General features: G+C 37.7%; 2 protein-coding genes across 3 annotated transcripts in view; one reads left to right on the forward strand and one right to left on the reverse strand.

The window, feature by feature from the left end:
- Positions 1-2,264: 2,264 nt before the first annotated feature.
- LIN7A (lin-7 homolog A, crumbs cell polarity complex component) lies at positions 2,265-130,023 on the reverse strand. Of its 2 annotated transcripts, none has more exons than XM_072772903.1 (8): positions 129,903-130,023; positions 129,572-129,731; positions 128,788-128,878; positions 87,117-87,235; positions 43,418-43,489; positions 40,870-41,079; positions 14,157-14,375; positions 2,265-7,519 (listed from the first exon to the last, which is right to left on the reverse strand). In XM_072772903.1, exons 3-7 carry the CDS (start codon positions 128,867-128,869, stop codon positions 14,157-14,159), a joined length of 702 nt encoding a protein of 233 aa, XP_072629004.1. In that variant the 5' UTR covers positions 128,870-128,878; positions 129,572-129,731; positions 129,903-130,023; the 3' UTR covers positions 2,265-7,519. The 2 variants fall into 2 exon arrangements, with proteins under 2 accessions (XP_072629004.1, XP_072629003.1); XM_072772902.1 differs by having other exon boundaries at positions 128,788-128,881.
- Positions 130,024-239,393: 109,370 nt separating this feature from the next.
- ACSS3 (acyl-CoA synthetase short chain family member 3) overlaps positions 239,394-288,358 on the forward strand; it is a 142,226-nt gene continuing 93,261 nt past the window's right edge. Inside the window, exons 1-3 of the mRNA XM_072772926.1 lie at positions 239,394-239,716; positions 270,328-270,472; positions 284,922-285,110. Coding sequence (XP_072629027.1) covers positions 239,409-239,716; positions 270,328-270,472; positions 284,922-285,110 — 642 coding nt within the window. The 5' untranslated portion in view covers positions 239,394-239,408. The remainder of the gene's footprint in view (positions 239,717-270,327; positions 270,473-284,921; positions 285,111-288,358) is intronic.

Genomic DNA, 288,358 nt, shown 5'->3' on the forward strand with positions numbered 1-288,358 from the left:
AAATAAGTGATAAGAATTAATACTATTATCTTTACTTTTTTAAAAATAAAAGTGCCTTGAAATTAGCAATTTTTTCTCTTTTAAGAGTCTGGTATTGAATGCTCACTTCAGATAAATTTCATGGGTGAGCTATTGAGATAGACCCCAAAATAATCCAGAAGCCATTCTGTGAAGTTGAAAAAGTGAAAGGTAATTCCTCATAAGAAATGTTAAGCACCCACTCCATAGATAATTACCAACTGCAGGGCAAATTAGGATGATAAGGGCCCAAGTACATATACTATAAGAGAAGCTAGGAGCCGAAGAGTGGTACAAATACCACAATGGAGTTGGATGATGGCATAGATAACATCGGGCTTGGAGAAATTAGAGAGCTTCTTGGAAGAGGGACAATTTGAAATGAACCTTAAAATTTGAGCAATTCTCTTCAGACATAGAGGAAGGAGTCACCTCAGAAATAATCAAAAGCTCAGGGACAGTTTCCAGGGGTAGGTAGTAGTCTAGTTGGACTGCAAGATAGAGCAAAGTGGCTAAAAATCCAGTGTTACGTGGTAGGGACACACACATCTCAACCTATACCTCTTCCTAATGTTAGCATGGTTCCCTATCCCTACACACACACACACACACACACACACACACACACACACCACCTCAAGCAAATGCTTTGGTATTTGTGGGTCATAATCTGATTGGAATCTTGCTATCTTCGCTATAGAAACTGCTGGTCTCGGTCTTTAATTTCACCTCAACAAAGAACTTGTAATTTTTTCAGTGTCATGAAACTCATGATTTCGATTTCACAGTCCATGCACTAGATGTCAACAGCATCATGTTTCATGTTCTATATTTTGCACTTGTGGATGGGAGGGCATCTAATGTCTTCCTTCCCCAACACCGTACTAGTGTTTTGGTTCAGACTAAGAATCTGACTGTGTGTGTGTGTATGTGAGTGAGAGAGAGGGATAGTGGATCCCTCGGAGGATTCTGAGCAAAGGAATAACTTCGGAGTTGGGGGAGCTATCTAGTATCTGTAATAGGGAAAATTGGGGAGGAGTGTTAATTGTGAAAATAGTTAAAGGTTCACAAAAGTCCTGCTGAAAAATACTAAGGTTCTATGCCTGGGTAGGAAGGGTGAGGATGGGTAAAGCAAGATAGTTTCAAGACATTTTGCCAAGGTGTGATCTAAAGAATCTAAGACTTGATGCAAATGATGAGAAAGATGACAGTATTTGTAGAGGGAATGGTAATGTTATCAGTAGAAATAAAGGGGACAAGAGGGAGGTAGAGAGATGTTAACCAATTTGATTTGGGATTTAAAGTATTTGAATTTCTCCACTGGTGTATTTATGTGCAAAGTTAAACTTTCTATAATGTTAATTATTTTGAAGGGGAAGAATAACGATACAAGTTTTCTGAATAAGACTCCTTGGCTGCCACCAATAGGACCCAGCCCTTAAGTTACATCATGTGCCCATTGAACTGGGAGGGGCAGAGAGAGAACAGGTACAGCACGTGTAGGATCCCTTTTTGTGAGTGAATGAGGTGGAAGTTAACAGGGAGTTCAGGGAGTTTGCGAATCCCACAGAAGGCGCCAGTTCCTGTCTGCCTCTGGAAATGTCACATCCACCTGTTTATGGTTCTAACATAAGGCCAATCTCAATTTCTGCCCTTTGGGTTGGCTTTAGAACCCACTCCCTCAACAGTATGATCCCACTCTATGGTTTGGAATGAAGAAGTACAAGGAACTTGGCTTTCAAATATTCAGGCACCTTCAGCATTTAAAAATCTTTCTATATCCATGTTTTATTGTATTTTTTAATATTTTATTTATTTATTCATGAGAGACACAGAAAGAGACAGAGGCTGAGATAAGCAGAGGGAGAAGCAGGCTCCCTGTGGGGAGCCTGATGTGGGACTCGATCCGAGACTCTGGGATCACGCCCTGAGCTGAAGGCAGATGCTCAACCACTGAGCCACCCAGGCGTCCCTCCATGTTTTATTTTTTTAAAGACCTATTTATCTATTTGAGAGAGAGAAAAGGAGAGAGAGGGTGGGGGTTGGGGAAGGGCAGGAGGACAGAGGGAGAGGATCTCAAGCAGATGCCACACTGGACGCTGGGCTCCATCTCATGACCCTGAGGTCATGATCTGAGCAGAAACCAAGAGTCGGACACTAACCCCACTGTGCCACCCAGGCGCGCCTATATCCATGTTTTAAATGAATTTAAGAGTCATTTGATAATGAAGACAATACTTCCAGTCTTGTGTCTAATACTTTTACTTCCCAGCAGCATAATACCACTTTGGTCAGGTTGAACCACTGCACAATTTTGCAGCTCTTTCAGAAACGTAAAGAAAACAATTGGAAAGACGCGATCACATGCAATGATGAGAAAATAGTACTATTGCCTGATCTTTCCCCAGAAACGTGAAGTATCCTTGGTTCAGCTCCACACTGTGTTATTTATTATAAGCCCTTACAGCAAGGGAGTTTGTTTCTTGTAGCACCAAATAGACACAGTGGCTAACAAATAATTCTGAAAAGTCATTGACATATTTATCAGATGTCAAAAATTTTCTGAATCTGTACTTTATCCATGTCCCTGGCTTGAAGTGTTCTTTCCAAGAGTAAGCTGTGACATAAAATTGAGTTTTCAGTCCGCTTCTGCCACTGAGGTGGTCTGTTGACCTTAATACTTCACCGCTAGCTTTTCGTATACTACAAAGGACTTTTATATACAGTGACTCATGTATTTTAATGACTCATTTGAATGTAATGGTGTCCCCCAGACCACAGATAATGGTTAGACACATGAACTCTTGTGTTACACTGCATGGGTTCAAATCCCCATGTCATCTGCTGTGTGACCCAGACAAGTCACATATCTGTGCTTCAGTTGTCTTGTCTATAAAATGAAACCTACTAGAGTTGTTGAAGGGATTTCATGAATAGTCTATGGAAAGTACCAAGCACAGTAGAACCTAGTAAGTGCTAAATAAGTGTTAGTTATGAATAAATTATTACTCCCCTATCTTGCTGGGGTCTAACTACGGTGTATGGATAACTGAGCAGTATTTTTGAGTGGTGCATTTAGAAAAGCAAGCTCATATAAATAGGTGCAGGGGGTCTTTCATGATTTCCATGGAGTTAGGGATTTCAGTTCTTCTGTCAGCTGTGAAGAGGGACCCGATGGACAGTAAACTCTACCTATTGCCAAAGCAAGTGTTGAGGAGCTCCTCACAGTAAGCCTCAGGAGGGCACTATGTCTGTCTTGTTGGCCTCTGTCTTTCTAGAACCTAGCGTATAGTAGATGCACAATATATATTTGCTAAATGAATAAACACATGGAAAAGGGCCGGTAGCTATGTGATTAATCTTTAGCTCAGGTACATTCTCGAAATCAAATAGGAAAGAAGTGATCTTTCGAAAGCAGAAGATTTAGAGCTGTGTCCCCAATTACCGTGAACTCCTCAGAGAGAAGATACTAGTAAACATTGAAGGAGATACTCATAACGTGCTTGATGACATGACTTTTCTTCTTTTATAAAAATTAACACATAATATTTTATAATACTCATAAATGAAGTTCTATGTTTCATTCGCCCTTGCAAAATAACTCAGGGAGCTTTCACAAAGAACTAGAAAGGCTGAGCTTTCTTCATTGTTAAAAACTCCTAATCTCCAAACACTGTCCCTTATCTACATGTCCTCAAATCCTTGAAGCCTGTAAAGTAATTGATTCCAAATTCATATACCTGAGAATTTATTTACGAAAAAAGAGTCAATTCTGGTTCTATGAAATTCAGAAATTACAGAGCCAATTACCATAAATTGGTGAAATTTTTCAGGTCATCTGAAGGCAAAATTCATTTATTTATCTATCCACCTATCCAATTGTTCATTCATTCAACAAATACCAACTGAGCTCTTATAGTGTGGCCAACACCATACCAGGTGTCGGAGACCTGGCAATCCACAAAGCAGTCACGGACTTTTTTCTCGTGGAGTTCAAAATCCAGAAAGGGGTGCAGTGGGTAGGACTGCCCCACGTTTTGGGAGACATTGCCTAATGTTGGCTTCCCTTGATCTTCAGAGTATGGATTTCTACTTCACAACGCTATCGAAAGCTGGTCTTAGTAACAGGCTGTCCATATAATAAGCACAAACTAGCCAAAAGGTGAGAAATTCAGGCATGATTCACACATTCACAAATATCTATAGATGTTTCAGAAAACGTAGACAAAACATCCCAACGTCTTGGAGTACTATAGGCACAGCTGAGTAAAATGAACTGAGATCACATCGGTTTGACTTGTCTCGGTTGAGAACCGCATTTGTAAATTGTGTAATCCATCTCTAGTCAAGTTCTTCCGAGACAGCCTTGAATTCTTCAAAAGCCCCTGAAAGCTAGATTTTACATTTAGATTTTTAGCATTGTCTTAAAAGACAGTGGTAGTTCACAGAAGGAGAGAATTCCCTATTGATTACATGATTGAGGAAGCACAAAAGTCTGTTATTCTTTCCAAAGTCAATTGTAATTTAAGCTCCTTATCTCCCTGCGGATGTTCTATTTCAAATGGCCACAAAATGTAAATGCCCCAAATGGAAAGGTTCAGGTATTCTTTTACCAAGCTATGCTCCACGTGCTGGCCTTCAAAATCACAGCAGGAAAGAGTTTAGAAAAATCTGGCCACCAAAGTGACCAAGGGAAAGAACTCACACTCACCAGGATCATGGAGGAATGGTCATTCCAGATTTTCCCCTAACTTTGAATATCTAATTTATTTGTGACATTCAAGATGGACGTTCACATAAGAGCAGCCTGGTATGTTTTTAATATGATTTTGGACAATTCAGTGGCTCTATCGTGATCATTGATAATAAAGAACTTTAGTACCAGTTGTGGTGATTTCTTTTCCCTTTCCTTCTGGCTTCGGTGAAACTCAGAGAAACACAAAAGGGCCTCTCTAAGTCTTAGGGACAGAAACCTTTGATTAAAACTTTAGGGGAAGGCTTATATTTCAATAATGAGATTTCACTGAAAACAAAAAACAAAAACAAAAAAACAAACCAAACTGGCCATTTGGTCATTTGTATGTAGGACCAGTGCGACATGTAATCTGTCTTTAGATGCCTTGGGTGTGATGGATTGCCCCTTTACTTTGACAGAGAGCTTGGCATCCATTTATTAGCATTTAACATTATGCAAATGAAGCATAACAAAGACATCTAGAAAACACAAATGTAAGGTATCTGCTCATTTGCTAGCTGCTTCCGTTAACACCATGACAATATTTATATTGTTGTGAAAACAATCGATAATTTCATATCAACTGTACAATTATGGCTAAATGAAAACATACCCTAAGCTCCAAATTTATACAAGGCATTGAAATGTGTGGAAATGAGCGTTTTCTCATCACAAGGGTGCAATGATTTCCCTTTATGAGAATCTGTGGCATCGCCTGAATAGCTTTAATATTTCTTTGTTAAATGATAACTAAAATATATGTTTTATTAAATTTTTCTTATAAAAATGAGAGCTACCTCTTTCAAACTGAGTAATACTCACATAGTCTCCATTCACTCCCTTTAGTCATGCTTATCTCTTTTGTAAACCTATTTTACATAACATTCGGTCCTCCCCCTTGGCCTCCCCTTTTCCCTCCCCCCCCCTCAGTTTTCTCCAATAAAAAAATGATATGTTTTCAGGATGGTCATAGAAATAGGCATACCTCCTAGTTTCCTCGCTCTTTGTTCTCTGTTGGGTGATGTACTATGAAGAGTAAGCGGAACTTGGTATTGACAATAATACCCCCTTGACAGGGCAAAATGAAATGTGCTGGGCAGGTCTGACTGGTTTTATTTTGTTTTCAAGAAATAGCTCTTGAACCGAGCTTCATCAATTTCTAATTTAGGAGACTATCTGACATGTAAACTTTATTTATGTTGGGGAATCAATTGCTGCATTTGAGAAAAGGGAACATTCAAATATTTGCCTCAGTTTTAATGATCTATGTAGAATGTTTCAACTGGGCATTTATTCTTTTTTGGGGGACATTTTTGTGCCTAAGCCATGTAAGTAAGTGCTCAAATGATTATTGCTTCCTAATTCATTCCCGTGAGTAAAATCAGACTGAGGTACTTAGATTTTCGGTGAGTCAAAAGTGATGATCTGCATAGGTGGCTCTTAACAGGTCATTTTCCAGCCACTGACATTTCCTGAAAGATGGTATGTCCCTTGTCTATTTTCCTGCATGAATATGTGTAATGAATTAGGCAGCTTTTCCCTTTAGAAGGAATAGCTTCTTTTCATTCACAATATTATATCCTGGTTTATATCTGCCTGATTTTAAAAGGAAAAATATTTTTGATCTTAAATTTCCAACAATATCCAGTTTATATTTGGGGAAACTGATCTAGATTTTGTGTGTGACATATATATTTGTGTGTGTGTATGTGTGTATATATATATGAGCACATATCATAATTGAGCTTTGTAAAGCCCTAAGCTTTAAAATATTAAATAAATTCCTGTAACAACATATCCGTGTAGGTAGAAAGAGTTTAGATTTCTCCAGAGTTTATCAATCGAAAAATATAAAACTTAACCAGAAATTATTGAGAGCAGGGTTATATATAAACATCATAGGAGGATCCGTTCATGAAGCTGGGTCCTTGGCTAGTGTTCTCTTACCAGATTCATAACCTTTGGTAAGAAAAGACCTCAATGTGTAGCAAATACACTCTGATAATATATAATTCGTGGAATAAATATACGTTATATTCTGTTAGAATTAATAACCATAGATACAAGCAATACTTAAATTAAAAAAAAAAAACAGTACTAGAGTTCTCTATCCTTGCCTCTAGCAAACCAAAAGTTGAACTAAATGTGTCCCACTGCATTAATGCATAATTAAATTCATGGAAACAGAAAATAAAAAAGCCAATTGCTTCTAGAACCTGAACAGAGTATAATATGGTATAGCTTGCCATTTTCAAGAGGGGGATAAAGGTTGCATTTGCAATTAACTGGAATTCTAATTTAGATGATTCAGCAATATGGATGTGGAAGAGGTCAGGGTGCGGGGGCAACGCATAGGTTGGTTTCTTTTAAGTGGTAGCAACCTTGAACTGATGCAGTTTGAACTCTAGCCTAATGAGGGACTGGCTAATCTCTGGAAAAGCTATAGACCAGAGTCATGATTTATCTGAGAGTCATGGACTTGATCCTTCTGGTCCTATTTCAGTCTGCAGACTGGAAAAGCTCTCCCTTCACACACCGAGAATTCCCACTGCAGTGAATGTAAGGTCTGTGTGTGTAAGGAGCACGCGAGCAGCGGGGGTTCAGCCCCAAGAGAAAGAAGGTGTCGAGTCGCCTTGGTAAAGAATTTACACACCACGTGTTCACAGCTCTTGACAGGTATAATTATCAATGTCGTCTCTTCCGTTTACTATGTGCTGGGATTCTGAAGCACGGTTTCAGATTTGTGACTATCTTCTCTTTAAGGACCTGCAAGAGGGGGAAAGAGTGAAGGGGAAACCAGTGATTAGTATTCCTTTTGTCAACTGCAAGATGCTAAAAATATCGAAAGAGCATGTGCTATGTGAGAACAGCAGGGATTATTTTAGGCCCTATCACTCAGGCACCATCTTCCACATATGAACAAAAATTGTTTGATGTTTGCAAAGGAAGTAATTATCAAATGAGGATGGAAAAGACACAGTTATTCCCTAAAATGAAATACAGAGCACCAGTTTGGAAACATTTCAAATGTAAAACCTTCCTTCTTCCCAGTTCCAGATGACTCTGTTTTTCTTCGTGAAGGCAAAGGATGGCTAACCTCTCCAGTGGGATTCTCGGGGCGCTGGGTACTGCTTCTGCTGCGGTACGGCCAGTGGGGCCTCTCCCTGCTGGGGGTGTGGGGAGCCCCAACATCCCTTCTCTGAAGCACATCCTCAGACCCCTTTCTTCTCCTGCAAGGTCAGCCTGACACCGAGCAGACCAGGGTGGGCAGCTGCCCATATGGTCAGATTCGGGGACAGCAACCTCCCCGAGCACCCCCCCAAGACCCGTCACTCTTCCCCCCCATTCTGGAATCGTGGCTCTCAGAGAGAACAGTGGTTTCCGATCTTTGTTTTTAAAGCTGCGGATATTTTTATGCCAATGAGTGCGAAGCATCATATACAAAACAGATTTTTAGAAATTGTGGCAGGCCTTGCAATCTGCCTACTTGCATCAACACCCTCCAGCTGGCATGCCTTCTACAGATGTGCCTAAAGGCCCCTGGGGCCCACAGAGTGGCTGGAAAGCCAAGCGCCAGGCCACTGTGCTGCTCCAGGACTCACCCAACAAGCCTGACCTAGTGCCGACACTTGCACCACTACAATCCTAGTAGCTACGCGACTGCTGCTGAGTGCTCACTAACTGCCACAGGCTTTGTTAAAAGTTTTACATCTTTTTTTCTTAATCCCCGTAACAGACCATTTTACCGAGTGTCCTATTGAATAACTAACTTCCTACAGGTGCCGGAGTTTAGCAAATGACAGAGAGCTAGAGACTGAGTTTTTGAGTTTTTAACAAATTGATGTATTGTATAGTCCATGGCCCAAGGGACTGGGACTCAGAACAGATGAATTTTAGTAACAGTCTTGGATCTTTTCACCTACCCAGAGGCTGGGGAGGGAGGAGGCCTGAGGGATATGCCAGCAGCTGAGAGATCCCTGGGTGTCCAAAATATGGGTCACTGAAGCAACCCCTTGGGAAGAGCCATCTGCATCCAACGTTCTCATTGTTTCTCTCATCCCCTTGATTTGTAATTCAACAAATCAGTGATTTTTTTTCACTTGTTTAAATAAAAGACTTCTTTCCATATTAGTGTAAATTTTATCACTCAGGTTGCTTTGCTGACTTTTAAATGAGCCACTGTGGTAGTCAGAACAAGGGACCCTAAATCTCTCCACATCCTAGTCCCCAGAATCAGTGGATATGTTAGATTTCATGTTAAAGGGGGATTAAAGCCATAGATGGATTTAAGGTTGCTAAAGGGCTGACTGTTAAAATAGGCAGCTGATCCTGGATTGTCCAGGTGGGATATACAATGAATGTGGTTAGAAGTGGGAGATGGAGAGGGGAGGAGCCAGGGAAGGGGGCGTGATGAGGAGGAAGCAGAGGCCAGGACTCGGGTGCCCTTGCCGGTTTGGAAGATTGAGAAGGAACCACGAGGCAATGTGGAGAGCCTCTAGAAGCCAGGAAAGGCAAGGAAATGGCTCTTTCTCCTCGGAGCCTCCTAAAGCCCAGAAAGGCTGTGCCGGACTTCAGTCTGTTGGAACTACAAGAAATTTACGTTTTTTTAAGCCACCAAATTCGTGGTGACTTTTTAAAGGCAGCGGTAGGAAATGACTACAGCTGAAGTGATGGAGGACTTAGAGGTAGGGGGTAAATGGTAAGGGTGAGTTGGATACCTCCAACTCTAAGTAGCATGACAATGAATCCCTAGGAAGCTCAGGTGAGCCTGTCTGTGAGGAGGGACAGGGGATGTAAGGGCAGGTGCCATCGAAGAAAGAAGTAGAATGGCACAGTGGTGGAGACAAAAAGGCTTTGAAGCCCATGTTTCTGGGTTTGAGTCATGGCTTTATCACTCACGAGCTGTGAACCGTGGTACAGGTTTTATTTTTTAAATCTTTTTAATTAATTTTTTTGCATTTATTTTTTTTAATTGGAGTTCAATTTGCCAACATACAGCATAACACCCAGTGCTCATCTCATCAAGTGCCCCCCTCAGTGCCTGTCACCTAGTCACCTCCACCCCCCTGGTACAGGTTTTATTTTTTTATTTTTTTATTTTTAAAGATTTTATTTATTTATTCATGACAGACACACAGAGAGAGAGAGAGAGAGAGAGAGAGAGAGGCAGAGACACAGGCAGAGGGAGAAGCAGGCTTCATGCAGGGAACCCGACGTGGGACTCGATCCCGGGCCTCCAGGATCATATCTCGGGTTGAAGGTGGCACTAAACCGCTGGGCCCCCAGGGCTGCCTAGGTACAGGTTTTTTTTAAAAAAAAAATCCTACACACTTCAGTTTCTTCCTTTACAATGGGATTAAAAATAGTACCTACTATACCCCTAGGACTGTCATGAAGACTAACTACCTGAACACATATGAAGCACTCGGAAGAGTTCTTGGCACACTCTCACTACTTAATAAATGTTATCCAGCTTTACCATGATTATTTCTATTACGCCGGTTTTCTGCATGGTGACTCTGGGTTCCTTGGATTCATTTTTATCAGGGTTGTCCTTTGAGGCTGGTTTTCTCAGCTCTGCAGTGGCTCCCTGGATTGGATCATCAGGACAGCGGCTGTGGCAGTGGCGGTGGGAAGTTCGGGCAGTCCACAGTGGACAAAGGAAGGGAAGCGGGGGCCTGATGATTGGTGAGGTCCCTGGGAAACTCCAGCGACCCTGGACATCTGTTAAGATTCAGCCTGGTTTCAAATGCAAGGACTTCTCTCTCCACCGTCAATCCAGCAACAGGAGGTCAGAGAAATCTGACAATCTTTAGTCTTGACTTGCTCAGAATGTTGACAACTCAAGGAGGATTTCTTTTCCTTTCTCCTTTTATTCTTTGAGAATCTGGGCGAAATGTGGATGTATGTAAAATCATGCTTTAAAAAATGAGATGCTTAAAGCTGAATAAATGTAATGCTCTCTGTCAAGAAAGTGAGGATAGCATAAAAATATCTAGATTCCTATTCTCGGCTTAGGTTTCTATAATTCCATTGCGTAGTGATCATCTCTCTTACCTTCTAGAAAATGTAATCTATTCCTGATTATCAAACATGGAAGTTAGGGAAAAATACAAATGAGTTTTATTTCAGGCAAGTTTAAAATTAAAAGTGGGCCTGAGAGATACTCTCCACACATCACTTACATTCAACCTATTTTCCATTTGTAAACATCAGTAGCCATTAGTAGTTACTTAATAACTTACACCATTTTAGGTAAAAAAAAAAAAATTCCTGATTTTGAGAATGGAGATTGTGTTTCACGTGATAAACGGTGAAGACAGTATCTGACAAGTATGTTGCTTTACCTGGTCTTGGCATAACTTGTTAAACTCCAAAACAAAACAAAACAAAAAAAAAAAAAAAAAAAGAAAGAAAAAAAGAAAAAAATCTGAGATCATTTCAAAGTAAATTGGTCAAATGAGCTTCAAATTTCTAACCAAAAGCAACCATAGTATGAGTTAGGAAGTGTAACAAATCCCATTTAATCCTTAAAAATTTAATTAATTAACAGTCAAACAAGAGCTAATGTAGGTCTCTTTGACTGAATTCACCATAAAATCCACGGATGACAGGACTTGGTTGTACTTCACTTGTACTTGAAATGGCCACTGGAGTTTCATCTCAAGGGGCCACGATCATGTGTGGAGCAAGTGCTGTCTTGGCAGGCAGAAATATAAATTTCATGTTCACTTAAATAGAACGTTACTGTATCCATTACAAGAAAATTCAGTTCGTAAATGTCTTTTATTAAAAATGTCAGCCTTTGGGACGCCTACGTGGCTCAGTGGTTGAGGGTCTGCCTTCTGCTTAGGTTGTGATCCTGGAGTCCCGGGATCGAGTCCCATGTCCGGATCCCTGCATGGAGCCTACTTCTCCCTCTGCCTGTGTCTCTGCCTCTCTCTCTCTCTTTGTCTCTCATGAATAAATAAATAAAATCTTAAAAAAAATAAAAGTCAGCCTTTGGTCATGAGACAATAGGAAATTCTGAAGAGGTTTAACGAAGGCTGCTGGAGCAGACCAGTGACATGGAGTGCGCAGCCCAGAAAATACTCAGGCCAAGTTGTACACTTTCAAAGATGACTGAAAGGATATAACAGTGGAAGCTTTTAGTGAGACCTCAGAAGTCTGAATGGCAACATATTTCTTTCAAAACACTTCAGAATAATTTTACTCCAGGCCAGTGTGGCAAATCAATCAGGAAAACGGTACAAGTCGTCATTCTTGAGGATGGAAGAAACAAATGAGTTAGTGGAAAGAGTGTCCAAGTCTGACGAAAGGATTGTGGCTTGGTGTTAGAAAAAGACCTAGGAAAGGACTCCGACAATACTGAGGTAAAGCACCTTTATATTTGGAATAGATTAGAGAGGAGAAGGATGTGGGCAAAATGACTTGTCCGGTGATGCGACCCCATCACTACATCTCAACCCTGTCATCCCAGTTGAGTCAGCATCTCTTGCCTAGACTACTATACAACAGCCTTCTAATTAGTCTCTGTTCTCACTCTTACCTTGCAGTAATCTATTTTCCCCAGAACAGCCAGAGTGATCTTTGTTAATACATAAATCAGACCATGTCATTCCCTTGCTTAAAACCCTTAGTGGCTTCCACTGCAATAAAATCTACCGTCCCTCAGTGATTTAAAAAGCTTTCTGTGACCTGGCCCCCATCTACCTCTCTGTCCTTACTCATTATTTCCTAACTAACTACCCCAGCTTTCCTTCTATTCCAAAAACATCAAATAGCTCTCGGAGCTCTGCACCGGCTAGCTCCCCTTCTGCTTATGCTCATCTCTGGCTTCTCCTATGCATTCAATCTCAGCTTAAATGTCATCTCCTTTGAGACGTCTCCCTTGATCATCTAATCGAAGGCTGTCACCTAGCCAGGGTGTATCAAAGCACTCCATTTTAACTCTGCGAAGTACGGGTCCCAATAAGCTAATTTTATTTACCTATTAGTAGTTCTCTCCTCCAACCAGAATGTAAGCACCATGAGGGCAAAGACTTTGCTTTGTTCAAGCTGTTTCTACAGCCCACAGCAGTACCAAATAGATACTCGTTGTTGAATAAAGGTAGTTTTTAGAATGAATGGAAGGTGATTTTGGATGAAATCACCAAGCTATGGTATATACGGTATAACTTACAAGCTATAAGAGATAAGACTGTTGAATTCTCAGCACAGGACAAACCCTGGGGTCCTTATACTTCCCCAAGTAGCTTCTCCTTTGTTGTGAGTGTCACAAACCATTGAAAGTCTCATGTCATATCCAGTGTTTCTTTCAGGTTGTGCAAACAGTAATCTGATGTTGAATGACTTAAAACCACTATTACCCATTGTCACCTTCCCAAGAACATTCGAACCTCACTTCAAAATCACATTTGCAGACATCATCGCGTAGAGGTGTGTAATGCTATTAACTGTCTCTCCCAAAGGGGAGCAAGGACAATTTATAGAGCTCCAGAATATCTGATGTTGGCAGGTGAAATGCCCGTGAGAGCAAAAAGGACGATAATTCTATGCTCCTTGAAGGTGTGCTTGTGAGGGCTCCACGAAGCCACTGCAACTTCATATCATTCATCTAAGAAACGGAGGTTTAGTGATACTTACTTGAAGGGTTTTTCTGAGGATAAGAACTAAGATGGGAAAAGAGCCCAGCACACAGGAGGGCACTTCAAAGATGGTGATTCTCACTCTTCACATTTTTTTCTTGGATTTTCTTAAAAACATATAGTAAGACCTGACTTAGCATTTTTGTCACAAGATGGAATTTAGAAAAAGGCAAGAGCGTCACTTTTTAAGTGAGCACCCACAGAGAGTCTGGAATCTTTCAGAATATGCACACTGGCAGGTCTCCACTTCATTCTTCACAGTGGAGTGATTTTCCAATAATTTGTATTGGTATTCTAGAGGGATCCTCCCAGGATCAGCATTATACGGTTGTTTAGTTTGTACACAGTGCAAAGGCAACTGGCCAAGAGGGTGAATGAGGGCTTGTTATCTAGTTCTCTGCCCGGGGAATCTGTGTCGCACAGACGCTGCATTTTCCTAATTTATATAAAGGCATATAAAGGCATCCTATAGTCTGTACCTGGCCCTCTCAAAGATATTATTTTCCAAAATATCTTACATTTGCAGGAAATACAGCTGAATGGCATATAAAGTAAGCAACGGTCTTGTCTTGTTTATATTTTCTGAGTTCTTTTTTTTTTTTTTTTTTTTTTGCTTGCTTGATTTCTGGGGAGGTGGGGTTGTTAAATCTTAAATCTAATGATGATATTCCAGCTGTCTAAGAAACCCTATTAAAAACCGAAACAAACTTGTCTGTGTCAGGGACTTCCGTTGTGCAGAAGAAGACGCTCCTCACCTATGACATGTGGTTCTGCTGTGTTTGTTGCTGCTGCTGCTGTTGCTGCTGCTGAATTAACAACTGCTGCTGCTGTCGACGCCGGGCAGTCCGGAGCTTTTCAAAGCGAGCCTCCATCTCTTCCAGGACTTTGGGGGTGTATCGGACCACCAGCTTGACACTGTCTTTAGCAGCCTTGAGCAGTTCCACAGCTTTCTCATGGTGCTCCCCTTCCACGCTCTGAAAAGACAGGGACATCTCTTAAAGGGGAGAACTGTCATGTTCTTCTCCCTGAGGGACCCATCTGCGATTAGTATCCTACAAAAATCTCGGTTTGAAATTTCAAGAAGGGGATTGCAGATGGGATGCACTGCCATCCTCGTTATTACTTATTGTTCGTAGGTGAAGTAGCGGCTGGTTAGGATGCACTAGGGTACAGAATGGATTGAGTGGGGGTTCAGGTTTGAAGGGTGAGAAGCAACCAAGGCCTAAGATTTACACGCTACTGTTTAGAGTGGGATTTCCAAAATTCATCGGGAAGACTAAATGCACCGGCCAAGAAAATTCTGAAAAAAATGGTAATAAAGGGGGACTTTTCCTATCAGATATTAATGTCATTAAATATCTACCATGATTACAGCAGTGTCTCATCGTAGCAAGAGATAGAACACAGAGTCCAGAAGCGGATCCATCATGTGTAAAGCTTTGTTATATGATAAATGTGGGATTTAGACCAAAGGGGGAAAGAACTGTTAAATGACGCTGAAACAAATAATAATTAAATGAGAGAAGATAATGTAGAGCCCAATCTCCTAGTCTGTGCTAAATATAACTGATTAAAAATTTAAATGTAAAAATAAAACCATTAAACAACTAAAATGAAGCAGGGCTTCTTCATCTTGCAATGGAGAAAGAATTCTTAAGTATACATGCCAAGGGAAAAAATTACAAAATCAGATTCATAAATTGTAAGTTTCTGTATCTCATATACCATAGAAAGGCCAAATAACAAATGGGAAAAATATTCTTGATATATGACATATTGAGACATCTCAATATTTGTTCATATTCTTACCATGAAGAACATTTAAGAGTCTATAAAGTCCTAAGCAAAATGGTCACATGAACTCAGGGACAAAAAGTAATTTAAAAAACCCTATGAATGGACAGCTAAGCTCCCTTGCAATGAAAGAAGTACAGATGAACACAAAATATTTCATTTATAATTCAAAAATGGTAAATATGTGTTTTTAAAAATATGATGTATTTTCAAGGATGTAGGGAAATGGGGACTCTCATACACTGCTAGTAACTTAACACAAACTGACACAGTTTTTCCAGAGGGCATTATTGTTATGCATTGGATAAACCCTTTACAAAGAATAGTTTATTTTCAGAGAAATTTACTAAGGATATCATCAGATGTGCACACATACCTAGAAGGTAGGAATGATAAAGCAGAAAGCAAAAAATACATCACTTCCTGGCTTTTGAGTACCAAATCTTTTAAACATGATGATATAGATAAGAGTTGGGAAACTATGTTTTTACTACAAGTAAATACAAAGAGGTTTCTTTCCCCAAACCTTCTAAAGATTCTCCAGGTTGGGATTAGGGAGAAGCAAAACAGAAGCAATCTGTAATCAGACATCACAGGGCCCTTAAAAAAAAAAAAAAAAAAAAAAAAGGAGATGATTTTCCTTGCAGCTGCCCCTCAGGGCAGATGACCTAACTCCTATTTTTTAGGATCAAAGTGCAAAGGCCTTTTTCCATCTGCTTCCTGGATAAAGCTCCCAGAAGAAAACATCTGCGTGAGGACACAGGCTGAGAGACTGCCAGGACACCTAAGAGTGGATTGGAGTGGCGGGGAGGGCCACCCCACGTTGGCTGAGATCACATTTTACAACTCAAGCAGAAAGGGGTCTCAAAATGGGTATTACACCGAGTTCCAAAAAAACAAAGTAAGTTGCATTTTGAGTGCAATTCCATTATAGCTAGAGATTCGTAATTGCTCCATCATATGGATTTGGAGACAAGAGAATTTTAGCACTTGCTTCAGTAAGGTGGATGTGGACCAAGAAAAAGAAAATGCTTTGAGTTTAGCAACGAGGCAGTCACCGTGGTGTGTAAGAATGCTGCGTCACATGTTGGGGTACCAAGCAGATACCAAGGGTTTAAGAAACTACCGTGATGAGACCCAGAGGCAACTTTCAGAAGCACTCACTCCCTCACCAAGTCTGGGGCACATGGAGAGCAAGGGGTTATATACAGAGCAGAGTGAATTTTTGCCTGTGGCTAAAGCCTGGGAAAACTGGCTCGTTTATTGATCAACTCATTCTTTTCATCATCATTCATTCAGTCATTGACCTGGACACTCAACAAATGCTTATTTAGCCTTTATCCTATGAATTATATTCTACTAAGTTCTTTGGAAGAGCATAAAGGATAGGGGGAAGCTTTGGCAACTTGGTACAATATCATCCCTGTTTTCAGTGTGCTCAAAATTTCTTTCCAATTTGCCCCGAGATGAATTGTTAATGTGGGAAACTCTGCTTCCAAGAGGAAATCTGGGCGATCTGGTTGTTCATGTCCTTCTCTAACGTCCTTTTTGATATTAAAATGTATGCGTTTATAGGTTTCAGTAACACTGGTTTGTCTGTTTTCTAGGCTCCTAAATTCCTTTTTGGCTTTTGTTCTATCTGCTTTCATTTAATAGGGTTGGAGATTCTAGGCCAGACCTTTAGAGGCCCATTATCCCAGCGTAAGCACTGTGCCTGCAATCCAGAGTTGCCACAAGAGAGTTGTGGTACTAATTTGTGAGGCCATCAAACTCTCACCAGAGGGACAAACAGCTGAGAGAAATATGACTGGTGAGCCATACCCAGCCCCACTGAGCCATCAAAGTCACCCTCTCCCACACCGAGCTCTGTTCTCCCCCATATAGTTAGCAATTTATTAAAAGGCAGGCCCCATGGTCTTTGAATCCAGAATTTTTGCTCAGGCTCCTGCAGGCTCATCAGAGTTAACAGGTCTGCTGGTTGACTCTACCTTTCGCTTTGCTGTTTGCACCAGGGCACAGAAGCTTCTGATGGGATCTGGGCAGAGTGCCACACTTCTGCTTCCAAAACTGCTTTGTTAAAATAATACAAATTATAGGACTGAACGGTACAACAGAAATTAAGAGGTAACTCAGAAAGAGTTGAAGAAATATGTTTGTAGAATGTAGTATTTCAAAAACTCTATTTTTTAATTGTTTTCAGAAAAATGTCTCAGTGACTGATCTGGATGGCTTCTTCCACTGGCTGTGCCTACCTTATGAATACTTTTGAGTGTGTATGCTTGCCTCGGTAACCTACAATTTATTTCCTGAGTGCTTTTAGTTCCTCAGCACAACTTTTTGAAAGAATAAGGCTGTTTTCTGACTTTTTTTAAAGATAAGAACGAAAAAGCAGCTCACCTTCCCATAGAGGTTTTATTCTACACATAAAAAGAAGCCAAGCTATCTGCTCAGTTAGGGCACATGTGTTGATGTGCAAACACTTGTTAATAGGTATTCCTTGTGCCCAAAAGTTTTATCACCTACCCCTAATTGTGGCTTGTCCTATTTCTCACTCTTAATGAAAGTATGCCTTATTTCACGCTAACTACGTAAAACATGTTTTAGAAATGTAATAGTGTATTTGTCAACAATTAAACTTTTTTTAACAATTAAACTCTTGCTATGAAAGCTGTGTATATAAAAGCCGCCCTGATTCAGAAATGGTCCTCAGTCACAGCCAGCCCAGCCTGAGCCGTCACTAAAAACCTGTAGCATCAGCTTTTCACGTAGCAGGAGAATGCGGCCCTTCTGTAATTTGAAGAAACCCGGCAAGGCTCCCAATTTTAAAGCAACATCCCCTTTTGCATTTAAAGTTGGAAATTTTTATGGTTAGATTTCATTCTCTTGCTTTAAGAGTATGTGTACGTATTGCAATTTTAGGACCTCATACGCAAGGATCCATCTAATAAAGACATCTGGTAAAAGGTAGATTTTTATTAAGAAGGCAAGGGGTGGTAAAGAAGGCATGGGAGTATAGTAGGTACACCTAGGAAACATGTAGACCAAAGAGAAGTATGGTCCTGAAAGAGAAAAGGCCCTAAGAGAAATATTATGTACCCCACAGTTATGCCTACTTTGGCCATGATCATCCACTGAATTGAATTAAAATGTACTAAGGAGAATGGACATCTCCATCCTGAAAATATTTATTTCTCCTGCTAAATCTCTTAAAAATACACATAGAAATCGATATGGGGAGAATTCAAATCATTTTTTGCCATTTCCAAATGCATAAATACAAGCTAGTAAGATACTAAATTGACATAAAACCGTAAGAATTGCATTGCCTGTAACGTTAATACATAAGAGAAGATGTTTTCATTCAGGAAGCCGGGGGAAAAATCGCTCAGGAAAAACCAGATGTGTACTTGCTTCATCAGCAATCTCACGCAGTAGTTAAGTTCTAGGAAGCTTTCAAGTTAGTTAACGTGATGAAAGTTTAATAAATCAGTGGCTGGTAAATGAACCAACTTCACAACATGGCTGCATTCTGATCTTCCAAGAGCTTTTCCATTTCCACAGGTTGTGAGGTAGCAAAATGGTTGCTATTTCATGGTATGCTCAATTTCCTAGCTGATTAAGAATTCTTTCTAATATAAAGGAACTTTGGATCACACTGCAGACACTAATTTGCTCATGACTTGTGTTTTTTTCCCCACTGCAATAGAGAAACTAGTTGTTAAGTTTTGACCCTGGCTAGCCCTGGGATAGAAGAGATGCTTGTCCTAGGAAGGAAGCTTGTTATCTGTGCATAATTAGCTGTCAAATGGTCCATGCCCAGGTCTTTATGCAGGTCTTACTCTGTGGGGATCACATGAACATAATCCTGACAGAGTTTGCTGATAAGTTGAACATTTTTTCAGATAACCAAGAATTGGCTATATCTCGCAGATATTCTGAGCATATCTAGAGCCCAGCTTATGCATGGGCTCCTAAAATGACATCAGTCATTCCTTCAGATGCAGGGCCAAATCATGTTACCAGGGGTTATAATATCTAGGTAGATCAGAAACTCAGAGTGTTATAGCCGTAGAGACCCTTAGAAATAATCTTAGTTATCTCCTTGTACTTTATTTCTTGTCTAGGTAGGTAACATCCATCACCGTTCATAGTCACAAAAATGTCTTTCTTGAGATGAGAACTTTTAAGATCTACTTTGTTCGCGACTTTCAAATATACAATACAGAATTATTAACTACGGTCTGCATGCTATGTATCACACCTCCGTGACTTATTTATGTTATAGCCATACCTTTTGTAAAGAGACTGGCTTTTTGGGTGATGTGAAAGGAGAGGAACTAATGAGAAGACTAAGATCTGCCATCTCATGGGTCTAAAGTGTCAGGAGTTGGCTGGTAAAGGAGCAATGTGGGGCTCCATGAAGGGGTCACTATTAGTGGGTTATGATTCTCAAGCTGGAAATGGTCCAAAATATTTTTTAAAGATTTTATTTATTTATTCATGAGAGACACACAGAGAAAGAGAGAGAGAGAAGCAGAGACATAGGCAGAGGGAGAAGCAGGCTCCCTGTGGGAAGCCCGATGTGGGACTCGATCTCAGGACCTCGGGATCACATCCTGAGCCCAAGGCAGATGCTCAAGCACTGAGCCACCAGGCGTCCCTGAAATGGTCCAAAATAGCCAAAGACAAACTATTCCTTTTCCACAAAGGTCATAGTGATTGATCATTTTGTTCTTATGACAGTTTTTCTTTCAGTCTATCAAGGTGTTTTATTATTTTAAGAGTGCACATGTCTGTGTATAAAAACCTGTGTCTGCGTGTGTATATACTCTAACATTTGTTGAGCATTTACTAGGTGCAAAGCACTGCAAGCTACTTTCTCTGCTCTACATCTAATCCTCAGAACTGTAAAAATGTGAATGGAGAGTTTAAGAAATTCATCTTAGTCCCCAAGTAGTACGTGGAACAGATTAGAACGAACTGAGATGTACCTGTTTCCAGATTAGGCTCTTACTTACCAAATCCATAGCCCTAACCAAGACAATAAAGAGAAAGTAAATATCCTATGGGTGGCTATTCCCTGCTTGTGCTTTTCAGACCAGTAGTTTTTAAGCCTGGGTGTATACTGGAATCAACTGAGGCATTTTTAAAATATTAGGGGCCTAGGCTAGATCTCAAACTTGCAACATCCTCCGCGATACGACCTAGGAATGTGTGACTTTAGAAAGTTGGGACACAGCCAGCCAACCAGGCACTGGCATGTACATTAGTGTCTGGACACAGTACTCTAGACTATAATAAACTCAACTAGTAAATGGTCAAAGTTCCTCTACTATGTTATTCTAGGAAAGACAGCTGGGTAGCCTAGAAAATCTTATAATTTTGCTTTGGTGTAGCTCTAGAATCATCATTTCTGGTCACTGAGAAAACCCTATACATACTGATCGGGTGTTTAATTAAGAATGGAATATCTCTGCACAAGCTTATAGGACATATTCAGAAAAAACTTTTATGACTTTTTGATCCATTCCTTCCCTCAAATATGTTAATTTCCTGTTCTAAATGTATTCTCTTTTGCTGAAGAAAAATGGCAAGTGTATAAAAAGTATCACATTTATCCCTTGGAAAAAAATATGCTAATATTCTCCCATAGTACTCTGTTCCTGCCTGAATGCTAATATCTATTTCAGTGCACTGTAATTTATCAGTTTACAATCATTCTGCTGTCACTAGGCTGTCCAAGGGCAAGATGAGTCTTATTTATCTCTGGGCCCAGCATCTATTGTGTGCTCAATTAATAGTCAATGAATAGACCATCTTTCTCCCTCCCGCCTCCCTCTTTCCTTCCCGACCCTTCTCCTTCATATATATATGAGTATATATGAGTCATATTTATATAAAACCTTTTTTTTTCTCTCTCTCTCTTAGGCTAAGGAGCCAGTACTGCTTTGGTTTGAATTTGAGCTTCTTCACTTATCAGCTTTATGAGCTCAAACAAGTTGCTTAGGATCTTCAATTTTTTCACCTGTAAAATTGGTATCACAGAATATCTCCTTCTAAGGATCATTATGGGCATGAAACTGGAACACAAAGCACCTGGAAAAGTGTGAGACATTTAAAGAAGGTCCAAGAAAATGCTAGCTAGCTCTTTGTGATAATCTTACTGTAGGGCTTCAGGTGCTTAAGGACAAAAGAAGAATAAGATCTAATTTGGGGGGACCCCTGGGTGGGCCGGTGGTTGAGCATCTGCCTTTGGCTCAGGGCGTGACCCCCAGGGTCCTGGGATGGAGTCCCACATCGGGCTCCCCACAAGGAGCCTTGCTTCTCCCTCTGCCTGTGTCTATAACCTCTCTGTGTGTCTCATGAATAAATAAATCTTTTAAAAAATCTAATTTTGGAGTACGTAGAAGTTTCCTTTATACCATCTAGGGGCAAAGTTTACTAAATAAATTAACAATGTATGGAGTTTGTTGGAAGAATGTTTCAAACTACTTAGGTAAGTCAACTGCTTCTAATCACTGTCAAGTAATTTAGAAGCATCATTTCCATACATACAATTGATATGTTAATTACAAGCAATCATTATTTATTCATGAAAAACTATTCTTCTCAGTCCCTCCGCTGTGTCACAGTTTGTTAAGGAGAGGAGCAGTGTGCAGGAGATTTGCTCGATAGTGGCATATGCATAATGTGAGCGGACTTGAGGGGAAAATCATCAACTAAGCAAACACTACAAAAGAGTGGAGAGGATGACAGGAAAAAAATGAGTCTATATAATTACACATATTTTCAACCTGTGAGAATAGTTATAAATATAAAAATGTCTGAACCGTGAAAGCAGAGTGCAGAGCATTGCCAGCAGGCCCAAGGGGCAGAAACCCTAGAGGGAGCAAAAGCTTTAGAAAATAAAAAAAATCTGCGCCAGAAATCCACAAATCTAGCATCTGGCTGAACTCAGCCCACCTTTCAGATCTGGAAGCTAAAATTGGAAACAAATGCAGCTACTACATTTCAGTTGTAAGGCTTTCTAGTAGCTGCTCGACCCATGATGTTCTGGAACCAAGTGGAGGAAAAAAAATTCCTGATGGTTGTTGGGATCGAGATTAAACACACACACACACACACACACACACAAATGGACACAAATATGCAACACACACATTCAATAAACATGTACACACATACGCACGGTCAACATCCACACACACACACACACACACACACACACAACCATCCTCGGGAGTACAAACATGAGCACTAGAGATTTGCAAACAGAAGCTCCTAGAAAAACGAGATCTTCCAATCAGTCTGCTAATGTTTGAGCAGTAAATCTCCCCAAGACGTGCAGGTACAAGGAGCCTTCCCAGTCATGATTCACCAGGTCTGCGCCACTGAATCAATACATGCTCTGTCCAGCCATGGCTTCCCAAGCCGTGACACTCGGTGACCTGGAACCCCTGGGGAGCAGGGACTCTTGCAGATGGTCAGAAACAGGTAGAAACTGCCAGTTCTCAATATTTGCTTCTAGGTGTGGTCTGGCAAATGGGAGGGGGTGTGGAGGTGTGATGACCACCATCCCGCATACCCCCCCCATCCTCACCAATGCACCAATACACTCCACCAAACATGCAAATGTATCTCCGCCTTGACTGGGTCAGCAAATCATCCCACCGACCCTTGGGCCAGCCCTGTGATAGCTCTACAGTAGTGCCTGGGACACCCTCTTTCTTCAGTAAATATGCTGATTTTTTTTTTTCAGATCAGCAGCCCTTGTGGAGTTTGAATTTTCAGTGGACAGGAGGGGAAGCAAAATTATCAACGGACAGGTGCACTGAACCCCAAAGGGCAGCACGAGGCAGGGGAAGGGGAGATCCAACTTCAAAGTCTGAAAGAGCAGGTTTCCTGGACCCAGGGTCGGGCTTGCTCTCTCTGCAATTCTGGCAAGACTCTAAATGCAGACCTACATCATCATCTCCTGCGTCATCTCCTGCTCTGCAGAACCCCAAGACGGGTGGAGCCTGGCTTAAAACGTCAGGCTGGTTTAGGAGGAGTACCTAGGGTCACAATGCAAACCTGCACACTGGCTGAGACCTCTGAGGACAAAGACCAAAGCCCACCGTCCAAACAGTCCCCACTGTATTTCAGGACGGGTGGGCTGTTTTGGTGATGGGGACAAAGCTAATACTGGAAGGTTCTAGGAAAGATTTTGCAATTTAGAAAAAAGGCTTAGTCTATAGGAAGTCTAGGGAATTTTATTTTTTTAAGAATTTTATTTATGTATTTGAGGGAGAGAGAGCATGAGCGAGGAGAAGGGCTACATGAGGGGGGTAGGAGCAAAGGAGGGGGTGCAGAAAGAGACAGACTCCCCACTGAGCAGGGAGCCCAATGTGGGACTTGATTCCAGAACCCTGGGATCATGACCCAAGCCGAAGGCAGACGCTTAACCGACTGAGCCACCCAGGCGCCCAGCTTTGGGGGAATCTTACTTAACTAAGCACGGTACACATCATCCTATCTTCTCCCCCTGCAATAACAACTGGGATCTGTCAACCAGAATAGTGTTGGGTTTCTTTTTTTTTTTTTTCCCCTTCAGTATCTTACTCCATTGTTTTCTAAGAGGTGTCAGAGAGGTTCCAGAAATTGTTCAATCAAACCTTTCAAACGATACACTTTATTATTTAACCTGTTTTAGAATCCGAGATGCCCAGGCAATTCATATAAAACAAAAGGGGAGAAACACAACCAATCTGGGCAGGAGTTGTCCGAGTCCAGAGCTCTCAAATGTGCTTCTTGTGACGTGTAAAAAGCAGCAGGGACATTTATGTTGCTGGGTACCGTGAATAATGAACATTAATAATAGCTGTAACATTTAAGTTAATTGCAGAAACTCAACATTACAGATGCCTTCCTGCAGGAGAAGTGAATATTTAAAGGGTATTTCAGGTTTACTGTCCAACATCTCCCTGGTTCTGCAGATAAATGTCTCTTCCAATTAAAAACACGCCCACAGGATATTCTTGGATTTGTCACCAGTGATTTACACTAAGATTTTTCAGGTAGGTCCACAAAATAAAACTTATTTCAAATGCTCTAACTGGCTCTAACCTCCAAAGATTCTTTTCACCCCTCCTCTCTGGCTCTTGCTGTCACTGGCCATGCAGTGCCCCGAACAAGACACTTTGGGGACATCCTTAATACTCTCTTCGACCCATATCCAATTAACCACCAGACTGATATTCATTCCCCATATATCACCTCATCTTTCCGTCCTCTTATTTCTCATGATTTCTTGCCTGGATTTTAAAATATCCTCTCTCTTATCATCAGAACTCTTCTCCAGATTCTTGTCTGAGTCCCTTGGTCTTTCCATGCTCTTGCTTAGAGCCTGTGAAGAGTCCAACAAGCAGGTAAACACTGTTCTAGAGGGCAGAGACCGTGTCACGTCAACGGTTCCTCCCTAGTACCCAGCACAGGCCCTAGCACTTACCCAGCATTTACCTAACTTATCCGGGGAGGGCTGGCTTCAAAGCTTAGGCCCAAAGATCACCAGCTGTGTGATTTAGGGCAAGTTATTCCATTTCCCTGAGCTTCAGCTCCTACCCATGCAAAATGGGATAACATTTCCTTCTGAGGTATCATTTAAGATTTAATGAACTACCCATGTGAAGTACCACATAGTAAATCTGGCCCACAGAATGCACCCAATAAATGCAGGTTCCTCTGCCCCATGAATATGTCATTTTCTAGAAATAAAAAATAAAAAGTTTGTATAGCATGCAAAATACTTCCCTCAGACACGTGGGCCCAATTTTGTTTCTTTATATTCATTTTCAAAACATGAGCAACATGTATTTTGGTTGTACCACGTATTTTTGTTTCCATCTGTTTTCTTCCCTTAGCCTAGAATGCCCTTTCTTCATTCTCCTGTGGTCGTAAACCACCACCCATCATTCAAAGTCCATTCCAGATAGCATTTGTTCTTTATTATGTCATTTTCTCGCTCCAAATAAAGTTCAAACATCTTACAATGACCTACAAGGACCTTCCCTCTGTACTCCCAGCAGATCTCCTCAACTTTACCTTCTAAGACTCTCCCCCAGCCCATTCATATCCCAAATCATGCTGGAGTTCTGTTCTGTGTTGATTATGCCTTGTTCATTTCTGTCAGAATTTAGTATGACTAGTTCCCTCCCATAAAGTGTCCAAGTAAAAAAGGCTCGGTTTTACTGTTATATAGGGGGATACAGAATAAATCCAGAGTGGGATAAAAATTACCCAGTTACTTAAAAAAATGGATAATGTATTGGCAAAGATTTGGTGAAATTTATGTTCTCATACAATGTAGAAGTATAAATTGGAGGTCAGTTTGTCAGTGTCCATTACGAATAAGGTACACCCACATCTCCCTAACCTTAGCCCCATATTAGTAGTCACCCTAGAAAAACAGTCACCGGCATACACAAAGATTTTCATTGAAGCTGCGTTCACAATAACGAATAAAACAAAAAGCCAATTGGGCAATGAGCTAAATGTCCATCAATGGGGGAATGCTTGGATTCACTGTGGTACTCACATATCACAGACTACTGCACAGTAGATTAAACATCTAAGTATGTACTGACAAGACAAGCTATCCAAGACAAACTTCTTTTTAAAAACCTTACTTATTTGAGGGACAGAGTGAGAGCGAGTGTGGGGGGAGGGCAGGAAGGGACAGAAGGGGAAGGAGAGAGAAACCCAAGCAGACTCCCCACTGAGTGTGGAGCCCGATGTGGGGCTTGATCTCATGACCCTGAGATCATGACCTGAACTAAAACCAAAGTCTGGATGCTCAACTGATCATGACTCCCAGAGACCACCCCCCCAAGACATACCTCTAACTGAGAAAGCAAGTCACAGAATAATAAGCACATATGAAAATATCAATGCAGTTTTAAAACTTACTTATAAAAATAATAATATCTAACATTCACTGCATGTTTACTATTAGGTATTGTTCTAAGTGCTTTAAATGTATCAAAATAGTTACTCTTCCTAAGAACCTAGAGAGGTATGTAATGTTATCATCCCAATTATGTATGAGGAAACTGAGGCACAGTAAGTTTCCAAGGGCACACCATTAATGGGTAATGACTCTGTCTCCATGCTTGTAATCACTGCTCTGTATTATCGTACTTGTTTAGGTCTAAAAATGAATAAGTAATTAGGGCGCCTGGGTGGTTCAGTGGTTGAGCGTCTGTCTTCCACTGAGGTCGTGATCCCGGAGTCCCGGGATCGAGGTCCGCATCAGCCTCTCTGTGGGGAGCCTGATTCTCCCTCTGCCTGTGTCTCTGCCTCTCTCTGTCTCTCATGAATAAATAAAGTCTTTAAAAAAATAAAAATAAGTAAATAAATGTAAATATATGTATGTAAGTGTAAAGAAAAATGTCAGCACAAATACCCACTATCAAAGTGTTTCTTCATGGGGGCGGGTGAAAGGAGGAACTAGAATCAAGTGAAAAAAGAGAAATGGATAAAGGGACTTTTAAAAAAATTAACTACAGTCTTTTCACACTGAATCATTTGGAAATTTTATAAGGATGCATTCATGTATTTTTTTGTATGATTTGTTTTAATACATTAGCCCGGTATCATCACAAGGAAAATAAAAGGGAAAATCATTCTAGAACAAAGTGAAGGAGGTGGGACAAAAGGTAATTCTGCTTAAAAAGTGCTTTGAGGCAAAGCTTTGAAGTATTTGAGCAAAAATACATTATAACTGTAATTGCCTGGATAATTTAGGTGAAATGAAGGGATTTCAGCTGCATTACTGCAGAAATTACAGAAGTAGAAGTGGGGTCTGTGTGAGCCACCGACATTCCATTTGACCAGCCATGACTGAATGGCTTTTCTGCTGGCACCATTAATTTGCTGAAATCTGCCTGAGTTTTCCTTTCTCCCACATCCTCTCGGTTGTTTACTGGTCTGTGCTGGCACTTCAGTTATATGGCCTGGTAGATTATTCACGCTGAAGTGAGAATGCTATCCGTTCAGGTTTTCAGGGAATGATGTTTGATTGAGAAATGGTGGGGAAGAATTATAAAATACTGCAGGTTTAAATTTTTCCTTTTCACCTAATGGCTCCTGAGATGAAAAATGGCAGTGATTTTAAAGCTTGATGGATGTGAGATCCGGAGAGACAGGGACAAATCAGTCCACCCAGGAAATTTTTTTGAAAATGCAACGAGTCGGCTTTATATGCCTACTTTCAAATGATTATAATTGACTCTCTGCCCCCTGTCCCCCAAATGACAACGTGGTGTGGAAACAAAGCAACAGAGCTATTCCCTACAGAACAGATTCATAATAAGATCTGTTTCTCCTCTTACTACATACACATCATGTCCACGCCTGGTTGCCCTGCCTCTCATTGTGGCCCTTTCTAAACCACTTTTCATGCTGCAATCACAGCAGTGATTCTAAAATGCACATCTGATCTTGTCATTCTCTTGCTTAAAATCCTTCCGAGTTCCTGGATTGCTTGGACACGGCCTGCAGTCTTCAGGCCCGTGTACCTCATTACGGCCTGGCCCCTGCTGGTATTTTCAGGCTCCAAAGAGAAGGACTGGCAATTCTGTCTCATGTCTGGACTCTGTTATTGTGCCCTGTGAGGTGGCTCTTTCATATTCCTCGCTGCCTCCATTCACCCACGGTGTCTACCTGCCTATGACTCTCGTCTACAGACACCCCATGCCCCCTGTCCCATGCCTGTTCGTGATCTCCTACAGAACCCCACACTTATGCCTATCTCTTCCCTAAGCCTATAAATAAGAAATAAGAGGCATTTACTTTTTGTGTCACCAATGACTAAGACATCAGACCCAATATTTGGCTGAATGAATGAATGAATGAATGAACGAACGAATACCTGAATTTCACAAATTGGTTAGTGTTCATCAACAAAGTTGTAACTAAGCTATGTGGTCACTTCTCTGAGAAAGCAATGGTTTCTTGAATTAACAGCTGCTGCTATAATTCTAAAATGGTAACAAGGGTTACAACTGACATTGATTCGGGTCTTACTTTGTGTCAGGGACCGTGTTATGATATTTTAACACCAAAACATTTAAAACCACGTAGCTGCTGTTATCAGCTTCTGCAATGAGGAAAGTAGGGGGTCAGAAAAGTTAGCAAATCACTCCTCAAACCTCCACTGAGTTAGTCTGTGAGAGTTCAGCTGCCCAGGTCATCCGGAGTGCTTAGCAAAAGCCTGGGCTGCAAGCTCTCCAAGGAAGCCTTTCCGGGCACTTTTGTTCCTGATGTGGTGACTTATGCTGGTGCCTTTGTCTGTTCTATTTCTAAGCCTAATATCTGGGGATTTTTAAATTGCCATTTTAATGTAGTGGCATATATATTGAGTAGAAGATATATTTTTTTAAAGTTACATTCTTTAAATAGCAAAAACTTTTTAAAAAAGTATAGGAGGGAACTAGTCCTTTGTTGCTACTACCACTGACCTCACCTGTAGCTCCCTCATTGCTTCTCTAAAATGTCAGCTGCTCTTCTGTCTTAGGGACCTTGCATTGACTCTTTCCTCTGGATGGACTGTTCTTGCCTACATACTCATGGGGATGACCCCCAAATCTCCTTCCATCCTCTCCTCAAACATCACCTCACCGAGGCTCTTCTGACCACCTAGCACCACACCACTCCTTCCTGTACCCTGGCACTCCCTAGCCTTCTGATGCTGTACTGATTTCTTTTCTCCCCCCCCAATACTTGCCATCATCTAACATTATGGATGTTTATTTATTTATTTCATGTATTGTTTATCTGCGCTACTGGAATTTAAATTCCATGAAAGAATTTCTCTCTCTCTCTCTCTCTTTCACCAGAGACCCCCTGATTGCCTCAAATAGTGCCTGGCACATGACAGATGGTTAAAAAATAGTAGAAGATATATTTTTTTTAAAGTTACATTCTTTAAATAGCAAAAACTTTAAAAATAAAAAAAAAAAGTATAGGAAGGAACTACTCCCTTGTTGCTACTACCACTGACCTCACCTGTAGCTCCCTCATTGCTTCTCTAACATGTGATCAATGGCAGGGTTCCTTCTCATGGGTCCCATAATTCTGAATGAATGAATGAATGAATGAATGAATATCAAGACTATTACCAGGCAATGTCATATAACCTTGTTTGGCTACATGTGTGCTCTAGAAACAGGGAATATAACTATCTCTCATCAATTTTTATTTTTATCTCTCAAACTAAAATTTCAGTGGAATAACTGTGCAGCTAATGTATTAGAGAAAGCAGATGACTGTGGATAGATTGAGAGAGAGAGTGACACGGAAAAGATAAAGTTTAAAGTCTGACTCAGGTCTCCCATTTCTAGAAATAATTGAAGGTGCATCAGAGGGAATTTTAATGAGTATATTTGATTTTATTCACAGGATAATCAAATATGCCTAATAATTTGCACATAATTAACTTCTTGATATTTTTCCTAATAAATTTTTTTAGAGGTCAAGAGGGTTAAAAGTGATTGGGCTTCTTTATGGAACACTCCAAATATGTGCAATATACATTCAATACAACTGGAGGAAATATTTTTAAGATCTACAAATACTGATGCCACAAAATGATGCGTGATCTGATAACTAGCATCATATGGCTTTGCATTATCCCTCCTGCGAATTTCATTTAATAAAATAAGACCCATGTGAAACGGTGTGTGCAGTGGGTTCCTGTGGTAATTAGCTCTAAGTTGCTGCACCATGGGCAGTGATATTTAAAGTTGCTTCCTACATTGCCTAAGAATGAATAACAACAGAATAATCATTTAAATTTTCTAAAAATTTAAACAGATCACGAACACACACACAAAAAAAGAAGTTTAGGATTAGCAGCCTGGTGGTCAGCCTCATTCTAGACCCACTGTAAAACTCAGGGAGCTCTCAGGGTCTCAGGTTCCCTGCAGACTTCAGTTCCAGACTTTATGGAGTGGTCAAATAGATAACAGTACCATCTCGATTCAGGCAGAAAAGTGGAGAGGCCTTAGCATATTCCAGTTCATGACATACTGGTACACTATTTCTACAAACTACCCAAAGCTAAATCTAAGGCCAATTATGAGTGATGTAGCCATTTCTATTTATGAAAAAAACTTGACTTGATGTTTCCAGAATTAGATAAAAGTAAGCCCCTTTAGGGTATGATCTATGTATGATCTATGCAGCTTAAACTGCTCCTTTCCCAGTGCCAAGCATAAGGGCACATGGTTAACAATTCTTTTTTGGCAGTCTGATCAAATCCTTCAAAGTGATTTCTTAAAATACTGCTTGCCTGTAGAGACGGATTCACTCATGGTGAGCTGTCAATCTCTTTGCCTTTGTCACCCAGGGTAATTAAGATCAATGGCAGGGTTCCTTCTCACGGGTCCCATAATTCTGAGACAAGCCTTGGATGAAGTCTCCTTTCCAGAACGGTTGTCATTTGTGAAACTCCCTGCATGTTATGATTTGGAAGAAGTCTATGGCTCAATATGACACTCTCTGCAAATTCATTAAAAGTGATCATACCCGATGGCTAACTTTAGAAAGGTGTGGTTCTGGCACCACAACTGCCAAGATTCCTTCCCTCCATTTCCCACAGCTGAGGCTCAGCAACGAACATCTAAGTTTGGGCATCTGACATGGATCATCATGGACACAGAGCTCCTGATGTGTTAAATGACTGCCATCTGTATCAGTGTCTTCTGTCTTTGTAAATGTAATCAAGGACGAGACAAGATCAAAATCCATTGTGGAAAATTGCACAAACTTGACTTACGTTGGCCTGCATTTCGTTAGGTATACCTGTAGAGCCAAGGTATATTGGCGGATTAACGACATCCTAACTGTGCCTTAGGCTGGTGCGAGCGGCCTGTAGACCAACATTTAATAACCTGAAAGAATGCTCTTTCTCAAGCCAGTTAAGCTTAAACTGAATCATCAAACATAGCTCTTAGGCAACAAAAATTGGCTTCTCTGCTAATGGTTAAAACAGTAACCGGTAATCGGGTTTGGTGAATTCCTCAAAGCCAAAACGAGGCCAGAACTTGCTGTAGCACAGAAATCTAAGACAAATGCTGTATACCTTTGAGATAAACCACACAGTTCTCAGCCCCCAGAAGGACGAAGATTACTTCCATTTTCTGCATTTGCAAATTAAGACTTTGTAGCAAGAGGAAATACAGACAGACCCATCTGGGAGTTGAAGGAAAAAGGCAGTTAGATAATAATATACAGCAATAATGGTGGGTTTTTTTTTTTTTTTGGTGGAAAGATAAAGTCGTATTTTTGCCAGTGCCACCTATATTAATTATCTCTTTTACCATCGTTTCTATTAGGCAAGGCAGATGGGATAGGTGCCATTATATCCATTTTGCAGTTGGAAGAACACGAAAAAAAATCCAATGACTTGTCAATACCAGCCAATGAATAGCATCCAACTGCCTCTGGACTTAGAATGGTCAATGGGGGATTTTACTGTCTCTTGAAGATACACAGAAAATAAAGGAAATAGTCTGAGCTGGAAGTTTAAATGCATATGCAGGCAAAACTGTTAAGGCAGGAAGGAGACTCTTACCAGTCTTAAAGGAAAAGAATTTAAAGTCAGTGTAAGTAATAGTTAATAAGAATTAATAGCTAGTGGCAAGTACCTTCACATACTTTCTCTTAGTGAATCCCATCCGCCCTGCGAGAAAGGTGGTGTTATTTCTGGATTACACATGATGAAATTGAGTTTCAAAGAATAAATGATCATTTTATGGTTAGAATATCCTTACACTCCCCAGAAACTGTAAGAACTTGAATTCTAATATCTTCTTTGAGATGTTGAAAGTATCAATCAGCAATAAAGTATAAGTTTTCTAATTTCCATTAAAAGCAACAATAGAAAGCCAGAGAATGGCTTCTGAAGCTGTCATTGGGTGCCAGATCTCAGTCAAAGTGGTTTAAGGGTATGGAAAGAAAATGTCAATACAGGAAAAAAAAAAAAAAATACTATTCTTAGACGGTGAAAAAATATAATACATTTCATTTCGTAAAGAAGAGCCAGAGAAGGAATCAGAAATCCTTAGGCCATCACCAGATTTCAGAAATGATGGACATCAAGATTCCACTATTGCACTTAGAAGGAAGTAAAACCTCTCTGGTAGCACCTGGGAGAACCTGCCCCAACTGGCTCCCAGTGAACTCTTGGGCTCACCTAATCGGACTCCCCATGACCCAATCACCCTCTTCTTTCAGCCACTCCTCCCATGGTAAGTCACGGACTTCCTAGTTATAAGTATAAATTTGTGTTTTCTGTGTAAATTTCCCCCCACTCCTCTCGGCTTCCTTCAGTCCACACCACGGTGGCAAAAACAAAACAAAACAAAACAAAACAAACAAACAAACAAAAAACAGACTCAGAAGTAGCTGAAAACCTTTGGCTGAAAAGCAGAGACGGCTGCATTGTTTTCCATCATCCAAAGACAACACAAGATCGGGGGCGGGGGGGGGGGGTATAGGGCAGATAGGATGCAGAAAGGCTTCACTAACCACATAGACCAAAACTACAAGGAGCAAAGTACCTGAGGTGGGAGGGGAAGAACAGGAGGAGAAGGGTGGCCAAGATGCGGCACATGCCATCCTGAGAATGGAAAACCAATTTGCCCACGGCCTGTGGACAGCCGGTCCTGTTCTGTAGTCCTGGACATGAGTAAGCCCTCTGGGTTTAGGATATCAGCACACTCTAGAAGGCTGGATAATGGCCCTCAATGGTCTCATTCCCTGGAACCTGTAAATGGTGCCTTACCTGGAAAAAGGGTCTTTGCTCTTATAATTAAGAATCTTGAGATGAGGAGATTATCCTGCATAATCTTGGTGGGCCCTGAATGCAACCACAAGTGTCCTTATAAGAGAGAAATGGAGGAAGATTTGACAGAGAAGAGAGAAAGGTGATGTTACCATGGAGGCAGAGATTTGAGTAAGGTAGCCCCACAGGTCAAGGAACCCAGGCAGCCACGAGAGCTGGAAGAAACGAAAAAAGGATTGTCCTCTAGAGTCTCAGGAGGTGCAGAGCCCTGCTCACACCCTGGTTCTGGGTCATTTAACGGATTTCAGACTTCTGGCCTCTAGACCTATGAGAGAATACATTTCTGTTGTTTACGCCGTCAAGTTTGTGAGAATTTGTTGGAGCAGCCAAGGGAAACTAATCCAGACCTGGAGTGAAAACCTCATTACTCTGGCCAGTGTAGAACTGAACTGAATCAACAGCATCATTTCCTTTAGGTTGGGATAAGTGATAGAGACAGCACCAGTCACACAGACATTTACCCGTATACTTATTATCAGCATCGTTTTCTTACTCTCCACCAGGCAGAAAGTTCCATGAGAGTCATAACCCTTTTTTTTATTTTGTTCACCATCTATACCCAGGGCTTACGGGCTCAGCAGCTGTCACATAATAATTGCTCTGCAAATAATTGTTGAATAGATGAAAAAAAAAAAAAAACCCTGCTGAAATAGCTGCACAAAATGGGGAAGACACAAACAACGAATGGTAAAAATAACTCTGAGAGCGATGCCTACACCAGCAACTACATTGAACAGTCAAGTATCCATCATCAGCAAGCTAAATAGAGATGTAGGGCAGCCTGACCCCCTGCATAGGAACGCTTTCTAGCACCTAGAGATCCGTACTTCATTACCAGCTACATGTGAGTGTGTCCTGGCATGGAGGTGGCTTCGGTGAGTTTTACCAGCACAGTCTCAGTGGATGCTCAGGGCTCCAGTTGCTCTGGTAATGTCTGAGAGCCATTGCTCGCAGTGCCCATTCCTGCCAGCTGAGATCACAGGGCAGGAAGGCAGCAGTTCTAGTGGGGTGACACAGCTTTTTCCTGTTCCACTTTTTTTTTTTTTTTTTAAGATTTAATTTATTTGAGAGAGAAAGAAAGAAAGAGAGAGCAAGCGAACAAACAAGAGATAGCACAAGCAATGGGGAGGGAGAAGCTGACTCACCGCTGAGCAGGGAGCCCAATGCGGGACTCGATCCCAGGACCCTGAGATCGTGACCCAAGCCGAAGGCAGATGCTTAACCTACGGGGCCACGCAGGCACCCTTTGTTCTGCTTTTTAAGTGAAAAGATCTCTGATCAGGAGCCAACTCAGTGGTGTCTGGAGCCAACTCAGGAAGGGGCCAGGCCGCCACCAGCTCGGTGTTGCACGGCATTGGATTACGTGGTTGCCCTGCGCGTGTCATTCCGAAGGGGCTGGGATAAAACAGCACAATTGCGTTTCTCGTGGCTCCTTCACAGTTGTGAGTGGGGTGTCACATGATGTCATCCAGAGAACAAAACATTTTCAGTACGTAACTGAAATTCCAGCTTGCACTCCCGTTTAATTCTAGCCCAGACAATCTCCCATTTGGCTGCTGAGAAAGGTAAAGAACCTGGAAGGGATTCCTAGGCAGGGAGGGTGTGAGGAGACTAGCTTGAGGCCCCGTAGCCTCGAACGGAGTTGAGGATCCTCACACTAGCCTCTACAGAAGGGAAGACTAAGGCTCGGCCTCCCTGCCTCCCTCCACCACAGTGCTCAGGTCTACACCTGCTCCCCTCCCGCCACCAAGCGGACCACCACAGGGGCTGTGGATCCATCAGGGCTGTAACTGGCTCTCCAGGCCACACTGTGTGTGGTCTCTCAGATTTCTATCCCTGGCATGGAGCTGAGGAGAGGGTTCATATACGGCACAACTCAGATATATTCAGGCCAAACTCTTCAGGCCCCTTCGGTATTCTGAGCCACCCGAGTTCAAGGAAACACATCCTTTTCCAAAACATTACTATTTTTAGGAATGGTTCTTAACTTTTGAAAGGTCAGAGCCCCTCGTGGGAATCTGAGAAAAAAAGAGACGCTGTCCCCACCAACAATGCACTTAGGTAAACCTGTAACAGTTCAGAAACCTTGATCTTTTCTACAGACAGATAAAAATACTAATTTATTAGTGGCTGAGATAGATATTTAGCATTAAATTACAATGAATAAGGCCAGATGGCCTGAGTTAGAATTCCCAGCTCTTCGGGAGCTGTGTGACCTTGGGCAAGGTTTCTTGATTCCTCTCTTTCTCCCCATTTGTAAAATGAGAGTACTCAAGGTAGCACCCACCGCAGAAGATCATTACAGAGAAATAACAAATTCATTGTGTAAAGTGCTTACAGTGGTGTCTGGAGCTCAACAATTCTATACGGAGCCTCGATCATGCACACAGCTCTGTTTGAAGACTGAAGATGAGGCAATGAGCAAAAATTACTGCTGCCAATGGTCACACGTTCTGATGCAGAGCTTAAATTTTCAGAGAAATCTTGGTGCATTTCATAGCAACTTTAAAAAAAATCACCTTATTTGTGTTTTCTCTTTGTTCAGATAACAGGTAAATAATATTTTCATACAGATTTCCCTTCTGGGATGCTGTAGCTCCACAGGGCTCAAATCTAAGGAATTCTAATTTTTGTTTCGTCCTCATTCCACACCTGACAGCATTTCTGCATAAATAATTTAGACTGTGAGTACTCACCCTTAACTTGGCATAGGTATTTATAAAATGGGAAAAAGGCCAAATTCCAGGAAAATCATTTATTCTGCTTCATCCCTAAACTTTTACTCATTCATCTGTTATGCTTAAAAATCAATTAGCACTGTGCATACACTGTATCAACAGCTTTATTTAGGATTAACTACAGAGCTGGGCAAATTTAACTGCAATTTTCCTACCAATGATGCTCTAAAAACATGCATGGATTTCAGAGGCTAATGAAGGCCTCTTCTCACTGCCACATATTTTTAAAGTGCTCATGCTTCTATTATCTTTCTGTCTTCTGCCTTCTGCTTCCCACCTGGCCTCTCTCCTATCAGTACCAGGAGGATATCGTATTTCAGGTTGATTCTTGTGGACTTCCTCAGTTTAAAAATGATTATTAGGGAATGATTATAAATTCATAGGAAGCTGAACAGAAACAGAGAGGGAAGTCCCTCGTACCCTTTCCTCAATTTCTCCCAATATTAACAACTTGTAAAACTATTGCTTAATGTTAAAAATAGGAAATTGATGTTGGCTCAATCCATGGAACTTATTCAGATTTCACTGGGATTGATTTTTTACATAACCAATAATCACATTTGGTAAGGATCAGTTATGACCACAATAAAGGCTGAAATTCCGTTCATGTGTGTATTTCAGTATGGGTTTCTGCGTATCCATTTGTGTGTGTGTCCGTGTGTGTGTATTTGTGCGCACGAGAGTGAGCGAGCGAGCAAGCGAGAAAGAGCAACAAACTCTATCCCTACCCATTTCATGCGACTGTTCTGAGGAACGAATTGGGAACCTCATATAAATGCTGTTTATAAACTATAAAGCACTAAATAAAGAGGAAGTATTATATTGTAGTAGGTTTCTAATCTTTGTGTTCAGGAAAAAAAAATCTCAAAAAAAAAAAAAAGGAAAAAAAGTCTCTCATTAGCAGTGTACACAGAGAGGAGAAGGTGGAGCCCACTTACCTGTACAAGGAGGGGTGTGTGTGGGGGTGTGTATAGCAGTCTCAGCAAAATCCCATCTAAGGATACAGAATCACAGTTACAGAGTTAGAAGGGACCTTGGGGCCAACTGCCCCAGCTCTCTACACAACACACATCCTCTAAACGGCTCCTTCAAGGTGGTCTTCTAAACTCTGATTAAAAGTTCAAATGATGGACACATACTGTTTTATGATTCGGTCTTTCCCTATTTATAGAGTCTGTATGTTTAAAAGCTCTTTATTATAATAAGCTGAAATAGCCCTCCTGATGCCGTTTACCCCAAGGTGCTGCTGGTTCTCCTCTATCAGGCACCTCACACGATGCAGGACAACTGAAGGCAGCCATCATTCCCCTAAATCTTCTCTCCTCCATCCGAAACAACTCACTTCCTTCTTTAACATGCTCATTGTCTACAAGACTGCTCATCTCTGGAAGAACTGCATTGTTCTCCATAAGGACGGAACCGGTCTGGAGCACAATGGGGTCCAGCACATTCCAGAGCTGGATCAAGTCTCCTTCCGTGTCTGTACACTAAATTTGTAATAACGCCCCCTATACTCACATTAATATGTTTTTTGTGGGTTTTCTTTTTTTTTTTTGTGGGTTTTCCCCCCAACTTCACTCATATTCCTCTCGAAATCTATCGAAATCCCCAGGCTTTTTTGTTCTTTCAGGTTTTGAGGTTTAGCCATTCCCCCATTGCCGATTTTGCACATGGGTGGTTAGTTTTCTAGGCACAAGAGCAAGACTTCATGTAGATTCTCATTAAATTAGACCTATTCCACCATTTCTGAGATTTTTTTTTTGTTTTGTTTTGTTTTTTATCTGGACTCTGTCACTAAATTTATTTACTGTCTCTGCTGGTTCCACATTGGCTGCACCCTTTATAAATGGTCCTTTAGTCCTTTCTCAAAATTGCTGATGAAATACTTGGGCAGAGAAGGGTGAAAAGGAGATCATTAGAAAGCTATAAATTTGAACAGTAACATTTTGACCTTCTGTTAATGTTAAATTTTAATTGAGCATTCAGCCCTGTTTTTACTGAAGGTTGACATAAGAAGTAGCCCCACACAAAAGGCCTCTGTATTTTCTATAACATTGTATTAGGTGATTCAATGTCTCGTTTGTATGAATCCCATGGGAAATTTCTCTGGAGCTCAGGAATAGAAAAAAAATTCCCTCCAATGATAGCTGAGCTGGTATGAGTTTCCTTCTGTTTTTATCTTCTAAGACACTAAGAGAGAAACTGAAAATCACTTGCTCAATTGCTGTACCTTTTATTTCTATTTATTTATTTTTTCCCTCTTTCCATCATCCTACTTTATTTCCTAACATGTCATGTTAATAGTTCTGTATATACATGTTTTATTTTTTACCAGACACTGTGACCTATCCTTTTTAAAAGGAGGGAAGGAATAAAAACAAACATACATAATCAAGACATCCTATCAAATGTCTTTTCAGATGCTTAAAGATCCATGGAATAATTTCTTCACTTTCCAAGTAGGACTTTAGGAAATTTTCCCCAGAGTACTTGCACTGAAGTAGTTCAGGTTTGCTTCAGCCCTTCACATCATTCTCTTCTAAAATTTGTTCTTGGTTAGTAATGACATGGTCTCAGTATCTTCCATGTTGAGTTCCCCAAATGGTACTTTAAAGTGTAAAGAGAAATCATTTGATTATTTGCTAATCTTTTCTCTCTCTCTCTCTTTTTTTTTTTTTTTTTTTGGCTCTTCCGTTACAGGGTGTTTGTTTGTTTGTTTTAAGTATTTCCATCTGACTGAAATTTATACTGAAAAGACTTCTAGATTGGGTGTTAGAAGAACCGGGGTTCTTGCCTGGGATTAACTACTCTGCATGGCTATGAAAAACTCATGAAGTTTCTCAGTTGCAGAATGAAAACTATCTCCTGATGAACATCTGGTCAACATCAGGGACTGTTAGAATATATTTAGAATAGAATATTTAGAAATAGAATATTTACTTTTAAATACTTTAAAATGGGTAGTTGATAATACATAGTTGAATTATATGGATGTGTAATATTTGAAATCCTGACTTTAGGAGCTTAAACCAGTCCAAGGTGGTCAGCAAGCATTATATTAGAAAGGCAATACTCTGGAACTTGGCCACCATAAAAGAATCTGAACAAATGATGCTTTGCTTATTAGCAAAAATATGTCAAAAATGGATTCAAAATTGGCAAATTAGTGACTCGTTAACTTACCATGATAAATGAGACTTAATTGGTAAAATTAAAAGTTTTAAATATGTGGAATATTAAAGAACATTGAATGGTAGAGCCTGATGGGTCTGACTCCATTCTCCTATACCCCCTGCAGCTGCCCAGATAAAGTCACATGGTCACTGCAAGGAATGCATGAGAGATTATAAAATGCCTACAGATGTTGCCTTAGAAATATTTGGGTTTAACAAAGGCTCTTTAGCTCCTTTGACAGATAGAAGTCAACCAACCACCTATTAAATTGATTTCATTGACATTTATTGTTGCCATATATAATCGCAATTTCTATTAGTGTACTTTTGGTTCCTTTTTTTGTTTTTTTTTTGTATTTTTCATTTTTAAAAAATCTATACTTTCTTTTGACCTTCCCAATATATTCAGATAAACTGTAGTAAATTCATACACTGTGGCATAGATTACTTTGTGACATGATTGCATGGCCTAGTCTACAGCCTCTATTAGAAAGCTGGACTCTGAAACTATTGGTTGAAATGTGCTTTGAAAAAGTCATAGTTAACTAAAAGTCTACAAGAAAGCTCATCTCAAAGCATTGTTACATGCAAAAAAGTGAATGAAATGCCAATTTTAGAATTGGAATGCTGAAGTGATCTAGAATATTCATGGATTGATGATTTTGATGGCCATCAGCAGAGCTGAATGAATAGTGTGGGGTTCTACAAAGCTATTAGGCTAAAAATGAAAAAAGAAATAAACAAAATACAAGATATAAATACACAAGAATCTACCCCCTAGATACCAAAATCACATTCTGGATGTATTTTATTTTGGATATTGTCTTCTAAGCAGAGATCAACATGGCCACAAATAACCCAGACCTAGCTGATGTGTTAAAATCTTAAGATCTCAGGAAAAAGATCTTAGGTTAATATACAGGTAAACGGTGATTTGTTTGTTTTTTAAATATTTTATTTATTTATTCATGAGAGACAGAGAGAGAGAGAGAGAGAGAGGCAGAGACACAGACAGAGGGAGAAGCAGGCTCCGTGCAGGGAGCCCGACGTGGGACTCGATCCTGGGTCTCCAGGATCAGGCTCTGAAATGAAGGCGGCGGCGCTAAACCGCTGAGCTACCCGGGCTGCCCTGATTTGTTTTTATTTAAACTTCTGAAATGTATGCTTTTTAGATTATTTCTGATGTAAGTAGAAGTTTTGGAGAGAAAATGATTCATTTCAGATAAAGTTATTTCTTTAGCAAGTCCTTATTACATATGGAGGTAATGCTATCCAAAGAATATGAAGGTTAAAAAATACTTTAAAATGTTTTATGTTTTAATCTGCCTTAATAACTCTGTGTCAAAATTAAAATATATACGATGAATACATAACATAATCAAACTTATTGGGGCAAGAGGCTAATGTATTTTTATTGTTAAAGCTGTACATTAAGGAATTATCTGTGCGTTATCTTTTTCCATTAAAATTATCCTTCCTCTTTAACTTAAAATAAAAAATACAGGGCGAGAAGTTTTATCTTTACGTTTTAAATGTGTGTACTTTTATAGTAATTTGAATAAAAAAGTACCTCGGAATTATTATGTTCTTCTAAATATTAATTCGATCAGAGCATCATGTTGGGGAAGATTCTACTCATTGGGATAATTTCTTGGGATGGTTTTCTAACCAGCTCATACTTCTCATACCCAAACAGATGAAATGAGACATAAGAACTATAAAATGACTGCTTGTGTAGGTGTAATGTCCATCAATGCTGAGGGAGTCATTTGAACACAAAATGATGATTTGTTCTAGGATTTCAACATTTGACTTTAGTAACAGCAGGGGGTGGAAATATGCTTAGGGGAGAAAACCTCTGGTTATTTTATGAACATACCACTCCGTTCACTGATAGCAGCTGGTCTCCCCTTTTGAGGCCTCCGTGTCTTTCGGCCACGCCTCCAGGAATGATGCGAGAGATGTAAATGGGGGAATTTTGCTCCTTTCCTCCCATCACGTTAAAACCAAGGCCTTCATCAGTCTTTGGCAGTTCGACTACCCGAGGGTGGGAGTGGCCTTCACTAGCTGCAAAAGCTGCAACTGTTGCCTGAAAGAAAAGATGGTCATTTGGTAATAAAACGAGGGGAAATAAGGCTGATCATATGCTTTGCAGTGGGTGGGCTCAGGCAACTCCTCTTATTTTTATAGCATTCTCCTGTGGAAAAAAGAATACAACGGGGAGGGAGCTTGCTTCATTTCAATGTCATCTAGAACTCTCTTCTTTGGGAAAGCCCTGCCTGGTCATTTCCAGCTTTCTAGAACTTATCCATTCTGACACAGATTTCCCTTCTTTATAAAAATCTTCCCCAGTTACCTTAGTGAGATGCAATTCCTCCTTTCCTTGGAGGTTTGCTCCCCATACTATCTCCATATGGTACACATGCTGTAACTATTATGTATACGTGTCGACTGTGAGCACCTGAAGGGCAGCAAGCATGTAATCTGCTTCTTCGTATGACACACAGTCTACCCCGGTGCTGGCACATAAATGTTCATGAATATTTACTCAATGTACTTAGAAGCACTTATATGTATATACTTGGATCAATATATATATATAATCTTGCTATTGCCAGACCACTGGCTTGGCAAACTTAGATTTTGGGTGTTTTTTTTTTTTTTTTTTTTCTGATTGAGGATACCTAAAAGAAAACAAAAGCTAAAACAAATAATGGGTTCAAACAGACTGTTATTATTTCACATCAATATTTTGCATTACTATGAAAGGTCCTCTTATCTGGTAAGGATGTTTTCTCCTCTATTTTACATTAATATTTTAACAACTACGGCAACATGGGCAAAATGAGCAGCCTATGGTTTTATACCTAGATGTACAAAATATCATTTAACATGGACACCGTTTTATTTTAAAATACATGTATTAATTGTTAAAAATAAGTTGAAAACATAACTTACCATTAGTTCCCACCCCTCACGGAAAGAAAATAACAGCACTGAAGTTGTTTCTGTCAAGAAAAGATTCTCTGCCTGCTTCTTATTTTCCACTTCCATTAACCTGCCTTAACCACAGTTGATTAGATGCCTACTATAAAGTGATTTACTCAACACTATGAAAATATTGATTGCCAACTACTGTACATTCTTTTCCACACACAGCATTATCACATCAATTGAGCATTATGCTACTGTCTGCATTTAGTGAAATTTAGTGAATGATATGGAAATAATGGCTTGTTTTTAGCTACATGCATTCGCTCATGCAAACCTTGTCGTCATGCATAGATTTTAATGGCTGACATGGATGCAATGCAGACAGCCCAGAAACAACCAGAAAATATTGTGCTATTGCAACATTATGCTGCTATCCTGCTGTTCTACATGAATAAGAAATGAGAATGGTAAAACACTACATAATTCACTTTCCCCTTAATTAAACCATGTAGGGATCATTTTTCTGTGTGTGTTCCACTTCAGAACAAGCAAAGCATGATGTAATGATAATAATACCCTCCTTTTGCCTGGGTTAAAAAAACAAAACAAAACAACTTACAAATCTACAGTGTTCAGTTACAGAATGAAAACTAAAAAATCAGGAGAGAAATCAAGCAAGAGGTGATATAACACAAAAGAATTAAATGGAAAATGCTGATTATTTTCGCCAGTTCTTATTTCTTATACATTATTAGAAAGATAAGAGCTTTTAAAAAGCAAGTCATTGTACATCCATTATAACACTTCTGTGTTTGTAAAATAAGAACTACATTAGTGATCTTGGTTTAAAACTATTGTTTCCTAATGGTCTATTTTCCAGATAATTTCATGATCCTATCGTTATACAATTTCCATTAGTTTAAGATTTCCATTAGCTTTCTCTGCAATCCCTGGCTTTGAGTTTTTAAAGAGCGAATGTGGTCACTACCACAAAAGGTGACAGGCTTTCGCTTTAGGTCAACGTCACATTCTTTCAGCAAGCTACCCACTGCTCCGCTGAATACATGCAGGAACCCTATGTCAGTGGGTCTCAGGTGAATTCTCTTTGTGTCTGACTCAAGTCAAATCTTTCAACTTGTACAAATAAATCTCCATGCACTGAATAGGAAACAGATTTCTTTTGGATCAGAGAAATGTGTCAGAAAACCATGTATTATTTCATACAATGAACCAGTAGATTTGCTTGTGCCAAATGGACATTTAGTGAGTTTAATGAAATCATTCTCCTTTCTTAAGCTACAGAAGCAGCAGAAACGTTCAATTTTCCATTAGGATTTTTACCTGGGAAGTAGTACTGGTTCTAGACTCTGGGCTGCCACTGATGTCTAAATTCTCTTACAGTGTACACACGAGAATACCTGAAACACACACGCGCACAATCAATTACTAGATCACTGGGGTCAAGTATATTTTTAAAGTTACTCAAGCCTTACCTTTGCTGTGGCCCTGGCACGGAATTCAGGACAGCCATTAACAGTTATCGTTTCATGCATATACTGATACACCTAAAACATTCACAAAAAAAAAAAAAAAAAAAAAAAGAAGAAGAAAAAGAAGAAGAATGGGTAAGAACAGAAAGAATATCAATTCTTTCATTGCAGATAGGACAATAAATTTTCATTGTAAAACACAAGTTCTCTGTCACAAAATGAAATAGGTCTGAATTCATTATCCTGGTGATTAGGACCAAAATGCCTCCTATATTTTTGGTGGGGGAGGGTTGCAACAGAGAAGGCAAACACTTTTATTATTCGGCTATCTATGTTTTATCAAACATAAAAACTCTAATATTTGGTTTTATAAAAGCCATTTTATCAGTGAGAATTTTTACCATTACCATATCGTTCTGTCTCTCAAATATGTAATAAAAATATATATAAAACAACTTCCTGAATCTAAGGAACTCTCTAAAAATTCGTTTTCAGGGCGCTGGGGTGGCTCAGTTTGGTTGAGAACCCAACTCGTGGTTTGGGCTCAAGTCATGATCTCAGGGTCATGAGACTGAGCCCTGTGTCCTCGGGCTCCATGCTCAGCATAGAATCTGCTTGTCCCTCTCTCTCTGCTCCTCCCTGCTGCTCCCGCTCTCTCTTTCTCTCTCTAAAATAAATAAAATCTTTAAAAAAGTTTCTTAAATTAATATTCCACAAAGCTAGGATAACAATTATCTTTTCCTTGCATGTTGGGATTTATGTTACCATTCATGATATGTATTCCTAATTCACAAATATAGAAGATAAAATGATATTCAGGGGCAGGGACAAGTAAAGTAAGAGATTTTTAGAACTAGTAACACAGAGCAGCAGATCAGCTATGGATTCATGTTAACATTTAAATGAAGTAAGAAGAATAGGGGACGCCTGGGTGGCTCAGTGGTTTAGCGTCTGCCTTTGGCTCAGGGCATAATCCCGGGGTCCTGGAATCGAGTCCTGCATCAGGCTCGTCTCTGCCTCTCTCTATGTCTCTCATGAATAAATAAATAAAATCTTTTTAAAAAAAGAAAAAGAATAGAAGTAAAACTGGACTCAGAATGATACTGTACAAAGAACATTGTTTTTTTTGACTAATGGACCTAAGTTTCAGCTTTACAGTGTTAATTGGGGGACTACAAGGTCCTGGTTGAACCATTTCACCACTTTGATCCTCTGTTTGGCCATCTGAAAACTGGGTAAAGAATATTTACTTAGTATGGTTTTTACTTGAAATAATACTTTCAAGACACCTGGCACTTAATAATGAGTACTCCTTAAATAGCAGGTATTATTATTAATTACGATTTTAGGCACAGCTATGAAAATTATCAGTGAGAATTTTTACCTTACCTTTACCTTTCCTACTGCCTTAGAACGTAGTAGGAAAAATGTTTTCATTCTAAATTGTCAAGGATGGGATTATAAAAATCTGTATATCAAAGGCAAAATAAATTGCTTCAACATAAATAAACTTGAGTATAGAGAACGACTCTTAAAAATACAGTTTGAAAAAAAATACAGTTTGAAGAAGATATTTAGAAAAAACTAGCAAGGTTAACTATGTTACACTTTATGCCCATTTTAAAGATTTAAATAATAAAGTTGCAAAAAATCAATTGTATAATGTGTAGAGGTAAAGGTCCAGTTGGAACTGTGCTGGGGTATTTTTTTTAGAGTAGCCCATTAGCTATTTCAGTTAAACATAAAATAGAAAATTATAATCAAAGATTTTTTCCCCTCTCTATTAATCTTATTTTCTACACTTAAGTACAAAGTATTAAAGTGAATTCAGAATGTGATTCATGCATCCATTTAACAGTTCTTTGAGTATCTCAGACTGATCTCTTCCCGACATTTCTTAGCTGGCTCACCATTTCTCAAGTACATTTGGTTGAATCTCCGTTAATGCGGACTTATCTTTCCCAAGTGACATGTTCAGAAGGAAAAAGACAAAGTGGCCTGGATTAGAAAGGTAGGGGCTGAATCTGCCATTCAGCCTTATACTTCACTAAATAACTGGGGTATACAATTTTGGTGAGAAATCTGAATGGGATCGGAATAGTTTTCCAGGAAAAAGGAGTCCAGGAGCCTGGGATTTGTTAACGCAAATCCTCTAAGTCACCAGCATAGCTGCTTAACATGTTTCCACATTATTTCCTTGAGAGGGCATCACTTTGTTTTGTAGAGATAGATCTTCCACAAATTAATTCTACTTATTTGATCTTGTAGCCCATTTACAAGCAAGATTCTCCCATACTCGGTTTTTCTTGTTAATAATCTCTCTCAAATCTGATCGCTTCGCTCGATCTGAGCTCATTATCTCTTGCTCAAGGCTCTGCATGTCTTCACTGGGTCTCCCACCACCAAATACTACTGACTTTGGTTATCATTGTCAAGGACCTACCTGACTACGTCGTCACCGTGCTTTTGGCTATCTACAACTTGTAAAGATTGCAAAGTCAAACATGCCTACAGGAATCAAACTTGCAACGATAACGCAGAACCCAGCCTTTTCTCTGATTTCATTGTCCTTTTTGTTTTCCTCCACCCTCACTGTTCCCCAAACACATCATGCCTTCCCAGCTACCCAGGCCTTTGCGTATGCAAATTGCTCTGTTCCGAATGCCCTTTCACCTGGAGACTCTTGTTTTTCCCTGTTTAATGTAATGGTAAAAGACCTCATTTTCATTTTTTCTGTTCCTTGTTCCTGGCCACCTTCCAAGCCGAGAAATTCCTCCCTCTTGGGTTTTGGTCCATTTGAATTTGTCTGGGGTTATTTTGGTGATCTTTCCCAGGGAAAGGATGTTTAGAGGGCAATCATTAGCAAACGATTAGAAGGTTGTCATCAATCGATGAAAGCAAAAATGAATTTAAGTTCCTAAAGTAAATAAAAATTTAAGAATAATTATCTTTAACATTCAATTTTGAATCGTGAATTAAAGAGTGGAGGATGCGAGAGGCCGCACTATGTATAGGTAATGCACAGGTTCTGCAGACATCACGTATTTATGGAATGTGCTCGGTCAGTTACTTGATTTCACTGGGGTTCAATTTTCTCAAGTGAATAATAAACCTTAAAGCTGTAACTAACTTCTAGGTCTGTTAAGAGGATTAAATAAGACCAGAACAGTTTGCAGCATGTAGTAAGTTTACTAAAAATTAGCTACTATTATTATTATTATTAACATTCAATGTTTCCTAAATTATTTGACTTGGATCTTTTGGGAAGAATCTTCTAGGACTAGTAGTCCATGAATATATTTTACAGAGAGTTGATAGAAGACTGTAGTTCTCAACCAGGGAAGTTTTTGCATCCTAGGAGACGTTTATTTGTCAATGTCTGGAGACTTTTTGGGTTGCTACAAATGGGAAAGTGGATGGTGCTATTGACATCTACTATTAGAAGACTGAGATGCTGCTAAATATCCTACAATGCTCACAGTAGCTCTCCATAACAAAGAATCATCTTCCAAAACGTCAATGGTCTTGAGATTGAAAAACCCGGAACAAAGAAGTTATGCTATATCATTTCTTCTTATACATAGTAATTAGCAGGCCATAAAAAGACACTTGCATAGCACTGGGTAAAGGATCTTGTAAATAAATAAAAGAGTCTTGTTCAACAAATTTTCTTTTGGAGTAAATAATAATTCTGGTGAGCATCTAATGAGAACTTGCTCTAAGCCAAGTGCAATCCTAAGCATTTTATATCAGTGATTTCATTCGGTGCTCACAATTTATGATTCAGGCACTCTACACAGAAGGAAACAGCCCACAGAGATGATAACATGCCTATGACCACACAGGGAATGGCAGATTTGGTACAGGGAGTCATATCTAATTGCCTCCAAAATCTTCCTTTTTTCAACCACATGAGGCTTTTGTACTAAGACAGCATCAGACTGCTATTATTTTGCCAGCACTGGGGAAACAAAAACTTGGAGAGGTCACCAGTATTTATTTATATTTTGAATAAAACTATGTAGGTTTAATATGATGCCCACCATTATACAAGTGCACTTGTACATTTTCTGAATCAATGGACTGCAACCCCCTCACCTTAATTGAATTGATCTGTATTTGTAAATTTTCGATAGCTTGGAATAAGTTCCAAATATTCAAAATGCTGTTGAATCTGTGAGATTTACTCAAGGTAAGTCAATTACTGATACAAAAATGTAAGCTAAAACCCTATACAAGAGTTTCTATAAATTATTTGACTTTCAGTAATAATTAAGCCCATCTTACCTGATGGAATGTGTTGTAGAAATGCTGTAGCTGACGTTGTCCAGAAATTTGGAGACTGAATTGATTCTGGAAACTCTAAGCCCCACAGTTCCCTATTGAAGCTCATGCATGCATTTTCTGTTTTCCCTTTAAGAATTCTCTCAGAGCATCTTGCAAAATATTTTAGCTTTCTATAACAACCTCCTTATAAATTTCTACAAATATCTGTACAATTGTCTTTGAAAAGTAAGATAGGTAGGGATACATTTTGTCCCTAGAAAACGATGAGCTAAGTAACTTTCGTAAGGCAACTTAGCTAATGGAAATAGAATCAATATCTCCCAGTTTTGACTTGCCTCTCTAACTAAACCATGTCAGCTAGTGTTTAAAAACCAACTGATCAGAGTCTGTTGTGCTTTATAGGAGAAAAGACTAACAATAATATTTGACTTATTTTCTTTGAATCTTAGTATATTATAATCATAAAAGACAATTAAAAGTGCTATTTCACTTTCATTTGGAGTGATGAATTTGTTGGTTTCCAAACTGTATTAAACATTTGCAGCTAACAACCATGTAAGAGTTATTCTAGTCAGTGTGTTAGGCACCTGGGCCAAATATGAAGGATGAAAAAAATTAATAGCTCCTTCTAAAACTCTGAATGAATGTAAGCTTTCATTTAGATGGGCTATTTTTATTTTTTTATTTTATTTTTTAAAATATTTCATTTACTTAGTTATTCATGAGAGACACACATACAGAGAGAGAGAGAGAGAGGCAGAGGAAGCAGGCTCCACGCAGGGAGCTTGATGTGGGACTCGATCCTGGGACCCCAGGATCATGCCCTGAGCTGAAGGTAGATGCTCAACCGCTGAGCCACCCAGGCGTCCCTAGAAGGGCTTTTTAAATTTTTTTTTCAAATAAATCATTTACTTTTATTTTTCTTTACACTAACAAGTAAATAGACTACTTTTTCTGGAAATTTTATCACAGAGAGAATAGCAAGCACAAATGAAGTAAAAGTTTCTCTTTTACTACAATTTATTTACCAAGTTTACAACAGAATTCCCATTTAGATATGTTAAGCTGAATAGCTAAAATTCTAACGTGATTAGAATTTTTGCTTTTGAGCTTACATTTATACACAGATTATGTGGACGATACCAAAATATAAGCTTTACACTGAACCATTCTTCTTGGTCTTGAAAACTCTGATTGGTACAGAGAAGTGGGTAAGGGCTGACAAATCTCTATCAAGAGTTTCCTATCTTGGATCTTGGATCTCTTTTCTATGTGACTTTAAGTGACCTACTATCCATGCGTCTACATAAAACCGTATCTTCAAGAGGCAGTCAAAGAGGGTAAAATATGTGGCTTCATAAACCATAGCCTATTATTCTTATTAAAGTCTTATAGTAATAGCTACTATATTTCTGTTATGACTGTTATGTGCATGCCTAGGATCCAATTGAAACTATGCCTTTAGACATTAGCTGCTTGGCCAGTGTGGAAAACACCCTGAATTCAAAATTAGATTTTGATTGTTCTGTTTTCTGCCCTTATAGTTTTACTGTCTTTTGTATTTTGGTATTATTTTAAAATGGTTGTGTGAGGCAGATACTGGGTAGGCTCACCATACCTAAGCTCCCATTTTCAACCTCCTCCTCCCAGCACATATGACCCAGTTCTGTCCAATAAGATTTTTTTTTAAGATTTATTTATTCATGAGAGACACACACAGAGAGAGGCAGAGACACAGGCAGAGGGAGAAGCAGGCTCCTCGCAGGGACCCCGATGTGGGACTTGATCCCGGGACTCCAGGATCACGGCCTGAACCAAAGGCAGATGCTCAACTGCTGAGCCATCCAGGCACCCCTGACTAATAAGAATTTAATTTTAAGTAGGTGACAGGCTTCTGGGAAAGTGTTGTTCTCTTGGTACAATGCTTTCCTTTTTTCTTCTCTACTTCTTGTCCTGATTGTGAATATAATCAGGTGTAGTACCAACCTTCAACTGCAAGAGAAAAGCCATTGAAAGGTATAGATACCACCTCTGATTACATGGAGCTCCTAAAACACTGTAAGCAGCTGCCTTTATCTCTCAACTTGTAACAAAGAGAAATAGTCTTATTTAAGCCACTGAAGTTGGATTTTCTGATACTTTCTGCCAGGAGAACTCCTGATTGCTATGTTATTTGAGTAAATATTATACAGAACTGTGCTATGTTTAGAGTCTGTTTCTTTGCGTCCCCACTAATTCCAAGAGCTATATAATTTATTCATTAAAAATTAATGCAAATTTGTTAACACCAGGGTTTAGAAACTGAGAGAGCATAGATTAAGATGTGGTTAAGAAAAGCAGACACTAACTCTTAGGAAAATTTAGCTAAGAAAATGAAAAAACAATTGGGAGAAAATGTTTGCAAAACACATATCTGAAAAAGGCTTCATATCCAGAATATATAAAGAACTTTCAAAAGTCAATAGTAAGAAAACCATCCAGTTAAATATTGGATCAATTATTTGAATAGACATGTCACCAAGGTAAAAATGAAAAGATACTCATCATCAAAGATACTCAATATCATTACTCATTAGGAAAATTCAAATTAAAACCATAATTAGATACATCTACACTCTTTTAACATGTCCAGATTTTTAAAAAAATTGACAACACCGAGTGTGGGCAAGAATGTTGAACAATCAGAACTCTTGTACGTTGCTGATAGAAATGCCAAATGGCACAGCCACGTGGGAAAACAGGATAACAGTTTTCTATAAAGTTAAACCTACACTTATCTTAAGATTCTCTTATCTACTTCCAGCTATTTGTCCAAGATAAACAAAAACGTATATCCATACAAAAATGGTATGTAAATACTTATAGCAGCTCTATTCATAATCATTCCAAACCAGAAACAGTTCAAACAGCCTTCAGCTGTGAAAGAATAACTATTTTTTTAAAAAAAGACTTATTTATTTATTCATGAAAGAGAGAGAGAGAGAGGCAGAGACATAGGCAGAGGGAGAAGCAGGCTCCCTGCTAGGAGCCTGATGCGGGACTCGATCCCAAGACCCGGGGATCACGACCTGAGCCAAAGGCAAATGCTCAACCACTGAGCCACCCAGGTGCCCCTGAATGAATAATTAAATGGAAGTACATCTATACAATGGAATACTGTTTTGCAATAAAAAGGAACAAATTACGCATACACACACCAATGTGGGTGAATCTCAAATGGGTATTGCTTAAGTGAAAGAAGACAGATTCCATGATTATTTCATTTATATGACACACTGGAAAAGGCAAAAAAAATAGGAACAGAAAATAGATCAAAGGTTGCCAGAAGCTAGGGGTGGGGAGAAATTGACTACTGGGCACAAAGAAAATCTGGGGGTGTGGGAACTCCTATATCTTGAAAATGGTGATGATCACATGATTGCAATGTGCCCATTAAAACGCTTAGAATTGTGCACTGAAAAGAGGAAATATTATTACTCTATATAAATTATACTTCCATAAACCCACATTTTAAAAAAAAACAGAAAATATTTTGAGCTGAAAATATTCTGAAACTTCGTAATGATTTTGGAAATTAAAAACAAGGGCTTTGAAATACAAAGACCTACATCTATTTAAACTTTCTGATACAATAAAAAGATAACATTAGTTCCCAGGCCTTAAAGTTTATAAATGTGGAAAACAACATATACTTTAATGGATGGTAACATTTCTTTCAAGCATAAGATGCTCCAGAGATTTTGCAGACCTCATTATGAACAGGCTGGCTCCTAAAATGTCAATAGAATTACAATTAGGATTAAATACACTCCTCTTTATCAGTGACTGGAAGAAAGAAATAAACCTTTCAGCAACATTGTGAAAAATTAAAATTACATTAGACCAAGGTACCTCAAGAGGGAAAAAAAGTGGAAAGACAAATGATCAGAATTATTAGAGGAAATTAATGAGAAACAAAATCCAAATGTGAAAATGATATGGTACAAATCCCACATTATAGTGTTCATTAGGGCTTGTTAAATGCATAGTTTTTATTTAAAAAGCAAGTAGGAATGTGTATTTTGAAAATAAGAAAAAGCCAATAAAAGTGCTAAGACTGACACTTGTATCTGTATTTATATAGTTTTTAGTGGTTTTCTTGATTTTTCAGATTTGGAAACTCCGGTAAGAGTGGAATAAAAGAAAAGTTATTTGATGTGGTATCTGACTTAAAAATATTTAAATATTCTTACAACGTTAAAAGTAAAGATTGATCACTTTCTGTATCCTTTTATAATTATACGCCATTTGGACAGTTGGACATTTATAATATTAAGTCACAATATATTTATCATAATGTACTAAAAACATGGAAAGTTTACTGAAAGTTTACTGAAATTTTCTCAGATTTTAGGCAGGGAGGGTATCTAAAGTGAATTTGTGGGGGTACCTGGGTGGCTCAGTTGGTTGAGCATGCCTTTGGTTCATATCATGACCCCAGGGTCCTGGGACTGAGCCCTGCAATGGGCTCTCTGATCAGCAGGGAGTAAGCTACTCCCTCTCACTGTTCCTCTGTGTTTTTGTCGTGCACTCTCTCTGTCTCAAACAAATAAAATCTTTAAAAAAAATGAATTTGTAGCTCTAAATTTAACTGCATGTAGTGGAGTGGAGTCCATGCATACAAAATTCAAATGCCCTGATGTGAATGGGTATACTATACTTCATATGGGTAAAATAAAATAGATATAGAGCTTAAGTCACTGAAAACATAATCTGCTTATTTTAAGAGGTTTTGTAGAAATAATCCTAGGTCAACTGAAAATTGGTTCATTTATTAAGGAAGAAAGTTCAAAGATAACTAATTTTTGCCTTGAGTTTTTCTTCCATTTTAGAAAAATGGCAACCATAAATAAATGCTATATATTTAAAACTATAGCTATCTATGTATGTATCATATATAGTTTCCATATGCTTTTGTAGCTGTGAAACATTTTGTTTAAAATTGCCGTGTTAGGATTCCTACAAACTAAGGAATTTAAGATATGAAACTTAATGTCTAAAACCAACAACCTCTTTTTTTTTTTTTTCAAAAATAAAAGAAAATATTGCATACTGGTTACAAGTCATGTCTGCTACAATTAGACCATCAAAGCTCAAACCCTGTGAAAAGTCCAAGAAGGATAAAATTTCCAGAGTAATGTCTTTTTCTACAGCTTTCTATGGCCATCAACTTTGATGAAAATATGCCACCCACTGGACAAGAAAAATACTGACAGGTATCAGGAAGCAAAGGACAGTACATCTCTATTACATTGAAATGATTTGCAAAAGAGGATTCAGTCATTAAGGCAGACATTTGATGGCATTACTGCTATAATCAATATGGCGACTGACGCAGCTTCCAGAAATGGTCCTTGAAGAAGAAGCATTCCTCCTTATTCGGTGGCAACTGTGCCATTGCAAAATACTCTTTATGTTCTCAAAACAGGAAGGGCACCATAAATGGACTCTGCAGTGTTTAGTCATAAAAGGACACAAAATACCTTTTTTGGGGGCAGTATGCCTCATAACTTCATTACTGTTTTTTTAATCCATGCTGATGCAGTATATAGAAAATACCTTTGACAAGAGAGCGCTTCCTTTTAGCGTTGAAGATAAAACCTCAGTTAACGCTGGCCAGTACAACTATTGTTTTCAAGACATAAACCAGCCTTACTACAGAGCCTCCTATTTCACTTGTAACCTGACAAGATATATCTGACAACTAAGTCCTCAACGGGATGGCATTACCTATAGTTAAAAACAAAAACAAATACTGAATTTGAAGACTGAAAACAAATACATTTGGGACTAAAATCTTCTGCACCCTCCCTCCATTAGCCTCCACATACCTGTTCAACTTTTTGTCCCAATACCCCCAGGGAAGGAGGACCTCTTGCTCATGTGACTGGTCAGCAACCAGGAAGGAACTGGATTAGACTATGGTTTTACTAGTGGTACTGATAGTGTTTCTAAAAGCTTAGCAGTCAGGAGACACACCTTCATCCCTTTCTGTATGCATGTCACAAGAAATCAGGCAGGAGTTGGATCCACTGGCTAGGAAAGCATCTTAACAGCATCGAAACTTAGTTCTATCTCTCACAATCCACCTTTGTATTTCCAAGCTCAACTACATGACTCAGACTTTCTGCTGCAATGTGATACATGCCATTTATGATTTTCTTCAAAGGACACTAAGTAGACTACCGTAGTAGAAGAGCTGAATTGAAAGGGTCCATAATTTGTGACCAATCCTGTGTCTTAGAGAATTTATGTGAAAATAGTATTACTACACTGAAGGAAAATATAGCCTCAAATTGCAGTGATCTCCCATACTTAGAGTTAGATGAAGATGAAAAATATTTTGGACAAAATGATGCCTTTAAATACCTACCCATCTGTCCAGCCAAGTTACAATGGAACTAGGAAGTTTTTCTGAAATGCTGTTTATAGGTTAATTCTAATGAGAAGAACACATTAAGAAAGTTCTCTAGCACTCTACCTCCTAACTGATGTGGGAGGGATAAGAGGACCTTTCAGGAGGGTATTCTGGGATCACTTAACAAGGATTAAACATCCCCTCATGCATAACAGTAAATGGCACATCTTTCACTTTGGTTTTGGTTTTGTAGAGACTCAGTAGGAAAGCATCAAAACTATTGGTATGTTACATAACACAGTCCTCAAATCTCTAACAATTTTGAAATTTCCAGAGGTTATTTACAGCACTTATTTTAAATGAATTAAAATGACTATCCTTCTGCTTAATTTTCCAGAGACAAGCAAATACTTTGTTCACATTTATAGTTTTGCAACTAATTATTCTGTTATATAAAAGTACAATAATTAGTTGTGAAGCTATAAAACTGAAGAATGGCTATAATTTTTTTTAAAAAACTGTGTCATTAACTATTAATTTCTCTACTCATTTTTATGATTGGTTTATATTTCCTAGTAGGTTCTTTACACATATAACTTTCATAAGTAAGACAAATTAAATGCTTTGTACAAATCATTTAATAACTGCAGGGGAAAAGTGAGATCATAAATAACAGCATTTCCACAGGGTCCACATGGCAGGTGGCCAAGCCACCAGGGAGAAATCTCTTTCCTTATGGTTGTCTAAAAAAGAATTCCCTTAAGGCAGCTGTTCCCATCCTGTCCTTGTTACACAGCCAGAGTCCTCTGTGACAGGAAATGCCTGAGCAAAATGTTGGGAAGATGTCATATCCAATTAGTATAACACCATTCAAGGGGACTGGATTATCTCTATTTGCTTATTTGGAGTAAAATTCAAATGAGTTTTGGAGCTTAAACATTTGTCTCCTTTTACTGATTGGATTAAGATGATGTGAAAGCTCAATGAAAGATCCCAAAACACTAGAAAATTGCTCACTGGGAGCAATTTTAAAATTTAAAATTTACCAATGTACTTAAAAATTTGCAAGTGTTGTAAAATTCATTTCTACTTCTTAAAATAGGTCTTTATGTGGTAAATGAACCAATCGCTTTGGGTTAATTTGGTGTATACTGTTACTGTCACAGGAGCCATATGAGCTAATAAGTAAACACTAAAGAAAAAATTTAGCTCAGTTGTTAAAAACCAATCTGATTATTCAGTTGATTGAATTAAAATTATTATAGCTAATAATAGGTTTCCTGAGGTAACAGTAAAAATATAGGACGTCCAATTAAACTGGAATTTCAGACAGTAGAGTTTTAGTTTAAACGTGTCCTACCCAATATTTGGGACATCATAAAAAGACTGTGGTTGAAAAAGAGACTATTATAGCTTGGCACACAAGAAATATTAGATATAATTCAGAGCAAAATAGTGAATACCATTCAGGGGTAGACTGAATGGAACCTGGTGTTGGTAGGCTCTGGGTGAGAAAAGATGGAAAGAGGTGCAGTTTGGAGGTGTGGGAAGGGATGCAGGATAATGTGTTTGACTTCGGATGATATTGTTTGAGTTGTCTTGTGATCTCTGAGAGATGCTCAGTAGATAGCTGGCTATGTAGATCTGAAGATCAGAGGAGGAATATAGACTGTAAAATCTAATTTGTGAGCTATCTACTTAGTTGGCAGATGAAGCCCTTTGTGTATATGTTATCCTCTCGGAGAAATTTAGAGTGAGGAGATGAGGGGGTCTTGAGGGGCTCTAACATCTACTTAATTTATATGCTAAGTCTTAGTCTTATATTTAACCGATGGAGCCAAGGCATCTTTTTTGAACTTAAATAACTCATTATATGACTTTTCCAATGAAATATATTCCAGAGAAAAAGAATACAAAGAAATACATTTTTTTGAAAGTGAGTGAACAGGAAAAGTAATTTATATACATTATAGAAAATTTCTATAATATAGAATTGTACAAGCAAAAAATTAAAATAATTTATAATTCCATATTAGGATTCAACAACTGCTAACATTTGGGGGGATTTATTTCTAGTCTGTTTTATTTGTTCAATTTTAAAAATCAATCTCAACTCAGTCATTATATACTTTTTATAATCTGATGTTTTACTTAAAATATTGGTCATGTGTTAAATATGTGGAATATAATGTGGAAGATCCACATTATTTCAATGGTGCCATCATATTAAATATTATAATGTCTATATTTATAAAAAAGATGATAGAAAAAGGCACTTTCTATCCTCTGTATAGATCTTATCATCTGTCCATGTGAAAGAGTTTATCAATTATCATTTTTCCTATAGTTTATATACTTGATACTTATTCATTCCTACCTTTTCTCTCTTATATTCAGACAGACTCAAAAAAATACAGGCTCATTTACTTGTAACTAGAAGTCTGTTAAAAATGGAAGAAATGGGATAGGGTCGATAGAAAAGAAAAATGGACTATAATTATTTCCTGATCAATTACAGTATGTTCACTGCCAAATATACATTAGTCTTGCCCTGATTTTCTTTAAATATTAAGCATAAAAATATAGCATATAAAATTAAACTCAGCATTTTACCGATTAGATTATAGTCCACTCATTAAAACACAAAAGCAGATTATATACATGCTCATTACTCATCAGAATCCTAGCGACAAAACCATGTTAGGTACTAAGTGCGTCCTGATTTTCGTAAGAAAGTGCGAATTAAAAAAAATCCTACTGGGGATCCCTGGGTGGCGCAGCGGTTTAGCGCCTGCCTTTGGCCCAGGGGCGCGATCCTGGAGACCCGGGATCGAGTCCCACGTCAGGCTCCCGGTGCATGGAGCCTGCTTCTCCCTCTGCCTGTGTCTCTGCCTCTCTCTCTCTCTCTCTCTCTCTCTCTGTGACTATCATAAATAAATAAAAATTTTTAAAAAATAAAAATAAAAAAAAATCCTATTGGAGATCAGAAGAACTGTAGAACAGATCAACAAAACCAGGAGTTGGTTCTTTGAAAGAATTAATAAAATAGATAAACCATTAGCCTTATTAAAAAGAAAAAAGACTCAAATTAATAAAATCATGAGTGAAAAGAGGAGAGATCACATCCAATACCAAAGAAATACAAATGATTTTAAAAACGTATTATGAGCAGCTATATGCCAACAAATTAGGCAATCTAGAAGAAATGGAAGCATTTCTGGAAAACCACAAACTACCAAAACTGGAGCAGGAAGAAATAGAAAACCTGAACAGGCCAATAACCTGCAAGGAAATTGAAGCAGTCACCAAAAACCTCCCAAGTCACAAAAGTTCAGGGCCAGATGGCTTCTGAGGGGAATTCTATCAAATGTTTAAAGAAGAAATAATACCTATTCTACTAAAGCTGTCCCACAGGATAGAAAGGGACGGAATACTTCCAAACTTGTTTTATGAGGCGAGCATCACCTTGATTCTAAAACCACACAAAGACCCCACCAAAAAGGAGAATTATAGACCAATATCCCTGATGAACACAGATACAAAAATTCTCAGTAAGATATTAGCCAATAGGATCCAATAGTACATTAGGAAGATTATTCACCATGACCAAGTGGGATTTATCCCCAGGATGCAATGTTGGTTCGACACTCATAAAACAATCAACATGATAGATCATATCAACAAGAGAAAAAACAAGAACCATATGATCCTCTCAACAGATGTGGAGAAAGCATTTGACAAAATACAGCATCCATTCCTGATCAAAACTCTTGAGGGTGTAGGGATAGGGGGAACATTCCTCAGCATCTTAAAAGCCATCTATGAAAAGCAAGTATCATTTTTAATAGGGAAAAACTGAGAGCCTTTCCCCTAAGATCAGGAACACGACAGGGATGTCCACTCACCACTGCTATTCAACATAGTACTAGAAGTCCTAGCCTCAGCAATCAGGAAACAAAAAGAAATAAAAGGCATTCAAATTGGCACAGAAAAAGTCAAACTCTCCCTTTTTGCAGATGACATGATACTGTACATAGAAAACCCAAAAGACTCCACCCCAAGATTGCTAGAACTCATACAGCAATTCGGCAGTGTGGCAGGATACAAAATCAATGCCCAGAAATCAGTGGCATTTCTATACAGTAACAATGAGACTGAAGAAAGAGAGATTAAGGAATTAATCCCATTTACAACTGCACCCAAAAGCATAAGATACCTAGGAATAAACCTAACCAAAGAGGTAAAGGATCTATACTCTAAAAACTACAGAACACTTCTGAAAGAAATTGAGGGAGACACAAAGAGATGGAAAAATAGTCCATGCTCATGGATTGAAAGAATAAATATTGTGAAAATGCGTATGCTACCCAGGGCAATTTACACATTTAATGCAATACCAAATACCATGGACTTTCTTCAGAGAGTTGGAACAAATAATCTTAAGATTTGTGTGGAATCAGAAAAGACCACAAATAGCCAGGGGAATATTGAAAAAGAAAACCAATGCTGGGGGCATCACAATGCCGCATTTCAAGTAGTACTACAAAGCTGTGGTCATCAAGACAGTGTGGTACTGGCACAGAAACAGACACATAGGTCAATGGAACAGAATAAAGAACCCAGAAATGGGCCCTCAACTCTATGGCCAACTAATATTCGACAAAGGAGAAAAGACTATCCACTGGAGAAAGGACAGTCTCTTCAATAAGAAAATTGGACAGCCACTTGCAGAAGAATGAAACTAGACCACTCTCTTACACCAAACACAAAGATAAACTCAAAATGGATGAAAGATCTAAATGTGAGACAAGAATCAATCAACATCTTATTTTTTTTTTCTTTTTTTTTTTTCAATCAACATCTTAGAGGAGAACACAGGCAACACCTTTTTTGAACTTGGCCACAGTAACTTCTTCCAAGATACATCTATGAAGGCACGGGAAACAAAAGCAAAAATGAATTATTGGGACTTAATCAAGATAAAAAGCTTCTGCACAACAAAAGAAACAGTCAACAAAACTAAAAGACAACCTACAGAATGGGAGAAGATATCTGCAAATGACATATCAGATAAAAGGCTCGTATCCAGGATCTAAAAAGAACTTACTAAACTCAACACCCACGAAACAAACAATCCAATCATAAAATGGGCAAAAGACATGAAGAGAAATTTCACCAAAGAAGACATACACATGGCCAACAAGCACAGGAGAAAATGCTCCGCATCACTTGCTGTCAGGGAAATACAAATCCAAACCACAATGAGATCCCACTTCACACCAGAGAGAATGGGGAAAATTAACAAGACAAGAAAGAACAAATGTTGGAGAGGATGCGGAGAAAGGGGAACCCTCTTGCACTGTTGGTGGGAATGTGAACTGGTGCAGCCACTCTGGAAAACTGTGGAGGCTCCTCAGAGTTAAAAACAGACCTGCCCTACGACCCAGCAATTGCACTGCTGGGGATTTACCCCAAAGATACAGATGCAGTGAAACGCCAGGACACCTGCACCCCAATGTTTATATCAGCGTGTTCCACAATAGCCAAACTGTGGTCGGAGCCATGATGTCCTTCGACAGATGATGGATAAAGAAGATGTGGTCTATATATACAATGGAATATTACTCAGCCATTAGGAACAATGAATACCTACCATTTGTTTCGACATGGATGGAACTGGAGGGTATTATGCTGAGTGAAGTAAGTCAATCGGAGAAGGACAATCATCACATGGTTTCACTCATATGAAGAATATAAGAAATAGTGAAAAGGATTATAAGGGAAAGGAGGGAAAATGAGTGGAAAACATCAGAGAGGGTGACAAAATATTAGAGACTCCTAACTCTGGGAAATGGACAAAGGGCAGTGGAACAGGAGGCGGTTGGGGGGATGGTGTAACTGGTTGATGGGCACGGAGGGGGGCACTTGATGGGACGAGCACTGGGTGTTATACTATATGTTGGCAAACTGAACTTCAATAAAAAAAATCAAAAAAAGAAAAAACCCTTTTTGTGACACACATATGATTTTTAAATCATAAAAGTTTGTCACTAATTCTAAAAAGAAATTGAGATCAGATTGTGTGACTTATTTTTATAATCTACTAATTACTTTTGTTTTGTTTTCCTTTTTTCTATTTGTTTACTTGAAAGTTTTATGATGTTAAAACTAGGTTACACACAGTTCAATAAAAAAGAGAAGATATTAACAAATTATTTCTAGTAATTCCCTATCTGTACCTCCTGCCAAATTTAAATGGTATACAGAAATGTTTTCTTATACTTCCTACAAGAAGCAATTCTTGTTATAGATAAAATTTCCCATAACAAGTAAGAAAATTTCTAAAGCAGGTATTTCTGAAATTAGGTTATTACCAAAAAAGATTGTTTAATGAATGAAGTTTTGGAACAGGAGACATTATAGACACATGTTGAAAAATGAACAAAAAAGAGTTTTTGTGTGTTTTAATATGAAATTATTGCATAATCATTGATTTTCCAAATGTTCCATGGCCCCTCCTAATATTCAGAGAACAGCTTTAAAGTGTGTGTACTAGTTCACCATTTAAAGACTTTTAGATAGGAGTTGTACAGTCCTTGAAATAAATCTTCAAAGTAGAGAAGTAGATTTGATTCTTTTCCAAAAAAGTTATCAGAGGGCAGATGTCATAACTGTCGAAGCTCTGACCAAGTCCTTCAGTTTACACTCACCTTACAGTGAGGCACATTTTGGTGATCTCTGTGAATCTTATAAAAATAGTTTCATCATAATTTCTAAGTATATTGGAAAATGATAAATCATAAATCTTTATATTACAATTATATACTTATATATATTAATCGCATTCCTAGGCCTGATCTCAACTCTTGAATGATTACTTTGAAAACAAGCACTACAAGTGATTCGTCACTTGCAGTAGTTGTGGTCTCTAAAGTCTCTGGCAGGTGTGAATTAGCCAATACTGAGCCATTGTTCCTAGGGAAACATAGGGTTAGGTTCCTACAAGCCTCTGATCACAACAGTCCCATCATCCATCAATTTATTAACCTGTGTTATGTGTGTTTTTGTTGAAAGACACTTTATGCAATAAAACCTTTTGATCATTAACATTGAACTCAAGGCCAATAGCACTAGGACTTATGCCTGAATGAAGTTAATCCAGTAAGAGCTTTCCCCTGTAAGGCACAGCACAGCCTTCTCACACATAGGAACACTGGCCACCATTTGAGCACTATGCTTGGGGGCCAATCCAAGAGCAACATCACCAACAAAAAATACAAAAATGAGATAAACATGACACTAAATAGATTACAAAAATAATACTTGTTTATAGCAAAGGAACTGAAACAAGAAGGTGGAGCACCAAAAAAAAAAAAAGAAGGTGGAGCACCGCCTGGTTTATATTCAGCCAGGAACATGCGGGTGCTCACTGCGTAACTCACATTTTTCACAATTTGCCTTCCCTGACGCTGTCCCAGCTCCCCATTACCAAAATACCAGGCTACACTCTGCATGGACAGGAGTTTTCCATTTCCTCTTCTCTGATGTGCTCTATTAAATTCAACTTCTGTTCAAGGCACCAGGCTTGGCTCTGTTCAATTAATCTCATAAAGTGCATAAAACAATCACTAAGTTCTAATTTGTCATCAAAGACAACCCCTAGCTCCCAAACATGTGCAGGTTTGATAAAAAGAGAGGGAGGAAATGAAGGGGATTTTAAAACTGCTGGCTTAAGGCAGACTTCCGTTAGAGTTCTGTTTGAAGCTCACTCATTCAAGGGCTAAATAGACACAGAAATGATTTTGTTCTCCATTTTCGTGTTAGATTAAAAACGTAATTGAAGTTGAGCAAGTAGAGAAACATGATTAAACATACTTTGTTTATGAAGGTAGACCCTAAAAATGTTCTAAGGTTGGTCATACAAAAGGACAGTTGATGTGTCTGCTCAAAGATAAGAGAAAGAGAGAACAAAATCACTTATCCATGGCTGCACACAAACTTAACCAAGTTTCTACTAATGACAGCATTTGGCTTGAATTACTCAGACTGTTCAGGTCCCTTCCATTTCTATTCTGATGAGTTGTTTAGTTATATGTCTTATGACCATGATGGCTCATTCATGAAAGGAGAGAAAGGAGGCTCAAAATAACCCCTCTGGTGGTAAATAAGTTTTGAATGAGAATGTTTTGATGTAGCCAATCAGATGTGGCATTTTGACATAGTTCTCTTAACACAGACAAGTAAATATAAAATGCTATCTTGTTTAATGACCAAGCAATGGGTACACCAGATATCTCTGGTTTTTACTCCATTCTGTATCCCATCTACTTGTATGAGTCAGCCTTGCAGTGATGCTTAGGAATAAGCTATCGTGACTTTCAGGGCGTGCATACTTTTTCAAGATCTTGATTTCAATTCTTTTGGATAAGTACTCAGAAGTGTGATGGCTGGATTATATGGTAGTTCTATTTCTAACTTTTTGAGGAACCTGAATACTCTTTTCCATAACAACTGCACCATCTTGCTTTCCCACCAACCATGCATTAGGGCTCTAATTTCTCCACATCCTAACCAACATGTGTTGTCCTTTGTTTAAGCTAAGTGAAATAAACTAGTCACAGGAAGACAAATACTACATGATTCCACTTATGTGAGGGCTGTAAAACAATCAAATTAACAGCATCAAAGAGTGGCATAATGGTTGCTGGAGGCTGGGGGAATGGAGAAACGGGGATTACCAAACAATGGGCATAAAGTTTCAATTAAGCAAGAGAAGTTCTAGAGTTCCATTGTACAACATTGTACCCATGGTCAACAATACTGCATTGTGCACTTAACAATTTGTTAAGAGGATATATCTCATGTTAAGTGTTCCTACAACAATAAATAACATTTTAAAAAATGAATAGTGTGAGGACATCTTTTGTGCATATCAACTTGAGATCCTTTTTTAAAAGCTAACTGACTAAAGGCTTGGTTTTTGGAGCATATTAAAATGTTCCTTTGAGGAAAGAGCAGTAGCAAACGTTCACTTAACCCCAAAATACATCTAGAGTTTAGTTTTCTGAAAAATGTCAGCTGCATTTTTGCAAAATTTCACATTTTTTTCAATGTTAAAAGATTTGTTCAATTATATATCAGCTAGACCTACAAAAGGGTTTGCTAAAGATTATTTACTCAGATCTTTCATTAGTTTTATCGCTATAAATCTCAAAAGGCAAAGTTACATTCCTAAGTTTAAGGACATAACATTGATAGCAACTATATTTCTTCCTTTCTTGAAACCAGATCAGCTCACCTGGACCTAACGTTCAAGACGACATGGAAAATCAATTTTAAGAGTCAATTCACAAGGCTTGAGACCTCTGCTCTAATTACACCTACACTGCTTTAAATGCCTCCACTCCACTTGGAATCTGCACAAGATTTTGTAAAAGTTGGTTCCATCTCAGGGCCAGAAAAAAAAGTGAAAGAGAAGAATTACTTCATTGCTGCGACAGAAAACAGCACAAATGATGTCGAGAAAATAATGGACTGTTTACATTGGCCATCTTAGGATGAAGGCATTTGAATTTTCTTGCTTTCAAAAATGATTGTTTTTATTTGCCAGGAAGTAGGCATGTGTTTTCATTAGGGATATTGTTGGAAGATCCCTACAAAGAAAAACATCTGCATCATTATCACTACTGTCAGAAAAATTCTCTGGCAGGCAAAGCAGCAAATGCCACTTGTCTCAAGCAGCAGAGATGCTAACTCATTACATAGCCCAGACCTGAAAATGAACTAAACTTCATTTAACTTTTGGAAGTGATATGCCAGGTTTAATTATAGAATGTAAGAAGAAAGACACCAAAACATTTTTTATGTGAAAATATTTCATAAGACATTTTCTCTCTTGAAGAAAAAGTAGGTCAGTTTTATCAACATGGAAGATGATGTGAATCTGAATGCATTATTAACCTGTCCTTAGGCATGACAAAAATCTGCCTTTGTATTTCCATATCCTTCAAATTAAAACCCATATATATATATATATATATATATATATATATATATATATATATATATAAAACTAAGTTTCAAAAGGGAGGAGAAAAGCTCAGAAAGTTTAATCAGGTTGAAGTGCCTACCCTCAATCAGGTAAATGCTCTCAATTCAGATTGATGCAACCAACTTTCTCTCAGCTACTGATTATTCCTGTCACATTGCTCATTCATTTTTATTGAAGATAATTGTCAGCATAACTCAACATTAAAGGAAAACAACTTTAGGATCTCATGCACTTTTTAAAAAGATTTTATTTATTTATTTGGGGGAGAGAGAGAGAGGGCATTGGCGGGGGTGGGGGGAAGGAGGGGTAGAGGCAGAGAAACAAGCAGACTCTCCACTGTGCAGGAAGCCTGACTCAGGGTTCATCCCAGGACCTTGAGATCATGACCTGAGCTGAAGTTGGGTGCTTAACCAACTGAGCCACCCAGGCACCTCTCATCCCTGCTTCTAAATCTATAGTGTCGTCTTCATGTTCTTGCTGCCTATGTAAATGAAGTTTTTAAAAGTCTTTTATTTAAAGAAAAAGATAAGGTACTCATTTTTCTTATCTGCTGAGGAAATGACATCTCTGTATTGTGAAGTTAAAGAAATTCAACGCTGATAAGACCAATGAAAGGCACTGCTCATTTACCTGCCAATTTGCTACACTTATTTTTTAAACTGAGTGGCCTGTCCCACTATCTAATGAGACTAGAGATACCTCCTTATATGGTACCTATTCGGTTTGCATGATCTTACTCAAAGACAAGTAGGAAACCAAGGCCCCGGTCCAATAACTGAGCAGTGGAGAAGAATGGGATCGATGATAGCTAGCGGAGATCAAGAACATTTTCACAAAAATGGAAAGTTTTTTTCTGGAAGCCATCATGTTAGATTATGATGTAGTGTGATTGCAAACAAGGTTAAAATTTAGGGTACCAAAAATATCCTCCCTTGGACGGGGTGGGCAATGGGAAGGCGGTGACCCTGAGATTCTCAGCAAGATCCTGAGTCCCAGCAGAGTGTTTTAAAAGTGCAGGAAGACACAGAGGCTGCTGCCCTTTGGCTCTTAGATAAGGAAACAGCTGATGGGTTATTGCTCTGTAATCTCTACCCTGAAGAAGTAGAAGACAGGAAGTCCCCCTCCTCAAAATAAGAAAAAGTATAGCCTTCTGGGGAGTAGAAAATGTTACTTCCTGTTTGAGTCCTAGAATTATTACCTTGACTTAGGTGAGCTGCTAGATTTGTTGCCTGTATCTCCCCATGTGGTGTGTAAGTCACCATGGACCACTTCTTAGACAGTTTCCTAAATTCCTAAATTCTAACAATTATGGACTACACAACAAGATACAATATTAGAGGGACTTAATCTAGGATTCACCAGGGGTTAAAAAATGATGTGTGTGTGTGTGTGTGTGTGTGTGAGAGTGTGTGTGGTGTTTATGCATGTGGTTAGGGAAATCTGTAACAGCTGACAAGGATAATGAATCTTCCTTTTTGAAATTATATATAACAGAAGCCAATATTTGTTTCTGTTATGTGGACATTCTTCAAAGGCCAAATCTAATAAAGATGGAAGGATTCTCTCACTTTTAATTATTTTACATAAATTAAACTTCAGGTTATTAAATAGATAAGAAGCTTTATCAAGGGAAATAATCAGTAGGACTACTCTATCAAGAGTAGTAGGTACTTGATTACATTTGAATATGGTTCAATTAAAGTGCTAAGTAACTGACTTAGAGTTCCTTTTGAAAACTATCAAAGCATTTTTGACTCTTGATTATACCCTCCTTAATATTGTTTCTGTTTTCTCAGTGTAGCTACTCATACAAATAATATTTTTAGTTTCTTTTTTCCTTTTTTTTTTAGTTCGAAATCTGTCATTTCAGTTAGGAAGCACTTGGATGGAAATAACAAAAGATATACTTCAAAATGGCTCAAACCAGATGGTTTCCAAATGTTTCTACATAATGGAATCACCTGGAGATACTTGAAATATATGGGTATCTGGCTCCCACCCAACATTCAGAGGATACTGCAGTAGGGTGGGGGCTGGGCATTGGGATTTTTAAATGTTCTCTGGATGATTCTCATGTACAGCCAGTAGTTGGGGAAATACTGCCTCAAAGGCTGAGAAAAGCTAGCAATAAGAAATTTCAAGATAAGAGGGAATCTAGAGAATTAGTTCAGGGACTTAACCTTTTCATCAAGGACCCAGGCTCTTACTCCTCTGGAATGCTTCAAATGTCAGTTTTGTCTTTGGAGGCTTATTCTTGCAGCCCTCAAAAGGACATCAGAGTTCCAAAAATCACATCCAGACAGGATAGTATCCAGTAAAAAAGAGGTATTTATCTGTTTCTATGTCTCTTTTTTTTTTTTTTAATTTTTATTTATATATGATAGTCTCACAGAGAGAGAGAGAGGCAGAGACACAGGCAGAGGGAGAAGCAGGCTCCATGCACCGGGAGCCCGACGTGGGATTCGATCCCAGGTCTTCCAGGATCGCGCCCTGGGCCAAAGGCAGGCGCCAAAGCGCTGCGCCACCCAGGGATCCCTCTATGTCTCTTTTTAAGAGCTGTGATATATCCCTCAGAAACTTTGTCATTGGATTTCCACTCATGCCACGTTAGCTGCATCAGGGTCACTTCTCAACCGTTGGCTAAACCAACCATTCACAGTGGCACCCACTTTACTTTTAAGCCAATTCGATGGACTCTCCTAACTGAGGGAGTAAAATCACCCTTCCTTGAATTATTCTGGGGGAGGGATGAAGAGGTAGGATGTGTAAGCACCTAAATAAAATCATATTTCTGGCAGCTGGAGAGAAGCAAGGGAAGCTGTTTAGTAGGAAACACGGTGTGTCTGCTCTATTCCTCTCTTCCATATCCTACCCCATCACCTGGATAGGTTTCCTCTTATGTAAGACTTCTACCCATCTTTCCTTCTACTTTTATTTGATCCATAAAAATGAGAAATCATGAAGATAGCAGGGCTCAGAGGAATATCAACTGAAGACAATTCCATTCTCAAGCCATGCTTCCTTAGTGGTATGGTCTTATTATAGTAAATTCCCATTCTTTTCGATTTGCATTTTGTTAGCATTTGTAAGCCATCCCCTGCAGACCCAGAAATGTATATATAAAAAAAAAATGTCTGCTGCACGTGTCTTATATCGCCAATTTAACATATTAGTAGAATTCCAATTTTCATTTAAGTATACATCAGATATAGAGACCACACAAAAACACTTATCCCAGATGTGTTACTACACTGAAAGCAGAGCAAAGGAAAAGCTGGGAGCAGCTATTCTGGGCCTTCCATAGTGAAAAAAATGGATGGCTGGCCACTTGACTGCACCATGGTAGCATTTCTTCTCTTTGGTAATGCTGAAGTTGCCTTCCACAAGAGTGTAACAGTAACTATGGGAGGCCATCTGCCTTGGAGAAGGCAACCACTCACAGAGCTCTTCCAACATGTCAGAATTTACCCACTCAAGGACCCAAAGATGTCAGCCCTTCTGGTAAGACAGGAAAGAAACTGGCAGGAATTATGCCTTTCTCCACAGCTGGGTGTTGTCTTCTGGGTCAAATTTGCCAGGAATGAATTAATTCCGAAACCAGAATGGCTAGGATCTCATTTGTCTCCTGACAAGACAGATCAGAAATGCTACCTGACAAACTGCTCAGCACACTTATAGCTCAGTTTTAATTAACTAAGTGACCATATACAACCTATTGGATAAGATCACTGGAGACTGGAACTTGCCTCTTGGCTAGTTTCACAAGCGGGTTCCTATCGGATATAATCACTATCAGGTAGCGGGACTGGCTTCCCCTTGAGGAAATCCTAGAGCAGAGACTGTTCTCTGGTGTCCAAAAACAGACGGTGTTGCAACTGCTCTGCATCTGACACTTAAGTAAGGTCGATTAGGATGTGATACTCTATCGAAACAATGACATAGCTGCCATCAAGAAGCTGCAGGGTGAAGCACAAGGTGAAGCAGCTCAGATGAACTGAGTTTTGAATTAGGTGGAGAAAAGTCATTGGCATTTAACAACTTAAAGCATCTTGAACTTTATTTGAACACTCCATGTGGTGTATGAGACAAATGAAGAGAAGCCTATGAAGCTCAACTGAAGGCTTCATGGGAATTCACCTTGGTGTTTAAGATGCATATGGTTTCTGATCCCACATAAATAAAGTGTTTCAGTATAAACTAGAGAATTCCTCAGTGAGGAGATTCTAGGGACATGTCCCTTCTACTCAACTCAAACTGCTTGGGTAGATTGTTGAGTTGGCTGGCTGTGGAGTCACTCAGGCAGAAGGCATCGCACTCCATCACAGCACTGTGGGATGAGCTTGGCAAAGAGCCCCAGGTTTGGGCTGAAAACCATGTCTGTTGGAACCCTGTATTTTTAAAAATCACATCTCATGTGTCCTTAGAATAGACATATTCTTTTTTTTTTAAGATTTTATTTATTTATTCATGAGAGACACAGAGATACAGAGAGAGAGAGAGGCAGAGAGAGAAGCAGGCTCCATGTAGGGAGCCTGACGTGGGACTCGATCCCGGGTCTCCAGGATCACACCCTGGGCTGAAGGCGACGCTAAACCACTGGGCCACCAGGGCTGCCCAGAATAGATACATTCTTAATGTTAAAACTTCTGGAGATCGTTTCACTGAATAACATGCATTTTGAAAGATTCTAAGAAGTAGATGGCCATACAATAGTATATGTATTGCTAGAAATTTAGATACATATGCACACACACACACATACACACCCATATACATACATATATATATATATATATATATATATATATATATATATATATGTTTTCTTTTCAGTCTAAGAGAAGGCCACCCTTGAATGCTCTCAAATTAAGCCCATGGGGCACTGAATGGGCATGAATAATTTACATAACTGTGTTGCGTGTAAACCAATCAAGCAAAACTTAAAGAATCAAATATTTTCAATAAGAATTTCTCATGAACTCTGGAGTTTATTAGAGAGGTAGCTAGATGATTGAAACTATGGGAAATCACACTGTATGAGGAAAGTTAAAGGATATAAGAATGCTTAAATCAAGGAGAGGAAGCTTTCTGGTTGTAGGGCTCTGGGGATTTCTGCTAACTCCTAATAGATTTGGGTTCTCTCTTAGAATCTCAATGTACAAAGTATTGCTTTTCTAATACAAATGTGCAAAATGACAAAGAGTATGTTATGGGAAATCCAGTCTTGTACTTAGCATAATCAGTGCCACTGGGCATGTTAGAAAAAGCTGGCCCTTCTTCAAGGCACAGCCATCTGCCAGGAAATTGTAATAATAAATATTCAAATCCAGGATGACCACAAAAATGAATGATGTCCCTAAAGCGGGCAGTGCCAAATCTTGCTCGTTACCCTTGAGAAGTTCCAGAGGAATAACTAGAGTAAGTATACTCTCCTCTTCAATAGGAAGGAAGGGAAATCCTGCCAGTCCAGGTGATCACCCTGATGCTACATAAAAATACTGGACAAATCCTGGGCACAGAGTGGAGAAGCAGCAGCCGATGTGAGGTGATAAGAAGTTGGGGGTGAGGGGGGGAAACAAGTATGGAGGACTGAAGAAATGTTCCACAGATGCATTAAATTAAAACTAGCATCACAATCACCTCCTACGTGTCTGCTGGCATCATCTCTGGCTTGTGCCATCATCTCTGGCTTCCTGAGAGAGACCACAAAGGAAGAGAAAATCTGTTGTGACTAGAGATTATAAACAGGAGAAAACTTGCTGAGCCAGGACGCTGGCCAGACTATGTATAGCAGAGTCATTCCTTTCACCAGGAGCTCCTCTGGGTGCTAGCTACAAACCAAAAATTAGCATTTCTTTGCAAAGGGAACATTTTTGTTGCACTGTCATAAGTACCTCCGGATTCACTGATCCGGGGCCTAATTTACCATTGTACATGAACACCGTAAATGTAATATGTTTGCATTATTTTTAGCAGCAAACGGGGATTTCTAAGAAATTATTTGTACTTAGGAAAGGTCAATGGAAAATTCGGCTATAAATGGAAAAAGCACTCACATAGAAATGATCTAAGCCCCGAGGTCATAAGACTAATAATTGCTACATTGTTAAAAGAACCAAAATCACAGTCAGAATTTAAAAATCTTCAGCTAAAAACAGCGATGGGGGTGGGGTGGGAGGGGGGAATGCACCCATCTCATTCAGCTTCTTTCCCTTTTCCAGACACATTAGAGGATAAAAGCAGTGGGATGAGAGGAGGTAAAGAGAATGTAGCAGTGGTTACTTGATTTTTAGAGGCTCAGTGAAAGGGAAGGTAATGGAGAAGAGTGGGAAACAGTAAAAGTCCCTGAGAGTTCATGCACAACACATAATGAATTTATTTCCTAAATAACCTGCTACATTAAAATAAAATTATGTATATTGAATTGCAGTGTCTGGAACAAGATCTCTAAAAAATTATTTCTATATTAGCAAAGCAAGTCAACAAGCTTAATTACAATGCATCTGCTTTTATTTTTTTAATTTTTTTAAGATTTTACTTATTTATTCATAAATAAATAGGGAGAGGGAGAAGCAGACTCCCTGTGGGGAGCCCAATGTGGGACTCGATCCCAGGACTCCAGGATCATTCCCTGAGCCAAAGGCAGATGCTCAACCACTGAGCCACCCAGGTGCCCCAAAATGCATCTGCTTTTAAAGCCGATTAAATAGTTATATATATTTAAATTAGCCATCGAGGAAAACTCTCCTTTTACCCTTTTTTAACTGCCAATATGTACAACAATACCAAATACACTGAGATACATGGTTCAATAATAAATTAACACAGGTTAAGTCTCTTTATCATTGGGAATTCAATGAAAAAATATTTTATCTCACATAGAATGGAAATATTTTATGGAAATAGAAATATTTTATGAAATATGAAATAGGCAATATTTCTTTTTCTCACTAGATTGTTATAACTGGATTAAAGATAAATAAATGAGATTTTCTTTTTTTTTACTAAGCTATAGCTTAACAGAGTCCAATTTTCATTATATAGAAATTCAAGTTAGGGAAAATTCATTTACATAGTCACACGTTCAAATGTGTGGCTACTTCAATCTGTTTTTATAATTGGCAATGCAAATATTATAAAGCCATAATTATAATAATAAGCAATTTCATTAAAAACAATTTAAATGTTTTAAAACACAATGAGTAAATCAACATTTTATTTTTTTATTATTTTTTTAAATTAACATTTTAAATGGACCCTTTATTACCCAAGTTTATCCTTTCTAAGATGAAAATATGAGTATCGAGTATGATTCAGTGGCTCTATTACTTTCTGTCAGTAAGTCATGGAGATCTTAAAAATTCCTCCCTCGGCTGTAGTAATGTGCCAAAATTAATTAAGGCAAATGAACATTTTAAATGAATCTCTTCCTCTTAACTATTGTTTGAGTAATTGCCTATGCTTGACAAGGTATTTTGCATGAAATATCAACAATGTGATTGAATCATATAATTACAAACTCTTCAACCATAGTAACTAATAAATTATTGTCCTCTCATGGGAATATCTTCAGACATTTAAAATATTTATTATTGAGAAGTTCTATTGAACAATTATGGTATCTTTATAATTTCCTAAGACCTCAAATTTCTTCTAACTTTATGATTTGGCTATCTTAATTTTCATTGAAATATAATTGACATAGATCTTTGTTATATCTGGAGAAAGGACCTATTTATACCTATATTGCTATATCTATATCTATAACTATATCTATACATGTATTTTTTTTACCTTGTTTAGGAAAGTCTCATTTACTTAGCTATAAAGTCTAGCAATTCCAAACCTTGCTAGTCTCTATCCTGGACATAGAAGCAATTACTCTCCTATCTGTGGGGAAATGGAATGATTTTCAAAGATATTTTAATAGAATCCAGCTGTAATTCACTTTCTGAAATAAAGAGTAAAAAAATATCTGGTAGCCATGCAGGTGGTCATAAAACAAACTTAACAGAATATCCTTTCAATTAGAAACACAAGGTAGCATTCTTTAATTCTGCTACACTGCCAAAAACCTTTCTCACATTCACTCCATATGGGCTCATATTCCATAAGCAGTCTTTAGAAGGATGCATGTGTCACTGTCATCCTTGTTCTGGCCACATGCCTATATTGATATCCCCACGTGTTTAGGACCTGAAATTGTTCTGAAATTACGCCTACAAAATCAATGAGAGAGAAATGATTTTGTCCTATGGATGTTTCAGAAAGACTAAGTTCCCTCTCCTTTCTTCACCTTAAGAGGGACATTATTGCGCTTGACATGGAAAATACACATTGTCCACTGTCATCTAGGTAATTAATGCTTCTGGTTGGCTATTCGAACCTCCATGAATTTCCTGTCACTGGTGTCCCTTGTCACTGGCCTCACCCTTCCAGAAGCAAGACGGGAAAAGATGTATCTCTGTTGGCCTCTTGTTGCTTGGTTTGCTCCTTGTTAATTTTTTAAATTTGCTCATATCTTTGCATGACCCCTGAAAAACCTGAAAAGGTGCCTTTCAAAATTACTACCGTCTCTTATCTATCAACCGTGACAATACCTCCAGGTACTAGCAAAAATGGAGAATGGACAGCAAAGTAACTTTAGGCAGGACTTAAGGCAGTAGGAGAAGTCTGAGATGCACTACTGCTGACAAGAAACAGAGTGGAGAAAATGCAGTGCAAAAGGTTTCCAAGTATTAGGCTTAATAAATATTTAGCATCTCTTATCTAATCAACAGGTAGACACAAGGAAAACAAAGTAGTTTGGAAGACAAGATTATCTGTAATAGATGTCTTTAAATAGGAAAGCAGGCATTCTCCCTAATATAGCTATTTGTTGAAAATGGCTTTGCTGCCTCTGGTACTAATTTACTAAAAAAAGGACTAAAGGCATACCTGAATAGACATGCATATTTGTGATAGATCCTGAAACACATTTGCTAAAGTTTGTTCTTAAAAATACTAAATTATTCTAGTAGAGGCCGAAATTTTCTGGAAATATCGTAACACTTTTGGTGATATCATGCCAATTATGAAATGATTAGTAACTAAAATTTTTACATCGCCTCCTAGGAATTTGGATTACAAATATATGAGAGGATATATTACCAAACAATAATGCATTGTCTTGTGTTAAATGAGGCGAAGAAAAAAACTAGAAGGCAAAAATTTTAAATAATGTTGTTGGTATACATGGAACACTGATATGAATAGGAATTATGGAAATGGGAACCATGATGCAATTTTCCAATTATTTTGGCTCATTACTGATAAGTAGTGAAATAATGTTTCATTGTTTCCACATTTCAGAATGTTCTGAAATACTGTCCATAGCAAGTGAAATTAGAACTGGACTAGCATTCAGGAAACTTTGCTGTATTACTAATTCAGGCACTAACTAACTTGAAAGACAACTTAAACTTTCCAGATCTTATTTTCTCATCTGTACAATTTAAGTTATAATGATTAAGACTCCAAATGGGTCCGTTTTAGAGAATTTACCAACCCTCTGCATTTAAAAAAGTTTGCAATGCATATTCCTTGAAAAATGATCCATTTTTTTATGAGTTGGAATCACAAGATTGACAAAGAAGTGTAGGACTCCTCTAAGTCTAACAACTACAGGACTAGGAGCTTGCTAAATTTCCTTTTTCATCTTATATACATTACTAAATTTTACATCAAATATAATAGTTATGTATTCACCACATGAAAACCAATGTGTAACATATTTGCACATCCATAGCAATGTATACATTTATATGAAAGCATAAAAAACTTAGAAATTTTAATTTTAATTGCAGGTCAGTTTTCACAGTTGAAATAATTTTTAAATGCAAAAATAATTTTCGTTATAATCACTGATTACCTATCAAGGTTGGAAGCCATTTTAGTGTAAGTAAGATCTTATTCTGAACTAGAGGTGCAATCAATTTTTGTCTGGGATCTGTATGACTCGGAGTCCCATTTGAAAATCAAGACCTATGGAAATCAAATATATGTATGTCTACCAATAAAAAGGTCATCTTAATGAATTTCTCCAACAAATATTAATTAAATGCTCATTATTTGGCAGACACTGTGGTAGGCGCTAATTTTGCTGTGATAACTGAAACATTCTCTGCCTTCAGCTGAGTAAGATAAATGACTTCACTTAAAACCTTAATTAACCTGATGAAAGAAATTGAAAGAGACCCACAAATCATGAATATGAAACTATTCTGTATGAAAATATTAAGCCATGTTATTTACCCCCCCCATTGGACCTCCAGTGCAAAAAGTAGAATTGGAGTTATCATAATAATCTTTAAGTTATGGCACATACTCATCATTGTTCATTAATGCATGAATGGCTTGATTTCATTAATTTACTTTCACATATACACACATATAATAAGCACTCATAAATCTCCTATTAAAAAAAAGCTAGGATTGAAACATACCTCCTACTCTGTACTCATTGCCTTGACATGCCCAAATGAAAGAAGTAGACATTAATGAAAAGTTAGATAAACTGACCAGTACTCAGAGACCCAGAAACAGGTCCATGTGTGTAGTCTGGTGTGTATTAATATGGCAAGTCATAGGGAAATTTTTGAATTATTCAATAAATAGAGCAGGGAATAGCTGCCCTTATAGATAAAAAAGAAAATCAGATCCCTACTTCACACTACATACAAAGACAATCAACTCTAGCTGGATTAAGAACATAAATTTCAAAATTAAAATTCTTACTCTTAGTAGAAAATATAGATGAATATCTTTTAGACATCGGAGTAGGAAATACTTCTTAAGTAAGATACCCCCCAAAAGATTTATTTAAAAGATGATTAATGTGAATATTTAAAATTAAGAATTGTACTTATGAAAGACATCTTGAAGACAAGTTATAACATAGGAGATGCAACGTAGGAAAACTATATACACCACCAGCAAAAAATTTAAAAGCAAGAATATATAAAGGGCGCATGGGTGGTTCAGTCGGTTAAGCATCTGACTCTTGATCTCAGCTCAGATCTCAATCATAAGATTGTGAGTTCAAGCCCATGTTGGGCTCCATGCTCAGCAGGAGACTACCTTAAAAAAAAGAATATATAAAAAATTTTAAATTTAAGCACAAATCAGTAAAACATGCATGAACAGATTTTTTTTACAGAAAAAAACCCATAATGGCCAATAATTACAAGAAGGAATATTAAACAACTTAGTGATCAATTAAATGCAAATGATGACTACAATGAGATACTATTTTGGCATATTCGATTGGTGTAAGTTTAAATATCTCCTATGTCAAGTTGGAGGTATTAGAAGTTGTAGATACACAACTTCTGTATTGTTTGTTGGGGTACAAACTGGAGCAACCAAGTTTTAAAATCGTTTGGCATTCTCTCCTAAAGTTGAAAATGTTTTATACTTTATGATCCAGAAATTCCAGATCTAGCTATGAACCCAAAAGAAGTCTTGGTCATGTGACAAGAAATGCAAGTATATTAATAGCACCTGGAAACAATTTAAATGTTCATCAATAAGAGAGTGAATTAATAAATGGTAGTATATTTACATAATGGAATATCATGCAACAGTCAAAATAAATGAACTACAGTAACACAATAAAGTACTATTGAATCTTAGGAGTATCCTAGTAAGAGGGTTCCCCTTTCTCCACATCCTCGCCAACATTTGTTGTTTCCTGACTTGTTAATTTTAGCCATTCTGACATGGATGGAACTGGAGGGTATTATGCTGAGTGAAATAAGTCAATCAGAGAAAGACAATTATTGTATGGTTTCACTCATATGTGGAATATAAGAAACAGTTCAGAGGATCATAGGGGAAGGGAGGGAAAACTTAATGGGAAGAAATCAGAGAGGGAGAAAAACCAGGAGAGATTCTTAGCTATAGGAAACAAACTGAGGATTCCTGGATTGGGAGATGAACATTAAGGAGGGGATATGCGATGTGATGAGCACTGGGTGTTACATGCAACTGATGAATTCTTGAACTCTACATCTGAAACTAACGGTGTACTATATGTTGGATAATTGACTTTAAACTAAATATTTTTTTAATTTTAAAATTTTTTAAAAAGGGATCATCATATTCAGGGAAAAAAGAACATTCCCCAAAGGTTTCAGGTGCACGATCTCTTTTTATAACATTTTAAACAAATACAATTAAAATAAATATATTTGAGGGGCACCTAGATGGCTCAGTCACTTAAGTGTCTGCCTTCAGCTTAGGTCATGATCTCAGGGTCCTGGGATGGAGCCCAGCAGCGTGGGCTCCCTGATCAGTGGGGAGTCTACTTCTGCCTCTCCCTCTGCTTCTCTCCTGCCTCCCGCTTATGCTCTCTCTCTCTCTCAAATAAATAAAATCTTAAATAAAAATAAAATAAATATATTTGAGGAAAATACACAGGCACTCAGACTATTTAAAAAGCAAGGAAATGATGAATACAAGATATAGTGGTCAGTAGTCAACCCTAAATCTTGTGTGAAAGAAAAAAGGAAAGAAAGAGAGAAGGAATGGAGGGAGAAAGTTAATCATTACCTTGCATATATTCGAATTATAGGTGATACTAATTTTCATGTTCTTTTCTATGTGCAAATCACACTCTAGGATAATAGCAAACTACTTAAAAATGACAATTTATAACAACATCCACTTTCAATGGCTTGTACAAATTAACTTTTCTACACATATGTTGGCAATACTGAAGCAAGAAAAGGTTCAATGACTTGTTCACTAAAAAAAAGTTGTCATCCATGGTGCCAAAAATAGAAATTCCCATTTCCAGTTCCATGATCTCAACAGAAGACAGGATGTTCACTTTATCTAACTGATCTATAATACAACTTCTCTGAGGACTCTATTATTTTGAACTACTATGTAAGTACATGTAATTACAAGCTTCTGGAAATATGAGCTGTTTATTTTATCATTTGTTACAGCAAATAGAAAGCCTGAGCTGAGTATTTACCCAACAGTGATGCTAACAGCCTTCAGCGTCATTAGGGACTATTTGTGAGGGTCTGTTTAGATATCTTTAAGATCAACGACCCATTAAAGTCTAAGACGGTTCCTGCCACACAGACCCCATTCCTTGCTACCAGAAAGTGACATGTTGATGTTATAGACACTCCTCACATTGTTAAAAATGTCTTTCCTGAGAAAGCTGCAGAAGTATAACTTAAGTTTAAAAATTCTGTGTCCCGTGAGTTAGTCATTCTGTTTTTGCAATTTCCTATAAAATTATAGATTATATTCTTCAAAAAACTCAATAAAATGAGTCCATTTATTTTTCTCATTATTTTTATCACTTTAAAAATCTTCATAGAATCTGTCTTCCCTACCCCAACAATACAGTCTCGCATAGTCAACATATTCCCAGCATCCACACATGCTCAGCCTTACATAAATTCCTTTTCTTTTATTCGAAGAAAAACATGGGTTACTTGCTATGTAGCTATAGATTCATAGAATTGGAAGGCTCTTAGAGATGGAGACCAACCAGTCAAGTAGTGTATTTCAGCTGATACCAGAATCCTTTACTAGGGAGTAGTCTTCATCTTCTGAGAAGTGGGGTGGGAGCAATATACCATGGGCCCTTTTGGGAGTCTGATTAAGTTATGGTGGTATCCCAAAAAAAATACGGTCATATGTATAAGTGCACATACTACTTTTTGCCTTGTACACTGCATTATTTTATTAAGATTATGTGACTCTTTTTTTTTTTGTAAAAATTAAGAAGAAAAGTTTCCTGGAAAAAAAAAATAACTCCAAATTACCCAAATCATATAAAAAGAAGAAAACTCTGTGCCTGCTTAAAATATATTTCAACGAGAAGCCTGTTTGATTTGGAAGAAGTCAAAATTTGGAGTGATCTTACACATGGAAATATTTATGTCATTTTTAGTATTCAATAAATTTTGAGTCTGTTTTAATACCAGCAAGGGCTCAAAGTTGCAGCTCATATCACTTTCAAGAGCAAACAGAATCAAACTCTCTTACAGCAGAATAAACTTGTGTCATGACACCTGAGCTTTCTTTAAGACACTCCAAGTTGAATTTAGGTCCCACCAAATCTTTTGTCCTTAAGGCAAATGAAGTTATTTTTGGAAAGGTTGGCATCAACGATGCTGCCTCTGTCAGCAAAGAAAGACATTTGAAATCCTTTTTCAATTTAAATCATCTAAGCAGAAATAACCTTTAAAAGAGTTTTGCAGTCTTTCCAGTTGCTATTGTTCTTTCCCATGGTTAAACTGACAAGGCGTTCTCATTTTCAACTCGCTTTCCCCTCACATATATCCTTCCTTCAGCCCTAGAAAGGTCACAAGTTTTCAGCTCTAATTTCTCCTTCCAAAATGGCAGGCGTTTCTAGCAGCGATCATACATACATCTGGAATCTGATGACCAGCCTCCTTCTTACAGACATTTTAGACTTCACTACAAGAAAGTCTAGCCACAAATGAACCTCTCTTGTCAAACTGTTCTAAGATACAACAGAAAATAAATCAGATACTTAAAAATATGAATAGATAAAGTGAAATTTCTGACACAAGTTCAACCAACTGCATTAACAACGTATCCTCTGGAAAGCCAAAAAAACTTTTGACAGGAAAAAGAACACAGTTTGCTCCATTTCTAAATAAAAACTTGAAAACATAGGTTTTAGGCTATGGCTCTGAAATGATTGGGCCACTTTTCACAAAGCAGGGAGAGCATCTTTTAGGATAATTGTTGGAGTCTTTGACACTAATGCATGCTGATGTTAAAAGTAATAAATCTCCCTAAAAAGTCAAAAGCTCTGTCTTCTTCACCAGAGTAATCAGGCTGAATGTTGGACCCAGAAACTCCATATGTATTCCACATGGATACTGAAGAAGAAGAGTTTTCTTCTATTAGGAGTTTTGCAGAACAAAGAAACTTTTTTACCTTTGGAACAACTTGGTCTTTAAAATATCCATGGGGTCTCTCTCTCTCTCTCTCTCTCTCTCTCTCTCACACACACACACACACAACAATAGGACCATCAGCACTCATATGATATATAAAAATAGAGCTTTCCTGAACAATCATAGTTTTCACCAACTTCATGCCAAGGAGGAATAGCACAACTGCTATATTCACCATAACAGGCTTCAAAATATTAGCAAAATGTCAGAGTTCAGGAGTAGGTTATATCAAATGAACAGAGGCACTCTTAAATTTTTGCTGTTCTTGTATTTCTGAGCAACCCACCAGTTCAAAACGTTTCTAGAGTAAATGATTTGATCAAGCTTTTCTCCAATTATTTATGGTTCCTTATGCTTGGAGACGTGTCAAGACACGCTGGGACAAATATAAAGCTCTGGTAAAGAAAATAAAAATTCTATATTGTGCGAATGTATTTTCAGGATGCTCAGAAATAAGCTTTACTGACTTCAGGCTCTTCTTGGCAGGAGACTTATCACACAAGAAACAATCTGGCTTTTGTGTCCTATCACATTTGGCAGTGCAAATAAAATCAAGAGAAATGTAAGAGCCATCAAGCTTGCTTTCTTTTGTCATCTGCCAACTTAAGCTAAATTCAATATGAACAGAAAGAGATACGTGTAAACATATGTCAGATACATTTTTGTTAATTCCCATGAATGTAATACTATTCTAGATGCCATTATGTAACAGATTGATAATTTTACATAATCAATCCATGCAATTCTATCCATGTTTAAAGTAAAACATTAAAAACATAATTTTCCATAAAAATTTTGCACATAAATGGAAGGGAACAAAAATAGACCATATAAATATAAATTTTACAATTTATATATACTTCTATATAAGTATATGCATTATCAAAGCATATAAACATATTTGCCTTTACTTCACCTACAACATGAAGTTCATATATGACATAAAGTTAAAAACTCTTGTGCAAAAATGATCAAGTACGACCACCTAACCTCTGCTATTGTTACAGGAAGCTTCTTATGTTTTAAGTGAGCTCACTCAGTGCTGGTTATTGCTAGTTATTTGTATTCTTCCTACTTTTCACCCAATGGTCTACATTGGTTACCTCCCTTTTGCTTCCTCCTACCAAATAATAAATGACAAATACATTACACACTATTTTTTTCTTTTGTGGTTAACTATCACCAAGTCCTTAACTTCCTGTAGAATGACAAGGTTTCCAGAGTCCTTATTACACTGGTTTATTCTAAATCCACTTGAGAGTGTCAGCATCTTTTTTTTTTTTTTTAATGTGAGCCTCCTATTGAGAAAAAAATTCTACATTTCTCTGGATGATTGATCACTAAAAACTATTATTCCCTGTATTTATAACTAATATTTCTATTAGAACACAGTAACATTTTCTTGTATTGTCGCTAAAACCACTGACATTTTCACCAGAGTAGCCACCATTTCTTACCTACCTACTCTTTTACCTAGGCACTGTGTTAGTCAAGGTATCTTACACTTTTTCATCTCATCTGATTGAATCTTCCCAACAGTCCCATAAAGTTGTTATTGTCACATTTTATGTTGAAAGAAAGGTATATAAAACCAAGAGCACAGAAGTTAAGTAAAGAGCACAAGATCATATAATTAAATGGCTAAGCAAGGATTCAAGCGCAGGTTGTCAGAATTCATTGTCAGTGTTCTTTATGACTCCACGTTCCTGCCATTTTTCCATTTCACAATGCAAGGCCTGCCATCCTTCATTCTTTCCTTCCCATCATTTTCTTTCTTCCTTTCTTGTCTGATTCCTTCCCTCTACCTCTCCCCTTTCCACCTCTTTTCTTTCCACACTCCTTTCCTCCCAACTCTCTTTTCACCTTCTATGGATCCTCACACTTCATCTCATCTTGTCAGTATTGATCCACATATATGTGGATCATTGTACCCACCATTAGATTCCTCATAAAGCTGATTACACTTGCTGTCCATACTTTGATCCACACAGTAGAACAGCACTGAAAACAAACACATCTGCCCATAAACGGTATGGCCCATATGATTGTGGCATTAGGGTACAATGGCTCCATTTATTTTGTTTTCATGATTAATGTTGGGGCAATGAATATGTCTATTAGTCTTATGGGCATTTTTAGATCTCGTCTATAGAAACTAACATTTCTCTTATCCATTTCCTGACTTACCAACACCTCTACCTAGCGATAATTTGGGAGTCTAGTCTTTAATTACAATAGCATCCGTTCATTGTGTAACCATTGGATGCTGTATACTCACTCTGTGACTTTACATACATGATCTCTATCAGAATCACTTCAACATTGATGGTATCATTCCTTCAGTAAAAACTGACAAACTATTAGAGATGTCTGAAGTAAGTAGAAAAGTTGGGATTTAAACACTGGTGGACTTGACTGCAACACTGCTCTAATAATGCTGCTGCTCCCCTTGATCTGAAAAAAAGGCCTCACGGTGACATTTAACATATTACTGGTGGGAGGCATTGTGATGATAATTTCCTAATCTATAGATCCCTCCAGGGAAAGAATATCACCAGTGTCTAAGAGCAGCTGAATAGTAGACTCATACATTCTAAATATTTCTTCTGAGTGGCTTACAGCTTTACATATATAAAACAAAGAAATCCTTTTATAAAGCAACAGTGTAAGACTTAGATGGGGTGGGAGGTGCTGCTGCTGGAGGGTTAATGAGCTCCATCTTCAGGGAGGAAAAATAAATGAGAATAGGAGCAAATGGAAAATAACCTAGAAGCAAAATCTATGACCTGAGTCTCTCAATTTTTAAAATGTATGAGCCACCCAATGGGCATGGGTATGTATATTGGTTATCAATTTCATATAGTTTTAAGAAGATTTACCATAGCTTACTGAAAATAACAACATAGACTTTAAAAATTAATTTTGTTTTACAGGAGTTAAAGGGTTGCTTGCTACTGCTTATGACCTTTCCTCAAGCTAAATTTGGCTTGATGGCTGTGTATTATCAGCCAGGATTGCCTGAATTATGTTTTGGCACTATAACCCCAATATCCTAGAGGCTTAGAGTCACAAAGGTGTATTTCTTGCTCAGGCTACATGTTCCTAAAAGGTTGGCTAAAGCCTGTATTTCTCATTTTCTCACTCTGCAGCCCAGGCTGATTGAGCCTTTATCAGATAAAACATCAGCAGTCACATGGCAAAGGGGAAGGAACACAACGTATAGTGCACTGATTGAAAGGCTTCACCAAGGCAATGGCACACATCACTTCCACTCATATTTTCTTAGCCAAAGCAGTTGTCATAACCACATCATGCTTGAAGGAGGATGGGGAAATCCAACTGTAACATGTGCTAAGAAGGAGAGCAGAACTGGAACGTTTTCCAACAATCCTACTGACTATCACAGAATGATTCCATATGGAGTTGGGTTCTTTTCTTAATCTACAGTTCTACTACGTTAGGGCATACTAACACACACATCTGGTGATTGGCCAAGGAAGGCAGTTTTTGGTGACTATGTCACTCAGTTCTGCATTTTTGGTTCTAACATGGGAGCAAGTCCTCACCACAGACCACTCTCAGCAGCATATCAAACACCAGATCAATGAGCGTATCCACCCTGGAAAGCAGGAAGCCTGAATGTTGCAAAACTTAGACGATGATGGTGGTAAATAAATAAACTCTGTTTTTTATTACTTTAGTTTCAGAAAGTTCTTTGAATTTTGTTGCAGAAATTGGATGTCCTCTTAAAATATGACCACTCATACACTATTGATTTCTTTCTCCGAGGCACAAAGGATATGAAGTGTCAGGAAAAAGTTCATCTCTTGGCAACAGAGCTATTTGAATTCAACTGAAGTTCACCAGTCACTTCTCATAGGAAATTCTCTTTTCCAAAGTCAATGTTGTATCCTCTCCATTTCAACCTATAGATTTCCTTATATTTCCATTTATAAACTTTGGTTATTCAACCCAAATAATAGACCGAGGAACTAAAACTTGAAGATGTCACTTAAAATCCCAGAAATGGTCCTTACTGGGAATACTGGGATCATAGTATTTTTTTATTTCATCTCTCATCCAAAAACTTCTGTGAACTTTCTCCTGTCAGCTGGTACCTCTCTGTATGGGAAAGCAGACTCACGTGTCAGTCCATTTATCTGCCACGTACTTCAAACTTACTTGCACAGAATATGTGCAATTTAATTATGGATCAGGTCCTTTTGAGATTCTTCAGCAAGACAACACAACATCAAGGTAAGGGTTGCCAAGTACTATCTGTATTCTGTGGCTAAAGCTGTGTGTGCATTGGCATTCAAGTGAAACTCATTTATGAATAAATCAATGCCTTTTTTCGTTGTATACATAAGTGGTCTTGCTTCAGTACTGAGCTCATCATGATTTTTTGTCTATCTTTATTGCAGATTATGGAAGAATAGTTAAGAAGGGGAAACATCTAATCTCTTTCAGTCATTCATTTTCAATAAAAAACAAAATAAAATTTCATAGACCATTCTTCCCATCTTAGTGCAGCCCATAGGCCAGGAGCTGAGTCAGTAGTTGCATCCAAATGTAAGGCAAAACATGGGATTGTAACAATAACTACCATTACACTTGTGTAAGGCAATTTGGTAACTGTCCTGCTTTTTTTTTTCTTTTTTTTTTTTGAGCGTAACTTGGGTTTTTCAGTCTTGCTGACAATGACCTTTACCTGCTTCTGCTCTGCCAAAATGCAACTAAGAATGACACCCCTGTAGTCCTTCGTCTTTTCTCTACCTGTCATGACAAATTCATAGCTTTCACATATTCCTGAAAACACAAACAATTTAACCAGAGATTCCAAGCATAATTTTAATAAGAAACCACAAGTTCAAAGTTTTATGCCAGCATAATAGCCAGAACCCAAGAGACCAGGAGGGAAAGGATCTTTAACTCAAAAAAAACTTTAATTTTCAGGTATTTGTTGTTGTACATCGTCACACTTCTAGCTGCACCTTTCTTTACTGGCTTGTGAATTCACCTGTCTGGCAACATGGATTCATATTTTATTGAAGAACTTTTCACTAGATGGAGATAGATACTATTCTCTGATTCAGAACTGAATACATACTGCTATTTTTACCATTACTTCCCAGTTAATGAAGAGGGACATAATGAGAATAACGAACATTCCACATGTAAATATGAACAATACTATAAAACTAGTGTGAAATAAGAGTCAAGATGAAGTGGTGAAAACAATCTCTATATAACATGCATTGTCCTTAAGGACAAAATTATTATAAGGACGTTACTATGAACCTAAACTTTATTAAAAGTTTATAAAATCTATAAAAATTTATGAAATGTAAGGTGGATAAATTATATCATCTTTTTCCCTCTGAAATTGTTGGACTGCCATAGTTCAGTTATAGATTTCCATGGATCAAGAATGATACATACAATATACTTTACCACAGACAGGGTTTGGAAAATACATTTATAATGCCAACACAATGTCTTCATATTTATTTTCTTTTTTTTACTTTTATTCTCTTTTTGCTTAGCCAACTGCTTAAAGAAAAAGGTCTGTGCATTTATTTGAACAGATATCTACACCACATTTACATCTCCAAACCCAATCTCTCCGCCAAAATCTAGACTCAGGGACCTGCTAGACTCTCTCCTTGGATGTCTGAAAAGCACCATCAACTTACTCTTGTGTACAACAGAGCTCTTGGACAGTCTAAATTCGGTCCAACTGCAAAGATTCCTATCTCATTATATGACCATTCATCTAGTTGTTCAAGCCAAAACCTAAAAGGTGATTCAGTTGTCTCTCTCATCCATGTATCCAATGCATCAACAACTCCTGTTTACTTGACCGTTTACTTGACTCTCAAATACACACACTGAATCTGACGACTTCTCACAACTTACACTGTTATCATGCAAGCTGCCACCAGCAAGTCTCTCTCTTGACCTGCTCATTACTTTTTTTAATGAACTCTCTTGTTCCTTCTTTTGCCCATACACTTGTATTCTCATAGCAGTCCGAAGGACCTTCTAAAAATCTAATCAGGTCAGGGCAAAACTCTCCAACAGCTTTCTCCCATGCTTAGAATGAAATTCAATGTCCCAACCATGGCACGTAAGGCCTTACGTGATCTGCTCTCTGGCTGCCTCTGGGAAGTCTACCTTGCTTTACTTCACTGCAGACATTCTGGCTTTTGGGATATTCCTTCCTTGTACTAAGATCCATCTTGGTTTTTGCACTTGTGATTTCTTCTGCCTGGAAAGCTATACCCCCACTTATTATATTTGTGGCATGTTCGATTACTTCAACTAGGTTATTTTCTTATCACTCCAACTTAATAGAGCTTTACTCCTACTTCCCCTAATCCTGCTTTATTTATTTCCACAGTTTTGTCACCCTCTGACATTGTATTGCATATTTATTTAATAATTTTCTCACTGGAATGTAAATTCAATGAAGGTAGAGACTTTGCGTTGATCACATGCACATTCCCAGTGAGCAGCATTATAATGTGGCCTATCTTTCAGTTCTGTGGAAAGTAAAAGAGATGATAGATTATCTAAAAATGAAAAATCGGCCATTGAATCTCGGAGGAGTAGCACTCTGTGAAGGAAGAAAAGAGTGTGGAGGGGATTTAACCTTGATCTACAGAATTACTACAGGAATTTAACTGAGAGTGGCCCGTGGGGGTTCAACATATCTACACTTTTCCCACTGAGCAGCTGGTGGCCAAGAATTCATACACTTTGAGAAATTTCTTTCAGCCTTTGGTTAAATTCATAGTTTAGAACTTGGAGACACAATTAGGGTTATGTACTTAAGTTGTGTTTATTATAAACAAAAATTAAACAGCAAACTTCATCTGATAAATATTTAGCACAAGCACAAAGTCAAATCTTAGCAAAATTCAAATCATACCCACACTGGATAGGCTACAGTTTAAATCTGCTGTGAAAGACGTTTTGTATGTTCCTATCTTAGTCACTTAGGTCTTTCCCACATGTGACTACTCACATATTAGCATTGTTGAGGTAAAAATTTGTGCACTGGCTACTGGTAGAATTGCAAAGAGGAAGGAAAGTCGGTAACAAGTATTGCTTGTCAAGTGTATGTCCTCTACTACAAAACTTTCCAGGGAGTCACTGGGTTCAACTGGCTTTGGAGAGGAGGACAGTAGATACTTTATTACTGCAGACTTCAAGCAGAGCAAATATGCTGGATTTATGGATTTTAGGTCCTAAATATGAATTCTTACTTAGTAACTGACGGGGAAGAAATGATGGGCTTACTTAGTATTATGTTATTCAAAAGACAATACAGTATATACCTCCCAAATGAACTCTTATGTAACCAGTTAAATTCATTAGTGGACTAGTCAATTCCACCACCAGTCAACACAACATTCAGTCATTTCTACACATTTGCTTTACAGTAGGCTTCTTGCAACCACTAGTGAGGAAAGCATTACAAAGAGTTGTTAGAAGGGCATATCAGTCTGTCCAGAAATTTTCCATTATAGCCCTAGACAGTAATGTTTGGATAACTATGACATTAGTTCATAGGAGGGTTCTCTTCCAGATTGATTTAAGATTCAGTTGAGTGTTCTTTTAGAGAAAGCTCAACCATCACTAATTATGACTATTTTGAATTTCCATATGACTTCATGCAGCCACTAAATAACTCAGACTACAAGTAAGAGTTACCTGCTGAGGTACTGACCTCACTGGTACCATAAGGTCAACTTTTGGTTTTATACGAATGTATAAATCCTGACTGGATCTAATTTAAGAATTTAGCAGGCCAAATTATATTTTATCGTCTGTCCAAGGAGCTAAAAACAGAAAGCTTAGATATAGCTCCCATATTAACTATTTCAACTGTTTTTGTGGAAAAGGCATGTTTTCTCTTCAGAAGACGTATGACTAAATATAGTTATTAAAATTTTAGTCTCATACCTCTCGAATAGCAGTACAAAACTCACTCTGAAGCACTTTTTTGAGGGATTGTAGCTTGTGCACTGGTACTTCTCCAGATTCCTGTAGCTTTTCCAGTAATTCAATTGCTCTGGCAACATCTGGGGAAAAAAAAATCCAAATAGAGAGATCTAGAGTCAACCATATCTCATCAGTGGAGTACCATCCTGCCAGGTGAATGGTGCAATGAAAAATAAGTGGAATGAATTGCAATATCACAACTTAAAATTCATAGCTTATTGATCTAATCTTTTGGTAAAAAGTAATTTCAATTTGTCCTACACAATTCACCACTGAATATGCCTTCTTTGATAACATTTCATGTATGTCACACAATCAGTTTGAATGTTCTTTCAGGAAAGAAGAGTAGGAAACCTACCTTTTATTGATACCCCAATAACCAAGTAAGTCTTGTCCATTTTATCTCTCAAATGTATTTTTTAGTCTGTTTCTTTCCCATACTACATTTATCACATCTGCAATTTTATACTAATTAATGTCATGATTTGATCAACATTCATTTCTTCCACTTATTGATAAACTCTCAAAGAGTAGGAACTTATCCAAGTTTGGCCACATTTGCATCCCCAGAGCTCGGTATAATACAGTGAATAATATTCAATGAATGCATGAATGAATGGGCTCTATCCATTTAACTGCTATTCTATTACTCTAAGCCCTCATTATCATCTCTCCTTTGTTCAAATAGAGTCATTTCTTCTCCTCTAGTTTTTTCATATGGTCCATGAGGTTATCTTCCTAAGGAATCTGGTCTTGTACCCAACTACCAGCTTCTAGGACAGTATCAAGCAAAAGAATTTTCAGTAACAATTAAGTTAAATGCTCCTCCTTTACTTGACAACATTTAAGGTTAATGTATCAGGAAACACTGTCTTTTATACCCATAGCTTTAAAATTCCCAGGGTGGTTTTGCAATGCCAAGAAAAAAATGTTATGAGGAAAGGCCATTTTAAAAATACTTATGGTGACCTCTTCTACCTGTTGTTGTAGTCAACTCAGTGAAAAGTTACTTAGGTATTTATATATAAGATAAAGGTTTTCAGTTCCTAAGCGATTAGCTCCAGAAAGTATCCCTATCCTGTCACCAGATTATGAATTCATCTATCCATCCATCCATTCATCCATCTATCCATCCACTAATTTGTGTTCCTCTTAGACCAGGCACTAAGTCTAACAAAAAGAACAAGACACACTTCCTTTCTGAACTCACAATCAAATATATAAAGAATATAACTGCATTATATATTATATAATATATTATATTATATAACTGCATTATATTATATTATAATCACTATCCCCTCAGAATTTAGGTGGGTTTGGCATACATGTATGTATATAATCAAAGAAAGTAACTAGTAAGTGTCTTTAATGGAGAGTCTCCCTTGAAGTATTGCCAACTGATTGCCAATCATGGCCCAACAAAACAAAAATCATGAAATCAACACAACACTGCCAGTTTGAAAAGTTGATCTCTTTGTACATACACTGGAAGTCACAGTAGTCAATTGGACAATACCAGCTATATCCACAATCAATAAGTCACCCATCTGAGAATTGTATGCATTTCCAACTGCACAGAAGACTCTACCTAAGATGCCCACAGGTATATGGAACTCTCAACATGTTAAAAACTGAGCTCATTATTTTTTTCTCTTCCCATATTCCATACTTCCATTAATAGCATCCCACCCAGCCTGTCTTCCAAGATAGACAATGGCATCATCCTTCACATTCACCCCCACATGCAGTTAGTCAGTGAGGGTTACATATTCTATCTCAAAAATGTCTTCTGAATGGAGCCCTTTTGCTTGATTATTTCAAAAAAGCCTTTATTATTTTTCACTCATAGTACTGGAACATCTCCCAACTATTCTTTTTTTTAAATATTTATTTATTCGTGTGTGGGGGGGGGCGGGGGGTGGACAGAGACACAGGCAGAGGGAGAAGCAGGCTCCACGCAGGGAGCCAGATGTGGGACTTGATCTCAGGACCCCGGGACCATGCCCTGAGCCAAAGGCAGACGCTCAACCGCTGAGCCACCCAGCCCCCCCACCCCAACTGTTCTTTAAATTAGCCTTTTCTTGCTCATTCCATCCTCCACCTTGCTTCCAGGGTGACTATCCCGAATGATAAACCTCATTATTATACTGCCCCACATAACCCTTTAACCCTTTCTCTGGCTTCCCACCGCCTACAAGATGAAGTTCAGACCATGTAGGGCTACACACAAGGCCCTTAACAATCGACCTTTTCTAAATAATCTCTAAAAACTCTTTTCTGCCCATTTTTACTTTGGACATTCAAAATTTTATGCGGCACAGAATTCCAACCTCAGTATGGCTTTGCATAGATCATCCCCTGTTCCTGGTACACAATTCAGTCCTTCACCCAGTAATGCCAGGCACTGTGCTATGCACAGGACACAGTGGTAAAGAAGACAGCTAGTTGTTGTCACTTTCATAACATGTATATAGGTTCAAGAAGTCACAGACATGCAATAAAGTGGGCATGTCCTGTAAAGGAATCACTACAGGTTATTGCATGGATGTATGAAAAAGGCATTTATCATCATTCAGGAGGCCAGGAAGGGCCTCTTCATGGAATTAACAGCTAAGCAGAGTCTTAGGTAAGGAGGTGCAGGTGGGGAAAAAGGGGAAGAATGCTCCAGCTAAATAAATTGCAAATTGAAGTCTTGTCAAGACAGTGTTAGGCATTCAGAGACCTGAAAGGAGTTCAGTATGGCTCAAGCTGAAACCAAGGCAAGAGTAGCAAGAAATGAAGTAGAGAGAAATCACATCATGGAAGGTGTTTTAAACCATGTGGGAAGACTTTGCTTAAATAGCATCTCCTTAGACATGTCTTTCTGGATTCTCCAAGGCAGATTAAGTCACTATCTGTGTTCCCACAGTTCTCTTTTCACTCATCTACTGTAATTACTACTCTTTGCTCTGCCTCTGTCTGCAGCTATATCTTTCTCCTTTACCCTTGCAAATCTATAAGCTTCCTGAGGTGTCCAGAATGATACCTCATTTGCCATCGTATCCATTGTTCAATGTGGAGTACATGACAAGTACTAGATGTTTAATACAAACTTACCAAATGAGTATAGATTAATTAATGCAACTAACTCAGAAGGGCAGGAATTAGAGGTTAATATCTAGATGGACATGTAACTGCTGATGAGACTAGGCCTCCTTGGTCAAGACTGGCACGGATCTGGTATGGGGGAAGGAGGCAAGCCTGCATCTGTAGGTTAAAGGCCACTAAATAACCACACTGAGGAAGTTCAGAAAAGCTGAAAATGACCCCAACCTGAATATTCAGGAATTCTCAGCCTTAGCTGCACATTAGAATTACCTGGGGGTATATTTTAAAATTATTAATGCCTGAGACTCCCCTCCCTCACCCCCCAAATTAAACCAGAATATTCAGAACAGTGGTTCTCAACCTTGGCTGTAGATTAGTATCACCTAGGGAGCTGTAAAAACCATACATACTTGGGTCCCACCCCAGAGACTGTGATATGAGTGGCACAGTGTGGGGCCTGAGCATGGGACTCTCAAAAACCCTCCAGGTGATGCTAAAGTGCAGCCAAGGTTAAGAACCACTGGTCTATTTGGCATGGATATTTTTATGGCCCCTATGTGATTCTAATGTGCAGCCAGGGTTGAAACACTCTGATACAGTTAATGGCTCTAAACCGTGAATGTGCTTAAGAATCACCTGGGGGAAGTTATTAAAATGTATATTCTGACCCCCCCACCCCCACTTTAGAGAGGCTGATTCAGAAGGTGTGAATAGAAGGCCGCTGAACTGGCCTTTTAAACCAACATTTCAAGTGATTCCAAAGTTGTTGGTCCACAGACCTCGTTTGTCGAGAAAGTAAAGAAAATGATCTTTCGGGTTCTTTTTCGTCCCAGCATTCCAGGAATCCTCACATTTCCATTATTCTTTAATACCCTGTGGAACACCGAATGGGGTTTTTCCGGGAGTCTCAGAATGATTGGTAAAAGCCCATGGATGAAAGTAATTAGTGTTAAGTACCACCCCATTCTAAAACAGTGTTCCTTATTAGTAAAGGCCGTCATTAGAACCTGCAGAGTTTTTAAACTGGCCTGCTACCCCACACTAATTAAATCAAAATCTATAAGACTAGAATCCAGTCATCAGGATTTTTGTTTGTTCATTTAAACTTTCAGACGATTCCTATGACCATCCAAGGCTAAGAAATATTATTCCAAAAAAAGCCATCAAGGAAACCAGGCACATCCCATTAAAAGCTGGGCCGGCCCTATTACATTACACCATAGGCCTTCTCCAGTCCTTATTGAGAGGTAACTGTGAGAGGAAAGAAAATTCATGGAGAACACCAAGTTTTATCCACTGAGTAGTATTCCCAGTAGAACCAATGGTAGCCACTGAGGGTGCCTGCAAAAGGAGAGACTTGAATCTTTCCTGGTTGCACAGGCGACAGGCTCGGTCTCTATCCTCTATGTCTATCTGGCTGCCCCCTCTGTCTATCTGATCAAAGGGAGAGAATGGGGAAGCAGAGCCCACTGGAGCCTGAACCATCTTGCTGGTAGCCACCCAAGAGAATCTAGCAGGATGAACGCATGGGATATACAGCAGTTGGTAAAAGCCAAAAGAAGTCTAAAGGACCAACAGTGGGAGAAATCAGGTCCCGCCAGCCCAGACCTGGCCAGTGCTGCAAAGAGTTGGTGAGTGATAAACTGGATAGGAGACTGGAGTTTTCAATGGAATCCTGGTTCCCTTTAGCTCTGTAAAAGTAGCAGAAACCTGCAAGGCCAGGTTCTGGAAGGGAGCAAAAGAAGACTTTGAGTCAGCAAAATACTTGTTCTTGAAACCACTGCAATAGTGTGCATGCTTTATTTATGAGTCCCATCAAGGTTCCTATTCAGAATCTCCTTGCACTTATTTTATGAACCATCCTACCAAATTTGGTTACTAATATAGAAGTTCGGATTTAGCTCAGACTAGAAGGAATATTAGATAAGAACTGGGGAGGCTGCCAGACAAACAATGAAAACAAGAAGATCTCAGAATATTTTCTTGAAACCGACTCCTCCTCTGGCCTGCCAACTCTCAGGTTCATCCCTCTACCATGTACCCCGTTATCTGAGCAAACGCTGGGGTATTACCTTGCCCCCTCACTCTTTCTCACATCCTGGATTTCATTAATCCTCCCTTCTTTATTTTTGCCACTAATATAATTTTTCTTGAAATGTAATTAACATACAGTGTGATGTTAGCTTCAGGCATATAAAATCCTGATTGAAGAGTTCTATATACTACTCAGGGCTCATCACAGTGAGTGTAGTTTACAACTGTCACCAAACAATGCTAACTATCATCTTTTTTTCCAGGTATAGAATTTAGTGATTCATCACCTACATACAACCCCCTTGTGTTCAAGTGCCCTCCTTAATGCCCATCACTTATTTAACCCATCCCCCCTGCCACTTCCCCTCTGGTACCCATTAGTTTGTTCTCTGTTGCGCATGCTGCGGCAACAGGATCAGGGTCCTGAGGATAAGGGGATGAGGAAAATAAAAGAGAAGTAAAGAGATGGGGACAGGAGGGACACAGTGGATGATGTCCAAGCAGTGCCAGCTTTATTCAAGGTTTTACAACATTTTATAGCATGAGTGAAACAAAGCCAAGAAGGTGTTTATTTTTAGCAGGTTTGTGAAACCCTCCAAAGTTCCCCTTTCTCAGCATGTAAGACAGACTCACGGGTGCCAGAAGACCTTGGTAAATAGATAAGCTTGTTCCTCCAGATGTGCATACTTCAAAGGAATATTAGGTATGGTAAACAGACCAGCAAGGACAGAGAGACCCTTATTTACATTTATGACCAGGTCAGAATAAGTTTTATCTATTGTGTTATGTGGGCGATCACGTACAACCGAGCCCCTGAGAACCATTGCTCAAGCCCTTTCTCAAACGTCTACCAACTATTCACCCTTTAGGCTCCTGAGCCTTTTGAGTGAATGAGGGACGCAAGTCCGGGCCTGGTTTGGTTCAGTTACTCCAGCTAGTTCGTGGTCGCCCACAGTTTTCTAAAGATAAGCGTCTGTTTCTTGGTTTGCCTCTCTTCCCTCCACCCCATGTTCATTTGTTTTCTTAAATTCCACACACGAGGGAAATCATACGATATTTGTCTTTCTCTGACTTGTATCACTTAGCATTATACTCTTGAGCTCCATCCCCATTGTTGCAAATGACAAGATTTCATTCCTTTTTACAGCTCAGTAATATTCCAGCATGTGTGTGTGTGTGTAAGACAGAGAGAGAGAGAGAAAAAGAGAGAAAGATCACATCTTCTACATCCATTAATTAGCTGATGGCCGTTTGGGCTCTTTCCATAATGTGGCTATTGCAGATAATGCTACTATAAATATAAGGATGCATGTATCTCTTTGAATTTGTAATTTTTGTATCCTTTGGGTAAAAACCTAGCAGTATAGCTCCTGGATTGTAGGATAGCTCTATTTTTAACTTTTTGAAGAACCTCCATACTGTTTTCCACAGTGGCTGCACCATTTTGCATTCCCACCCACAGTGTAAGAGGTTCCCCTTTATCCACATCTTCACCAACATCTACTGTTTCCTGTGTTGTGAATTTTAGCCATTCATTAAGCCTCACTTCTAAAAGCAACAATAACAATAAACATTTAATATCTATAAAGTAGGAGGCACTGTATGCTAAGAACTTTACATCTTTAACCCACTTTAGCCTTACAACAACCTTTATGTGATAGTAAATATCCACACTTCACAATGAGAAAACAGAGGCTTCTGGAGAGTTTTAAGTACCTCATTAACAAACAGATCTGGGTCTGGAGTCCAGATCTAAGTGATTCTAAGCCCCGTGCCTTTTATTTTTATTCCATTCACAGCTTTTCTTTTAGCAGCTTTTGCCTTCAACATTCAGGACTTTTACAATAGCTCTATGCTCTGCAGGCTTTCCTGGTCGGAGGCTGAGCTCTTAATCTTTCCTCCCTCAATAAAGATTAACCTCTATTCCATTTACCAGTATACCTCTCTCAGGTAGTATTCTCTGATCATCAGAATCACCTGGAAAGCCTTTAAATGGCAGGGAGGAGTGGTTCTCAGTCTTGGCTACCCACTATCATCACCTGGGAGCACTGGGGGGGGGGGGGGGAGACCCACACATACCTAGATTCTACCTACATGTATTTCTGATTTCATTGCTCTGGGGTATGGCCTTGACATCAGGATCTTCAGAGCTCCTCGGGGATTATAATGTGTGGCCATATTGAGGATTACTGACATAGAATCTCAACGCAAACCCCAGGGATTTTATTTTTTATTTATTTATTTATTTATTTATTTATTTATTTATTTATTTATTTTTTTTTTAAATTTATTTATTCATGATAGTCACACGGAGAGAAAGAGAGAGGCAGAGACACAGGCAGAGGGAGAAGCAGGCTCCAAGCACCGGGAGCCCGATGTGGGATTCGATCCCAGGTCTCCAGGATCGCGCCCTGGGCCAAAGGCAGGCGCCAAACCGCTGCGCCACCCAGGGATCCCAACCCCAGGGATTTTAAATAGCAATGCTACTTATAATATTAATAGCTATTACATATGGTATTTAGTATGGCACTGATTTAAACATTTTACTCCTCTTAATAGCACTATGAGGTAGGTACTATTATTACTCCCATTTTACAGAAAAGGAAATTGTGATCAACAGAGTTAAAATTACTTCCTCAGGGAAACAGTTAAGTTGTAGAGTTAAGATTTGAATTTCAGCCATATGGCTGTAGAATCTGGGCTACATTGAGATGTGACTCAGGAATCCATATTCTTAAAATCATTCCCAGCACTTGTCCAAGCTTGTTAACAAAGATGAAGCTAATCTCATCAACAAATCCTTGCTTGAGGGTTGAAAGCACTGGTTCTCAAATTTTAGTCAACATAAAAATTTAACCCTGGACCATTTATCACTAAAAACTGAGATTTAAAAAAAAATGATGTTGAGGGTTGAACCTTGAAGTCTGTTAAGTAATCCTTTCAAATGAGGCTGATGCAGGAAGCAGACCACAGATACACTCTTCAGGTTATTGCTAACAGATAGTTGAATATGTGATCCAGAATAAAGTGAGGTCATCATTTATTCAGTGCTTTTTTTGCCCTATTTATATCATAAATAAAACACTCACCAATATATAAAAGGATTACTATTGTTTCCACTGTGTAGTTAAAGAAAAATAACAAATAACTAAGGCTCAGAAAGATGAACTATCTGGTTCAAGGCAATACAACTAGTAAATGATAGGGGCCAGGATCCAAAACCACGTGTGTTTGACTCCAGGGGCCATGCTCTCATTTATTTCTCTATCCTTCCAAAGAAAAGGGATTAGAAGTAAAACAATAAAGGTATGGCAAAAAAAAAAAATTTTTTAATATAGCATCATGGACCATGGCAAGCCGGGGCAAACAATCATAACGCTGCCCAAAGTCCCAGGAGGTAATCCCTCAATACGTTATGGTATAATCAATGTGTTCATATTGATAACATTTTTAAAAGATTTTATTTATTGATTTATTTGAGAGAAAAGGAGAGAGAATCTGAAGCAGACTCCACACTGAGCACAGAGCCCGACACAGGGCTTAATCCCACATGTGAAAACACTACCTGAACTGAAACCAAGAGTTGAACGCTTAAATGACGGAGTCACCTAAGTGCCCCTGATAACATATTTTGACCACTGAAAAGAGATTTCCTTTAAGATAGATTCAACATTATAACCCCAAACAAGAAAATACTGAAACACAAGTGGCATGAGCTTCCAGTGATCTGGAATAATCTAATTATCATTTTATTTTTCCTTAATGATGACTTTTTATTAACTTGACTACATTTAGACTGCACAGTTCGACTTATGACTCATCTCAATCTGGGAGTTGGATGAAGACGGAGCTGGGTCATTTAAAGCATACTGTTCACTAATCTCATCAACATATATTGGTACTGTGGCAAACAATATGAATTATCTACTCTAAAACCATCTAAAACCCTCATATCCCTTGCCTTCTACTATAAAAGCTGGAAAGCAAATATACTTCTCTTTCCAGACTCTTGTCATTTGGCCAATTGTTTTAAGTGTGAAGTCACTGCTTATAGCTTCTAGGAAGGTTTTTTAAATGGACAAACTGCTGGCATATGCCTTCAACAATTAGGTCTTTGCACCCTTCCTCCTTCCCCATTTTGTGATCATGCAAAGAACCCTCACATGTTAAGGAAGGTGGAGCAGGTAAAAGAAAGGAGCCCTCACTGAGCTGTTGTACTAGCCTTGAACTGTGCAACCTCATGATTCTTGCCTATGAGACAAATACAGGCTTTACTGTTTGGTCTTCTGTGCTTGCAACCAGATTCAAGCTAACTGATACAAGATCACATCACTTTAAAGATACTCTTCTAGGTTGTAGAGCTAAGGCTGATGATATTGAGTCACGTATGGAGGTCCTTTGATTAAGAGAGTCTTAGAAAGCCTCTCTGGAAAGGTGACATTTGGAGTGAAACCTGAATGTAAGAAGGAGCCAGCTTCATGAAAATCCAAAGGAGGGGGATCCAGACAGAGAATAGCAAGGGCAAAGACCCTAAACTGAGAGAAGCAAGTCTACATGTTAGAACAGGCAAAACCAGAGCCAATGGGATATGGTGACTGAGGTGCAGAGCAATAGCAACAGTGGTGACCTGGTAAATAATTAACAACCAGCTCTTCAAAACAAATAGACAAAAAAAAAAAAAAAAAAAATCCTGATTGGTAGCATTTGCTGATTTCTGTTGTGTAAATACTCCTACCCTGTCCAGTTTCAAACTACCAATAGGATATCACCGGCTTGCAAAATTCCTCACTACTTAATAATCAGCTCCCATTAAGCAGATAGATGGTCAGTTTAAAAATTTAATGGTGTACAGCAGAGCAGATGTACCAATAAAATAAAAGAGATGGTCAATAATGCTTTGCACTTCCGCTGCTGTTTATGAAATGCTCTCACTTTACAGGTTACTAATGAGACATGATAATCAGTGTGTCCTTCTCATCTGCCAATCATCTCTGCTTTGATCCACCAACACCTGGCCGTGTTCCTCAAAGGCAAACTAACTGGTAAACTCGAAAAAAGGAGCCCAATTAAATTAATTTTTTTTTAATTAAACCCTTCACTCACTATGCTATTAAAAATAGCCTACTTTATGATATTTATCAAATACAGAGTGACTTTTCGTCATGGGATTCGGGATGACAAAAATGTTTGACAATACTAAAATTTTTAAATCATGAATTTATCGAATGACAAATTCCTGGCCCAGACTCTCCTTAAAGTGTTTGCCAAACCTACCACAACCAATGGAACAATCTATGCTACAAAACGAAAAGCTGTAGTTGCTAAGAGATTCTCTGAAACGGAAGGTACCTATTTCATTTGAAAGTGATTACTTACCCAATAAACAAATCTTTAGGTATACAAAGCTTAAGATACAGTTTTCTTTGTTAAACAATCCATTATGTGGTCAGAATGAGTAATGCTTCCCAGTTTTTCTAGGAACTATAATCAGCATTTCGTTCTTTTTTTTCTTTTCTGCTTCCTCCACATGAATTTGCTTTTCAAATTCATCTAATTTTCCCAAGCAGGGAAAACTGAATCTTGATTTGTCTACCATTACCTGAGACCTCAGGAAATCAAAAGCCTCACGTTCCTTTTTCTTGGGGGGAGGGGGGGGCTTTCTTTTATCTCTATTATATTTGATGTCTTCCCTTTCCTTCTATATTTTCACCTCACTTTTCTATTTAATTTTGTATCCATGTCTGTACATCATGACAGCCAACTCTAACCTTATTCCTAGTAACAGTGAAATTAGCTCAGTTTGTTTTTTCTTATTTCCAACCTTCATGGCATCCATGCAAATGAACAGCTGATTTGATTGTCTTTTGGGAACCTATGAGGGATTAGCCCTGAATAAAAAGTAATCTGTCTTTGCATGTGTGAAAGAAGTTGAACAATCTACCATCCTCTTCTATGCTAAACACTAGAACATCTGTGCCCTACTAATTTTTGTAGATGCCATTGTATCCAATACAGAATCATGACAATTGTGGTCATTTAAAAAGTATTTGTTGAATGGAACTGATTGTATGGAATTGATTTTCTTGTTATATTTACATAGTATTGGTATTCACTAGTCAACAGTGATACTTGTGTCACATCTTACTGACAAGATTTAGATATCTCACAAAATGTGATTTCTGAGAAAATGAGAATTAAAGGGACCGGACTCTATCTTTCCATAATGATCAAATAATAATCATCCTTCTGTGAATGAAAGGAGTAAGAACCATGACTTAAAAGTACATCAAAGTTCATTTTAGCACTTGTGAAAAAAGTTAGAGACATCTTATTTTAAGCTCTCTAGGGAGGTATTTTAAAATATGTTGTCCAAACTACAACATTTTGTATGCAGATATGCTGTTTCTGAAGTTCCTTAGAAAATGAATATAATGAACACTTATTCATTAGTCAATTAAGTGTACTGGATATATGACTATAGGAATACAATCAAACCACCACATACAGATTAGCAATAGGATACCTCAACACTGCAGCTCAGCTACCCAGCCTGTTGATCCATTCTATTGCCTATTTATGCTTCATTTACGACCTCAACTGACCTTAGATGCAGCTGGATAAAAGAGTATCATTCACAGAACTTTAAGTTTACCTTAAAATTAAAGTATATGTATTGTAGCTTTCTTTCCACAACTCCTTAATCTGATGATTTCTCAATGAAAGTTATTATTTAACATCTCAAAATACTAGACACAAACGATGTGGACACTCAGGCTCTATAATATTTCCCTAGCTTAATATATAAAATAACAACCAAGCTTTTATATTGGTAGTGATTCCACCTGTGCGTATCATAAAATTGGAAGGCTTTTTTTTGTAATTATCATTAGTAAATCCCAATTCCCTTTTTCATAGTGCTCAGGAAATTGGAAGGGAAAAGACTTTATCAAGAAATGGCTGGAGAGACACCCGACCAAATTGGGTGTTTTCAGAGAGCTTGTTATAAAGAAACCTTACAAATTTAACTTCTCATGTCCTCAAGTATCTCCTATACTAGAAAATGGATGAATGTTTTTATCCAAACTGACACTTTGATATATTATTCTGCTATCAAGCTACTTAACAATATGTTTCCTCTTTTATGTTCTCGCTACTATATCATACTGTCATCCAGTTTCTTAGTTACTTCGGGAATTGTGTGGTGAGGTTGGTGTGGTACTATCTACATCTGTAAAAGATGTTCATGGGACAGGGGAAGCTTTGACTTTGCAGAAATTGTTATGGTGAACAGTTTATGTATTTTCTTGAGAACATGACTGCTATTAAGATGATTTTTTTTTTGAGATGATTTAAACTTCCAAGTGAAATACATGAAATAATGAATTTCTCCTCATTACGTTCCATTGCCTGGGGCTACTTTCTCAGACTTTCTATTGATGTTTCTTTTATAAACTAAATCTTGGGAATAGAGACAGACGGAGGAAAAGTAATTGTTTAGTAACTTACCGCATTTGCATAACAAACTACCAGTAACTAATGAAGTGCTATTTAGTTGTAAGTACAGCTATATGAAGTAATGAATAAAATTAAATATTATCAAAAATAACTTGAGTACTTTTTTTCCTAATTATAAAATAAAGTCACATCTTGTTGGTTTATAGGGTAAGTCTGAATCACAGTCCTGTGTTTTAGACACTTTTACTTTTGTTTAAAAATCTTTTAAGATTTTCTATCACTAATCATTCTTTCCTGGAATTAAATGAAAAATTTCAAAGATGACTCAAAATAATTTAACTAAGTGAATAACTTTAGATTAAAATTGAAGCAGCTCTTTTATTTAATTTTCTAAGTCCTAAAATTCATTATTTTACCAAGAATTGCAATCATGGGTATATAGTGATTCCATTCTACAAAATTTTGGTTTTTTGATAATCATTTATTCTGTCATCAGATCATTCTTTATATTAGAATTAATAGAATCCTTGGAGTGCCTGGGTGGCTCAGTCCGTTAAGCATCTGACTCTTTGATTTTAACTCAGTTCATGACCTCGGGTCATGGGATCCAGCCCTGCAAGGGGTTCTGTGCGGAGTGTGGAGTCTGCTTAAGATTCCCTCTCCCCCTTCCCTGCCCTCCCCCCACTCATGCTTGCACGTGCTCTCTCTCTTGCTCCTTCTAAAAAATAAAAATAAAAAATAAAAGAATCCTAATATCTTATTTACTGAGTCACCAAATATTTTCCCATTAATTTTAACATATACTCTGGAATAGTTAAAATACTTTAGAAGTACTTGTTCTTTGACGGACAGATCTTTGTAAATTCATTTGGAACTGGGGCTTCAGGGTAGGTTGTAGCTTTTCAGTTTCTTCTGTTATAGGGCTACTCCAATTTGCTATCACTTCATTGTCAGTTTTAATACTTTCTATGGTCCTAGAATGTACATTTCATCTGATTTTCTCTTTTTAAAATGTGTACCAGTACTCTTTTTCTCATTCAAACATGAAAACATTTCATTTGTGGTACTGGTCTTTTAAAAAATTCAGCATTTGGTTCTATGAAATATATTTTGTTTCATTATTAGTTACTTCCTAATATCCTTATTACTTCCTTCTTCATAGTTTACTTAGGTTTATGGGTGTGTTCGTGACCCTACATGTTTCCAAGAATCCCACTGTAGTTATATCTTTCTTCTTTTAACACAGTGGGTCATTTCTTTCTTGTCTAATTTTGATTTCTTAAAGTAAATCCTCTTTAAAAAAAAAAAAAGATTTTATTTATCTGAGAGAGAGAGACAAGCACATGCACACGAGTCAGTAGGGAGGAAAGGTAGAGGGGGAGGGAAAGAATCTCAAGCAGACTCCCCACTGAGCAGGGAGCCCAATTTCAAAACCCTGAAATTATGACCTGAGCCAAAACCAAAAGTCAGTCACTCAACCGACTGGGTCACCCAGGCACCCCTAAAGTAAATTTTATTAAAAAAAAAAAAAAAAAAAGTTCTCAAGGGAATGGTTTTAAAAGGAGTATACTTTTATTCTTTACTTTGTGATTTTGTCATATATTGATCAGAGAAAATTACTTACTACTTATGTCATTGCATTTTGGATTTTAATAACATTTTGGAGTCATACAAGGTAAATATTCCACAGATGCTTGAAAACAATAGATAATACCTATACAAACCTATATAATACGATTAATATTATAGTATTAGTATATACTACACATAGTACACTGTAGTGTATTAGTATAATTAATGTAATTAGTATATTAGTGTATATAGTATAATATAGTGATTTATTGAAATCTCAAATAGTCTTACATTTTTGTCTATTTGAGCTGTTAACCTCTAAGAGAGTTGTGTGAATTGCTCATTTTTCCCACTATCAGTTTTGCCTCACACACATGTACTTCAAAACTCTGATGCAGGTATGTAAGGGTTTAGGATACAAATAGATTCTTAGAAATTTTTCCCTAAATTATCATCTTCATCACATTTAATTTTGGCTTGAATTCTATTTTGACTGTTATTTTACTATAATTTTGCCATATTTTTCTAACATTTCCCTAGTATTTCCTCTTTCTAATGTTTTTGCCATTTTCATTATTATGTTCCATAATTCAACTCTAAGTTCCGTATATCTTTCATCTCTCGTTTTCAAACTTTTTCTCTATGATTGTCTCTTCTTCACCTCAGCCTATTATTTTCTTGATTTTCTCTGATATTTTTTAAAGAATGCCAATTTGTTTGCTCTATCAATTCTATTTCATCTAGAATAATTATATATAATTATATACATATACCTTCACAGAGATGGTCATTCTCAAAGTCAGTGATTTTATTTTTGCTTTATTTAATAGGTATACTTAAGGACTTAAACTTTATGCTTCCATAATCAAATAGGCATTCCCATCCATCTGTGAGTGGACACCGTTTCTAATAATAAAAGCCTATTTCCACGAGAAGATATACAAGTGGCTGAGGAGTGGCCACTTCAACAAGAGGAAATAAAGAGATGGTTTGTCACTAGGCATGATGGCTCAGTTGCTCCAGGCCTTTGAATGGCGCCTGGGGATATTGCTATGCCCCTTTTCTCATCTCAGCTCCTACTCCAAAATTCAAATATCTTTCTTTAGAGAGCAATGCTGGAGGTTTTAACCTAAGAACTGCTACTGTTTTGAAGTCTAAAGAAGTAAGAAAAGAGAATGGATTCATCCCATCAATTTAGTTCTTTAATCAGTTACCAAATGTTTGTACCAGGAATCTCTTCTTCCCTCGGTAGGTTGAGTTTATGGTTCTTCTCTGGTCTTTACTGGGAGAATTTGCACATACACATGCACTGCTTTCTTAGGTTCATGCTTTTGAATTTTAGTCTTCTCTTTTCTGCTAGAATATCACAGTGATTAGAAAGGAAACAGAAACCACAGAGTCAGGGAAGCTGAGGGGTTTGGGCACAGGGTATCAGATGGGGGTCTTTGCCTAGCTGAGTTTCCTTTTCAGTAAAACAAAGATCATAATAAAACCTACCTTAGTGCGTGTTTGTGTGTGTGTATGTGTGTATTCTGAAGATTAAATAGCATAAGTGAAAATGCTCAGCACTGTGCCTGTACATAGTAAGTGCTTAATAAATGTTAATACTGATTATTATTATCATTTCATTCATTAATCTGATCCCATCTGCTTGCTATCTTCCAGGAATTCTTCAAAACTTTGTCTTTTAGTAACATCCTTTGTCACCCATCACTTTTTAAAATTGTTTAACATCTTTTTGACATCTATGATGTTCGAGGTGGAGGGAAATAAAGGCACTCATGCGTAACCTAACACCTTGATACAAATCCTCTTTTTATCATTCATTATCCACTTGCTCTAGAAATGTGTTGTGATATTATGGAAAACACAAAGGACTAGGAAGTCAAGAGCCCTGGTTTGTAGTCCTGAAATGGTTGCTATAACTTAAATTTGGAAATTTTGCTTCATTTCTGTCAGCTTCAGCATCTTTATGAAACCAATGGTTTGGACTCATGGATCTTTTTTAGCCTTAAAAAATAAGTGTTCTGCCTAACAGAATGGTTCATTTATCAAGAGTGCCATTTAATTAATGAGACATAAAAGAAGAGTGGTGGGAGAGGGCAGTTTGAGTTCCAGGAAGAATGGGCCCAATATAGAATTATACTAAGATGACTTCATACAGAAGAGTTCAAAAGGAAGAATGCTCAAATAGTAGGAAGTAATAAAAAGCCTTACCACCGGGTAAATGAACAGTAAATATAAGACAGTAAAAGAAAATGAGTTATTTAAAAGTGTTCTCGATAGACAGCCTAATTTAAATTTTTGTATGTGCCTGAAATAAATCTGAGTAGAAGCAATAAACTATTCAAACAGAAGGCTCCCTAGTGATAATCAGATAAGATTCCATAAATTTAAAGATGAGGAAATCAAAACCAAGTAAGATAAAATCAATGACTATAATCTAAAGGTTGAGTACTGGGGCACCTGGGTGGCTCAGACAGTTAAATGCCAGGCTTTTAATTTTGGCTCAGATCATGATCTCAGGATGAGCTTGAGCCCTGTGTCAGGCTCCATGCCGGGTGTGGAGCCTGCGTAAAATTCTCTGTCTCCTTTTCCCTCTGCCCTCCTGCCTTTGCGTACACATGCTCTCTCAATAGATGGATGGATGGATGGATAGATAGATAGATAGATAGATAGATAGATAGATAGATATTGAGTACACCTAAGTAGTCTGAAATGTTAGTGATAAAGCCAGAACTAAAACTAAGATACTCTGAATCCTAGGGCAGATTTTTTTCCACTATACTATCCAACAGTTACTGAAATTGTTCAAAATTGCTTTTGTCCTTGAGTCTTAGCCAAAAATAGCTTAATGTATACTTAAATGTATACCAATTATGAGTCCAACATTTCCTAAATCAATACTCACATATCTACCATATCAAAGTTCATTTTTTTTTAGTTAAATTCAAATATATCAGTCATGAGAGTTACAGTAAAAAATTTGACTCAGGGGAAAAGGTTAAAAAAAGAATCAATATAAAGGCTGAAGATTTAACATGCACAACTGTACAAGGAGTATGTCTTACCAAAATTTGGTTTCTACAAGCATCTATTCATAGTATAGATAGGTCAACGATAGGTGAAGGAGGCAATTTTGCTTGATTTTTATTAAAAAGTTATTGCAATTTTAGGACAGTACTATCACAGAGTTGGAAGGGACTTTGTGTTCCAAACTCTACATTTTACATATGAAGAAACTGAGGTCAAAGACACAATATGATTTGTCTGAGGTTTTGGACAGCGATAATTTGGGGAAGATGAGAGTTTATTATCAAATGAAAGCTGATTACTGGGGAAAGAAGACTGACAGCTTGAGCCTAGATAAGAGACCTTGTCTGAGGAAAGAGCCATTTCTATAGTGGTCTGTAATTGAGACAATAATCATACAGAGTAAAGTTTACTTTTTTAGAAATCATATGCAGAAATGAGGCCTCTAAGAAAAAAAAATACCCTAAAGAGTCTTAGTGTAGCTTTGATTTGGTTTTCCCTAAATACTAGTGGTATTGAACGTCTTTTAATATGCTTACTTGCTACTTATGTATCTTCTTTGGTGGACTGTCTATTCAAATATTTTATTTTCTTTTTAATTGGGTCATTTATTTTCTTTTAGTGTTGAGTTTTAAGAGCTTTGTACATATTCCAGATAAAAATCCTTTATCAGATATGTTTTGCAAATATTTTCTTTTTCCTTGGCTTTTTAAAAATTTTCTTAAAGTAAATTGATTTCTCTTGAAAACCAATAATTTTAAATTTGGCACTATTTTCTATAATACCTTATGCTTTTTACCGTTCATATAAGAAATCTTGGATTAATCCAAAGTCTTAAAGACTTTCTTCTATACTTTCTTTTTTTAAATTATTTTTTTAAATGATTGATTCATTGACTGATTTGAGCTGAGGGCTGGGGGAGAGAGAGAATCTCAGGCAGACTCCCCACTGAGTGAGGAGCCCAGCTTGGGGCTCCATCTCAGGACCCTGAGATGCTAACCTGAGCAGAAATCAAGAGTCAGACATTTAACTGACTGAGCCACCCAGGGGCTACTTCTACAGATTCTTTTTAAATAATGTAGTTTCAGATCTTACATTTATATTTATAGCCCATTTTAATTTTTGATTATAGCATATAGGTATCCAATTTTGTAGTACCATTTATTGAAAGGACTAGCCTTTCTTCACCGAGCTTCCCAGCAGAAGTACTGAATATCAATTGGCTATGTAGCTGGGAGCCTATTTCTGAGCTCTATTCCATTTCACTGATCTGTATATACAATACTTACACTAATATCACACTTTATTGATTTCTATATCTTAATAGTAAGTTTTGGAATGAAGTAGTGGTATAAATCCTCCAACTTTGTTCTTGCTTTTCAATTTTGCTACTCTGTATCCTCTGCATTTTCGTATAACTTTTAGAATTACCTTGTCAGTTTTTATTTAAAAGAAAAATAGACTGCTGACATTTTAACTCAAATTGCGTCAAATCTATGCAACATAGAAACTACCATTTCTACAATTTGGGTCTTCCAATACCATAAACATAGTATGCCATTCCATTTACATAAATCTTTAATTTCTTTCAGCAGCAATTTATAGTTTTTTTGTATATAATTCTTGCACATATTTTGTTACATTTGATTCTAAGTATTTCATGATTATGATACTATGTTTGATCCTACAAATATTATTTTTAAAATTTTAGTTTCTAATTCCTCATTAGAAATACAATTGATATTTTAACGTTAACTTTATATTTTCTCACCTTAAGAAAGTTAGTTTTAGTAGCTTTTTTGGTAGATTCTGTAGGATTTTCTATATAGACAATTATGTTGTCTGTAAATAAAGACCAACCACTCTAGCTTCTAATAGCACCATGTTCTATTTTGAACTTTCATTACAGGCTCACTCTTCTTTATCTGTCATATTCTCTATCTTGCCACCAAGCTTGTTTTTGTTTTTGTTTTTGTTTTAGATCTTTTTTCCTATACTCTTTACCAAATGAATGCCTATTCATGCTTCAGATCCCCGGTCACACATACCTTCCTCAGGGAAGCTTTCTCTAAGACAAGTCTCCACATTATCCCTTCCATTCAGTTATTCTTTCATTAATCCAGCCAACAAAGATTAAGTGCCTACTCCACATGTACCATCATTCTTTCATAGTATCACCTATCCTTGCTTCCTAGTATTTATCATTATTGTAACTTTACATTTATCTCCATGATTATTTGGCTACTCCTTCTCTCCTGTAGACTGTAAGCATCATAAGAACAAGAACCATGATTGCGTTTTGTTTTCCTTTGATGTCCACGCCTAGCTTAAGGCCTCTAACATGACAAGTACTCATTAAATATTTATGGAATAAATAAATGAGCCAAAAGAAAATACCCGTCCAGAAGGTAGAGGAAATATTTGGGGGGTAGGGTTGAATTGCTCAATGCTATTTAACACACTCTGTCCAAAAGACTGTATAATTATTTTTCAATCTCTGTATACATGAAAATATATCAGAAACTTTTTTTAAAGAGATTTTGTTTATTTAGTCATGAGAGACAGAAAGGCAGAGAGAGAGAGGCAGAGGGAGAAGCAGGCTCCCTGCGGGGAGCCCGATGCAGAACTCGATCCCAGGACCCTAGAATCATGACCTGAGCCAAAGGCAGATGCTCAACCACTTGCCACCCAGGCGCCCTGGAAACACTTTTTAGTATAATTTTAAGGAAGTTCAGGATGAAGTTGGAGGTTGGGTTGTAGACTCTAAGCATGAGGAGTTAAGTTTTAAATTCACAAGTCAAACATTTAATTGGTTAAAAACAGATGCTACAAACTCATATTAGATTAAATAATAATTTAATATTTTGTCTGATGAAAAAATTTAATCCCATAGACCACTAGATGTCCTTAAAATTATACTCAGACCTTTTCTAGTTCATGAGTCACGAGGATCTAATTAACTCAAAATAAACAAGCAAATGCAATAAACTTGAAATGACTTACTCAACAAGGTCTTGAATACACAGTAAACAATTTGGTTTTGTTCCATTTGAGAGCTTATTATATAAAATAAGCTTAGCTTTGTTTTATCTTTTGAATGAGGTAAGATTCTAATCTTTAAATCTGACCATGAATTCTCATTTTTTTCTTTCACACACTGCAAGACAAATTACTCATACATAAACAAGTGTAGTTTGAAAGGCATTGTTTAACAAGTGGTATTAATATGAACCACTCCTGCCATGATTTACTGAGCAGTAGTACTTTATCTTTAATTGTACATACACTGAGCACCTTAACTTAGGTACAAATACTTCAACTTATTTTATTAATGCTTTAAACACATTTATTTTTCTGCTATACCTCTCAAGGCTTTCAAAGGTATCTCTAACAGAGAGAGAAAAAATATATATCTCTTAGGAAGCATTTTTCTTTTACATGCATCTCAACATTAACACTTAATGCATAGAAGCAATGCAAAAGAAAGGAAATTATTTTGTTGGTTTATTCAGCACTAATAGTGGTAGCCTTACTATCTTTACCTGATTTTCAAACCTAGAATGCCAGTTCAAATGCCATAGAAGTTTGAAAGCAGAGGGGATCCCTGCTCAGTGGTTTAGCACCTGCCTTCGGCCAAGGCAGGGCATGATCCTGGAGTCCCAGAATCGAGTCCCACATCAGGGTCCCTGCATGGAGCCTGCTTCTCCCTCTGCCTGTGTCTCTGCCTCTCTCTGTATGTCTCTCATGAATAAACAAGTAAAATCTTTAAAAAAAAAAAAAAAAGCAGAGAATGAGAAAAGTACATTACTTACTTGAATATCGTTATTTACTTAAAGGCAGGAATACTTCTCGTGTATGGGGGTGGGTGATGTACTTAACATGTGACTATCACATTCATGTGGCTATTCTTATCATGAATCATAGATTTACTTTGAAAATGCATACTAAGAGAAAAAGTAATATATTTTGAAGTTGAACAGATCTTAAAAATTTCTCAAGCCAGTCTCCTGAAAAGTGCAAGAAGAAATCCTTTATGTGTGTCAAACCACTATATTTGCATTTCTATAATCATAACGTATCATACAATTTGAATTGTAAAATTCAAATAAGCATTTTAGGAATCCCCAAATATGAAGTGTTATTTAATTCCAAGAAAAAAAATAAAAGGAAAAAAACACAGGGTTTTTTTTTGGTAGGAAAAAAAATCAGGATTTGCTGTTTTTATTTGCAATTAAAATGTCAAATGCAAGAATTCACATGGCAGGGAGTGAGTTGAAGAAAACACAGGTGCCTAATTCATGAGCTACAAAAACAGTATAAAGGTGACCATCTGGGGAGAGCTGGCTGACTTAATTTTCCTATGAGCTTACCGTCTGCTCCGTATTTTTCTTCCAAACTCCATATTCTGACCTTGAAAATGTATTCACAGGTTTTGCTACATCCATTTGCCTCTAAACATAAATGCAGGTAGACCTAATTATGTAAAGGATATTAATACAAGAAAGGATATAGTGTGTGGTATTTTATTTAATCCCAGTTTTCGGATTTTTTTAAAAAGGTTTTGTTTCTGGTGATGGCACCTTGTCAGCGTTTAAGCCATTCATTAAATTCCTACACATTCCATGATGCACCTGCAAGTGCTGACAAGCACAGATCTAAGAATAAATACTTCTTTGAGAACTGGTGGTTCTCAAGAAAGCCCAGAAGGTAGACCTCTGAGCATGTTAGGGAGAGGAGATGGGAACCTAACACCATAACCCTGATGTGGATACAATGCCTCACCACGAATACTCACAGGAAGGATGACAAAGCTAAAAGAGTGAGGAATTCCTGACTTGTCACAAAACACTGATTGCCCAAGTATCCTGAGTATGGCAGGATTTCTGAAGGAGGCATCACACTTTTCTGCCATGGTGAATTAATATGCTGAGCAGAAAAACATTTTTTACCCTGGTTTTCTTTTTATATCTCAGTCTGAATACTGGAAATGATGATAGTCACACTGAAAAAAAAAAAAAAAGTACTTACTTTCAAGTACTTGTTGCCATATCCTTTCTAAAAGTAGTCTTTTTCTCTATCCTGTATTTTTCCTCCCCTAAAAATCAGTAGCTACTATTTCTTCAATATCCCTAATTCATGCTCTAATCATTCCCATTATTCTCTGGCACTAGGCTCTACATGGTATCTGTGTTTCTGAAACTTTTTTGCAGTCTTAAACACTTTCCCAGGTCAAGACCCTAACTTACACGTGGTTGTCCCCACAGCATCTCAAAGCTCACTATGTGCTAAGCTAAAATCATCAGCTTTGTGGACCAACATGTTTTTTTCCTTTTGGCTTTTCCCTTTGCCTGTTTTCAGCACCTATTAATCAATAAGGCATGCCCATTATAATCTCTTCCTTTCCTTCTGTTCCCATAATTCCTCCTCAGGTTCGGGTCTGGTCATCCAGATCACATGGAAAATACAGACCAAAACTGTCAAACTGTTCCAAAGAATAAGAGAGTTCCTGGAACAGATTGTTTCATGATGTGCCTAGTCCACAGGACATGGAGATTCACAACGTGTGTCATGGGCTACGTTAAAGAGACATCTCTAAATTTGTTTAATCCAGTATTTTGGAAAGCTGATGTTTCCTCATTCATTTTACCTTGGAACTTTTCTCAAGGAGCATCCAATAAAATCTTGCAGAGTCATGTTTGTCAAACACTGATCTTCTCCATATATTTCAATCTTGCAACCAATTTTCTTATTAGTGAATAAATATACAGCTCAGATCATTTCACTTCCTGGCTTAAAATTTTCAAACACTCTTGATTATCCATCAAGCAAAGCTAAGCACCCCCATCTATCTGCAATCTACGTGTTTCATCGTATCTTTCACGACTTCATTCATCTGTGTAGTAGTTTCCTAGATGTCAGGTAGGACAACTGATCGTCCCCCAATCGAATAAGTGTTTCACCAAATAAATGTGTACCAGCCCTTGGCAACGAATCAACCTTTCACACACAACTATGATACTCCTTAAAGACTTCATGGTTTCCTGATACTCTCCAAACTTAAACCAAATTCTACTTTGTTGAAGAAAAATAGATTTAGTTTCTTTTCTCCATAATTTGAAAAACTCTGCTACAGATAATTAAAGCTACCTGTGCTGAATATTTTTAGCAAATTAATTTGTCACATTGCATGGTTTTTCTGAAATAAAGGTGGTATGTGGTGCTTTGCATAATTGAGTCAGTTGGGGAATTGGGGAGTAGATGTTGAATAATCATATTATCTGTGATCGCTTCATTTTTTCACCAGTGTCAAAATACATTTTTTCTTGTCCAATTTAAAAGAAAAGGCAATGTCAATTGAAAATATTTCTGAATAACAAATTTGGGGTTATAATTTTAACTGAAATGGTACTTGTTCAAGAAATATTTCACCGTGCTTCTGCTTTGGGTCAAGTATTATAGTAGGCAAAGGAAGTCAACAAGACAAACAGAGCTGTTATCACAATGTATAGTTCTTACCATTCTTATAGACACAGGAGTTTTAAGTATGTTGAATATTATATCTTCCTCCAGCTGCTCTATGATTTCTCTGCTACCTTTGAAAGCAAAAGTTCTCCAAAATCTCATACATTCTGTCTCTAAAATATCTGTTCCCACCCCCTGTTGTACCTATTCCAATGAAGCTTTCATCTGCTATTTCAATGAGTTGTCAGAACCACCAATGACCTCCACACTGCTGGACACCATGGTCCAATTCTCAAATGACATCTTAACCTCACCTGTTAGCATTTCACACAGAAAATCCTTGCAATCTCCTTAAAAGGCATTTACTTGGCTTCTGATGACCACTCTCTTGGTTTTCCTCACTAGCTGGTGCTTCCTCATCTTCTCAACCTTTAAATGTTGGAATTGCCCAGAGCTGAGTCAACAACCTTCATCTTCTCATCCTCCACGTGCCTTACATGCCATCTTATATGTTCACAATTCCCCTATTTATATCTCCTCTTGGACTCTTCCCTTGACCTCCAGAACTTTATATACAGCTGCCAACTCAAACTCTTCATTTGTGTGGCCAAAATATACCTCAAGACGTCCAAATTTATATTCCTCTCTCTGCCCCTCTGTACTCTTCCCGGTTGGCAGTAAACTGAAGGCTCACTGTTTCCAGATTCTCAAGCCAGAGGCCTAATCATCATCCCTGCTTGTTTCTCTCATACGCTATAGTCAATTTTTCATCAAATCCTGCTTGTTAAATGTTCCAAATGTACCGGGAAGTTGACCACCTTACACTGCTTTCCCTGTCACTACCCAGATCTCAAACACCATCATGTCTGATCTGGGTTTTTTTAATCACTTTCCAACTAATCTCCCTATCTACTCTTTACGCCCCATGGCCAACATAGCAGAAAGCCTATTCAAACTAAAATCCTTCCTGCAGCTTTAATATCTTAGGAGTAAAAAACTAAAGCCCTCAAAATAGCCAGCCTCGGCCTCAGCCAGTCCGTGGGCTCAGTGGCCTCCCTGCAGCGCTCGGCTCATGTCCACAAGAACTTCCTCGCCCTCTTCCAGCAGGCAGCCAGCGCGGCCCCCAGCAGCCCTCCAGCAGCCCCAGTAGCCACGGTGGTGGGGACTGTGCTGTGCAGGCCCTCCTGGCTGGCCCTGCAGTGAGGAAAGGGGCTGGATGCTGGATGACCTTCCCTTGAGTCATTGGGGCTGGACCCCGTCCCCAGGCTGTGACCACCTCCCAGCAGGTGGGCACTGTCACGGCCACGCCCAGACCCTGGGACTGGGACCTCTACGTGGAACGAGCCCCCTTGGAGTCTTGAGGAAAGGAGTTCCTGGGCCCCTCAGCTTTGTGGAGGGCTGGCCCTGGGGTCCCCCAGGATCACTGGCGGACTCCCAGCTCCCAGCCCCCAGCCCCTGGCACATACCCTGAACTGGCCTGTGCAGCCCGGTGCCACCTCGAGGCTGGACCCGGGGCTGCACCTTCATCGCGGGCCTCCTTTCAACCTTCCACAAGGCTGAAGCTGCAGCCTGCCCAGTTCCCCCATGCCAAGCCCATCCCGGTGGTCACTGAAACATCACTTATTCATAAATAAATAAATAAATAAAGTAATAAAGTAATAAATAAATAAGCGAATAAATAAATAAATGAATAAAGTCCCTCTCTGACCTTATCTCCTACTACCCTTTCCCTTTGTTGACTCTGCTCCAACCTTACTGGGATCACTGCCATCCTACAATACTTATAGGGTGTTATCGCCTCAAGGCATTTACCCTGATCCTTCCCCCCCACTGGTCCACTCTTCCCTACTTATCCTCAAGGCCAGTGCCTCATTCACCCACAGATTCTCTTTAAAAACATCCAAGGTACAGGGCACCTGGGTGGCTCGGGGGTGGCGCCTGGCTCAGGACGGCACCCTGGCATCCTGGGATCAAGTCCCACATGGGGCTCCACGCTCTGCCTGTGTCTCTGATTCTCTCTCTCTCTCTCTCTCTCTCTCATGAATAAAGAAAGAAAATCTTTTTAAAAAACCAACCATCTAAGGTGTGAGGACCTCCCTGCCTCTCCCCATGTAAATGAGCCATGTCCCCTTCCTTGGCTCTCTCGTTCCCCCCCCCAACCATGCTTTTTCCCTCACTACTCAAAATTGAGTGAAATACTATGTATGTACGAGTTCAGTTGCTTCTTGCCTGCCCTTTCCACCCCAACCACCCTGGAATATAAACTTCCCAAGGGTTCAGAAGGTCTGTTGTGTTTGCTACTGCATTCCCAGGGCCTAGAACAGAGGCGGGGACTATTGCATTCCCAGGGCCTAGAACAGAGGTGGGGACATAGCAGGAATGCAAAAACCACCTGCTGAGTGAATGACTGAGTCCTGTTACCAAAGGGCATCCTAAGGTGCTGTGGAAATATATAATGGGGATCTAAAGTATAAAGGAGGCTGAGAGGACAAGAAAAGACTTCTTGCAGAATCTGACACCTGAACGCTGACAAATAGGAGTTTGCCAGGAAAAGGAAAGAAGACAAGGGGAAGAGCTTTCTCACAAAGAAACAACATGGCCAAGACCTTGAATTTATGTGTTCATTCAACCACTGTTTATTAGACACCTGCAATGTACCAGACTATGCTCCCGGCATTTGGGACATAAGGAGTAAAAGGGCAAAGTCATACACAAGTAAATACTGGGCATATGCTCAATTGAAATTAAGAACATATAAAACAAGAAGTTTGGACAATGGGAAGCTGCTAAAGCGTTCAATGCCAGGGATGACATAACCAGATTAATATCTCAGAAAAATTAAAGCCAAACATATGCCTCACCCCCAGTTCATGGCTCATTTAATATTTAAGCCACAAAAGCTTCCTTTCAGGTTCCCCAGTAATTTCTAAGATAAGCCTGTAACATCAGATAAAGTGAAAATGTTGCTATGTGATTTTTTTTCCTGTATGTGAATACACAAAAATGGTCTCATAAATTGAAGTTTTCAGATTTTTCAGAACTTTAATATAATTTAATGTCATTTTACTAAAAAAAGAAAAAAACAAAAAACTTTCTTTTTTCATGTTTTTCAAATGTACCTATTGCTTTCTCAGTGTCAGGTTATCTCCTTACAGTTTCCATTCTTTCAAAATACATCTTAAAAATAATTATGAATATGCTGATTTTATAGTCTCTCATTTTTTCTGCATCAAAATGTTTTCGTTTTTCAGACGTACCTTCTCTCGGAATTTGTTCCCTCTTTGGGAAATGCAGGGTTCACTCACTCACTGATTGGTTGTGAATACTGAGTCGGTCCAAGGTCTAGCTCGTTCTCATGTGTTTCTAATGTTCAATTGTGAGCACACCTTTGGGAGCAATGATCTGTTCTATGAGAAAACCAGTGTAGCTAGAGCTCTCTTAAGAGTACTGTCTTTCATATACTTCCTCTAGTTTGTTCTAGCCTAGGAATCATTTTTGTAAATTTCTTGGGGGCACATTTCCTGAACCAACTCTTGCGGCATCCATTTAGAATCCAAGCTAAGTAATGAAGTTTAAGGTATGGGTATAGTGCACATCTAACACCTCCCCACCCAGTTCCTGCTTTGCCCCCAGCCATGGGGCTGATTTCTAAGCCTGGAACCACTGGACATGTTTTTCATTTCCCTCCCTCAACTTCTACCAAGATGTCATTCCAGCCTTCACTTCCCTTTTCATTTCTGGCACGTGGAGATTATGCTCTCCCACTTGCGATCTAAGCTATAGATAGTTCTTCTAATTGTTAGATTTTATCTGGCACATCTTGATGTTTGTAATGGGAGAGGTTCTGTGTTAGCTCAGTCTGCCATATTAGAGATTCACTCAAATTAGTCTCTAAATTGGATTTTAATTTGAAATATGAATAACAACATAAAGACAGTCTGCCTAACCAAATAGTTGCTCAGATGTGCAAATCAGTACTGAAAATTAACTAAGCTGCAAAAATGCTTTCAAAGCCTGTCTTCCGAACTGTGAACACAATTCCGTGCTCAGCTAGGTTAGTGTGAATTATGGCTGACACAGAATGAGTTAACCTGACGAAACAGTAGTAGTAGTAAAAGGTATAGAAACTCCTCCAAGCAGAGTAGGGGAATGAGCACAGGCAAATACTCTTGGGCTTTTTTTCCACAAACTTTTGCTGGGAGCTCATGGGAAAAAATGGATTAAGAGAGGGACCACAAGTGAAGACCCAATTACAACAGGAAGAAGGTAAAAGAAAAAAAAAAAACCTCTACCACAAAGAGGAGGGAGGAGGCAGGAAACAGTCCTAGTTCCAGAATCTTATGCCAATACTATTAGAAATCCTCTACCACTAGGGAAGGGGTGGGAAACTCTCCTACTAAGACACTCCAGCGGGGATCCCTGGGTGGCGCAGCGGTTTGGTGCCTGCCTTTGGCCTAGGACGCCATCCTGGAGACTCGGGATCGAATCCCACGTCGGGCTCCCGGTATATGGAGCCTGCTTCTCCCTCTGCCTGTGTCTCTGCCTCTCTCTCTCTCCCTCTCTCTGTGTGACTGTCAGAAAGAAAGAAAGAAAGAAAGAAAGAAAGAAAGAAAGAAAGAAAGAAAGAAAGAAAGGACACTCCAGCGATGAAGGTGCGTTTTTAGTCTGTAGACCAAAGAGAGGAGGATCACTGAGGAAGGCCCCTCCTGGGGATCAGGCACAGGGCCTTCATCCTTCGTGAGACTGGGGCTGGGCCAGGACAATAGAAAAACCCCTTTGCCTGCCCCACCTCCCCCCAACCAGGCTAGGATCAAGTAACAAGCAACAGCAGTCTACCCTGGGGGAAGGCAGAGAGCAAGGAGAGAGCACCATCTGAGACACAGGAACACAAGAAAGATTGAAACCTCAGGGTAAAGACCCTCAGATGGTTAAACTGAAGGCAAATATAAAAAGACATGTTCTCCAGGCACCTGGTGACTCAGTCGGTTAAGCATCTGCCTTCAGCTCAGGTCATGACCCTGGGGTCCTGGAATCGAGTGCAGCATCGGGCTCCCTGCTCAGCATGGAACCCGCTTCTCCTTCTCCCTCTGTCCCTCCCCCTGCTTGTGCTCTCTTGCGTCTGCACGTGCACTCTCTCTCTCTTAAATAAATAAATTAAATATTTTTAAGAAGAAAAGAAGTTTTCTCTATTTTTTTAATGCTCTAAAAGCAGAGGTCAGCAAGCATTTTCTGTAAAGAGTCAGGCAGCAAATAGTGTGAGCTTTCCCGACCAAATGGTCTGTTCCAGCTCCTGGACTCTCAAGGCCTTTGTAGCTGGAGAACAGCCATCGATAATATGTAAATGAATGATCATGGCTGTGTTCCAATAAAACTTTACTTATGGACAGTGAGATTTCAATTTAATAGAATTTTCATCTGTCAAAATACTCTTCTTTTGAGTTTTCTAACCCATTTAAAAACGTAAAAGACACCACCTTAGCACATAGGCTGAATTTGGCTGGGAGGGGGGCCTATAGCTCGTGACCCCTGGTTTAGTAGCAATGAATTACACGTTTCTAGCACAGGTACAACAATAGCATAAAAGATAGGAAAAAGCAATTTGAAGTACGCTGTTTGAAGGACAACTGTGCTAAATTAAAGCTGTATAGTGTCAACCCTAGGGCTACTGCCACAAACAGCAGAAGGAAGACAACAGCAAGCTAAGCCAAGGCCTACATCAATAATATAGATCAGTAAAGTATTATTTGAATATAAGACAATCGATTAGTTAGACCTCCTCTACATTTGGAAAGCATATAATTCACAAACAGAAGAACCTCCTCTTGGAAAATATTGCAGGGAAACTTTTAAGAAAATAATAATTAAATGTATTTTCTTTAAAAGCTCTGAAAGTAACGGAGAGCAACGCAGGAGAAAAGCTTTGAAAACTTGTTAGTACATGTAAAGCAGAGATTTTTAAACCCAGAGAGGGGAGAAAATGAAAGTGAGCAGGAAATTAGGCATACCTTAATGTGTATCTAGGTACAACAAATCTTGCCTGTGGCTAATTTGTTCTACTACTTAGGCCAGAGAATGGCTGAGGCCAAGATCATGTGATGACTGCCACACTGTCTCACTTTATTTTTTTTAATTTTTTTTAAATTTTTTTATTTTTTTATTTTTTTTGTCTCAGTCACTTTAGATTGCTGTTACAAAATCCCACAGACTGGGTGGCTTAAGAAACAGGCAGTTACGGCTCACAGTTCTAGAGGCTGGGAAGTTCAAGAGCGAGGTGCCAACAGACTTTTCCTTCAACTCACAGCCTGGCTTGGCAGCCTCTGCCTCCCGGATGCAGGGAGGGCTTAGGGCATTAATCTCAACATGGAGTTCCACCCTCATGACCTCACTTGAATCTAATTACCTCCCAAAAGTCCAAATACTACCATTTTGGGGGTTAGGGCTTCAACATACAAGCAGGAAGGGGAGAGACATAGCCCCTGTGCCCGTCTTAATATTTTGCTATTCCACAGTCATCACTTGGATGCCAACCTGGCAATACTTGGAAGGTGTGTGTCATCAGAAATGAGTGTCTACACGATCCAGAATGCTTCATTTATCCAGAGGCATATGTCTTTCAACCTCCACTGACTCAGATGGGTCTGAGAAGCTGACGTGACACAGGATGTCCCTTTGGGCCATCCAAATAAGTCTCTCATCATTCCTTCAGGAATGCACATGACGTTTTTCTGCCTTGTTTTATCTTCCACAATTCCTTTAGAAGAATCCTCTTTGCTAGAGAACATACCCTATATCAGAGAAAGAAAGTGAACGGATCCTGTACCTTTAGGTTAAAATTTAGTTAAGTTGGGGGCCCAAAGGGCTAAACTTCACTTCTCTGTAGGTTTTACTTAGGTGGAACATCTCCTCCACATTTCACGCTAGACAAGCAAGGCGTTACTTGGGGCCACCAAAATCCATCTTAAAACTGCAATGCATGCATTTTAATAATAATGGGTAAGCAGAGTGTGTTTATAATTTTCAAGACATTTGAAGCTAATTTTTTAAAAAAATTATTTATTCATGAGAGGCAGAGGGAGAAGCAGGCTCCCTGCAGGGGAGCCTGATGTGGGACTTGATCCCAGGACCCCAGGATCACGCCCTGAGCTAAAGGCAGATGCTCAACCGCTGAGGCACCCGGGTGCCCCTAAAGCCCCAAATTTTGGAAGAGAAAAAGAAGTCACAATCTTCTCTTTGCACCTCAAATTTGAGTTCTGTCCCATTCCCAAATCCCTCTCACTAATCCCATTGAGAGGCAAAGTCGGTAAGGAAAGGAGCTTTGGGGCACTATTATTGCCCCCTATGAGAGCCTATGAAAATCCTGGGTCTAGAAGGAAGTTTGGGCTGTGCAGTACAGATCCTGGAAGGTAATCTGAATGCCACAGTCCTCATCTTCTGGTTCTTCAGCACAGCACGGGAAGGAATAGGTTATTGCTTGTATTTTCTTGTAATTCTATCTAGGGAGATTCTCTCTTCAGTACTAAGAAATTAATAATAAGCCCAATCATTTATTAAAAACCTGCTGTTTTACAATAATTGTGGTAGACTCTTAAAATACATCACTTAGGTCAATCCTGACCAACACTGGTACACATTCCTTTTATAAGCATCGGACAAAGTCATTTCTTTTTTGCCCAGGACAACATGCATTTCTGCTATGCCTTCTGTCTACCTGTCTGTCTGTCTTTGGAAGACTCTGCACCCACCTCTGCATCTTTTGTCCCCTACAAGTTCAAATTCCTTAAAGCTTGATACCGACCCTGTTATGGACCTATGTACTTGCTCTCTAGCGTCACATGGTGATTAAGCTAAAGGCCTCAGGAATCAACTAGCCTGAGCCTCGATCACTTTATTTAGCCTCTTTATACCTCATTTCCCACATCTTCAAAATACAAATAGCATCTGTCTCCAAGTCTTGTTTTGAGGACTAATCACAATGAAATAAGAAAAGATCTAAGCACAACACCTGTCTGAACAGTAGTACGTGTAATGTAATGCAGTGTGATGTAGTGAGTGCTCAGCGTGTGAGCTACAGCTGTAAGAAATGCTTAAACTATCTTATCACAAGTTATCTGCTCAATGCCTATTTTCCCTAGACTGCAAGCTCTACCTCTAGCTCTTGACTTGACTTGGTACCAGGCACAAAGTAGACTCATTCGCTTTTCCTTGAATGGCTAAGTGAAAGAAGAATAAAAGGAATGTATCACCCTACAGAGTGAGTGTCATTATTCCTGTATTAAGAATGAAAGAAATAAAATGTGGAGAGAATCAGTAATATTTTAAGCTTCCACAGATAGTAAGTGGCGGAACTGCAATTCGAATCCCCATCTATCTAAATCTGAAGCTTGTATACCTTTCATTTATTGCACTGGGAAAAAAATGCGTGCCCTGGGGAGAAGAGGTGGGGAATAATCAATCAGTATTGAGCACTTCTATGGACCTGGCAGTGTTCTGAGCACTTGCATACGTTTTCCCAGTTCATTTTTATAGCAATATCAAGAGGTAGAGACATATTATTTTCAGTTTTACAGGTGGAAACTAAAATACAGAAAAGGTAGCAACAGGCCAAGTTTACAAGGAAGAGGGAGGAAGTGGTAGGATTTGAACCCAGGCATCTGGATCCAGAGCGCTTACCCCTGACTGGCATTTATATGCCTCTCCCCATTATGTGATGCTTAACAATTATGAAACACTGAAAAGGAGTTAAAAAAAAAAAAAAAAGTCACCCTTGGTTGCATTTTCCCCAGTCAACCGCTTCTGATATCTACATACAAATAGGATAAAACAAAAACAATGAACATCTCCATAAACTCTTATCCCTGTCCTAAACTTTTATTGAATCTTAAAGTCACTCTGTAGCTTTTCCAATCTGTCATTCACCTTTTGCCTGTGAATTTCTAGTAATCCAGTAGTAGGATGCTCCTTAATTCCTGGAAGGCACCCATTTGAATTTTGTGCAGAATAAATGTAGGCAATTTCTCTCAAATAGATATCTGTCATCTTGTGTCATCTGCTCACTTACCTAGTCTTACCCCCTTCACATGCAACATGTAGAGACCAATCAGTAATTTATTTCAGCACATTTCTGAGCTCTTATTTTTCAGGCACTGTGATAAGGAATGGTTAGACAAAGATGGATGTAAATGACTTCATTTTGGTAGGGTGACAGCAGGGTAAAAGAAAAAAAGTCAATCTTGTGTGCTAAGTATTCCAACAGAATTATGGGGGGAAAAGTGTTATTCAACCATCAAGAAAGAAGTGATTTGGGGATAGTGGGTTGGTTAATGAAGTATGTATACAGGAAACTTTTGGGTTTGACCTCCAGGCATCTCCACATCTCCAAATGCATCTTGCTTCTAGAGAACACCAAAAGAAACAGTCCCTACCTCTTAGTGTAGCCCGAAGACAAGAAGTATTATCTGTCTCTGCCCCCTGGGTAGGGTGGGAGTACAAAACCTTCAGGACCCAAGGAGAAAGTAATTATAATTGTTGAGTGGTTACTAGGATGACCTGTTCTAAGTACTTCACACATATTAGCTCATATAAAGCCAACATGTTATAAAGTCAAAGCTATTTTTGTCATTTGCCATTTTACAGATAAGAAAAAATAAGTAACTTTGAAAGTTGCAGAGCTAGTAAATGGAAAAGCTGAGATTCAAAACCAGGCAGGCTGACTCTGGAATGCATCTTTGCCATTTGAAACCACCCCAACTCCAGCCGAGGACTGAATCATGATGACAGGGCCTGTCTGAGGTTTTCGAGGTGGTTACGTGGAGTCTAGTGGGGCAGTACTCATTGAGTGATATGACCAAGAGCAGTAAATAACCAGAGCTGGCTCCTTTTTTCTGGTAAATGAATGATTGAATGAATGAATGACTATATTCATTGCCCCTAAATTTGATCTCTGATATTGTAACCTGCCATCAAAGCCAGGTATAATTTTAGAATATTGATATGGTTTCCTAAATCATTTGCTATTTCTCCTACTTCTGTGTCATCTCTACAAATCTTCTATGACTCTCATCCAAAGTATCGGTAATGACGTTGAATAGGACAGAGAACCAAACTGCCTTGGAGTATTGTTTCGACCACTAGAAATCCAAGAGTATAATCATCCACTTCACCTAGTTCTACATTCCCACAAGGCTTCTATAAAAGTTATGAGGTCATGAGTATAGTATGACCATAGCCCATACTTGAAATTTGATGAGATCTATTTTTAGTGATCTCATGTAGGCTCTGGGGGATCACCATTTTCTTTTATAAGTGCCATTATCCCATTCTTCTCTTAATATCCTTAGACTTTTCTGGAACCAAGCAAAAACAAGTAGACTGAACTGCAGTTTCCTCAAATGCTTTTCTCAGCTTTTTGAAATCGAAGACATTTGTCTATCAGCAATTACTGCTCTTCTCCAATTTCCCCACAAAAGATCACGTTCAGGAGTCTCTTAACCATTTTTCCCAGTTCTCTTATTACTATTAAATAGGTTCAGCTGGGATTCGATGGTTTTCTCCCCAGTCTAAACTGGGAGCTTGACATATATTGACATTTTGGGATTCCCTTTATTCTCGCTTTTTTTAGGTTAAAGATAATTCTTTGATAGCAAAAAAAAAAACAAAAAACAAAAAACAAAAAACAAAAAAAAAACAAAAAAAACAGATTTTATACTGAAATATCATAACTACCACCACCTGGCCAAGTAAACAAAAACAGCAGAACTAGTTGGATTCTAAATAGTTTTTCTAGGGGAAATTGCCATCAGTTCAGAGAAGAAGCTATAGTTTTCTGTTCAAGACAACTGAATATAACTTCAAAATAAGTCTTAATATAATTTTTTCGAGTAGTCTTTGAGCATATTTATTTTTTATTAGACCAATCTTCAAATTCAGCTAGCACGTTAGTAAAACTCAATCATAAAACAACTTGTCTACCACCTAACCCAGAAGTAAATCACTGATGTAATCAATATGACTTTTAAAATGTGTTCCTATTTGCCAACACAGAGTGATTTCATATTAAATCTATTTTAACTTGCTTATCAGGACTCAGCTTTATCTTTAATCCATCTGTGGTTTAAAAAAATAGAAGGGATGAGGCAGTGTAGCTTATTTGTGTGTGTGTGGAGGGGTGCGCGCACACACGCGTAGGAAATCCTGCTAGACCCCTCTACACAAGTGTACATGTAGCTACACGCAACTTTTTTTTTTTTTTAAACCTCTTCAGTTGTATTTGGGATTAACTTGTTTGGTTCAAATAACAAGTTAAAATAGCAGGTGGGTGTGAACAATGGAAGTAGGCCATGACATCAACACCAGCGCTTCACATCCATTCTTGGCCCTGGAAAACATGCCACTTTTAGGAGTCTGCTATACATACACATACACACAGCAGCAAAGTGATCAAATTAGGTAGCCCCCTGTCTCATATTATTATAGGTTGGAAGGCTCTTTTTTTTTAAGTGCTGAAAATGTGTCCATGATAGGTAGTCCAGCTAAGTCAATTTCATTCATTCAATCAACAAATATTAAGAGCGTGCCAACTGTGTGCCAGACAATGCACTGAGCTCTACACAAACAAGTCCAGCCCTCTGATCTGATGAAGGCTGTAGCCTAATAGTCTAAAAAACAAATTCTCTCCAAGAGGAATTAGCTTGGCACCTAATGATAGCATCCTTAATACCTAGTATAAATCTCCCCATCTGATAATACTCAATGTTTCCTTTTCCTTACGAGCCCTGGTTAGGCCCTAGTTGTGATCCCTGAGAAAGCACTCCAATAACAAAAATATTAATTTCATAAATGACAAGGGCACACCAAATACATCTCAGGGCTTGAATGGCTAGCATACCAATCTAGAAAGTATACATCAGATTTATTTTTCTTTTTCTGGAAGCTCTATCATTAATTTCTTGATTTCTTTTCCATTTTAAAACTGTACATAAAACTCCCACTGAAGGCAAAATACTTTTTTGATAATCAAAAGTTTTCTAAAATTTGGGTCTTTGTGCAACTTTTCATGATCAAAGAAGAAGAAACAATGGATATGTCATAATTCTGGCTCCTAGAAAATGTTCTGTAATATATAGTGCAGAATAAAAGACTCAAATATTGATTTGTCAGGAAAAAAGTTCAATAAAAATATATTTTTTTTAAGGTGCAGTGAATTACACAGAAAACATGAGAAATCAAGCAAGCACTTAATGTTTGAGTACGAAAACATATCCGGCTGCCGACGTGAGAACGTTTTAGGACAAAAGCCATAAGACATGGTCAACCCTTCTTCTCTTTCCTCCCCCATCATGACCATCAGAGCATACATGTGTGAAACAACAGAAGAACTAACTTAATTTTTGTTTTCCTTCTTCCTCAATCACTACTCATGTTAAAAAGAATAGCAAGGAGAGAAAGGAGGGGCAAGCCCCTTTGGACTTTGAGCAAAAGCAATTTTCAGGCAAATACAGATTTTATAAAAACTGGTGAATACAGTTGATTAAAAAGCTATAGACTGCCCAAGGCTTGAATTCAGAGATACATAAAGTAATAAGCTCTGCATGCCTTGAAAAGTGAAAAGAGAAGAAAGAAAAAATTTAGTGTATCACAAATTCCATGAAAAGTGTGGCACCCATGGGATTTTCATTTGCATTCAATTTTGTGCTCATGTGTTTTTTTTTTTTTCTTTCCATAAAGTTGAAATCCACAATTGAAAGCTCTTGGTTCTATGTTAGAATTTTTAAAGGGCTGAAAGTTTTATTTTTTAAAAAAGGGAAAACACAGTAATATTTGTTTAATCAATATCTTGGATTATGACTCTTTTTAGAAATCAAGATTTCCATTTATACTTTTGAGACTTATCCAAGTTGCATTTAACTCACAGAAAAGTTAGATGACTGATGCCAATGTTTTATTTTATATAGGCACCGGATACAGATTGTAAATTATTGATCATGCCATCAATAAAGTCTCAAATGTTTAAAATGATACAATTTCAATTGCTCCTAGAAACTGTTTTATTTACCCATATTTCTCCAACACCTGGTTTTGTATTATTTGTTTATAAGCAAAACAAATTGTTTTTTAAAGGGAATTCTGATGAAAGAGGAGGTAAGTACAGAGAAGTGAAATTTTGGAGCAGCCCCAGTGGCGCAGCAATTTAGCGCCGCCTGCAGCCTAGGGCGTAATCCTGGAGACCCTGGATCAAGTCCCACATCAGGCTTTCTGCATGGAGCCTGCTTCTCCCTCTGCCTGTGTCTCTGCCCCCCTCTCTCTCTGTCTCTATGAATAAGTAAATAAATAAAAATCTTTTTAAAAAAATGAAGCTTTTTTTTAAAAAAAGAAGTGAAATTTTGAAGAATTCTGTTGTATTATCTTTTCTGACCTTGAGACATGAAGTGAAGGAGAGCTGGAGCTACCGTATTTAAGAAAGTGCCTAAATCCATGAAGCCTTGATTGTAGTGATGTATTCCCATGTCCTTTGTTATGAAAGTGTTAAGTATCATGGATTGCATCTTGCTTTGTTCTTTTGAGTTTGGCTGAAAGTCATTCCTAGTTTTAAAGATTATAATCGGGGCAAACTAACCTCTGGTGTAGGGAAGAATTACTACAAACATTTAAATTCTGGCAGAGAAGACTCCACACTAATCTCTTTATCAGTCTCTTCTCTTTGCCACAAGGGTAAATCACAGGTACTACTTTCTACATCAGTGTCTAATATAAAATATTAGACTAAAAATGATTGTATCTCATATTATGACCACTTGGGTTCAACATGTAGATTTATGCATAGTGACATGTAAATTACAGTGCTCAGTACGCCTTTGAAAATCTAATTATGTGATATTTTAGCCTAGCAATAATAAGCGAAAAGCTGATCTATAGATTTTCTTGATATACTTAAAACCAAATTTCTACCCTAGGATGCATACTTGGAGTGTTGCTACTTCTTGGTAATTTTTCTTTTCAATCATTTGTTTGGTTATAGATGTACTAGCGGGACGGTAGCCAAAGTGCAGATGTACAGGTTGCTTTTATGTGTATTCTTCCCTTTATCCAGAATGCTGTTCCTAAAAACTGTATTAATACATCAGAAGTCAGTTTAAATTTTGCTTTCCTCACGGAGCTTTCCTTGACCAACACAATCTAAGTAGGTCCTTCCCCATTATTCTCCATCCTTACGTCATTTTTATTGTCTTCATTGTACTTCGTACTTTCCACCAATCTAAAATCCTAACCATAAATTGCATCATCTGGTACCCGGCCACCACCTTCACACATTCACTTTCCACCACACTTCCCTAGGCTCCCATTTTCACGTTGACTTCCTCTATGTTCCCAGGATGCACTACTAGAGTACAACCCCACCACCGCCACCCCGTCATGATATCTGCAAAATTTGCTTCCTCATTTCCTTTCGATCTTTTCTCAAATGTCATCAATTCAGGAGAGAGGACCTTTCTTGACTATCACATCAACAACAGCAGGCCTTGCCACTCTCCTTGATCCAGGCTTACTTTTTCTCACGGGTACTTACAATTGCCTGGGTATGTGATCCGTGTCTCACTCATTAGCATATAAACTCCATTAGACTTTATCTGTTTTGTTCATTAGCTACAAAGCTGAAGATAGTGCTTTCCATAAGGCTGCCACTCGATACTTATTTGTTGAATTAATTAATCAATCTCTTACTTGTTATCTGTTTCCCCTACTACACTGTTAAGGACCAGAAAAGCAGAAACTTTCTTAGGAGATTTTATTCTTTTTAGAGATTTTATCCATTTATTCATGAGAAGCAGAAACACAGGCAGAGGGAGAAGCAGGCTCCCCACGGAGAGCCTGATGCAGGACTTGATCCCAGGACCAGAGGATCATGACCTGAGCCAAAGGCAGATGCTCAGCCACTGAGCCACTCAGGTGACCCTGTTTCTTAAGTTTATATATTAAATATTATAGATACAGCACAGAAACAGTATATACAGTATATAAGATGTGTGTGTGTATATATATATATATCTATATGCACATTCAATGAATATTTGTTGAATGAGTGAATTTTTTGTGTATATGTGTGTGTGCATGTGTCTTAATGTCTCTCCCGCCACAGGCTCTAATTGCCACAGAGACTTGAATTATGTCTGTTTAGTTCACCACTGTATTAGCCAATTAACCCTTCCATAGTTGGGTCTGGCTTATACCAGGCACTCAGTAAGTGAAGAATCCAAATGACTGGGGACCAGAGTAAACAGGAGCCCCCTCCAGCCATAGCCATCCTGAGGCCCACACAGGGTCAGTATGAGGTCTTACTGGCAGATGGAAAAGAGCCCGGTGAAAACCTTAAGTCCCTTGGTTCATCCTTTCAGCGCTCAGGCTGATCCTGGTAAAGACTTGCTTCCCAAACAAGATCCAAGAAGCTAGCGCAGACTTCTAGCTGCTTACTCTCCCACAACATCTTCTGAATTCTGAGAGGAGTAAATCTTAATTTCAATCCACATGTTTGATTTCTTTGCTTAAAACCCTCACCCTGAAGATTCCAGATAAATCAGTTTATGGTGCCAAAGGGCCTCAAACAAGAAGATTTAAATTTTAGCATGAAATTTCCCACTAACTAGTAGAGTAACCTTGAAAAGACTTCTTGCTTCTTCAATGTTTTTCTCTTGAAAAGAAAGACGCTAGGAAGAAAAAAAAAATCAAATTATGGATTTATGCGTTCAAGTTTGCTGAGGTGCCTTTGGGAGGCTTTGTCCAGCATCATCTTTCCTTCTCCTTTGCCTACCTGCCCCAGCCCCTCTTGGCTATTAATCATCACAGCTTCGGTGAGCTGTGGTTACTGATGGGAATCTGTCAAGTACACGGGGGAAATGAAAGGTTAAGAACCACTGGCCTGTGTTCTTCCTGCCATCTTTCCCAGGGCCAACACATCATGAGTCTATGAACTGTATCTCAGCTTCACTACTAAACCCCTACCTTTTTAATTTTTGCTTAAATTACTGCAGTCCTTAGTTCACGTTAATTTTTTATCTTCTACTGTGAGTCAGGAAGTACAGCAGGCACTGAGACTAGGAAAGTGAATTTAGAAATGGTCCCTTCCGTCCAGGAGCACCATTCAATAAGGAGACAGATGAAACAGCATGCGAGAAATGCTTTGATGGGGCCAAATCAGTGGGTGACCTCTGAGCACATCAAAAGGCACCAAAACAGCCAGGGAGAAGGACTAATCTGGAAAAACTGCCAGCAGATGATCAGAAACTGACTTCTAATTTCACCTAGTTGAATTATAGACTGTTAAAGCTGCCCAGCGTCAGAAGCATCTACTCCAAATTTCTCGCGGAGCACAGAGGAAAGCTGGTGCCCAAGGATGCTAATCCAGCCATCCGGGGTGAGCATCACAGTTCTACCCGAATAGGACCCAGATAAGTGTTGGTGAGCTGCCTTTTTATACAGATTTTTTTTTTTTTTTTTTTTTGGTAGGAACAGTTTTCAGAACCTTTTCTTTCACTGGTTTAAATGATGCCATCAACTCATTAATCACAGTTTAATAATGTAGAGGGGAAAATATGTATATGCATTGACTTCATGTACAGCAATGATGCCAATAACTCCTCATCCATCAATCACAGACCTTGCAGCTAGCTGCTGGTTCATTTATTCAGTTGCATCCAGTCTCATTCTGCCTCTTGAGCTACTTATTACGTGAACCCAATCACACTGGGAAAGGACAGGTACAGTCTGGCTGCAAACAAGAACAAAGTTTAAGGGCAGATCTAGGTCTGACTGTGCTTCCTCTGCACCACCCAGTCAGGAAATCTAAGGTCTGAGGCAGAAACCCAAAGAGCAAAACGTTTTTAGTAGTCCTGATACATCAGCTTGCTCAGGGAAGGCAATTTTCTTGGGAGTTTGTTTTTTTCTTTTTTTTTTTCTTTCTCCCAGTGTAGTCGTTTTACTGGGGATATATATGTACAAGCTGATTCAGTCAATGGGGCAATATAAGAGCTCGTTACGTTAAAACAGAAATTCGTAGGAAATCCATAATTCCTAATGGCTTGCCATCTGTTTGGGTCGTGGCGGCAATGGATTTACGCTGCTGTAGGGTCGGTGACGATCCCGGGCTGGAATCCTGGGTTGCACAGTGGGTTTGTGAGCTCTGTAACCACCGCTCTTAATTTGCAGGCTTGCACATCAGCATTCGGCAGCAGACAATCAACTATTACCTTTCTTTTTCTTTCTTTTGTTTCTTTTTTTTTTTTTTTTAGATTCTGCACTCTCACCCCCCAAGGAAGGCGGCTGCGGGCTCCGTGCGGAACCTGCTCGGGCGCCTTGCAGTCCGGCGGCCCGGCCAGTGCGGGGCCCGCGGAGCGCGCCGGAGGCCGGGCTGCAGCTGCGGGATGCGCTCCCGCCCCGCGCCCCCCGCGCCCCCGGAGCCCCCGAGCGCTGCGCTCCCCGCGTCGGGCGGCGGCCTCGGGGGGGGGGGGGGGCGCGGGCGGCGCAGCGCCGGGGGGCACCCGGGCCCCGGGGACCCCAGCCTCCGCCAAGAGTTGCGCCGCAAGCCCGCCTTCCGCGGCCCCGGGGCTGGGGGACGGAGAGGCCGGGGCGCCGGGCAGGGGGCTCCCGGGACAGCCGCTCCCCGCCGCCGCCGCCCGGACCCCCGCGGGCGCACCCCCGCCCCGGCCCCGCCGCCCGGACAAACTTGCTCCCGCCGGCTCCCCCCGCAGCCGCGGTCTCCGCCCGCCCCCCCCCCGGAGCCTGCGCCGCCCGGACAAGCCGGCGCCCCGGGGGTACGGGGGGCACGGGGGTCACGGAGGGCGCGGGGGGCGCGGGGGGCGCGGAAGGGGGCAAAGTGTCCCGCTCTGCGCGCCCGCCCCCGCCGCCCCTGCCGGAGCGCGCCCGGCCGCCGCGGGATGCGGGGTGCGGGGCGCGGGGCGCGGGGTGCGGGGCGCGGGGCGCGCCGCCGCCGCCTTACCTCTGTCCAGGGTGAGCGGCTGGACCACTGTCAGTGTCGCCATGTCTGCCGCGGGAGCCGAAGCGACGCTCCGCTTCAGCATCAGCCGCCGCTGCTAGTGAGAAAAAGAGGAGGAGACTGGGGCGGGGGCGGGGGCGCCGTGGGGGCGGGGGCGGGGGCGGGGCGGGGCGGCGCGGGGGGGCCGGCGGGGGGCCCGGCGGGGCGGCGGCGCAGGTAGCGGAGCGCGGAGGGCGGCTGGCCGGCAACTTGGCGCGGCCGCCGAGCGCGAACCGGGCAGCCCGCGGGCCGCCCCTGCAACTTCGCACGCAGATGAAATGGGCGGGGAGTGCGTGCGCCTCCCGGGAGGGGCGGGGGAGGGGGCGCGGGGGGGACGGGGAATGGGGCGCGGGAGGGGAGGCGCGGGAGGGGGCGGGGGGATGGGGAGGGGGCACGGAGGAGGGGGCGTGGGAGGGGGCGGGGCGATGGGGCGCGGGGGGGCACAGGAGGGGGCGGGGGATGGGAGCACGGGAGGGGGGCGCACGGGAGGGGGCGCACGGGAGGGGGCGTGAGGGGGACGGGGAATGGGGCACAGGAGGGGAGGCACGAGAGGAGGGCGGGGGATGGGGCGCGGGGGGGCACAGGAGGGGTTGCGGGGGGAGGGGCGGGGGGAGGCGTGGGGGGTGAGCGGAGGGACGGGGCACGGGGGAGGTGGGGGGGTGCAGGGGGGAGGCACGGGGTGGGGGGGAGGAGGAGGATGGATTTTTTTTTTTCCGGATTAAGAGCAATTGTCCAGCCAGGAGCCTACCCCTTAGAACATGCTTCTGGTCCAGAAATGCTGGGGTTCCGTGAGCAGCGGCAGCTACTTTGTGTTCGAGTTCCTTTGGAACGCCCGGCCCAACGGTGTGCCCGGTAACTGACTCAGGGCTCCATCACTCCAGGAGGGGGTGGCCGAGGACCTAACGGACCTTAAGCACAAACTTCTTAAAAATGGTTTTAAATTAAACCACAGAGAGAGAGAGAGAGAGAGAGAGAGAGAGAGACATTTGTGTCCCTCGGTGTGAAAAATACGGAGGCAGCCCTTTTTCGGGTTGATCCGCACCCAGGGTTACCAGAGTGGCCACTGATGATTGACTAACCTGCGTGGCAGGCGGGAAGCCAGGAGCGCTGCTTGCCTCCCTGGCCACAGGCCGCCTGGGAGCTGGGGACAGGCCCTGCCTTCATGCAGCCTGTGGTCCTGTGGGACAGGATGTCGTTAAAAGGGTCGTTTAAGAGTCGATTGGTCAGGCGTCAGTGACTAGAACCTTCAAATGCTGCCTGTGACCCCTTCACTCCATTCGATGGCTTTCACTCTGCTGCCACTGTAGGGACTTTCATTCCCTGATCAAGAAAATAAGAAGCACATAGAAATCTTAGAGAAGCAGAATGGTGATGCCTGTGGGTTCAGGAGTGGAAGTGGCAGAGCTGCCTCCAGCCCCTTCCCCGTGACAAAGCAAAATGGTTTTGGCTAGCAATGCACCCTTGAAGGCAGACACGATTTTACAGCAAAATATTGGCATATCATCCATTTCATTGTCTTCCGGATACAATATGGGTGGTTTCTGGAGATCTTTTCCATCCCATGTTTTACATTTGGAAAAAAAAAAAAAAAAGATTTCCCCAGTGATTTGAGCAACTCAAAGATGACTGTCCATACACCACATTGATCCTAAAGACCTACTTAAAATAGTAGTTCAACATGCCTGTATTTCATTTGGTTTTTAAGAAAGAACTCTGATCTTGAAATTCAAGTCTTAGCTATGTGCTCTTCAGAAATCACAGGATCTCTCACCGATCCCCTTTACTCATCTGTCAAACAAAGGAATTAATAACCTTCAATTTCACTGAGATTCTGTAAAATGAAGAACTAATTCTACCCTACAATCTGAGTTTTGTGAGGGCCTGATGATATTGTGCATGTGAACTGCTTTGAAAACAGGAAAGTATGTACGCGCTTACTCACACCAGAAACCTACACCCCACCTGAACCAGGTGGCAAGCAGTGTGCTAGGTGCTTGGCCCACAAAGATTAGAGACGTGGCCCTTTCCCTGGACAATGGCCCAGTCCAGGTGGGGAGACACCTGGACAATGGCCCAGTCCAGGTCGGGAGACAAGAAATGAGCAAGCAAGCTGTGAGAATTCCATGCGGTAAGTGCTCTAAGCAGCATGGAAAGGACAGGAGGAAGCAAGCTTCTGGCTGATGATCATCATTCTCATCCCCTAAGCCAAACAACAGAAAAAAAGTTACACTGTGCGTAATAAACAGCAGAGTCTGTTCCCTGGATTTGCACGAAATATCAAACCTCATTCAATAATTGAGGATGAAAGGAACACACAAATCCGCTGGTCACTAATGTAGTTCTTTTAACAATCTACTTTATTATGAATATGTATTTGAGCGGCTTGATTCATGAGTCTAAAAGCCGTAAGTGTACCTATTTCAGCACAAATCTTAGGTTGTGAGGTCTAGGAAATTGGGCTTTTTGTCGTTTTGTTTTCTGATGTATCCCCAGTACCAAACATTTTATAGCCTGCTTCTAGACTTGTACTTTGAGCTCCCCAATTGAAAATTTGCTCTTTCATAATCTCTCCATGTTGACTCTGTAGAGTTTTGGTAAAGATTAAAAGAAAAAGTAAAAGAAGGCACAAATCACCATATATTCATTAGTTTTTGTTTCTAGTAGGGGCAAGTTCAATGCCTTTAGCTTAGGTCTATACAGGTGTAGAAAATCAATAATGAACACTGTGTATCTGTTAGAATTTGGGTTTTTTTTTTGTGGAAGATGAATAACTCTCTCTGATAGTATTTGTGAGTCTCTACTTCAGACATGCAGAGACATAAGAAAGTTCCTTACCCTCTTCTTTTGCTTCAGGAGATGTGATCCTACTTAGGTCTCATGAATAATTGCCTGGACCACTACTTTACTAACCATAGTATTCCATCGAGGTCAATGTATTTGATCTATTTGTATGTGTTTTGCTCTGTTGACTGTGTATTAATGAAGGAATTGTTAAGAAACACCTGTAATTATACTTGTAGCTGTTTGGATACATGAACACTGCCCTTTTTTCATTAAATGATCTATAGTACTTTAGTTCAGTGGTAACTATATTTTCAATGGATTTCATTCACTCAGTATATACTTATTGAGCACTTGATATATGCTAGGCTTGGTGCTAGGTTGGTCTCTCTCCTCTTTGTAGCCCAGAAGAGCAGATATTGGTATCCCATTTTATAGATAAGAAAACTGAGGCTTATAAAGGTTAAGCAACTTGCTTAAGGGTAGAAGCACTCAGGTTCAAGAGCCCCTGTGTTTTCTGCTAAGAAATACTACACTTCATTTTCTATTACTGAAGATTTAGGGATTCCAGCATTTTATATATCTATTTATCTTCTCTCTCTCTTTCTCTCTCTCTCTCTCTCTCTCTCTCTCTCTCTCGTTATGCTGGACTTATCTTCAAAGAGAGGTATGCATAAAGGGAATTTGGGTCAAAGGAGAAAAGAATTACAATACTGGATCCATCCTGTAGCCATATAGGTTAATATTAAAATGACTACCTACTTTGAAATATAAAATCTGTTCTTGCTAAAAATTTCATTCAAAGCTACGTTAAGGTCTGTTTCACTTAATTGAATCTTTTTGAATTATATGACAAAATCAAGAGAAAGTTTGCATAAAAAAATTAGTATACCAAGAAAATGAGTTAGATTATAAGTGGAGTGTAATAAGCGCAGGGTCATATGAAGAAAATAGCACCTGCACACTGGAATCCTTTCAACCCTAGATGTTAGAAATTATTTTTGACTGATTCAAGATATCACATTATCTTCCTTAGTTCTCACCACTTTGTCAAAATAACATTAGATTAAGATGTATATACCTTGTAATAGAAATGTTTGTTATCTTTGTAAATTATCATAAATAAAGAATCTTACTATATTTAATCCTTAGACCTGTTCTGATAAATTACTAATTTGTTCCTTTAACAAATGCTTAATGCACTTACTATATGCTAGGCAGTGTTCTAGGCCCTGGGATTTAGCAGTAAACAAGAAAAAGCCCTGTTCTCACTTGGCTTATATTCTGCATGAGAAAGAAAGACAATAAACAAAGTAATAAACAAAAAACAGATCAATTAGTGACTAAGTATTGCGCCAAGAATGAATGATTTGATGACTGAACTGGGTCTAGAAAAATGTCAGGTATACAAAAATATAGTGACAGGAGAAGGGCATTCTGAGAAGCAAAAGAGCAGAGCCAGAGATGGGAGAGCATGCATAGGTGTGTGTTTGGGTTTAAAAAAAAGAAAAGAAAAAAGGCTGTTTCATTTAGAGGATAAGAAAAACAAGCCAAAGAGGGCCTTTGAGAGTCAGGTTGTGAAAGATAATATAATTAACAGGAATGTAATGAACCTTTTCATGAATTATTTTGTGCCCATCATATATGAAATGTACCAATAAAGTCCAGGCCAGGAAAAAATTTTGTGTTGTAGCATCTACATTAAAAATTATTCACATCAGAATGAAATGAAGAGTTACTAATTCAGAGCTGGATGTTAGAAAATTAAAGATGAAATAAAGATATAAAAAGTCAATTCTAATTATTTTTTATTTCTTTCAAAAGAAATAAAAAAAAGAACTTTGAGAGACAGAAATCTGAAATGTGAATAATTATCCCTCAGTATAGGGTCTTATTGGCATTATTTTGCATTATCAGTTATCCTATAAATCATAAGTATAATAATTTTTACTCTGATTTAGCCACGGGCAATGGCACGTAAAATAAGTAGTAGGATATTTTATTTATGCCTGTTTAACTCGTTGAATATAAAATGATATCTTTGTTTCATTTTGAAATGAACATTTTTCTATTTTCACAGTTGGAAATTATGATTGATCTTTTTTATAATGAAATTTAAATCTTACACTTTTCTTTTTTTTTTTCTTTATGCATCCCAACCTTATAATCCTTGAGAAAGCCTAATTGATTTAAGAGAGGCAAGATAAAATGATGTTTAGAAGTGATATGGGACTCCTCTCTTTCTCACATCTACTCAGGAAATATTTCCAAATGTTTACAACCTATACCTTGTAGTAAAGTTTTAATAACAAGAACGATTGCCGTAACATTTTTAAAAATTTAAGATGTTCAATCTTGAGTGGAAAATTATGTGTTTTTACCAACAAATGTTTTCTCTGTCCTTGCTATATGCTGGGCACTGTTCTTTGGCTGGAGAGATTCAGTGGAAATCATAGAAGTCCCTTTCTTCATGAATCTTAGTTTTTATGAAGGGTAACAGATAAAATACAAAGAAACGACAAACCAGATAACCTTAGGCAGTGGTAACGGTCACAAAGACTTGTATGCTGAAACCTGTTGACACTGTTCACAAGACCCAATTACTTGCATGTTGTCCTGACATCACCTGCAGTGACAACTCGTTAGATCAGCCATGGTGGGAGCACTGACGGCCGGTATATTGGCAAGAACTATATATTGAAGTATTCTTTTTCCTTTTTCTCTGAAAAGTCGGTGTTAAACATTTACCAACACACCACACAGTTCACAAAGAAAATAAAATAGGAAGTTGTGATGAAATATGCAGCAGGGGGAAAGGCTACTTGAGAAGGGTCAGAAAATAGGTCACATTGTACTTGATAGAATTTTTTTCTTTTTTTTTAGTTTTTTTTTAGTTTTTTTTTTTTTTTTTTAAACGACAGATCTACCCTGTAGTTGATGGAGTGCTGGCCTCGGAGGCTGGGCCTCGGATAGAGTTAGAAGGAGAACTTCATGTTATTTTTGAAGAGTTTATAAAATATCCGGACAGGAAAGAGGAGCATCAATGAAACAGCATAGCATTAATTACAAAATGATGCATCAACAAGAATAAATGATATTACAAATTAATATGTGTTAAAAGTATACAGAAAGAAAGGAAAATCTGCATTCTGTGAAGGCTTCCTGGAGGCGGTCTACCTACATTGACTTTTAGAAGAAACTTGGAGATATTTTCTTTTCTTGCATGTAGAAAATAAAACGTTCTATCCTGAAGCGGGATGATACTCATGGCAATTTTGAATCGCAGGATTGCTAACCAAGTGGGCCACGATCGTCTATGAAAAAGCAAAGATAAAGGAAAGATATGATCATTAAAGCTGAGCATCTATGTCCTTAGAGAGTCTTACCATGGTGAAAAGATAACACTGTTACCTTGATCCTTGAAAAGGACATTAACTATGGTCAGGACTTGTTTGTTTCTTTGGAGCTTCAGCTTTATTTAAAATATGGTTTAAAAAATAATAAAAATAATAAAATAAAATATGGTTTAAATAGGTTTTTTTGAAAAGCATTTCAGTCCTGACTTTTAAAAAAAAAATCCAGCTCAACTTAACTTACTTTTCTCTAATTCTGGTGCTATGGAATTAATTAATGAAATTAGGGAGAAACATATGAAAAGGGCATCTTTGAATTATTCCCGGGTTATGAGAAAGTACAGTAATTGAGGCTAGTAGCAGAATTTATCGTAGGTGTGCTGAGGGACATATATGTCAGTAATTAGCGAGCCGAAGAGCAAAATGCAACATTAGCAGGGATGGTGCATTCGGAAGAGAGTTCAATACTCTCATTTTCATCTTCCAATGCTGGCTCTAATTTAAAGCAAAAATTAAAATTTTAATTGGTTTGCATTTAAATTTCTGGGCCCAACCCAAAGCATCAAGTTTTTTGCTTTTGTTTTGTAACTTATCAGTGGGATCAAATTATGCTCTTTTAAAGTTCCTCTCTCTCAGCTTCTCGGTCTTCCCTGCTTTTCTGGTCTTGGATGAACTCTTACCCACTCGTCCATGTTGGTGGACCTTTGTGATACTTATTTTGCCTTTTCTAGAGTCTGAGGTTATAAGTGAGATCTGCCTCCTGAAATAGTGTCTTTGAGAGATTTCCTCTTTCCTCTTAATTTTTGTACTTGCTGAAAGCATTTAGTCACATAATAAATCCAATTATGACTTCTATTTTGGCTTCTTGAGGATATAACTAGAATGAGGGAAAAAATGAGGTAAATAAAGATGGTTTTAACTCTGAATATCTTCAAATTCCTGTCACCTGTACATTTGCATTAATCAGTAGTGGCAAATCAAACCATATAAATATTTTTGGTAGATAAATGGAGAGAGGAAACAAATCACCACTTTTGTCTAGGACAAATAGGTGAACTAGTCTACTAAGTAATTTATATAGTTTATATATTCTCTTTTTAACAAATATTTTTGTTTTGATATCTTAAGTATAAGACGATGAATATGGAAAACCACTCTTAAAAGGTATTACAAAAGGTCACTCACTCATGGCAAGTAATAAATGTTAACAGAGATTTTTGGTGCATTCTTCCAGAAATTACATTTGTATTATATACAATATGTATCTTACATGTATTTTAATTTATATAGATACATACATACATATACATGTGTGCTCACATATCTTTTTTAGAAGCTCAAATAGCTTTATATTATACATAATATTTACACCTTGATTATTTTATATAGTGATATTTTCATATCAATACATAGAGATATATATATAACATTTCTTAAGTACTTCATAAAATCCTATTGAAATAATCTCTTACAGGTGTCCTTTCAGGTCATTTCTAGGTCTTTGCAATGTCAAAGAGTGCTGCAATTGATGATCTTTCTTGTTTATATCTTCATTATGAATGTAAATTCTACTCAGTCATCGCCTTGTACTTTTGTATAATCCAGTACTAATATGGCCATTTTCAATGATATGCTTCCAGAGTATAACACCTGTGGGCATTTTATTCCTGCTCCGTTGTAAACACTCTGTCATACACCAGTTGGTACGTCTTATCTATAGAAATGTGCTATTTAATTCCATTTCTGAAACCTAAAATGCCAAAGTGCTTTTACAAAAATAGTTGCCATAGACTGATGACCATTATGCTATTTAAAATATGTGGTATGAGGGCGCCTGGGTGGCTCAGTGGGCAAAGCCTCTGCCTTCAGCTCAGGCCACAATCCTGGTCCTGAGATTGAATCCCTCTTCGGGCTCCCTACTCAGCCTGCCCCTCCCTCTGCCTCTGCCTGCCGCTCTTCCTGCTTGTGTGCTTTCTCTTTCTGTCAAATAAATAAAATCTTTTTAAAATAAAATAAAATGATATGATGCACCATCCAGCAATTCAGTAACTCAATGATGATTACCAAAATTTTCAACTAAGAAGCTAACAGTACATATGTCTACAGCAAGTTAAAAATTAAAAGCCTATATATATCCACTTTTAGATTCTTTTTAACTGAATTTTGCATTCGCACCAAATGAGGTAGCAACACAATGAAAACACAAGGAGACGTTTAAGTACCTTATTTTTCAAATAAAATAACACATTGATTACAAATTGGAGAAAAATCTAAGTAAGGTTAAAAATGAAAAGTGATATTGTTTCATTAAATGCTGTTACTAGTTGGGATTCGAAGGAGTATTTTAAAAGTTAGTGCATGTAGTGCTCTCTACTGGTCTCATATTTATTGCAACTACAATCAGTGTCAAATGTGCATTTGTACAGGGTTACAAAAATCATCATCTCTATCCCAAAAGACTACTAGTATTTTTATTTTCATCTCTATTTGGTTTCTACTTTAAATGTGTGTGTGCCTGTGTACATGTATGTATGTGTGTACATAAATATTCATTCTTGGATTTCTCTACTGATGTTAGTTTTGAACTTTGCAAATTAATTGCTGACATACATGATCACAAACAATTATATAATAAAAGTCTACTACAGAAAAATGGATGTGGAGCTCTAATGTAAGGCATAATGTTTTTTAGCTCCATTAATAAACAGTGGCAATATCTAAAGCACTTGTTTTTCTCTGATCCCTGAAGAACACAGGGGAAGGCCTCTCAGGAGAAGAGGTGGCTGCATATCTGGGCAATTCATAGTAAACACTGACCACCCCCATGGGCTCAGGGCTCTTTCCTCTTTTCTCTCTCTACCACTCCTTCCTATACCACTTTGCAAATAGAAAAAAAAAATCAGCATATTAGAGTTTCTTTTAAAGCTTAGGAAAAAAATTTATTACAAGTACTACTGCAAGCCATTTATTTCAAAAGAGTTTGTATATGTGTGTGTGAGAGAGAGCAAGAGAAGGAAAATACATTCATTCATTCTGTTGTTTCATGGCAAGTGATTACTATGTGCTAAGCACTGATGATAAAGCAGTTTTCTTTTTTCTCTCTTTTTTTTTAAAGATTTTTATTTATTCATGAGAGACACAGAAAGAGAGGCAGAGACACAGGCAGAGGGAGAAGCAGGCTCCATGCAGGGAGCCTGATGAGGGACTGGATCCCAGGACTCCAGGATCATGTCCTGAGCCAAAGGCAATGTGCTTGACCGCTGAGCCACCCAGGCATCCCAATAAAGCAGTTTTCAAGACCACCAATACCCTACTGGAGTTATTTGTATTTGTCAAATTTTTCTCAATTTAAAAAGTTATAGGGGCACCTGGGTGGCTCAGTTGGTTGGGCATCTGCCTTCAGCTCAGGTCATGATCCCAAGATCCTGACACCAGGGTCAAGCTCCCTGCTCAGTGGGGAGCCTGCTTCTCCCTCTTCCTCTGCCACACTCCCCGCTTGTGCTCTCACACATACTCTATCAAATAAATTTTTAAAGTCTTTAAATTTGTTTTTGAAAAGTTATAAATGCTATTAAGGAAAGCACATGGGGCAATGGGAATTTATAATCTAAACCAATCTGGGGATTCAGAATTAAACTTCTCCAAAAAAGAGACATTTATGGTGTGCTTAGGGAAAACCTTGAGCATATTTCAATACTTCCAAGGGAGAAGTAGTTCTCAGGGATGGAAGGTTGAAGATAAAGGAGAAATAGTACTAGATGGCATATGGTTACCAAGAAGACAAGAGAGGATAAGAGGGACCCAGAACAAAGGTGGCAACACAGGCCTTGGTAAGAGGAGTAGAATTCCTTCCTCAGAGCCAGACGATAAAAGAATAGACACTGTCTCAGGTAAGTTTGTAGAATCTGTGAAGTGATTGGCAAAGTTCCCCCAGAAAGCTTTTGGCATTTCAGTGATGTTGGTAACAAGCCCATGTACTGAGATAAAAGTGAGTCTGCGAAGAGTAGAGACGATCTGAAACAACTATTGTATAGAGTTGATGAAAGTGGATCAAGGTCCAGATTTATTCAGTCTTGGATTTTTCTACTCCCGAGTTCACTGATAATTCCTGGATCACGTAAGGTCTTCGGATCTCAAATCCCTTAAATGCCAAACTGTGGACTCTGTGAATGGCTTTGAGAATTACTCTCTTTAGTGTTCCTCAAAGTAGATCATAACACTCTATAGTTTAGCCATTGTTTAGTGTCCTTATTTCCTTCCTAAGCACTGAACCGGTCTGGGGAAAGTCATCTTTTCCATCATGGCTGTCTGACTGAAGAAACAGTGCTAGAGGGAACACTCTCAACTCTGGTGAACTTCCTGGCCAAGGTTTTCCCATAGGGCCATCATTTGTCTACAGCAATACATACTAATCCTAAATTTTCTACAGTAACATTTTGTAAATTATATAAGCCTACTAAAATATTTGTTTGAAGCTGATTTATTTTTCTTTATGGTTATTTTATTTTGTTTAGTAAATACATGTGCTATTACTATATTTGGTCTGTACAGAGATAAAGCTATTTATTTTTTTTAAAAAGATGGCATTGAACAAGTTGCATCCATTGAAATGTGTTTCTCTAGAGCCAAAACAATATATAATATTTTTGAGCCGTAAAAGATGGTGAAGAACTTCAAATCTAACAAGCAGTGGTAAATGAGCTCCAGAGAAATTACATCAACTGCCCAAACTTTCCTAGCTAGTGGGGAACACAGCTCAGACCCAAATCCAAGTGACAAGAAATCCTGCGCTTTTTATATTGTGCTGTGTTGTAATGCTACATTATAAATTCCATGAGCCAAAGGCCAATATTTGGTTTGCCACTATATACTCATTGCTTGGCATATAAGCAATGCTCAATAAACATTAGCGAATAAAAGAATAAGTAAAAGAACCAAACTTCCTAGCAGATAGACTTCATTTTAAATACAATGGAAATTTAGTTCAACTATATTTATTGATTGCTTACTTTGCACAAGATATTTGCTCTATGTTCTACAGAGATTTACATGAATAGGATAAATATAGTATGGAGCCTGTCCTGCCAGACCTTAAAGCCATCATAATTATTTGCAAAACAGTGGAGGGTATGGTAAATGCAATGTACAAGACATATGAACAAGCATTATATGGAAAATGGAAGGCTTTATAAAAGAGTTTGCATGTGTGCTGAGTCTCTAAAAATAGGAAAATTTTTTAGTTGGAGATAGAATTGGAAGACATTTTAGTTGAACTGAATGGAGCATGTAAATGTGTGGAGTCAGGAAACAATGGCATTATGTTATTATTGGAACAGTCCACGTTACTGGAACATGGAAGACGTGAATGAAGTAACACAATGTTAAGATCAGGAAAAAACGTAGGGAAGGGGAATGGCAGGCACCATAAGAGGCTTTGGAAGTCACTCTAAGGACTTTAGATTTTATTCAGAAGGGCTTTAGAGCTTTTTGAGCAGAAAGGTTCTATGTGGTTCTTCTTGAAATAGTATATTAAAAATTATTACAGAAAAATGATTACAAGTCCTAACTGGATATAACAGTCAAAATTATCCATATCAACTAATGAATGTTCTAGTCACATCTGAAGAGAACAGACCCATTCTGAGGCTGTAGATCTAGCTATCTATAGCTCCATTCCTCTGTTAGATGGCACTCATCACTATGAATATTGATCATCATGGCAGACAGGAAGAAAAATATTTATTTCTTGAATGTTTTTTACTTCGGCTGCAGAAGAATTGTTAGTTTACGAAATAAAAGTATGCAGTGACCTATGTTTGAAATTCAGAGGAGTCGGGGCACCTGGGTGGCTCAGTGGTTAAGCATCTGCCTTTGGCTCAGGTCGGGGTCCTGAGGTCCTAGGATCAAGGCCCACATCGGGACTTCTGCTTCCCCCTCTGCCTATGTCTTTGTCTCTCTCTCTCTCTATGTCTCTCATGAATAAATAAGTAAAATCTTAAAAAAAAAGAAATTCCAAGGAGTCAAGATTTCTTAATGCCTCACATTAAGATGTCACTGTATATGATCCCTCTAACTCTGCTTCTTTTTAAGTTTCTATTAGTTATAGTAGCTTGGAGTCTAAGCTCCAAGTAGTATGCAAAGAGCAACAATGAAATAGTGGGGGGAAAGATGAAAAATTTTAATGTGAATAGGATATAAACAAAGTAGGGTATAACACCAAGGATAAGTCGTTCATTAGGGAAGGCTTTTGGAAATTATTGAGGAAACCTCTTCATTCCAAGATGAGTTTTGGAATAATGATGATATGTTCATTCATTCGAAATGTTTTGAGGAAAATGAACTAGGTGAGGAGAGAGAGTAGTTATAGAGATTTAAATAGCAGTGCATAGACGGAGTCATTTATGTCAGTTCTGTTATAATTATTATTAACACCAATTTTTAAATTAAAGTGAAGCCCAGGGAAAAAATGGAACATGTCAGTGTGCCTGTAAAAATTATATTATCAGTTAGGGGAAATCTTCCTCTCCTTACTCCAGGCCTTTATGTGAGCAACATTCCTACCATAGGTTTTCAGCATCATAATGTGTTAGCACATAGTGATTGCCACTTGTGTTGAGACTAGTGGTTGTATAAGACAAAGGTTCATATGTGTGTAAGACATATTTTAGGCAAAGACATGAGATTTATCTTTCATTTCATATAGGAGGTATATAGATGTTATAGCTCTTAAAGATATAAAATATCTGCTTTTCACGTCAGTGGAGTTTTCATATTAATAGATGAGATAAAATATTTAGAGAATAGGAGAGATGGTAAATGAGCAAGTTAACAGCTTTGCATTATACACAGCTCATAATTGTAGCTCTGTGAAGAGCTCCCATTGAGTCAATGGGAAGTGTGGGTGGAGGTTAGTGCCAGGTTAATTGTTGCATTCAACATCATTCAGGAGAAAAAGTGGAGATAAAATTGCAGCATTTATATTTCTGCCCTTCAATTTTCCTCCATCTCGATACTCGTTAGATTTCCTTCAATTGTTATTATTTACATCCCATATCTGATTTTTTTTCCTCCTTTAACTCCTTGGGTTATTGAAGAAATACATTGCATAAAGTTGACTTTCAAGGGATTTGTAAAATAAAGCAAATGCCATTCATCTATTCATTTTCAATACAGACTTGGAAATACAGTTCCATGGAAAATATTATCAAGTAACCTTTCGAAAAATAGATTTTGTGAAGAAAGAGGTATTTTACTAGATGTCTCCATGGCATTCTCAAGATTGTGGTATAGCACCACCGCTAAGCCTGCAGGTAATTTTAATTATCATCTGACAGGTCATTTTTCTTTTTTTAGTAGTTTTCTAGTCCTCTGGGATCCACCTACTCAATGACTATAGAAATTTCTTCCATGTTAGGAAGGAACTTTTGATTTCAAATATGCAGCTTCAATAATTTGGCCTTCATATTCTCTGAGTCCTCATCTTCCCAATGTGATTTAAATCTGGATTATACTATAATAGTGAATAGTGTATTAAGGATACTACTACCTAATTATCATCAATTTCAGGTTGACATTGTCTTTAAATTTGAGACTTCAGATTACTATCAACATTGTTTAATTACTTTGCTAAATCAGAAAGTTAATATTTATGTAAATTAAAGAATGTATTTTTCTTCTCATCTACTAATGCATTCTTTTCTTCATGTTCCCACTATTCAAATTTTCCTCTTCTATGTTCGCTTTTATCTTTATCCTTTTTATTGATATTAATATTTCCTTTCCGAATGTTTATCTTTTGAGACATTTCATTGTTCAGTTCGGAAAGCATTTAACACAAATCTTGAAGAAGTGAAGGTAGCAAAAAAAAAAAAAAAAAACAGAAGACAACCTTTTGTGAACTGTAAGTGGCCATGCTCATTAAATGCAAAAATTACTAAAAGAGGAATAAGCGAAACTTTTCCTTTGTGTCTTCACCTTTCAAAGGGAGCTCTGGAAAACAACATTCCATTGGATTCTAAATTTTATGGGTAGTTTAGTGAAACATTCAAGTTAAATTTGTGGACCTTTGTCATCGTGTGTCTGCTTAAAATTGTCAGGGTCACTTTGGCACCTCATTTGGTTAAGTGTCTGCCTTCAGCTCACACCATGATCCCGGGGTCTTGAGATCTAGCCCCACGTTGGGCTCCCTACTTAACAGAGAGTCTATTTCTCCCTCTGCCCCACTCCATAATTCATGCTCTCTCTTTCTCAAATAAATAAATAAATAAAATCTTTATTAAAAATTGTCATTACCTTGTTTATCTCTCAATTTACATTTTATGTCAGAAAATGCCCATTTTGACAAAAAATAACCACTTAAAATTGCCTTTTAATTTTTACAAAACTGAGTGCATTCTATGGTAGAAAAGTTGATATATTTGTTCATAGGCTTATCAGTGATTCTGATTTTTCTTTATCTATGTAGAAACCATGAGTCATACATTTATTTTCCTGGATTTCCAAACCACAAATTCATTAGAAAATGTAAACTAATTAAATACATTAGGATATCTTTGTACAATTTGACAATATCCTTATCCAAGGAGATCTGCTCAGATGGGCATTACTTTATTGCATTGAGGAAATATCAATGTGTTTCCTTCAGAATGAGATGTAGGTTGAGCTTCCTCATCTTTCGGCCTGGGTGCTCCACTTCCTTAGGATTCCTTTCATCATATTCTGATATTATTCATGATTTACAAGTTTTCATTTGGACAGGATAGCATTTGGGCATCAAACTGTCTAATTCTGTTTGTGTTTTTGGAACATTTAGAAATTAAAATCCAGAAATTCTCACTAAGAAAATTTTAAATGTGGAAACATAAAAATAGAATACAGACAACTGATCTTCTAGCTTGATAGCAGATGGACATTTTTAAGAGCTAAACACATTATTTCTATTATCTAGCAATAAAAGAAAGTATCATGATGACAAGCAAATGCACTTATTCAAAAGGGATTCTTTTAATCATCTTCTCTCTCTCTCTCTCTTTTTTAAAATATTTTATTTATTTATTCATGAGACATGGGGAGTGGGTAGAGACACAGGCTGAGGGAGAAGCAGGCTCCACGCAGGGAGCCTGACGTGGGACTCGATCCCGGGTCTCCAGGATCATACCCTGGGCCGAAGGTGGCGCTAAATTGCTGAGCCACCCAGGCTGCCCTAATCCTCTTCTTCTTTTTTTTTTTTTTTTGGTATTATTTTTTTTTTATTTTTTTTAAATTATTTTATTTTATTTTATTTATTTATGATAGTCACAGAGAGAGAGAGAGAGAGAGGCAGAGACACAGGCAGAGGGAGAAGCAGGCTCCATACACTGGGAGCCCGACGTGGGATTCGATCCCAGGTCTCCAGGATCGCGCCCTGGGCCAAAGGCAGGCGACAAACCGCTGCGCCACCCAGGGTTCCCTAATCCTCTTTTTTTACAAGAATTTTATCCATTAGAGTTCTAAACTGTAAATATCAGGACATGGTTCTACACATCTTAGATTTTTCTATGGTTTTAGGCAAAAGACCTGATTCCATTGATTAATATTTGACATAGTTCTAAGGATTAAATCACTTTGAGAAATGCAATTGCTCCTTACTTGTTTAAAGGGCATAAACCGAACATGTTTGGGTTATGTTTTATTTCATTTGGCCCACACACCTAATACGTAGCACTGAATGAATTATGAATAGATGGAGAGAAGGGAGAGAGAGAGAGAGAGAGAGAGAGAGGAATGGAACAAATGAATGAATAAATGGAGAATGATTAAGGCTTGCCTGAAAAGGCAATACTAATAACTATACATTCCAGGTACTTCTTTTATATTTTACATTTAATATACTAACTGCAATGCAGCAGGCAAACTAATGGTACCTAAACAACATCTGAGCCAAAATGAATAGATAAGCTATCTGTAGTTGGCATATCCAAGCACCCTATTGCGGAAAGCTGGCTTCTACTTACAACACATTTGCTTCACAGGCTGGCTGAGATTTTTTGTAGAGTACAGTGAGATTGCTTCTTCCAAGGGTTAAGTTTTAAAGTCAGCCAGTAAGGCAAAACTTGTTCATGAATTCCCTTATATTATCTACACAACTTGATTTGGAATCTCTACCCTTATACAGTAATTCTTAAATGCATTACAATCTGAGGAGCACTATTCTAAACTTAGAACAAAAGTTGAAACCTTCGGTTGTGAGTGACCTACTTAGTGCATGGTGACGGTGAGTGTGGCCCGGAGTTGGAGTCCCTGCTTTGAAATCAGCTCAGACTCTAAATCCCAGAGCCACTGCTTAGTACCTGTGTGACCTTGGCTAAATGACAGTATCTCTTGCTCTGTTCCCACATCTGTAAAATTTGGATTATAATTGCACTTATAGAATAGGTTGCTGTAAAGATCAAAGGAGATAATCTGCGGAAACTGTTGGCATGCAGTAAGTGTGTTCGCTATTCCTCCTGACTTGATAACTATAAAAATCCTAATAGAGAACAAATGATGGATGAGAATTATAAAATGTTTCTATTTGCCTGAAGGATTTACTCCATTCTGTTTTAATAAATCAGCCTCTGCAAACCTAATGAATATAAATAAATTGTTTCCTGGGAGGAGGTAACAAGATAAAATGTCACCTGGCACACAGTAGGTAATGCATACTGGATTTTAATCTAAATCTTGTGTGAGCAGATGGACATGCATAGTATTCTTGGAAAAAATATGGGCTGACCTTGACTGCCTGCATCTATCTTTCCAGGCTGTCAGTATCCTTTGAGGCCCCACTGAACAGGAATCAGGCTCATGCTCTTGAGAACTACATGCCATTAAATAAGGGTTAGGTTCTAAATCCACCTCAAAAGTACCTATAATATAACTCCATTCCCCCTAGACCTGCCTGTTCACCCTGTCTACATAAAATGTTCTCAGCTATTTGGCCCCAAAGCCTCCCATATTATTGTATCTCACCAAGTTTCAAATGCATGTCCAACCCCAGCTGGAATCCCCAAAGGAATGGTTTCCCTAGGTGCTCTATCCTAAAACCCTGGGCTCCATATCCGTACTGTGTGTGAGCTCCCCCCCTCCCCAACACGCACCTCCTGTAACTCTAGTTACTTAAACGTGTACCCCTTTGTCACCATTACCTTCCTGGAGCTTTCACCTGGGAGAGGAACCGGGAGAGTCCTTGCCTCTGCTGGAGTAAGGGCAACCTGTTATCCTTTCCTACCGAAATGTGGTGGCAGGTGTGTTTCCAGCATACCCAGTCTGAGTATCTCATTCATTGGGCCAGTATTTATTGAGTATTGTAACATGCCAGAGATGCATAGTGCACTTAGGAGACCAACAGGTGGACAAGACACGCGCATCTCATGACACCTATGAGCTGTAATGAAAATTACAGTAATGACAATTTGCTGTAATATATGCCACCGATGCAGCTCTGTAGCTAACTTTCCTTGGTAGGATAGCAAGGCCGGGTTACATCCTACATAAATATGAAATACTTGTCAGCATTCAGGTGCTATTCATATTTGAGTGGCAAATATAGTCATTTGAAAAATCATCATTTTCTCCCATTCTACTTTTCATCCGTGAAAGAGAGAAGGTTCCAAAGAGTTGGACATTTTCTGTTCATTTTTCTCATTATACCAGTTGTTATATGATTTGATTCCAGGTGAATTTTGTCTTTTTTTTTTTTTTTTAGTTGCAAAAGGAAGAAAACACTGTTTCCTAAACCCTATACCTCTGTGCCATATTTAAGTAGAAATTATTATTATGTTTTCATCAGCTTTTCTCATGTGAACATGAACCAAGTTCCTAGGATACAGAACTGTGTTGGCCAAAACTTACTACAATTATTTATGAATCTTTGGACACTTTGTAATGTCACAACAGTGTCGCTTTTTTCTGATGCTTTTATTGTTTATAATGTAAAATAAGATTCAATAATAACTGATATAATGGTAGCTACAGTGATTGAGAGCTTATTTTGTTCCAGGTACACACAAACTATTTACTAACATCATTTTATTTAATCTTTCCTGTATCTCTATGAAGAAGATATTATTCTCTTTTTAAGATAAGACACTCAGTACATGAGCTGAGGAATTTAACCACTCTCTTTCACAAGCTTGATTTCAAAGGCCACCTTTCTTTCTCTCCACCCTACCTCACCTCTCAAAAAACTTCTTTTAAAGACCTGCCTTGGACCATATCAGCTTTTCATCCATTTTTCAAAAGCCAATTTATCTATCACCTCCCAAGTCTTCCTCACTGATGGTTCTAATATTAATACTCAAAGATGACAGTAGTCTAAATGCCAGCAGGTTAGCTGGCAAGAGGAACTGTATTGATGGGTATACTACTTTGAACAAAACTGTAAGGCGGACAAAGCAAATAGAAACGCTATAATTATATAAGACAGTGATGCTCAATGGTGAGATTGATTGGTAGCTATGATGTGTATCCCTTTTCTTTTAGCTTCTCTTATAGGTTTTGTTTTAGCTTCTCTTATGTATGTCTGTAATTGGCCCTCAGCACTGAGTAGTGGTTTGAATGTACCACGTACATGGAAAGGGATGTTGTTTCTTTTTCAATTAAATCTCTTTTCTTTATCCATATACAGCGCGCCCATCTCCAGCTTCTCTTGAAAAGCCTTGAAGCGTTCTTAAAGCACAGAATCAGTGCCTTAAAAACAATTTGCATTTTATATTTGGCTATTTCAATTACTGTGGATGGCTCCTTTTAGTTTTTGCTCTGTTTTTATGCTTTGTTCTATCATCCAAACGCCTTTGAAAACTTTGGAAGTTTAAGAAACAGCAAAGGACCATATGCTTTAATCTCCTTAGTGAGCTCCCTTTATCTTAATACTATTTCTTGCCTGGTTTCAAAGTAACTTTTGACATATTTATGTTCTTTAACATGATAGCATTAAGACAATGTAAGCCAGAGACATATATGTAATGTCTCCAAGATGTTTTCTGCAACTCCTTCCTTGTCAAGTCGCTTGGCCCCTTATCTCCTCTACTTTACTTTTTATATTCTTTAAAAAAAATTAATTCTGTAACTTCATTATTGCTTAGGCTAAACGTATCTCCTCAAAATTCCCATGTTTAAATCCGAACCCCCAGTGTGATGGCATTTGGGAGGTAGGTGATTGTGTCATGAATGTGGAATTCTCATGAATGGGATTAGTGCCCTTATAAAAGAGACCCCAGAGAACTCCTTTGCCCCTTCCACCTTATGAGGACACAGGCAGAAGAACCAGAAGGTAGACCTTCCTACAATCTGCTGGTTTCTTGATCTTGAACTTCCCAGATTCCAGAACAGTGAGAAATATATTTTGTCTATAGGATTTTGTGATAGCAGCCTAAATGGACCAAGACGATTATGAAACTTTTCACTTAACAACATACTAAAATTTTAAAGAAAATTTTATAACTTGCATCCAAAGTTATTCTTTTTTATAAACACCAAACATTGAAATTTATCATTCCATCCTTTTTATTTTTTGTAACAACTTTATGGGGTTATAATGTACATGTCATAAAATTCATCCATTTAAAGTGCGCAATTAAATATATTCACAAATTTGTATAGCCATCTCCTCTATATGATTTTAGAATATTTTCATCACCCTAAAAGAAAACACCACATCCCTATTCCTACCTCCCCCCAGCCCCGAGCAACTACCAATTTTTCCTTTCTCTAGATTTAGCTATTCTGGAAATTTCATATAAATGGAATTATACGGCATATGACCTTTGGTTTCTGGTTTTGTACACTCACCATAATGTCTCAAGTTTTATCTATGTTGTACTGTGTATCAATATTTCATTCCCTTTTATGTACAAATAATTTTCCCTTATTTAGATACACCATATTTTTTATCCATTCTTCAGTTGATGGGTATTTATGTTGTTTCCACTTTTTTGCTATTATAAATAATGTTGCTTTGAACATTATGTATGAACTGTGGCATAAACAGATTTTCAATTCTCTTGGACAGATATCTAGGAGTAGAATTGCTGGATCCTATTCTAACTCTATGTTTAAGAGAATTTTAGGAACTGCCAAGCTCTTTTCCAAAATGGCTGCACCACTTTACAATTCCACCAACGTTTGTTTAGTGACTTACTTGAACTAGTTCAACCTGTGCTCTTTGTTGTATGCAGCCAATGAGGGTTCTTATCAATTAACTTAGTGAGCAGCTAATAATTAGACAGATAGTTCCTTAAAGGTCTTGGACCAATGAGTCATCCAGTCTTTACTGATGGGCTCTGTATATTAAACTATGCCTTCAATGCCCCATCACACAGTTAACCCTCTGCCTTCGTCTTTATTACTTTCTTGGTCAGAGCATCAGTATCAGTCAAAGGTGAGAAATAAGAGCCTTCTTAAGTCATTCCTGGGCAAATGTCAGCCTTGCACATGAGCGAGTCCTTCTGGATTTCCAGGACATGTTGGACCTTTTCAAATCCCTCAATGGACGTCTCATTTTCCATTTCCCCTATTAAGATTTTTGGTCAACCTCTTCTTAGCTACAACTGGTATTAGTGGTTACCACTAACCATTTTTCACGGATACCCTGGGTATAAGACACACGCACAAGGAGTTCTGAGTTAGGTCAATTAAAGGCAAACCCTAAGAAGGAAGCTATACCTAGTTGCTACGGGAAAGGTCAAATAGCAACATGTGTCTGGGGAAGGGGCTTTAGGAAGCTCCAAACCCACTCTGCTCCCTCCAGCGGCTGATAGATACTGGTTGTTAGCCTGTGGGCTTTCAATGCTACTATGGAGCTGGGAACAGGTGATGAGAGTAAGGGAAGTTAACATGCCATAGAGCTCATTGTTCTCGTTGTGATTCATAAAATAAAACCTTCGTAATTGTTGTAAGCCTTTGGTTAATTTCCAGAATTTTTAAAAAGTTGATTCTGAAAATTATTGCCAGTGTTCTCATTGTCTTTATGGGGACTGGATTTTCAGAGATCCTTGTTCTGTCATTCAGGGAGTGCCACTGTGGTCATCCCTTCTCATATCCCCCAGCAGTATCTTAGAGTCAACATCCCAAAATGAACTCACTGTATGCAGCATCATCTTCCCTCTTTAATAATCTTCTCCTATAGTCTATCTCAATGAGCAGCTCCAATGCCCATCAAACTGCACTAGCCAGAAATCTAGAGGCTACTCTTTCCACTTGTTTCTCTTTCCTTCTTTTCTCTCCCAACACATATTCCTCCCATCACCAAGTCCTGTGCGTATTATTTCCTAAGTGGTACTCAAATCTATTCACTTTTTACAATCTCCAGGAAAAACATCATTGGCTCAGTTTCTCAGAAACGGATTCTCAGATTCTCAGACTATATACCATACTATAGTACTCTAGTATAGTATAGTATATTTTAAGATCTCTTTAATGAATGTACCTGAATCTGAGTCAACTCCGTCGCATCATCTATCCACATCTATCCACACTGCATGGCATTTTTTTAAGCACAAAAGTAGTTTTGATATTTTGGTTGAAAAGTAATGCTTTCTTACTCTCTTAAGGTAAAGGCAGGGGCACCTGGATGGCTCAGATGGTTTAATGTTTGCCTTCAGCTCTGGTCGTGATCTCTGGGCCCTGGGACCGAGCCCCATGCAGAGCTTTCTGCTTCTCCCTCCCCCTCCCTCTCTCTCCTGCTGCTTCCCCCACTCATGCTCCCTCTTTCAAATGAATTAAAAAAAAAAAAAAAAAAAGATAAAGGTGAGCATTCTTAAAGTTCCTTCATGGCCACACTAAGTTTCACCAGAATATAGTAGCATATATTCTTCCTCTACCCGGGAAATTTCCCCTCTTCTCTTGTTCTAGTGAACTCTTATTTACTCTTTACATCTGATCTCAAGTGTGACTCTCCAAGAAAATTCTTCCAATTCTCTGACAATATATCGCGCAGCACTGTGTACTTGTCCTTCCTATCAATTATTACAAGAGTAATTTCACATTTGCCTCTGTGATTATTTAATTAATATCTGTCTCTTCTATTGGATTATAGGCTCCACAAAGACAGAGAGTCCTTTTTTAATGTTGCTTACAATCGTATCCCCAGAGTTTTAGCCCAATACCTGATGCAAATTTTGTGATCAGTAAACATTTGTTAAATAACTGAAACTTAATTTATGCTGAGGCTATACTGGAACAAAGAAAATTAATTCTTACTCTTCAGTCAAGAAGTTAAACAACAGTCAGAGGGATCAGTCTGTCTGTTTCACCTTTCTTGTTTTACTCTTCATTGAAATATTAGTTGCTTTAAGACAATAACAACAACAACAACAAACTATGAACATCAGGCTAAAGCAAATATGTATAGAATTTATATGCTCAATTTGGAGTTAATCAGTATAATCAGATTTTGAAAATTATTTTGATAATTAAGTTCCTAACAGCACATTGCATGATTTTCTATATTTAAGTATTAATATAGAATACCAATAGCCAATAAATATATTCAATTTAACAGATATTGTCTGAACTAGTATCATGGAATTGGTAAGTTTGTTTTGTTTTGTTTTAAGATTTTATTTATTTATTCATAAGAGACATTCATGAGAGAGAAGCAGAGACATAGGCAGAGGGAGAAACAGGCGCCCTGAGGGGACCCCGATGTGGAACTCGATCCCAGGACCCCAGGATCACAACCTGAGCCAAAGGCAGATGCTCAGCTGCTGAGCCACCCAAGTACCCCTAGAATTGATAAGTTAAATTGCTTTATTACCTTGACTTGTTTGAGGACTATCTGTTTTTAAAAATTATTTTCTAGATAAAGGTGGTATAATTCTAAATGTTGTTTCTGTGTTATCGGGGAAAGCCACTGAAATCATTGATTTGTGTTTAACTGTATTCACAATAGGATGTCTTTTGAAGGGAATATCATAGTCTTCTAAAAGATTACTTTACTACCCTACATTTGAATAGGTTGAAAAAGATATTGCCTGAGGATTGACTCAGGGTCTGTCCCTTTGCTTCTAGCATTAGAGGCCCAGGATATCCATATCCTTATTCCAAAATGACCTGACAACAGCCCCTGTGAAAGATTTTCTTTCAGAAAGGTTGCTAGTATGGCTTAATTTGGCTTAGAATCATCATTTTAAAACTAAGCATGTTGTCATCGATTTAAAATGCTTCAGATGACAGTTTTGGATTTTTTTTTTTTTTTTTTTTTTTTGCTTACCTTTCTAAGGCATTCAAACCTTAGTAATCTCTAGAATGAACTGTCAATTTTAGATTTATTCCTGGCAAAAAAAAAAAATGTCTTTACATTATAAGCTGCACATAGTAAACTGCACATTTTTTACCTGAAGATAGTTATTTCTTTGGGAAATATGTTTATGACTTACAGTATTTTTTCTTTTAAATGTGGCAAAACTTGTTTTATTTCTTACCATGGTGATTTCTTTCCTCCAATGTATGAATGAACTGCCATTCTATTGTACTGCTCTCTCTAATTTTCCAGACATTGTGCTAAGTCTCTTACTGCTTTTGGGTAGTTTCCAAAATACAATGCTTGAATTAAACATGTCCCCAGCAGATTTTACCCTTTAACTGTATCTTTTTCTCATTTTTGTCCTGTGATGACATAGAACCTCTGAATGACTTTATTATATTTCAGAGCATGACTGTTATTTTCGGCTATTTTGGGCTTTTCTGCTTGAAATAGTTTCTTATTTCTCTAATATTTTTGAGATCTGAACCCATTAGTTACAAATGCAAAAGCCACAAAAATTTTCAAGTAAACATTTTAGTACAGTAAATTACTATATGAGAATGAAAATATTTGGAATATTTTTGTTCATTTTATTCTGCTTTATTAGATCCATATGGTGAAATAATTTCTATATCTAAATGTGTAAGATATGGGCATCAAAATACAGTAACTTTTCTAGTGTTTCCTCCCAGATCTTTAAATAAATTTTTTTCTTTAGAATAATTTTAGAAGTACAGAAAAAAAATACAAAAATAGAACACAGGGGACACCTGGGTGGTCAGCAGTTGGGCATCTGCCTTTGGCTCAGGGCGTGATCCTGGGACCTGGGATCGAGTCCTGCATCTGGCTCCCTGCATGGAGCCTGCTTCTCCCTCTGCCTGTGTCTCTGTCTCTATCTCTATCTCTCTCTCTCTCCCTGTGTGTCTCTCATAAATAAATACATCTTTTTTTTTTAAAAAAAGAACAGCATTCTATTTACCCTAAACCTAGTGTCCTCTATTATCTTATACTAGTATGATGTATTGTTACAATTGATGTGACAATAATATTGATACATTATCATTAACTGAATTCCATAGTTTATTCAAATTTCCTTAGTTTTTACCTATGTTCTTTTTTTGATCCAGAATTCGATCCAAGGAACAACATTACATTTGGTAGTTATGTTTTTTAGCCTCCTCTTGGCTGTGACAATTTTCAAATCTCCCCTTGTTTTTGATGACCTCGAGGATTTTGAGGAGTACTGGTCAGATACTTTTGGAATGCCCTTCACCTGGGATTTTTCTGGTGTTTTTCTCATGATTAGATCTGGGCTATATATTTTGTAGAGGAAGACCACTGAGGCAAGTACCATCTCATCATATCAAGGGTACATACTATCAATCTGACTTATCACTCTTGATGTTGACCTTAATCACCTGGCTGCAGTAGTATTTGTCAGGATTCCCTACTACAAAGTTACTCTTTTTTCCCCCTTTTTCTATATTGTACTCTTGGAAGGTAGTCACTAGCACAGCCACACTTACAGAATGGACAGTTATGTTACACCTTCTTGAGGACAGAGTATCTACATAAAGTAAATCATTTAAAATTCTTCTGTACTGGAGATTTTCCCCCCATTATTTATTTATTCAGTTGGCTATTTATATCAGTATGAACTCATGAAGATTTATTTTAGATCTCGAGTTATAACACAATACCATTTTTATTTATTTATTTATTTATTTATTTATTTATTTACTCAAATGTTTCAGCTTTCATCATTGGGAGTACCTTTACTTGTCTATTGTGCTCCATTGACATACCCCTAGTATTGTTTATTTTTCTTTTTTTTTTAAATAACTTCTTTATTTTTGGCACTACAAGATGCTCCAGGCTCACCCTGTATATTTCTTGCCCCAGCCCTAGAATCAACCATTTCTCCAAGGAGCCTTGGTTCTTTTTACTGGAGAATGATTTAGTAACCAAGACCTAGCACTAGATGTTCTGTTATATTTTTTCAACCTAAAAGTGACGAGACTAATATTTTTTGGTATTCTGCTATAATCTAAGCCAGAGAAGAGATCAGCAAAATGTTTTCTGTAAAGAATCAGATAATATATTTTAGACTCTGCAAACATATGGTCTCTGTCACAACTACTAAATTGCTTTTGAAGTGAAAAGGCAGCCATAGATAAAATGTAAACAAATGGCTATGGCTGTTTACCAATAAAACTTTATTTACAAAAATAGATGATAGGCTGAATTTGGCCTGCAAGTCAGAGCTGACTGGTCCCTGATATAAACCATACGTGTGGCATGTGCATGCGAGTCTATATTTGTGTGTGTGTGTGTGTGTCTGTGTGTGTGTATGTGAGGGAGAGAGAGACAGAAAGACACAGAGAAAGAGAGAGAGAGAGGAATTAAATGAATTAATCCTTAGAATAAAGGAGTCAGGGATTGAGTTCAAGTGGTCTCATTGTAAATCCAGTGTTAATTTTATTTCACCCTACTGTCTTCTAGTCAACAACTCTTCAAATTACATTCCTGTAGTTCTTTGTATTTTTCTATTTTCAGCTTTCAGAAAGTAGTAGACTGTTTCATGTATAGAATTATCAGATGTCACAGTGATATAACTGTAACAATGCTGGTTCTACATGTTGTGCCTGGGTATCAGTCTTATTTATTTTTAGCCACAGGTTTATGGCTATATACTCCAGATTATTAACAAAGAAAAAAAAAACTGTTTTTTGCTGAAATATGCTGTTGGAAGGAGTCATTCAAAGTAAAGACATTTTTTTTTCTGCTAACATGGTTAGTGTGTAATAAGGAGCTTCTTTCTTGCCAGCAAGAAGAAGCCTATAGAAGTGACAAATTGAATGACAGTCTTTTCCAGACACTAACAGAGGAAGACAGTGAGGAAAGACAGATATGTTCATTTTAAGATAGAATTAAGTCTTTGAAGAAAGAGAATGAGAAGCAAAGAAAAATAAAGAGACCTTAAACTGATCTCTTAGAACATTTTATTTTATTTTATTTTTCTTAGAACATTTTAAGTGCATTGCTGAACCAGATACTTTCCCTCCACATCTGTTTATGTGTTTTACCCTTTCCCGGATAATTAAAAGAAAAAATTATTCCTTAGTTTTAAGCCCTCATGTTCACATATTTTTCAATGAATGTATAATTCTGGATGCTAAATCCATGGATCAAAGTTCCTCTTACCAAGGCAATCCAGCTATTGAAATAAACTCCACTTGTTTCAGCCGTGAAACAAGGTTACCTGTGTGGTGTATATTTTCTCCTTCAAACTGTTGTAAGTCACAGGTAATCGATACAGAGCTGGAGAAAGATAATGTATTAAAGGTAAATCACACAATATTTCTTGACACATTTGCTTTATGTAGAACATAAGAACTCTCCTATTATTGATTACACATATTTATAATTGTTCAAAATCTGTTCTCCAAAATACTAATGATTTTTCTTAGACTGATGTCAAACGAAATAAATCTCTCCACCCATTAGGCCATTGATCAATGATAGATATAAACCCATAGCGGTATATTTAAATTTTTTTTTTTTTTTTTTTTTTTTTATTTATGATAGTCACAGAGAGAGAGAGAGAGGCAGAGACATAGGCAGAGGGAGAAGCAGGCTCCATGCACTGGGAGCCCGATGTGGGATTCGATCCCCGGTCTCCAGGATCGCGCCCTAGGCCGAAGGCAGGCGCCAAACCGCTGCGCCACCTAGGGATCCCCATAGCGGTATATTTAAATGAGACACCAGTTTACATAATTATTGATCATTTGTTATATATGCTTCTGGATCAAGGATGAAGTCTGTGGGGAAAAGGACTAGAGTGGTGGATTGGAAAAGTCAGGTAGGACTGTTATATTGTTAAAACTTGTGGTTCCTAGATACTGTTTCAGAGGACATTAATAACAATACTAATAATATTACTGACATTAATAATAGAAATAATGTAAAATAATGACTATGTCCATCAGCAAAAATAGAAACTACTTGCTATTTCAAGTGCAAAGGGATTTAATGCAGAGTATTAGTTATGAAGTTTTTGGTGGAGCTGGGTGAACCAGAGTACTATAAGGTTTATTGACTGGTCCTGAGTTGGTTTCATTCCTAGGCTAAAGCCCTGCCATGCCACTACCCTGAGGGAGGCTCTGTCTCTGCTGTTTTTGCAGCAGACTGGGAATTGGGAGCCACATTCTCACTGAAGGGTCTATACGATGCTGCTGCTACTACTTCTACTGAAGGCATCTCCAAGAGCAAGGAGAATGGCATCTCTCTTCCTCTTGCTTTCCAAAATTTGGAGCCAAACTAACAAGGGAAATACAGTTCGCAGGCTCCAGTGACTATAATCCACAAGTGAGTGTAGAAAGGCAAGAACAGAGTTATGGCAAGAGAAAATTATTAAAAGACATGGAATATGGTAGGCACCATTTTGAGTATTTTAAGATGATACATAGATGATAGATAGATAGTAGAAGACAGAAAGATTATACATTTAGTTCTTATAACAACCCTGTGTGGTGGGTATGCTTTATACATATTTTGCTATGAGGAATTAGAAGCATAAAGTAGCTAGGTTGTATCAAATTCATATAGCTATCAAGAGATGGAATTAAAATAATTAAAATTTGAACCAGGCAATATGATTCCAGAGTTCTTAGCTATAATTATACAATAATTCAACAGGCATGGGTGCTCACCACCTTCATTCATTTGTTTAAAAGAAAAAGCTAGTCTTTTCCAAGACCCCCTTCCAAGCATTTCTCCTACACACCAATCTAAGTTATTCATATGACCTGATCTTTTCTTGCCACTGATATGGCCACGTTCAATCTACGTAGCTCTTCCTCTTTGTATAACCAATAATTTCAATGATATGTAATTCATATAGGTTCTCTTGCCTGGGCACCTCCCCTTGAACCACTGCTGCTATCACTATACTGGCCTCACTAGGAAAAACATTACCTCTCTCTCTTTTTTCCATGCTTAATGTAAATAATTTGCCCAGCCACGGAGCAGACCCACTGTTTGATCTACAACACAGCTAAAGATGAGGCTACCACTTGACTGGATTTTACTGAAGGCTGGAGATACAGCCTTAATACATTACAATTAAAATAAATTACAATTAAAATAAAGCTATAAAAAAAAAACAAAAAAAAAATAAAAAAAAATAAAGCTATAATACATTACAATTAAAATACATTACAATTATAATACATAATACATTACATAATACATTACAATTAAAATAAAGCTATTTTTGTAGTGCACCAGTCTAGGCCCATCCATGAAGAGTTCCAGTCACAGGATACCTCCTGGCCTTGTTTCTGTCCTGCCTCTAAATGGCCAAGGCCAAGTTACTCTTACCACAGGATGTGTTTTTGAGTCTACTTCTATTCATCAGAGTCCTGGCCCACTGCCCAAGCTCCAGTAAAAAAAAGAAGAAGAATAAAAAATAAAAAAACCAAAAACAAAAAAAATCCCTCTTTCACCCCAATTTAAGACCAAATTTCCCAGATTTTTTTTCCTTTCCCTAAGAAAAATTATCTAAAACTTGGAATACAAAAGATGACTGCATGTCCTGTCCATGGCATACTAGAACATTAATGGGTCTACTCAAAGCTTATCTGATTCTCTAAGAGGATTCAGTTTTGTTTGATTCAGTAGTTCCTATTGATAATGTTCCAGACTCTGTGCAGTTAGATGTAACCTTTAAAAGACTGTTAAATTACAAATGGTTTTTGTTCTGTTGAAATACAAATGATTTCCATCTGATAGAAAAGATAACCCCAAAGGTTATGTTTTATGGTCCTGGAAGATATTAAGCAGTTTTGTATTTAATTTAGCAATGCCATTTCAGCATTTTTTTCTTTCTGTGACTGCACATACTTTGATCTTTACTAGACTTCATTGAACTAGTTTAACCCTTGGCTTAGTCTCTCATGGATGTTTTTGACACGAGCTTACTTTATGTTTTTATGAGTTATATTTTTAGCTTGTAGAACATTATACTTTGATACTCTGACTTCTTTGCAAGATCAGTGGAAATAGAAATATCCACTTTCTTCAGAGCAAGACTCACCATCTCATATTTGTGAGAGCTGGAAAACATTATAAATGTAGATCCATATACAATAAGATTAAATATTTAAAAGTTACAAATTGGAGTTACAGGTATTAAATGAAATGCAATCTTCTTTTTCACCTTGACAAGCATCCTTTCATGATGAATACATTGAAAAATATGCACTAAGCTTTGACAATTTTTATTACTGAAGGTCAGCAATATATCAAAAATGAGAAAATTTAGATATGACACATGCTTGATTATTGTATTGAAAAGAGGAAAGTGTTTGGATGAGTAATAAAGCAAAACAAATCATAAATTATTATATGTTTATTTCATATAACAATTTTCTAGCTTCCATGTCAGCAGAATTATTCATTATATTATTATAATCAAGGATTTCAAATAATTGGTATTCTATTGCCAATAATGCCAAATTAGACCTTTGTCTAATCACCACAGTGCTTAAATAGAATTTATTTGCTTTAATAACTTCAATTTGGAAAAAAATTATCTGGAATTGTTTATAAATTTATAATACATTTGCTGGAATTAATCTATGTTCAAACGTTGTATTGGGGGTAATATTTGAACAATGAACACTTCACAGAAGCCATTAAAAATATTTAATTTAGTTATATAATCTTATATCAAATTTTTACCATTTCATAACGCTACATCTAGCACTATACATTTTTTTTCCTTTCAATGCTAAGGTATTATATAGAAAATTTAAAGTAGTAATATATGCCTCAGTTTGCACAACCTTATTCCATCAAGACCATACTTTGAATTTATAATAGCTAGGCAATAATATCTGTAGACATTAGTTTCAGTATTATTTGTGCATGGATCTTCTCCTTTACAGTTATTCAAATATTTTCATTTTCTTAATTTCCTCATATCTTACTAAGATTCACTTTTGTTACGTATCTTATATACAGTTTTTTCAACTAAAAATTTACTTTCTCTGAATTTTGAAATGGTGTATTTTATTTTGTCTTATTTAAAGATTTTATGTATTTGTTCATGAGAGGCAGAGACATAGGCAGAGGGAGAAACAGGCTCCCTGCGGAGAGCATGATGTGGGACTGGATCCCAGGATCCTCGGATAATGCCTTGAGCCAAAGGCAGATGCTCAACCACTGAGCCACCCAGGTGCCCCAAAATGATACATTTTAAACTGTCTAAAATTTAAGTATTCAACCTTAGGTTTGTTTACCTCTTTAAGTATTTTCTAATATTATCAATGTCAAGCAAAAATTCATACCACACAATTGTAGATAGCACAAAATTAAAACTGTTCTCATTTTGAGTCAAAGATCATAATTCACTCTTTTATTATTGTTAGTATTTAAAAGAGTATTGTAATATTTTAATACCTTATTCAATTACTTACATTAATTCCAGTGGGGATTTTTAAAAAATGATGAACATTTTCTGAAATTTGTGCAACATGTATACAACAATTTTGAACATCACCTGTAAAAAATTGTAGACAGATTCTAAAACTATTGAAATCTCAAATTACCATCACAATCTGAAAACTTGATACTATTTCAAAGATGCAACTCCAAATTTATACACATCCCATGAGATTCTTAGACCTATTAAAGAATTGGCCAAAGAAGATAGAAGAGTGCTTTGCTTAAGACAAATTCTTAGTAACTTGGGTTTTCTGGGGGGCAATGTATAAACTAATTCACTTCATTTAACAAGATAATAAATGTAATTTTGGTGTACTATTTGGATAACATATGAAGTAGAAAAGCTTTATTTATATAAATCTTTCCCCAAACAGAGCAAGACCTTCAAGCATCCTCCTTTCTTAGCACCCCTAGAGTTGAGAGTCTGGTTTCAACAATCATTCCTAATTTGAAAACCTTGTTGTTTTCCTTTACTTCCCTAGTGTGTACCACCTTTTGTCTGGTGTTAACACCTTTGCATAGTGAGTCTGAGAATGGTTATTGGGTGGGATTCGGTATTTATTTCACCAAATATATCAAAAAATATTTACATTATTGACCTAGTTGAAGTCACTTTTTTTTTGTTGTGTTTGTTTGCTTGTTTTTTTGCCATAATTTCAAGTAGGCTCATACATGGCACAGAAAAGGATTCTGGGTGTTTGACTATACTTCTTGAATTTAGTACGTGAGCTTGCCCTTGACATTTTTAACTTTAATCATGTATTTTATTAGTCTTTTAACTCACTTATATAAAATAAAATAAAACATTTTAAGCACTTTTTAGAATTTCAATTAAATCCTACTACACATTTTTACACTATCAATTGCAGCAAATACAAACCTATACTCACATTTAAGAGAACTATGAATTGTTTTATATTGTAAAATGTTTTTCAGCCTCCATTAGCAACTGGCATAAATATTGTGCAATCTGAAACTGCCTCTGAAACTAAGAATTGGATCAGGAAGCAAGAAAATGGACACTCAATACAACTGGGGAATGAGATCTTGTTAGGCAACACTGCTGCCTAGCTAAGAGAAGGAATTTGAGAAGTTGGTTAATTTGCCTTTTCTCTCACCTTTCACCATTCTTCACCACTTAAATAATCCCTATCTTTGGAAGTACTATATGGTCTGTCTCCAACTTCAGCAGCAGCACAGCCCTTAAACCTGGACACCTACTAACAGCGGTTGTCTTTGTTTCAAAGACACTAACACGCCCGGCAAGAGATGGGGAGCCTTTCCCAACCAGGGTTTGTGATATGTGAGCTCATTCTGAAGTGCTGGGTGCATCATTTAATTCTTGGTTAAAGATCAGATACTCTTTACCTCAAGTAACTGAGACTCACCTCTTTTCATCCTATGAGTAACTTGCTGAAGAAGAATATATAATCTTTATAAAGGCAACTACTTTGCCATTGCAGGGCATCCTGCTTTAACCATATTCACAACAAAATAAAACGGGGGGCGGGGGGGCGGTGGAGAGAGATTTTGGGCAAAGGAAAGAACAAGTATTCAGAAATGGAGCTCCGATGAAAAAGGTCCAAATAATTGCCCCAGTTTCCCTTAGGAACAAAGAACAGGAGGCAGAGAACTTGCTTTGTTTATATGTAACTGAAGAGCCTAATAAAGTGTCTCCCTTCTCCAGCAAAGCATCTGTGCCTTAGAGGACTATTTGAATTCCCCTATTTTCGCCCAAGTTTCTTTTCAGGTCTCTTTTTCTAATTTTATTGGACCTCAAAATACAAGAATGATATTTTTCACAATTGAGATCTAAAATTGGTTAACGAGTATTTTCGTCAAGACATCCATTCATTCGCATGAACATATTGTATACTGCATCTATTTCATTCTAGCCACTGTTCTAGTTGCTGGATGCAAAAACGCACAGCCGATGCTTTTGGTCGTTTGAAGGATACATGCCATTGCTTGGCTTATTTATTTATTTATCCGAGTGAAAATATTTCTGTAGGCAAGGTGCCTTAAGAGCACAGGAGGGATCTATTAGCCAAGCAGGCATAGCATCCATTCCCAGTGGTATTTCTCCAGAGTAATGAGAATTAAATTCAATTCCCCATATTAATCTGCATTCATTTTATGATTGTTGATGACCTTGAACCCATGAATAACCACAATTCAACTGAGGGATTGGAGAGCTCAGCTGAGACTCCTCTCCAATAATATATTGAAGCCAAGAAAAAAATAAATCCAACCCAGTTACAGCCACATTTTTACAAATCCCCACAACTGGCCCCATTGCATACAACTGGTTATTCTGCTGGAGGGATCAATAGATTACCTGTTGTTTCTGATAAGCTACATCACTACTCATCTCTATTTATGGGTAAAAGGGTGGATTGAAAATAGCACAATTAAGATTGAAGTTAACAACACGATGGCTTTTAGAAATTAATGAGAAAAATATAATTTGTTACCTCTATATAACCATTGACTTAACTGTTTATGGTTGTAATACAGGCAAAAATGTCTAGGCATATTTCTGAGTTTAGGCTCAACAGCTCAGAAAAGAAGGCTGTGAAAGCTGGCCCATGAGGACCTACTAGAGTGATCAAAAATAATGAACTCAAGAGGAAAAAATCAATAGCATTTATTTTGAAACATCTGAATCAGAGGATGCGGTAAATCACTGATTCCTTTTTCTGAAAATACATTGAATGTATCTCTGAAATTTTATTTACATGAAAGAATAAAAATCTTATTAACTTTCATTCTATAGTTCCTCAGTAGTAATTAATATTAACCACACTTGACCATTTAATCTACACGTTGTTAGTTTTTCTAAATGACTCTTTCAAGTCAGTCCCTCTATATACCTCTTCAAGTAGCCCAAAACATGTTCACGTATATTATGCCATTTATCTTCATAATAGCCCCTGTGAGATACAGGGGGGTTATTATTATCACCTTCTTGGAAATAGGGAGGTGAGGGAACAATAGGTTAAATGAATAGAAGCAAGCATAAATTGATTTATAGCTTCAAAATCCTGCAAAATAAAATCATGCTTAGTTTACAATTTATTTTCAGAAATAATGGTTTCCCAGGTGTTTTAAAGACAGTATTTATCGCCTTAGACTTTATCTGATAATTGTAAAATGTAGTGGTTTTTCAATTACCCTGGAGGCTCATGTTTTATTTCCGGAGGTATACCCCACATAAGAAAAAAAATGCCTGAATGATTTGCATCTAAATATTAATAAGATTTTGGTCAATAACTAACATATGAAGAAAATATAACAATTCCCACTTCTGTGAATACTTGAGTCATTAACGTACGGATAAATGTCAAAAATGCAATTCACATTTCCCGTTATGGCTTTACTATTCTAAACATACCTCGAATAATCATTCACTTTCAAATTTGTCATCTTGGAAGATTTCATGAGGATGTAAATGGCTAATATATAATTCAAATTACTTTTATAACCTTGGTACAAATGAAAATACAGGGAGGAAAAGTCCAATATGCATTAGATACAAAAAGAAACAACAAAAACCCAGACAATAAATAAGGCGATCTCTAAACCTCACCTTAATAGACTATCTGCTCTTGTGAGGCAACCCTTGGGAATGGTTTAATTTATGTCCTAGCCTAAGGGGGTATGCCACAGAGGCTCTCAACCTGCGTTCCAGTATTTGACTCTTCCCTTCATCTCTTCGCAGTATTGACATTATTTTTTTCTTTGCTGATCTTTCCATATAAAAAGCTTAAAAATAAGTCAGAGGCAAGATGACAAAATTTTTGTTTACTTTCTTTCTTTGTTCTTTCTTTGCTTTCTTTTAAGTGAATGAGGTTATGTACATATATTTTGAATATGGTTACATTATAGGATTATCCATCTCCTAAGTACAGTTTCTAGAAGGGGATTCTGGAAATAGGCACCTTTAACCCCTTATGAGCTTCCATTTACTTTTGTGGGGGTGTGCACACTGCCCTTCTGTGCTGATAAACTGTAAGTACAACCATGGAGCCTCTGTGTCTATATCCCCATAAAAGCTGCGGAAGACTTGAACATAACTGAAGAGTGTTCATCGAAGGCAGGTTGATGCCCTGGTGAAGTAGTCTACCTGGAAATGGAAGCGCATCTGGAATGAGGAAATATGTACAGAGCACCTAGCACGCCTAGCCTGGGCAGCACATTGAAAAGCACTAAGCAAACCTGCAAACCTTGGTTACCTTTTTCTTCCTTCAGATTGTGGGCATCAGCTAAACCATCATCCTGCCTATGGAATATCATCTGCAATCAGCCTGAGTGAAAAGCTCAGAGGGACACATTTTAACTCTCTGCACATTGAGGCTTAACAACCACCCTCCTAGATGCCAATGACTCAAATTCACTGGGAGCATCAAGTTTTGTTGACCACTTAATTCACATGCCGTTAGTTTTTCTAAATGACTATTTTGTTTGTTGTCAACACAGAACAAAATATCTTTGGTACTATAAGGCACTTGAACTTCTTCTCATTGACTCTTTTTAAAATCTGGTTGTGATAAGAATAATTCTCCTTTTCCTATCTGTCAATAAGAACACTGTGATAAAAATGAGAGTGTTTAGTGAATATAATACTGATGGTATTTTCAAATCTGAATTGCACTGGCTTCACATGTCTCCATGCCTGGAGCATTGCTCAGAGCCAAATGCAGAGAGTCAGATGGCAGCGTGAATCACCACATTCAGAAACGAATCTTGTGATGGAAACTGTTTTGGCTGGATTCGGACCAGGCCTCAACATTGGAAGGGGGGGTGGTGTGGTAAGAAAACAGAGGAAGCTGATCAGGTTCTCTGGGGCCAAATTGGTCAGAGTTCTTCCCAAACTCACTAATATTTTTGAGAGCAATTGCCTTTGGCTACTTTTGTTTTTGTTTTGCACAGCACATGGCGCAGTGTGAGCTCACCCAGAAAAGCACACTAATAGGTGTTAAGTCCCACTAGTAAGGTAAGGCATCTCCCCTGACCACCTGATCTAATGTGCCCCGTTCCCCAGGCACTGCGTAGCCCACCACCCTGTTTACTTTTATATGTAGCTCTTGTCACTATCTGATATCTTCTAGATCATTTGGTTTTCCTGCTTATTATCTGGTGTCCCCGTGAGGGCAGGGCCCCCAGCACATAATAAGCTGTCCAAACTACTATTGCCATAAAGTAAATATTTGTTCCATGAATACATACATGAAGAATGGCAAAGCTTTTAAGGATTTCCTCTTCTGGAAAGGGATTGCCGTCAGGCTTCCTTCCTTCCCACCATTTCTTCATTCTGTGTGTATGTGTCCCTCTTTTTTTTTTTTTTTTCTTTCTTTTCTTTCATCTTTACCCAATGTCTAATATGGGACAAGAATATTGCTAAGAATTTGTAGTTTTAAATATAAAATGGTAGAGCATTAACAATGCCTGAGCATGTTACACAGGTCATAGATCATGGGTTCTTTTATATTTGAAGATGGCCATAACAAGACACAGACCCACTCACTTTTAGTTTAAGAACATGAGGCTACTTTATTGTTAGTTTTCACTGGCTGAGGACACACCGCATGAGCTTTCCTAACAGAAGGAACAGGAATTATTGTGTATCTGGACAGACTGTGAATCACCATTGTACTGTCCCCTGCTTGCTAGCGACATGCCCCAGCAGTCAATAGAGAGGCAAAGATTTTATGTGGCTCCATCAAGCTATCCCCAAAAGATGGCCTGCCCCCTCCACTTTTTAAGTAGTCCAGCAATTGAAATTATGGCTGTTCATCATCACCAGGTATCTTAGCTGGTCCACTTCTGTTCTTCCCAGTCAATGACACTATTGAAATACAAATCAACATGTACATCATCATTACAAATTATTTTCATTTTAGGACCTAAAAACTTCTCAAATTTGGTCTGGTGACCAACTAGAGAGTCTCAGCAACAGGTAGATATTAGCGAACAAGCCATGCCTAGAATATTCTTTTCTAGTCATAAGCATAAACTCTGTGTAAAAGAATTTACAATATCAATGGTAGAACTGTAAAAAATGGGAAGTTATAATAAAAATACATAAGATTACAAAGTGCTGATTTCATACATTTGGATAAAGCTAAATTGTAAAAGCTTAGATTTGAGTCTTTTCCAAGGACAATTTTATTTAATCTTCACAACACACTTATGACAGAAGCACACTTAACTAATACAAGCGTGCATGATGCAATGCCAGTAGAGATAACATTCTATCCAAGTCTTCCTGAAAAAATCAAATCAACAGAGAAGGTGATGGTTGGAGGTAAAACCTAAAGGATGATTTGGAGTTTGCTGGTAAATAAGCATCCCAGTCAGATGGAAAAACATGAAGTTAGGAAAAGATATATTTTGGAGGAAATGGACAAAACAAAGACTTAGTAGGTTAAAAGAGTCAACGTACAAAGTACCTTTTGAATCATGCTAAAAAATATGGATTTTATAGTGTAGATGATAGGGAACAACTGAAGAATTATGAGCAAGTCCCCAGGACAACTTGGCACTCAGTGTGGAGTCTGCTTGAGATTTTCTCACCCCCCTACTTCTCCTTCCTGCTCTGCCACTCCTCCAACTCATGTGCATGTGTGCTTTTTGTCTGTCTCTAAAATAGAAAGAGAAAGAAAGAAAGAAAGATCTTTAAAAAGGAAAAGAAAACAAAACACATTTTTGTAACGGAAGGCAGGCTGGAATAATAAAGAAGAGGACCATAGATTTTCTTATTAGAAATTGGACAACTGGGGATTCCTGGGTGACTCAGTGGTTTAGCATCTGTCTTTGGCCCAGGGCATGATCCTGGAGTCCAGGATCAAGTCCCACATCAGGCTCCCTGCATGGAGCCTGCTTCTCCCTCTGCCTGTGTCTCTGCCTCTCTCTCTCTCTGTGTCTCTCATGAATAAATAAATACAATCTTAAAAAAAAAAAAAGTTGTACAACTGGCTGAAAACAAAATGAACAGAAAAATAACACTCCAAGGACTCTTTTTCAAAAGTAAAAGACAAAAATGAAGACTAGCTCTCTCCACATTCCTGTAAAGTCTCATAAATAACCAGAGCCCTTCCATAACAAATCAGAGACAGTCCCACATGTCCATGAAGACACATCTGATGAAAGCAGGAAGAAAAAAAAAAAAAAAAGAAAGCAGGAAGGAAATTCTACAGGCTGTAATATTTCAAGAGCCAGGCAGTGGAGCCTGTTATGCCACAGGCACTGATGTGGTGACCTCAGCATAAGGTACTAGTAGAAAACTCTCTCTTTTGTAGACCATCTGGATGAAGCTAAAGCAACACTAAGTCAAGGAAGATGGCACCATGAGAAAGCTCCTTATAAGAGTTAAGGTTTAACATAAAATGTCTTAGGGGCACCTGGGTGGCTCAGTCAGTTAAGTATTTGACTCTTGACTTTGACTCCGGTCATGATCTCAGGGTCCTGAAATCAAGCCCTGCCTTGGGTTCCACACTTAGCTTAAAGATGCCCTCCTCCTGCCCCTCCTCCTGCTCTCTCTCTTTCTCCTATTATTTCTCTCTATATATAAAATAAATAAATAAACCTTAAAAAATAAAATAAGGTCTCTTAAATGTGTGGATAGAATTTTTATTCTGTAGGACTTAAAAATATGCGTGTGGCAAAGCCTCCAACATAACTCTATCAGGTTTCAATTAAAAAAAAAAAATCACTCCAAGTAATCCAAGAAGGAAGAGATTTAATACCAGGAGTTCAGAACTTGGAAAACCAGTGGGTATGTTGGAAAAGTTCAGGAAAAGCCTCGAAGTCTCAGGTTCATTGCTAGCTTTCTGAGGAAACATAGGGATTCACTATGTATGTTTATAGCTGTCTACAGCCTCAAAGCAGATAGTTTGCAGGAGAATTCACAGACTGTATTGTCAAACTTCACGTCTGCTGAAGCTTACGTCTATCCTACGTTGATCAAGGAGCAATGGTTTGTATTTCTCGAAATACAATACGAAAGAAGGGCTTTTCATCGGTAATTCTAGGCCACAATCCAATTGGCTTACTCAGAGAATAAAATGATTCAGTAATGTTGCTAAATTGCCAACAATCAGAGATAATAATGAACAATAACTTTTATACCAATCCAGCTTAGTGTGACAAAGACATTCATAAAGTTTTTAACCTCTGTGTGTATGTGTATGTTTTATTTTGTTAAAGAAGGATGGAATTTATTTATACAAGTATGTGTTACCATGTGGCACAGCAACTCCACTGATGGGTATGTAGCCAGGACAATCGAAAACGTGTGTCCACACAAAAATTTGTATATGAGTGTTTATGGCAGCATTATGCATAATAGCCAAACTATGGAAATAATCTAAATTATCAGTCAGCTGATGAACGAATAAACAAATATGGTATATCCAAACAGTCCTATTTGTCCATAAAGAGTAAAATATTGATAAATGATACAATATGGATGAATCTGGAAAATATCATTGTAAGTGAATGAAACTAGGTGAAACTGACATATGCTAAAATGTACAGAACAAGCAAATCCATAGAGATAGAAAATAGATGGTGAGTCCTAAGGACTGAGATAAAGGAGGAATGAGTAATGATTGCAACAGGGTTTCTTAGGCGGTGATGAAATTTTCTAAAATTAGGAGCAAATATACTAAAAACCACTGAATTGTATGCTTTAATTGGTCGAATTTTATGGTATGTGAATTATAACTCAATAAAACTAATTTGTGAAATAACAGAGCTGAAATCTGGAAAACAAAACCAAAAAACACCTAATAATAAAATGCATGCCCCTCAACTCTTATGTGGACAGATACTTAGAAGTATAATATTTGAAGATGCAAACTATAAAACAATGAAATGAGATTTTTTTAAAAATTCATAGACGTATAAAATGAGGGGGTATTTAGAGTGGTTTAGGAATTAGATCGTAAATTACCAGAAGGCAATGAGCATGCATGCTTTGTACTGTAGTTAATTAACATGGTGCCAATCCTACTACATGGCAAATCCTTATTACATACTTTTAATGGTGCCTCTCTCCATTCCTCTCCAGTATTGCAATATTAAGAAAATGTAATTCTGGGTGCCTGGGTGGCTCAGTCGTTTAAGCATCTAATACTTTAGACTCAATAAAATGAAAGGATCTGAAAATATATTCTGAGTTTTAAAAACCTGTTAGATGTACATTGCCATAAAATAAAAATAATAAAACATGAAATTTAAAATGCCACAAAATATTAAATAATGTAAAATTGGGAGGAAATTTGGGGGAAAATATAAGTTTTTGTATATATATTGTGTTTCAGCTGAAACAAAGAAGACTATTTCTAGAGCCAGTAATATTGTTCTAATCTATAACAGCAGCATGAAGATGACTAATTTTACTAGGAGAGAATGATATTAAATTATTCAAGAAAGTGCTTAAAGTTTTTTTTGACAACAATGGCAACCATGAAAATGAAAATAATTAATCAGCATATGTGAGTTTTAAATAAATACCCAAAGATGAACATTAGGCACATTTAAAATTCAAATAAAATCTATGATATTCCTGGCATTGGACTGTAGCAAAATGTTATTTTTCTTCTATACTAGTCGTAAATGCTTTTTAGCACTGGGGATGTTTTCCCTTTCATGGTTGTTAATTGAAAAAGAAAAGTAATTACAGTAGATAGAATAACTCACGAATGGATTATCCTAGCATTCTATATAATCGTTGCTTCTTTTTAGTTTGCTTTATCTGTACTCATGCCTCATCTTTATTATCTAAAATTCATTTTTAAGTTCTTACTTCTGTCTTATTATCCTATCTTGCTTCCTTTCATTCTTTTACATGATTACCTATTCCTTTTACATAATACTCCTACTCCTAGACACCACTTTTATTCATCTGCTTTGTTTTATAAATCTTATTAGACATGAAAACATATATTTTCCTTTTCTCCCAATTTTCAGTTTTTCTAAAGCACCAATTCACACAAATGGAAAACCCACAGCCAGTCTTTAAAGTCAAAGCCATTAAAGAGATTACTAGTAGCAGTTTTGATTTGGGGTTTTTTTTTTTTTCCGCTTTGTTTTCTTACCAGGATTATTTTAATTTTCTACCTCTCCACAGGAATCTTAATTATCTTTACAACCCATAGGTTTTTTCCAATTTACTACACTGATGACATCCTCTTTGCATCTGGTTGATAAGAATCAACAAGTATCCTAGATGCTCTGGGAGGACACATAATGTGCCAGAAGCTGGTAAGTCATCTCCATGAAAATTCTCGGGCCTGCTACCTCAGTGAAGTTTCTAAAGTGCCAGTGGCCTCTGTCACCTTAACATATTCCTTCCAAAGTAAAAGATAAGTTGCTACTCCTTGCGGTACCCATCGAGAAAAAAATCCCCTTTAGATTTTGCAGCTAGCAAGCATTTCCACCTCTCCCTCAGCCTGTACCTGTGACTTCATAGAGGCTTTCCTTTTTTTCCCCTTTATTCCTTTCCTTTTCTTTTTTTCTTTTTAGTGAGGGAGAGAGAGCACAAGCAGGGGGTGGGTGGCTGGGGGAAGAGGCAGAGGGAGAGACCATCTCAAGCAGGCTCCATCCTCAGCAGGGAGCCCAATGCAGGGCTCCATTTCATGACCCAGATGCCCCATGGAGAGTTCAGTTCTTATAATTAATTTTATAAGAAAGAAAAATGTCAAGGCTGGTTTACACATAAAACGAAATTTGCAACCTGTCCACCACACGCCTATAGCACAATGACTCCACTCAATAAGGGTCCTAGAAGGCTGGGAAAGAGACCTCTTCCTAGTAGACAGAACTATGAGCAGTGCATTTAGTGTTTCACATTGCTGGTAATGGATATGATCAGATATATGGATATATATCAAAGAGTAGATTATTTTAATGGGTTTATTAAGCAGTGATGAATATGGAAGGGACATGACCGGAACATTGATGGTAAGGAAGTTGGAGGAGGAGGTAAATGAACAATCAGCAGAAGAGGACCTTTTAGGTCATAACTTAGTGTAAGGATATTTGTATCCTCTATATACACAGCCTTACCGAAGGCCGTACGTTGCAGAGGAAACTCCCTAATCCCATAGACAAAATGATTTTCATCTGTGCGTGTTAATCACTATCTTTCAAAAGTCACCCCACTGTGTGCTCGGTGACTTAAAAAACAAAGTATTCAAAGCAGTTCAAATGGAATTCATGCAAAAATTAAGCCATATGAGTGGGCTTTCTCTAAGGCCAACCCAGCCAGTGAGTACTGAGTACCCAGTCTGTCAAGGGCTGAGATGAAAGCTGAGTCCCCAGGACTGTATCTTTCCCTACCATCAGCCAGTCACGGGGGAGCAAATCGATATATTGAATTTTTATATCTCATTAAGGGTAGCAATTTGAGCTCTGTGGAATAGACATTGTGGATATAGATTCTCCTTCCTAGTCCCATAAACTTCGCTAACAGCATCAACCTTGGACTTCCTGTCATAGGTTCCATTGTTTCTGTCATAGGAAATGTTGTTTCTGACCAAGGAGTTGATTTACTGTGCTATAAGTGAGGTAATAAACTAATACCTATAGGATTCACCCGTCTTACCAGGTACCCAATCACCTAGAAGTATAATGAAAGTACAAGGGTCTGGAACTAAGGAACTAAGTGGACTGGCTCATTTCATTCCTAGTGTCCCAATTCCTGTCCTAACAGCTTTGGTTCTCAGTCCTAAGGGAGGAATGTTTTTACCATAGGACAAGTGAAATTGCTATAAACTGGAAGATGGGATGCCAGGGAACCAACAGGCTAAGAAGAGGTTCACTAAACAGTTTGGAATGAATGGTCTTGATTATTAAGGAAAAATAAGATCTCTGCTACACAGTGGGGTGGCATGCAAAACAGAAGGGATTTCCTGGGACATTCTTACTGCTTTCAGTAAGAATTGATGGAGGACTGTAGCAACCTTAATGCAGGTGGGACCAGGTTTAAGGTGACTCACCAGGTAAAGAACAATAAGCAGTTGAAGTGTCAACTGAACACAATGGTGGCAAAATAATTATCCAAAAAAAAGTTAAATCAATTATTGGTTCCTATCTAGGTGCAGAAAGTCACTAGAGTGCCCATAGTTTCTTGCCTGATTCACTATGAATATACTTGTGTACATTTACCTACATTAGTTTCTCCTTCCCCTTCCTACTGTTTCATATTAAGTTTGGTGGATAACTTTAAAATTTATTCTTTAGGTTAAGGTTTATCAAAAAATGGTCATGATCAAGCTAGAAGGATAGGAAACATCACTCTTCTTTGGATAAAGTAACTGACGGAATTTGGTATCTTTCCTTTATAAGAAGAGAGGGAGCACACTCACCTATATTTGAATAAGAACTAATTGCAATAGGTTAGATTTAAGAACTTTGTTATTTTTATCGTTGTTCTTAAACTTAAATATAGGTAGAAGGGTCCAAATAGATGCTGACTGGTCAAAGGAATAACTTGCATATTATTTTTTCAAGAACAACCAGCATGTACTTTTTTTCTTGCTGCCCTCACATCACAGTAACTGAGAGTCTAGGAGATGCATTTCCCAGAATCCCTTGCCAGCAGCCTTCTGGTTTAGAGCCCACTAAGCAGAGGCCACAACGTTTGAAAGAAGCAGAAACCATTATTCTTTGTCCAGGAAGGAGACCTCCTGGGCTTCAACACATGTGATTCTTTGCAACTCCTTGGGATCCCTGGAAATTGTTCATCTGGTGCTGTGGTGAACTGAGATCATTTGAAAGTCTCTTTCAACTCCTGGAACTTTCTAATGCTCTCATGGCTGATGATAAAAGTAACACTGAGTGGTAGTGAGTGCTTTCCACAATCACTCCTTCTCCAGCCCTTCTTACATATTTTTAAGTCACTAGTTCACTGTATTAAATTTCTTCCTGCTTGAAACACCGGAGTAGTTTCTTTATTTCTCTGACTGAACCCTGACTGATATCATAAAGTTGCCCAAATCAATCCTGAAAATTTGAGATTTGGCAACACTGCTTGTTTCTGCTTGTTTCAGCCTAAACTTTTTCAATGAAAATTTTATCAACTCTTAGCACACTGAGTAAAATCCTTAAACTGGCTTTACAGGATAAGAAGTGAGAACACTATTGATTTTGGGAGAACATGACAAATCTAGGAAACTCTATAATTATATTGAACTAACATTTCTTGAGTGTTTAGCTTGTCGTAGGCTCCATTCTGAAAACTTTACATATCTTATTTCATTTAATCCTCACAACAACTCTATGGGGTAGACACTATTGGTACCCCGATTTTAAAGACGTAAAAACAGAAGCTCAGGGAGGCAACTGGCCTGGCAGGGCATAGCTCAAAAATGGTAAAGACTGCATTTGTATCCAGGCATTCTGATGCCAGGGACTTTACTCAAACATTTTAATGTGCTGCTTTGTAATGCAATAAATAAAGGTTAACCCAAAGAGACATAGTCCATAAAAATGGTGAAAATGAGTAATGTAGATGAACATAAGTTGTATCTAAATTAAAATGTTTTTAGAGGCTGCCTATATGACATGAATGTGCTCCTTTCTCTATCTTTCTGTGGCCTAAAACTTCCACTGCTATTTTTGTATTGACTTTTTATTAAAAAATAATGATGATGGCTATGTTGATAGCTAACATCTAGAGTACAGATATTGACCGGGCACCGTACCAGACACTTCACAAATGTATTTCATTCAATCCCCACCAGAATCTTATTATTGCCCACATTTTACAGACTGGAAAATTGAGGCTTAGATGAGCAAAGTATTATCCCACGAAGGTGACAGCCTAAATAACAACCTCATCTACTTCCTGTGGAGCCTGGCTCTTAGCCATCAGGCTATCTTGTTTAGGAAGCTGCCACTATAAAGAAAATACATTCATGTTCCTTGGAGAGAGCCCTGATATCTTAAAGACATTGGAGAAATTCAAATTTAAATTTCTCTCTCTTCTTCTCTCTATAAATACCTCTGTGAAAATAAACTCATGCCCAGGACCTAAATTAAGCAAAAGTGGCAAAGAAAATGAGAACACTAGCCTAAAAGAAAATCTATTTTCTGCTTTGTGGATAGTGGATTTTTATGGGACTCTGCTTCTCAAGGAGAATTCTGAATTTACTTCCTGCAGGTGGAAACTTTTATTCCCTAAGTTTAAAAGAAAGTAGAACGAACCAGGACAAAGAACGGCTGCATCCATGTGAGGCAGAGCTTTGCAGATATCTTGATGTCTGAGGCAACCAGAAGACCTTTATTTGTCTTTTCATTACTCTCTCAAGTGATGTGAACATCTGATTTTGGGTTGGCGAGGGAAGAAAACCTTTGAGTTTTCTCCAGAATCCAAGGCTTTTGAGATCTCCAGAACTCCAAGAGGAAAAGAGGGTTAATAAAGTATGTCAGCAGACTGATGCACCATACATTCCCCTGCTTCAGTTTGATCTTCATCAAACACATCAGCTGAACAGCCCTGTACCCATCAGCTGCCAGCCTTAATATGATTCAGATTCCACCTTTATCATAGCTCTGAAAAACACATTGCTTCTCTCAGAGGCAGTTACCTGCCAGGTGCCTTGTTACATGTTCTCACAGCATCCTATTATAAACTTTGTGGCACTAACCACAGTTGTGATATATTTGTAAAATTATTCCTTGTATAATTATCTTCCACTTTGTCCCAGAGATTATGTTAATATTGTAGACTAAGGAAGTTGGCTTAGTTGTAATTATTGTAAATTAACAATCGATATCTATAGCCACAAGGTCACAAAAATAATAAGGAGCACTTTTTCAGGAGATAAATTAGTGAATGTAGTTTTATATTTTAGAACTTTGTTGGATATATCATTCGGCAGGAAAATAACCTCAGGTTTAGAGCAGGCTAGGCCAATAATTCTAATTTTGTTGACACATGAATATTTGCGGTAGCAGCTGTCAAATCACTGGGTTAAACATAAATTAGTTTGCAGACATATACTGCATGTAAATTCTGTTACGGTTAAAGTATCAAGAATTTTAAGCTTGCAGGCAACTCAGAATATAGTAAAATACCCTAATTTTACAAGTGAAGGTGGTATGTACTCAAAGTCATAGTTACCCAGTTGCAAAACTAGACTTAAAACGTATAGTCTTATCAATATCTGTACTCTTCCCAATAAATGGAAGACATTCTTAAGTTCCATAAATCTACTGTCAGCCAGTGAGTGTCCTCTGGTGTGAGCTATAGAAATGGACTCTGGTTAACCTTAGTAGGAATAGAATTTACAGAATCATTTCAGGAATTGCTAAATAAAAGCTCTGTGGATTAGGAGTCAGTTGGGTCAACCAAAAGGCCGACTTTGGTCAGAACTCCATCAACTTTCTGACTAGAATGAACTCCTTCTAACTGACTGACTGCAGTGGTGATTTGGGACACTGGGAGCCAACTGGACTCAGTGTACCAATTCCCTGAAATATTTGGGCAAGTTACGTGGATGACTAGTCATGAGTCACTTTAGGGAAGCAAACATTTAGGCCCATGTCTGCTGACTGAGCTAACATACTGAATCAGTAATCTCTGGGAGATGTGCTCATATTGATACCTTCAGCCCAATTTCAAATTATATTACTCCCTTTTGTTGAGCACTGTTAGAATCTATTTTCACTCATGTTCCCACACATTTACAGAAATAAATATCAATGTTCTGAAAATCTTTGAACCTGTAGGAACCATGTTGATATATGATTCTAACTGGAAGCCTAGCTACCATGAAGGATGGACCATTGGATATGAAGGAAATTGGCTTAATTTTCTGTTGTAATACTCTTATGCAAGGGAATTACAATGTTTTAGGCAAATGAGAAAGGGTATCGTTATCTATCAAGAGGAGTTTAGCAGAATTGGAGAATGAGGATATTTCAAGTTCTCCAGAATCTCACCCATCTAACCATCCCTATTGTGTTCTCACTTTCTCAACCAACGCCAAAACCTATGAGCCAGAAATGTGAGTCTTATGTAATTTTAAATTTCCTGGGATCCCTGGGTGGCGCAGCGGTTTGGCGCGGGCCTTTGGCCCAGGGCGTGATCCTGGAGACCCGGGATCGAATCCCACGTCGGGCTCCCGGTGCATGGAGCCTGCTTCTCCCTCTGCCTGTGTCTCTGCCTCTCTCTCTCTCTCTCTGTGACTATCATAAATAAATAAAAAAAAATTAAAAAAAATAAATTTCCTGATAGCCATATTTTAAAAAGTAAAAATTAAACAGATAAAATTATCTTTATATTGTATTTAACCCAATATACCCCAAATATTATCATTTCAACCTAAAAACACTTAAAAATTAATAATAAGGTATTTCACATTCCTTTTTTTTTTCTAAGTACTAAGTCTTTACTATCTAGGGTTTAGCCATATGGGGCTAGTGGCTACCATAATGGACAACACAAGCTTTATTCTCTTTCCATATAATTATAAGTAGCCACCATACCCTATAGTCTTGAATTCTGCATGCCTTGTGTACCTTCATTGCCAGATTTACACCTGTCATAATTACAGGAGATTTTCACTCCCCTTCCACACTCTCTAGTCCATAACCAATTCAAAAAATCTTATTTCTCTAAGCATCTGCTGTCAACAATCCATTACCAAATAGCAATTTCTTCACCAGAGCTCTTATCGGAAGCAACACCACTAATTCTGGAGAACTTCAGAAAAAATATTTTTTGAATAAAAAATAATTAGTTCAAGAGTGTATAGGAAAGCTGGAGAATCAGTCCCAGGAAATAAGTATACACTAAAAGGTTAAGAATCAGAGAATACAGTCTAGTCCATGTGAAGGATGCCACTCTTAGCACTTCTGCAAGACTCAATATAACTAAACTAACATCTCTAACAGTATCTGCATCTTTGCAGATTCAAAGTCAAAGCTGAAGAATTTCGTTAGTTCAGTGTCATGGCACTCTAGGGAATCAGGGAGATGTGATGTGACATCTGGGTATTTGGACTTTTGTATTAGAAGATAGAACCTTGATCACTTGAATTAAGGGAATCCTTCCCAAATGAGAAGGGGAGAGGATAATGGATGGTGGGATAATGGGCAGTAGGATAAAGAAGGCAACTGTCTACCACAAAAACACCCAAGAAATAAATATAGTATAATAAGTGTATTTTCTTATTTCTGGCAATGAATATATGGAGTGTCATAAATATGCTCAATAAAAACTATGGACTTACCATCTTCTTTGAAGTGAGCATTTATTATGTTTTGTGATCAAATTTATGTTGTTAAGTATTTTAAATTTCAAAAATAATATTTCTGGTTTTAACCAGTCCAAAAAATCATAATCCTTCCTGCGGTAGCCAGGAGTGTTAACTGTGTTAACAGTTTGGAATGTTTTTTCTGTGCCAAGAGTGGAGTTTTAGAGACTTCTCTGACCAAATTATTTTTAAGTGATAAAGAAAAGCCTACATCAACTCTATAATTTTGATGCTGTCAGAGGCCTTAAAGGCTTAAAGAAAAGGAATCATTTAGTTCTGAGAGCAACTTTTAAAAAGGCATAAAAAAATCTTTGGTACGGAATCCAAGCAGTAGTATTCAGCTTTTATTTTAAATAAAAAAGGAAGACGGTCACAGAACTCACCATTTACATTAATTTCAATGTCATAATACTAGGATTTAAAATGCATTTTTATTTTCATTTGTCATGTCATCAGTTTCAAAAGGTAGAAAAATGATATATACTATCCCCCAATCTTTCCCATGTTTCATTTTCTCTATGTAATGAAATGTGAAAATGGCAAGACAGTGAACTCTGTGGATCAAGGGACTGTGTAAAACCTCATCACAGCCACCCAATAAAGCCTTTTAATCAAGAAGAATTTTTACAGGACATACCACGGCTGAATTGTGATCCAGGAGCTGGCAGACACATAGTAATGAAGAACTAGGAAAATTTTAAAAGGAGTTGCAGTCAAATTTTGATGGACTCTAAATAGAGAATGACACAAGGAAATTCATGTGCTGAATATTGTAGGGTGCAGTCTATTTTTCCCAATTTTCTCTGCTGATGCTTCAGTACACGTTTCAGGTTAATCGAAAGCATTCATTGATAACTAACAGAGTTTATAATTAAGATAATATTCCAGATTCATAATGTAAAGTCTAACATTACCAAAAAAAAATCAGTTGTAATTTTACTCTATTTTTCCTTCCATACGTAATAATTAGCATTTTTAAGTGCCTACTAACGGCACATACTGAGCATATAATATTAAGCTATATAACTAGGTAATTAATTCAACTTCCTTATAATGATTTGAAATGCCAATTTGGTAAATGTGTCCCGGCTGATTATTTTGGAAGCAATTTGATGTAATCAGCCAGCTAAGTGATTTATCTCCACCTGGCATATTGCTACTTCCTTCATCCTGCATCAGGCACGGGTGCCAAAATGAGCTATGATCCAGTATTGGCCGTTTGGTATCGATGCCCCTACCTACTTGGTTATAATAGAACACTTTGCTCGTTAGACATCGAAGAGCACCTTAAGCCATAGAGGAGCCAATTATACTGGGAGTCTTGATTTATCTGGTACTAAGCATACCAGAAGATAGGGGGGAAATCAGTAGAGACAGAGCCGTCTTATATTTTTCAAGCTCTTATGTTGTTCTTGGCAGGAAGAAGCAGTTACAGTGAAGATGACTGAATGAGACACAGCGTCTGGAAATGGAGAAGCAAACTGTCACTAGCATATCTCATTCAGTTTTCTAGCTTCTACTATATCCCTACTCTACCCTTCAAAGCACATACTCAGCTCATCATTTAACATCTATATTGTCAATATGAATCCAGAGTACTGAGAACTTCATTCTTATTTTCTTAAGATTCCATCAAATATTATGTCTCTATACAACTCTACATATCATGTGGGAATACAGAAACTTATATAGACCATCTTTTGTTGGCACACCTTACCAAGATATTAAAATGCTATATTGCGTAATATAATAAAAAATGTTTTACTTAAAAATATTCTCCATTACTTCCTGTAATACCCTTGACATTATATATAGTCTATTTCATCCTGGATTTTTTTTTTTGTTTATTTAACAAATATTTGTTGAGAACTACTACATTCCAGAAACTATTCTAGTAGCAGTGATTAGAGCATGGACAAAGGCTTATAATATCTCTGACAGCCTAAAACTTGAGTTCTAGAAAGGGGAGGCAAACCATAAACAAATACATAAGTAAAATATAAAATATCAGAAGGAGGTAAATGTTATGGAGTGAAATAAATCAGGGTAGGGAATATTGGAGGTATATTTTTAAATAGGATGGCCAGGGAAAGTCTTACCAAGAAGATAACATTTGAAGTAAGACCTAAAAGAAAAGAAAGATCAAATTTTGTGTATATCACGATCAAGTTATTAAGGAAATTGGGCTGTGTGGCTGGCGGCGAACTATATAAAAATACATTAATATAGGTATCATAGAAATTATTAACACAATAACCACAATGTTGCTACTTTTGACAGAAGTATTTAGTTTACTCTCAGAAGCAGATTCCACTCAAACCTGTAAACTATGAATCATATAACAATGGAAAGATTGAATTATAACTGTGAAATAAGAGTATAAAGAACACAACATGCTGTGTTCAAAATTGTGTCCAAACTATAGTGTTAGAAATTAACCAAGCAGAATGCAGCAACTTTTAAAGGTAATGATATATGAGAGTTTGAAAACTGCATGCAATGTAATATTATGAGACAGGTTAGTCTTCATTAATATAAATCTACCACTAGAATTTTTATTTTTTTTTTTTTTTTTTTTTTTTTTTTTTTTTTTTTTTTTAAATTTTTTTTTTTTTTTTAATTTTTATTTATTTATGATAGTCACACAGAGAGAGAGAGAGAGAGGCAGAGACACAGGCAGAGGGAGAAGCAGGCTCCATGCACCGAGAGCCCGATGTGGGATTCGATCCCGGGTCTCCAGGATCGCGCCCTGGGCCAAAGGCAGGCGCCAAACCGCTGTGCCACCCAGGGATCCCCTACCACTAGAATTTTTAGAGACAATTTTGTTAGCAGGAGGAGAGACTATACAACTGTGATGAATAATAAGCTTCTATGCAGAAGGCTTATGTGTAACTTGGATGAGTATATCTTGTGTATTGATTATTATATGGAGCCTATTACTAAAAGCATGAAAATTAGGAACTTGATAATACTTCTTTTAAAGAGATATTTTAAAATTTACACTAATAGATAGTAATTTCCTTCCCTAATTTTTAAAAATTTGGATAGCCTTTCATTTTATATGCAAAAGCTAAAGGAGTGCAAAATACCAATTAGTTTGATCATGTCATACATACAAACGAACCAGATCAAACTCATAAAAGAAGTCACAGAATAGTTCACTCGGTCATATGAATACTTAGTAAGTCCACCAAAAAAAAAAAATAATAAATAAATAAATAAATAAAAGACTATTCTAGTGATTTACTTAGTTTTCTAAATATTGGAGACATTCGAATACAGAATTCACTGTTTTTCTTTGGATTCATTTTATTTTTATTATTATCCTGCGAAATATCTTCTAATCCAGCTACCACTCTTCCTACAATTCCCTAGGTATAAATTCAATTTAGCTTCTAAAATGTTAATCATACATTCTTTGAATAGACACAGGATGCCTGAACATTAATTAACTTAAAGTTAGATTAGTTGCTGAAAAAGTTTAATTTAAAATTAACTTCAGTAGTGATGAGATGCTATAAAAAGTATATTCATATATTCAGTGAGCAGACACTGTGGCAGAGAGATCCTTTCTGCCATAGCAGAGTTATTAAGTCACTATAAATATTTTACAAATTCAATCTAAAAAAAAAAAAGTAGAAATGACTTCGTTACTTATCTTTCCATTGCTCTCCTAGAAATCCTGCAAAGCATCAAGGAGAAGAGACGGGGAAAAAAAACAGGAGGAAGTTACAAATTATATTTTCTCCAAAACTATGCAGGATGGAAATTTTACATATGTTTAGCAAAAGCATGTGCGACTTGTAGAATCACCAGGGAAACTGCTGGGCACAGGGTGTCAGGGATGAATGGGGAGCTGATTGGCAAGTACCAGACATTAATGCAATATAATATTTCACAGAGGGAGAGAGCCCTACACAGAGTAAGAATTTAAACCTTAATTCAAAAAGATTCCCAAAGAAATGATTTGTTCAGATAGAAAATACAATCTTCATTAATAAAATTCTTAGATATAAAGAAAAGAAAAATGGGAACTTGTGGGACAGACAGCCAAATGTATGCTCAGAGATAAAGTGATATGCTTTAAAGGAGGCTTTATGGGAGCACCTGGTGGGCTCAGTGGTTGCATGTCTGCCTTTGGCTCAGGTCATGATCCCAGGGTCCTGGGATGGAGAGGCAAGGAGCCTCCTTCTCCTCCTGCCTGTGTCTCTGCTCCTTTCTCGGTGTCTTTCATGAATAAATAAATAAAATCTTTGAAAAAAATCTTATGTGATTAAGAAAGAAGAAGAAATTAATATAGATAATTCAAATAAAGAAATAGAAGGGACAAAAATAGTTAATAGAGAGTACTGGAATGGAAATAAATGGGATCAAGGTAGAAAATGATCATTTATAAATTTTTTGGTCAGAAACAGTTCATAAAATTAAAAACCGTGTTTTCTATTGTACATGTTTTTGCTTTTGCATGTGTATGGAGAGTGGGAATGAGGAGGAGGTGTGGTAAGATACAATATAAACTCTCTGACAAATGCAATAAAGGAAAAATAATTTTAGAGATAAAACAGGAGAAAAAGAAGAAATATGAATTAGTTTTAAGAGACTGCTTGTCATAGACCTACTGATAAACTTGAAAACATTAATGAAATAGATATTTTTCTGAAAAGGTTGGAACCTGACTCCAGAAGAAAAAAAAAATTCTGAGTAAGTAACTATGATAACAATTAAAATGTGTCATTAAATGTATTAAAGAACTTATTAAACTTATTTAAGAATTCTTCCCTTAGCAGTTTACTGCAGATGTAGCTGGTGCTATATACACTAGTGAAGCTTAGAAAAATGGGAAGCGTTTTTCTATCATTTTCAAAGCTAACATATGTACTTCTGAGATCAAAATACATGAAAGAGCTCCCCTTTCCTTCTGCACTTAATGCAAACCTGTTTATGAATATGTAGAATAGAAAAACCTTTGGAAGTGATTAAAAATGGCCATAAGCTAGTAACCCTCAGAGAGCTATTCATAGGAATTCAAGGATATATTAATATTAGGAAATATATTGATTGTCATCAATGTATTGGGAAGAAATTACAACAATTTCAACAAATGACCAAAATAATATACAATAAAATTATATACCTAAGAAGCTTGTGAACTAGAAGGAAAACAAAGCAAAGGTGGTATCATAGAAATCAGAAGAAAAAGAGTCTCAATGTGAGGGTGGGTGTTATTGGTTCCAAGATTTGGAATATGATGAGGATGGAAAAAAAGCCCCTGCATTCAGGAAAATGAAAATCATTGTGACCCTGACAAAGACAATTTCAGTGGAATGCAGGGAGCCAAAATGAGAATAGAGAATAGAACTCCAAAATGAGGAGTTCTAGATATACTTAGGGTGTTTGCCTAGGAGGTCAACAACATTTAAATAATTAGATTGTGTGGCAAACCATCCAGCTTCTTCAATATCAACCTACGAATAACTAGAACTTAGAAAATTGTGTACCCATATCAGATAAAGGGCTAGTTTCCAAGATCTATAAAGAACTTATTAAACTCAACACCAAAGAAACAAACAATCCAATCATGAAATGGGCAAAAGACATGAAGAGAAATCTCACAGAGGAAGACATAGACATGGCCAACAAGCACATGAGAAAATGCTCTGCATCACTTGCCATCAGGGAAATACAAATCAAAACCACAATGAGATACCACCTCACACCAGTGAGAATGGGGAAAATTAACAAGGCAGGAAACAACAAATGTTGGAGAGGATGTGGAGAAAAGGGAACCCTCTTACACTGTTGGTGGGAATGTGAACTGGTGCAGCCACTCTGGAAAACTGTGTGGAGGTTCCTCAAACAGTTAAAAATAGACCTGCCCTACGACCCAGCAATTGCACTGTTGGGGATTTACCCCAAAGATACAAATGCAATGAAACGCCGGGACACCTGCACCCCGATGTTTCTAGCAGCAATGGCCACGATAGCCAAACCGTGGAAGGAGCCTCGGTGTCCAACGAAAGATGAATGGATAAAGAAGATGTGGTTTATGTATACAATGGAATATTACTCAGCTATTAGAAATGACAAATACCCACCATTTGCTTCAACGTGGATGGAACTGAAGGGTATTATGCTGAGTGAAGTAAGTCAATCGGAGAAGGACAAACATTATATGTTCTCATTCCTTTGGGGAATATAAATAATAGTGAAAGGGAATATAAGGGAAGGGAGAAGAAATGTGTGGGAAATATCAGAAAGGGAGACAAAACATAAAGACTCCTAACTCTGGGAATCGAACTAGGGGTGGTAGAAGGGGAGGAGGGCAGGGTGGGAGTGAATGGGTGACAGGCACTGGGGGTTATTCTGTATGTTGGTAAATTGAACACCAATAAAAAATAAATAAATAAATAAATAAATAAATAAATAAATAAATAGGAAAATTGTGTACCCAACCACTCAGTTGATTATTTAGGAAATTCATTTATTTATTTTTTCTTTTATTCACCAGTAGCAGCTACTAAGTAGACAGCACTGCACCAAAGGATTTCAAGACCCAAGTTCTATTCTATTCATGAGGAGTTTTTATTCTAGTTTTGGAAATTAAGAAAATTAAGATACAGAAGGGAAGGTTTGGTGCTGTAATAAATTTTTCTCCTGGAAAGAAAACACACAGCCACAGAATATTTCTCATAATTCTTTTTTTACAGGCCATAGCTTAAAGCCTATCCCAACAAAATGCATGCTAATACTTTTTAAATTGCACTGTGTCTAAAGGTAGAGATATTTAAATATGCTACACCGTGATAATGTGGAATTCCCCGGAACAAAAGGCAATTACTTGGGTGCTTCAGGCAGTAATAAAATAAAATCATAAATCTTTCAAGGAAAATTGTTGGTTAATCAGAATTTCTGTTTGGATACCACAAATCTCATTCCCTCTCCCTATATTGAGCTGGTTTTAGTAAAATTTTTGGAGAGTACAAGTGAATCAAAATCCTCAAATGCCAGGGAAAACAACTAAGCTAAGAACACAAAAATTGCAGAAGTTGGAAAATGAGCCATTGATCACTCAGATAATTGGTCCAAAACTACTCCTTATTTCTTAATTACTTACAAACATGGATTGCAAGAAATTGTTTACTAAGCACCTACCTTGTATAAGTCCACGACATGCAATGGGATGAATACAAAAAGTAGCAAAAGCCTTCTGCCAGATTACATTTCAGCATCTAAAATCTTCAGCATTTCTAGTAGTGTAGACCTCTAGGATGAATGATCTCAGTTTTGGCTTTATTGAAAAAGATCTTTTTAAATCCTCATCGTTAAAGAATATTTTTGCTGGACATAGAATTTTGATTTCTTTTAGCACGTTGAAGATGTCATTCCATGGTCTTCATCTTTTTTTTTCTTTTTGAAGATTTTATTTATTTATTCATGAGAGACACAGAAAGAGAGACAGAGACACAGGCAGAGGGAGAAGCAGGCTCCATGCAAGGAGCCCAATGTGGGACTCGATCCCGGGACCCCAGGATCATGCCCTGAGCCAAAGGCAGATGCTCAACCACTGAGCCACCCGGGCATCACACTGCAAGTCATTTTTTTTTTCTAATGAACAATCAGATCATTTAATTCATATTGCTATCCCCCTGAATATATCTTTTTTCCCCTCTTGCTGCTTAAGACTCTTACTCTTTGATATTCATTTGTAGTTTAATTATGGTGTTTTTCATCTACTTTCTTTCAACTATAGTTAGCTGAGTTTCTGACTTGTCACCAAATTTGTGAAAAATTTCTCCAAATGTTTTATGCCCTATTCTCTCTTTTCCTTCTAGAACTCCACTTGCAGACCACTTCATGTTTATCACAGGTCAGTGAGACTCTGTGCATTTTTTTTGTTTACATTTTTTCCCTCTACCTCCAGATTGAATAACTTTCATTGTTTATGTTCAAGTTCACTGACACTTTCTTCTGTTGTCTCCAATCTCACATTAAGCCCATTGGACATGGTTCCTTTAAAGCCCTTGTCTGTTATTTCTAATATCTTGCATATTTCAGGGTTTTTTCTATTGAACATTTTCTAAGAAACTTTTGACAATTACATATTTTCCTGTTTCTTTGAAGTCTAGTAGTTTTTATTCCATGTTAGAGGGGGAGGGAAGTTGCAGAAACTGTGTGTTCTGTTATCTTTTTCTGAAATGTTTATTTTTGTTCTAATAGTTAAACTACTACTCATTCTCCTGGACCTTGTGGAGGTTTGGTTTAATACATTGTTATTTTTTTTATAAAATCTGAAATTTATTGCTTTGATAACAGACATTTCACTAAATTTAGCTGAGATACAGTTGGGAGCAACTCTAACAACAAGAAAACCCACTACTTAACAGGAAAAAAAATTGTAGACTTATTTATTTATTTGACAGAGAGAGTGAGGAATAGGGGGAGAGAGAGGGAGAATCTTAAGCAGACTCCTTGGTGAGCGTGGAGCCTGACTAGGGGCTTGATCCCACAGTCATGACATCATGACCTGAGCTAAAATCAAGATTCAGACACTTACCTGATTGAGCCACCCAGGTGGCTCTGAACTGAAAAACTTTAAAGTGTAGACTCAAACAGAAAGAGATTAAAGAAAACAGAAAACAAGCCTGCCATCTTTCCTATTGCTTATAGGATTAAATGCAATCTCCTGAGACTGAGATACTTCATCCTTCCTAGTCCCACCCCAGAGGAACTTCCCAGCTTTCTCATCTCCACTATATTCTAACCCCCAGTAGTAGAATCCACCTCAGTTCAAGAGTCAGAGCTTTGCAAATGCTGTTTTCCTACACTAAAAATACTCTTATGATTGATATCTTCCAAATGCAGCTCAGAAGAGGGGAACAACTTCGATCAGGATGACCAAACAAAACTCCAGGAAAGGAGGCAATTGCAATAGATGTGAAGAAAAGGTAGAGTAGGGTAAAAAGGTTCAAAGCAGTGATTCTCAAAATGTGGTCCCACAGTTTTAGATGAGCATAGGAAGTAGTGACCAAAATACACCTAACCTGGAAGAACAGTGATTAGGTAATTTTTATTTATTTTTTATTTTATTTTTTTATTTTTATTTTTTAGGTAATTTTTAATAGTTATTTCACTTCATATTTTTTATTTTTTTCCATGGTATCCCACTTTCTGAAGTCAGAAGAAGGGGGAGAGAAAATTGCTCAAGACAGAATATCTCTAACCAGTAAATATTCTTAGTTAGTTGAATTTTACAGATCTGATAATTGTATTGTTTGAATAGCTTCAAACATCTATGTACCATATGGTAACACTTCTCCCAGGTAACTTCTACTTCATACAACTTCTAACATTCCGAGTGACTAAGTAACTGAAAGCTGGCTTTCAGTTCTCTATTGTGTAGCACTAAAATATTCTCTGTTAAGTCAGAAAAAATTTAAATTTAACTTCTTGATCTACTTAGGCATTCATTCAGTGAAATGCCACAGTATGCATTCCAAGAAGTCTGCTCTTTGTTCAAAATAAGTCATTTAACAGAAGGATCCAGAGCTACTGGACACTCAATACTCAAAGCACTGCATAAAATTTAAAACACTGTGAATTTGTTTTTTTAAAAAAAGGATTTCTAGTGAAGTTCCATGCTTTAAAGTGTAAGTAATTTGAACTCTAATTAAAGATGAACTGTTTGTTAGTATTTCTCACTTGAAGGCTTTATGCTTTTTTAAAATGGAAATTTCAAAGGATGTGTGTGCTATTTATGATAAGTCTGCTTAGCTAAGGGAGAGTTTTGACTATATTTCATATTCATTTGTAAGGCTTTCATGCTAATAGTGTTATTTCAATATCTTTACATAACATGAAAATAAGCAAAATGGCTGCTCAGTTTTTGAACAAAATATCATAGTGCTACTAAAACAAGGTGTTTTGTCTAAAGTACTTATTCAAAAATTATTTCAATATGCTGACTAATCTGGAAATTATTCTCTTACAGTTATCAGTTCCATTGCTGAAACAATTATAGATAAAAATGCATATGTAAGGAGACAATGACATTTTGATATTGTGAAATCAATTCTGAACTGGGATTTAGGAGAACTTTGTTCATCACCTGGGAAATGAAGGCTGTAAATTAGATTGTCTTTATCAGCTGTAAAGTTCCATGATACTAATATTAGGCTCACAAAGAATTCCAAAACTACTGTAACAATGGCTTAATGGAAAATGCAGAGTTTGCCATAAGATAAGCTCTGTGTCTTGTCTTTTTTTTTCCCATAGTTTAATCTCAGTCTGTACACATCTCCTGTATTTAGAAAAGAAAAATCTTTAATACACATAGATATTTGTTTAACTGAAAGCCCTTCCAAATACAGCAGAAGGGAGATATCATTCTTCTCTACATTAAAATAATTCATATGAATGGATTAAAAATATAGTCACCAACTTCTATTAAATTATATTTTACAATTAATCTCACTTACAAAATAAATATATTTTTATAGAATTAAACATAGGCAAATCTTTGAAGAATCTATAAGAAGACATCTTCTTGCATCTCAAATATTTAACCTTTATACTAGGCTTCACTTTCCATTATCCCAATTTTCTTTTCTAACCCGGGCAGTACTTTTTCCCTCCTTACTAGTACTGAGACTAATTTTCAACTCTTTCTTCCCTATAGGGCAAGCAGTCAGTAGTTTAAGGATGACTCTACCCAGTGAAAGATCCATGGACTTTAATACTGAGGATACAAAAGACTGAATACTTAAGTGATGAAATCTCAATATTATAGTATATTTAAACAGAATTGTCATCCATAAGATCACCAAATAATTACCTACAGAGAAAGCTGGTCATATATTTGTATTTGTGTATTAAATTCTAACAAATCAATTTCCTTGGGCACAAAATCACACTCACATTGGCATAGAGAGTAAGTGGTTTACAAGTTTAAATTATGGATAATGAGGAACTGAGTTCTAGAGAGAGGTCTTAAAAGGGATATTTGGCAGTAGGAACCAAGTGTTTATTTGTCATCCCAATCAAGCATCAATAGGAACCTACCCAGGTAGTGGGAGAAGGAAAGCATCAAAATGCTCAAGAAGGGCAGCCACTGCTGGGTTTCAGAGTACTTTACATCTGGTGTGTGAAACACTGATGATGTTTATCGAGATGTAACAGAATTCTCAGAATATTCAATTTATACTTGTGGAAGACTGTCCTCTGAGCATGCATGCCCTCCATTTTGATCCCTCACTAAACTTACACCCTTCCAAGAATATCCAGCAAAGCAAGAGAACAAAAACATCAATCAACTCACAAACAAAATCAGGCAGACAGTTCTTATTGCCTGATTTTTTAAATCATTTTATAGAATGGTGTAAAGTGAAAACTCTCTTCCTTTATGGTTGGTAAAAATAAATATCTCTTTGGTTGATTAGACAGGATGAAGCATATTCTTAAGTCTAGTTTGATACAATATTCTTAAGTCTAGTTTCAAATAAGTAAAATTTTGTACTTTGTGTTGGGAATAGCTAAAAGCTTTCTAAGATATAATGAAGAAATAAGCCAAAATTCCCAAATGTCTAGTATTGCCATTTCACAAATTAATGAATTAGTCTTAATATTTTTATTTATTTATTATTAATGAAACTAAATATTTAAATAGCATACATATATTGCATAAGTATAGTTTAGCTATATTATAACAAATTCTATATTTCCCCAAATTCAGGTATATTGGTTAATATCTTAGTTCCCATATATTGAAGTGCCTTCGGAATTACTTAAGATTAAATAAAGGATATAATAGTCAAAAAAATATCTATTTTAGGTGCAAGCTAACAAAATCCTAATGGTTAATTGGCTTTTTCACATTATTAGGATGTTTTAACATTATCAAGACATGCAAAAGTCCTTCTTAGTTTTATTATGAAACATATCCACATTATGCCACATTGATGGCTTATCAGGGGGATGTTTAGATGATCAACTGGTGACTGACTATATGGCAGTGGATGGAGAAACATGCACAAAAGAGTCTTCAATCCTTTCAAACTTTTTACTAGTTTTCTCACTTCAGTTACTAAAAATTCATTTACAAAAGTTATAAAAACAAAAACTTATAGAAAAAATTACTTAAGTGATACAAAATACAAACAAAAAGTTCTTTACTTAATTATTGGTTATGGTTGATTGTTATTAGAAAGATATGGAAAATTACCCAATATATATTCAATATATCATTCATTTATAGCTAGTAAACTTACCTAATAGCTTGAAAAGAATTTTTGTCCATAATTAACTTAATCTCTTATTGGTAGTTGAGCAGAGATGGGAATTCTGGAAGCCTGGACTGAGAATACTCTGCAACAACACAGAAAGAAGATGGGTAAATGAGAGGAAAATTTCCTCATGAAAGACAATTTACCAAAAGTGACATAATAAAAAATAGTGTCTGAACAGCCCTATATGTTTCGGGGAAATTGAATCTGTAACTTAAAGTCTTCACAAAAAAATAAAACTCAAGCCTTACTGGTGAGTTCTTGTAAACACATAAGGAGGAAATAATATCAAACAACAACAACAACAACAACAACAACAACAACAACAAAAACCTTGTTTGGCATATGGAAAGAGGGAATACTTCCCAAAGCATTTTATGCAGCCAGAATAAATCTGATACTAAAACCTCACAAGAACAATATAACCAAGAGAAGTTACAGGACAGTATCTTTCATGGCATATAAGTAAAAGTTTTAAATAAGAATTTGCAAGTCAAATAAAGTGATAGACAAAACAGATGATGTGTTACCATAATGAAGAGTGTTTTCTTTCAGGAAAGCAGTGTTGGTTTAATATTAGAAAAGTTATCAATATAATTAATCACGTGCAGAGGATAAAGAATAGAAATAATATAGTCCTATCAATACATGCAGAAAAATCATCTGATAATATTCAAGACTCATTAGTGACTAAAAAAAAAATTCACAAACTGTAATGGAAGGAAGCTGAAGCTTCCTCAATTGGGTAAAGGATATTTTTAAAAACCCATAATTAACATCATAATTAATGGTGAAATATTTAACTTTTTTTTTTTTTTTTAGGTTGGGAACAAGACAAGAATGTCACTGTCACCACTCCATTAAATTTTGTACTATAGATTCTGTTGAATGCAAAAAGCATAAAAAAGTATAAAATTGAGGGGGGAAAAGGAAATAGATGACATAATTGTGTGCATATAAAATCTAGTAATATTTACAGATAAACTAGTAGAAATTATTATGTATATTTAGCTACATTGTTAGATTCAAAGCTAATATACAAAAGTAAATTTTATTTCTATATGCTGAAAATAGAAATTAGAAACAACACTAACATATTATTTATAACAGCACAAAGAAATCTAATTTTTAGGAATAAATCTTCCAATAGATGTGATATAATGCAAACTACAAAATATGTTTGAGAGAAGTTTAAAAGTGGCTTAAATAAATAGAGAGAATATCATGTCTCTTGATTGGAAGACTTACCGCTTTGTGCTATGCAGAACTGTAAAATGAACTCAAATGATTCACATCCTTGTATAATCTCCTCCTTTTGAGTACGGGCAGGGCCCTTAGCTTGCTTCTAACCAAGGAATATGGCAAAAGTGAAGGGATTTTGCAGACATAATTAAAGTCCCTAATTAGTTGACACTAAGGAAAAGTGCCATTATTATGGATGGGCCAGACTGATCACATGAGCCCTTTAGAGAGGGTTTGGACAGCGAACAAGGAAGAAGTAAGAGACTCTCTTGATCTTAAAGGAGTGAACTTCCAAGTTCTACACAGTAAGGAACAAATACTGATTCCTGACCTTTGAGTGCCCCTGAGGCAGTCCTAGGCTTAATGGAGGGAAAACCGTATAACCAATGAGCTGGTGAGGATCACCATGGCACTCATCATATTAAATTCAGAGGCCAATTGCTGGGTCAGCTCTGTTTTTAACTTCTTGAGGAACCGCCATACTGTTTTTCCAAAGTGGCTGCACTAGCTTCCATTCCCACCAAAAGGGTAAGAGGGTTTCCCTTTCTCTGCATCCTCGCCAGCATTTGTTGTTTTCTGTCCTGTTAATTTTAACCATTGTGACTGGTGTGATATGTTATGTCATTGTGATTTTGATTTGTCTTTCCCTGAAACCAAATGATATGAAACATTTTTTCAGTGTTTGTTACCCATTTATATGTCTTTGGAGAAATGTCTGTTCATGTCTTCTGCCCATTTATTGACTGGGCTATTTGTTTTTTGGGTGTTGAGCTTTATAGATCTTGGATATTAGCCCTTTATCTGATATGTCATAATATGTCAGCAATTATACTACTAAGTATTTACCCCAAAGATACAAATGTAGTGATCAGAAGGGGCACCTACACCCCAGGGTTCATAGCAGCAATGTCCACAATAGCCAAGGTGTGGAAAGAGTTGAGATATTCATCAAGAGATGAATGGATAAAGAGGATATGGTATATACATAAAATGGAATATTACTCAGCTATCAGAAAGGATGAATATTTACCATTTACATCAACATGGATGGAACTGGATGGTATTACACTGAGTGAAGTAAGTCAATCAGAGAAAGACAATTATCATATTGTTTCACTCATATGTGGAATATAAGAAATTATACCAAGGCTGATAGGGAAAGGGTGGGAAAATTTAATGGAAAATCATCAGAGAGGGAGAAAAACTATGAAAGACTCTACTATAGGAAACAAACTAAGAGTTGCTGGACGGAAGGTGGGTATGGGGTTGGGATAATTGGGTAATGGGCATTAAGGGAGCATGCAATGTGATGAGCACTGAGTGTTATATACAACTGATAAATTACTGAACTCTACATCTGAAACTAATGATGTACTATATGTTGGCCAATCAAATTTAAATAAAAGAAAACAAATTCAGAGGTCAAGGTAAATGTCATTCCCCAGTGATCCAGGCCACAATCAACTTCCAGATTCACCCTGCACAGACACACAAGAGCTCATCAAGAACATTATCGGTGATGACTGTCCAGTTGAACCTCTCTGATGACTGAGCCTTGGCTATCAGCTGCCTCACCCAATCATGCAGTTCATCTTCCTGATAGTATTTTCCCCAAATACTTGTATTCATAACATAGACATCTAACACCATATGAATTTTACTACTGGAATCTACTGGTTGAAACTCATTAACCTTTAGCTTCCAGACTTTAGTAGTACCCTATGGGTTCAAAGAGAAAATCTTACACCAAGCTTATGAGACCTAGGTGAAATTACTCTTTGAGTTGATGCAGAATGCTGACATAGACCCTGTCTGTCACCTGTGCGAACTGTGGCATTAAGGAGCTAGCTAGATTAGGGGTGCCTGACCATGCATCAGGACTAACTCAAGGGAGAAAGCCAACTTTTGACCAAACCTACATTGTAGTACATTGCCCACTTACCTTGCTTTTAAACTCACCATCTAAGGGTGGTAAGGGAAGATTAGTAGGAGTCTAGTTCTCCCTTCGTCCTGCCATCACCATCCCTCTGACCAACTGACTTGTGTTTATTATGCCTTTGCCTCTCTTATCTTAGAAGGCATCTGGTTTGTCTGTCTTATGCTGATTATTCAGTAGCTCCACCCTCCAGGCTTGACTTACCAATTGCAGATCTGAAAAATCTAAACCAGATTTTACCAGCTAGAAGTATTTAATTTAGGACACTCTTGCAGGGCTGTCCCCTCTAGGGTTTATATTTTTCTACCTCTGGTAACTTCCTTTCCCTTCCCTCCAATTCCCTCTTGGATTATTTAGCCATCTCTTTGTCTCCTGTCTTGCCCCACATCCTTTTCCCTCCAATTTATTTTGCATAAGGAGGAGAACTTATTCAAACTGTGATGTTTCTATAATTGTCACAACAAGTAATCAAAAAAGTGATCTATATAGCAAATTATTTTAAAAAGTGGCATAGTGATGCCTGGCTGGCTCAGTGGTTGAGCATCTTGCCTCTGGCTCAGGGTGAGATCCTGGGGTCTGGGGATGGAGTCCTGCATCAGGCTCCCAGGAGGGAGCCTGCTTCTCCCTCTGCCAATCTCTTCCTCTCTCTCCGTGTCTCCCATGAATAAATAAATAAAATCGTTAAAAAATAATAAAAAATTAAATTAAAATTTTAAAATGGATAAATAACTCTGGGAAACCAACTAGGGGTGGGTGGTGGAAGGGGAGGTGGGCGGGGGGTGACTGGGTGACGAACACTGAGGGGGGCACTTGATGGGATGAGCACTTGGTGTTATTCTATATATTGGGAAATTGAACACCAATAAAAAATAAATTTATATTAAAAAAAAGAAAAAAAAGAATAAATAAAATCGTTAAAAAATTAAAAAAATAAATTAAAATTTTAAAAAGTGGCGCAAGTACTTGGAAAAGGACCCTGAGCCTCATTTCAGACCCAAGACCCCACCAACAGTTTGACTGTAGTCCAACAGCTTTGTGAGCATTACCCTGGGCAGAGAACCCAGATAAACCATGCCCAGACCTCGGATTATACAAAATGAGATAATTAATGATTGCTGTTTTAATTCCCCAAATTTGTGGTAATCTGTTATGCAGCAATAGAAAATTCAAACGCTAAAGATTTTAGACCCCATCCAAATTAGTCTATATATTAAATAAAATCCCAATTAAATTCCCAGCAGCTTTTTAAAAAAGAAAATTAAGCTAATTCTAAAATTTAGAAGAAAATGAAAAGGATTTATATGATTCAAGGAAATCTTGATGAAGAATGAAGCTATATATTACTATTATTAGAAAATATCAATTAGTAAATATTTACTTATATTGGTAAATATCAATATCAAGTACAAAGCTACAGGAATTGTGAATGTATAGTATAGGCACAAGTACAGGTATAGAGATTTAGGAATCACAATAAGGAGTTTAGAGACAGACTTACACTATATCAGTTTTATGATAAGATCACTCCTGGAATTTCTTAGACAAAGATCATCATTTCAATAAGTGCTGCTGGGTCAGTTGGATATTCATAAATAATAACGTTAAATTTGACCCATAAAAACTAGTTTGAGATAGATCACACACTTAAATATAAAAGGAAACCTAATGAAGCTTCCAGAATAAAACAGAGGAGAAAGTTTTCATGTGCTCAAAGTATGCGAAGATCTCTGAAACAGTTAACAAAAAGCAAATCACAAAAGATTAATAAATTGTTTTTTATGAAATTAAGACTATTCGCAAAGGATATTGTTATAAGACTGGAAAGATAAGCCTTTGTCTCACACACATGCTTCAGAGAACTTATCTCCATACTATCCTATTCAAAAAATAATAAAATTAAGATTAAGGAAATCAGTCAATTAGAAGAATGTAAATCTCAGTTTTATAAATGGGAAAAAGACAAAGGCATGCAAAAGACAGAAGAGTCAGGTGGCCAAAAAACACAAAATGTGCAGTATCATTATTCATTGGGGAAGTGCAAATTAAAATTGTTATGAGGGGATCCCTGGATGGCTCAGAGGTTTAGCGTGCCTGCCTTTGGCCCAAGATGTGATCCTGGATCCTGGTCTGGGATCAAGTCTCATATTAGGGTCCCTATGGGGATCCTGCTTCTCTGCCTGTGTCTCTGCCTCTCCTTCTCTCTCTCTCTCTCTCTCTCTCTCTCTCTGTCTCTCATGAATAAATAAAAATAAATAAATAAAATAAATAAAATAAAATAAAATTAAAATAAAATAAAATTAAATTAAATTAAATTAAATTGTAATGAGGTGTCATTGCATAGCAACTGAAATTGTTAATATTAAAAGACTGGTAATACAAAATGTTGTCTTCTTACATAACTTTCCTTGTTAAAAGATCCTGGATACAAAAAAGATCCTGGATTCAAACTCAATTTCAAATCAAGATCTGAATCATACAGATCTTGATTTGAAACTGATTCAGATCTTGATTTGAAATTGAGTTTGAATTGATAATGCAGAGTCCTATTCTTTCTTTTACTTGTTATGTTAATATTCACAATGAACATTACAGGTATTAGTTAGCTTCTTGAAAGAAAATCTGTGGCTCCTCATGGTAACAGACGAAACTATGGTATTCTTCAGTAGAGTGGAGAGAAGAGTCCAACAGGCCAATAAGAAAGGAAGTTCTTGGACAACTTCAGACCAGAGAAGTCAGTAATGGTGTAGGTCACTCTCTGTGTAAGAGTGTGAAGAGACATCTATAGACATCATGTCCGGGAAGTGATTATTGCACATCTGAGTATGAGTTCTTAGTTGGCTGTGATGTATTTTGTTTTGATATGCTCTTTCACTAATTCATTGCTTCTAGAAAGAACATTTAAAAAAAAATGAGTATAATGGCATAATATTTCCAGACTGCAATGTCTTATTACTGCAACATTCTGTAAGGCTTGCTGTTTATGTGGTCTGCCCTCACTGGTATAAGAATCTTAACTACAAATCTGCTGAAACTCCCTATTTGGAAATAACTTTATAAAACCATCAGGAAGGTTTCTTGACTCAAATTATGAGAAGTTGGATAAGAATTATTCAACTCACACTACAGAGAAAACCAGGTATGCTCCGAAGTTAAATACAATTAAATAACTATAAATAATTTATAAATTCTCCATGCTCATTACTAAAGCACTCCCTTAGAGCCTTAGACGTAAAGCTAATGAATTGTGTCTCTGCAAGGTCTCTTTCCTGTCCCTTTGTCCAGCCTCTTCTGACTTCTGTATGTCCCATTTTCCTCCAATCTAACTAAGCACTCGCATAACATAGCATCCTTTTATCAGAGACGTTCGTACAAATAGCAGAAACTAATGGGTCTATTTTCTCCCCCTCCTTCTCCTCCTCCTCTTTCTTTTCATACAGCTAAAAGATTCTTCCTGGTAGAGATAGCTGAGTGATTCATTCATGGACATTTAATCTTAGCTGGACCTACCAGATTCTTTCTTCCAGGAATTTGAAACAATGATTTAGAAATAGGTAGGCAGGGATCCCTGGGTGGCGCAGCGGTTTGGCGCCTGCCTTTGGCCCAGGGCGCGATCCTGGAGACCCGGGATCGAATCCCACATCAGGCTCCCGGTGCATGGAGCCTGCTTCTCCCTCTGCCTGTGTCTCTGCCTCTCTCTCTCTCTGTGACTATCATAAATAAATAAAAATTAAAAAATATATTAAAAAAAAAAAGAAATAGGTAGGCAGTCTGTGTGTGTGCGTGCATATGGAGCTGTAAAGTCAGAGACTGGGCATGGATTCTCCTGTTGGTTGAAGAGCTCTAGACTTATCACATAGCAGATGTGTGTGTGTGTGTGTGTGTGTGTGTGTGTGTTAGGAGATAACAATACAAACATCCTTTCTTGTTAGTGACTTATTCACACTGTAAAAATAACCCCTTAAAGCCTAGAGTGCTATAAAAGGTAGACTTCATCCAGAGTTCCCAATTATGTCTGCTAAAAGGACCAAAACATCTCTTACAAGGAATGTCACCATTTAGAGGATTAGAAGAGTTAAGGTGTATAAAAAATGTAACACAGCCTCTGGAAAATGATAGGCACTTGATGAATTTTAGCTGTTATTATCATTATGAAAAGTTGGGTTTGGTGAAGTGATATGGAATTTCTTATGACAAAAAAAAAGAGGTGCAGAGAAAAGGAAGGTGGAAAAAAAAAGGAGAGATGACATGCTTATCAAAATAGGTGAAAACATCTTGTCAGTTCACAAGAATATGGCCAAAGTAGTAAATAAAACTACTCAGTGGCTCAGTTCTGCAAAGGATAGTTGAGTAACTTCAATGAGAGGATTTCTTCCCTTCCATTTTCTGAAATGTGCTTTTAAAAAAATTACCCATTTTCTATTAATCTTTTTAAATATTCTGCTTAAATTGGTGCATTTGAAAGTGTATCACGAACACATACAGCCTGAGAACCAATGAGCTAGTTAATAAAATTACTCTACTGTAGTGTTTTATTACCAAATCAACCATTGCTGAATGATTAATTTAATTTATAAATATTTTTATGGAAAAAAAGAAGGAGGATGAGAGCAAAGAATTTTTTGAATCAAGATGTATGATTGGGCTCTCTGTTTAAGCCAAATTCAGCATGTAAAATAACAACAGGTTAATTCAGTTATATAGAGTAACTATCCTGGAAAAATTACAAGATACTTTATATAATCTTGCCTTCTATATTTTAGATCATCTGCTAATAAAATCATCAAATAAAATGAAAATAAAGTAAAAGCATTAGTAGAATAACATCTAGTGTTTATGTATTTTTTACATAAAAATGTGTCAGAAGCTCTGCTTTGCATAGATTATTTCTTTCACTCTACAACCACCAGATAATGCAGGCTGCAGGGGACAATGATTTTTTGCTGCCATTTCTGTCTCTTCCTCCCTGTGAGCTTGCTATGTGGTCTGTTTACTACTGAGCCTATACCCAGTTCAATACTTTGGCTTAAGCCACTAAGAGTACTCATTCTTGATTCTCTAGAAACAATTTTTAAAGGACTTCTAGATAGATAGGTAAATCCCTCTGAAGTCTGAAGGGCCTGCATTTGATGATTGTGAGTAGGGTATGGCTCCCTTACTCTGGAGGGAACATTGTGAGATTGGAATCTCAGAACTATCGCAGGCATTTGGCTACCCTGAAGTAAGTCAACATTGTCACAAAACTTTAGAAAAAATGAAGCCAGAGCTGTGATCAAAGACTTCTGGAGAATTCTGAGCTCTTAATTTACATAGGTCACTGAATTTTGGTTATTGAAGTTTATTTTGAGTAGTTTTGTGAAACTTATACTTAAGTATCATGAATGATTCATAGGCATGTTATTATGCCCATTTCATGCATGGAAAAGATTAGATTCAGAAATGTTATACCATCATCTAGAAAATAAGTTCTAGAACTAGGATTTGGATTCTGAAAGTCAGAACCCTAGAGCCACAGGGTTTAACCAATAAGATAAATGGCCTTCCTAGATGATGGTTGAAAACATCGTAGCATTTGCTGTCAGCAAATTCAAGAAATTTTAGAGTATTCCTTTAATATTTCTTCATCTAATTCAAAAAATTTTGATAGAGAAGAATTTTTTCACTTAATTTATTTGATAAAGTGAAAAAATATTGAGAGAATTATTTGGATGTTTTAGAATCCAAAAATTTGGGTTACTCTGTATAAAAAAGGAATTTTGGAAGTATGAATAATCGCAATAATTGTCTCATTTTCTCTTTTTCTTTAATATTTTATTTATTTGAGAGAGAGATTGAGAGAGGGAAAGAGAGCATGAGCAGGGGAAGGAGTAGAGGGAGAGGAAGCAGCAGACTCCCTGCTGTGTAGGGAGATGGCTGGGCTTGATCAGCCAGGCCAGGACCCTGAGACCATGACCTGAGCTGAAAGCAGACACTTAACCTATGGAGCCACCCAGGTGCCCCACTGTCTCATTTTCTTAGCTTGAAGTCATTGTTGGGCTCTTGACTGTCCTCCATCTCTGAAGTATTGAACAGTCGCCTTGGGGTAGTGGGAAGAGCAGGAGTTTAGAGGACTAGACATTTGGAGACTTCTGAATTCTGATAAATCTCTTAATAGCTTTGTGATCTTTGAACCTCAATATCTTCATCTATTGAATCTGGTTAATAATACTTTGCTCACCGGCTTGTTGAATAGATAAAATGTAATAGAATCAAATTAGAAAGAAAAATAAGCCCTCAAGAAGTAATTTCTAAATCACACAAAATATTTGTTAATTTTAGGCACTATATGGCCCTGTTAGTAGTAGTATCTCATATCTTTGAATTCTCCAGGAAATTGTATTCCTTAGATAAATGTTCTTTTTTTAAAAAGATTTATTTATTCATGAGAGATGCAGAGAGAGAGGCAGAGACACAGGCAGAGGGAGAAGCAGGCTCCAAGCAAGGAGCCTGATGCAAAATTCGATCCCAGGTCTCCAGGATCACACCCTGAGCCAGAGGCAGACGCTCAACCCCTGAGCCAGGCGTCCCCAGACAAATGCTCTTAACAATATATGCATTCCTCCTCTACAACACGGAAGAACATAAAGAATAAATCTGAGGCTTTATCAGACACATCTGCACATCTCATCACCCTTTGCCAAAACTCCCTGTGTACTTGTTGTTGCATGGTTAAATTGGACAGGATACTGATTTTTGTAGCCATAAAGTTGAAATCCTGACTCTGACACTTATTAACCATGCAAACTGATCAAGTTGCTAGCTTCTCTTGGGTCATTTGCCAAAAGGAAAACAAAAAAAGAATATTTTTTAAGAAAGAAAGAAAAGAAGGAAGGAAGGAAAGAACGAAAGAAAGCGGTGGATTACAAGGCATAGCATCAACTACAATAATAATATAAATAATACATAAAGTGCCTTACATGAATTAGTCATTATATTACTGTTCATTCCCATTTGTCTCTCTTGCCTATCTCCTTCCTCATTGTTACCCAAGCACCACATCAGAGTACTCTTTTATGTGTGGAGGAATCAGCATCTTTCTGCTTTAATGAATGAAAATTATTCTCTTTGAAATCTGAGAAAATTGGGAAATTTAGAGAATATCTATCTGAAAGTGCTGAATATACTTCAAAACAAGGTTTAAAACTAAATCAAACCATATTTTTCCCTATGTTTCAGATGAGTTAATGAAATCCTTCTGAATGCCATTTGAAAATGTTGCTCCAAAAACTTCACCTGGCTTAAGAAATGTAGGATACTTTGGAACTCTTTTGTTTGATTTTTGTAAAATATAAGACCAAATTATAATTCCATGTATGTTCCCACATGCACACACATAGACACACACAGAAACCATACACAAAATAATGTATCTAAATTATACAGATCCAAAATCTTTTTCTTTTTTATTTATACATATATTGGAATTTTTAATCTGAAAAACATAAATAATTGCCTTGGTTCTCCATTTTTCATGCACTTCTTAGATCAACTTTGAATTTCACTCTTTTAAATTAACTTTGCATGCTGTCCCAACAGATTAGCACTACATAGCATATATTAAATATGTAAAAAAGGTGCTTTATAATGCATTATCTTCACCAAAGTAAATTAAGGATCTTTTTCAAAGAAAAAGAATATCTGTGTAGAATGCTAATAAGCTAAATGTTTATTCTTATGGCATCCATTTCTATTACAAACAACAATGGTTCTTAAAAAAAAAAAAAGTGAAGGAAAGAGCAGTGGAACAAAGCAATAGTCTAAAATAAAACCTGAGCAGGTGCAGGGTGATGCAGTATTCACAGTACAGTAGTGGTAACCTCTCCCTTTGGGTATTTGTCGTTTATATATTTAGCATTAGCACAGTGTCTGTAGGAGATTAACTTATAAAAAGAAAACCAAATAGGAACTAAAGTCGTCTCTAAAGGAGATGTATATTGTGTAGAGACTATCTATCATCTTGTGCTCCTGAGATCAGCTCTAACAATGGGCCATATTAGTATGCAGGCACTTGTGCTTTATTCCTTTTCCAGTTTTTGTTCTTGGAATGAGGTATCCCCATGAAACTCATTAAATCTCCTATTTCTGCAGCTGACACTCCACTCAGGCATGAATAATCTAAGGGGTAAACAGAAAGTTGATATAAATATGCAAGCATTTTTGATTAAACATAACATAATAGAAAACTAAGAAACTGAAAGTGACTCATCCACACAAAAAAGAATACTTCACTACTTTTATTTTGCTTAGTTATGAGAAACTTTAATCTGAGTTTAAATGCTTGTCAAATGCACTTAGAACTCTTTAAAATTGTCAAGTGCTCATAAGATATAAGATATTATTAGTATGAATATTCAAAGCATGAGCATGAGAAAATGCAAGTAAATAACTGTAAATTCCTTTTCCTTGATCACCTTTAAGAGTCTTACGTATGAGGTAACAATGAGGAAGGATACATTATTTAATACATTCTTTGGGGATATTTGCTTATTAGTGAAAGAGATAAACTGGGATTAGCCAGTCAGCAAACTCAGGAAACAGACCATCCACTTTGAATTAGTAATTGTGTAATATATCTCAAGTAAACAAATTGAAAGAAATAAATAACTTTGTAAAAAGATTACTGGTAGAACAATTAAGACTCCTCAGATTGATGCAAACTAATGTTTGATGACATTTGTGAGGAAGTCATACTCCTCTGGTGATACTTCATACTTTACTGGTGATAGAACCAATTTAACAATTCCCTTAGGATAATAATTTGGCAGTAGCTAGTGAATATGAAAACAAGCATATGCTTCACCTTGGTACCTCCACTTCTAGGGGCTACCACAGAGAATCATGTGCTCATGTACATAAGGATGCCAGTTGCAGCATAGTGAAATGAATTAGTGAAAAATTTATTTCAATGTGGTTATTGATGCAGCAAAAATAAATAAACTTGTGGAGCCATGTGATAACTAAAATGTATAGATTAAAGATTCACAGGATAAGTCAAATTTTATAAAATAGTTAAATATTAAAGAATGTATAAAGCAATTATTTTTCTTACCGGGTTGGGGTGGGAAAAAGCACAAAAACTTAACACTATAAGCCATACATGAAAGTTTGTTGAGGGCGCCTGGGTGGCTCAGTGGTTGAGCATCTGTCTTTGGCTTACATCATGATTCTAGGGTCCTGGGATCAAGTTCATTAGTAACCACAGAAATAAAGATTTAAATAATTTTTTGATACCATTTCACACCCAAGGGATTGGCAAAATTGGAAGAGTTTGACAATCAATATATGTAGAATTGTTGAGTATTCTAAAATATTGATGTAAATATAAACTAACAAAACCATTTTATTAAAAAAAACATTTTCGATAGCAATTTGCCAATATTTAGTGAATTTGAAGATGTACACATACTTTGCTAAAGTAATTCCACATTTAGACATTTGGTTCAGTGAAACTCTAGCATTTGTGTTCCAACTTATAGGCACAAAATATTCATCAAAGCATTTAAAAAATAAAACTGATTATTTTTTGCATTCTATCATCTCTTATTTTCAGATTTGCTAAGTTTAATTTTATGCAATCTTTTTATGCGTTTATTTCCTATTTAATTTTCTTGATACCTTTTCACTCATTTTAAAATAATAGGTATAGTTTTAATATGTGTTTATCCCAAATAAAATGTCTCTAAGGAACTGAATCTTGACAACAGTCATGCGAGTGAGCTTGAAAGCAGATCCTCCCCCAATCAAGCCTTCAGATACAGACACAGACCAATTCGCAATTACAGCCTCACAAGATTTACTGAGGCAGAAGAATCTAGCTAAATAGTGTACCTGGATTGTACCTGAAATCTCTGGCCACAAAAAATGTCAGATAATAAATATTTGTTCATTTAAGCTGCTAGTTGGTTATGCTGGAACAGATAACTAATATAGCTCATATGTGCAAGATTATTACATGTAGTTGCTAAAAAAGAGATAACCTAAATGTACATTAATAGAATAGTAAATATGTGAAGGTCCAATCATGGAATGAAACAGCATGCTACACTAAGAAGGGATAAAGGATGTTCTTTGTGCACCGATATGAAAAGATAATATATTATTAAATAAAAGCAATGTACAGAACAGTGCATAGCATGCTATCATTTATTTCTGCATTTAAAACATTTCTGGATGGCTACACAAGGAACTAGTAACCATGGGTACCTATTTTGGGGAACTAAGGTGGGTGGAAACTGGGTGGCTAAAGTACAGAAGTGGGAGGAAGACTTAACTCTATAGTGATTTATACTTATTGACTTTGGAGCCATATAAATGGATTAGCACTAATAATTGTTTAAATGCTTAAGGGAAAAATAAGTAGAACATTTAACAGGAATGCATTTACTAAAAAAAAACACAAAAAACAAAAAAAACCCAAACCCTATAATGTTGAATAAAAGCAAATTACATTCTGTGAGGTGCATATGTAGCTGACCCTTAAACAACATGGGTTTAAACCACACAGGTCCACTTATACATTGTTTTTTTTTTTTTTAAATACAGTACGTTACTATAAATTTATTTTCCCTTCCTTATGATTTTCTTAATGACACTTTCTTGTATCTGTCTTATTGTATTATAAGAATATAGTATACCACACATATAACCTATGAAATATGTGTTAATCAATTGCTTATGTCATCACTAAGGCTTCCAATCAACTGCATACTATTAGTTAAATTTTGGGGACCTTAAAAATTATACATGGATTTTTTTTACTGTGTGGGGGTTGATACTCCCATTTTTCAAGAGTCAATTGCATGTGTTTTAATAGCAGGAAAATCAATAATATATAATTTATTAATAATTGCTTATGTAGCATGGCACCTAGGTGACTCAGTTGGTTTAGCATTTAACTCTTGATTTAGACTCAGGTCATGATCTCAGATCATGAGACAGACCCCTGTGTCAGGCTCCAGGCTCAGAGGGAAATCTGCTTGAGATTCTCTCTCTCTCCCTCTGCCCCACCTCCTTCTCTCTCTCTCTCAAATGACAAATAAATTTTAAAAATACTTGCTTATGTAGTAATAATCCAAAAATACGTATGGGAATAATAAATTCCAAATTTAGGCTGATGGCTATTTCTAGAAAGATAAAGAAGTGAATAGGATTGGGGAAGGGAAAGTCAAGTGACTTGGACAGTAACTGTCATATTTTTATTTCAGTTTAGGTCATATAGATTGAAAAAGTCCAGAGAAGGGCAGAAATGTAGAAATATTTTTCTTCAGATAAGGGAATTATTTTAGAAAAGTCCTTTTAATATGTTTTATATTTTATTTTATATCTTATATTTTAATGATATTAACATTAACTAGGATTCTGCAAAAACTCATGAAATTTCAAGATGGTTATAAATGGAAGAGTCACTAGAACTATTTAAGAGAGTTAATGTAAAAAGACATAAAAGCACATCTATCTTCAATATTAGGAACTATGAAAGTAAAAATGCTAGCACCATTAAGACTTATTGACTACTAATGACTTTACCAAGGCAATTTCTTTTTGTATTCATAATAAATAAATCAATTTGTAACACAATTGAAGCTCACTTTGTAAAAACAGAGCATTACAAGTTCATCATAATAATAAAAACAACCAAACCAAAACAAAACAAAAATTATAATATTCCAAGGAAAGCAGAACTAATGATAAGTATATACACTCACATATAAGATGAATAAATTTTTTATCACCAACTTCATAAAATCTAAGAATTTTTCTGGAATTCAGTGGTCTTATAGTTTAACCTATTAATCCAGTATAAGAATAGTGTCTATTGTGCTGTGTAAGGAGGTATTTTAGTTTTATTTTTATCCATTTGGTTCTAATTATGCCCTCCAGAGATATGAGGAGCAAGCTCAAATCCTCACTGCATAACTTTTTCAAATATTGGGAGATTGTTTAAAATACTTTCTAAATTTGCAAGCTATACATTCATAATTCCTTCAACTGTTCTTTTTATGGCAAGTAATCCGGGCCTTGGTAAACTAATGTTTAAATGCTTCCGTTTGCCAAATTCCTTTTAGACTTTATCCTCAAAATTTACTCTATGACTGCTCTAGGTGCATAATTTAAGTCAAAAATTCAACTCCTTATCGGGGTCAGGAAGGTAAATTGGGATTGGTGTAGATCCTGGTGAACTATAGACGGTCTGCCATTGTCTACAGAGGGTATAATAGGGGCGCCTGATAGGCTCAGTTGGTAGAGAATGTGACTTTTGATCTTGGGGCCATGAATTTGAGCCCCATGTTGGGTGTGAAGATTACTTTTTTTTTTTTTTTTGAAGATTACTTTTTTAAAAAGTGGTTTAGGTTAACTGCTGTAACAATCCTCAAATTCCAATGGATTAATATAATAAAAGTTTATTTATTGCTTATGTTACGGCAAAGATTAACATGGGAACTCTGTTCCACATAATGGTTCAGGGATTCAGACTCCTTCCATGCAGTGCCCCCATTGTCTCTCATGACTTTGAAGTCTTCCAGTTGTATCATCTGCACAAAACTGACATACAGGCTAAGAAAGGGAGCAGTGAGTATCATATGGGCAATTTTTTTTTAGCATTCATTCACTTTTAACTATACTGGGATTGATTGAACTCAAACAGTGACACCTGATTTATTGCAAAATGTAATTAAGTCAGATGCTCAGAAGAAAAAAAAAAAAGAAAAAAGAAAAAATAAAGAAGAAAAAGAAATGGGATTTAGTGAACACATGGCACTATATCTTCTGAGTAATAGCTACTCAGCTGAAGCCCGTTAATAGCATGTAGGCATGTTGGCCCAATGTTGCTAGATCTTTGAATTTTTCAAGAGCACCTAGGAATTCTGTTTTTAACAAGACATCTGATTTTTAAATGTTAGCAACTAAATTACTCTTTCAGTGACTTTATATGAGCCAAACAAAATCTGTCTATAAACCAGATCCGGTCTGTAGGTCAATAGGGTGCAAACTTTGACTACATTAAAATATCCTACAAGTGAGCACTGCCTGGGAGTCAAAGTTCAAGATCTCTTCTACTGAGAATTGTGGGAACACAGTGTTATAACACTAACATGTTAGTTGGAACTCACGAGAAGTGTTGGTGGGTGGTGCCACAAGCTAAGGGGCGGGATGAATTTTTATAAACAAGAGAGGTCAACAAGGTTATAGTCAAAAAACTAGGATGAGGACTCAAAGGTCATTGGATCCCCAAAATAAAAAAAAACTAGGGCCAGTCACAATCCTGTAGCAGCATTACACTCTTAGGCCTCTTGAAACTTGAGATGCAGTTAGAAAAAATCTGCATACAAACAGAAGTGTCTAAAATACAATGCCACCCAGACTTGTGGTGTAGACTGAATACAAGAAAATTCAGAGTCAAAAATCATCATACTGAGGTTTGGTAGTAAGAAAAAGCTTTAAGAAGGAGGGGGGATTCAAAGTAAGGTTTAAAGAGTTTAATAATGCAGAACCCGTGTATATTTACAAGTGCAATATATGGACAAAGAATAAAGAGGAATTCTAAGAAGCTGAATTAACTTTCAAGCTCTGCTTTAACTAGCTTCCTGAGTGGCAGAGGCTGTTAATTATCCCCTAAACACTATTTTCACTTTATTCTCAATTTTTAGCTGGACACATGGCTTCCTTGCCTTTAGGTTTGACCATATGTCTAAATTCTAATGAGGGATAGAAGGAAAACAGGGTGTGCAGCTTTCAGAGAATGCTCTTAAAGAGAATCCTTTCATCCTCCTCTCCTAGGTTCTTAGAGCAAATGCCTAAATGCTGAAATTCCAGCAGCTAACAGGGACCATGAGGTGGTCTTGGGAATGGAAGCCCTTTACAGCATGTCACCAAGAACGGAGCCAAGGCTGGAAACCTTTGGACTCCTTGAAGAGAAGAAAGGGGGAAAAATAAAAGTTTTTTATTTATGCCACAAGGATCCTGTTTATTACGTTTTCTTCTTAGTTTTTGCCATTTTTTTTTTCTTCCAACACTTAGACTTGAACATTTTACTTTATCTCCTTGAACTTGGAATTTCCTTAAAGCAAGGGGGGTAAATTTATTAAATAGTTCCATTAACATCTTCATACTTTAACATTCTGTATGATTCAGAGAAAATTTTTCAAGAAATCTGCTTGAACAATCCATGCCATGTCATAGTTTACATCAACACGTCTCATATAGAAATGTGAAAAATTCAGTGACTTGCTCAGGTTTTTCACATAAACAGACATTTTTCTTTGAGAAAATATATGATCATACATATCACTATATCCCAATAGAAATTCAAGTAGAAAAATATTCCAAATCTGCTCATTCAATAATATCACACTTAAAGAAAAAAATAACATTAATGATAGTATTAACACTTTCATAATTAATTGTCTAAAACAAGAGATTAACATTAGCTTCTACAAGACCAACATTCCCCAAAGTACATTCATTTGAAATCAAATCTTCATAAAAAAAATCAACAGAATATGTGCATTGAGGTGAAATGTACCACTTTTCTCCAATATTTCTTTTTGAGAAATTCACCAAACACATTAGAATACAAAAAGCCCTGAGTGATCTCAAAAAAACAGATAAACTAAAACATTTATTTCTGTTGAATCAGTTATTTTTACATCGTATTTGACCACAGCAAAGATCTTGGGAAACACTTCTAGATGGTATACTTTTCCAGAATTCTTTCTTTATATCCTGCTGCTTCTCCATTTAGGAAAGTAAACAAAGCCCCAAGGTAACAGATAAATTAAAATCAGTTTGCTATTTCACAGCACATTCTGCAAGAAAACTGTTTGTAAACCACAGCTTGAGGTTCTCAGAGGAAAACAAGAATGATCAGTGAACGCAGTTTAGACATTGCACATTTAATTTTGCCTTCTGGGTTGCGCCTCCTGTAACAGAAGTCAGCATTGAGTCAGAAGTACCAGTGTCGTATTATGAGCATCCATCAGACACTTGACACACACCCTGGACTTTATATTCTTGGAGAGATTTTTAAGAAAAGAATTTTAGTGGTTTCTTCTAGGCACTTCTTTGGTAATAAAATTTATAGTTTGTTCTTTTTGTTAATATCAGTAACAATGGAAGCAAGAAGCTAACAAGGGAGGAAAGGATGATACAAAAATAAAGTTAGTACTTGGAAACAGCTCCTTTTCCGTACAGAATAATTTATCTTGTTCTTTTAAATGTTTTGTCTACCAAGAGAAGAGAAATCGTCTATAGGGACTGGGAGATGCCATCTGGTGATTTTATACAATATTACTATTTAAAAGCTCTGTTTTTCCCAATTGTAATACATCTAAAGTCACATTCTTTTGAGATTTCAGTGATTATGCCTAAGGAAGAGATTTTTAAAGAATTTCCTTTGAGCATTCAAGAAAATGGGGTAAAAGTTATTTTCATTATTTAAAATACCTCCATAGATTTGTAATATAAAAGTAGGAATGGAAAGAAACATTGGTACGTATCAAGAATCATGAAGTTGCTGACAGTCCACAATATTTTGAAACAGGCTATTAAAAAAAAAAAAAGAAACATGCCATGAAAAATGAGCTTAATATATTTCCTCTGGAAATCACAATAACCTCAAAAGACTACCACAGACCATGTTAGAAATACGTGGATTTTGAATACATAGAGCAGATGGCAGGTTTTTGTTTTATTTGATTGCTTTACAAATGGATGAACCAAACATTGGTCAAATTTTTAGTTTCATTTCATTTGCACTTATAACTCTAATTACATGTAATGGAACGCTAAGAACAGTTAACAGAATGCTTTTATAGAAGCATAACAATAATAATGTAGGATTATTGATTCAAAACTGCCATTCCTGAAAAAAGCCTAGAAATCAGTAAGTTGCCAGTAAAATATAAAACATTTGCTCAGAAATAATTGTCAACTTTACATCTCAAAACATGTGGATGGTCATGGATAGCTGTTTTGGTAATGACTAGTATTGAGGTATGTTGTTAGGTTAAAATAATGAATATATGGTACAAAAAAGAAAGAACTCCTTTAGGAGATTAGATATGAAACTGCCAATTTTGGTTTTTAGCCAAACTGAACCTCACTGGGATGTTAATAATTTGATGGGTGGTGACCATTTGTGTTTATTTTTGAAAACTGTGCATTTTTTATGAGCACAAAATGTGATAATGCATATGCAACTTAGACCAGAAAATACATAAGCTATAAGACCTGAGGCTTGTATTTTCAATTTTGATTTAAATATTTACTTGCCTACAGCAGTATTTTTATGAAGCCCTTGACCTTATGAACTCAGGCAATTCTATATGGCTAGTTTAGCATGTGCAATGTTTGGTTACTTTTCTGGATAACCACTAATATTAACTTGTGTACATATTTCAGAATATTCTATTTTGAAATCCAGCATAACATTTCATTTCAATCCACTGATTGAGTCCTCTAGGGAGGACAGAGGCTATTAAATTTTTCAAAGCTTCTTGGTGCTATCCTGTATCTAATAGAAATAGCCAATTGGAAATTACCACTGTGGTTTCTCCAGGGAATCTAGCTGTACCTTATTACATAATGTCCATTTTCTGGGACATAATGTAATCATAATTAATCTCAAGCTTATTAAATTTCTCTACTGGCCTTTGGAAATGATTATTCTTATGAGAATAAATTCTAAAAGTTTCTAAAGAAATAGTGAGGCACAGCCTGTTAATATTGTCATACACCTGCTGGTGTTGTGAAATCCATTGCTTCAATAAATGAATTTTATATAATGAATTAAATATTAAAGATCACATTTTCAACAATATATATTTAAATTACAATCCTATAAAATGAATATAAAATTTAAAGTATCCTCCTAAAATAAACACACTTTCTACTTGCTTTCACCAAAAAAAAAAAAAAAAAATCATAAGCACAATTTAGCTTTTATTTTAACAATTTAGAGTCATTTTCACAGCCACCAGTCTCATGCTTGGCTTGAGTATGTTTGTTTTTCAATCTCCTCTCTTGCTGTTATTTAACTATTATATAACATTTTAGTTTGTCAGTGCAAGGCTGGGCACAGGGAAAATTCTTTTAAAAAATGTTTATGGAATGAATGTATAAATTCTTAAAGCTTTCAGTTCTTCTACTTTGATGTGGACAGAGAAATAAAATACCCAAGCTTGTTGAAAATGTCCATTCATTATATAAAATATTGAATTGATGGTCTAGCCAGTAGACAAGATGAATGAATCTTAAAATACCAGGTATTTCAGTGGGTTAGAACTTTCCCACTTGCTATCAGTTTCTCAGATCATTACAGATGTTGAAATTGCCAGAAGATTGACCACTGAGTAAATCAGATATTATTATCCAACAGAAAATGACATGTGGAAAATAACAAACACGTTGTACTCCTGGACAACACTATTATGTTAATAAATATATGCATTGCCTTGAATGTTTGTAATATTTAGTCATTGGTTTAGATATTGAGGAAAAGGCACACATAAACCTTAGAGTCCGTTGACTTTCTACATGTGCGACCAGAATCAATTCTAAATTATAGTACTCTGAGAGGATAATGTGCTATAAGTTGCAAACTGCAAGATTAGTGAACATTCTGATGAGAACTCTCTAGGTTCCTTTACATGTTCCCAAACTGTTCTCTGCGACTTTATTCAGCCCATTGCTTGGGCTGAACGTCTTAACACTTGGCCTCTGTTATCTCTACATTGTAGAAGACTGAGATGTGTTTCTAAGCTCACTGTTTTCATGTGCTTGGAGACTATTCCCAGCCCCCAGTGATGTCTACTTGATTAGGTTAGAGATAAACTGGTGGCCAAAAACGAACAGAAGAAGCAGTGTTGCTAGATAATCATTTTTAGAAAATATTTGGATACTGGAAAAGTCTTTTCATCCAGATTGCTGGACTTGCTTATAAAAATACACTGTCAATGGGATGATTGTGCCTTTTCTTCTCTTCCAGTTTGGTACATTTATTCTGTAACAGTTTTAAAGAATTGATTAATAGTAAAACACTAAAAATTGTTCTTAATTTTACCCTACAAGGCTGATTGTAAAATCAAAATTTTATTTCATACTTTTCCAGAAATTTCGAGATAAAGTAACAGATAACTTACTAATGGGCTTATCTATTTTGATTTTTTTAAATGAATCTCCATGAAATTTGTCTTATAAATAGTAGTATAGACATTTTGTGGTTCTGATGGAATGTCTAGTTCACAGGCTGCCTAGGATTTAAATGACACTTGTCTAAATTCTAGAAAGTGTACTGCTTACAGAACTTCAAGTTGGGGTTTGTGGCTCCTTGGATCTGAGGATGCATTCTAAGGTTTTTACAATAACTTCACTAAATAATTTTTAAAATCTGTGCTTCATTCTGTTTGAGTTGAGTAGGTTATTGATAGAGCCGAATAGCTTGTTGATAGACTTCAGTTCAACAACTAAAAACCCAAGACTGAGAAAAAGGAGGCATCAGTTCTCTGCATTCTAAAGAATTCTAAAAATAATTAAGAGGCCATAATCTCTCTGATGGCTGATTACAAATAAATAGCTCAGCTGTTATCTATCATTGCCCTATTCTCTATCCCCACCCTGTTTATCTAAGCAGAACCTCAGGGAATAAGGAGAGCTGAACTTTATTCACATTGTAAATTATTAACCTAGGGTTTTCATCTCTTTGCTTTAACAGTGGAGAAATGGTGTTTACCAAATCCAAGAAAGAAAGCCTGGAGAAGGGCCACTTCCTTGGGGCGCCTGGGTTGCTCAGTCTGTTAAGTGTCCAACTCTTGATTTTGGCTCAGGTCATGATATCAGGGTCCTGCAAGCCCCAGGTTGGGCTCTGTGTCCAGCGTGGAGTCTTCTTGAGATTATCTCCGCCTCCCTTTGCCCCTCCCCCCACTCATGTGTTCTCTCTCAATGAATAAAATCTTAAAAAAAAAAAAATGCCACTCCCAGATATTAGCGTCATCACTGATATCTTATTCCCCAGTCGAACATTTTCTCATGCAACATAGTGTTGATTTATGCCTATCTGTTCAGATGGAAGAGAATTATAGATATAAATTAAGCTTAATTTCTTAATTTCTTAAAAATGTCCTATAGGTTTAATATTTATTTTTCTGGATCAAGTTATTTTAATATGATACGCAATTCATAAAAACAATATATTATATAAATGTCATCCAAAATAATAAAAGGTAAAATATTATTACAAATATAAAATAATTAGAAATGAATCGGCTGAGGTTAAATTATTTTTAAATTTAAATTTTAAAATACTAGTTACTATATGCAAAGATTAATATAGCTTAATGTTAGAATGCAACAAATTTAGGATCAATTCCATATCTATTGATGTCTATCAATACATTGATGTTCTATCTTATTGTTATATAGAACAAAAAAATATGCTTTCATAAATTTGTTGATAGGAATGACATTTTTAATAGAAGCATCACTCAATTATTTGAGTTCTTTATGTTATAAGAAAAAATAGCACAGTAATGTATCACCAAAAATAATGTTATTAATCTATTTACCCATAGCTTATTTAGATCCTCCTTCAATTTTGTCAAAAGCAAATAATTTGAAAACCACTGACTTGCAAAAAGATTGGTTACCTAAAGGTGAAAGTCACTTACTTACTCCACTTCTGGGAACCATTCTGAAATGGCTTTTACCAAAACTGACCAAACAATTATTATCTGTAACTGTTACTCTAATGGCATTTAACTTAACTGACTCATTGCTAAGACTCATGCTGTATAGTCTTCACCATGTATCAAGCACTGTTTGCTCCAAGAACTTTTTATATTGGGTTGAACCATATGAAACTGAGATCATAGGTCAAAAACGGTTGAACACAGAAATTTCATACAGCTTAACCTATCAACAATTCAATCCTCATTACAACCTTATGGATAGGCCCTAGGATACCTCATTTTAAAGATGAAAATTGAAGTGGATGGATTGTCACCTGCCTTATGTCTCCTGGCTAGAAAGTGATGAAGTCAGGATTTCAATTCAGGTCATCTTGCTTTGGTTTGTTCTCTTATCCACTAAATTAAAACTTCCCTCAATCTACTCAGAAAGGTTTGGAGAATTAATTAGTTTAAATTTTAATATATATTTGCCAATATAATATATTTATAATATGTTTTTCTCTTGTCATGTGCTTTAAACAAACTGCATAAAAACCATGGTGCTGCAGATTTAGCTAACTTTGGTTACTATGCAATTTAAATGGTAAAACCATTTCTCATTGCCAAACCAAAAAACCACTCTCAAAAATACTTTCTGGAGTGCCTGGCTGGCCAGTCAGGAGAGCATACGACTCTTGATCTCAGGGTTGGAAATCTGAGTCCTGCATAGGGGTAGAGATTACTTAAAAATAAAATCTTAAAAAAAAAAAAAATTCTGAGGAAGGTCTAACATCAGATATTATAATTTCCAGAAAAAGAACAAAGGTGATCAAGGGGGAAATTCTAAAGAAATATCAGAAGAGAATTTCCAGAGCTTTTAATGAGCCAGGAGTTTTAGGATTGAAAGAACCCACCCAATACCTAGTATAAAAAAAAATGGGGGGAAAATACCCCAAACCTTCAGTGAGGCACTTTGAATATTTCAGTATTCCAGGGATAAAGAGAAGATCTTAAAAAGTTTTCAGGCAGAAAAACAGTTCTTACAAAAGAGTAAGAATTATACCAACCTCAACATGCTGCCAGTAACACTGATTGCTAGAATCTAATGAAATAGCAGCTTCAAATTCTGTTGGGAAATGGATTGCTGGCCAGAATTTAATAAACAACCAAAATATCTAATTAAGCATAAGGGCCAACTAAAGCCATTTTAAAGTGTTCACGGATGCAGAAGTTACCTCTGATGACCTCGTTGTTAGGAAGGGACTTAGGAATGTGATCTTGCAAAAGTGAAAGTAAATCAGGAAAAAGGAAACACAGAGTCTAATAGAATCCAACCCAGAGTGGTGTTCTTCATCAGTAGAAAAGAAAAAAGTGTATTTCTAAGTTGGCTGGCTGTGGCCATTTGAAGTGACAGCGTGTCCTGTTTACTTGTTTCATTAAATTACACCCTCTCTTGACTGTTCATAGAGTTGTTTGGCACATACCAGACTCCTTGGGTGATATAACAGGCATTGAGGTGTAACAGAACAGGCAGGGTTCTCTAAATCTAACTCTGGATAATAAAAATTTTAACTAACTAATTAACTAACTAAATATTTTAGCAAAATACTGTGTAGCTTACAGCATAGTTACTGAACCTGTCTCCTCATCCCCAAACAATACTATGTTATAAAATGGTGATCATTGCATTTATTTAATGAGTCAACAATACTAAAAATTGCAAACATGACATTACTACACGCCAAGCAATCTGGTGCACTTGCACTGATGACACTCACGGTTGGGCAAATCATCATGCTGCTTGTTTAACTGCGATTATGTATCTCGGTAAATGAAGAAGAGACATATCCTAGAAATATCAGTACTTCTTTATAATAAAACTTGGAAAACAGAAAAAATGCTTTGTGATAAGGAAAGTCTAGCTTCGTTTTTCTATTCAAGTAAGCATGTTAATACTCATTTTCAAAAGTATTATAAAAAACACTGAGAAATGTGGTATAGAACATGTCTTGTAAAATAGAGTCCTCTCAATCAAGGCAAGATTAACTCATACAATTTTGTAATAATTTCTAAAACAAAATTATAAATCAGTATGCTATTTTTATTACTTATTTTTTGAATAATGTATGTAATACATAGCCTGGATCATAAATTATTTACTCAGAAATATTTTCTTGTAAAATACGTGTACATTTATGCATCAGACTCTGTTAGTCGGTCACTGGAAATAATTAAATTATTCTATATGAAATCAGAATGAACTCTTATCAATGTAACTAGCCAACATGATTAAACTTCCCACATATCTACATAAAGAGAAACTTCTCCATTCCCCCAAACCAACCAATCTAGAAGCTAGCATATACCTTTATTTTTTAAATAAAAAGTAGAAAGTACAGTCATTTTATAAGATGAAATAAGAAGAGGATTGAATAATTAGAATAAGTATTTCATGATATGACTTGATAAAATAGGTTTTAACTCCTTTGTTGAATTATACATACCAAATCTGGAAGAAATCATAAAAATTTTATCTGTGGGTTTTATCCAATGCATCTTGAAAATTTTGGTGGTCTCAAAACATATTCCAATTATATTGAAAGGATTTACTTCATTAACCTATACTGCTTCAACACTTCAAAGTTTTTCTTTTCAGCTACTAACAGGTCCCAAGGTTGAGAAGAGCTGAAATGAACTGCTTATCTTTAAATACATGAAAAAAGTTGTTTTCAATATTTGATATTTCTTACTCATATGCTATTTGCTTTGCTTTTGTGGAAGTCCCTCAAAATCGATGCATTCTTTGACAATGATGGGAAGATGGAAGAGGTGAGGTCTCTAAACAACAATTAACAATACTAATCTATATTAAGTGCCAGTTTTTCAACTTTAATGGAAATGTCTAGAAGATAGGGAAAGACACAAGTCCTAAGGGGGTTTATATTACCTTGCTTACCCGTTGACAGTGATATACTTTCTTACACCAATATTTTGAAGTCACTTTGTTTGATGTCCAGAGAGATTTTTGAAGTGTGTGCCTTCCTTCTGTGAAGAAATTGAGTATATGGAAATTAATACTCTTTCAACTCTCCTTGCTCCTTTATTGCTTTTAAATTCTGGGTGCTACAGCCATTTGCAGACCTCGATTGAAAGAATGCTTCATGAGCACTGCAAAAGCAGTGATCACAGAAAACTAACCTCTCTATTTGTACACAACCAAGTCCAGACTCTTCAATAACTGGATGAATAAATGGGTGGATAGACAAATATGCATGTATACATACACATGTTTTAGGTCATCCGATAGCTTCTTTTACCATCACGTAACTGCCTTGTAATTGCTACGTAAATTTGTGTTTATGGTTTTATTAGACGAAGATATAACATAAGACTATGTTTAGTAGTTAATTGTTGTATTTTTCAGTCTAGCGTCTATAGAGCTTTAGTGAGCCATAGATAAAATCTCAACAATCTGTAGGCTCTCACATCTGAAGAATTTTGGTTAATGGATTTAGTCATTAAGAGGTCAGGCTATCTGAGCCAATCTCATTAGGGTCAAATGTAGCTCTCCCATTTATTAGCTGGGGTTCCTTCAGCAAGTTACCTTCCTGCCCTGAATCTCCATTTTCTTATCTGTAAAATGTGGAATAAAATGCTTACTTCCTTTCAGGTTTAATTAATTAAGGGGAACATTGCATCTACCCATAAAAATCAGTCAGCCAAAAATACTATTTTGGAGTAATAGAGACTCCTTATTGTTCTGATATGGATTCTGGGTCTAATCAAATAGAACTTCAGAAATAATTGTACTACTTTTGTTAGCCAACATGATCAAAAACTTTTTCTATGCATTTAAAGAATGAGGAAGTTTATATTGCTAGCAACTAATCAGTCTGGTAGCTAGCATACTATTTTGTTTTTTTAAATAGAAAGAAAGTATATTCATTTTGCAAGATGAAATAAAATGAGAATTAACTAATTTGAATGAGTATTTCATGGATATAATTTGATGAGTTTTAACTGCTAATATGGATTTTCATTAAATCAGACTCCCTGCAAGCCCCCAAATTACTCTTTTTCTACTCATAAGAAATTGTCCAGCAGAAAGATCTTAGCAGAAAATATGGAGCATGTGGAAGAAGAAAATATTACTAAGCACTAACAAGGCATTTTTGTGTTTTGTGGACAAAGGGAGAATATTTTGGTACTATTGTAAGTGCTATATAATTCTAATTTAGACTCACATTTTTAATTGTAAAAATGCAGGAAACAATCGATAAATAGATTTTCTAGCAATATCCAGATCAATGCTATGTTTATTTAGGCCAATTTGCACACAATTAATGATAATTTAATATATAGCGAGGTTGAGCACGTTCAGTGGTATTTAAGAGAGGAAGCCATGAGATGAATTTAGAATATTCCTCATATCCTCTGTAGTATTCAGATTAGACTATCTACTGTAACAAACTACCTCTAAGTTTTTTAAAAAAAGCTTTTATTCATTTATTCATGAGATGCACAGAGAGAGAGAGAGAGAGAGAGGCAGAGACAAGGGCAGAGGGAGAAGCAGGCTCCATGCAGGGAGCCCGATGTGGGACTTGATCCCAGGACCTGAGGTTACGCCCTGGGCCAAAGTCAGGTACTCAACCACTGAGCCACCCAGGCTTCCCCTATTCCTAAATCTTGATGGCTTACCACAGTAGGGACTTATTTCTCACTCCTACCACTCAAGCCAGGAAGTGGTGGATTCTACTCTTTATTGTTTCTCAGGGACCTAGGCTCCTGTCATGTATCTCCACCATATACTAAGGTCTTAGAGACTTCCATAGGATTTTGTGCAGCTCGTTAGCAGAGAGGTAGGAAAAAGGATCTGGAGTATCTTGTTCAAAGGGACCAGGCTTGGAGAACACACATCGGTGACGCCCACAGTAGGCCCCGAACTTGGGACTCTTGGCTCCACCTCATAAGGAGCTGGAATGTAGTCTAGTAGTGAGCCAAAGGAGAAGTGAACATAGATATTGATATCAACCAGATGGGCTTTGCCAATCTTCTATAGACATTCAGGAGGCTTGGTTTAAATTCAAAGATTCTTGCCGATATGGTAATGACATTATTTTTAGAAATGTCTCTGTTACATTCACACACTATCTTTTTAAATCATAATTGATATAATTTATTGATTCCCAATTCCATGAAAACCCGACCAATCTTTTATACGTACTGACTTAATTCTATTGTAAAGAAATCGAGTTAATGAAAACAAAAGCAATTAAACAACTGCCAGCAGGTTAAATTTGAATGCTTTTAAATCCAATTTACTAAAACAAACTCTACAGAGATTAAGTACAGTTTTCTGTAACACCCAAGTAAACAAGCAACAAGCATCTTGAGGTTAGTAATAAAAATAATGATCGTGAAACTAAAATCTCACATACAATCTTCTTGCAAACAAACCGCCACATCTACAGGTGATAAGTTATAAGTTTTATGATAACAAGATCTAACAAAAAAGGAACATTATTCAAACTTTGTTCTATATCTTGGTGTCTTCAAAGGTATCTGACTTGTAAATATTCTTCAGCTTTCTAGTCTGTTATTTACCAGATGTTAAAATCTGGTCTATTGTTTTATATTTTCAAAACACTCATATCAAGAACTTTAAGTTTCTTATTCTCTCAAAATTCTAGTTATTCAAGTTTGGGGACAGGTGTCACTTTATTTTAAGTGAGGTGGCATTAAAGACATTTGAGATTTAAATTTAAAAGAGAGAGGGCTCAAATAAACAAAATCTAAATGAAAGAGAAGAGTAACAACTGACACCATACAAATACAAAGGTTTATAAAAGAATATTATGAAAAATTATATGCCAACAAATTGCACCCCCTACAAGAAATAAATTCCTAGAAACATATAACTTACCGAAACTGAACTTAGAAGAAATAGAAAATTTGAACAGACTAATTCCCAGCAATGAAATTGTATCAGTAATAAATAAAATTCTCAACAAACACAAGTCCCAAGACCAGATGGCTTCACAGGTGAATTCTACCAAACATTTAAAGAATAGTTAAGGGGATCCCTGGGTGGCGCAGCGGTTGGGCTCCTGCCTTTGGCCCAGGGCACGATCCTGGAGACCCGGGATCGAATCCCACGTCGGGCTCCCTGTGCATGGAGCCTGCTTCTCTCTCTGCCTCTCTCTCCCTCTCTCTGTGTGACTATCATAAATAAAAAAAAAATAAAAAATAAAAAAAAGAATAGTTAATACCTGCTCTTCTCAAACTATTCCAAAAGATAGAAAAGAAAGAAAAACTTCCAAATTCATTCTATAAGGCCTGCATTACCTTGATGCCAAAACTAGATAAAGACACTACAAAAAAAAAGGGGGGGGGGACTATAGGCCAATATATCTGATGAACATAGATGCAAAAATCCTCAATGAGATAAAGACACTACAAAAAAAAAAAAAGAGGGGGGGGAACTATAGGCCAATATATCTGATGAACATAGATACAAAAATCCTCAATGAAATACTAGCAAATTAAATCCAACAATACCTTAAAAAAATCATTCACTGAGATCAAGTGAGATTTACTCATGGGATACAAGAATGGTTCAATAGTCACATTATCAATCAATGTCATATATCATATCAATAAGAGGATAAAAACTAAATGACCATTTTAGTAGATACATTTGACAAGTACAACATCCATTCATGATAAAAATCTTCAACAAAGTAGGTTTAGAAGAAACCTATTTCAACACAATGAAGGCCATGCATGAAAAACCCATAGCCAATATCCTACTCAGTGGTGAAAAACAGAGCTTTTCCTCTCTAGTAGGAACAAGGCAGGGATGCCCACTCTCACCACTTGTATTTAACATAGTACTGGGAGTTCTAGCCATAGCAAACAGGCAACAAAACAAATAAAAAGAATCCAAATAGGTAAAGAAGTAAAACTTCTCTTTGCAAATGACGTGATACTCTATATGGAAACTCCAAAAGATTCCATCAAAAACTATTAGAGCTGATAAATGAATTCAGTAAGGTGACAGGATACAAAATCAATATACAGAAATCCTTTGCATTTCTATTCACTAATAATCACGCAGCAGAGATATGAGTAGTAAACTCTTTTATTTTAAAGATTTTATTTTTTTATTTGAGAGAAGGAGAGAGAGAGCATGAGTAGAGGGAGCGGCAGAGGGAGAGGGACAAGACAACTCCCCTCTGAGCAGGGACCCTGAAGCAGGGCTCAATCCCAGGACCCTGAGATCATGGCCTGAGTTGAAGTCAGACACTTAACTTAGTTGAAGTCAGACACTGCTTGGGTGCCCCAAGCAGTAAACTCTTTACAAACACTTACTAAACACCCACTAATGTAATCGTGCTATCGTAGATTCATGATTCCTCTGTAAGTTAGCTCCTTTCTCTCACAAGTTATAGTTCAGGACATGCTCTGACAGGGGAAGGACAGGACGTGCTCTGACAGGGGAAGAACATAGCCAGAGGTAGCTACTGTATTTAGAAAGACTTTCTGGAAGAAAGGACATATGAGGACAGAGCTGAAGGCTGGGGAGAAATTAAGCAAGTGGTTATGAAGAGAATGATCTTGTAAAATGAAACCATGTGTATAAGTGGAGGGGGGTGAGAAGCAGGCATAAAGAAACTGAAAATCCAGGGACAAGTTGGGGATGTGGTAAGAGATAAGGAAAGGGAAGTAAGGAATGGATAAATATTGGAGGTCCATCTAAGTTAAATTGAGGAATTTGGAGTTTATTTCGAGTGCAAGAGGCAAATCAAATGCTTTTCCCAATTTCTTTTCTGTCTCTGATCCACATGGTCCATTTCTTGCATCATAATCTGTCGTAAAGGCCTCTTGTGAGTTTTTCCAGCACACAGTCATGCTTCTGTTGTCATCATAGCTGTCACTTTCTTTTGAGCCATACATTCTGAACATTTATGCCTTTATGCTCTGCTGGGTTCAGTTTCTCTTCTTGTTGCACATATCAGTTTAGTATCACAGCACATACTGTTTTCACACTGACTATGGGGCTGTATAAACCTTATGTTAATGCTATAACTTTCAGTTTCTGGACCATTCCATCTGTGGAATTCCATCTTTTTTTTCTCCAGGATCCAGGAAGTTCTATTTTTCCTTTTCTCAAGGTAAGTTGATGCTGTTTAAGTGGAGTACAATGAAGAATATTACCCACCAGGAAACACCGTCATGCATCCTATGCACACACACACACACACACATTTGAAAAACTTTAATGACTTTGCGTGGCCCTAAAGATAAATTTCTTATTACCTTATGACTTTAAAGGTACTAATATGACCTTCTATGTCCAGATAAAATCTTTAATCATTAGTAACCACGGTGTATGGGTGAGGTGGAATGGCACAGGGAGCTGCAAAAAGGCAGAAAAGCATTCTAGACGGAGGTCACGGTAAGTGAAAATAACTAGGGATGAAGATGAGAAAAGTATATGCTCATCCGAATCTCTGGGGAAAAAAAGAAAACAACTATTTGTATATACTGTTTCTTCTGCTTGAACATTTTTTTCTTTGACCTTGTTTCTTATTCAACCCCTGTCTATTCCTGCTTTTTTAAGCTTAAAAATGATCTCCTCCAAGCAGTCTTCTCTTGCCCTATTGACTTCAAGAATGATCTTGGGCTTCCTACTCCCGCAGTACTTTCGTATAATGGATTTTTTAATCTTCTTTCCTTCTCATCAAGTTCCATAATAAGAATGTTGTTCCTGTTATATCCTATTATCCAGCAGAATGTCTTGCATATACCTGACACCTAATAAATACATGTTGAATGGATGAATAGAAATAACCATTATTTAGTGTCAACAATGAATTAACGTTGTACGAAGCACTTTGTATGCATTATCTCACTTAAGCTTCCCAGTACTACTCTCATTTTATACAGGAGGCAACTCAGTTTTGAAATAAGAGGCTTGCCTCAAATCCTACAGCTACTAAGAGACAGAACAGAGACTGAAGAGCCTGAGCTCTTAACCTCTGTATCATAATAATTTCTCTCTGGTTCTCCCTATGATAATTACTCCTTTGTTTTTGATGGCCTGGAATTTACAGTTTTTTGTCCACATCAAAGGTTATTGTGGTGAGTGGGAAAAAAATCATACAATTTTTAAGTGTTAAGTTCCCTTTCTCCATTTTTCTCTTCTTTGGATAAATGTTTGCTACACTTGTTTATTAGCAATGTTTCCACGTGTATTTTGAACCGATATATCTTCAAATTGCACACCTCAGATTTCATTAATTTACCTGTACAGAATGAATAAAAGGCCACTCGGTTGCTTTTTTTTTTTTTAATAAAGGGGGAGGTTACAGATAAGTTCAAGGTAGAATTTAAATAGCTGTGCTCTCTGGGTGTTATGCTATATGTTGGCAAATTGAACTCCAATAAAAAAATAAAATAAATAAAAATTTAAAAATTTAAAAAACATTTATGCTCTTTAGTTCTTAATAAATCTGTTTTGATTGCATGACAATTGAATCATTGTTACTTTTTAATGTTATTTTTTTAAACCCCTGTTCCATCTCTGAAGAGAAATTTGAAGTGGGTTGAGTCTTTCCTTTGCAAGCTTACTGTCGTTTTTTTCTAACCTAAGCTGATTAAGGTATTATGCTAAGCAAAATAAGTCAGTCAGAGAAAGACAAATACCATAGATTTCACTTATATATGGAATCTAAGAAATGAAACAGACGAACATAGGGAGAGGGAAGAAAAAATAAAATAAGATAAAAACAAAGAAGGAGGCAAACCATAAGAGACTCTTAATTACAGGAAACAAACTGAGGGTTGCTGGTGGGGAGGTGGGTGGGGGACGGGGTAACTGGGTGATGGACATTAAGGAGGGCACGTGATGTGAAGAGCACTGGGTAGTCTATGCAACTGGTGAATCACTAAATTCTATCTCGAAACTAATAGTGCACTATATGTTAACTAAATTGAATTTTAAAAAAATTTTAAACTTTATTTTTGGGAGGCAGAGGAAGAGTATTGCCTACAAAACCCAAGTCCCCTGGATTTACATCTTGCACACAATCTTGATCAAATTACCAAAGTGAAATTGCAACAGTGCAGTTTAACATTCACATCAGTCTCTATTTTGAATTAATTTATATTATAGTAAATAGGTTCAGTGTTATTTTCTAATAATATTTGTGGAGAAACAAGTCAATATTAAGGTTATAACAGCAAATAAAATTTGATATCATTCAATTACATACAACATAACCAAATCCCTAGGATATATTTACTTTTTGCTGTAGAAGTCTTTGCTTTGTTGTACATAATTGTTTTGACTTTCACCGAAATTTAAGAATTTTGTTACATATCTTAATTAGAACATAATTTTAACAGCTTGGACTTTTTAATTACCACAAATGCATGTACAGTATTGAGGCTCAAATTTATTTTCCTTTTATAGAGTCTTACAGAGCACTGCTACAAGTAGCTGCTTCATGTAGCACTGTCAAAATCAGTGGGCATTACGCATACGGTAGTTAATAAAGAATAGAGAAGCACAAGTTAGTCACTTTTCTATTATTGCTTATCTAATCCTGAAAGCACAAGCACTCAGGTTTAATGAAGTTTGTGTTTTTTAATCTAAATTTTCAATTCAACTATTGTTTGTGGTCTAAGAGTTATTTGAAACAGTATTACTCAAAGGCAGAAGTAAAGGTTGAGATTAGTTCCTAAAGCACCTGATCCCAAGAAGACAAAGTATAAAGGGGGCATCCCTTTACAAGAACTGAACTTCTGCTATACTTGTTTACACAAGTAAACACAAGTTTGTTTTTATTGTTTTTCCTTACAGAAAACCTACATGAAAAAAGCATGGTCTTGATAATATTGAGGAGGAGGGTTATTGAGGAAAGGGATAAGAAATATCTTAAGGTAAGTGACCTAGTATCTAAGATTAGTAGGTTAAGAACTTTCTTGGGGCACCTGGGTGGCTCAGTCAGTTAAGCGTTCGACTATTGATTTTTAGCTCAGGTCATGATCCCAGCCCATGATCAGGGCTCCACTCTGGGCACAGAGAATGCTTAAGAGTCTCTCTTTCCCTCTCCTTCTATCCTTCCCACCCCACCCCCCCTCATGCTCTCTTTCTCTTTCTCTCTCTCTCAAAACAAACAAACAACAACAACAACAAACCACTTTCTTAAGCAGGTTGAATGTCTTGGGTCTAGAAGACCAATTGAATGTACTCCAGTTTGTAAAACAATGATTAGTTATGACACCGAATACCTAAGAAATATTTAGCATTGTTTGGCTGTGTTAAAATCACATTGTTTTTTAAGGGCCTAAGCCACTAAACTATTCTTAGGCCCAGAATGGGGGCTTGAAATATTTAAGTTTTTCGGGATTGTTTGTTTTGGTGGGGTTCAGGAGGGCTAAGTTTCCTTATGGTTCTCTAATATGGACCTGACAAGGGAGATAAAAAGGCTGAGAATGACTGAATTAAGTGCCTGTCTAACCCAGAGGTAAACTAGAATATAGCGTCTAGGAGAAAGGACTTTCTGGACTTGAGTCAAGGTGGGACTCGGTACTGAAGATCCATGAAATGTAAACCTGGTAGAAAGAAGAGACAATGCACCATCAGCAAACCCAAGCCACTTCTACTGTTGGATGTTCTGAAGACTTTTTGTCACAGATAGATTCAGGAGCTAATGATTATGTTAACAGACTAGGAGGGTCAAAACATCACTTCTGGTTTTGAAGTTCATCCAATGGCTCTCAACTTTCTAAAATAAAATCTAAGCTCCTCTCCATAGTTTATACGTCTTTCACCTAGTACCTCCTGTCTCTAATACTGCATCTCTCAACCTTTCGACATATTCCAGCATCACTTGTTAACTTTCTGACTCTCATATATGCAGGCCTGTTCCAACCATGGAAATCCTTATACTTCTTGGTCCCTTTGTGTCTCTATCTAAAGTTCTCTATCCCCAGATAGTCACATGTCAATTCTTTCCTGTAATTCAAGACTTAGTTTAAATATCATCTCTTACGGGAAGTCACTTACTCACCTTTTACTTTGCTTTATTTTCACCATGGCCCATATCCTTATCTAAAATATTTATTTATTGTATTATTACATGCTAGATTATTATTTCCTATATCTGTCCACTATCAAGTAAATATCATGAGATCTAGCACAAAGTGTATTTCTTTTTGACCTCTACTATCTGTATGCCTGACATATAGTTGACATTAAATAGCTCTTTGCTAAAAAGGATATCTGAATGAATGAGTATACATTGAACTAGTCATATTTCCAAGAGCATCAGAGGAGTTTGGAAGCAGGTGAAGGTCTAGGAAGCCATTCAACACCTGGAAGATTTGTGGAAGTCAGTCAAGACATGGTCATAACTGGCAAGCTGAATCTTTCATAAATAGAAATACACAGAAACAGATAATTCTGGTATCAAACACTAGAAGTAAAGATCAAAGCCCTAAAAGGCTACTAAATTATTCCCAAATAGCACAGGTGCTTCAGTTAATAAGTTATTCCTTCGGTTAATGCAATTCAGATATTGCATTAACTTGTATAGAATAGTAAGCTTCAGTTTTCATAGCTTCAGATTACTGCTGCTCATAACTTAGCCCATTTCTTATTCTTTTTAGATAGTAGCTTTTCATCCTATTATTGCAGACCCAGTTTAATGAATTTTAGTTGCTATAACATAGAACTTGTGTTAACTCTTGGAATTCAACAGGTAAACAGCATTAAATGCACTGAGGCAGGATTATTCTTTCTAATTTGTATGGTATTCTAAACTTTAACATGAACGTTTTCTGAAAGATAAGTATATTAATCAAATAGTGTCTCCTAAAATTAATCAACATGATCTACAAAATACAACTTTCAGTTATCCTTTTGTCAAAGATAAACAAAATGTTTATTTAAAAAGTATATTATAAAGTGTGAATGGGGCATTCGTTGAACAAACTTGCATTACGAAGTATTTTGCTCTGTGCAGGGACAATATAAGGTGTGGGGACACTGAGATTAAACTAAGATTATACAACATATTCCTACTGGGGCTCATAGTCTTCTAGGGGAGAAGAGTTGGTAAAAGTAATTACGGCAGTGTAATAAGTACTGTAACAAAGATATAAACAGGGCAGAGAAAAGCAAGGGCTCATCTGCTTAATGTGATCAGGGAATGCATCCAGGAGATGAAGGCATTTGTGCTAAATCCTAAAGACGGAGTTTGAAAGGTTGCCAGAGTGAAGAAGGCACTGCAGCCAGAGGGAATATTTGTGGAGATTGGAAGAAATAGTATTTTATAGAGAATTGCTAGAAGCCAAGAACAGATAAGGCCAGGTGTGCACATATGGGAATAGGTAGTGTACACCAAGTGCAGAAGAGCTATTTGGCAATACTGCTGACAGTCTGGAGAGTGGATACAACTCTTTCTTGAACAAGACTTAAAATCCTTGGTCTTTGCCCATGACAATCGCAGTCTCCAGTCATCGTGACAAACCAAAAGTGTCCTTATTTTTGGTAGCCAGCCTCCAAGATGGTCCCAAGTCATCGACTCTTGCTATTCACACTCTTGTGAAGTCTCCTCTCATTTTGCACCAGAGCTTGTCTGTGTGACCAACAGCATAAAAGCAGAAGTGAGTCTCATTGCCTCATTGTCTCAGAAGAGTCTCATTGCCTCTCTGAGATTAGGTCATAAAGGATTAATGAGTTTGTCTTGGTTTCTCTCTGTTGTCTCGGTCTCTGTCTTCCTTTCTTTGTGTCTGTATCTGTCACACACACACACACACACACACACACACCTAAACCATTCAGTTGGGGAAAAGCAGCCACCATACCCTCAAAACAGCTCAATGAACTGAAGCCTTCTGCCAACAACCACATAAGTGAGTGTGGATCAGATTCTCCTGCCCATTGAAAGATGACCAGAGTTCTGACCAGCAACCTGACCACCACCTCATTAGAACCGGAACTACCTAGCTAAGCCATCCCAATTCCTGATCCATAGAATCTCAAATGAGAATAAACATTTGCTGTTTTAAGTTGCTAAATTAGGGGATAAGGTACTAGTCAGCAATAGATAGTGTAGTCTTATCTATGATAAGATAGATATATATATATATTTTTTGAGTTTTCAGAACTTTAATTATGAAAAAGGGATGTATAGATGAAGATGGAGGAGTCAGCCTCAAAACAGCTGGGGCAGAGAGAGACTAGACCCCAGCCATAAATAGCAGCAAGAGGAGACTCCCAGGCCCCACTGTACAAGTGCCCCAACTGAAGCCCTTTCCACAGAGACCTCAAAAAATTTAAATAGCAGGGAGGGTGCGGGAAGGTGGGAAGTTGCTCGTGTCTGCAGGGAGCAGGTGAGAGCCAAGGTGGAGTGCAAGGATGAGACTCACAGGCCCAGCCTCCAGGAGGTCAGGCTGGCCTTAGGGGTTGCGGCAGGGTGGTGAGTAAGACTACCCTACTCACTTCCAAATGCCCTCTGGGGTGCAGTACAGATACCAAATGAAAACCACAGGTCTGTGTTAGGGGCTTTGACTTTTCCCCATAGGCAGTGGGGAGATATTCACAGATTTAAGGTAAGAGTGGAACAATTAAATTATGTTCTAGAATGACTGTTTTTACTCTGAAGAGACCTTTCCAGTCCCTTCATGAATCTTCCACTATTGCTTTTTCACCTACCTCCAAAGGGATAGACAGAGACACAAGGAAGACTCCTCCAGTCTATTCTGCTAAAATGTCTGGCAAAAGCCAAATAAGTGTCTGAAGTTTGTGGCTATAAAACAACAATCTAAAAAGAAGGACAAAAAAATAAAATAAAAAAAAATAGCCATTTTCTTGCTGTTTTAAATGTGATGAGTTGGTTTATACTGAGCTGATACAAATTTCAATGGGCATAAATAATAAAATGTTATAAAATATGGACTTTATGTACACATAATTGTAAGTATATAGATACAAAGAAATACATTTTATAGTCACATCAAGGTATAGGAGTATCTGAATTAAAAAATGCAAGTGTAAGCAAATAACAAAGACTTTTTTTCAAGATTTTATCGATTTATTTGAGAAAGAGAGCGAGCAGGGAGGAGAGACAGAGGGAGAGCAAGAAGCAGACTCCCTGCTGAGCAAGGGGCCCCACTCGGTGCTCAATCCTAGGACCCTGGGATCATGACCTGAGCAGAAGGCAGACGCTAAATTGACTGAGCCACCCCTAAGCCACCCCTGAGCCACCCAGGTGCCCCAACAAAGACATGTTAATTGAAATACTTTTTATACACAAAACATCTTCACTGTAAATTCTGAATGTACTCTGGAGCTTTTAAAATTTACAAAAACCTCTTTTTAAACAAATGTCCTAAGCAAGCCATAAATATTTATTGGTTCAACTCTAAAAACAGAAAATTGTATCAACAAATAAAACATAAAGGTACCACAAGAGTCATTGAAGCATCTCATCATTCAGAATAATGGATGAAAAAGGGTGCCCACATACCTCACCCGTATTTCATACTTTTTAGCTTTTCTTACCTATACTGTTTCCAACAGATAAATACTTGATTTCATGATCTCCCTAAAGTAAGTCATTTACTTGACCCTATATTTCCTTTAATATTAAAACAGTACTTCAATTGAGATCCTTGTGTTATTTTGGAAACCAAAAAAAATTATTGCTCACCTTCTGGTTATATAAGAACAGCTCTTGTTGTGGTAAACTGACTTTAAGTTTCACTTCCTAGTTTATTTTTTTTTTTTAATTTTTATTTATTTATGATAGTCACAGAGAGAGAAGGAGAGAGAGGCAGAGACATAGGCAGAGGGAGAAGCAGGCTCCATGCACCGGGACCCCGACATGGGATTCGATCCCAGGTCTCCAGGATCACGCCCTGGGCCAAAGGCAGGCGCCAAACCGCTGCGCCACCCAGGGATCCCCACTTCCTAGTTTAATTTCATACATTCCCTGCATGAGCATGTTAACAGAAACATTAAAAAAAAAAAAAAAAGGCAGCCTAAAATACCATTAGGTAATTGGCTACACTTTATGAAAAAATGTTAGTTCAGAAGATATTTATTTTCCTTTGCATCATGTGTTCCTTGATAGTAAGATAATTTCTAATATATTCAAAGTTTTATTACAAATATTTGAGTACAGTAGAGTGGCTTTACTGGTGGAATATGAAACAGACACAGGGTAATTTCTTAGGGATGGTCTGTACAGAAGAATTAAAATGATCTCTCAAGGATTTTGATGATCTGAATTAAGTATTAATGATTCGTATTGGATTTTCCATCACAACTGCATTATCAGAAAGGGCCATTTTTTTATTTTTTATTTTTATTTTTTTTCATTTTTTAAAGTTTTTATTTAAATTCCAGTCAGCTAACATACAGTGTAATAATTAGTTTCAAGTGTACAATATTGTGATTCAGCTCTTGTATGAATCGCCCAGTGCTCATCACAATAGGTGCACTTCCTAACCCCCATCATCCGTTTAGCCCATCCCCCCCCACCTCTCCCCTCTGGAAACTACCAGTTTGTTCTCCATAGCCAAGAGTCTATTTCTTGGTTTGGCTCTCTCTTTTTCTTTTTTCCCTTTGCTCTTTCATTTTGTTTCTTAAATTCCACATGTAAGCTAAGTCACATGGTACTTGTATTTCTCTGACTGACTTATTTCATTCAGCGTAATGCCATCTAGCTCCATCCATGTAGTTGCAAATGGCAAGCTTTCATTCTTTTTTTTCTGGCTGAGTAATATTCCATTGTAGAAATATACCACATTTTCTTTATTCATTCATCAATCAATGGATGCTTGGGCTATTTTCATAATTTGGCTATTGTAGTTAATGCTGCTATAACATTGGAGTGTATGTGTCCCATTGAATTAGTATTTTTCTGTTCTTTGGGTAAATACCTAGGATTCCAATTCCTGGCTCATAGGGTAGTTCCATTTTTTAACTTTTTGAGGAGCCTCTTTGTTTTCCACAGTCGCTGCACCCCCACCAACACTGAGAGAGGATTCCCGTTTCTCCAGATCCTTTTCAACACCTGTCACTTCTTGTGTTGTTGATTTTAGTCATTCTGACAGGTGTCAGATGATATCTCATTGTAGTTTGATTTGATATTCCCTGATAATCAGTGATGTTGAGCATCTTTCCATGTGTTGATTGGCCTTTTTATGCTTTCTTTAGAAAAATGTCTGTTCATATCTTTTGTCCATTTTTAAATTGGATTATTCATTTTCTGGGTTGTTGAGTTGTATAAGTTCCTTATATATTTTGGTCACTAATCCTTTGTCAGATTTGTCATTTGCAAATATCTTTTCCCACTTGGTAGGTCACTTTTTAGTTTTGTTGATTGTTTTCTTTGTTGTGCAGAAACTTTTTATTTTGATGATTTTGATGTAGTCCCAATAGTCCATTTTTGCTTTTGTTTTCCTTGCCTCAGGAGAATCTAGAAAGAAGTTGCTATGGCCAATGTCAAAGACATTACTGCCTGTGTTCTCTTCTAGAATTTTTATGGTTTCAGGTCTTACATTTAGGTCTTTAATCCCTTTTAAATATATATTTCTGATTGGTGTAAAAATGTGTTCCAGTTTCATTCTTTTGCATGTTGCTGTCCAGTTTCCCCAACATCATTGTTAAAGAGACCTTTTCCCATTGGATAGTCTTTGCTGCTTTGTTGAAAATTAATTGACCATATATAATTGTGGTTTTATTTCTGGATTTTTCTATTCTATTCTATTGATCTTTGTATCTATTTTTGTGCCAGTACTATATTGTTTTGTTTACTACAGCTTTGTAGTAATAACTGGAAGTCAAATTGTGATGCTCCCAGCTTTGTTTTTCTTTTTTCAAGGTTGCTTTGGCTATTCGTGGTACAAATTTTAGGATTGTTTGTTCTAGCTCTGTGAAAAATGCTTTTGGCATTTTGATAGGGATTTCAGTAAATGGGTAGATTGCTTTGCGAGGTATAAACATTTTAACAATACTTGTTCTTCCAATCCATGAGCATGGAATGTCTTTCCATTTCTTTGTGTCATCTTCAATTTTCATAAGATATTTTTTCATCAATGGTAAATTGCTATGCAGAGAAAAACAAAACAAGAACTAGAAAAAAATGATTAGAAATATTTGCCTAAGTTATTCCTCTCTAGTTTGTCTCAAATAGAAGCAACTAAATACTTTCCTTCACTTAGAAATAATTTTAAGTGTTTTTTTGTTTATTTATTTACAGAAGTAAAGATAAGGCTATTGGATAAATCCCATGTCTTATTTTACTTGGTTACTAGAAGGACTGGAGTTATAGTCTTCTCATCCATTAGAATATTATTTGAAATATTTGGAATATATATATTGTAACAATTATTTCACCCTTTTCTCTTGCCTTTATTGCAATTGCTATGTGCACAAAAGGAAGAAAGGTTAAAAATAGGAGTTTGGGGTATATCACCTTAGAAGTTTTAAAAGTACTCTTACACCATGAAAATCAGCATGTTTTCCATAAATCTTTACTAAGTCCGAAAGAATCTGGAGTGTTTCTTGAGGCTCCCACTGCAGAGATAAGGCACTTTATGCAAACGCTTCTACATGTATTTGCCAAATTTTCATAATATCCAGGAAATTAGATAAATGGGGACATTTTTTGTTGTTGTTATAAGCAAAAAATCTTAGTACCGCTAATACTTAGCCAAAGTTTAACATTTGACTCTTAACAAATTCAGGTGAAAATACGAATTGTGTGGCCGGCAGAGTACATGACCAGGGTAATCTACTACTACATTTAAACTGTATACTCTTTCATCACTTTTACTCTTTCTGATGAAAAATGTTAGTTTCTGCTTAAGGATGACCACTCCAGGACAAAAATTATAAGGTGGGATTATGTTGCAGGATTCTTGTATCCTTTTTCTCTTTTAATTCTAATTCCACTCTGCTTTCTTCCTATTTTTCAGCATCTTTTCCTAAGGCATTACATATTCTGGCTTCAGGTTCTTCCCTTCCCTTCATTCTTTCTGGAGAAGTCTTTCACACTTTTTCATTTTCTTTTTTTTTTTTTTTAAGATTTTATTTATTTATTCATGAAAGACAGAGAGAGGCAGAGACACAGGCAGAGGGAGAAGCAGGCTCCATGCTGGGAGCCCGATGTGGGACTCCAGGATCATGCCCTGGGCTGAAGGCGGCACTAAACCACTGAGCCACCTAGGGATCCCCACTTTTTTCATTTTCTATACTCTTTCTTTGCACCTCTCTCCATCATTATGCTTTTTCTATTTACTAGAAAGCTTTTCTCAGATAATGTGATCAATTAACTTTTACCTACAGTGTTTAAAATATCATCTGGAATAGATATGACTATATCCAATTTATTATTGGTTGGCTGGGAAGCTGGCAGGGTGGGAGGACCATAAGCTCACAGTGTTATCTAGTTGTATCCCTAAGATACAACTGTGAGATATAACTAGATAACACTCACATCAGTGTAAATAACCCAGAAAATGACCTGAAGCCTGGGAGAACAAACTCCACAGCTAAAGTTAGGAAAGAGACCACATTGAAAAAGGTAGGAGAGCAAAGATGTGGTCTAGGAGTGTAAAGGACCCGGCTGTCCACAGTAGGAGGGAGCTGGTGATGTGGAGAAGGAAATAAAACAGTCTTTCACATCTGGAGCCCATGGCGAAGATAAATCTCCATAATATTTGCCTTTGAAAGTGAGAGGGGCTACTTATCATGAGTTCTTAAAAGCAGCAAGGCCTGGAATTTTAAAAATTGGTAGGCTCAGTTCTTGGAGAGCCTGGAAAGTTTAAGGAAGCATAGGCACCATGCATAAAGAGACAGCATAACAACCTGTGCATAGAGAGCACAGAACCATGAGTTTGAAAATATGCCAAGGGCAGATGAGGGGAGAGTGATTTGCTTATCTCAGAGCACTGCCTGGCCCCAAGAGATAGAGATCACAGAGAGATTCCTCCAAGAACGAAGGAGCTGGCAGGTGCCATTTCCCTCCCCCACCCTCCAGCACAAACAACAGTCATCTGCAGGAATCAGTGCTGTGCCAATGCTCCTTATCTAACTTGCTTGCACCAAGTCCTCTTTCCACTCCTTCCCAGCTACATTTTCCTGATTCCCTGTGCTGTACGTCCCTCCCTGAGAAGGCCTGTGCAAACCCTGCCAATACCTCATCTCCCGAACTGCTTGTTTGGCAAGACCTCACTTCCAGCAGTGTTGGGCACAGATCTTGTTTGCAAGAGTAGACCATCACACACCTCACTACCCTGCTGCCCACAATAGGCAAAAGCCCCAGCAGACACCGGGACTGAAGGAAAAAGAGGCCACGTCTCAACAGTACAGGCAACATGCATAGGAGATACTTCCTGAAGCTCCAAGTCCTGGGGTACAGGACACACTGCATTGCAGGGCACTATAGCACCTTTTCTTCATAACGCTATTACCGTTAAGAGCAAGAGAAGTAGCTGATTTTACTAACATACAAAAATAGACACAGAAAGTCAGACAAGATGAGGAGCCAGAGAAACATCTCCCAAATGAAAGAATGGGAGCAAACCACAGCAAGCGACCAAAGTCAAACAGGTATAAGTAATATGCCTGATAGAGAATTTAAAGTAATGATCATAAAAATACTCAGTGGACTAGAGAAAAGAATGGAGGACATCAGTGAGATCCTTAACACAGAGATTTAAAAAAGAACCAGAGATCAAGAGCACAAGAAATGAAATTAAAAATATACTTAATGAAATGAATAGCGGGCTAGACAAAGCAGAGGGATAAATTAATGACCTGAAAGATAAAGTACAGGAAAGTAATCAAGCTGAGGAAAGGAGAGGAAAGAAAATTATGAAAATTGAAAATAGTCTTAGAGTTTAAACTTAAGTGATCATCAATTTAATATAGACTGCTATATGCAGAAAAGGTTATATACAAACCTAATGGTAACCACAAATCAAAAACCAGTAATAGATACGCAAAGAATAAAGAGAAGAGGATCCAAGTATATCACTAAAGAAAGGCAACAAATCAGGGTGCCTGGCTAGCTCAGTCAGAAGAGCGTGAGATTCTTGATCTTGGGGTCATAAGTTCAAGCCAGGTTGGGTGTAGAGTTTACAGAAAGAAAGAAAGAAAGAAAGAAAGAAAGAAAGAAAGAAAGCCAGCAAGCCAAGAAAGAGCAACAGAAGAAAGCAGAGAAAATCTATAGAAACAACTACAAAACATGTAAAAAAAATGGCAATAAATACATATCTATCAATAATTATTTTAAATATAAATGGGACTACATGCTCCAATCAAAAGACGTAGGGTGCTAGAGTGGATAAAAGAAGGGGTGTCTGGGTGGCTCAGTTGGTTAAACATCAGCCTTTGGCTCAGGTCACGATCCTGTGATCAAGCCCCACATCAGGCTCCCTGCCCAGTGGGTAGGTTGTTTCTTCGTCTCCCTGTGCTCCTCCCCCTTGCTTGTGCACACACTCTCTCTCAAATAAATAAAATCTTAAAAAAAAAAAAACCAAAAACAATAAAATTCATCCATATGTTACCTTTAAGAGACTCATTTCAGACCAAAAGTCATCTGCAGATTGAAAGTAAGGGAGTAGAGAAATATTTATCATGTAAATGGATGCCTAAAGGAAGCTGGGGTAGCAATACTTGTATCAGATCAAACAGGCTTTTTTTTTTTTTTCTTCAAACAGGCTTTAAAACACACTGTAACAAGAGACAAGGAAGGACACTATATAATAAAAAAGGGGACATACAACAAGAGGATATATCAATTGTAGAAATTTATGTACCCAACATAGAAGTAAACAAATACATAAAACCGTTACATAAAAGAAATAATCCATGGTAATATGATAATAGTAGGGGACATTTAATGCCCCACTTACATCAATGAATGAACAGATCCTCCAAACAGAAAATCAGTAAAGTAAGAGTGGCTTTGAAAGACATACCGAACCAAATTGATTTGACAGATACATTCAGAACATTTCTTCCTAAAATAACAGAATACACATTCTTTTCAAGTGCACATGGAACATTTTCCAGAAGAGATCATATATTAGGCTACAAAACAAGTCTTAAAGTCAAGATAATCAAAGTTATACTGTGTATCTTTTCTGACCTCAATGCTATGAAGCAAAAATCAACCACAAGAAAAAATCCGGAAAGAGCACAAATACATGGAGGTTAAATAACATGCTATTAGGGACATCTGGGTGCCTCAACAGTTGAGTATCTGCCTTTGGCTCAGGGTATGATCCTGGAGTCCTGGGATCCGGATTGAATCCCACATTGGGCTCCCTGCAGGGAGCCTGCTTCTCCCTCTGCCTATCTCTCTCTCTCTCTCTCTCTCTCTGTTTCTCATGAATAAATAAAGAAAATCTTTAAAAAAAAAAAAAACAACTCATGCTATTAAACAATGAATGAGTCAACCAAGAAATCAAAAAAGAAATTAAAAATTAGGTGGAAACAAATGAAAATGAAAACACAATGGTCCAAAATCTTTGGGATGCAGCAAAAGCAATTCTAAGAGGAAAGTTTATAGCAATGCAAGCCTACCTCAAGAAGCAAGAAAAATCTCAAATAAACCAGCTAACCTTACACCTAAAGGAGCTCGAAAAGGAAGAACAAAACCCAAACCTAGTAAGAGGAAAGAAATAATAAGAATTAGAGCAGAAATAAATGACATAGAAACTAAAGAAATCAATAGAAAAGATCAATGAAACCAGGAACTGGTTCTTTGAAAATATCAACAAAATTGATAAACCTCTAGCAAGACCCAAAAAGAAGAGTGAGAGAGAGAAAAATGGAGGAGAAAGGACCCAAATAAGCAAAATTACTAATGAAAGAGGAGAAATAATAACCAGTGCCACAAAAATACGAGTAATTGTAATAGAATATCATGAAAATCTATTTTCCAACAAATTGGACAACTAGAAAGAAATGAATGAATTCCTAGAAACACATAAGTTATGAAAACTAAAGCAGAAGGAAATAGAAACTTTGAACAGACCAATTATCAGCAATGAAAAATGAATCAGTAATAATAATAATAAAAAAAAATCCCAGCAAACAAAAGCTCAGGACCAGATGACCTCACAGGTGAATTCCACCAAACATTTGAGGAAGAGTTAATACCCATTTTTTTCTTGAACTATTCCAAAAAAATACAAGAGGAAGGAAAACTGGAAAATTCATCCTATGAAGGCCAGCATCACCCTGATACCAAAACCAGAGAAGACACTCCAAAAAAAAAAAAAAAAAAAAAAAAAAAGAGAGAGAGAGAACTCTAAGCTAATATCTCTCATACATATAGATGCAAAAATCCTCAAAAAATATTAACAAACCAAATCCAACAATATATTTTTAAAAATCAGATACCACAGTCACGTGAAATTTATTCCCAGGATGCAAGGATGGGTTTAATAATATTTGCAAAGCAATCAACATGATATGTTATATCAGTAAGAGAAAGGATAAAAACCATATGGCCACTTCAGTAGATGCAGAATGAAAGTGATGAGAGTGGATATCTAGTAATCACACTACTAGGTATTTACCCAAAGAACACAAAAACACTAATTCGAAAGGATATATGCTCTTATGTCTATTGCAGAATTATTTATAATGTCATAGCTTATAACATTAGAATATTATTTATAATAGCCAAACTATGGAAGCAGCCCAAGAGTCCATCAATAGATAAATGGATAAAGAAGATGTGGTGTATATACACAACAAAATGTTGGTCAGCCATAAAAATGAATGAAATCTTTCCATTTGCAACAGTATGAATAGGGATAGAGTATACTGCTGAGCGACATAAGTCAGTCAGAGAAAGACAAATACCACATGATCTTACTCATATATGGAATTTAAGAAACAAAACCAATGGCAAAGAGAAAGAGAGAGAGAGAAAGAGACAAATCAAGAAACAGACTTTTAACTATAGAGAACAAAATGATGGTTATCAAAGGGGAGATGAGTGGGTGGATGGGGGAAATGGGAGATAGGGATTAAAGAGTGCACATATTATGATGAAAAATAAAAGAAAAGAAAAGAAAGAAAGAAAAATAGATATATATATATAATTTATTGGCACACAAGAAAAATATTTTGTATGAAAAAGCTGGAGTGTTAGAGGTGCAAACATCTAAAAGTTTGCAATTATCGAGTCAAAGATACATGTGTATTTAAATCATAATGATTTCTTTCAAAATTTTCTGATTGTAAACTTTTAGGTATATTGGTAAAGTTGGAGGTTTTTGAAGTTGACATTTAGGATTGGTTGGATGTTCATAAGCTTTGCTGCTGCCCTAAATGAGCTTAGTCTGCTACTGCCCTGGTGTGAATCAATGTGTACATATTTACACCTTGGAGCGTCTTAATTCAAAGGCCAATGGTGCAGTGTCAGGCTCTGTCCTGCATCTGACATTATTTTGCACTTCTCTACTGAGTGCCAATAAAGACCTCTGGTCTCCTTGGTCACTCATGCTCTATTTGTACTCTCTGCTCCTTGTCTTTGCTGGACTGTGCCTTCACTCGTGCTCTTCCGGCGGCTTAGTTTGGAAATTACATTAATGATCTATTTTGTACATCCACTTAAAATAACATGGTGTCCTTCCAGGTCCAGAGAAAATGGTTTCACCCAGCGAGGTGAGGGTCTAACTTCATCTCACACTATCTTTTTCTTTTTTTTTCTTAAGATTTTATTTATTTATTCATGAGAGACACAGGCAGAGACATAGGCAGAGGGAGAAGCAGGCTCCCTGCTTTGATCTCCGGACCTGGGGATCACGCCCTGAGCCAAAGGCAGATGCTCCATGGCTGAGCTGCCCAGGTGTCCCTGTCTCATACAATCTTTTAATCAATGCTTTGGTTTTTAAGCCCTTAACCTTCATTCTGAGCCTGCAGAGGAAGCCAGGGCCTGGAAATCCGGACACATTCCAGGTTTCTGAAGAGGAAATCCTTTTCCTCCACCAAAAGCAGTTAAATTAAGAACCCTCCCCACCCTAAAGTGACCCTGTAAGTCATAAAACCATGAATCCATCTTCTTTCCATTCTCTCATTTGGTTTCTTTGCTCCTATTCTTTTCATCCTTGTGGGTTTTTACCACCACTGTCACTGTCACTCTGATTCTCTTTCAGTAGGGTTCTAGGAATGGATGTGAGTATTCAATTTGTCATAGTTTATTGGAAGTCTAAAATCTGTCTTCCTTCCTTCCTTCCCTTCCTTTTCTTCTGTCTCTGTTTCTCCCTAAATAGGAAGATGATCCACTTGGTGCAAAAACCATGCATTTCAGAGTCAGATTCCCTACTTTATTCAAGTCTTGACACAGAGAGAAATGATACTATTTGTAGAGTATGCTGGGGTGGGGGACAGGAATGGGGTGAACTGACCCGGAGAGAGCCCTCTGCCTTGAGACCCTGATAATCAGTGTCATTGGCACACAGGTATTTAAAGGTGCCCGGGACTGCCAAGCTCTGAGCATTAACAAGGTCTGAATCCTGTTTTGGGGTGGGCATCATTGCAATACAATAGGGGATACTTTGGAATCAAGGGAGCTTACATACCAGGGAGCGGCATTAAGCAACTGGGCAGAAGAGAGGAGGGAACTGGGGGGTTCAATGGCTTGATTTCTGGGTTCAAGGGGTGATGAATGTCTTTTGCTATTGGAAACCCTTCGACTGGAAGCCATGGGAAGGAATCAAGTCGGCGGCAGGTGTCAGGAGAAAGTGTAGGGCCTTGTTTCTCAGTTGAAAGGAAATAACTGAAGTGATTATTTAAATTTTCTTTGGTTTGCATTAGATTTATCTCTGCTCGGTTTAACCTTTATCTCCACGGTATTCTTTTCCTGCAGAGTAATCTGGTTCCAGCTTCTCAAGTTTACAATCCTTCCTGGGGGTCGGGGCCTTCCACTATTTGTCACCTCAGATTTGAGAATACACGTCTCTCGGCTCTCAACCCCAAGTGCTCGGGCAAACAGGGTCGCGTCCGGATTTCCCTAGGGTGTAGGACGCAGTGAAGGAGCTTTTAGAAGGTTAAGCCCAGGCAGTCATTTACCCTGCCTTTCTCTTCTGCTTTTCCCCACCTTCCTCTTTCTCTTTTGTTTGATTCACTTGATCGCTACTTGGGTCCTCCTTTCCGCTTTGTTTTTTTAACAGCATCCAGAAAAGGGCCCCCCCAAACTCCCAAGAGGCACCTTGGGAGATGCGCCAAGGCCTGTGGGGGAGTCCGGGCCGCAGGGGAGGGGCCCTGGGGGGAGGGGCCCTGGGGGGAGGTGCCCGGGGGGGAGGGGCTCCCCAGCGCAGAGGCCGCCGCCCCCCGGCGCTGCCCCTGCGAGCAGCCGGCCGCACCCTCGCCTGCAGCCGTCCCGGCTCCTGGAGCCGCTCCAGGTGTTCCGAGCAGGCTGTGGGCTCGGGGAGTAGAGCAGTCGCGGGGCCCCGGGCCGTCCGGTCGCGCCGCAGGCCGGAGAGGCCTCCCCGCCCGCCCCTCTGGGCAGGGGACGCCCGCGAGCCGCGCCCCGACCCGCGCCCCGGGGCCCTGCGAGGTCGGGGACCAGCGCCGCCCGCCCCCGCCCCCGCCCCCGGGCTGCCCCCGCCCCCGCCCCCGCCCCCGCCCCGCCGCTCCGCGCTGCTTCTTCCCGCAACTCCGGCCACACTGCCAGCGCCCCCCTCCCGGCGCCCAGGACCCCGGGAGCCGACCCCCCGCCTCCTCCCTGCCCCCCGGGAGCCGCCCCCCGCCCCCCCGCGGGCGGCCCCCGCCCCCCCTGGAAGCCGCCCCCCGCCCCCTCCCTGCCCCCCGGGAGCCGCCCCCCGCCCCTTCCGGCCCCTCCGCCCACTCCGCTCCCTCCCTGGCCCCCCAGAGACCGCCTCGCCCCCCGGCCCCTCCCTGCCCCCGCGGGACCCGCCTCCCCAGCCGCCCCGCCCCCCACGGGAGCCTCCCCCGGGAACCGCCCCCTCCCCCAAGCCCCTCCCCGAACCCCGCCCGGGTCCTGGCCCCCCCCCCCGGCCCCGGGAGCTGCCCCCGCCCGCCCCGCCCCCCCGGAGGCCGCCCCGCCCCCCCCGGAGGCCGCCCCGCCCCCTGCACCCCGCCCCGGCCCCCCCCCCCCAGCGGTCCCCCCTCCCCCCTCCCCCGCCGCCCGGGAAGCGCGGTCGGGAGCGCGGGCGGCGCACCTGCGGGGCCGGGGCGCGGGCGATGAAGCCGTCCTGGCTGCAGTGCCGCCAAGTCGCGGGCGCCGGCGGCCTCGGGGGGCCCCTGCCCGGGTCCCGCCCGTCCGCGCGGGGAGCCGGCCCGGCCCGCAGGGCTCGCGTGGGGCCCGGCGCGCGGGGCGGCCTCGGGGGCGCGGGCTGCCGGGCGCTGGCGGCGGGCGGCGAGTACCGGAGCCACTTCGCGGCGGCGGCGGCGGACCCCGAGCGGTTCTGGGGCGCGGCGGCCGAGCAGATCAGCTGGTACCGGCCCTGGACCAGGACGCTGGACGACCGACACCCGCCGGCCGCCAGCTGGTGAGTGCCCCGGGCGCCCCCCCGCCGCCCCCCCCCGGGGCCGGGCCTGTGTTGGGGAAACCGAGGCCCGAGGTGCGCGGCCCCTTGCATCTGCGTGTCACTTCAGCTTTATAGGGACGCCGGGGGGCTCCGCGGTGGGGCGTCCCCCAGCCCAGGCCGTGACCCGGGGTCGCGGGATCGAGTCCCCGTCGGGCTCCCTCTGCCTGTGGCTCCGCCTCTCTCTCTGTCTCTGTGTCTCATGAATAAATTTTTTTTTTTTTAAAAAGTTAAACTTTACAGTCAACTCTCCTGCCTTCTCTTGAGGGACTGGGTTACCCACTGTGAGCCCCATTTCCCTTAGACCAGAGGTCGCGCGGCGTGGCAGGGCTCCCCCGGGCACCCAGGACGTCGCATGGACTCAAACCAGGGCCTGTCCCCAGGGCCGCCACGGGCCGGCATGGGACACAGCCACGGACCCCAAGGCAAGCAGCGTGGGACAAAGGAGGGAAGTATGACCGGGTGTCCACACTGCAGATGGGGAGAGAATGGAGGAAAGGCTTCGGTGAAACCGCACCGCAGTGGGGCTTGGAAGGGTGCACAGGGAGCCCACTCCCAAAGACTCGGGGTGGAAAACAGGCTGCGGTGTCACTGTCACTCTGGTTGCAAGTAGCTGTGTGGCTGGAAAGGTGGGAGAGGGGGTGGTGGACCAGGGGTTGAGCTGGGAAGGGCTTGGAGTTGATCCATCGCCCTGTTGTGGGTATGAAACCATAGTAATAGGAGGTACTGCAAAAGTATGCACAGATAGGCCAGGAAATCACAGTAAGAATAATTTTTTTTTTTTGTCTACAGTTGCAATTATAAGTAGCTATAAACAGTATTTTTACATTACAACACAACAGAGATACACTGTGGAGTAAATGCCAGCCTTGTCAGGGTACTGAGGGTGAGGGTTAGTTGTGGGTGCTCCTTAGGCCGTGTGGCTAGTCCTTAAGAATGTGGTTGCCATCTGCCAGCCGTTAGGGAAAGAGGTTTCCTGTAAAAGTTTGAGAAACACAGTGGGGATTCCCAGATTTCCAAATTCCCATCAGGGAGATGGGGCCGGGGGTGGGGTGGGGGGGGGGTGGGGGGGGCAGGGGATGACACAGGTTTGCTTTTGACAAATACTTCCTGGTTGAGAGCAGGAGACATGGATGGGAGAAAGGCAAGCCAACCAGGACCCGTCCTGGATGCTCACCGTGACCTCTCTCTGTTGTTTGGGACTATTTACATAGTTTACCTTTTAGAATCTGAGCTCCTTTTCTCTTCTGGTTCCATGTTTTCAGTCGTGTTCGACTGGCCCTCTTTTGTATACCTGGCAGTGACCCAAGCACTCTGTGGATGTGGAGGTCCCCGTACCCGAATGTGCCTGTGAGCTAAGAGTGTGGTGGACGAAGCCGGAGACTGGGTTTGAGACCTGGCTCTCCCACTTACTGGCTGTGTGTGCACAGCTAAGTCACTTAATCTCTCTGCTCCAGTGTTCTCGTACATAAATGCAGAAGTGGTCCGAGGATCAAATGGGTAAAGAATTAAGACCATGGTTCGGATGAAACCGACTTGCTGTCCTTGCGCTCTGAGAACACAATCATTTCAGGAGCAGGAAACCCTCCTTGTGTTTTTCAGATCAAAGCAGAGATTTGGTCTTTTCTAAGGGTGGGTTCTCAAAGTTCTTTCTGTGTCTGCATATCTGTCATGAAGGGTGGTACTGAAAATTATCTGTGTGACCATGCCCACCTTAAAACCATGTGCAGAGAGAAGTTCATTAAAAAGCCATGGGGAGAGGAAAAAAAAAGCCATGGGGATGTTCCAAGTAAAAACCAGTGAGGACCAGATGTAAGGCAGTGGCAGTGGCAATGGAAGGGAAGCACAGGTTTCTAGAGGGTTGGTTGGGGCTGGGGTTGGTAGGGGCCCCGTGAGTGCAGCGAACATGGAAGTCAAAGGCCCATCAAATAGGTATTTTAGACCTGGAGTTTTTTGTTTGTTTGTTTTTAATATTTTTTGACTTATTTGAGAGAAAGAGACAGCACAAGTGGTGGGGAGGGGCAGAGGGAGAGGAAAAGCAGACTCCCTGGTGAGCAGAGAGCTGAATGTGGGCCTGGGTTCCAGGATCTCCTGACCTGGGCAGAAGGCAGATGCTTGACCGACTTGATCTACGCCTGTGCTCCTAGACCTGGAGATTTTTTTTCTAACTTGTTTTTTTTTTCTGTTTTTTGTTTGTTTGTTTGTTTGTTTTTTATCTCTAATCGCTTGCGTGAATTTTCTAAAATTGTGTGCATTCAATGCTTTCAATGAGGATTTTTGCCAAAGGGTCTTTGTATTTTCAAAAATCCAGTACGTTGTAGATCACTGACATTTGATAAACACTATATCTGAACTCTTCATCTTTGTCCTCTTGGAATCACTTGGCCATACCTGTTTTATAGCGGCCCGAAAGATCAAAGTGAATAAAGGTGAATCTTTGAGTCTGTATTTACTTCAGCAGCTGTGATTCAGTCTTGCTAAGAATTTTGGTTTGCAGAGCAGAGTTGGGCAGGGAACTGGAGGTAGGTCTTAAACTTCATCAATAAGCATTTTCAATTTCAAGTAGAATCCATTAGTGTGTTGGACACCTATTTGCAGATACCCCTCACAGGTCAACAGTATTCTATAAAGTTAAATTCAAGGGTAGGACAAAGGTCTCTCTTTTTTTTTTTTTTTTTTGTCTTTATATCCCTAGGGTCTGAGGCAGAGCTGACGTATGAGTTTAAAAAATGATAGCAAAATAACAATATGTAGATTTGATGATTTTTGCTTTTATACATCTTTGGGAGGTGGTAAGGGGATATAGGCACAATTTACTGTGAGAGACACTTGCTTATTTTCTTCGTAGCTGGGATCTGGGCAGTGGAGATGTGGAGAGCCAAATCTTCAAGTAAACTGAGGAGGAGTTGCTGCAGCTAGCTCTCTTCTCCTAGATGGGGCTGACTTACATGGGATGGAGATCTCTGATGCCCTTTGACTTCTTCTTCATTATAATCCTGCCTGTTTTTCATGAAAGTACACTCACCTCAGGATCTGTAGGCCTATCAAAAGCTCCAGCACATACATGGTAATGCACCTGGGCTTTCACGTGGCATAACTACCCAACTATCCCTGTGTTGTTTACATATGCAGGAGGAGGAACATGGAATAGAAATCTTTAAGGGTGATAAACTGAAGGGACTTGGTCTCGAAAGTGAATAGCCCTGAAAATATATTTCTGGTACCGTAATCTCTGGGATCTTTGAAAAAATAAATCCCAATTACATGTCGGTGCTTTAGGAAGTTGTGAAGAACCACCTTTTCTCACAGTTTGATGGTTAATTCACATGGTTGACACCTTGTTTTGGGGGTACTAAGGTCTCTATTTTGGAGACTTCGGTGGCAAACTGCAGTCAAAGGTGAAGCAATTAGAATTTCTAGTAATTTCTCCAATCCTGGAACAACAAAATGGATGTTTTCGTTATTCTCATGAATTATACATCCTGCTGCCTATTCTGAAATTGAAATCCAGCTGCGATTCTCTGAAGTAAAGATTGGGCAATCCACTTTTGCAATAAGCACTGTGGTTGACTCTTTTGTCTAGGTCATCAGTTTGTTCCTTTCTATGGAAGCATTGCAATCCATTTTTGTTTATTTTTATTTGAATAACATTCCATGAGGAGACTGTTATATACTATTTGATTTAGAATTTAACATGTAATAACAGTGACTATAAGCTGAAAAGGAAAGACTCCAACTAAATGTCGGTTCTTAGGAAATGATTTCAGGTTGGTTAATATTTCTTTTTTTTTTTAATAAGACAAACATTTTTAAAATTTATTTATTTATTTATTTATTTATTTATTTATTTATTTATTTATGATAGACAGAGAGAGAGAGAGAGGCAGAGACACAGGAGGAGGGAGAAGCAGGCTCCATGCCAGGAGCCCGATGCGGGCCTCGATCCCAGGACTCCAGGATCATGCCCTGGCCCAAAGGCAGATGCTAAACCGCTGAGCCACCCAGGGATCCCCTGGTTAATATTTCTATAATGAAAAGTGTATAGGTTTTTCGACATATGAGATCTCAGTTACTTACTAGCTATGAGATAAAGGTTGTTTAATCCCTCCAACTCTTAAAATGGTCCCTAAGAGTTAGACATCAGTCATTCACTTACTGTATGGATGCTACAGAGAAAATGATGGAAGAGACAGTGAAGGAAGTCACCACATGGCAGCAGGGAAGACATACATTAAGCAAATGATCACAAAGCTATTTATTTAGAATTGCAATAGATACTCTGAAATACAATGGGTACTGGTGGATGTATCAAAGCCTCCTCTAGAAGGATCATGGGAGGAGTCTTGAGGAAATGATGCTTAAACTGAGATCCCAAAGAGTAGAGATTAGACATGAAACATGGGGAGGAAGATCCCAGGCAAAGAGCACAGCATATGCAAAGGCCATGGGGTATGAAGTAGCCAGTAGTCTGTCTCCCTTATGAATGTATGGGGGATACATTCAAACATCCCCAGCAGATGCCTGAAACCGTGGATAGTACTGAATGCTCATGTACGGTTTTTTTCTATATATACATACCTATGATAAAATTTAATTTATAAAAGAGGCACAATAAGAGATTAACAGGAACTAATGAAATAGAACAATCATAACAATATACTGTAATAAACATCATGTGAACGTGGTCTCTTTCTCTCCGAATAGCTTATTGTACTGTACTCACCTCTCTTCTTCTTGTGATGGTGTGAAATGATAAAATGCCTACATGATGAGATCAAGTGAAATGAATGATGTAGGCCCTGTGACAAACTGTTAGGCCTGAGATTGACCTCAGGTTACTGAAACAGTCGTTATGTGAAACCACGGTTAAGGGCGGGGGCGGGGGGACACTACTGTACTCAAATTCAGAAGGTAGTTTCAGGATTGTTTTAGAAATCTGTGACATAGGAATGAAGGGAATTTTGCTTATTTTGAAACCTGTTCCTCATTAACAGGTCTTCCTGTTTTTGCAGGTTGAACTTTGGCTTCTTATCTATTTTTTGTTTGTTTGTTTGTTTAGATACTAGAAATTCGTGGAAGAAACTCGGTGGAAAAGTCTGAACGATAAAATAAAGAGCCACTCGGCCAATCTGTATGTTCTTGTTATATACTGTAACGATTCTGTTTCTCTAGGTATCTACACATTTGATTATTAGTTTACAGAGACGATAAGGAGACGGTTGAAAAGGAATGAAGTAATTAATATTTGTTGATTCACTAAATTGAATTATTCTTGGGTTATTAGGCATTGTGTAAGTAAGCGGTTCAGAGGGAGAAAGAGTTCTTTATCTTATATTTGTAAGTTTTCTGGGAGTTTGACTTTGTTTCAAAAGAAAACAAGGAAAATATAATGTGGATTTTATGTAACTGGAAAGTAATTTAATTGCCCTACTGAATTTTGGTACTTTGGCAATTATTTAGTCAGCCACATTAAACTATTTGGGAAGATTAGTCTTTTTTTTTTTTTTAACTTATTAAGATTCTGTGTATTTTCCTTCATATTTATCAGATTTTGTTAAAATGCTATTTAATTCTGGTTTGAAGGTGAAAAGCTTACCTCAAGATGAAAAATTTGTCCCCTTTTGACAAACTCTAAATGAAATGAATTTATTCATAATATTGTGCACAGTGCAGGCATATTTAAAATTTAAATGATCATTTTTTTAGAAATACAAAAAACATTTTAAGAAGGTACGTGGTCAGCATGAAAAATGGCCTGTTAGAAATCGAGTCCCACAGAACAACCTCATTGAGAAAGACCAATTTTAAAAGATGGGCCTTATTTTATATTCTGAAGGTCAGCAGCTTGACCCTGTGCCATATCTAATTTTCTCAGTCCGTCATGCTGCTGAACTTTCAGGACAGAACAGAGTGAACTACAGGAATGCTGCGATTACATAAGCAAGGATGGATTGCCTGACAAATGGCACAATCAATGAACAATGGAAATTCAATCAGCTGTGACCTGATCAACTACCAGGTGCAGGGGAAAATCCAAACTCTTAGCACCTCCTGGAAGGTGGCTTACTTTTCCTTCCTTCATGCCACATGCTATTAGTTGAGGAAAAAAATCCAGTGGTTGAAGTTAATTTGCTTCTGCTACCACTGCTACTGCTGCTGCTTTTTTCTTTCTTTTTCTCTTTTTTTTTTTTTTTTTTTTTTAAGAATTTTACTTTCATAAGCAACAAGCAGCGACTCATTGCTTTCCATTGTGGTGTGACATTTATAAGAGAAATATGTAGGAGGCTAATGAATCTCTGTGACAATATATGAATCTAATAAGCTCTTTACCTTACAATTTTAGAAGCACATCTGAATGTGGAACTCAAATCTTTTATCTAAACCATGTTGATAGAGAACGTATAATAAGAGAGATTAATTATGTTTGCTTTTGCTGGAATTATGGCCAAATGAGGTAAAAGTGCATAGAAAGGAGGAGTACTATTCTTATGATATCTAGGAAAGCTGAAGTTTAAGAATTTTGAGTTTCGGGGCACCTGGGTGGCCCAGTCTTTTAAGCATCGGCCTTTGGCTCAGGTCATGATCCTGGAGTCCTGGGATCAAGCCCAGAGTCTGCTTCTCCGTCTCCCTCTGCTCCTCCCCCAGCTCGTACTCTCTCTTGCTTATTCTCAAATAAATAAGATCTTTTTTGAAAAACAAAAAAAAAAAAAGGAATTTTTAGTTTGAAGTTGTCCAGTTGAAAGTCTTGGAATGGCTAAATAACTAAATAAATAAGCCCTTCCATATTCTAAGTTAGAGAGTGGTACAATTTAATTTATGGCTTTTAGGTGACTAGTGAATTTTACTGATTTAAAATATAAATGTTTCTAAGTGGGAAAACATCAATTAAGTTCTGTAGGTCTTTAACTTAAGAGCTAACTCTGAGAAATAGGAATACCTTCTCTTTAGATTTTGATATTAGAATAAAAGTATTTTCCGAGTATAATCGCTTCAAGACATCTCTCCCAAGTAGATATATCAGGTAAGTTAAAGAACTTTGGGAAGATTTTAGAAAGAATGAATTCTTAGTATCTACAGTAGACATGACCAATGTAGATGTTTGTAAAAAAAAAAAAAAAAAATTAGTAAGGCAGGTAGTAGTCAAAGGGACATATAATCCTCATTATTGACTATTTGCTAAATAACTGTAAGCAAAGCATTGGAGCTTAGAAAGGTCTACTTTTGTACTAATCTAACTTTGCTTCCATGCCACAGTTTTTCTTATTTTCATAGAGTTTTTATTGATTCTCAATTGAGAGTTAAGTGCTTTTCTAAACCACAAATACCCTGACTTTAACTTCCTCCAAACTCCCTTCCTTAATCAAGGCCAAATGAAGTTTGCCGGTTACCAATGGGGGTTTGTTAGATATGTTATTTTGGCGGGTAGGAGAAAAAAAAGTCAAGGATCATCATTATTAGTGGAGAAAACACATTGATTCCTGGGTTAGAATTCTGGCTCTACTCTTTGAACAGTGCTTTCCGCCCAAATAATTGTAAAATGGGGGAATTTATAAAATTGGTCTGGGATGGGTATTATTGTTCAGCGGTATCTGTTCTCTATGTCAGACACGCAAAAGGATTGGATTTCCCCATATACACAGAGTTATGTGGTCAGCTTTGGCTAATGCAGTGAGAGGAGGGTTTGTTACTTCAGGGTGAAGCTTTTATTTGCAAATGCTTCAATCCTAAGTCCTCTGGGCAGCCACGGCCATTGTGTAGCACATCTGGAATAGTAGTCTGGACTGGTGAGCAAAAATGCATTGATAACAAACTGAAAACTGCATTGGTAACACCTTGAACCCACAGGGAAGTTGCACGAGTAAGAAATTACCATTGATTTTTGCAAGTTACAGAGAGTTTGCGATTGTTACTGTAGTATAATCCATCTCATCCTTATTTATTGAGAGGGAAATAATAATAACTTTATTGAATTGTTGGGATGATTGGGTACTAGAGTACATAGTGTCCAGCATATAGTAAAAGCACCTAAGCTTTGTGTGTGTGTGTGTGTGTGTGTGTGTGTGCGCGCCCATGCTATGAGAAGCCAGGTACAATACTGAGTGTTTTCATTATTTAATATTTATAACCACCCTGTGAGATAGGGTCATTTTTTGTTCTGATTTAATACGTGTGGAAATGGAGATATGGAGAGTTTAAGAAACTTGCCTGAACTTACAAAACTAGTGGGTAGCAGATCTAGGATTTGAACCCAGGCAGTCTGAATTTAGCTTCTATACTTCCTCTAACTACGACATTACAGGGATGCCTGGGTAGCTCAGTCAGCTCAGCATCAGACTCTTGATTTCAGCTCAAGTCATGATCTCAGGGTTGTGAGACTGAGCCCCAGGTCGGGCTCCACTCTGGGCACGGAGCCTGCTTAAGATTCTCTCTTTGCCTTTTCCTCGGCCCCTCCAACACCCCTCGCCCCTCACACATGCTCTCTCTCTCAAGTAAGTAAGTAAGTAAGTTAGTAAATAAATAAATAAATACTACATTATAGTGTTTCTATAATAAGAGCCTCAGTTAATTTAATTTACTTTAATTTTTTTAAAGATTTCATTTATTTATTTATTCATAGAGACACACACACACACACACACACACACACACACACAGAGAGGCAGAGACACAGGCATAGGGAGAAGCAGGCTCTGTGCAGGGAGCCTGACATGGAACTCGATCCCAGGACTCCAGGATCACACCCCGGGCTGCAGGTGGCGCTAAGCCGCTGCACCACCAGGGCTGCCTGCCTCATTTAATTTTAGCTTTTCTTTCTTTTCTTATCCCTTCTCCACTGAAGGCACTAAAAGTAATTTAAAACATCTAGACCCAATTCTTAGAAATATTTGGAAAATATCCATATTATATATGGAGTACTAGATTGATATTCTTTGAAAAAATGAACTATATATTATATGTAAATATTTAATTTATGGTCCGAAAGTTGGGGAGAGGGAGGCTTTATATTAATTGTTACCTACTTTAAAAATATTTCCTGCACACTAGAAAACAGTATTAACCTTCTCTCTAAAAATGTTCTGTTGGTTTTTGGCTTAAGGAAAATCTACAATGGCCACATTATTCTTTGCTTACAATATGCTTTAATATTACTTTTATTAGAACATGGTGATAAATAGCCTAATTAATTCATCCAAGTATGAATATTTAAAAATTTTCCTGTCTTCCAGACTCGCAGTAAAAGAAAATATTGGACTTCTTGTATGTTTATAATTATGGAGCTTGTTGATTTTATTTACTGCATTTATTACTGATTTACACATTCATATACAGTATTCTTTCCTGTTTTTCTTTCATTGCTTTTCATCTTGATCCTGGGGCTGGGTGGACAAACTTTGATAAATGGCTTATGTTAAGTACAGGGATGAGTTTCTCAGAAATCATATTGCATACATATATATGCAATATATATCTGCAATATATATCTTATTTTTTGAAATTCAGTACAAGGACAATGAGTTGTGGGCTTTCTTGCTTACCTGTGTTATTCCATAGATGTTGCCAGACTTTGGGAATAAAAATGATCTAAAACCGTTAAATGCTTCCTTTGAGTGTTTAGCAGGTGTGTCATAATAAAACTTGGGGTATCTGTAGAGTCTATAATAGAATGAGAAGGGGACTCATGTGTGATTATTCTCTAGCTCATGCCTGAGCTATTCCTTTCTTTTGTGCTGATGTATTATTTCTCAGTAACGGCAATGATAATAGTAACAACTATGGCAATACAAAGGCAGGTAACTAATTACTGAACGCTTACCTGCCTCAGGCCCTGCGCTAAAACTATATTCTTCGAATCTCGCCAACACCTTATGAAATAGGTATAGTCATAATGCACTTCTATAGCTGTATAAACAAAAGAACAGAGTGATTAAGTGACTCGGTATCTAGTGGTGGACTTAATTTTTCAACCAAGTTGGGTCACTCTGTGGAGCATAATTTCTTTTTTTTTAAATTTATTTTATTTCATTTTTTGGAGCACAGTTTCTATAATGAGTTGTAACTACACTCTTTAACTTCTGTCTCGTCATCATGTGACTGTTTAGATGTCCAGACCTAAGAGGTAGAAAAGAATGAGAACTTTGTTAAAATGCTAAAAACTTTTAATGAGAGATGTAGCTTCCTTTGTCTTCATTTGTCATCTGTGTTTCGTCCACTCTCTCATTTTAGAGGAACTGTAAATCTTCACTGGTTTCCCAGATTCCACTTTTACACATGTTCTTAACTAATTTTTTTTTCCCTAAAAAGCATATCACCTTGAATCGTGTTTCCCTTTAAATTAGTTGGCAAAGAATACTCAATGCTCATCTCCATCCACCATGCGTCTAACTACATAAGCTCACACTCCATTGATACTTTCACCAATAATTTAACAAATCATGACTAGGTAATGGAAAGGCAGGGATCAGGTCTCAGGCATCTTTGTATCCACAGTGGAATGCACATAACCTGGTGTATTATCAGTTGCCCTGATTTTGAAACATCACCATGTGCAGATTTATCTTTTCAATCTACTATCTGGGTTCCTATATAAATTATAGGTAGTTATACCTGAATTATCCATCCTACCAGACCCCAAAATGGCTCATGAATCTTCTTTATATCAAGGCATCAAAGGGTTTGAAATTTTCTTTTTTTTCTGCAAATTTTTATTTAAATTCCAGTTAGTTGGCATGCAGTGCAATATTAGTTTTAGGCATAGAATTTAGCAATTCATCACTTACATTCAACATCCAGTGCTCATCCCCAGTGAAGTGCCCTCCTTAGCACCCATCACCCATTTAACCCATCCTCCCACCACCTCCCCTCCAGTAACCCTAAATTTGATCTCTGTAGTTAAGACTGTTTCTTGGTTTCTTTTCTCCCCCTCGCCCCCTCCCATGTTTGGTTGTTTTGTTTCTTAAATTCCACATATGAGTGAAATCCTGTGGTATTTTGTCTTTCTCTGACTTACTTCACTTAGGGTAATACTGGCTAGATCCATCCACGTTGTTGCAAATGGCAAGATTTCATTTTTTTTTTTTATGGCTGAGTAATATTCTCTTGTATATCTATACCACATTATCCATTCATCAGTTGATGGACATTTGGGCTCTTTCCATTATTTGGGTATTGTTGATAATGCTGCTATAAACATGGAGGTGCATATATCCCTTTGAATCAATATTTTTTAATCATTTATGTAAATACATAATAATGCAATTGCTGGGTCATAGGATAGTTCTATTTTTAACTTTTTGAGGAATCTCTGTACAATTTTCCAGAGTGGCTGCACTAGTTTGTGTTCTATATGGGTCTAAGTTTCATAATGAGGCAGTTGGCTCCCTTTGCTTCTCTTTAGCTCACTTATCTTGAAGTTGTAGTAGAGACTAATTTACAGTCAGCATGAGTTTTTAATCATCAAGCCAAAGACACACACATTAATTACGAGGAGGTAAATATCCTACTTACATGGTATAGACCAAGTATCCATGTGAGTATGGACTGAAAAAGTTGTCTCTCTGGCACATATCAGATTCCAAGCATTTCAGATTTAAGAGTTGGACCAATTTAAGAGTTACCAGATTATCATTTATTAGTCATTTCGTAGTCAATAAGTTAACCAAATAAACCGAATTTTATTGACCAAATGAAAATAATTGGTAAAAAGTGATAAAAGATGAATGGTGAACGATCTTACTTATATGTGGAATCTAAAAAATGAAACAAATGAACAAAACAAAACAAAAACCCAAGTTCATAGATGCAGAGAACAGATTTGTGGTTGCCAAAGTGGGGATCAAAAGGGTGTTGATGAAAAAAAAAAGGGTGTTGATGAAATGGGTACAAACTTCTGGTTATAAAATATGTGCCATGGGGTGTAATGTACAGCATGGTGACTATACTTGATAAATAATACTGTATTGCATATTTGGGAATTGCTGAGAGTAAATCTTAAAAGTCCCCATCACAAGAAAAAAGAAAAAAAATTATAACTCTGTGTGGTGATGGATGATAACTAGACTTACTGTGGTAATTATTTTATAGTGTATACAAATGTCAAATCATTATATTTTATATCTGAAACCTATATAATGTTATATGTCAATTATGCCTTAATTTAAAAAGAATTTTAAAAAGTGATGGCAATGAGATAATACAAAAATATTATTTTTCTAGGACACACTTATGATTTCGCTATGATGATATATATCTTACTATTGTTATTTGAAGTAAAAGTTGATCATATTCTGTTAAGAGATTGAATTTTAGAAAATATGAAATTAGTTTTATTATTGTTTTAAAATGTTGGATCCTGACTGTTCAAGATCTTCTACTATTTACTATAAACATTTCATTATTTCACCTGAATACTTCAAGAGCTGTTTGAAATGGGATTACAGGCGTAGTAGATCTAATTTGATAAAATTTTCTCTGCTTTAGGTTTAATTAACTTATAAAATAATTAATTTTTAAATTTATAGTTGAAAAAAATAAATTTATAATTGATTAAAAAAACCTTTAATTAGAAAGATTTTTTTCTTATTAAAAATCTAGTTATTTCAAAGTCTATATCTGATAGAAATAATAGTGTTCTTTAGTCAAAATCTCTGGTCCTAGAATATAATTTTACTCTATTGTGTGTTTGTATGAGTGAGTGTGCACACATGTGTATGTGTTAGTGTGTGTTAAAGTGTTAGAGAATATAAAATGTATTACCACAGTAATAATGATACTCCTTACCATAGTTTTTTAACTTCTCAAGCACATACATTCTTTTTTTTATAAATTTATTTTTTATTGGTGTTCAATTAAGCACATTCATTCTTCAAGAAGAATTTAGGGAAGATTAAGCAACTTGCTCACGTTTACTTGGCATGCAGGTGACAGATCTGGGATGAAAAACTAGATCTGTTTAAAGCTTTAAAGTGTATCAGCTTAGCACTGTATCATATTCCTCTCCAATTAGTCCCATCTTATTATTATAAAACCAGTGTTATAGATTTAAAAACAAGCCTGGTGCATATAAACATTTATATACACACATCCATGTTGGTTGGCCTGTTATATTTATAAAAGTGGAGTTTGTTGGCTCTAGAATTTATTCATTCATGAACTTAACTTTTTCCTGCATCCTTTCCTTCTGTCTCTTGTTCACTCATCAAACATTTATCAACTATGCCTTCTACAAGCCAGGAACTATTCCAGGTGCTGAATGAGATTCCAGATAAGAGTGTAACTTTGAAGAACAACTTCATACATCAAAGGAAAAAAAAAAGTGTTTTTGCTTGCAATAAGATCGCTTTCATTTTCCTGTTTAAAAAAGAGTAATTACGAGTGATGTGGACTATCTAGTTACAATTTTCTGAAAATATGGGTGTTAAAATGTGTTTTACTTTAGAGTCAGCTCTACTCTGAATTGCCTTTGATTGCTGAGGTGTTAATAACTAGAGGATACATCCTCACATTTTGATCAACAGTAGCCACTTTCTAACTAATGAATCTTTCTTTCATAGTTAAAAGAATCATCCAGTTTTGATTTTATCCATTTGTACAACATCTCATTTTCTGCTAGAGGTGCTAACACAAAGAAGGTGAAGAAAAGTCAACTAACAGCAAAGAGAATAAAGGGAAATAGTGGGCTTAGCAGGAAATGGAGGCAGCACTGTATTCAAGTTTCAAATTATGGAAATGTTAATGGAAAATGTTTTATTTGTGAATGTAATATGTATGTTAGATATTGGGGGGATCGGCAAGGATAAAGCAAAGATAGAGTTTTTTATACTGTTCTAAGATTATTTTGAGGATAGGGCTAGGGAAAAAGAGAATAATAAAGTTTTTAAGTTATCCTCAATGGTATTGAGACAGTCAAATTAGATTTATCTTTGTAGATATGTCTATAGCATGGTTGTGTCTATAAAGTTGTTTTGGTGAGAGGTGAAGGTGGAAAGCTGGATGAGATATAGTGTGCTTTTTAAATAAACAAGCAGAGATTTTATAATCACAAGGCCTAGATTTGAGACCTAGGTTTGAGTTGATGTTGTCTCTTTATTGACACTGCTTTATTCCAAAATAATTTTGATCAAAATTAAGGTTTGATGGCCATCAAGGAGGGCACTTGATGTAATGAGCATTGGGTATTATATGCAACTGATGAATCACTAAGTTCTTCCTCTGAATTAATTTAAAAAATTAGATTTATACTTTTTTTTTTCCATAAAGAAGCAGTACTTCTTTAAATTCTACTTGGTAAAGCTGAAATAGGTGGAAATCAACTGTAGTTCAATATCTCAATACATTGTCAGTGCATATCTTGGTATATTTTGCATTCTTCCCTTCATTCTTTTTATCTTATTTAAAAATTTTCATTTTATAATAATTAGAGTTACAAAAATAGTACAAAGAGATTGTTTGTACCCATCAGTAAGCTTTCCCCAATGGTAGCATCTTACACAACTAGTACGTTATCAAAACCAAAGTTGACATTGGTACAGTACAATTAACTAGACTATAAACCTTATTCAGATTTGCAGTTTGGGCACACACATTTTTTTGTGTATGTATTTTGCCTTTTAAAAATCTATAGATCGGTCAGTCTGTTCGATTCTTTAGGTCTCTATTTTTGTTCTTATAGGAAAACAATTATATCATCCATACTTCCACTTGTAATAAGGTGTGATTTTTCCATTCCCTATTCTTCTATTCCATGATTTTTAATGTTTGCAGAATGTTTAAATATATTGGGTGAATGTAAAGTTTTTAATTTCACAATCCTTCATAGTGATTTCTCCTTACTTGCTACTACAAACAGGGCAGATACATCTTTGGACACAGCATTTCAAAGATTTCTCTTTCTGTCTCTTTCTTTCCTTTCTTCCTGCTGAGAATTCTTAGAAGATTTCTAGATCAAAGAAAAATTACATACTTTCTAATGTATATTGTCAATTTTTATCTCCAAAAATTCATATTTTGCATAAAGTCTCACAACCTTCTTCCTTATGAAATATTTAGAGAATAAATAAAGAAGATAATTTATTGGACACTGAACACTGGGCTGTTTAAAACCTTAATGTTGTGGGGCATCTGGGCGGCTCAGTGATGGAGTATCCTCTGCCTTTGGCTCAGGTCGTGATCCAGGGTCCTGGGATCGAGTCCTGCATGAGGCTTCCTGCAGGGAGCCTTCTTCTCCCTCTGCCTATGTCTCTGCCTATCTCTTTTTATCTTTCATGAATAAATGAATAAAATCTTTAAAAACAGATCTTAGTGTTGCGTCACATTTGCCTCAAATATTTTTCTTTGAAGCAGTAAAACAAAATTGATGCCCTCTTTGTGTCTCTCCCAATTACAGTCTTTGTAGAAACAATCTCAAAATAATTCAGTGGCTCAATGGGAAGAAAAAGTTCTCCTCAGACATTCTAGAGTGACTGATTGTATTCCTCCTCTTTAATAAGAGCTTGTATTAAACGTCTCTCTGTGGACGTGAGCTAAGTATTGTGCAGAATGAGTTAATGAATATGGTGTCTGCCTTCTGGGAGCCTCAGCTATAGAGGAGAGTGTCATCAGAACATTGTAGTGTGTCATTCTGTGTGAGTTATAGCCTTAAAGAGAAAGGAATGGATAGCTAAGATGAATATGAAAATAGGAAAAAAATAAGTCTTGAAGTCCTCAGATTTTGAGCACATTAGTTTTAATCCTTACCTGTTTCTCCCCTCTCTTCACATTTCACCCTAACCAGAGTGAAGGAGCATCGTGTTAACAAATTGACTTCCTTCTCCTCTGCATGGTGCTTGGGTTGCTCTCTCTTCTCTTTTCTCCCTCTTCTTAATTTTTTTTTCATTTTTTCTTCATCACTGTTATAAGGATTAAATACTGAGAGGCATCTTCTCTTCCCTCCAACAAATACTGGTTGGCATTGGAGTGTGGCACCACCTCTTAAGCTTCTTGGTTCTCTAGATAGTTTTGAGGTGTCATGATTACCTGCTTGGAGATCCCGTGGGCCCTGGTCTATGGGTCTGGTTTTCTAGGAACCTGCTCTGGTTTGGAGTCTAATTCCTTACATGCTTATCATGACTTATTTCTGAGTTGGTTGATTGAGGACCTCTGCTCCTAAGAGTATCCTAAATGCTCTCTTGGAAAGGGCAAGATGAAATTTGCTTCCCTTTAAAATGTACTTTTAAATTTATATTTATTTATGATTATATGTCAATCTTAACGAACTCATGCTTTGAAATTTAAACATGTTTTGATTGGATCTTTAGCATTTGACCTTTAATATTCAATTAATTGTAATTTTATCTTTTAGTTTTACGAATTCTATTTCTCTTTGCTTAAAATTCTGTTTTTTACTTGCATTTCCTCTAGCATAAAAATGAAACCCACAAGATAAAACGGTGACTTCACTCTCGGCTTTGACTTTAACTGTCAGGCATGACGCACAACCCATGAATCTTTAAGATCATTCATTCATGCCTCTTCTCTTCATTGACAGTGGGTCCAGTTCAGATAACAGGTATTGATTTCTTGAGAGCCATTCTTTCTATTCTTTTTCGTGTTGGCTGTGTTTCTCACCATTGGCAATTCACTCCGTTTTAATCCGAGATGATCTGGCGGTGGTGCAGACGCCTAGGCTGTCCTTTCATGTTGAAATGGGACAGTCAGTGTCTAGGGCTGGTGGCTGGGGCCAGGTTCTGGGTGTATGTACTCATGTATAAAGGATCAGTGGGGCTAAAGAATGTCTCTCTCTTTGTGTTAGGTTTCTCTGTTAAAATAATTGTCCTATAGAGAGATGTGCTTTCCAAGTACTTTTACAGAAACAATATCCCTAGTGGTTAAATTAACATAAGGTTATTATGCTGCCCCAAGTAAGCAATTACCCAATTTGGAGGGTTTCCTGGAACAGTCAGTTGATACCGCTCAAGGCCAAGTATCTGTAATTTAGATGAGATGTCCCTGTGTGAATAAAGCAATATGATGCCCTCTTAAAAATGCTTAAAGCCTTCTCTGTTTGTGTGCAATAGTAGTCTTTTGAGCTAGTCACTGTTTTTACTGAGCTTTTACCTCATGAGACTTTTTCTTATTTGTGTTAATGTGTCAGAAGAGTACTACTTCAGTTCACATTCATTCACACTGGCAGGCATTTATTTAAAAATAATTATTGAGCATTTGCTGTGTGCCATTAATGAGCTAGCACGTGGTCTCTGCCCACAGGAAACAGCCTCTAGTAAAGGTACAAGAATTACTCCAATAAGCACGCAGACATGTATAATTGGAGATTCATCACATTTGCCTTTGAGTCAGAAAGCCTGGGTTGCAGTCGGCCACATGTTAGTTTTGTAATTCTGGGGAGTCATTTGACTTCTCTGAGGCTCATTTCTCATCTATAACATGAGAATAACAGTGTTATTAAGGGATAGTGTGTGGATTAAATGATTTGATATATATAAATTACCAGACGCAGAACCTGGCATATTGGTGATTAACAAAATATTCCTTTTCCTATTTCACAACCTCTTTTTCTTCTTATTTCGGGTTTTCCTTAAAGACAACATAAACTTGACATCCAGAGATGAAAAAAACCCTGTTTTCTTTGATACCATCCTTCCTCCTACTTCCAGTTCCTTTTTGATTTGTTTCTACAATAGTTCCTCTTCCGCTGTATTTTCATTACTTACTTTGCTCTTCTTGGCTAGTCAGTAGATGCTAACTGATTCCATTTCCTCATTTGCCTCTCAGGTCTGACCTGGAATCCATTTCTAAGCAGGGCATTCTCCAGCTCTAGACCTTGAAATGGCCTGCCCTTCCCTAACAAGGCATTCCAGGATTTTGGATAAGGCTTGCATTGGTCTCTGTTGTCTTGGCTCCTGTTCCGCTCCACCCCAACCTCTCCTGCTTCAGCAGCATGAATGCACTTGTACTTCTAAAACAGAAACTGAGCTTTGCCTAATTTTTGTATTCATCTCACTTGCCATTGCCACTAAAAACTAATACCTCCATTAATTTTCATTGCCTCCCCGCTCAGCTACCTTCACTTTCCATCCTTTTAATAAAAGCCAGTGGAAAGATTGGCACAAGCTAAAGAAAAGCCAGAGCATCCCCCCATCTTTATAACCTCACTTCTCAGCCATGTTGTCTGAACTCCAGGTTCTCTTCTCCCTTATACACCTGCATCCACTGCAGTGGCCCCAGTGCTCCTCTCTGTACCTGAATTGCTCTCCCCAAAGATCACCAATACCTACTTGTTCCTTAATTCAATGGAATGACCTGAAGTCCTTACCCCATTTGATCTCTCTTCGGTATTTGATGCCGGGGACCACCTCTGCCTCCTTGCAGTTCCCTACCGCTGCATTGTCCAATATGGTAGTTTGTAGCCTCGTGTCGCTATTTAAATTTAAGTCTAATTAGAATTAAGTAAAATTTAAAATTTATTTCTGCAGTGACATTTGGCAAATGTGGCTATTGAGCGCCTGAAAGGTGGCTAGTATGATTGAAGAATTAAATTTTGAATTATACTTATTTTTAATTAATTAAAATTTAAATTTAGCCTGCTACCTGTGGCTATACTGTTGATCAGTGAAGAGACAGACTATTTCCATCACCACAGAAATTTCTATTGTACAAGGCCTCCCTAGAGACGGGATTGGCACAGTTTTTCTTTAAGAGGCCAACTAGTGAATATTTTTGGTTGTGTGGGCCAGCTGGGCTACATTGCAAGCACCAGTTCTGCTGTTATCAAGCAAAAGCAGCCACAGAGAATACATAAACAATTGAGTGTGGCAATAAAACTTTATTTACACAGATTGTGGCCCACATTTGGCATGTGACTATAGTTTGCTGATTCCTCTTGAGCCCTGGTTGCTTTGATATGCATTCTTTTCATCCTCTTCCTCTTTTTTCTCTAAAAGTCTCTTTTTCCAGTCTTTCATATTTCTCAGACCCCTCCCTGCCTTCCGTCTCTATCGCCACGACACTGTTATTACAAGTAACCTTGCTACAGTCACCCTCCCCTTGTGTCCTATTTCACCCCATCATACCCATTGCCACAAAACTGTGCTTTCATAACTTATCTAAGCCAGTTTCCCCACTTGTAAGTGTGTATAATAGTAATTGTGTGAGAGGGTTATTGAAAGGAGTCAATGTGTATAAAATTGTGCTTGTGGAGGATACAGAGTACTTTCATATTAACTCCTCAACACAGAATAAATGGTTGTGACTTGGAGCCTGTTTGAAGTCCACAAGTGTGGACCTTGGGTAAGCTGCTTAACCTCTCTGTGCCTCAGTTTCCTCATCTGTAAGATGAGGATGATATTAGTGTATATACAGAGTCAATATGACAATTGAATGGATTTGTGTTTACTATTTGCAGTATTGTCATGGAACAGAGTAAATGCTATGTTGTTGGTTTTTGTTTTGTTTTTGTGGTTTTATAGATGGAGGAAGGAAAACCTAGGCATGCTAATTTGCCTGCAGTCCTACAACTAGTACTTGTCATGCCTGAAATTTGAACTCTGGTTTTTTGACCTCAAAGTTCAGACCTTTACAACAACTATACTATAGTCCTTTCAACATCCACCAGTTCCTAACCACATTCCCCTTGCTGGAATTCTCTCTTTAATGTACTTTCATCCTACTTAGTTTCTACATCTGCTAGGAAATTTGCCACATTTTGCTTCCTATTATAGTTATCGCAAATCATTCTGGCTTTTAGAGTGGTGGACATGTTCGCAATTATATTTTTCCCCTTTTCTTTACAGTCTCAGGTCTAGCCAATAACAAATTATTGTTAAATTTGTTGGATAAGGGATGCCTGGGTGGCTCAGCAGTTGAGTGTCTTCCGCTCAGGACTTGATTCCAGAGTCCTGGGATCAAGTCCCGTGTCAGGCTACCCTGTGTGGAGCCTGCTTCTCCTTCTGCCTCTGTCTCTGCCTCTCTCTGTGTGTCTCTCATGAATAAATAAATACAATATTTAAATAAAATAAAATAAATTTGCTGAATAAAAACCTTTTGAAGAGAAAATAATTATTGATAGCTAACATTGGTGGTTATAATCTGCCAAAGTCTGCCTATAAGATAATGAATTATTTCCTATCATGGTTTTACATTCCTCATTATTTTAGTTATACATTTAGTATTTTAGTATGTAGATAGCCAAATATAACCATCATCTTTGAATTTTTTTCAATATGTTATACTTGAGTTTATTTAACTTTTGAAAAAGAGCTTGAACTTTTTTCTGAAATTGTGCCAAAATAAAGACACAAATAGGTGGTCATCAAGGAAGGAAAATGTAGTATGACAAATCCAAGGAAGGGAGCTCCTAGGTAAATTATAAGTTAGGCTTTCCAGTTATTTAATGGCAAATGTCCATCCAGTACAGAAATCAAAAGCTGGGACTACAGAGAGGTTTGCAGCATTGTGACTACCAAATATAGTTGTGCTAGAGGAAGCTTTCACAGTGATTTCTTATAGATTGAAATATGGTAGTTTGTGGAAGAATTTCATAGGTGACACTATTGAAAATACAATGAATTTTATTCTTGAAATAGGAAGGAGTGGAGAAATTGAAAAGAACATTTTAAACTTTACCAATTCCACTTTCTGTATCTGGGTAATCAAAATCACAGAGTAAATGCTATCAATTTATTCCTCTGAAAGAAGTCTTTTTTTTTATTTTTCTTTTTAGTGCCTGAGTTTTATTTCCTTTTATTATTTTGAAAACCAACTTAATAAATACGTGCCCAAATAACAAAATTTTAGCTCTCAACAAAGAGAAGGTTGGTAATCCTGAGAATTGATGGGAAAGAAGAATCTTGTGAACGTTTGGCACTAGTTTCTCTTGGTACCTAGAGATCAAGACTGTGGAACTTGTCAACCTTTTAAAAATCCTTCAGATATCTACCTGCGTTCATCCACTCAGCCCAGTGTGTGAGCCAAGCACACACCCCAGTTTAACTCATTTGATAAACAAGGTCAATGTGAAATACAGGGTGGGCCAATGTCAGATATTAGAAAGACAGGATTCAGGGGAGGCTAAGTGGAAGAAGAGAAGTCAGAGTCAAAGAAGTTTCTCTCTGAAGAGCTGAGGCCAAGTTTTTATGCTGATGCAAACTAGCAGAGGTTAATGAGGGGAAGAAATGACACATAAGGAAGTCTAGAAAGAATTTCAAGAGCTTTCTTCTTTTTTTTTTTTAAGATTTTATTTATTTATTCATGAGAGACACAGAGAGAGAGGCAGAGACACAGGCAGAGGGAGAAGCAGACTCCATGCAGGGAGCCCGATGTGGGACTCGATCCCAGGACCCCAGGATCACTCCTTGACCTGAAGTCAGATGCTCAACAGCTGAGCCACCCAGGCATCCCCAAGAGCTTTCTTCTTAATGGAGCTCCTTCTGAAGACTCTCAGCTCCACCTCTGTGAGCTCAGACACTGATGATGGTACATGGTGACTTCTTTTCAGGGACATCGAACATTCCTATAGTGGCTACATAATTATACCAGCTGACATTACCCTGGTTTTGTTTGCCCTGGAATGTATTCCTCTGTCTCTTAAACTGTGAAATATGACAATTTTAAATTTTGTTTGAATTTGCTAAAAGTGATGGGTCTGAGAACTTTTCTATCAGTCAGGATAGACCAGGTTGTGCTGCAGGAATAAACAGCCCTCAAATATCCCTAGTTTAAAATAGTCCAAGTGGATCTCATTCATGTAATTTTATCTTTTGTTACCCAGGAGATTTGTTCATGTGATCTGTCCTCACTCAAGAATACAGGTTGATAGTGCAGTCACCATTTGGAATGTCACTGGTCCAAAAATTTGGTGGCCCAAGTTTTAGTTTCTTAAAACCAAGTTTAGATGTTGTCACAAATATACGAAATATTCCTTTTCACCAGAAGAAAATTGAAAAGAGATATTTTTATTTAATTATTTTTTAAATCAGCGGTAGGTAGGATGATATGGAGTTAATGATTCAGTCAAACCAAGAGCCAAGCAATCTTCTGTTAAAATTATACTTTTATTTAAACATATTTAAATCATCTATTTACTACATAAATGCATGTTAGTAAAAAATCAAACCACACAGTATTTATTATAGAAAAATATATACTATCCCTTTCATACTGCCCCATTTTACCACTATTAAGATTTTCTAGAATACTGCTCTAGACTCTTTCTTGTGCTTTTGTGCAGCACGGAGATAAACCTACAAGCACCTTGCTCTGACAAAATGAAAAGTACTGTATATCTTTATATCAATCCAGTGGGAGAAAAATGACATCTCATTATTTTAATGTTCATTTTCCTCATCATCAGTGAGGCTGAGCATCACATCTTTTTGTTTATTGGCCATTATCATTTTTTTCCCTTTATGGATAGTGTGCTGTGAGTGAGATTCTTTACCTACTAGATTTTACATTTTTTTCATATTGATTTTCAGGTATACTTTATATATTGTTGAAGTTAGAAATATGTTTTCCCGTTGTTATTTATGTTTGAAGTATGCCTTTCCCACTTCTCAGCTTTATACTGTCCTCTATTTTATATATATGTATATATTCATACACACATACATGAACACCTACATGCACACACGTACACACATACATTCATCTGAGTGTCCAGGTTCAGGTAGCTAACTGGAGTGCATTTCAGAATCCAGATCTTAGCTTATGTGTCAGTGAATACCAATTTTTAGTACTAGAGTCCTGTGATTGAGAGAAAAGAAAGGATTTCCAGGTGGCAATCGTATGTAGGGTTTCTAGGCCTTCTGGAAGTTATATGGGATGTGGTTCTGTTCTACAAGTCTTAAATATTTTAGAGGTTCATCCATGTAGAAACTCTCCCTATTTCAGAAAGTTAGACTGGGCTGGTGAAAGCTTGTGTGATGTGTATATAAGTGTGAGTATATGTGTCTGGCTTATGTCTTAATTATTCATCCAAACACCAATGGCCCATTTTTTATTCCTACCTGCCTCTGATAGTGAAGCTATTTCAGAGTTGTTGAGAGCCTTTTGGTGAGCTTTTTAATTATCTGATTAGGATGTATAGTTCCCCATAAATGTATTCTATGGTATGGTTGTATGATTTTTTTCTACACATGGTTTTCTTTCTTTTATTCTAATTTGACAGTATATAAGATGTCATGGAAATCTTTCTGTATCGGTACACTTGGATCTACCATGGTTTTCGTGACTTCTGGGTTTAGCAGCCATTCTGTTTCTGTTTGCTTTATATTGTCCAAAATTTGCTGCTGCCCTGATCTGGTGCTAGCACCATTTCTAGTGGTTCTGCTATTACTGTCAATTTAATTTCAGGCTTATGTATTTTTCTGTTATTCAAGTGAGGTGTAGGGTACATTCAGATTTTTAAAAAATTTTCTGCAGAAAGAATCCCGGGCTGAGATGGGTAGAGTACAGAATATGAAGTTTTCTCCTTTCTTTTTTCAACAGAACCAGAAGCTGACTGAGTTCTTTTTGTTTTCGTTTTTTAAGATTTTATTTGTTTATCCATGAAAGACACAGTGAGGCAAGGACATAGGCAGAGGGAGAAGCAGGCTTCTCACAGGGAGCCTGATATGGGACTTGATCCCAGGACCCCAAGGTCACGACCTGAGGCAAAGGTAGATGCTCAACCACTGAGCCACCCAAGCGCCCCAAAAGTTGACTGACCTTAAAGAGAGAATTATTTGCAAGACTCTACCAACAGAACATTGTAGTAGTTGTATCCAGAAACTACATAGCCCTGGCAAAGATTCTGATATATATGTGGGAATATGTATGCACAATATATATGGGAAGAATGGAGCATCACAAAAGAATGACACTAAGCATTGTCAAAAATCTATAGTTGTACAAAAATTGATGCTTGTAAAATGGACTATGGCTAAATAAACTAATATAATTGTACCATTACATCGTTATGTGTGTGTATCTACCTATATATTTATACACACACACGTATATCATACAAAATGTATATGTAGTATATACTATATAACATATATGTATTTTATACACATATGAATAAGTTATTGGCATATGTCAAGGATCAGTCTAAAAAATAAAACCAGAATAAAACCAGAAGAGAGTATTACGAATTTTCTTAAGGAAAAAATTGCAAAGGAAAATGATGAGTGAGTTTATTTGACTACATGCAAATTTCAGATATTTCTATGTCAGGAAACACCATGAATTTAAATTAGTGAATAACTTGAGAGAATAATTTGTAAAATGTCAGATTTAAGTTCAACATTCAACATAAAGAACTTTTAAGACTTGCTAAGACATTGTACTTAATACCAGTAGTCAAACCAAAATTAAAACTATTTTTCACTTCTCAAACCGAAGAAAATTGAAAATAATCTGTATTTGGAGGATTCTGATAAAGTGGAATTTCAGGTATTGCTGATTGTAATATAAATTGATTCAATATTTCCAGAAGGAATTTAATTATTTGATGTATGTATTTGATTGTGGGCATCTTGCCTGCAAATGTAATAAAAACAATTTAACCAATATTTCTCTATAAGAAACATCATTCCAGGATCATTTAAAATAATGACAGCATGAAAGGCAATTTGCAACAGTACAGGGTTAACTTTATTATTGAATAGCCATTGAATGGAATATTATGCCATCATTAGATGTGTTTTTTTTTTAAATTTTTTGAGCACTTGGATAAAAGCTAATACTGGAATCTTAAACATAGAGGCAAAATATTTACATATATAAAAAATAAAATACTCAGGGTATATTTTCTCAGTTGTCTACAGTGGGCATTAGTTATTTAATAATCTGGGGAGACAACCCATTTAAAACCTGCTCATGAATTTAGAAGGGACAGTGACGAGACAGCACATAGAAGGCATTCAATTGACCTTTACTGAAATGATTTGATTTAGAATGAAATAAGAATCTTGTCATAGTAGAATAATCAAATCTTTGGGCCAGGAGGCTGTTTGTGGGTCACCTGGTCCAGTCAGCCACAGTAAACCCATCTTTAAGTTTAGCCCATTTATATTGGTATATTCATTAACTTACCACCTCTGGAGCCATGCCAATTTGTTATCTCCTGCAACAGTTCTTGTTTGACACTGCTTTCAGGCCTTGCCATTTATTTCCTTTCTGTCTGGCCTAAAGGGTACCCTGAAAATTCTTTAAATATCTTTTAAGGGTATCCTTAAAAAAGAAAACCCTAGGATAACTTAAATATGAAACTACTATATATTTTCAAATGATTGAAAAATAATCTAAAGTTCTTTGAAAAAAAATAAAGTTCTTTGAATATTGACTGTAGAGTTCGTGACGTTTAAGGGTTTGGTTCTCTAATTAGGCTGCCTTGAGCAAGTTACTGTCTGATAAATTTCCTCGCAGGTAAAATGGGGTTTATAATAGTACCTACTTCATGAGGCGGGGTTGTTGTTTGATTAAATGAACTAATACACATGAAATGTTGGCTTAGAATAAGGGATCAATAAATGTTATATATAAAAATTAGTGAAAGGGAATAAAGGGAAAGGAGAGAAAATGAATGAAAATATCAGTGAGGGTGACAAAACATGAGAGACACCTAACTCTGGGAAATGAACAAGGGGTAGTGGAAGGGGAGGTGGGCGGGGGGTTGGGGTGACTGGGTGATGGGCAATGAGGGGGGCACTTGGTGGGATGAGCCCTGGGTGTTATGCTATATGTTGGCAAATTGAACTTCAATAAAAAAAAATTAAAAAAAATTAAAATGAAAATGTCTGGATTCAGGACAAGATGGAGAAATGTACTTTCCCCTATTCATCCTGTTAAAAACAGAGGAAAACCTAGGTCATTATATATAAAACCCACATAAGAAGACTCTGAAAGGTAGAGAGAACAAACCAAATCATCTAGGAACTTTGAGACATGAGAAATGACGTGGTAATGAGTTCCTTGGGTTTACTTTTTGTCCTATATATCCTGGATTGAGTGCTGGAGAAGCAGGCACCCAGAAATGCCAATAGGTACAGGAAAAAAAAAAGAACAAGCCCCCCAAAAAGCCTGTCTCTGGATTTTAGATAGTAACCACCCTAACCCAGCTAAACACTAGAGAAAAAGCTATAACCCCGATCGCATCCTTACCCGTGAAAACCTGGTGCAGAGTGTAGACTTGTGCTCTAGCCAGCCACCGCAAGCACTGCCACCTGCCCTGGTGACGTCAGAGGTTATATTGCGAGTCAGACCTTTCATTCTGGCTGAGGTAGAGAGGTTAGGAGGCTCTTCCACTGGCAGTGTCAGGGGAGACCACATGGGGACAGTAAAACGATGCCTCCTCTCAGCCAGGATAGTGTCATAGAAGCCTAGGGGGATCCTGAACTTTCACCCTAATCCAGCAGTAATGAGATACCCCTCACCCCCACCTGTGTCAAAGGAGGCCATTAGGGAACCTGGGACTAATGCCTGCACCTGGTTGTAATGAGGCCTCCCTGTCCTCCACTGACACGGTGTTGGGGGAGGTCTGGAATACAAATAGGATCTTTAGATAAGCTCTCAGAGTCTCATAATAAAATACCCACAATGTCCAGGAGACAACCTCAGATTGCTTGCTATTCCGAAAGCCAGGAAAATCTTAACATGAGTGAGAAAAACAATCAATAGATGCCAGCACTGGGATGACACAGAGATTGCAGCTATGTGATGAGGACTGTAACACAGCCATCATGAAAGTGCTTCAACAGACCCTTATAAGCATTGTTAACACGATGTGATGAGGACTGTGGTGGAGACCTGTGCAGAGGCCTTTGGAACTGCTTAGGGAAGGGTGGGGGTAGAGGTAGAGGACAGCCAGGGAAAGAGCAGCTGACTGGATGCAAGAATTACACATTCTGTGATTCACTGAAGCTGGAACGTAGGAAGCTGGATGGGGAGAAATAAAGCTGAGATGAACGGGCTCTGCAAGCCATTGGAAGATGCACAGTGTTTATTTTTTTATTTTTATTTTTTATTTTTTTATTTTTTATTTTTTTTAGATACACAGTTTTTATTCCGAACTTCATGGAACCGTATTAAATAACTTGGAGCACTATTTGGTATGAGAAGATTTACATGGAGGGAAAACATTCTTTAAAAACTCCTTTTTTAAAAAAAAATTTGAGTATTGCTGATGCCCAGTATTGCATTCGAATCAGGTGTACAGCCTAGTGATTGAACTTCTCTATACATTATGCTGTGCTCACTGCCAGCGCAGTGCCATCTGTTACTGTAAAATGCCATTATAGCATCATTAACTCTATTCCCTATGCTGTGCCTTTCATCTTCGTGACTTATTCATTACAAAACTGGGAGCCTGTATCTCCTACTCCCCTTCACCCATTCCCCCACCTCCTTCCCTCTGGTAACCATCAGTTTGTTCTCTGTTTTTATGGTCCTGGTTCTCCTTTTTTTGTTCATTTATTAATTTGTTTTCTTTTTTTTTTAGGTTACACATATGAGTGAAATCATATGGAAATTGTCTTTCTCAGTCTGACTTATTGAGGAAAAACAATCTAATAGCATGGAGAAATGACTTGAGGGGATGGGCTGAGGCCTGGGGCAGGGAGATTAATTAGGAGGCAGTAATTAAAAAAAAAAAAAAAGGCAGTAATTCTGAACCAGGTTATCAAAGAGACAACTGAACACTTACAGAGCTTAATGTGATGTTACATATGGCCGATTGGATGTGGAAAATGAAGGATCAAATTGAACTCTGGGGTTTCTAATTCAGGTCCCTGTGTGCAAGGTTGTTCCTTGAAATATGGAAAACAGGAGAAGGGGAGGATTTGCATTTGGCATGGGGCAATGGGTTGAGGTGGGGTGAACTGACTATACGTGTTACTCTTTCCAAATAGAGATGTTGTTGGGGAGGAAATTTTTTTTACTCTATCCTTCTAGGTTCCTTTGGCTGATCTGTTAATTAAATTGACATAAAGTGAAATTAACAGGAGGAAAAACTAATTTTGAATGTATGAGAGCCTCACACAGACACGAGAGATTCAAAGATAGATCTATGGAGGCTGAGGTGAAGGGAGTAGGGGCCTAGAGCTTCACAAGGAAGGAAGACAACTCACAGGAAGATGGAAAGGCAAATATTTGTTTGCCACACAGATACCATGGGACACAGAGAGGAATTTAAACAAATGTGCCCTGCCGAGCCCTCCCCACAGCCTACCATGCCTCACCCATATTCTTTGTAGTTATCTTTGGTAATAGATCTTTTCCTAGACCAGGCCTTCTAACTAAATTCTTAGAGGCAGTTAAGGAGGGGAGGTTAAAGGTCTTCCTGAGTCTTTTGGGTGTTGATTGTCTTCTGCTCAAAATAAGCCACATGTCAAAGTAGCATGTTTGGGGAGGCTCATTCTGAAACCCTTCAATGTCCGGCAGACTGTTGGCTATGAGGGTATGGAGCTCAGAAAGGAGGTCAGGGCTGGAGCCGAAGATGGAAGTTGAAGCCATATGAGTATAAAGATTACCCAGGGAGTGTACGCTGCGTGAGCCAAGGAATGGATATAGGACCTTAGGAGTCATGGTCAAAGATTTGACAGAGGAAGAAGATCCCAGGAAAGATGTTGAGAAGGAATAAGAGGTAGGAGAACAGTCAGCGAATGATAAAGTGAATTCCTCATGTTCTTTAGTATTGAGAGGCTCCTTCTTTTTGCAATGTCATGAGCATAATTAATTATTGGGCACAAAGTGTGGTAGAGTAGAAGTTGTAGATAAAAAGAAAGAGAATAATGACAACTTCGAGAAGTGTTCCCGCAAGCCAGTATTCCAATATTCTGTTTCAGAAGCAGAAATAAAAGCCAAAAAAATATAAATAAATATTTTTGTGGGAAAATCCTATAAAACATCTTTCCTTATTTCTGCCACAAAATGTTGAGCAAACTATCTTTGTTTCTTGGCATATTAGCTAATTATGACCACAATGCTGCATATTAAGTAATCCTAAAAATGTCCAAATCCTAACATATTCAGCTGTTACATCCGTGTAGCTCTAGGTTGTCATGAGGTCAGATGATCTAGGATGGGCATGACTGGAAGCATGGCTCCAAGACATATATCTGACTGGGTTAGGTTCCCCTCTTCTTTTGGGCTCTACTGCCACCTGCAAATGTCTGGTTTGGGTACCAGGCTGCGGAGGAGCTGTAGTATCCAGGAAGCTCTTCTGGAGGAAGTAGAGGTGAAGGAGAGCAAGCCCAGTTGTGCAAGTGCTTGAAAAAGCCTCTGCTTGAATCATGTCTGCTGATTTACCAAAGCACAGTCCCATGGATGAGCCCAAATCAAGGGAAGTATTCTCTACTCATGGAGGGGGGGCAAGGGGAAGAGACAATACTTTTGCACAAACATTGAATTTGTCACACTTGGCGATTAAGAATCTTTACATCAGTTACTTTTTGTGCTGTGCTGTCAGGTAGTCATATACAGATTATTGAAGTGTATAGGGTCATGACCCTGATTAAGTGATCCCTCCTCCTGCCGAGTCCTGTGTGTGTAATTTCTTGATGCTGCCACTAAATCTATAGCTGCTTTTAATTCACTGCCTCATTTCCCAACAGGGCTTTTTGAGGGAAGACCTGAAGGTGATACTCAGCTCTCTGACATGACTTTTTCTTCTTGCGTCAATGTTTTTTCCCTGTTACTTTGCATTGTTATAATATTTGCTAGCCTGACACTGGGACAAATAGACCGTTACTGTACTTGAATACTTTATTTTAGTCCCTTCCTCCTAAAAATGTGACAAGTGCAAAGCTTTTTCTTTTGGAAAAATAAGATATATTTACCTTAAAAGGTATCTACATCTATCTACATGATGTCTGCATTTTCAAAGGAAGGCATTGATCAGTTAGAAGATGAAAAGCACTAAATTGGGAAGGTCTTTGAAAAAAATCTATTAAAATTTTATATGCATGCCCATTCTTTACTCAAATTATGAAACATCTTAAAGATGCAGAACAGAGCTTATTCTTTGTGCAACTGGAAACATCACACTTACTTAAAACAAAAATTATATATATAATGTCTTTAAAAAAAGAATTAAATTTTCCAATAAGTTTGTCTTTTCACAGCAGATACCCAGACTGAGTCATACATCTACCATTTGTTCTCTCAGCCTAATGCTTGCTTGGCCTGCACTGCTATTATATACAATTCATTTCATCCATGTAACATAGATGATTTTGGTGCTCTATACTTTAGTTTTGTCCTAAGCAATAAAATCCACAAAGTTGTCACCTTGAGCTGTGAGGTCTATTTTCCTAGTGCACACCAAAATAAATACATATTTATTAAGATAAAGATGTCCCTCCTGTACCATCTTAAATATCTACTTTGTAGACATCGTTACCTGGCATAGCATGCAAAGGGAAACTCTATTTTAAGGGCCGCGATGCCAAACTAGAAATCTAGAAACTAGTTACACTAATTTATAGTTAAATATAGTTAACTAGTATAAGTATAGTTAAATATGGAAACAAATATGGAAACTAGTTAAGAAACTAGTTAATATTTTGCAAAGAATTATTAACCTATACCTTTCAATTTTTCAGGTTTGTGGAAGGAATGCTTAACATTTGTTACAATGCCATCGATCGCCATATTGAAAATGGTCAAGGAGATAAGATTGCTATCATCTATGACAGTCCTGTTACAAATACTAAAGCAACTATTACCTACAAAGAAGTTCTGGAGCAGGTAATATCATAAACTTTCTATATGTGGTATTTGGGAATCATTCAGAAGTTACTTAAATAATATGCATTTGCATTGTGTAACCTTTATTTCACTTAATTCATTGACATACATTACTGTGGTTTCCTTTTGATGCACAATGGAAGAACTAGAGGCATGTTAACTCATGTAGATAGTTTTTTTCCCTTATATTTGTATGCTACACTACTGAAAGATACTCATTTTACGGGGAGAGGTTAGCAAGCCTCTAAAAATATGTTTAAATCCTCTCCAGGCCTGTGCTCCCACCCATGCTGCCATCACGTTAGTCCAGCTACTTTTTGGCTCTTGTACTAGCGAAGCAGCCTCCCAGCTTCCCCATTACTGGCCTGCCCTCCCATAGGTCACCACCTAACATGGCATCAGAGTTTTCTCCTTAAGAAACAACTAGTTAAAAACCTTTTCTTTAAAAATTATTGTTACTTAGAGGGTAAAATCTGGACCCCTGCGGTGTAGAAGCCATTTGGAATGAAGCGTTTTCCCCAACCTCATTTCTAGACATTCTTGGACATGCACACAACTGTTTTTCACCCTGTCATGCCCTCAGGCACATCTGACTCTACGGGTCTTCTTACAGACGGTGCCTTTCTCTTATTTGCTCTTTTTGTTTTGTTTGTTTGTTCTTTCCCATCTGTGTAGTTCTCGAGTGAATCACAATATTGGCAGATGATTTATGAGATTTTCTTTTAACATTAGGGTACAAATGAGGTTTCAGAAGTAATTATAAAAGTATTTGGGTATTGGGGACTGTGGAACACCTATTCTAGCTCCATTGGGGGCATTTATTTACATATGATTTAAAGAGAGATAATAATGTAGGGAAGGGTTTCTACCTTGGTACTATGGACATTTTATTATTTTATTTTATTTATTTTATTTTTTAATATTTATTTTATTTTATTTATTTATTTTAGAGAGAGAGAGTATGAGCAATGGGAGAGGAGAGAGGGAGAGAAGCAGACTCCTCACTGAGCACAGAGTCCAACACGGTGCTTGATCTCACACCCTGAAATCATTACCTGAGCAAAAATCTAGAGTTGGATGCTTAACTGACTCAGCACGCTGGACACTATTGACATTTTAAGCCAGATAATTCTTGTTATGGCATACCGTTATGTACGTTGTAGGATGTTTAGCAGCATTCCTGGTCTTTACCCATTAGATGCCAGTAGCTCCCCTCCCACAGTTGTGATGACCAAAAATGTCTCCAAACATTGCTGAATATCCCTGGGTGGCAAACTAGTTACTAGTTGAGAACTACTGGTTGAGCAGAGTCAGTCATACTAGGGTTTGCAAGCATTTGCTTTTAAATTAAGGCTTTTGGAAGCACATTCTCTTCTTTCTTTTGGTTAAAATACCTACTTAGGGTTGCTACCTGATTTTTAGAAAATTTGGTCAACTTTCCTTGACTCCCTAAAATTATATCCTTTTGCATCAAAAATGTTCCTGTTCAGACTTCCAAGAGATTTCAAAAAGAGGCAACTGGGACCACCCAGTGTCTCAATCCTGAGTTTTTGGGAACAATCAAGAGAGAAATTTACACCAGTTTCATTCAAGCTGGGTATCAGCAGGTGGTATCAATGAATGCCAGCTTCAGCTGATTTAAACATAAGAGGAATTCATGAAAAGGGAAGACTGAAGAACCAGGTTCAGAATAACAATACACCTCCAGGGAGAAAGGGCAGAGGTAAAAATTTAAGGAGAGCCCACAAGTTGTCTGGTAATTAGACTTGCTGACTCACATTAACCTCGTAGGCTGACATAGGAGGAATACCTAGTTGGCCAGTTTTAGGTTACATGCCTGAAGTACCAGGTGGCGGAAGAAGAAATGTCTTCTCTTCTTTTGATTTCATAGTAGGAACTGGAGCCCTGGCTCCCGGTAGGACCCATAGTGGGGGAATTCCAATCTAGTAAGAAGGGAGTTCAAATGCTAGGCAGCCCAAGACAGAACAAAACAAAATAATGCCACAATTACACAGTTGGGTACTTTGTATAGATCTGTAAGTGTGAACTCTATTTTCAGAATGAATTATACAGAAACAGAGCTCACCCTGAGGCTGCGGAGAGAAGGAATTCCATTAGCGAATGACCTTGGTATTCATCTGAGGCCACGTTTTATTATAAGAGATAATGTAAATTTCCTATAACCTGTTGTACCCTGTGTTTTATTTCAGGTTTGCAGTTTTGGCTTTTAGATGAGGTTTTGTTTGATTAAAAGCTTACTCCTATGATTTGGGCGTATTGTCACTGTTTCATTTTATTAATATCAAGGCCTAAGACACTGGTGACTCTTAATTAGCATACAGAGTGGAAAGCTTATTTTATATATTTCCAAATATTCTCTATATACCCATTTTGAATTTGATATACCATCATCAGAGTCAAAGAGAAAGCTTTAGGGAAACGTAAGATAAGGACAGTTAAATAATTTACTCACTTGTTATTTTTTTTTTTTTAGAATCAATTGCATAAGTGTATATAATAAACACACACACACATTTTGCTTAGAAGCATTTCTGCTAACTCATCTTGATTTTCTAATATTGAGTCTAGACTCTCAGACCCTTTTGAGGTTTGTACTTGTTCATTGGTTTCGGTTTAGCCTGACATCAAAGTACTTTAAAGGCCTGTTTCTCTCACCTGCTGACAGCTTCTGATTCCCTGGGCTTTTCTTCTCTAAAAGTACTAAAGGGAGAAGTGTTAGGAAAGAGGGAGGCATTGTGCTCCACTTTGATTATCTGCTCCTGGTTCCCTGTGGCCTTTATTTTATTAAGTAGAGAAGACAGAGAGAGAAAGATTTAATGGTAATGCCATTGAGAACAAACAAAGAGAAGCGGCTTTGTACTTTACTTGTTTTCATCTCCCTTGTCTCATTTATTGGGAGTTTCTGGCTAAGTAGAACTTGATTAAGGTAGTTAGCATTTCTTGTTTAATTAGGGAGCAGACAAATTTTAGGCTAAATTGTTTCAGTGACATGAAGGATCTGAAGATTTTACAGAATGATTCAGAAATAGAGCTTTTCCCAAACTGTCACCTTTTATGTAGATCTGATCATTTACACAAGCCTTTATTAAGATTTTTTGTAGAGAGATTTGAGCCTGGTTCAAGATCCATTTTTCATTCATTCAACAAATATTTGTTTTGTATGCCAGACCCTGTTGGGAACAAGTGATACAAGGTGAATGCACCCATTCCCTCACTTTAAGGAACTAAGAGCCCCAAGTGAATGTAATAAAGGTTACGTTAGAGGGAAGTATTGGGTTCTCTAGAAACCCATGGGAAGGCATGCAGCTCAGCCAACTGTTAAGACAGCAGAGAAAGGCTTTCTGGAATAGTCAATGCCTAAAATTAGCCCAAACAAACAAAAGTGGGAAGGGAGATCGTGGGAAGGAGAGTCCTGCAGACAGAAGGAATAGCACATACAGATATTCCGGGAAGGGAGAACCTGGTGCCTCCGCCGTAGCTTTGGCACAAGATACAATCACGAGTGGTTAGGGAGGTAGGGCTCCAGGGAAGCAGGCTCAGGGAACTCCGAGTGCCACACTACAGATTTGTGCTTTCTTCTGAGACCATGGAAAGAAGAAAACAAAAGCCACTCCTCCCTGGGACCTGTGGTTCTACACGATCAACTCCTGTGACCTTCGCCCCAGCCCCACTGCACACCCCAGGCCCACTGTACTGCGCACCCCAGGCCCACTCACTACACAGCCCGACCCCACTATACTGCACACCCCAACCCTACTAAACTGCACACCTCAGGCTCGCTGCACTGCACTGCACACCCCAGGCCTACCTCACTACATACCCCAGGCCCACTGCACTGCACACCCCAGGCCCACTGCAGACCCCAGGCCCACTGCACTGCACACCCCAGGCCTACTTCACTGCACACCCTAGGCCCACTGCACTGCACACCCCAGCCCCACTGCACTGCACACCCCAGGCCTACTTCACTACACACCCCAGCCCCACTGCACTGCACACCCAGGCCCATTGCATACCCCAGACCCATTGCATACCCCAGGCCCACTGCACTGCACACCCCAGGCCTACTTCACTGCACACCCCAGGCCCACTGCACTGCACACCCCAGGCCTACTTCACTGCACACCCCAGGCCCATTGCATACCCCAGCCCCACTGCACTGCACACCCCAAGCCCACTACACTGCATACCCCAGGCCCACTGCACTGCACACCTCAAGCCCACTGCACTGCATACCTCAGGCCTACTTCACTGCACACCCAGGCCCACTGCACTGTACACCCCAACCTCACTGCGTCCTGCAGCTAACTTTCAGCTCGCTCCACTCCCAACTTAGAGCCTTTGTACTTACCCAACTTCTGGTTGAAATAGTTCTTCTTCCAGATATCTTATGGTTCGTGGTTCCTAAATGTTATTTTCCATGATACCTGGATAAAATTTTCCCTGGCCATATTAAATACAAATGTTCCCACATCCACATCACTTTGGACCTCCCTTTTCTGTTTTTTTCTTTAGTTTTGCCACTTGTTAATCAGTCCCATTATTTATATTTTACTTAGCTGTCCTCTTTAGGGTTTCCTCTTCTAGAATGTACTTTCCATGAGGGAAGGTTTTCTTGTTCTGCTCGCAGAGCAGCGACTGGTACATGTTGAACATGTGTTGAATGAATGAGTGAATGAATGAATTAAATACTATTTGAAATTTCTAAATGTCTCTAGCTTCCTCTATTGTGAGAATGTCTCACCTGTGAATTGTATCAGTAATATAACTCGAGCTTCCTTCTAAGTAAATTCTGACCTGTGAAGGATTGTAGCTTATTTACATTTGGCTTGAAAGTTCAAGATGAATATTTCCACCATGAATTTTCTACACTTAAAACTGAAATCTGCATTCCAGGAGAAATGTTTATGCTCATCACATCCTTCTCTTGGTAGCTCTTTTCAAGGTAGCGCTTATATCAAACCTCAGTGAAATAAAGGGGCGTGTGTGAGCATTTATGTTTGTATTTGGATGTGTTGATCATATACAGACAGTATTCATCATGTTTAGAAATTCCTACTTTGAATTTCTTTTCTGTATCTCTATTTTCTAATTGTTTTTTTTTTTTTTTGGTATTTAAACAATTTTGATTCTTTTAAATTTATTTATTATTTATTTATTTATTTTAAAGATTTTATTTGTTTATTTGAGAGGGAGAGAGAGGTAGCGAGAGAGAGCATGAGCAGCGGAAAGAGGGAGAAGTAAACTCCCCACTGAGCAGGGACCCTGACCTGGTCCTTGATCCCAGGAACCCAAGATCATGACCTGAGCCGAAGGCAGACACTTAACCAACTGAGCCACCGAGGTGCCCTCAACTGTGAATTTTTATTTATTTATTTGCTAAATAAAAACGTGATCACTAAAAGGCATTTGAGAAATTTTCACAAATATATGGTACCAGAAAAACTGATAAAACCCAGTGTGTGCTAAATTTTCTTGATTTAATTCAAACTGAAAGTGTCTATTATCTCCACTGAAGGCAATTCTTTGAAATATAATTATGGTAGCAGTTGTAATTATGAAAGTTGCATAATTTGGAGGAGAGAATTATTCTAAAGTCAAGGGCCATGTCCCATGAGAAGTCCTCCCTCCAACTCTGCCCTTTAGGATGCTCTTTTCAAAGTATGAATTCCGTCTTCTCAGAAATACGTCAGGGTAAGATAATCTGATATTTCTTTGTCACATCATCAGCATTTCCTTAAGCAAGAACCTAAAATGCAAAAACCAGAACATGCAGACTCAGCCCTGCCGGTGATTGCCTTGTTGAGGGGAAGGAGTACAACAGTGCATGGCTTAGTTGTCTTTGTTTAATCTTCTTAAATCAGCAGTAAAAACTTCAGCTGTACTACAGTCAGCTCTGCTAAAAGGTGTATCTCTGTAAGGCGAATTCCCTTTTCCACGCTGTGTGAGTAGGTGAATGATGCTGGTATGAGATTGAATTTACAGTGGTTTGTGTAGGTTTTTTCCTAGCATGCCTTTTTTTTTTTTTTTTTTTTTAAGCATGCCATTTTTTAAACTTAGAATGAAATGTCATATACATTCAGATTAGCACACAGAACATAAGCATAAAGCTTGTTAGATTCTTCACAAACAGAACATGCCCACGTAACTGGATCAGGAGACAAAATATTCCAGGCCCCAGAAGCACGTATTATGCTTCATTTTAGTCATTTCTTTATGGGGTTATTGTTCAGACATCCCCACACCATCCATGATGACATTTACTTGCTTTTGAACTTTGTATAAATTGAATAATAGAATGTACTCGTTTGAGTCTGACTTTTTTATTCAACTTTTTGTGCATGAGGCTCTTTCATTTAAGTTTTCCAAACTGGTTGTATCTATTCGTATTCCCATTTGCAGTATATGAGAGGGCCAGTTGTCAACAGTTGGTATTGAGAATCCCAAGTCGTCTTTACTTTGGGCCTTTTAGGTGAATGTGTGGGGTTATTGCATTGTGGTTTGAATTTGCTTTTCCCTAATGACTCCTGAAATTGAGCTCCTTTTTCCTGTGCTTATTGGCCATTTGTTTCACTTTTCTAAAGTGTCCACTCAAATCTTTTGCCCATTCATTCTCCTGTTGGATTATTACCTGGTTAGGAAGTCCAAGGAGAGACTTTCTCACAACTTAAAGAGACCACCTTATCCGTATCTGAAAACCTTAAGAAAAAAAAAATGATGAAGATCCTTTAGGGCAAGTTTTGATGAGTTAAGTGGTTTTAAGGATCCAAAGCTAAGATACTCTCCATTTTAAAAACAATTAATGATGCTGCTACACAATCTACACTGCTGTTTTAACTAGTCCTTCTTTGCAAGGAAATTTAGAAGCAGATGCCCTCCAGTAGAATATCTTAAAATGGGAAGCATTGAGTCAGTCTCATGTTTAGGGCTGTAAATGATCCATCGAACAGGATGCTGTGATAGTACTAATGTTAAAGAGCTCTAGTTATGTTGATTTTTGAGTCTAGCTCAACCTTCGTTTCCCATAAGCCTTATTATTTTTATGAACTCTTTTGTATAATGCCATGTGGTAAAATATGTTTTAGCAGACATATTTGTACTTCATTTTAAATTGTAGGTAAGTAGGCACCAACTACTGATTTAAATTTTTACCAGAATTGTAGCTAGAACTCTGTTTTGAATAACTTCTCATCTTAATAAAAAGTAAGTTAGATTAGATTCTGAGAATACCGCCTATAAAGAAAACAAGTATCAGACCAATTTAATAGATATTATAGGAAGGAATAAACTAAATGAGAAAAATAACATTTTCGTGTTTCCTTATATCCTTTTCTCAATGTTTAGAGTCATTCAAAATGTCTAAGCATCAACTCTCAATAACAACAATCCTGAGCCTGATTTTTTCAGGTTGTTTGAAGTATAAACTCACTTCTTTTCACTTCCCTCTATGCCAGAAGCTATTTCTCCATGATTTGAAGTCCAGGACACTGTCTCTGTACCCAGGTTTATTTTTGCTTTTTGCATTATTTATTAATATATCTATTTATTAGTGTATTTCTTGACCAGAGTAATATTCCTTGAGGATAAAGGTGATATTTTATTTAAATATTTGGATTTTTTTGCCAACATAGTATCTAATACAGGCCTTATAGCATAAGCTCATATTATATACTGAATGGATTCATGAAAAAGAACAGCTACTCATCCATTAGAAAGTAAAAGAAAATCTAATCCTTGTCTGAGAGAAATAATTATTTCCAAGAATATCACTTGTCCGCTCTATGTTGTGCTTTTCTTTTTACATCGGGAACCTTTTATTATTTATTTATTAAAGATTTATTTATTTATTTTAGAGAAAGAGAGAAAGAGCAGGGGGGAAGGGCAGAAAGAGTCTTAAGCAGACTCCCCTCTGAGCATGGAGCCTGACACAGGGTTAGGTCTCAGCACCCTGAGATCACTACTAGAGCTGAAACCAAGAGTCAGACGCTTAAGCGACTGCACCACTCAGGGAAATTTTATTTTTGAATACAGTGAGAATCTTGTTTTAATGCATTGCCTGACTGTGAAGGTTTATATCCTGCCTCACCTACTTGGCTTTCTTGGAAACCTGAAATTTTGGTCCATGGCTTTGATTCTTAGATTTGCTTAATTAATTTATTTTTATCATTAGTTGATAGGTTCTTAGTGGATAATTCATCTTTTCTTCAAGGTGTAACCCCCTGACCTCTTAGAAGGTTAACAGCATCAATAGACCATCTTTTTTTTTTTTTTTTTTTAAGGTTTTATTTATTTTTTCATGAGAGACACAGAGAGAAAGGCAGAGACACAGGCAGAGGGAGAAGCAGGCTCCATGCAGGGAGCCTGGTGTGGGACTCGATTCCGGGTCTCCACGATCACGCCCTGGGCCGAAGGCGGCGCTAAACTGGTGAGCCACCTGGGCTGCCCCTGGACCATCTGTTTTGAATTCATTTTTCTGGACTAGAATGATGATGGAATCTATTTATTTATTTATAAAACATACTTTGGGATGCCTGATATATATCTGGCACTACTGTGGATATTATAGACTACAGTAGTGATTGATATAATCTTTCCTTACGGGAATATTGCATTCTAGTTAGGGAGATACATTATGAATAAAAAGATAATACAACATAAGTGAAAAATTATACAATACAGGTGAAGAACAATATAACTCTATAGACTGACCTGGGCTGCCATTTTAGATATGTCTGTCAGAGAAAACTACTTGTCACCAAGAAAATGACCCAGTGACACAGACCCAAATACAGATGAAAGAACCATGTGCCCATTTGAGTGAAAATCAAGTCAGGCAGAGGCCCTGGAATAAGAACAAATGTGGGCCATCAGAGGGCGCCAGGAGGCCAGCAATGAGAAGAAAGTGGAAGAAGGTGAGGTTGGGGAATATCCAGGAGACATCCCATAGGACCTTGTACAACATCCTGAGGACTATATATTTTCTAATAGACTTATTTATTTATTAGAGAGAGAGAGAGAGAGAGAGAGAGAAAACATAAGCAGGAGGAGGGGCAGAGGGAGAGGGAAAAGCAGGTTCCCCTACATGGGGCTTGATCCCAGGAACCTGAGATCACAACCTGAGCTGAAGGCAGACGTTGAACCAACCTGGGCGCCCCAAGACTATATTTTATTCTAAGTATGATGGGAAGCTCCATCACTTTGGTTTTTCTGAAGAAGAAACTTTTAGTGGGCAAGATTGGAAACCAAGAGATGACAGATGGTCCAGAAAAGAAATAAATAGGCACCATTTAGCTTAAATCTCCTTAATAATAGCAACATGTGCTTGCATGTGCGCAGGTAAAGGATGCCAACACCTTGTACCTTGTGGAAGCTAGTCCACATTTATATCTTTATGTAGGATCTCTGGCTCTACTTACGAGATTTTTAGAAAGTCTGATTCAACCTTTTATAGAGCAGCCACCTGTAAGTTCCCTGGTTACTCCCCATCTTTCAAGATGTTTTTATGTAGCACACCGTGGAAAGGTTTCTGAATATTCTTCAAGTAGAATCCTAGGAAAAAAAGACTGCTTCCTCAGATATTATAATTGATTTTTAAATTAGTTAACTTTTCTGTGATTGATTAGACCAGTGTTTGCAGTGTGACATCATTGCAGCTTAAAAATATACTTCCTCTTGTCTTTTCATTCATATAATTTTCTTTGACATGGCCCTGAAATTGCCCATAATTATTATCTTTTTACTATAATTTGGACACCAATACTATCTTTCTCATACAAAGATGATTTTCTGTAGATGGGCACGCTTGCTGTTTGTAAAGCAAGTGCTAATTTACTCTACAGGACATAGTCTTTGGTCAATTTCGCCCAATGTTTATATTTGTGTCATGGGCATTGGATCATGAAGTTATACTAACCCACAGACTTCTTTTGAATGAAGATTTTGCAGAATGAATACATATGAAATTTGTTAAATTCATTTTTGTTGTTTATACTAATGTTTTCATTTTATAATTTTAAAATTTAAAGTTCTCGCTTGTATCCAAAATAAGCACATGTGTTCTATGTAAACCAGCTATATGTGTATGCCATTTCACGTAACATAAATATCTGTTGTTACATTTTCTTATTTTGTCATTACTATTTATTTATGTTCTTTTTCCCTGGACTCTGCATTTCTTTGCTTTAAGGACTATGTCTTCCTATGTTTGCATCTGCAACCTTGACTTCCGTATAGTTACGTATAGTAGATACTGTATAAGTTGAATCAATGACAGGATACTGATATAGTTGAATGTCTTTAAATTAGTACCAAAATAATGATTAATTCATATAGTCTCTTGTGGGAAGAAACAAATAGTGCTGTGTCTAAATGTATATGTACATTCATTTTGTTTCTTCAGGTTTCCTTCTTAGTTCAGTTACCCTCATGCTAGAGAGGGGTGTGGCCTGACCATGATTGCATAGCATGTGTACCGTCCTTGCCATCAGACTGAAAACTAAATTTGGTGGTATGTGAGTGATATAAAAAGATTAAATTGTTGATAAATTAAAACACAATTTTAAGATGCAAAAATGAATATGGATTGGGTGAAAGACACATGATTCAACTTTTCCTTTATTGAAAAACTATATATACAAGATATATGTTAAATGTTTTCCCTTTGGATAGCAATAGAAATGATAAATTTGCATTCTGATATCTATGGTAGGATGAGAATATTAACATTGGACAAAAATAATATCGAATTTCCTTCTCCTTGATAATTTTCCTTCTGAAAGTCAGTAAAACAAGATGAGCCCTGAAATAGCAATAATCAAATTGCCCTTTGTGTTGAAGTTTCATAGCACTTTCTTTGAGGGATTACAGACTCTCAGGTGACTGGGGTTTTTCCTTGTATTGTTTGCTGTTGCTTACACTTATTTTCAAAATGATTTTATCTGTGTAGGAAACAAGACTTCTGCATTCTGTTCTAAGACTCCCATATTTACTCTCTCTAGGTACAATGTTAGTATGAAATATTTTTTTATTTCACATTTTCATTGTTTTTTTAAGGATTTATTTATTTATTCACGAGAGACACGTAGAGAGAGACGCAGAGACATAGGCAGAGGAAGAAACAGGCTCCCTGCAGGAAACTCCATGTGGGACTCGATTCCGGATCTTGGGATCATGACCTGAGCAAAGGCAGATGCTCAACCGCTGAGCCACCCAGGCGTCCCTCACATTTGCATTTTAAACCAATGTCCATTTATTTTTCTTGCTATGAGCTAGCATTTGCTTTTCATATGCCTATTTTTTAGAAGTCTCACCAGAAATGTTTTCCCATGTGTTTTTATTCATATATATACACGCATACATACATATAATTCCATAAAGGTATACAATCTACATATATACATATATGAAATGTATGCATTTAGCCCTGGACACTACTGAAAAAGAAATTCTAGCTATTGATAATGTATAACTTTTCTCTAGATCAACTCTGATGTGGTTAGCACCGTATCAAAACATTGAGTGGCTGCAGGAAGCAAGGTTAACAAGGCCAGAGGGACGCCATCTAGCGCTGATACAGCTCTGCTGCAGCCTAATTTGCTGAAAGTTGTCTTCAGGGAAGTGTTTCACAATGCAGATGCCTGACCAAGCAGATAATGAGAAGTGGGTGGGGGGAAAAATTCATTATCCGTATATATCACACCTTTATGGTTATAGAACTATGGTGTAAGCATATAACATAAAAGATTTAAAAGAATATATTTCAAACTCAGGATGGGAAGTAAAATTCATGCTCTGTGATTAATGGCGCCAAGGAATGGTGAGTTCAACGTAGTAGCATATCATCAGGTTCAGGTGCTTGGTATCATTCAGGAACAGAAGCCCAGTGTTGCTAGACTTTACAAGTTTTCAGGAGAATTTAGAAATCTGGGTTTGTATATGAAACCTCCTCATTTAAATATGTTGGCTCTTTTTACAAATTTTTATTTGTATTATCTTTTTAAGATTTTATTTATTCATGAGAGACACAGAGAGAGGCGAGGCACAGGAAGAGGGAGAAGCAGGCTCCCCATGGGGAGCCAGATGTGGGACTCGATCCCCGAACTGGGATCATGCCCTGAGCCAAAGGTAGACTCAATCACTGAGCCACTCAGGTGTCCCTTTTTTTTTTTTTTTAAAGATGTGACTTAACTCCAACTTAAATACATTGTGGGGTCACATTTGGTCATTTTGAGTTTTTTTTTTTTTTTTTTTCAAAAAAGTTCTTAAATTCATTGATTTCATTTCTTTCAGAGGACAGAGGTTTGGGGCATCTTACAGCAACATTGTGAAGTGAGGTTGGAATACACAGTTACTGAGTCACTGCCAGATTGGGTCTTGGTTGAAGATCATTTTTATTCAACAATAGACGCTATTGAAGATACTGAAGTTATAGTTGTAAATAGGACAAACTCTTCACAATGGTCTCTCCTAGTGCTGTACCTTAAATGGGATACCCAGTATCCCATTTCTATGGGGATTGCACCCTGAGGGTGTGGATATAATTTTCCAGTGTTTTTCTTGATCTTGAGCTCCATATAGAATTTAAGTTCATGATTTATATCCCTGTGGTATATCTTTCTCATAACTTTTTGCTGGGTAGCTTTGAGTTCTTAAAAAATAGCACTAAATTCTAGCGTGCAAATGGGGAGAACAAAACACTAAGAGAGTTGTTTGTTACTTTCTTTCACCAGAGCCCTTAACTTTGACCACATCTTTCCCCCTCTGCAGAGGGGAAGTGAATAAACAGAAAAAGCAAGAATGATCAGGATTCCAAATCCTTTGAACTTGCTGAACAAGTAGGAGAGGCAGGATGAAATCAAAGGATATAAATAGCACTGTGGCCCAATTCCTTGGCTCAGGCCTCCTCTGTTCAGTATCTTGAGCACTCCCATCCAAAGGCAAGCCATAGTCCTTCCCATTGCCCATTGGACCCCTACAGGCCCTTTCTTTAGCTCTCTGACCTGATCTACGACCATTCCTCACTTGTTCTTTCTGTTCCACCCTGGTCTCCTTGCTGTTACTCCGTCACATCACAAATAATCCCCTTGGGCCTTTGTACTAGTCTTCTCTCTGCTTAGGGATATCCAACTTATTCTTAACTTGTTTGTGTCCTTTTTAGGGAGGTCTACCCTCGCTGTCCCCTTGAGAATTATATCCCCTGCATTCTCAGTCGCTCTATTTTGTTCTACTCCACCTCCCCCACCCATAGTACTGATTACCTTTTAACATGGTACGTAACTTACTCATGTTTACTGTAAGGGTTTACTCTGCTAAAACATAAGTTCTCTGAGGATAGGGATCTTTGTCTTGTTTTGTTTACAGATGTATCAGAAAACAGTGTCTTCCATATAACAGGCACCCAATATACATTTGTTAAATGAAAGATTATTGAGGGATACCAGGGTGGCTCAGAGGTTGAGCGTCTGCCTTCAGATCAGGGAGTGATCCTGGGGTCCTGGGATCGAATCCCGCATCGGGCTCCCTGCATGGAGCCTGCTTCTCCCTCTGCCTGTGTCTCTGCTTCTCTCTCTCTCTCTCTCTCTCTCATGAATAAATAAATAAAATCTTCAAAAAAAAAAAAAAAAAAGAATGTTGACTCTCTTATTCACTTAGGCCTGAGCATATTTTACACAGTTTTGGTCCCCAAAACATATATTGAAGGTAAAAGAACTTTGTATGTTTGATCTCAATATAGAGGGCAGTCACTTTGTATAGGTAATTAGTAGGAAAAAAAACTGTAAAGAAAAGGTAATTGGTTTCAGGCAGTAGAAAGGACAAAGAATATGAGTTTGAAAGACTTGCGATGGTAATGTGGCTGCATCATATATTACCTCTCTGGTCCAGGTTTAACTATTTGTTATATCTGAATCTCAGTTATGTTTATTTAAATAGTTATAATAATAACAGAATCCATCCTATTTACCTTCTAAATGTATGATATGGTTTCTTTCCTTACACATACTTACCTCTTTTAACAGTTAACCCAATGTATATCAAAATTTCCATTACGTTACTTTTCTGTTCACTCGACAGATTTGCCCTTTAGAATAAAAGCTTGTGTTTGTTTCTCATTGTTTTGTTCTCAACTTGAAACACAATGTCTGGCATATCACAGTTGCTCAGTAAATATGTTGCTGAATGAATAATTAAGCAAATTTAAGCCACAGAGTTTATATGGCATAATAATAGTAAGTTGGTTTATAGCCAAATATTGTAATACAGGTGTCTGTTATTACTGTGACTAAGCTTCCATCATCACCAAATATGTCTATCTCAGCCTTCTTTAAACCGCTACCAAGAGGGTGACCATCTTCCTGTGTTACTGTCTTAATTTACAAGTTGAGTGAAATAACACAGAAAACACTTGGCTGATGTAATGATTTTGTTACAGGTCTCTAAGCTGGCTGGTGTTTTGGTCAAACATGGTGTCAAGAAAGGTGACACTGTGGTTATCTACATGCCCATGATCCCACAGGCGATGTATACCATGCTGGCATGTGCAAGGATAGGAGCCATCCACAGTCTCATATTTGGGGGATTTGCATCCAAAGAACTAAGTAGTCGTATTGATCATGCAAAGGTAAGTGGTTTATTTGGAGAAATCAAGTAGTAGCTACATAGAGGACAGCCACATTTATCTGTGAATGGACCATCTAAGAGTGATTTGTACTTATGAGATCCTCCTTTCAAATGGAAAACAAAATTTGTGTTTTCTTTGGCATACATATATTAACCAAAATTTTACTTTGGGGTTAGTCTAATATGAAAAACATCTTGCTAGGTGCTGTAAAGCATGTAAAATATAGGAACGCCTGAGTGGCTCAGTGGTTGAGTGTCTGCCTTTGACTCAGGACGTGATCCCTGGGTCCTGGGATCGAGTCCCACATCAGGCTCCCTGCAGGGAGTCTGCTTCTCCCTCTGCCTGTGTCTCTGCCTCTCTATCTCTGTGTCTCTCATGAGTAAATAAATAAAATCTTTAAGAAAAAGAATATAAAATATAAGATTAGGTGCATACCATTCAAGTTAGCTTGCCATATTTGGGTATATAAGACATACAAGGAAAATAATGAATAACCAATGTATTCATTAACACGTACTTACTAATTTCCTCCTGTATGCCAGGTACTATCCCTTGAACTGGATAGTGAGTGATACTTATTAAATGGATAGGACACATAGTAGTTTTATAATGTACATACTTCCAGGAATGGTGGTATAAGCACAATGGTTAAGAGGGATACCAGGGAAGAGTAGAGTTACATGGTTAAATGGGGGTGCTAGAATAACAAACTTGATAAGGCTGCTGTGAAAACCTCATTGAAATATTGAATTGAAAATATTAAAAAAAAGAAAATATTTAACACAGTGCTCAGGATATAGTACTTACTTATTTTAAAAAGGTTAGCTATCATCTATGAATTTAGAGTAGGAATCAGCCAACTTTTTTCTGGTAAGTTACCAATCTAGTAAATATTTTAGACATTGTGGATTACAGATGGTTATAGCAACTCCTCAGCTGTGCTGTTACAGCACACAAGCAGCCTTACACCCTGCATAAGCGGAAGATATGACAATGTCCCAATAAAACTCGATAGAAAGATGCTGTGGGCAGGGTTTGGCTCTCAGCCATCGTCCACAAACCCCTGAGTTAGAAAAAGGAGTGATTTCTTTTAGTTGGGATGGCCGAAGAAGACTTCCCTGAGTTGAGATTTAAGTTAGATCTTGGCTTAAGATTCAGCTTGTTGAATGATTGATATCGTGAGGATCCAAAAGGAGAGAAAAAGAATAGAAGTCTGGCTGTAGACAATAAGTATTGAATTTATTTTATTTGGAAGACAATGAGGAGACAGAGGTGGCTGAAGAGGGAGGGGTGGGGAGCTTGCAAAGGGAATTTTTGTCTGAACCGAGTCCTGTAGACCTTGACCAGTGCAAGTTTTTGAGCAGGTGGGTGTCTTGTTTTAAGCAATGCTCAGAGGAGGCAAGTCTTGCAATATGATGGGAGCGGGAGAGAGGCAAGGGGTTGGAATCAGACCCTTTGGCAGGTGGTCCCTTTGTGAAGTAATGGACAATGTGCAACAGAGTATTAGCAGCGGGAAGATTGAGGAAGGAGGTCATTATGGGAATAATAGATGGTTGACTTTTACGAGTTTCACAAGCCCGAGATGAGACATTCTTAATGTAGGAACTAATATGTGTTGAGGGTCCCTTGGATGCAAGGCAGAGAATATTTGCATATCTGACTTCATTTGCTAATAGATCAGTTATTAGAACTAGAAAGCTGGTTTGTGGACTAACTGGATAGAGTTTTTCCTCTCTTTTTCAAACACGTAGAGCTAGTGCTTGTGAAGGTAAATCTAGGGGAAAATAGTAGTCAGCACTAACCTGCAAACCAGTGGGCAGTTGGGGGGCTTCTTTGAGGAAGCTATAGACTCCAGCAGTTTAGCTATAGAAATCCTAAACACCATTTGGGTAACAGTATGAGATGCACTACATGTATTTTTTACATTTTAAGGAAATTATATGATGTGGGGAAATTGAGATACGTAAAAATGAAGATTTATAAAATATAGACAATATCACTGGCTAAGTTTTCATTCATCATACATGATGTAGGAAAGATGGTAGGGTTCAAAGCCAATGGCCAAGAAAGAATTCTTGAGGCATTTTTGGTGCAAAGAGATGGTTTTATTAACACACAGGGACAGGACTCTTGGGCAAAAAGCTGCCCTGGGGTCATGAGGAGTGGCCCAGTATATACTTTCAAGCTGGCAAGGGGTTAGGGATAGCTGAAGCCTCCCAGGTATTTTGGAAACAAAGTTTCCAGGATCTTGAGGGGGCTAACTATTGTTAGGAAAAGATAATTTATTACTGTTTAGTAAAAACTCATGCATCTAAAGGGTCATGAGACCCTTTAGATGCATATTGGTGGGTCATATGCTTGGAGGATGATTGCCAACATGTATCTTGGGGTGTAGAGATAAAGAAGGTTTCCAACAGAATTTTTATATGTTAAAGTAGACTCAGGATCCTGGGGGTTGAGCTAAGATGGCCTTTTGGCCTTAGCAAAGTATTAACATCGAGGCAGCAGAGTTTCTAGAGGAAGGTCCCTCAGCCTGTTTCAAGGACTTATTAATATGCCTATGACTAAATGTCAATGGGCTGTAGGTAGTAAAGAAATTTGCTAATTTTTCTTCTGCCTTTGTTTCCCACATGAACACACACACACACACACACACACACACACACACAAACTGTTAAGGAGTTTAGGCAATCGGTGTATATTCTTATGGATATGACCATTGAGCAGGTCAAGTTAAAGGTGAGAAGGTAGAGATATATATAGATATATGTATATCTGAGATACTTGGATAGAATTAATATTTGAAATCAGGAATGATTTTGAGGTCATGATTTTCAAATAAATTGGCTCAGGAAAAAGCTTTATTTTAACAGATGAAGATGGAAAGACTGACTATACAGTATCCTAACAAGTCCGTCTAGACCAAATAAAATCTCCAATAAAAGGCTCTTAATAGAAATGTAGAAGGGATTCTTTTTTGAGAGAAAGAGTCTAATTTTGACTTTATTAAATTATTCAGGTTTTAATATATTCTCTATATATTTTTAATTTGATATGGAACTTACTTTCATTTATTCTGAATTCTAATCTTAGGGAATGTTGTCTAGAGTTATTTTCGTATTATAGATATTAAAATGTGAATTCTATTCAAATGTTGGATCTTTAAAAATATAATAAAAGGAAACAAGGCTTATTTTTCTTTTCTTTCCTCCCCCCCCCCCTTTTCTTCTGTATATGTGCTGCCGAAG

This window comes from Canis lupus, chromosome 13 (assembly GCF_048164855.1).
Source record: "Canis lupus baileyi chromosome 13, mCanLup2.hap1, whole genome shotgun sequence".
NCBI lineage: Eukaryota > Metazoa > Chordata > Mammalia > Carnivora > Canidae > Canis > Canis lupus.

Excerpts from the sequence above, each read along its gene's own strand:
- LIN7A (XM_072772903.1), bottom strand. The coding sequence starts at position 128,869 with ATGCTGAAGCGGAGCGTCGCTTCGGCTCCCGCGGCAGACATGGCGACA. Across the intron at positions 87,236-128,787 it reads GCCGCTCACCCTGGACAGAG|ATGTTGCCAGAGCAATTGAA; the intron begins GTAAGGCGGCGG and ends TTTTTTCCCCAG. Across the intron at positions 41,080-43,417 it reads GTGCCAGGGCCACAGCAAAG|GCAACAGTTGCAGCTTTTGC; the intron begins GTAAGGCTTGAG and ends CTTTTCTTTCAG.